Below are 211,692 nucleotides of genomic sequence, written 5' to 3'. Positions count from 1 at the left end.
GGTTGTTGGTTGTGGGGGGGGGGGGGGGGGGGGGGGGGGGGATAGGGATGGTAGGGGTTGGAAAATCTTAAAATTTGAGATATGAAATTCACAGTGTAAAGAATAATTTGATGATTAGTTTATTAGTACTTCAATCTGAAAAGACTAAATGAACAAATGTGAAATTCATAGTGTAATGCATGAGTCTAGGGAGGATAATAAATGATAATTAGTTTATTAGTACTTCAATATGAAAAAAATTCACAGAAAATTTATTTTGATACTGTTTTTAAATTTCTTTTTGTACATATATTCATTTCAGACATGTCAAAGTTAGGTTTAAAAATATTGAACTACATACATTGTATTTCAAGTTATATATGAATAAAGCTCATTTACTTTTTAAGTTTAAACATTAATTATTTTTTCATGAGTTTATCTATTTACGTATGAAATTCATCCGTATACAGCTAAATTCAAACCAAAAAAATTGAAGTCAAGCATAAAATGATGAGGCACAAAAAATTTAACTTCGGTCATATATATCTTAACTTTAATTAATGAAAGGGTTAGGCCCACTTTGTTTTGAAGTGTTCCCTAAAAGAGGAGAAAAGTATATTATTTAACAGGATTTATAATTTAAGGAGATGATTCTTTTTTGAATTATGGAGATATTTCAGGTGTATATGTAAGAAGTTTTGCGAACGTTAAATGTGTTATACCAAATAATTGCTTGTATGAATAATATGTTAAATTCAGACGCAAAATTAATAACTTCGATGGCATATATCAAAAGTTATTTTTTAAAGAGATTTCCAAAAATATATAAACTTCGACTATGATTTAATTGTTACTTTCCAAAATTAGCTATGTATTTTGTTGTTTTATCAAATAAAAATGACGGGTAATACGTGGATGAAAGAAAAGGTCCGAAAATGGACAAACAAAGATTGGGCCAGTGATGGACTTGTAAGTGGGCCTCCAATTTGCAATGGGCCCCGGTAGGCCCATTCCATCAGTCCATCACAATCATCATCATTATCACTTACTTTTGTAAGACTTCAAATGGGGTCACGAGCCAAGTTCCGAATTGGGGATTAAAATTCGAGTTATTTAGCTAACATAGTTATATTTTTCATTAATTATCACTCGCAACTTAATTTTAGCTATAATTACAGGCCCTCTCTCCTCTTTTCCTCTGTCTCGCCTCTCTCCTCTCTTGTACATATACAAATTGATATGACTGTATATAATTTATTCATTGATACAAACTGTATTTTGTCAATATTATTGTATTCATTTGATACATATACATACTAATTTTTATTTTATATATATATAGACACACAATTATGCAGATATAGAAATACAATCACTGTCAGTGACATATATACAATTATCTGAAAGATAGACAAACACAATTCATCTTTCTCCACTCTCTGCCCTCTCTAGCTCGCCTCTCTCCTCCCTATGCCAATCTCGCTCACCTATCTCCTCCCTCTAATATGTATCTATGAATCGTAATTAGCAAACTATAGCTATAAAACCTAATTAAGTTTATTTTAGTGGCTATTTGCAAAATTTCCTCATTTATTATTGCTTAAACAAAGAAATGGTCATTAATCATTATGTAATAAAAAAAACAAAAATAACAAAAATAGAAGATTGCGTATTATCAACAATTAACCAAACTTGTACTATAATATAATGTATATTGAAAAGGAAAATTTGTACTACAATGTTTGAACAATTAGAGCAACTATCTTTATTTTTATATTTTGGTCATTGGACTTTTAAGTTGATCACTAAAGTTCAAACAATTTTAAAACCAATCACGAATGTGTCTTAATTATGATTTATGTCTTATTCCAAGATATTCGCTCATATCATCGTAATGTTCCTTTGACCTTTTATATTATTCTTTTATTCGTTTCCTGATCATTTAAAAAAAATAATTACTGTAAAATAATAAGTTTAATCTTAGATAAAATTACAAAAATTACAGTTCAAACTTTGGGAAATGGGAATGGATTGCTTTTTATAGAGAGTATTTTATCTTTATAGTGAGATTTTTCGATATAAATTTAAATTATTAAATCTTAAAACGAATATATACTGAAATTATTTTTTCTAATTTCCCTTGTGAGTATGAAAAAATGTGATTTTTTGATAAGAAATGCTTTGTCTATGTCAAAAATCTTATTTTAACTGTTTCTTTTTAGTTGTCATGTTGCGTTTTTCGATAGTTTATGTATATAATTTTTTTATGCAAAATCTACAAGGAATTTTGTAAAACACTCAACTTCTATATAATTATTTTAGTGATGGAAGTACAACAAGCAAGAACGTCAATGGATGCAAAATGTCAACATAAAAAAATAAAATAATTAACATATAGTCGGCAACTCATCAACCTTATCTCTTCAACATTAAATTAATTAATTTACTATATGGTTTGCTTATTAGGGGAATAAATATCTCCTATAAATATCCCCCATAAAACCAAATAAATGCAACTCATCAAAACAAGAAAATTTAGAAGAAAAGACTATGGAGAAGTTAACTCTTGTGGTTGCTTTCTTGCTTCTTGCATCATGTATGTTTGCCCTTATTTCCCTCTTTTTTAATTATAAATTCTCACATTTAGGTTGTGTTCGATATAGAAGGAAAATATTTTCTGATCTTTTCATGTTTGATTGGTGATTTTTTAAAAAAATAAAATACGTTTTTTAAAGGAAAATAAGTTTCTTAAATATCAAAGAAAATGAATTTGTTTGTTGAAATAGTAGCATATAAGTCTCTTCTGATTTTTTCATGAAGATTTTTTTTTATTTTTTAATAAAATAATTTTTTTAGGAAAATAAATTCCTTAAACATCAAGAAAAGGAATTTGTTTGTTGGAATAGTGGCATATAATTGTCTCTTCTGATTTTTTCATGTTTGATTAGTGAAAATTCTTTTTTCTAAAAAAATAAAATACCATTTTTAAGAAAATAAATTCCTTAAACATCAAGAAAATGAATCGGTTTGTTGGAATAGTGGCATATTATTGTGTCCACACCCCCCCCCCCCCCCCCCCCCCCAATTAATTGTTTGTTCAGAAGGACTTTATAGCATAATCGGTCAATTCCACTTCTTCACCCTTATACTATTTGTATACTTAGATTATATATAAATTATTTTGGTACAATATCCTTTTACTTACTAATTCTCATATTATATGTTTTTACTTTCACTACAATTAAAATATGCGAATTTTCGTAGTAATCAGTCGAAAATTAGCTCATATGAAAATATGAAATGTTTTCAACAGACTTTTCTTTTTATCGAAAATAACATATTTCAAATGACGTTTTGATAGAAATTCACATATTTTTAGTAGTATTTTCTTTTTCCTATTTATTCAGACAAAAAATAATGTTTGATTATTTTATATGAACAGTGATTCAACCTCTCACGGCTCAGTCCGGTTGCCCAGGTTTGATTTTTAAAACTCTTCTTAATTTATCATATAGTATATTGCTAAATTATTCGCGCATATATAATATTTCTTATTTATTTTTCTCATAAATGTATAAATTATTATAGGAGTGAGAAAAGATACATGGCCAGAACTTCTTGGAGTACCAGCAAAATTGGCTAGGGAAACAATTCAAAAGGAAAATCCAAGACTAACTAATGTTGTAAATGTACTAAATGGTTCTCCTGTTACACAAGATTTTAGATGTGATCGAGTTCGTCTTTTAGTTAATGTTTTGGATTTTGTTGTACAAATGCCTCGAATTGGTTAACGAGAAAAAATATTTATTTGTATCGACTGTATACACCAACCAGCCCTAACAATAAAAATTGAAGCCCTATGGTTAGTGCTCCGGGCTTGTAATTCAATATTTGGTGATAAATAAATGTGGCTTTCTTTTATTTTGTTTTTATTCTATTTTAGTCATATGGATCATTTGCTTATAATTACTTATTATTTTGTCAAAATCTACACGGAATTTTGTAAAACACTCAACTTCTATATGATTATTTTAGTGATAAAGTATAGCAAGGAAGAACGCAAGTGGATGCAAAATGTCAACATAAAAAAAGGGAAAATTTTAGAAATAGCATAGTTTTGTTTGCTATGGAGGCTGCAGTTTATATATTTATGTCCGTTTGTATATTTCGCTTATGAACACATAAATAGGGTTAAGTATATACAAATTTTGTATTTATACACGTTAAGGAATTTTTCAGAACTCTATTTGTATATTTCGCTTGCCAGTATACAAACAAGGTAATTTGATATGATTTTTTCATAAATCTTATATAAATAGTTAGGATAAACATATACAAATTCTGGATTTATACAATTTTTTCAAAACTTCGTTTGTATATTTCTCTTACCAATATACAAACAAGGTAATTTGATATGATTTTTTCATAAATCTTATACGAATAGTTAGGATAAACATATACAAATTCTGAATTTATACAATCAAGAATCGAATTATGCAAATTCTGGAATTATAGAAATCAGGCGAATAACAAGAATTGAAGAAATTGTAGCCGCAAATTACAATTTTCTTAAACTCTAGCTATAATACCTAATATAAGCTAAATGTTTGCTATTCTGCAAAAATTTTCCCTCAAAAGAAATAATATTAATAATTACATTAAATTAGTTAATTTACTATATGGTTTGGTATTCTGCATTATTTCCCCTAAAAAATAATAATAATAATTAATAATAATAATAATTACATTAAATTAATTAATTTACTATGTGGTTTGCTTAATAGAGGAACAAGTATCTCCTATAAATGTCTCCCATAAAACCAAATGAATGCAACTCTTAAAAGCAAGAAAATTTAGAATAAAAGGCTATGGAGAAGTCAACTCTTGTGGTTGCTTTCTTGCTTCTTGCATCATGTATGTTTGCCCTTATTTCCCACTCTTATTAATTCTCACATTTAGGTTGTGTTCGATACGGATGAAAAATATTTTCTTACTTTTGGTTGTTGATTTTTTTTAATAAAGTACGTTTTTAGAAAAATCGTTAATGCTCCTGAAACAATATTTTCTACTTAATATGCGTCGCAAAGTTGATTTGTCGCAAATTTTTCGACAAAACTTCCCATCAAAAATTACATATTTCAAACCGCGTCCCAACATAAATTCACATATTTTTAGTAATATTTTTTCTATTTATTCAGAAAAAAATTAATGTTTAATTATTTTGTATGAACAGTGTTTCAACCTCTCACAGTTCTGGCCACTTGCCCTGGTTTGATTTTTAAAACTCTATTTAATTTATTCCAATAGTATATTGCTAAATTATTTGCGCATTTACGATATTGCTAATTTATTTTTCTCATATATGTATAAATTATTATAGCTGTGATAAAAGATAAATTGCCAGAACTTCTTGGTGTACCAGCAAAATTGGCTAGGGAAACAATTCAGAAGGCAAATCCAACACTAACTAAAGTTGAAAATGTACAAAATGGTTCTCCTGTTACACAAGATTTTAGATGTGATCGAGTTCGTCTTTTTATTAATATCTTGGAAATTGTTGTACAAGTTCCCCGAGTTGGTTAACGAAAAAAATATATTTATTTATATCGAGTGTATACGTCCAGCTAGCAGCAATAATAGAAATTTGAGTCCTATGGTTAGTGCTCCGTGCTTGTAATTCAATACTTGGTGATAAATAAATGTGGCTTTCTTTTATTTTGTTTTTGTTCTATTTTAGACATTTTATTATTTGGATTAATTAAAGCATAAGTAGTTATTTTGAGATAACTTCCAAACATATTGTATTAGCTTTTAAATATTTGTGTATTTGTGTGTGTAGATGGAAGTTTTCGTAATTCCTTAATTAGAGAAGTTCTTTAATTTCTATTGTTTAAAAGGGATGACTTCTCTATTAAATGTAATTAGAACATGTTTGAAATTTGAGATCATATAAAAATTTAAGTCTACTCTTTTTTTTGGAAGAAATTCAGGCTTAGTTTTCTTAATTAGAGTAATTAACTTGCACCAAGAGCATTTCTATAAAAGTAAATTAGATTAGATTAACTTTATATTTTAAAATTAAACTTTAGATTTCAAAAACCATACGAAAAGTATAATAAATTACAAATTTTCTCATAACAATATGATTTTAAAAAATATGATAAAGTGTTAGCCTAAGTTTATACCGTTTGACTTTCAAATGGAAATTGTGACAAGTATTTTGGAATGGAGGGAGTAGTACTCCCTTTGTTTCATTTTATTTGGCCCTTGTATTAAAATAAATGTTTCATTTTACTTGTCCATTTTAGCAAACTAAGAGAGTTCTATTACTTCTTTTTTTCATATTATTCTTAATATTTACACCTTGTTTGGATGTTTGTTACCCGTTGTGTTGTATTGTATTGTTAATTTAAATACAATGTTTGTTTTGATTGTTACTTAAATTTTATTGTATCGTATCATTTAATTTCATCGTTAGGTAACGAAGAAAAGACCCATTTTATGTAACGGCCGATTTGGTATGATCGCATCGTTACCTTAAATATCTTGTCCTCATTTTATCTTTATTTATTTAATAATCATATTTCATCTTTTATCCTATATTTTCATAATATCTCTACTCCGAACCCTACTTTTCTTGTAGGTTTATCACTCAAATTATGGATGTATGACATTATGTAACGAACGATACAATTTATCTAAATACTATATTCATTAAAACAATATATTACGATACAATACAATATAATAAATTATGAAACAATACGTAACAACCATCTAAACAAGATTGATTTAGTAAAACACACTTCTAATTATTTTTTTAAGAAAAATATATCAAATTAATATAGATAAGTAATATGAAATGGATGAAATAGTGATAACGTTAGGTATCATTAATTTGCTTATAGGGTGAGCCAACTTTTATACGACTTTTTTAGAATGTCATTAATGGATGCAAATTTTAAAATGTCAACAAATGACTTCTAAACTTTATTTTAGCAATGTAACTAAACTAAGTCTTGTGGATAAGTTTAAGTTGCAATTTTTGCGTAATTTCTCTTATATTAATTATTATTAGTCTCCTATAAATACCCCATTAAACCAAATGAATCCAACTCACAACACACACACAAAAAAAAAAAAAAACACAAAAAGAGTAATATGGAGAAGTTAATTGTTTTCTTGCTTCTTTCATCAAGTAATTAGTCCTTATTTTTCTCTCTTACTAATATCACAAACTTATTTTTATACTCCTACTATTAAAAGTGCGAAAATCTTTCGAAAATTAGCTCGTCGGAAATTCTTTTGAACTTTTGGATATGCGCAGGACTCGATTACTCTGATACCATGTTAAAATGTGTGACCGTCTCATTTAAAAATTTAAGCGAGAAAGCATACTTTTATTTTTTAATTATATTCTCAACAGTTTCTTTACATATTTATTCAAACAAAAAATAATGTGAATTATTCTATATGAACAGTCTTGTATTCTCAACAGTTTCTTTACATATTTATTCAGACAAAAATTAATGTAATTATTCTATATGAACAGTGTTAATTCAATCTCTCACGGCTCAGTGCCCAGGTTTGTTTCTTAAAATTTATTCCTATATCTAATATTATGTTACCAAATTATTTGTGCATATATATAAATTATAATATAATGTTTCTTATCTTATTTTTTCCTTATGTATAAATTATATATAGGATTGAAAGTTACATGGCCAGAACTTGTTGGGATACCAGCAAAGTTGGCTAGGGAAACAATTCAAAAGGAAAATTCAAGACTAACTATTGTTCCAAGTGTACTCAGTGGTTCTCCAGTTACAGCAGATTTTAGTTGTAATCGAGTTCGTCTTTTTGTCAATGTCTTGGATTTTGTTGTACAAGTTCCCCGAATTGGTTAGCAAGAAAAAATATTTATTCGCATCGAATGTATACGTGCCCAATAAAAATTGGAGCCGCAGCCCGTATGGTTAGTGCTCCGTGTTTGTAATTCAATATTTGGTGATAAATAAATGTGGCTTTCTATATTATATGAGTAATGACTAATGAATATCGCTTAGCTTTCTTTTATTTTGTTTTTTATTTTAATTTAGTCATTTTATTATTGGATTAATTAAAGCATAAGTAGTTATTCTTTACCTTTTGATTCTCTAGTAATATGAATATTTTGAGATTACTTCCGAAAACGATTTATAGGTCCTAATGATTGGTATAGTGAGTTTATCATTTTATCTCTATTAATTGATAGGATCCCGATAGTGTATTTATTTACTATATTTTTCAAAATAAAAATAGAAAACAAATTAGTAAATATTTGACAAATAAATCAGAACATAGGGAGTATATATCATTATTTTGCTCATAGGAGGTGTACTTTTTCCTACATAAGTCTGCATGGAATTTGGTAAAACACCCAACTTCTATACGATTTTTTTAGTTAAATACTACAAACTAGAACGTCAATGGATGCAAATTGCAAAATGTCAAAAAATATAAATCAAGTCACTAATTGATCTCCTATTATAAATATCCCCATAATTAATTTTTTTTTAATGTAACTAATCAAAACAAGAATTTTTTTCACATAAAAAGAGTAATATGGAGAAGTTAACTCTCATGGTTGTTTTCTTGCTTCTTTCTTCATGTACGTTAGTCCTTATTTCCATCTTTTTAGCAGTATTTTTTCACATATTTTTCTACTTATTCGAACAAAAATTGATGTAAATTATTCTATGAACAATATTTATTCAACCTCTCACGGCTCAATCCAGTTGCCAAGGTTTGGTTTTTAAAACTCTTCATCCTATTATATATTCCTCTATATTATTATTACGTTGTTTGATAGCTGGATAAGAAATAAGTTATTCATGTATTTATACGATGTTTGGTAGTAAATAGATAGGAATTAAGTTATTCATGTATAAAATTAATATGACGTTTGATTGGCAATTTAGAAACTCACATAACTAATACATGTATAAGTTATGAGATAATCTATATACTATTTTATGCAGGATGGAAATGGAATATCAATACATGTATAACTAATTTGAAACCAACTACCAAACTACTACATGTGTAAAATAGTACATAGATTTACTTAAAACTAATCTGTACATTACTAATATCTACGTAACTCTAACCAGCTACCGAACGATCCCTAATTGGATGTGCATATCTAATGTGTTTTTTTTTCCTCATATATGTATAAATTTATAGGAGTGACAAAAAGTTCATGGCCTGAACTTCTTGGGGTACCAGCAAAGTTGGCTAGGGAAATAATTCAGAAGGAAAATCCAAAACTAACTAAAGTTCTAAATGTACCGAATGGTTCTATAGTGACTGCAGATTTTCGATGTGATCGAGTTCGTCTTTACGTTAATATCTTGGATTTTATTGTACGAATTCCTAATATTGTTTAACGATAAAAATATTTATTTGTATCGAATGTATGCATCTATAGTCTAAAGAAAATAAATTGGAGCCATATGGTTAATGCTCCATGGTTGTAATCCGGGTACTTACTAGAAAAACTACTAAATAATTATAAATAATTGACGATAAACTCAATTATTACTCCAGAAGCCTTAATTTATCCGATTGTTAATTAACTATTTATGCGTATTCCGATATTTAAAATGTAAACATGGGTCCTATGAAATTGAAAAACCAAATTTATATAATATAATGTATTGAAAAAGAAAAATTGTACTACTAGAATTAATGTTTGTACGGTTAGGGCCACTTTCTTTGTTTTTTTATACTATGATTTTTGGACTTTTAAGTTGATAATCAAAGTTCAAACTTTGAAAACCAATTAGAAAAATATGTGCTATATATATGTCTTTTTATTCTAATATTCCCCCCCATCTTATTTAAATAATTATATAAAACAAAATTTCCCATATTAACTATTCAAAAAAATGGAATTTTATAATACTTGAACCGTACATTTAGATATGATTTGAAATTGAAACTTTATTTGGACATGCATGATTTTTAAAACTTTTAAATTATATTTTTTTTCATAAATATTAAATCTACAATTTGTGAAAGCTACTCCCTCTACTCATATACGATTGTGAAATCAGGAACTATATATAGTTCGTAATATCCTAAGAAAGTTGCATTGATAAATTGCATATACCAATATTCCTTTATAAATAAATATTTGTGATTATATACTATTACAGACTTTCAAGTACATATAATTTTACAAAAAAACAACTGATACCAAAAATCATCAAAAGTAGTATAGATAATATAATCCTTGCACACGATACGAACAATCTATACAAGTCTAGCATATGTCTATTGCAAAACATAAAATGTTCGATCTTCTATTGCTAAAATATAAATTTATGGTCAAATTTTACATTAAAAAATAAAATCACAACTTAAAATTTGAAATTTAACATTAAAAAAAAAATTGAGATTAGAAATTGAAATTAAAAGTTCATTCACATTTTATAAACAAACGTCGATTTCAAATCAAAATAACAAATTTGAGGCCCAAATTGTATGATCAAACACCTATTACTCTTTACATACGTACATTTTTTAATAGAAAAATTAGACTCTTAGCAAACACTAAAATTAATACAAGTACTTTCATGATTAATTAATTAAAGCCTAAATCTTGACTTTAGTTATATGGATCATTTGCTTACACCGTACGTGTTGGAAAAAAAATTTCTCTAAATCTACACGAAATATTGTAAAACATTCAACGATAATACATTTTTTTAGTAATGGAGTACTACAAGAACATCAATTTTGTACAAAATGTCAACAAATAAATAAAAATTAATTAATAACATCCTATAGTCGACAACTCATCACACTTATCTTCAACATTATTTATTATTAATAATATGCTATGATTGCTTAAAGAAACACTATTTTCCCTATAAATATCTCCATAAAAACCAAATGAATCTACACACATAAAATTAAAGCAAAGTAAATTAGATAAAAGACTATGGAGAAGTTAACTCTCGTGGTTTCTTTCTTGCTTCTTTCATCAAGTAATCAGTCCTTATTCTCCTCTCATTAATTCCCACATTTCTTTTTTTTTTTCCTTTCACTATTAAAAAAACGTAAATTTTTAAAGGACCTTTTAACTTTTTGTCAGAAATTCCATATTTCAGTGTTTTGACGATGCATCTTTTAGTAGCATTTTTTCACATTTATTTCTACTTATTATTGAAACGAAAATTAATGTAAATTATTCTATAAACAGTCTATATCCAACCTCTCACGGCTCAATCCAGTTGTCCAGGTTTGGTTAATAAACTCTTCATCTCTTGCTTATAGTAATTCCTATATATTATTATAAATTTATAATTATTATTACCTAATTGTTTGTGCATGTATAATTAATGTTTCTTACTATTTCTATCATATATATATATATATATATATATAAATTAATCATAGGGGTGAAAAAGAATACATGGCCAGAACTTCTTGGAGTACCAGCAAAGTTGGCTAAGGGAATAATTCAGAAGGAAAATCGAAGACTAACTAATATTCCAAATGTACTCAATGGTTCTCCAGTCACGAAAGATCTTAGATGTAATCGAGTTCGTCTTTTTATTAACATGTTGGACTATGTTGTACAAACTCCCCGAGTTGGTTGATTCGGAGAAAAAATTTATTCACATCGAGTGTTTACGTATATGTCTGTTTAGTCCCAAGAAAATAAATTGGAGTCGTATGCTAAATGCTCTCCATGCATGTAATATACTATTTTGTGATAAATAAGTGTGGCTTTAAGTAGAAATATATCCCTTTTTTTAAGATGAATTTTATTGATGGCAAGCTAAAGACAGTATAATTAAATGTTGATCAATATTCAATATACAGACAATTGATACAAGTCTACTCATTTATATCAAGAAAAATCAATCACAAAATAATTAAATGTTTAATAGATAACTGGCACAAGAGACTCGCAAAACTGCTAATTAAATAATGAGAAGAGCGATGATATCAATCACATTTGTAGGTGAGTAAATAACTCAACTGTAGTTGTTTTATTTGGAGACAAATAACATCAATACTAATAGGCTAGTAGTAGCAACCTCTTCGTCGATGTGTCTGCTTCATGTCAAAAAGCTCAAAAATTTGGTCTTTTTCATTAAAAAAAAAAGATCTTAGCAATCCTGATCAAGTTTTTTTGTTTTTTCTAAAAAGTATTTTCTTATATTCAATTTTGTATTGGACAAGAAAGGAATTTCTTTTATGTATGTGCGCCTCAAAAAAATATAGTACTCGATTCCATTACATGCATCGAGGGCAATTGGAAAAGTCAACATTTTTTGAAATACTGACTATAATATGGATAGATATTACAATGATGAATCAATTTGATTCCACATAAAAAAAAAATATCAAATAAGTGAAATCCAACATAAATAAAATATAATATTATTGATAACGTCATTAAACATTTATCGAATAATGCAATACCACTTTTAATATAATTTGTTGGTCGTGCTAGCATGGGACTACCACTCCGAAAATGAAAAATGTCAAAATAGAAACAAGAATGAATAATATTTGCATCTAGTATACATGTACATACGTATATGCAAATTGCAATAGGGAAAATGTGTTACATTACTAATCAAAGTAAGATGGATAAACCTCAACATATTATATAATATTTTCTTATTAACATTTATGCGTAGTGGTTTTTTATCATATGTTAATTAGGGAGTTTTTAAGATTCAATTTTCTACTAGTATTTTTTTTCTCTATTTTTTCGAGTGCACACTTGATGATTTGTCAATATAACACATTATGATATGTTGATTTAAATCCAAACGTTAATACTATTAAAACATGTACATGTTAATTATGCATGCATGCAATCGAGGAATTAAATAGAGGGATGTAAACTAATGAAGAAAAATTATAAGCCAACCGCTAATACATACAATTAAGATTCAATTAATCCACCTATAACATATTTTACCCTTTGCCAATTGCCATTAACACAAAACTAATTAATCCCTTTTACCCATAAGCTTTAATTTGGGAGATAAATTTTGATTTTCAATTTCTAATTTTGGGTAAAAGGGTAGAAATTATTTAGATGGGTAATACGGGAAGTAATGGTCTGAATGGCCGGAGAAGAACTTACAGCCACCGGCGGAGCCACCCGCCACAACCGGAGATCACCGGTAACAGCTACGTATTTGCCGCAGCAACGCCACCATATTCTTATCAGCCAAATCCTAATACTACACCGTATTATCAGTACCCGGGTTATTATCCGCCGCCGTATGAACAGCATTCCCACCACCATATGAACCCTAATTATGCAAATTGGGTTAATGGAGGTTACCCGTGTGGACCACCCATGATACCTCCTACGCCTGCACCTTATGTGGAGCATCAAAAAGCAGTGACGATACGTAATGATGTGAATCTGAAGAAGGAGACTCTAAAGATAGAGGCAGATGAGGCTAACCCTGGAAAATACCTCGTCGCTTTCGATTTCGATGCCACCGTACCTGGAAGGTAAACATTATCCTTCCTCTTTTTTCACCTGATGTTCGATACCTGCATTGGGTCCGATTCACAAATTAAGGGTAAGGTGCTCACTAATAAAGAAACTGAAATGTAGTACTTACTGCTTCACCACAACCATTATTAGTTGTTAAATGTATGTAAATTTGTATATATTGTCCACGAGGTAGTGGTAAAGTATGTCTGCCCACAGGCGGACCCACTTTTGTCAGAGGAGGTGCACGTGCACCCATTAACTTTGAAAAAAATCATGTGTATATATGTATATCTATTTTGGTAGAAACTAGGATATTATTAACAGTGCATCCATGGGTAGCATATGAGTGTTCTTGTGCCGCGGATACAAGGTAGAAGAACCACCCGCGAGACCAGGGTTCGAATCCAGCTAGGTTCGCCTCTGTGTCTACCCTCTACCCTCCTCAGACCCCACTTGTGGGATTGCCTGGGTATGTTGTTGTCCATGCCATTGAAACAAGGAGAAAAATTGTTTCCTAATTCTACCTTTTCCAAAAATTAAAAGCGACTGTAATAAAAAGAATTAGCTTGATCATAAAATAGAGATTTTGTGTAGTTAATATGATGAAGAATGATTTTCTTGAAAAATATTTTATGAAGAAAATGCGGTATTTGGTTATGTTGTTGAGTGTTGTCACACTTTGTGCGTGAGATCCAAGAGCATAGGGGCTAGTCTCGTCTTCTTATCTTCTCCTAATTATTTAGTAGTAGTATTTACTATTCACATAGTATCTTGTTCTTCATTTTTACTACCACTTGTTGCTTGTTTATCTCGCTATTTTGTGGTTGTTATTTTCTTTTCAATCCTGGTTTAATTACACTTATGTTGTGCCGAGTGTCTATCAAAAACAACCTCTCTATACCCTGCAAACAGCTCCTCAGACTCCACTTGTGGGAATACACTTTGGTATGTTGTTGTTGAATTTTGGGAACTGATTGTTTTTCTCATGTCCCCTACTATTAGCTCATAGAGTTTTCAATACGATGAATTCCCTTGTTAGTTTCTTTTTTCTTGTATAGTTTTTCTCATTTAAATAGTGTATAAGACCTAGCTAAGTTTGTTAAATAAACTGCTGTTCCTTCTTGACATGCATTTAAGTTTGCTCAACATGTATTATCTTGTAATTCAGAACTCAGAAACTAAAAATTTTGGCTCCGCCTCTGCCTGCACGATGTTGTCAACTCTGAGATAGTAAAAGTACTTTTTTGTTTTTTTGCTCAATTGCAGCTTGACAGTCATTTTCTTTGCAAAAGAAGGTGAAGATTGTTGCTTGACTCCTATGAAGGAAAGTTTGCTTCCACCAATAACCATTAAATTTCAAAAAGGTTTATCTCAGAAATTTAGGCAATCCTCTGGAACTGGCATTGATCTTTCAATGTTTGAAGAGGCAGAATGGTCGAAAGATGGTAATGCAGATGTATATCAGCTGGCGGTGAAGGCAGAGGCATTCGAAGATGCCCAAAGTGAACCAGAGGATGGAAATGCAGTGTCTGTGTCCACAAATTCCCAGATTACTCAAGCAGTTTTCGAAAAGGACAAAGGCGAATTCAAAATTAGGGTGGTGAAGCAAATCCTCTGGGTCAATGGCATGAGGTATGAATTGCAAGAGATTTATGGCATTGGGAATTCAGTTGATAAAGACTTTGATGAAAATGATAATGGGAAGGAATGTGTCGTTTGTCTTTCTGAACCTCGGGACACTACTGTACTTCCATGCCGCCACATGGTATGGATTTTACTGTTCTTAACGCTTTTTTGTAGTCGAATCTTAACACTGTTCTTCATTAAAATGTTATCTTGAATGCACTGTTATAATGTGACCTATACCTGTCAATAACCATTCCTCCCATCCCCTAAAATCCCAACTTATCTTCGTTTCCCCTTGCTACTCATGTTTTTACAGCTTCATATGAAACTATAGCATGCATATCTAACACGTCAAGTAGGGCCTAGGGGTTCATCTACATTGTTAAAACTATTTTTTATCTATATATAATAGATGTTATTCTTCATGTGTTTACTTTTAATATTTCGAACCCCTCATGAAAATCGTGGCTCCACCATTGATCTGACAATTGATAGCCTATTTTGGTCGACATTCCAAGATCTGCTTATTTTAAAATGTATTTTTTGTTCAAAGCACTTTTCCTGAAGGCACTTTTGGCGAGTAGCAATGTGTGTTTGGCTAGCCAATTTGGAAAGTACTTCTTTTAGCTTCTGAAAAAAACAGTTTCTACTGCTACTCAAAAGGGCTTGTTTTCTTGGCGAAACACCTCAGTAATGTGCATCAGATTCATTGCTTTGCCTTATTGAAATTAATTTATTGAATGTAGAGGTCATATATGGAATGCCTGTTGCTTTGTTTAAATTGATTGTGATGTAACACTATTGATGGATATTAAAACTAAATGTGCATCTTAAATCCAGTGCATGTGCAGTGGATGTGCAAAAGTTTTGAGGTTCCAGACAAATCGTTGTCCTATTTGTCGTCAACCAGTTGAGCGATTCTTGGAGATTAAGGTCAGCGAAGCTGCTGAAGAATAAGAGTCGCGATAACGACCCTTGTATAAACACAGGGGCGAAGCTAGAAACCTGGATACAGGTTTGGCTGAACCTAGTAACTTCTGCTCTACAATACAGAACCCATACTTTTGAAAATTGTGGCTCCGCCTCTGTATAAACAAATTCCTGTTTCCCTCTTTTGGTTTTCTTCCTTTTCTTTGTCCTCTGCTTCATGGATCAGAATAACCCGAAAGCAAGATCTTCCAAAGTATCTAGTGACTGAAACACGATGAAGTTTCCAACAAGTTGGTCAAGAACTGTTGTAAGTTTATCGATTTTGTATTTTACGCCCTTATTAATACTCTCCCTCCGTTCCACTTTGTTTGGTACAAATGTTATTTGGCATGTTTAACTCCACAAGTTTTAGGTCAAATTAAACTACATCAAAGGGAGTATATGTTCTTTGTAACCTTTTTGGATGTTTATTTTAACTTTTTTTTTTCTTTTTCCAGGGGAAAGACCAATACATGGAGTTAAATACTGTATAACTCGTCAAACATTGGGTGTTCAGAAAATAAATGAGCATCGCCAGATTTTTCATTATATGTATTAACACAATCTGAAATGGTTACCACAAGGAGGTAGATGGCAATTTGCTGATTTTGAACTGTACTTAATTAAACAAAACAACAATCTGTTTACGGAGTTCTGAATAAAATATTTGTACAATTTTTAAACTTAGAATAGAGCCAAATTAAAGTTACTTGATTCAACCGAACTCGTAACTCCAACCTTCTTTTCAGTCTAACTTGGCTTATATCGCAGAAGCTACATAGTTTGTATGTTTGGAGACTGAAAAGCTACATAGTGGATATGTTTGGACTCAAGTGCAGCACATCATATCATAGTAGTTACGGAAAAATGAAATATGACCGTGAAGAAAACATGACAACTAATAAGAAAAACAATACAACGCATTTAGAAAAGAGAACAATAACAACGAAATAACACAGTAGCCAAAACACATTACACACATATCACAACTCCAGGTGGAAATCTTCACCTTCCAATATCACCCTAAATCTTGTTCTTTGCAGGTTATGCAAAGTTTTAGCAAGAATCCATCCAAATTTCCACAATCCAAGTGATAATGAACACCACCATAATGACAACGCCGAACTTTCTAAAAGCCAACTCTGCACAGAAGTTGTGTGTCGAGGAAAAAGGAAATCTAAACTATCATCAGAAAGTACGGTACATTTTGATCATAGTTGCCTCACCTAACCAACAGGCAAAAGAAAAATTCGATGACAAAGAGCTCTAAATAAATAGGTCACCCGCCCGCGTAATGTTTCGTACGATGAGTTAATCCGATATAAGTCATTGTCAACCAACAGTTTCTTAGCAAAATTGGCTGAAAAGAAAAGGGGGAAATAGTCAAAGGGAGGGATGAGGTTGGGAAATAGGAATTACATATCTCAAGAGACCAACCTCAAATTATTTTTGCCTATCATACTTACAAGCTGCTTCGACACTCTTCTAACCTCCTGATGTTCCCGGCAGCATCTTCATTGTTCGCTATACAATTAGTTGGTCAATCTCAGTGCAAGCAAATCTGAAGACAAATAAATGGTTGCTAACATTTGTAGAAGGAGCTCCATTTAGTGAATCCGCCGTTCTGCAACCTCCTCCCCCAAACACACACAATGTGATTACGGTTAGGTCATTGCTTGAAACTTGGAACTGACAACCTTTCCTGATATTGGTGGCTTCTCCTTCAAACTAGTACTTAGTAAAGACTCTGAGGTGCTAGTTTGGGTTTCACTAAACTCTGGTCTCACCCAAACCTTTATATGCCCCTCACGGCAGATAGTAAGAACTGATTCACGAGTAAACATCACGCCAGAGAGTGGTTCAGTGTGAACACGATGAGTGACCAGGGGCGATAGCTTTGGAACATCTCGCATGCTTGGAGCAGGTTGCAGTGTTCCAACAGGGCAAGCCCTATCCCAATGAGATGACTGACTCCCCGTGCTGTAAGTTGGTGATCCACCATGAGGACGGCGCATTGGTACTACAATTTCATCCATTTCCAGATCCCATAAGAGCAATTGTGTGTCCTACAAAGAAGTATCAAGTCAAAAACAGCTAGAAAGGAGATTGTCAAGCAGATTCACCTCGAAACAGATCAGTCTTTGAAAATCATATTATGAGCAAGGCGAGGAAAATATTATGGAACACAGAAACGTTTAATCTTGAATGAGCAAATAAAAGACCAAGTAAAATAATGAGATGTAAACTCATAATATGAGCCTTTTATTTTGAACATGTACCTGACCAACAGAACCAAAACGGTAGACCACATTTTCATCTGTGCCATCTGAATTTGGTGCTGACCAATATGAATCAAATGCCACACCACTGACCTGCCAGACACAAGTTAAGAGAATAAGGCATGAATGCTGCATAGAAACCAAGGTAAGTTACAACTGCTCGAAACTCACCCAGGAGTTATGCCCCTCGCCCCAGGCAACAACTTTACGTTCTTCCATGCTCCAAACCTGAACTAGGTCATCTTCTCCACCAGCTAAAACGTACTTTCCATCCATGCTGTTGGTTCATGTACAATCAGTATAGATACTCTTTCTAGCCAAAACATTAAAAACAACATGCATTCATTTGTGTGTGGGCATCTGTGGGAATGGGCAAAGGAAGGTGGGAGGGGAATGTGTGCTATACGGCAAGGTCCACAAGGCATAAGTGACTTCAAGTTACAAATAGGTCATGCACAAAAAAACCATAAACACTCACCTCCAAGCACAACATAACAGAGCACCATAATAGCTTTTTCCACCACATATAAGCTGTTCATTTTTGTAGTCAAATATACGCAGATAACCTGCATTAGATCAGTCATATTCAGTAAGGGTAAATCATCACAACAAAAGAATTAATAGCTTCGCAAGTCATCTCATGAAGAAAATACCATCCCTCCCTACAGTTGCAATATACGCCCCATCAGTTGAGAAAGCAATGCTATTGATGGACCCTTGGCAAATATGCCATCTAGCTACAGGATTCTGCATATAAAAACCAAATGGAAATATGTGAGAGGAAGAACTTAAAACTGCAGATCTTAGATTTGAGATCTAGACAAACAAATATGTTTTAGTCTTACCACAATCAATTAGGAGATATTAAATAAATTGCCACAATGACTGGCTAAACTAACCAGCACATTTATCTAATTTTGGTAGAGCAGAAGCAGACTAAATGTTTTTATTCCAGACAAGATAAACATAGAATGTGCTTGTCAACATATAATGGAAAAAACTGGTCCAGTGTTTAGGAAGATGAAACTGGAACTTTGTTTATGTTTTTACTGAGCAGTAAACTTGCTTCTTTAGGGATTATTTGGTTCGCAAACAGGTTATGTAGGGATTATTTAGCTGTGAATAATAACGTGGGGATTGCTATGCACCGAATAATATTGCAAGAACTGTATGTGGTAAGAAATAATGTAGGGATTGCTATGCCAGGTCAGGGATTGCCTCTTTATGAGCATTTTTGTCTTATCTATGTTTTGCTAATACACTTGGGAGTCGTTTGGTGTGAGGTATGGAGGATTATTTTATCCCACGTTTGGTTGGAGGTATTAGGTAGTCCATGGATTATTTATCCCACCATTTTTGCTATAGTGATGGGATAATTATCCCATATACATGGTGGAATAACTTATCCCGGGATTAATTATACCGGGATAACTTGGTCCCAACCAAACGACCCCTTACTCTTATTCTACATCCTCCACGTAAAATAATACTCCCTCCGTTTCAAAAAGAGTGGTCTAGTTTGACTTGGCATGGAGTTTAAGAAAATAAAGAAGACTTTTGAATCTTGTGGTCCTAAATTAAAGTTATGTCAAATGTACAAAATTGCCCTTCAATCTTATGGCCTTAAACATGCCACGTGGAAAGCTGAAATTGAAATGTTACCAAAAAAGGAAAGAGGTCATTCTTTTTTAAACAAACTAAAAAGGAAAGTAGGTCATTCTTTTTTAAATAGAGGGAGTACATAAATTACTGTGAATCAGCTATGGGTATGTGGAGTTTAATACTACCAATAAACATGCATATGCAATTCAAAGTTTAGTACCATAAACTAAACGTTGCATTGGTTATTCACATTATTTTTTCTTATGCAGTCAACCAAAACATAGTATTACTGATACAGAATTTTCCATCAATGAATCAGAGTTTAGATGGTGTGATTCGGGAAAAAAATGGAAGAAGTACGGGGAAGAAATAAGAAAAAAACATAAATTACAGACAAGAGATGAACACCTCTGATTTGTGCCCACACTCACTTTGAAACTACGCAAAGAGAACTGCTGCACTTTCGGAACTAAAGCCACAATATGAAGGTGTTGCAATGGACACTAATTCTTCTTGTTCCCAGAGAAGGAGAACCTGAAGCACCAGATGAATGGGCCTACTTGTGATTGGTCAAACATTAAGGCAATCCAACTGAAACAGTCCACTTACTAAATTGGGTCTAAACCTGTGTATATTAATATGAGATTGTTCATCTCTTTTCTCTCCTCTTTTCTCTCCTCTTTTCTCTCCTCTTTTCTTGAAAGGAGATGATAAGAATATCTCCCTCAGAAGCGAATGAAATACAAATCCAAATAAAATAAAATAGGAATCAATAATAAATGAATGTGTGCTTAAAACACACGGAAGAATTCCTCTTCTGTCTATCTTTGTGGTTGCTTGGAAAACAAGGATAGGTCTCACATGTAATTCTTTTTGCCTTCTTTCTAAATTTAAGACAAAAGAAATACAAGTAGATGTTTTTGCTTACTAATCAGACCACAAAGATATACAAATTCTGCTAAGAAGCAACACCTAATCCATAACAATTTGCATATGCCTCGAGTATGGTCTTAGCAATTTGCTTGTAATGAAGATCCTGAGAAAATATCATCTAATTTGTTACATTTGTTGGTGTGTAATATTTTTAGTGCAAATGCTAAGCGAAGGTTACATAATAGATGATAACGTAAATAGTGATACTAAATACACTCGAATAACATTAAATTATTATGCTTAAAACTACTTCCTAGAGTGCACAAATTTAAACTTTTTTCCCTCATAGCACAATCTGGTAATATAACTTCAATACTAATGTGCTGAATTTCAAGTAAATACACAACAATCTCAACCATCTTGCCGTGTTGTTAAAGGCTTGTTTGAAGCACGTTTAACTCCCAAATCTAGGCGAAGTCCAAATTGTGCGCTTCGCTTATGTGGTGCATTAGTACAAGCACGAAGATATTAGGGGGTCGTATGGTAGGATGTATTAGAGCAAATAATACATATAGTATCCATGGTATTATTTAATCCTTTGTTTGGTAAGATTTTCAGCCAATGACATGTATTAGTTATACGCCCTATTCAGTATAATAGGGTGTATAACTAATACATGGCAAACCATGGAATTAGCAATACAAGGGTTATTAATGAAGGATGAGAATGATTAAAGATAGAACTGCCCTTAATACATCAAACCAAACAGTGGATAAGAAATAATCCCAGAATAACTAATCCCCGCATTACTTTAATATTTTTGTGCAAAGAGTAACTATGGAAGTCATTCTATCCTCCCCAGACCCCGCTTGTAGGATTCTAGAAATGTTGTTATTGTAGTACTATGAAAGTCATAAATGGGGAAAGTGTTTTTAAAATTGAAAAACGGGAATTTATGAATCGGGGGGATTTTTTTGAACATTTTCTAATTTTTTAAAATATGTTGGAACACTTGAATACTTGAACAAGATTGTGAATTTTTTTTTTTTAAGGCTAATAGCCTCTTATTTTATTAATAATAGAAAATTGATTTTTAGTATTCAAAAGTGCCACTTTGTTTTGTAGTTCAAAATTTAATCCCAGCATTACTAATACATCTTATTCAGTACTATACACTCAACCAAACGACCCCTAAGACACATGCCTCATCACTATAACCTCAATCTTTAAGAGAAAAATACTAGACCTATAGACCATTGTAAACAACACATTGTGAATGAATGAATAGCTGAAAATGAACTTGGGATTATCTCAACCTCAATATCAACCTAATCAGGTAAAGCCTGCCCAACACCATAAAACAAGACTATAGGTAATCCCTCAACCATGTGGATTGTGGAACTCTAACCTCCACTTCCTCTGCACACCCAGGGCTAGATAGTCGGAGCACGGACAGTGTAATATGGAGAACCAACATTGGGTAACCAAAGAAAAGAGATAGACTTGGCACTGCTAACATTTCAATAAATGGACCTTAAGCTTAAACTCCACTCCAAAAGCTATCTCAAACTGAGGATCGCCCAACACCATATAAGATGGTTAAGGACACTCTTAAATTATGATTAGGAATAAGAAGTTAAAAGAATTAAAAATTACTCACAACAAAACTTTAACTTGCATCATTACATCCAAGTCAAAATTTAAAATTGTGTTTTTAATTTTACTGGCATAATGCTTATTCCTATTCTTAATTCTAGTTTTCTTCAATTCTGTTGTCCAAACTGTCGTTTATGTTTATAGTTGATTTTCATATCTATACATACACACACACGCTCTTCATAACCATTTCCCTTCTCTAAAGCCCTCCATTTTAATTGGTTCTACGCTTTATCGTCCACCAGACCTTGGTATTTATCCAAATTTTCACCTTTGACAACTCTGCCATCCAGTTCACTCAGCCTACATTGCAAGTAATACTCATACTTGCAATATTAGTCATTGCAAGATATGATTGATTTGTCCCATACTTAATATCTGAGAGATAGCTTGATTTACGAACAGAGACTGTATTACTAATTAAATAATAGCCTCAACATACTGAAAGCAGTTGACTGTATACATGCCTTTCATCCACCTTGTTTATCTCACAGAAGGAACATGCTTGGGCTTTCTGATAGCTATTCAATAAAGCTTAGAATGTTATTCTTAATAGAAAAGCGGGAATATATGAACCAAGAAATTTACAAATGGTTGAAGGTAAACATGAGAAATTGATAATCTCAGTACTGATACCAGGGGCACATCATCAAACGCTGAAGAAAGAACTATATTCACAAGCAAAATACCTTACTATAACGTGCATGGGCGACTGAAAAATGAGTTTGATCTTTGATGACAGGAAATGAGGGATCAGCAGATCCGTCTTTGCTCTGAAATATGACAACGCACATTGGTCTAAGAAAAGTAGAAAAGATGAGGATCATTAAAAAAGACCTGGAAATTGGTACACTCCCAATTAGTTTCAACACTTGCCTTATCATAGACGTAAAAATTTCCATCCGCATGAGCAACAACAAAAGCCCCATCACTGTTAGGCACCCAAGTGATACTAGTACATCGACTGTTGAAAGGCAAAGCAATATATTAAATCTGCTCCATCATTATAGGAACCCATCAAAATTGAATTACTAGTACATTGTCGGTCAAAAACAAAAGAAAATGTCTGAAAGAGTAAAGATTATCTTCGGTATAAAACAAGTAACTTGTCTTTTCAAATAGGCAAAATACATAGATTGACATTTAAAGTTGTCGCCAAAGATCAGATAGACACTTCAACTATCCTTGTAACCAGATCGGCACCTCTTGTTGGCATAAGTGTACCTCGTGAACACCCAAGGTACGATAGAACTTACATGTGAGTTATAATCGCAGATAATGTCGCAGTTGACAAATCAAAGGACGACACGTGAAATTTTAAGAAAAAAGAAAAAATGCATCTAATTTAAAAAGAAAAGAATTAGAACCCCACCCCTACCCACACACCCCTTCTTCTTCATCCAAGAGAATCACCAGCTTCCTCACGCTCTTTTCTTCTTCTTCATCCATAAATTCCACCAAACACCTCTCCCAATCTTCTTCACCATCAACCACCACATGGATCTCCCAAACCCAAATTTTTCATGTGTCGACGAAAATTTACCACCACAATGCCACCCACCCACCTCAGCAATCTCTTCCTTCTTATAATTCTCAATCCTCTTTGAATCCTGAAAGTTCGCAAAATCCAGATTGAAATGTCTTGTGCCTATTGTGGTAAGAAAAATCGGAGAGATGGGTATCAAATATTTTTTAGTTGAGGTGGTAAAAGAAAACCAAATATAGGTGGTGGGGGAGGAGGTGGTGTTGGAATTGAAAATTTTCTTTTAAATTGCCTGATTTTGGTTAAGCTTTAAACAAATTGTTGAAAATTGAATATGGAGGTAGTTGTGCAGTGGAAGACTGGAAGGTGATGTCTCCGTCAATGGCAGTGACAGGTGGTCTGCCAATATTTTACCTATTTTTGTGTGTGGTTCTGTGGTCTTTGATGGGTGAAGCTTTATGGGTCCAAGAGGTGGTCGAGGCGCAGCTCTAGGGTTTTTGTGAATGGAGCTATGGAGGAGAAAAATGATTTCTTGGTGGTTCTTGGATGACCGAGTGTCTATGGAGTTAATGGTGTGAAAATAATGTGAAGAATGTACAGAGAGTTTGTTTCTGTATTGTGTGGCAGCTGACGGGTTTTGTTGAAGGAGGGCTTTGGAGTGGTGGATAATGGATTGGAGGCTAAAGGTGGTTATGGGAGATAAAAGTTAGTGGGTGGTGGTGACGGCAATGGTACAGGTGTGAAGAGATAGAAAATGTTGATGAAAATTAAGGGTAAATAAGGAATTTCCATGTTTTTAACAGTTGGAGATAAATTATAATATATCCGAAACGCTAAAAAGCAATTGTAGACTTGTGCAAATGAGAGGAATCTATTTGGTCACAAGGATAGTTATGGTATCTATGTTGAGATTGACAGCTTTAAGTAGCAACTTATGTATTTCACCTTTCAAATATTCCATGACGCAGGAAGCAATATGAATATTTAGGAGGTGGGTGGGAGGAAGGTAAGGGAAAGATACTGTTCATGGAGCTAATATCACGACTTTAATTGTATTAGGGTTGGGTGGGGAGCTTCAAGTTGTCTACCTTGGTGAGATTTCTAAAAACTGAAAATTCTAAAACAGTCGTCTTTTTATCCTCATATCCCCAACTAGTTTGGGTGAGATGTAGTTGATTGAATGATTGATTTCGTTCTCATACTACAAAGACTATCCTAATTCTCTTTCTTTTCCCTTGGTACACAAACTGGAAGGGGGTGCAGCATAGGGGTCAAAATTTTGAAGCATCACTACAAGAACTTTGAATTATGATTGCATTACATTTATAAGACTGCAGAATGTGCTTCTAAGGTTACCAACTATTATTCCTACAACAACATCCCAGAGAATCCCACAAGTAGGGTCTGGCGAATGTAGAATGTAGGCAGACCTTACCCCTACCTCATGGAGGTAGAGAGGTTGTTTCTAGAGGACTCTCGGCTCGAGTACAGCAAATCTAAGTAGGTACGAAAAGGGAAAATGACCGTGAAGAAAACATAGCAACTAAATAAGGAAACAGTAACAACAAAAGAATTGTGCAATAATCAGAACACCAAAACAGATGATGATAGAAACCAAAAGCAAGACACTACAAGAATAAGGCTAATACTACGACAAACTCCACCAAACCTAAACTCGTTGAGAACCAAGACAACACTCCACAACCTACTAATCTTTTATTGTAATTCCCGACCTCCACACCTTTCTATATAAAGTCATGTCCTCGATAAGTTGAAGTTGTGTTATGTCCTATCTAATCACATCTCCCCAATATTCTCGACCTACCTCTAACTTCGATAAGTTGAAGTTGTGTTATTTAAGTCACTCATTAGATGCTTACTATAATTGTTGGAATATAATCTAGAGAATGCATTGCTTTTTAGAATGCATTTTAAGGTCCCCATTAATGATTATAGTTCTCTAAAGAACTCCATGTCCTGTTTCAGCAAACTTGATGTCAAGATTCATAAATAATGTGTTTTAGAAGTAATAGTCAGGAATGGATGGACGCTCCTATTTGCCTTGGTGATGGATGAATTGACGTGGTATATGTCATGATGTATGTTGTTTGCAAATAACATAATGTTGATTGATGAAACACGTAGCAAAGTTAATGCTAGGTTCTAGGTGTGGAGATAAACTGTAGAATCTAAAAGGTTCTAAGACCAAAACAAATATTTGGAGTGCAAATTCAGTGATGCAATGCATGAGGCAAGCGTGGAAGTGAGGCTTGGCACACAGGTTATCCCCAAGAGAGATAGTTTCAAGTATCTTGGGTCTTTAATCCAGGCTAGTGGGGACATCGACGATGATGTCTCACTCATAGTGGTACGGTGCGGATGAAGTAGAGGCTTGCCTCAAAAGTCTTATGTGACAAAAAGGTACCACCTTAATTTAAAGGTAAGTTCTATGGAGTTAATGGTGTGAAAATCATGTGAAGAATGTCCACAGAGTTTGTTTTTGTATTGTGTGGCAGCTGACGAGCTGACGTGTTTTGTTGAAGGAGGGCTTTGGAGTGGTGGATGATGGATTGGAGGCAAAAGGTGGTTATGGGAGATAAAAGTTAGTGGGTGGTGGTGACAGCAATGGTACAGGTGAGAAGAGATAGAAAATGTTGATGGAAATTAAGGGTAAATAAGGAATTTCCATGTTTTTATTTAACCGTTGGAGATAAATTATACTCCCTCCGTTTCAAAAAGAGTGGTTTAGTTTGACTTGACATGGAGTTTAAGAAAATAAAGAAGAAGACTTTTGAATCCTGTGGTCCTAAATTAAAGTTATGTCAAATGTACAAATTTGCCCTTTAATCTTGTGGCCTTGTGGCCTTAAACATGTAATGTGGAAAGCTGAAATTAAAATGTTACCAAAAAGGAAAGAGGTCATTCTTTTTTAAACAGACTAAAAAGGAAAGTAGGTCATTCTTTTTTAAAGAGAGAGAGTAATACTACAGAGACTCCTAATTCTCTTTCTTTTCCCTTGGTACACAAACTAGAAGGGGGTGCAGCATATGGGTCAAAAATCTTGAAGCATCACTACAAGAACTTTGAGTTATGATTGCATTACATTTATAAAACCGCAGAATGTGCTTCTAAGGTTACTAACTATTACTTCTATAACAACATACCTAGATAATCCCACAAGTAGGGTGGGGAAGGTAGAATGTAGGCAGACCTTACCCCTACCTCATGGAGGTAGAGAGGTTGTTTTTAGAGGACTTTTGGCTCTAGTACAGTAAATCAAAGTAGGTACGAAAAGGAAAAACGATAGTGAAGAAAACATAGCAATTAAATAAGGAAACAGTAACAACAAATGTATAGTGCAATAATCAGAACACCATAAAAAATAGATGATGATAGAAACCAAAAGCAAGACACTGCAAGAATAAGGCTAATACTACGACAGACTCCACCAAACCTAAACCCGTCGAGAACCAAGACAACATTCCACAACCTACTAATCTTTTATTGTAATTCCCGACCTCCACACCTTCCTATATAAAGTCATGTCCTCGATAAGCTGAAGTTATGTTATGTTCTATCTAATCACATCTCTCCAATATTTTTTCGACCTACCTCTACCTCTCCTCATACCCACTATATTCAATCTTTCGCAGCTCTTTGCAGGAGCTATCTGCATATCTCTTTTTCACATGCCCAAACCATCTCAGCCTCGCTTTACTCATCGTGTCGACAACAAAGGTCACTCCTACGCTGGCTCGAATATCCTCATTCTTAATCTTATCGCTCCTATGCTCACATATCCATCTCTGCATACTCATTTTCGCAACTTGCTTCTGAACATGGGAATTCTTGATTGGCCAACACTCTGCCCCATACAACAAAATCGATCTAACAACCACTCTATAGAACTTACCTTTAAATTAAGGTGGTACCTTGTTGTCACATAAGACTTTGGAGGTAAGCCTTTACTTCATCCACACCGCACCACTACGAGTGAGACATCATCGTCGATGTCCCCACTAGCCAAAATTTAAGACCCAAGATACTTGAAACTATCTCTCTTGAGGGATAGCCTATGTGTCAAGCCTCACTTCCAAGCTTGCCTCACACATTGCATCACTGAATTTGCACTCCAAATATTCCGTTTTGGTCCTAGAACCTTTTAGATTCTACAGTTTATCTCCACACCTCGAACCTAGCATTAACTCTGCTACGTGTCTCATCAATCAACATTATGTCATAAGCAAATAACATACACCATGGCATATACCGCGTCTATTCATCCATCACCAAAGCAAATAGGAGTGTCCATCCATTCCTGACTATTACTTCTAAAAGACATTATTTATGAAACTTGACATCAAGTTTTTTTAAAAAGGACATGGAGTTCTTCAGAGAACTATAATCATTAATGGGGACCTTAATGCATTCCAAAAAGCAATGCATTCTCTAGATTATATTCCAACAATTATAATAAGCATCTAATGAGTGACTTAAATAAAATTGTGAAATAACCACCTCAATTGCATTCATCATCCAATTGAACTTATACTAAGATTGCGCAAAGAACCAAAGAAGGCTACCATTTACAACCAATCAAAAACATAAGCAGCTAAAGATCTCAGCTTCTAGCTTTATTAGTAGGAAAAACTTGTCACTCTAATAGTTCTCAAAGAATATTCTTTGAAACACGCAATTATACTAGCTGTAAAACCTTACATAACACAGCTATGACGATTCATCTATTTAACAAAAAATAACTCAAAAATAGGATGTCAAATCCAGACCATTAACATTATCCCAAATAGACAAGATAAATAAAATAAAGAAAAGTGTTACAATTCCAAAATAGTATTTATAAGAATAACAAAGACGGTTGAGTTCAGAGCCTTACGTGTTGTTAACAGAACCATCCTTGTTGTAATGTTGTGCCCCAATAAGCTTCTTCCCAACATCTTGCATTTGTTGACGTAGAGATACTGAATAAACTGCAAAGCAGATGTTGTAGGTAAAGCGTGAAGTGGAAGATTGAAGTTGTACATCATGTAGAGAGAAATTTACCATCTCCGGAACTCAACCCAATGAGCAAATCATGCCCTTCCTTTGCATCCGGATCAAATGCATGGCAAACAGGATTTGAATTACTAAAGTGTATTGACTTTATAGGATCCTACATTTTCCAATGAACCTCTCAGAATTCATATATTCAATTTTTCCTATCTCAAAGAACAAATATAGTTGATAACAATACCTTATCTCGAGAATTCAAATCACTAATAAAAATTGTGTCACCAACATTGAATATCAAATAAGTCCCTTTGCCATCGAAATTGGGAATACTGCCGGAGTTATTTGAACTTGTCACCCCAAATGATCCAGCTCTACCACTTATACCACTGACAGACTTACTTCCACCATTTCCTCCGACAAAACTTAGTGACTTACTACCATTTCCACCACCTAACAATCTCGCTGCTGCTGACTTAACACCACTGGTGACTCCAAAACTTGATGTCGAGTGAGGCTGTGCCTGAATGGGCTTATCTTTGAGAGGAGCTAGAGAAACCTGAAAATCATCTCGGGACTTCAAAAGTTGGACTAATATTTAGGTTGTTTTGACAATACAAAAAAGGCAGAACGAGCATTAGCTAGTAGCTACTAACTAAAGCTTATCTAGCTGGTATCTCAATGTTAAAGCCGCAACTGCATGGATACATTTCCTTCATTTAAAGGGTTTATTTCAGCCATTTATAGAAGAAAACTCTTCCAAGTAAGCCAGGACCCAAATAGTTTAAAATTGAAGACATAAGGCCTGAAATGAGTGTAAGCACTGAAACCAAAGAACTTCAAATAATCTCTATACTGGGACTGTCAAATTGAAGCATTAAGAAATATTTTCAAAAACTGAATAAACTGAAACTAATTGTTTTTCACAGGTTCTCAATTAACTTCAAAAACAACAAGGTAAAAGGACAAAACAATTAAACTTTTCGCAGAATGATGAATTATTATACCCCATAATCTTCAAATCGACCATGTTAGCCAAACCCATTCCAGATTCCGCTCAAAAGATCAATTTTACAAAAAGGGTCAATCTCAAAATCCAATTTTAAGCATCTTATAAAAACTAATATCCCAAAATAACATAATTGGACTAAATTAAAAATAAAATAAAATAAAAACAACCCTAGAAAGGGGTTTACCTGAGTAACAGTTTTGCCATGGGAAAAATGAAGAAGACCAGCAGGATAAGTCTTTTCATGGTGAAGCTTATATTTTCCTTCTGGGGTTTTGAAATAAGTCTTCAACCCAGGAGATTGTGCAGCGTTGTTTGCCGATGCCGATGCCGGCGACATCATGCTATTACTATTACTATTACTATTGTTGATCATTCTTAGAAAATACCAATCCAAAATTCTCAAACTAACACATGTAATCAGATCATTTTTGTACCAATTTTCGATTCTGTGTGTGTAATTGTTTAAACGATTATGGAGTGGAGTGCATATAACTTTGAAAAAGGTAAAGATTTTGACTTTTGGGAGCTTTTTGGTTGAAGGGATGGACAGTTGGAACAAGTCTAATACTAGCTAGTTATTCTTCTTTCTTCTTCAATGCTCTCTCTGTTTTGAGTGCGTTGAGATTAATTTGGTTTGAGGGGAAGATCCAGTCTTTTCTTTACTCTATGACTTTGGCAAAGTGTGTTTGGAAAATATTCTTTGTATAAAAAATGTTTTATTGGAAAAAAAAATGATTTTTTAAAAAAGAATATTTGATAAGGATATTATATAATAAAACGTATATTTTAACTTAGTTTTAGCTTACATTTATATCTTTAAATTTTAGATGTGCACAAGTATACATTTAAATTTGTGTAAAGTTGGATACATACATATACTGTGAGACACAACTTAGAATGTTACGTAGGACGTGTATAGGGATGGCAATTGGGCGGGTGGGTTTAAGGCTATGCGGGCAATTTTAAATCACTATCCTACTAAATTAATACAACTTAATGAAAAAATAAATTTATTTTTCTGAATTTTATTTTTAGTATCAAACTTAACTAGAAAAAGAAAATATTAAAAAAATTATGCGGGGTGAGACGAGTTGAAAATGAAAAAAGTTGTTATGCGAGGCAGGGCGGGGGATTAAAATTTTGCGGGTTAAGCTCAACCCGTCCCGCACCGCCCTATTGTCATTCCTAGACGTGTATGTTTACTTGTTTTATTTTATACAAGTTTAAATGGCAACTTATGTACACCTAAAATGAGAGGGCGTAGTTGTTAGTTGAGAGCAAGTAGAATAACTTGTGTGACGTCTTTTGGTAAGTAAGCAACAAAAAAAGAAACTATTTCAAAACCCTATAAACTCGTATTTTCGAGATATGGTCAAGAGTGTCTAATACTATAAGAAGGATATGTTATTGAGGTATTCAAATCACAATGGTCATATTTGAAGTTTTGAAATAAGCAAGTTGTAATAATAAAATTGGTAAAAGTTATCGCAAGTTACTATAATAAATTTTAAGAAATTTGGGTCAAATATTTCGTAAGTTTTCTCTCAATCTATAAAGAGTTAGAGGACCCGCAATTTATCAAAATGGAGATCTACAAGTCTAGTTTCCAAGGCACTAAGGGGTCGTTTGGTTTGAATACAAGTTATGCTAAGATTAGTTATGTTGGGATAAGTTATACTGGATAAGTTTTGCTGGGATTAGTTTTTATTGTTTGTTTGGTTTGTCATATTCAAACTTATATTCATTGCATAATTTTTAAGAATAAGTTGTTTGTTTACAAAAATACCCTCCACCTTATTTAGTTTTTTTTTTACATATTCTTTGCAATCTTTAGTTGATCATTCTTAAAAATAAAATATTCATCTTATTTAGCTTAAATATTTTTGTACGTGCATTTCCGTGATTGTGTCATGTGTTTTTAAAATTAAACTTTCATCTTATTTAACATAAAAATAAAACTTCCATCTTATTTAGCTCAAAAATAAAACTTTCATCTTATTTAGTTTTAAAATAAAACTTTCATTTATTTAGTTTAAATATAAAACTTTCATTTTAAGTTTATTAAAGTAAGAGAAATTTTATTAGTAAAGTTGTCTACATTTTAATTGATATATAAAATATAATTTTTAAGTGAGTAATAAATTATTTAATTAAAAATATGTAATTTAGTAGTAGAGTGAACATTTTAAGAGAAGTCATAATATAAATAAACATACGAATATTCAAGTTATAATATATTCATAAATAAAAACTGTATTTATAAAATGTATTTTTTTTATAGAAAAATATATTATCATAAAAACAACGAATAATTAAGGTTATAAATGTTATTATAAATGTTTTTAAAAATTATATTGAGGAAAGGCTCAAAATAGTCCCTCATCTTTGGGTTAAGGCTCAAAGTCATCCTTGAGTTTTCACATGTAGCACTAATAGTCCCTCATGTTTGCAATATTGGTGCACTTTTGGTCCTCCTCCAAAACTTTGCCTATTTTTTAACATTGATTTTATCCATAACTTATGTATGATATGTTCAATCGTCATTTTATATATTAAGTAGAAATAATAACTCCATATAAGAGAATGTGAGAAGAAAATCATCTTGTTTTGTTTAGTAGAAATTGTATTGTAGGTAAAGTCGAGAGGTTCATCACGATAATTTCACGTGCAATAGTACAATTTTTTTTCTATTCTTCCAACGTCATATGTTAAGATGTTCTTAGTGTAGCTGCAGTAATATTTCTATTGAACAAAACAATGTGTTCTTCTTATCACCTTCTCTCACATAGAGTTATTATTTCTACTAAATATATACAAGACGATTGGACATTCCTTACATAAAATTGTGGACAAAATTAATGTTAAAAAATAGGCAAAAAATTTTAGGAGGACCAAAAGTGCACCAATATTGCAAACATGAGGGACTATTAGTGCTCCATGTGAAAACTCAAGGATGACTTTGAGCCTTAACCCAAAGATGAGGGACTATTTTGAGTCTTTCCTCAAATTATATTAATATGCATAAATATAAAAGTGGTGTATAAAATAGAGTTTAAAGGGGTATTTATTTATTTTACATACTTTATCCCAGGATAACTTATTCTGGGATTACTATTCATCCCCCAGTGAGGGATAACTTATCCCAGCCTTTGCAACCAAACAACGAATTAAAGGTCACTCAAAAGTTATCCCGAAATTAACTTCTCTTATCCATCACACCAAACGACCCCTAAATCATTTGTCAATACAACTTCACAATAAAAGATATATTTGTGTTTTTGCGAGATAACGCAAGCAAACATGTGACTAAACCCCATATCAGAGGAAACTTTTAAAACAATTTCTTCTTCTTTATTTTTCTCATTTTTTACACTTTGAATCGTAGGAAAAACCTTAGAATCTCACTTTTGCTTGTTGATTTTTTCTTGGATCTAAATTTTTGACAGAAGTTGTTCCACACGTTGAGCTTGTCGTCATGGTATAATTTGTCCCATTAATTTTGTAGCATATCTCCATTGGTATTAGGGCAACAAGAGTTTGACTGTGTTGTGAGATTTCACATATATTTCGATATAAAGATCAAGGCAAGACCCTCCTTTTGTGGACTCTAGCTTCGATAAGCCGCATATAGTAATTTATGGCAGAAATTCATATCGATTGTCGAATTATCGTAGTATTTTTCCTTCTCATTGATTGATTGATATTATACCGATTATAGTGTCATAGGATTGCATGCAGAAGTAAGATTCCCACATGAATTCGACAAAAAAAATTGTTAAGGTTATTCCATTATTTCGGCAAGATTCATTACTCGTAGCCTTAATCAATTGGATTAGCTATTGTGGTTGATATAAACATCGCTCGTTAAAATTTGTACCATATGGTTAGCGACGCCATATTATTTGTTCTCGGGCTATTTGATTATTTGTTGTTGCCATCAAAGCTATTGTGGTTACTTATAGGAATTAATATGATTTTTGCCTTCAGAGCAATGTGTAGATTGTCTAATGGAATTGAGACATGTACATCATTACGGGTTATACTTATTTCCTATGGGCTTGTATTGACGTTTACGGGGCTATATTAATGTTTAAGAAAATATTGGAAGATAGTAATTGCCTTTGGGCTAAATACAAATTGCCTAAGAGGCTATTGCGCTACACAAATTGTCTAAATATGTATAAATTTTAGGAATCACATAGTTTTAATATGAAACTACAATCTATTCCTATTTAGTTTGTAATTACATTAATTCCTGAAAAAGTAAAACAAACCGAATACATAATATGTAGCTCGGATACATTAAAAACTAGCTCGGATACATTATAAAATAATTTAGAATTAGGAGAGAAATAAGGGATTTTAGAGGTTTTTAGAAATAGAAGGGAATATTAGAAATAAGGGAAACATAAGACGTGTATTTCAATAATTTTTCCTTTAACTATACAGCGCGCCTAAGGCGCTATTGACAAATAGCAATTGCCTACAGAGTTAGAGTATTACCAATAGAGTATATAAATTGAATTGTACCTACTGGACTTTTAGGGGGACACAATAAATTGTACTGTTTGTTGCTTGAACTTACGAGTTTATGGGGTTCGAATAGGTTGATGTATGATTAGTGTTTGTTTTCTAGATTTAGAAGCAGTTTGGTACGATAAGTTTGTTACTCACTCTCTTACATGATTTACTTTTAGCACATAATGATACATGCTCAGTTTTTCAATTACCTTTCATATTTGATACATTGTTTTGTACATACACGCATAATCTGAAGGTGTTGCGTTCTTGCATGCAAATCTCGATAGACAAGAACACATGCTACTTCAGTACTTTAGTCGAGTTTTGGTAGATTGATCAACTTCACTTCTTTTAGAAATGTCACATTCAGATGTTTATTAGTCTTTTTGTTATATATAACTGATAAATAGGTGACAACCCTATCTCAGCCAAGTATTTTATTCTTAGAGGCTTGCATATTTTGAGTTGTAAAGATGTAATGTCAATTGTGTTGGTCTTGATGTTTTTCCTTTTTAGACAGTGACATGTTGGCCTTGATCGTATACGATATATTATATATGTTCGATTTATAGATTTATATGTTTCTAGATACCATTATGATCTCAATGGCCCGCATAACATTACTTGATTATAGATATCACGACTGTCTCAACTACTGTTTTAAAAGGCGGGAGTGTGAGGCGGGGCGTTTTACTTAGCATAGAGTGAGACGTAAGTCTCGAGACGTGGAGCGTAAGCCCTATGGATCTTTAAATTTTTAATTACAATATAGTATAATAATATAATAACACAAAATTATAAAAATACATCTAAAGTTTGAAATAACTACAAACATGATTAAAGAAACACATAGAAATTAAAACTTCTAACATGATTATACAAGTATAAATAATCTAATATCTTAACTTTCTAATAATAAAAGAATCATTATTTCTAAAAATGTTTTTTTATCATACTATTCAATTTACCCCTTAAAAGAAAATAATCAATAAAACTTACTAGTATTATAATAAAAACACACTCATGAATAAAAATAAAATTACTTCCAAATAGCTAAATAAAAATGTTAATTTTAAGACATATGACAAAATCATGAAGACCAATGATTAGGGAAAAAGTAAAATTTCGCTACATATTTTTAAAAGAAATATTACGTAATATATAATCACCTTTCACAATGTTACCTAATATTAAAGATGTGATACTACAACTTTTTATTTGAGTTACTCTCAATCTTATTATTAAGTAGTTCATTTATTCAAGAATTTTGAGGGCCAACAATGCTAACACATAATTATTTTTGTAAGATCTGTTAGCCAGCCTCGAACGTTTGGCGTTGGATGTGCTTTAGGGTATACAGTCGGACGCTTATGGTGTAAGTCTTACAGAACTAAGCCCCACACTTGAGTCTCGGGACGTTTTGCTAGAGCCCAGCCCCAGGGCGAACCCCGAGGCGAGTCCCAACGAAGTCTTTTAAAACACTAGTCTCAACGGTCCACATAAGATTTAGTTTCTATTCTATATGAATTGTTGGAATTAACCGAATATATTGCAAGTTATGTTGACAGAGATTTTGTTGATCGGTGACTTATTTTTAAGTCGGAATATACTTATTTGTTCTATTGCGCTTATAACGAATAGTATAGTTGTCCAACAAAGGTCGACTCAGGATCAAGTGTACACTAGGTACTAATTAAGTCCCTAAATTGGGGTATGCCAAATAATTATCAATTTCTAAATTATTTCATTGTTCATTACTTCTTTCATTAATTTTTATCTGTCACTATTTTAAAAAATAAATTTTTATTTTTATTTATCACTATATTAAAAAAAGGATAATTAGTGCACTCACTTCCTTGGTGTAAACTAACAAAAGGAGGACTTTGGGTCCCAAAGAAGAAAGAGAAAATAACTTTATTGTTATACACCCACCCATTGTATTTAAGCAGCAAGGCCTGACCGGAAGTCCATTTTTCTCCTTCCGTTTCATACTCGACAAAATCTGCGTTAGGTGACGATGAGTTTCTGAAGATCTGATTCCCCTAACAACCTGAATTCATAGATCATCTTCCTCCGATCGCGTGGTAAGCTCCTCTAAATCTCACATTGTATTTTGTTTTTTTCAATTTTCCCCTTTTTTTCTAGCAGATCTGCTTTGGTTCGAGTCAGATTGTTGATTTTTTGTATATTTTTCTGCATTTTTTGTTGCACGGAATTGTGAAATTGTATTGCTTATTTTCGTTTTTTTTTGATGGAGGATCTATGATTGGAGCTTCGTTCAATTTTGCAATTTTCTTTAGGTCTGATTTTGTTTTCCAGTGTTCTTTATTTGCGTGGAATTGTGAGATTTTTATTTCTTATTTTCATTTTTTTGGGTTGAGGAGCCTCGTTCAATTTATTGCAATTTTGTGATACAGAATTCTGAAGGTTTGATTTTGTGCTTTACTGCTGCTTATTTGTTTTGATGAGATCTGGATTCCGAAAAGATTTCAACATTTCAGTGCATAACATGCAGATGTTATGCATTTAATTTTCTCACATTTTCGCATTAGCATAGATTAATGAATCAGGCTTATTGAAATTTGGTGATGAAAATCTGGACAAACCACCATTTGACATAGTGGCGCACAAGCGTTTACTTTGTTAAAAAGGAAGAACATAAGTTGATTGCCATCCTTGTACCTCTATGATTTTGGGGGTTGGAAAGAGTAGCTTAGGGAAAAGCCCATTTGACGATGAAAGTGACCAAAGATTTTTTTTTTTTCAAAAGTCTTTAGCTTGTACACCAATACAGCGGGCCTTTCCTAAATCCATGTGAATTCCTCTTCATAGTTTGTCATTTCACCAGGCTCATGAAATGAGTTGACTTCCAAAATTCAATAAGATTGGGGATATCAAAAGAAAGGGAGTCTCTCTAATTCTTTTATCCTGGTTATGAATATGTGATTCACCTCTGAAAATTAATGACGAAAGGTTGGTTTGTTTATCTGCAGTTGAAAAAATAAATATCAATTGGATACATTGATATGTGTTTTTTCTTTCATCTGTCTTAATCTAAAAGGGTGAAATAATGCAAGAGAATTTTATGAAAAATATGAAATGAGTGTAGTCAAGTCATTCTAGGAACCTGTATTTATGATAGTAATTTCCCACCTCGGTGCAAGTGGTAAATGGAAATTTTGATCCCAGGATACAAGGCGTACAAGTTGCACTCTCTGATTTTGACATTTTGTTCTTCTACCAAAACTAATGGCAATAGAAGGGAGGTTTAGACTTTAGAGTTGGTATAGAATATCAAAGAAAGAGGAATAGCAAAAAGTTTCAACTTTGATGAAGAATTGACAGAATGCTATTAAGAAGAATGACTTTTCTATATGACTGATTTCATTTTCAGTTGCTACAAAAAGTTCATATTACATAAAGAAAGCCAACCAACAGACACTTTTGAAAATTAAAAGAAAAGGTAGTTACTCTAAATAATACTTACATGAACAAAAGAGAACTAATTTGAAGTGTCTTCTCTATAGATTGAATGTTCAAATGCCCGTTGGCTAGCTTCAAAAATTTGAAAACCAAAAGCTGTATCTATATGTAGGTTCTCTGTAACAGCCAGAAAATTAATTTGCTATAAAAAACAAAACATTCTTCTTTACACCATTCTGCCAATTTTTCTTTAATGTTGCTATTCCTCCTTCAATCTACTGTAATTTTGGAAGTCCTTCTTTCTATTGGTTTAGTTCTTGTGAATTGTGATAGAAGAAATTTAAAAGCGCAAATTTGATTTTTTGAGTAGACATTGTATCCTAGGGAGAAATGAAAAAAAATCAGTTAACCATTTGCACCATATGGGGAAATATGGTTTCTTGAAAAGGGGGCTTACACTTATTCCATGTTTTTTATAAAATTCTTGCATGATTTCACTCTTTTAAATTATTTTTCAATATCTCTACAACATTCCCTTGTTTGGATAGGGAGGAAATGCAAAGTGAACTAGAAAAAGAGGAGCAACAAAATGTTCTTAACATTCCTTTTACCTATACCAAACCAGTGGAGCAGCTTAAATGTAGCAGTATTGCAAAGTAGTTTTGACAAATGACAGTAATGGTCAAATGTCATGTACATAGAATATGGTGGCCAAATGTTTAAAGGCGTTTGTTATACAATTGGTCCATATATGCCCTTGATGTTATAAAAGTGACTCAAATTTGTCCTTCCTACGTTAATCTCATCCCGTTTTGCAAAAATTGCATGCCATCTACCAAGCCAACCCTTCTTCTTCCAGCTCTACCCAAAACACCTTCACCACCAACATAAACTATATACGTTAGACATTATTGAGATATTTCTTGCAAATTCACGTGTTATTAAAAACTTGTATATTGAGTACGTAATTAAAGTACAAGTTTTGATTAATACGTGAATTTACAGAAATATCTTAATAATATATAAGGTAGATTATGTAAGTTGGTGGTGATGATATATATGAAGGTGTTGGTGATTTTAGTTAGTGGTGGAAGAAGAAGGGTTGGTTTGGAGAGTTGGCATGCCATTTTGGCTAAAATGGATGGGGTTAACATGGGAAGGACACAAATTTGAGCCACTTTTATAACATGAAGTCCATATATGGACCAATAGTATACATAAATGGACGATAGTATAATGGAGGACAATACTAAACCTTTTTAGATAGTAGAAGGGCAAATATGACCCTTTTTTCCCTTTTCATTATCACTTGTTCTTTGAAAATTTTCATGATTATGTCGTATGGGCTATGTTATTACTTTGTAGATGATGCTATGCATCATTTTGACCTAGTAGACGCTTCCATTGAAAAAATGGTTTGTATTCTAAATGTATTATTTTCCCAATACGAGGAAACATGTGAAGGTTTCTTCTGAAGTTGGATAAAAGTTAACATGTGACTGCATCACAGAGCAATTCAAAGTTGGGATTTGAATGTGTTCTCTTTGTTTAGTCTTTGATCTGTACCCAATTATACCTGTGTATATAAATTGAAATGATATTTGTTATCGTTTGTTAAGCAGAAAAACATGGCCAAGGATGTCGAAGTTAACGGATTCAACCCAGGATTGATTGTCTTACTTCTTATTGGTGGGCTTGTTCTGACGTTCCTTATTGGGAACTATGTCCTTTATGTGTATGCCCAGAAAACCCTTCCTCCAAAGAAAAAGAAGCCGATCTCCAAGAAGAAGATGAAGAAGGAAAGACTGAAACAAGGTGTTTCAGCACCGGGAGAGTAGATGTTAATACACTGGAGGACAAGAACGTGTCTGAATTCATGTCCATCAGCACTAAAATCAGATGATTGTAATGCTTAAGGTTACATTTTCTTGTCAAAACAGATAGAACATCAAAAACTGCTTTTGCTGCCTTTTATTGTGCTACTGACTGAGAAATTTTCATAGAAGCTACTGATTTTCCTTTTTTCCGTCTAGAATAACTATCGGTTTTCTGTTTTTCTTTTTGCTGATATGAGGTTTATGCTTAGTACTGCTATATATCTTGAGTTGCATAATTGTCGAAGAAGTTGTTTTTGTCTCTTATAGATTCATACACGTTTGGATGGTCGTGTTAATACATGTCATGAATTGATTTGATGTAAACATTTGTGTGGTCAAGTTTTTAGTGGTTATAAAGCAATAGGTATGTTAAGGGTGGTGCAACTTTAAACAATTCCTAATTCTAATAATTTCATTGATTAATAATGAATGTAATTGCAGAAATCAGAATCCCACAATCCTCATTTACACAAATTATAGCAGATGATATATTTCTAATGTTTTTCATATGTCATTACATATACACTTCTGCAGTTTAGGAAACATCATTGTTTATTCAAATTTCCTAAAAATACCCAATTAATCAAACTTTGGTACAAACTCATCCATGAGATTTCCTCCCCTGCAACAAAGTTAAATACTTAATCAAACATACAAAAGATGGAACACTTTGAAGATATCCATGGAACACTACTTGTTGTGTAGTAGGAAGAGATCTAGTTTCTCACATGAGTACTAGCTCTAAGGCCATTAGATTTGCAACCATTGTATCGTCCCTTGGATCGATTTGATGTAGGAATGTGAGGATGAGTTTCAGGACCTCTATAATCGATATCATAATTTCTTGAATCCGTGTTTGATAAATTCCTTTTTCCTATGAAGAAAAAAAATAAACGTTTAGATTAGTCATAAATTCACACCACACATCTCATAGAGCGACCCTGAGGAAAAGAATCCTAGGTCAACACATTAGCATCCCTTGTTTAGTCTAAGAGATTTTTTTTTGGGGGGTGGGGGTTGGGGGGCAAGGAATAAGAAACAATTCCTAAGTCATGAGGACTTGGATCATCATGGAAGAAGAATGAAGTGGGGGTGGGCAAAAGGGCTGTTGAAGGATGGACAAAATGAGTTAATGAACTAAACAAGTTTTGGCAATATTGGATGTGTCGTTATCTTGACAGCAAAATTAATTACAAGGTCCTGACAAGTGTATGGTTAAAACATTTATGTTGTGAACCGTGCCATGTGTGCATTATTGAAAAATGTACTATAAGCTATCCCATAGGACTCTTCAAGAATATCGTTCAACGTATTTAGACATGACAGGTATACCTAACATCTTAGTTTAAGCAATATTATTTGGCATCATTTCGTCAAAAATTACGTGTTAAAAGAATGACAAAAGTCTCATATTTGTAGTTAATAAGATGGTGGACTTCTTATAAGGCTTAGACAATCCTTCTTCCTTTGAGCTAACATTTAGAGTGTGAGTTAGACTCAAGACCTAATTTCACTTGTAGGTTATAGTTTGGGATTAGATATGAACTTTTGAAGAATCAAACACGACTGCAATAACTTTTTTTTAAAGATTTAAGCAATATAACTTTTAAGCACGTCTTTGATCAGTAGTAAATTAAGCTATAAAGGCGTCTAGATCTAATATACCTACATTTTTTAACCATATACTATGTGACAGTTGCAAAACGTGATGTGTGATGGGATTTACTCATGCCATAATTTTTGGCTTTAATTGAACATGACAGAAATGTGAATTAAAGCCGCGTGAGCGATGACTCAATAGTTTACTACAAGGGTACACTATATTTTCGAGGCGGATGGACATTTGAAGTTTATGAGTTTTTACATCAATTGCAAGTAAATATGTAGTAATAATTGAGTTTTCCATAATTTTTTTTTATATATACACAAGATTTATATTAATGTTATTGAGTTTTCATATCTTACCATAGCATGAGTACATAATAAACAGTTGACACCTATATATAAGTTAATCATTTAACTCCAATACTGGCAAATGGCAATGCTAATAGAATTATATATTTATATATAACTCATCACCATGTTTTATCTTTCTGTTTTGATTAATTTATCCTTCCAAACTAAAAAAATGTTTTAAGAACAACTGGTATTTATCTATCTATAGCTGTGGATGCTTTTCTTCTCTAATGCAAAAACACCTTTAATTAATGTTATCAACTTCATGAGTTGTTATTGTTATTATTTATTATTAAAAAGCAAATAAAAAAGACTAATAAGAAGCATCTAATAATTTTCTGCCGGATAATAAATAAAACAGTGAGATAATTACAAATTAACTATCAAAAAAGTGGTTACAGTTGATGAGCTGCTCTACCCTCAATAATGATACATCAAGTTGAGTCTGGATATGAAAAAATCTTTGATAGGGGACGTTACTCCATATGAACTCATACACTATATGAATTTCAATTAGTCGAGCTCCAATGCAGGTGTCCAAAACAAAAAAATATAAATAAATTACAAATTAGAAGTGTGGGGTCCACTTACCCAGGTCCACCCAATGGGTCCCAAAACCAGCTGGTCTTCTAACATGGTTGAATTCTTCATCAAGATCTGATTTTTATCACACTACAAGTGCCTAAAAGGGTACTAAAGTAAGAGGGGTCCAACATTTTCTTGATCTTTTTATGTTACCCTCTACACAATATAAACATATTTTGAGATAAAGTTACAATCTTTGAAGAACAAATTAGATATTTTTCTGAGATCTGAAGAAGGGGCTCCAATTTTGTCTATAGGGTATTTCTTCATACTTTGGATCTTTCAAACTATGTATATTTTTTTCATTTTTTGAGTTTTTTTTGCTGTCTTAGTGGAAATTGAAGCTAGTTGCAGTGTCATTTTCTTTAATGTCTTTTTAAAGATTTGGTGGACTGTTGCTCTTTTGGAACTAATACTATAATATGTTCAGTTGAATTAGTAGTTCTGTTATATGTTTAGCTGTTGAGCAAGTATAGAGATAAAAGAATCAATTTTGATCCATCTATGTGACTTTTGATCACTGTGGGACTGAGGATTCAGAATCTTTCTTGATTTTTATCCCTGGTGAGAAATTAGGTGTAATAGTTTAGGTTTTGGATAACTTGTTAATCTGGTTAGAAATGACTGTTTAATTCATAGATCTTTTAAGTTGTTACCTTCTTTTCCTTAAATGATCTTCAGATGATTTGTAGGTTCTTTCCTCACCCTTGTCGTAGTATTACTCTTGTAGTTTCTTGTCTATCTATTTTTGTTATTATCTGTTGTTTCTCGTACTTTGACTATTGTTTGTAGTACTGTTATGTTACTATATGTTGTTTTTGTTACTATCGACTGTTTTTTCTCGAGTCCAAGGTCTATTGGAAACAACCTCTCTACCTCTGTGGTAGGGGTAAGGTCTGCTTACACTCTACCCTCCTCAGACCCCACTTTGTGGGACTACACTGGAGTACGTTGTTGTTGTATTTGCTTCCTTTTAATTTTGTGAGTTATGTGGATAAATCTCTCACTGAAAAGGTTAAGCTAGCCATGTAATGTGCTTTGCTTTGTCTTTTAAATAGGGAACATTGAGGAATGAATTGAAAATGGGGAAGAAAGGAAACTGGTTTTCTTCGGTAAAGAAGGCACTAAGCCCAAATCCTAAGGTGAGAACACGGACAAGGTTTTGTGGAATAGCTGTATCGAGCTTTTCTAGTATGCTGTAATGCTTTTTTCATAATTTAACTGTGACGAAGTATTCTTGAGCTTAATTTCAGAAATCAAAGAAGAAATGGTTTGGGAAAGAGAAAGATCCAGTTCCAGATTCGTTGTCCCCGGTTGCTGCCTCAGTATCTCCTCCTCATCTTGTTCCTCATGTGGAAGAGGTTGCACTGGATGAAGTGGACGAGGAGCAGACAAAACATGCATACTCTGTTGCAGCTTCCACTTCTGCAGCTGCTGAAGTTGATGTTTCAGCCACCGAGGCTGCTGAAAAGGTTGTTCCATTAGTTAAAGTGACTCAGTATACTGGCAAATCAAAGGAGGAAGTAGCCACAATCAGGATTCAGACTGCATTTAGAGGATATCTGGTATGCTTCTGTACATTCTTATATTTGTTTTGTTCTAAATGAATTTCCTGTATGTGGAAGTATTTCTTTTCAGCGAGGTTACCATAAGCTTGATCATTTTCCTTATTAGATCAGTAAAGTTCGTATTAAATAGTTTGATACTGAGAAGGAACTTGCTATTGCATTTATCAACTGCAGGCTAGGAGGGCATTGAAGGCTTTAAGAGGGCTAGTCAGACTCAAATCACTTGCTGATGGACCTACAGGGAAACGACAAACTGCACATACTCTAAAATGCATGCAAACACTATCTCGCGTGCAGTCTCAGATTAGTTCTAGAAGGATTAGGATGTTGGAAGAGAATCGAGCTCTCCAGAGGCAGCTTATGCAGAAACATGCAAAAGAACTTGAGAGTTTGAGGGTCAGTATTCTTCGGTTATTCCACCTTTTTTTTTTTTCTGAAAGAAGGAATGTGAAAATTGATCCTCCATCAGACATCACGAGAACTAAAACTGCATGTGCTTAGTGACTAGTGTTTTAATAAAGTTCACTAGAAAATGCTATATGCTAACTTATGGAAACGTTAATAATTACTCAATTGAAAGTTAGCTTGCAGATTTCACTATTTTATAAGTTAAGCTACTACGTTTTTTTTCCTTAACCAATATTCTGTTACTTGCTATAGCTGTGAACTGAATCGCTCGGCATCTTGTAGCATTCTATGTTTTGTCAACCAAATAGGGGGGAGGGATATGATTATTATGCACATCTACATCTGCACAATATAATGTTTCGAAATGGATTGTTTCATTGTTTGCTGCTTCTTTTTTTCTCTAATAGAAATTTTTGTTTTGTTTTGATAGAGAGGGGAGGAATGGGATGACAGTGCGCAATCAAAAGAGCAGATTGAATCAAGCTTGCTCAGCAAATATGAAGCTGCAGTGAGACGAGAAAGAGCACTAGCTTATTCATATTCACATCAGGTAATTAATTAGCTTATCTTTTCTTCTATACAAAAGAATTAGCATTTGGAAAGAGCACAGTCGATGCATATGTGTAGTATATGACCTCCAGGAAACATGTGTATGACCTCTCACGTTAATATCGTCAAAACTTTATGATGACATGATCACTTACATTGAGGTCTCATCTCTTTTTGTTTTCCCTGTAAAACATATATAATTCATTACTTCAGCAGAATGACTCTAGCTGTCTAGCATGTGTTTAAAACTTCTAATTTCATAGCTAGTTGGAAGATATTTTTGTATTGCTTGTGACAAAAAAAATTGTCTGGACAGAAAACCTGGAAGAAGTCACCAAGATCTGCCAACTTGCTGTTTATGGACCCAACCAATCCTCAGTGGGGTTGGAGCTGGTTAGATCGATGGATGGGCGCTAAACCTTGGGAAACCCAAAACATGTCAGAGAAGGAACTCAAAAATGATCAAATGTCCATTCGAAGTGCCAGTATTGCTGGAGGAGAAATTACCAAGGCATTTGCCCGGTATCAGCTGAACTCTGACCTCCCTTCTCCATCCAGCCAAAAACCAAGTCACCAATCTCCTACAACCCCTTCCAAGCCAGCTAATTCAATAGCATCCAGAAAATTGAAATCGGCAAGAGTAGCTGCAATAAGCCAAGATGATGATGCGCGAAGCATGATCAGTATGCAATCAGAACGTAACAACAGGAGGCATAGCATTGGGGTAGCATCTATAAGAGATGATGAAAGTTTGGGAAGCTCCTCCTCTGTACCAAGTTACATGGTACCTACTAAGTCAGCAAAAGCAAAAACACGTTTGCAAAATCCTCTTGGCATGGAGAATAATAGTACCCCAGAAAAGGGACCAGCAGGGTCTGTCAAGAAGCGACTCTCTTACCCGCCTTCACCTGCCAGACCAAGGCGGCATTCAGGTCCACCAAAGCTGGAGAATACCTCCATGAACACCTCTATGAACACATCCATTGCCGAGGACAACGTGAAAGAGGTCATCAACTAATTATTCTTGCCACAAGTAAGAAACTATCCTGCTGCCTTACTACATGAACTAAATGCAGATAAGAATTAAACATGTCTGGAATTCTTTGTTTCTGTTTTTGGGCTCAACGCGGATGGTTCTTGCTCTTATATATTTCCTTCTCGCAGAGTTGTTGAACGCGTGAGATTGTGATAGTTGTGTATCATTTTACAGAAAACATTATTCTTGATTGTGATTATATATGATTGTATCCTTATTATGTATCCACATAGTGAAAAAAAACTACAGTATTTATTTATTCAGTTAAAGGTACATTATTTGCTGTCTTTGAATTTTATCTTTTTTTGCTTGCTTGAATTCTGAGGGTGGTTGACAAAATGATAGCCTTAAACCTGAATGTCAATCAGTCATAACAACACAGAACACCCCGTGTGCTTAAGGATTGGACATCTGGAGCATAAGATAGGGGGCGCCCAACATCAGGTAAACAATGAATTTGGATGAGTCTGATTTTGATATCATGATAAAGAAACAGACTTCGAGTCTAATTCAAATCTAAAAATTAGCTCAAGAGGCGAGAATTGTCCAAGATTATATAAATAAACCGGATTTCCTTCCCCGAGCTGATCTGGGACTCAACAATCTGCATTTCTTGATACCAAAGTTGTTTTCTTAAAGCAAATATCTTGAGTAAGAATAAAGTCTTATGTAATTGGAAATGAGTTCTGAATGAGTGTATGTCACGTAATGGATTGTAAATGATAAATATTAACATAATGATGAAAGGTAATTGACAAGTAGAAGGCAATATGGAATTGTGATGATTAGACGCGGCAAAAGTAGCTCATGAAATTATAATTCGTTTATTTTTGGATTGAGTATTGATCCGTGCATTTATTATCTTAGTCTAATCTATTTTAGTCCATCAAAATTTGGGCTGATATCTAGCTCAAATTAGTCAATTAAAAATTGTCAAAATATTCTTAAAAAGATTTTTTTTTAATTTGATATGTTATATATAGTCATAAAAAAGAAAACTAATAAGACAATTTAAACTCAATAATATTATCATAATTGGAAAAATTACCCAAATACACATTTTATTTTATCATAATCTCTAAAATTCCCTATCATATTAAAAAAATTAATCAAAAATTCCCTCTCAGATGCATCACTTCCCTCTTGGTGATACATCTCTATCTCTCTCGAATACATCCCGACCCTCGCCTATGTATCCGGATCCTATCCCCTCTTTGATATATTCCTCCCCTCTCGGATACATCCCTCCCCTATGTATCTAGATGTTCTATTCCCTCTTTGATACATCCTCGCCATGTATCCGGATGTCTACTGATGTATCTGGAAGTGATGTTATCCGAAATCCATAAATTTTAAGAAACTTTTGTAATTTGTAAAAGAGTAGGGAAATAATGTAATTAACTCTTAACACTATAAGATTTATGTAAATTATACTCCCTCCATCCCATTTTATATTTCACCTTTCAGATTTCAAGAGTCAAACAAGTCTATCTTTGACCGTAAACTTTTCATAAATCTTTTAAACATTTTGAATTATCAATTATTGTGACTCATAGTACTTTTTACGTAGTTTACAAATATATAAATTTCATTTCAAAAAAATTGAAGATTTCATGCGCAAATTACCAGTCAAACTTAAACTGTTTGACTCTCAAAACATAAAAAGTGTCATATAAATTGATACAGAGGGAGTACATAATAATTGGGATGATTTGATTTTGGCCCATTTCAGTCCGATTCATTTCAGCTCAAGTAATTTTTGGGCGAATCAATAACTTACCAATTATTTACTCAATTCATTTTAATCCATCTAAATTCAATCACGACTGCTCCATTTTACACCATTAATGAGAATGTACAATATAGGAGCAAATGGTCACAATGAGTGACTACTAGACTCATCATTCCATATGTTTTGTTCTTGATAATATATCCTCTATCAACATCAATCAAATCCTTTAAGCACTAAAATGTACAAACATATATACTTGGCCACGAAATCTGTCACGATCTAAAACGGGACCTTGGCCGGTATCCCATGCTTTAAACTGGAACAAAGATCGTTTTTAAGAAAAAATATTTTATACGTGTTTTAAGCCCTTAAATTTATATTCGTTATTCATATTTTATAACATGGTACCATGTTTCAATTATTTATTTGCCCTCATATGGATATGTATGTACCTCGTGATTAATTAAAGCCTGTAATTAGTAGAAATTATTGACAAAAAATTTACGGTCCATACTAAGTCTTCACTCATTAATTATCAATGTTATTCGACATTACACCATATAAATTCAAATCATATCATAAAGGAGAATGTTAGACTTGCTTACGTGGCATGCCTAGAGAACTATTTATATTTTTTGTGGTTTTTTTGAATTTTTTATTTATCTTTCAAATTTTCTCTTTTATAATTTGAAGGCACAATCATTATTATTATTCAATTAAATGCACAATGAATATGTGTAAATGTTTGGTTACTGATCTTTCAGACTTTCACATCCTACGTTTTTGATATTCCCATAAATACACATTTATTGTTCTCCTACAAATACAAACTGAGGTGTTGGCTCTTCATTACCATTTTTTTTTCATTTCATGTATCCCAATCACCATTTAGTTATTTCTTTTAGACTATGATATTGTGTGTGCAGATTCTTTTGAGAATTTTTCATACCGGCTAACTTAGTTACATTTTTTTACATATCTTATGCTAATATTTATTAGGGCATCTTACATAAATCTCACTACTTTAGATCCCAATTACTAGGATTCCCGATAGTTTCTAATATTACTTTTTATACCATATTTTGGCCCCGAGATACATGTATCACTGATGGCGAGATACATGTATCCAACCGTTTTAAAAGTTGAGATACACGATTTATTAATTTAAATTAAAGGGGTTGTAACTTATTTCCTTAATTAATGGATTAATTGCTGACTAATTAACAACTCAACAAATTTACAGGATCTTGAGTATCATCTCTAACAAATATTCCTAAAATAACGAAATCATAAACCTAATTAATTCTGTTATTGTACTCTTCATCTTCTTCATCGGCTTGAATCATTAATGGTGAGATACATGTATCCAACAGTTTTTAAAGTTGAGATACACGATTTATTAATTTGAATTAACATCTTCATCTTCTTCATCACCTTAAATCATTAATGACGAGATACATGTATTCAAGTCGAGATACACGATTTATTAATTTGGATTAACTTCTTCATCAGCTTGAATCATTAATGACGAGATACATGTATCCAAGCCGAGAAACACGATTTATTAATTTGGATTAACCTCTTCATCTTCTACATTGACTTAATCATTAACGGCGAGATACATGTATCCATCAATTTTTAAAAGTGAGGTACATGATTTATTAATTTGAATTAACCTTTAACAAGAATCATTTGATTTTGTAAACAGTCAACCATTAAAATAGTTATGAAACAACAAAACCAAATAAATGTAAAAACCTACACATGGCTTCATCAACGTCCAACGACTCGTCGGAGTAAGGAGGAAGTATTTAATGTAAATTGAACTGAAACAAGTAATTGGAAGAATTGCAGAGAAGAATAAATGCCTAAAAAGTAGAGAACAAAGAAGAAGTATAGAAAATTCTTGTTTAGAAGGGTGGTTGCCTTTTTGCCTTCTAAAATGTTTTACCAAAGATATAATCACACTCTAAGCAAGAAGATAGTGCGCAACATTACATTCATAATGCGGTTATATGAAAACGCAAAGTTTTGTCTTTTCCGGAGTTCTTTTTCGGATTGAGGGTGAAATCCGGCAAGGGCTGGGGTGGGGGTGGGGGGGAGATATATTGTTGGAGGAGGAGACTGAAGGAGGTTGACTTGTTAAAGCACCTTTAATTAAGGGATTTAAATTTTAGGATAATTATTCAATACCATATTTAAGGGATTTGTGTATCTGATTTAATTTTTTAAAATATATGGTATAATTATTAAAAAGTGGTATTATGAGTAATATTTTTAAACTATAGGTAACATATGTATATATAGTAGTTAAGTATGTCTAATTATGTAGTTTATCCTATTTATTATTCTTTATACTTAGATTATTGTATTATATATTTTGCTATCTTTATTGTTTCTTTACTCTAGAGTATTTTATCAAGCTTTTTATATTATTTTGTTATGATTTTTTTATTTTCGCTATTTTTTTCTTGATATATTTTTTCTTGAGTAGAAGATCTATAGAAAATAACATCTCTACCTCCAAAAGTGGGGTAAAGACACTCTACCCTCCCCCATATTATTTCATGTTCATGTGCTAATTATTTTAATTTTCAATTAAAGTGAATAATTATATTAGTACGTATAAATGTATCTCCTCAATTTTTTCATTCATTTGTCACTACAATTTTTCAGTCTTGCAATTTTCCTCTTAGGCCTAATTGTAGTCTATGAGTTATATTTTTTTTGGTTTTATTATCTCTATATGTGTATATGGTGGAGTGTTAGTTGTCTATGTAGATTATCTTATTCAATTTTGTATGATTTGCGAGTGTATTGTATATTACGCACATAAGTGATCTACTTTATTAAAGTGGTGTTTTAAGCTACTAATTCTTGATAGGAAGCTAAAGGAAGAAATAAAATCACAAAAAAAAATTATGTTTTAATTTCTTTGTTTTCTTTATTCTTAATTTTGACATTTTTTAGAGTATATTAATTTGGCTTGAATTTTATTATATTGTTGGTAGTAACTTAAATTTGATTGACATGTAATATGTATTCAATATTAGTATTATTTGATGGACATGAATGGATTGCTTATTTGCTTACCATCATCACACCTTTCTAATTCTACTCTTATAAATTTATAATTAAAACTTTTTTTATTCATAGACAAATTTATTATTTACTTATTCACCATATTGAGACTAATAGAATAGTTATTATTGTTCCAACCTCAAAAATTTCTTATTTACGCAGGAAAAAGAATATGAAAAGCCTCTATCGATAAGAATAAATCAACTTTTGTTCTTTTTTGCATTTGCTTCTTTTTAAAATAAATCAGCCCAACAATCTTTTTCAACCTCTTTAATTATATCATTTATATGTTTTTCTTAAATATTTTTAAAAATAATTCTCATTAATCTTGATTCTTAATTAATCTCATTAATTTCTTCTTAACTATCTTTAGAATGGTGACATTTCGAAAATGAAGGGTAGAGGACCATTCATGTACCCCTATTTACTACTTCATATTAGTACGTATAAATAATAACAAAATTCAATAAAGACCTTCATCTTCTCCACATCATGCCCTCTTATACATTGCTATATATCATAAGGTGCTTGTTTTTGTCAGATGTTTAATACCTTTCGATTGAGAAGAGATTATAATATCACGTTCTCACTTTCACTTAATGCTTACATGAAGATTTTACTGATCACTTCTTTTTGATAGTAATAACTTCACATTCAACTAAAATATGAAAAAAATAGAGCATATGAAGATCTTACCCTTATTTTATAAGATAAATATTTTATTTGAAATGTCTAATATTTGACTCCAAATATTTTGTCACAATATTTCAGAATTTAACGACGAGACACGAATAAAATTTTACTTTTTTTTAAACAAGTCACGATATTCTACAAATAACCTTATTTGTATTGCCCTCACCTTTTTTATCACCTTATTTTAAAGCCCAATATTCTCAACTTTCGTCTTTCTTCTGTAATTTTTTATTTATTACTAGCTCAATTGGACATCCATTTGTTCCTATAGTTATTTATTTAAAATATTTAATATTTATTTTATGTGTTTTAAAATTATGGTCATAAAGAGGTGATATAGACAATACTTCTTTTAAATTGGAAATTACATTTATTATTTCTTTTTTAAAATCTACCTACTAATAGAATATTTTTAAAATACATTTACTACTATTTAAAGTAAATTTTAATGAAATTATTTATGACCGTGCGAAGCGCGGTTTAGTTTACTAGTTAGTTATATTGATAGACTTTAGATATTGAATAGGGGAGGGCGGAAAATACTTTTCAAGATAAATCAATTTGTAATTGTCTAACAAACTTCTGAACAATGGAACAATACATGTGCGATTTGTACATCGAGCAAAGTTTGTGAAGAACTTAACAATATAGATAGAATAAAAATAGTATCATCGATCAAGTTATAGTAATACATAAGTATGCTCTTTAATTTGACTTTAGCTGACATCTACGCCCTCTAGAGTGTGCACAAGTAACACTCATACTTTTATAAAGTTAAACAAGTAGACACATGATCTTACATGATGGCCTATGTGTCAATTTATGTCTTACATAACGTCCTACTTGTATTATGCAACGTGTGTATCTACTTGTTCAAAACTTTAATAAATTGAAGTATCTACTTGTGCACACACAAAGTTAAAAAGAACATAGATGACAGGAAACCAAGTTAAAGAATATATTTATGTACTATATTTTTTTGATAATTAATCAAACTTTCGGCATAATCGATAATTATAACTCAAAGTACACTATTTCTGAAATTTCCTCATATTTGCATAACTAGCCAAAATATGAACACACATTAATAAGTAGTGACCCAAAAGGGTCATATGAGTAAATCTACCAATTAAAAACTGGCCCGGTTTAATTAGGCCCAAACCCATTTTCCAAAGTATTCGCTTCTTGCCTTCTTCTTCATCTTTCTCATTTTCTTCTTTTTTTGGTTGCTTCAGAGCTAAAACCCTAACAGCAAAAAGGCGAAAGATCAAAATTTGAGAAAAGCTATGGGTTCTTCTTTGTTCTGAATTCATCTTTAAGCCCTAAGGAGAAAAAAACTTCTTGCAGAAAATGGTAAATCAATCTTTCCGTGCTTTGAATTCTTTTATTAGAAAGAAAAGGAGAAAAAATAACTTTTTTTAATATCAGTAATTGTTCGCTTTGATTACTTATTTCATATGATTTTTTTTGATTTGAGTTATTGATCATGTAGTTGTAAGTTTTGTACTAGTTGTTTGTTCTTCTTATTGATTAAGTTTGAATTTTTGCTTTTTATCCATCCAAAATTTGATTGTAACTTGTAAACTTGGATTAAGTTATTGTTTTGGGTGTTTGATGCTGCCTAAGCAGCAATTTTTTTTTTCATTTTTGAGGACCTCAGCTAGCTTTGGATTAAAAATAGTAGTTATTTTCGCTTACTTCCAAGTTTGCATCTTTGTTATCTAATTGTTGGACCTCTAGTATTGCTCCCAAACCCAAGCACAAGAGATTTGATGTTTTTCGAAGTGTCATGTTTCAGTTAGGTTTGGTTTAGATCATTTTTTTCCTTTCTATTGGAGATAACGAAATTGGATGTTTCAGTTAGGTTTGGTTTAGATCATTTTTTTCCTTTCTATTTGAGATAACGAAAGTGGAATAGACAAGTTCCTAGAGTGGGTAAATGAAGGGGATGGAGAAATGCCCGCATTGGTGGGAAATAAATGGGAGGGCTCTGATGTTTAAATGAGGGCGTTGAACTTGGATAGCACCATATTTGTGTCCGTATAGTGTCTTCATATTTGTTGTTGGATGTGTGTTATCCATTTTGTTGTCAGTTCTTCACTTGTTAAATTAGGTGTGCGAGAAACTCGCTATTTGTTGTTGTACTTTCTTTACATGGTATATGATGTGGCATTTGGAACGAGGGTTCACATATATATTTCACATTCTAAATTTTAGTTTCCATGTTCATTTTCTCACTTTCACGTAGTTCTGCATTCTTTTTTGTCTCTCTTCAGTTACTCATTGTTTTTCCATATTTTATTCCCAAGTATTTTGCTTTAATTATTTGTATTTGTATATATGTCAAATATATCACATAAATTTAAGCAGTAGCTGACTCAGGGGCTTTGTTCTTGTGGTAAGAGTGTAGTGCGTGATATTAAAGAAAGAGAGAAAGAGAGAGAGAGAGAGTAGCAAGTGATATGTGGTTAGGTGCATGTCACGAGTTTGGATCTTGCCGCAGATAAAACCTAGTACTTAAATGGAGAAGGATAGAGTGGTTGGGCATTAACCATCAGAGTGTTGTGCTGTGCACTAGCTGGTCCTTTGATTTTGTCTGTTCTAGTTTCAATACATTTTTTCTTTAACACAAGCAGTAGTAATTGTATTAACAGTATGCTTTTTTCATCTGTTGTGGTTTTATTACATTATTTTTTAGCAATTATAATTAAGTATTAAGATCATACTTGTTTCCAACTTGTGCGTCAGACCACACCATTGATAGCAGGACTGAGTGTTGCTGCTGCTGCATTGGCTGGAAGGTATGGCATCCAGGCTTGGCAAGCATTCAAGGCCAGACCACCCACTGCAAGAATGCGAAAATTTTATGAAGGAGGTTTTCAGCCTAAAATGACAAGGAGGGAAGCAGCTCTTATTCTTGGAGTCAGGTGTGTTTAATTATTCTTGTTAAGGTTTGGTGGGATTGCGAATGCTTAATCCTAGAAATTAGAATGCATTACAAATGTGAAGACACTCATTATTTGCATAGATGGCGAGATTATGTATGGTTGTTTTGATGATTATGTGCATTAATGTTGATGTGCCCAATAATGTTATGCACCTATAAGAAATAACATGACTATGTAATAGTATTAAGAGTTGTGTCAATGTTGTACCGGAAGCTGTGACCTAGTGACCAATGAAGTGGGTGCAAATCTTGGTGGCTAGGGTTCAAATCTCCGTAGAGGAAAAAAAATATTACTCCCTCTGTCCCAGTTACACACTTTCCTCTACAGTCCGTTCCAAAAAAGAATGTCACCTTTCTATAATTATTAACAATTTAAATTTAAATTTTTTCGTTTATCTTTAATGAAATAATTTATAGTCACACAAATGATCAAGGAGTGTTTTAGACCACAAATTTTAAAAGTCTTCCTTTCTTTTTAAAACTTTGTGCCATGTCAAACGGTGTCACATAAATTGGGACGTAGGGAGTAAGTGATTTCTTCCTGCCTATGTCTTATTGAGCAGAGTTAACAAGGTATCTGTGTTGGTGAAGGAGTTAGCACCCGTAGCAGGTACTAAGTGGAATACCTGTGGTGCGCACAACCTAGCTTAGCTTTAATGTGCTCCTTGCTAAAGGGTACAAATTATGGTGAAAATATATTTTGGTAGATTTTGCACATTTATTATTTTCTTGTTGCACGTTCATACTGACCATCTATTTCATTCTAACTTAGTATAATTTAGTCTCAGGATAATGAGTATTTTTTTAAACTAGAGGAACATCAATATATGTTACTTAATGCAGTGTTGTTGGAAGCTCTCGCTTCATTGAAGTGAAACACACTTTTGTAAAAAATAAACCTTGCACAGAGACTTTTTATATACATAATACACAAATGTTTCAATTTCAAAACTAAAAAGTAGATAGCAAAATATCCCCCATAGGACAAGCAAATTCAAAAACCAAAATACATTGGTTGGCCATGTATATTATGATTACGAGGAGAATAAAAAATCAGAAAAGCTGTCTAGTGCACTGATTAATTTATTAAGTCAGAAAACTGAAATGGAAATATGGCTACTACAATAGAATTAATAAACTAAAACTGACGAATTCAATTAACTAAAATAAAAAACAAGAAAGAATTGGGGAAAAAAAAGGAAGTTCATGAAACCAAGGATTGAAAAAATGAAATTGTCAGCACCTCCCAGCAGTGAAGCCACAAAGAGAAAAAGAGAAGAGATGACGTACTTGGAAAAAGACAATGGAGTCGCGGTCGCACATTAGTGGGACTCTTTTTCGATTCGAAGAAGGGTCCATTTTTCAAATTTTTTTTAAAAAAATATACGCTTCAGCTCACTTTGTGCTTCAGGGGTTGAAGCGCCCTCTTCTGTTCGCCTCTCACTTTAACTATTTGAAGCGCCACACCTGCTTTGCCTCACCCGCTTTTGTAAACACTGCTTATTGGGGAAGCAAATTTGAAGTAAAGCAAACACTGATGATAATAAGTGTCCTTTATTAGACTTTTAACATTTGTTAGCACTTCATTCCCAAATTTGACTGGGTACGGAGTTTAAGAGAAATAATTTTTTTGAAACTTGTGATCTAAAACAAGTTAGAGATATTTATGTAGCTATAAATCATTTTATTAAGATAAAATGAAAAGTTTAAAGTTTAATTGCTTCTATATAGAAAGGTACTCCCTTCGTTCCTATTTAGTTGTGACCATTTTTGGTTTCACTCCCCTTAAGAAACTAGGTTACTTATTGTACTCTTATTTAGTGTTCTGTTAAAGTCAAGTTTTCAATGCTGGTTGGAAATTTAAATCAACATTAATTCATATCAAAATTTTGCAAAGTGAAATAAAAGCAATCTTTCATATTCTCTTATACTTCAAGACTAAATTAAAGTGGAGTACATTACAATTGAAATGCATTGGATGACTTTCAAATTTTGAGCTTGAATTGACCCAAATATGAAGATTTACAATTTTCCACCTCAATTTCCCAATATATTTTTATTTAAAAAGAAATGTTTTATTAACTCTTGAAGTAACATTTCAACTCACTCTAGTTATGAACATGAATTAACTACTTAGTTTTTTTATGTTGGTCAAATGCATAGTTTCAAGGCTAATAACTATCTAGGATAAAATAAGAGAATAGTTTCATTTATGCATTGGTTTCGTATAATGAAAAGTATTAAAGAACATCTATATTTAGTAAGGACGAAATGTAAGTTGGAACATAGAGAGTATCATTTTTTTGTGACAGGCTAAAAAGGGAAGTTTCACATCAATTGGGACATATATATCCTCCGTTCCTATTTACATGTCGTTCTTAATAAAAATAAATGTTACTTAATATTTTTCATTTCACAAAATCAATGCATAAATGATATGGTTCTTCCTACTTTGGCTTTGAAAGTACTATACATTTGACCAACATAGAAAAACTAAGTAATTAATTCATGTTCAGAACTCAAGAGTGAGTTCCATGTCTTGAATTCTTTTTACCTAAAATATATTGGGAAATTTTTAGATTTTGGATAAATTCATATTGAAATTTTGGCTCCAATTTTAAGCTCAAAAATTTGAAATAGTCATCCAATGCATTTCAATTATAATGCACTTCATTTCTAATTTAGTCTTCATGGAATATGAAAAGATTGCTTCTTTTTTCCACTTTGCAAGGTTTGACATGAATTAATGTTGATTTAGACTTCCAACAAACATATTTATCATTTATTGAAAACTTGACTTCAAGAGAACACTAAATGAGGGTACAATGATTAACTCACCCAATTTCTTAAGGGGCGTGAAAACTATATAGGAATTAAGGGAGTACTTTTTTTTTGCACAATCATATTTACCATTCTGATATACCGACCTAAAAATAAATCCTAATTATTTGTTACTCCATGTTCTTTGGTAAGCCTTATAAAAAATCATTTTTATTGAGGAAGCTGTAGCAGTACTCAGTTGATCCAATCTATATGACATTCTTTTTAAGTTGGTATATTCCGAAATGTTGGCACTATGTCTCAATAATGTTATTATTTTATACAACTCTTACCACTTCAACTATTAAATTTTAATATGATGTGATGTTTTCTCTATGGCACTAAGTACTAACATATCAAATATTTATTTATTATTTTTCATCCAGTAATAGTTATGTATCTATGATTCATATAGTCTATCCCAACTTGTTTGAGATTGAGGTGTAGTTATCATTATAGTTTTGCATCTGTTTTAACCATACATACACTAGCCTTCTAACTCACATCCTCTTTGGTAGCCATTTCTATCTGGCTAGCCTTACTTGTGCATTCTTGAAACGTTGAGAACAGAATAAGGTAGAGATGTCAGATCACAATTGATGTACAAGAACAGCCCCTTTTGGGAGATTAAGTACTCAAATCTTTTGGAACATCTCTGGTAGATATAGTTGGACCATTGCATAAGTGTGGCGGTGCTTCATTTCCCCCTTCTTTTCTTGGAGTCTTCTTTTTCAGGTGTTCTGCAAGATTGAAATTAGTTTGACATGGTAGCTAAGTAAAAAATCTATTATTCTGGAACAAGTCAAAATTGTATGCTGGCATCAGGTTTTGATCCTTTTGCATTGAAGAGTGAAGACAACTTTTAGGGATCTCTTTGAGATTAAGGGCACAAAATGTCAAAACTCAAGAGTCATCGTTCCCTACTTCCGTTCCATAGATCATATAAGAAGTAATACTTCATCTCTTCCTAGAAGGCTATATTTAGATGCTTTGATCACTTCTTATATCACCGGTGAGACTCAGCTAGTACCTTGTTATGTATGAAGAGATGATTGGTGACATGAGGCGGGTAGTCTTTGGTTTCGAATTGAAGCCACTTTTAGTAGAGTATATGGGCAAATAACACTCTTTATCTCCTTTCACTTTTACTTGTCCACTTTGGACTTTCACTTTGGACTAGTACATACTACATAGCTTACTTGTTAAAGTGGAAAGGTATATCGATTCCTTTTCCACTAAATATCTGCGGGATAGTTCATCTTCTGATCTATTGAATTGATTTCATTGGCATCATTTACAACAGGGAAAGCACTCCAGCAGATAAAGTGAGGGAGGCACATAGGAAGGTGATGGTAGCCAACCATCCAGATGCAGGAGGCAGTCACTACCTTGCTTCAAAAATTAATGAAGCGAAAGACATAATGCTTGGGAAGTCTAAGAACAGCGGTTCTGCATTTTAAAATCTCAACCGAGAGTCTCTTTGGTGCTTTAGAAGTTACAAATTACATGGTAACCAGAGGCGGATCATGCTTTCTGGCATTATAGACAACTTTAAAGTGAAGTAGATTGATTCTTTAAAAGATGTATGTTAGTTGGAAAAGGCAACATTTTGATAGTTGTATGAGTTCACTGAATGTGAAGCCAATATGTACTTTTAACAATTGATACACATATTCATGGTTAATAATTGGTTGGCTTCTTCTTTGTTTGGATGCTGATTAAATTCTTTCACCATCTTTGTGTTGACAAGAGCAAGAGTGTCCTGTGTAACCTAGTCCAGTATAGGAGTGATTTTTTTTTATGATCGTGATGTCTGGACCGACTTTCGTAATTCCGTGGGATACATGTGCCAACTCGATTAGTTGTGCTATATCTGTATTTGTACTATTGCAATTTTGGAATTAGTACAAATACAAATATCCCTAATTTGATTTCGAATTATAATTCCTTATCCCTCAAACCAAACCAAAAGATTGGAAAAAAAATAAATCATAGAACAAATGAAGTACTATTTCACAGCTTAATTCCCTACCAAGGAAATCATTTCCTTTGACCGTTCCATTCTCTCAAAGCATGTTTTAGCAATATGATTTTTGCCAAATAAAACATGTCCAACTCATTTATAAAATATCTACTTATGAGATTTTCCATAAAACAAAGAATAATAAAAAAAGTAATCATATGATAGTACATTTTACATTGATGATAAATGTGGTTCACTACCTTGTTGAGGCTTTATCTTAAAAAAAGTTGATACTTAACTTAAACTTAAAGTTAAGTATAATTAAGTTGTACTATTTTCATTGATAAAAAAACTGAATAGACTTCAAAATTTTGATAACTTAATTATTCAAAAAGTATTTTTTTTTTTTAAAAAAAGTTAGCTGTCTTAATCTTGTTGATTGATAACTATAACTGACAATGAAGCATATATATTTATAAAAAGATATAGCCACATGTATATGTGCATTTTATTTAAGTATTTAATTAAAAAAAAAATAGTTGTCCAGAACTAATAGAGTTCTTAAAAAATTAAAATGCCACAACGAAGGAAAGCCTGTCTTCACCAACCAAGCCCCTGCATAACAAAAAAATTAGATGCCTTCGGGAGAGATGATTCGAAATTTCTTTATTTTTAATTAGAGATTTCGGATTTGAATTTCTAAGAATATAAAAAGTTCTGGTGGCATACGATTTAGGATGTGTTTGATAAGGCAACTAGTTGTTTTTATGTGTTAGTGTAAGTTATATATTTGACCCAAATAAATCCAAAATTTAAAAAACTTAACCTTATATCCAATTTGACCTGTCATAAGTATATTTTTATCCTTAACTAATTCAAACCTAGACGAGTCATATTTTTATAAACTAATTTTATTATTATTTTTCGTTTGATTTACGATGCATTATGGGGACAAAAGACCCAAACCTTAATTATGAATGTGACTTTGGACCCATGCAACACATTGTTAAACAATCGTTTCGAAATGTTTGTTAGCTGAGTTGTTTGGCCTAACAGAGGCATCAATATGTCTAAATGTCATCTTTAATTAATTTATATTTGTTTATTTTACTAGAGTTTTGTATAGTCAATTTTTTTTTCTATAATAACATCTTTATATAATGATATCTCATTATGATAGGCAAGTTTTTTTTAAAAAAATTAATTTTTATATTATATTTTACCTCTTTATAATAATTTTTTACTCATCTTAATAACACTACGCTCTTTATAAAATTAACACCTATATAACAATTATCTTCTTTTTATGGAGTAATAATTAACCATCATAGAAACAGAATCTCTTAGATTATCAATAATAAATTTAGAGATTCTTATCAGATGTATATTTTGATACATTAATACGCTTTTTATGACAAAAAATATTTCTTATTATTATTTCTCTTCTTTGTACAGAATATGATATTTAGAATTTGACATCTTTTTACTTATAACAATAAAATATTATTTAAATATCAAACCTTATTGTGGTTACATGATAATCAATCACTATAGCTATTAAAATATATTTAAATCAATAATGTTGTTCTAAAATAAGTTAAATTAATTTTCCAAAAAATATTATATATAAAGATATGTCAAATTATTGAGAATGATAATGCACATAACTAACGTAAGTCAACTAGGTGTGTAAAAGATTATAAAAGATTTTGGTCCGTGAGGTTCACGGATATTAGACTCTAATGTTCAAGTTAGTTGGAAAATAATAAATAATAAATTTTCTCTTAGCCTGTTATTAAAATCAATAAGTAATGAAAATCAATATTTTTAAATAAGTGAACTTTATTTAGGTATCACTTATTTTTAAAATAACTAATGCCAAAGGGTAAAGTTAAATAAATATTTTTTTATTTTTTAAATAATAAAGTATTTAAAATAACATCTTTTAGTAAATATCACAATTAAATAGGAATGAAAAAGGAGTATATAGTAGTGTATATTCATATACATTAAAAAGATACTTATTCCGTTTTAAAATAAGTGATTTTTTTTATTTTATTTCAAAATAAATGATGTTTTACGTAGTAAAGAAAAAAAAAAATTTTCTTTCAAAATTACCCTTGTTTTAATACATGAAGTTTTACATTATTAAAAGTCATTTTTTCTTCAAGACATTTAATTAAGGATAAGATAATAAAATATTTCTTATTTTTTAGGTATACATTTTCTTAAGGAATGTGTACAAGCTAAAACCACCACTTCTTTTTTTTTTTTTAAAATAGCGGAAGTATATTTAGCCATTTTAATATTTTTCTGTAACAATAACTTAAAAGTTAAAACAACTGAAAGAACATACTTTCTTTATTTTATTTTACACTACTCTTATAATTAATTTTTTTTACTTCTTTTACTAAATTAAGGAAAAATTGTTATTTTCTTTCAATAATACACTTATCATAAAGTAACTACAAAAGTCAAGGTTAATTTTCAAATATATTTGATAAGATTAAATTAATAAAATAGATTGCTAAATTATTATTTTTTAAGGAGTGTTAAATTAATATAGACANTTTCTTTCTTCAAGATATTTAATTAAGGATAAGATAATTAAAAGTTAAAAGTTAAAACAACTGAAAGAACATACTTTCTTTATTTTATTTTACACTACTCTTATAATTAATTTTTTTTACTTCTTTTACTAAATTAAGGAAAAATTGTTATTTTCTTTCAATAATACACTTATCATAAAGTAACTACAAAAGTCAAGGTTAATTTTCAAATATATTTGATAAGATTAAATTAATAAAATAGATTGCTAATAATTTTTTTTAAGGAGTGTTAAATTAATATAGACAAAGCACATTTAAAACGAACCAAAGTACATTCAAGTAATTAATGATGCAAGTTCTAATAAATACCTTTACCATTCCCCATATATAACCTAATTACTACTCTATTTGTCTCAATTTATTGTGATACTTTTTGTTTCTCCGAATCAAATTATTTAAATTTGACAGAAAATTTGCACATGAAATCTTCAAATGTTTTGAAATGAAATTTATATATTTATAAACTACGTAAAAAGTACTTAAGTTACAATAATTAACAATTTAAAATATATATAAAAAAATTACGATCAAAACTCAATTTATTTGAATTTTGAAATCCAAAAGGTGTCAAGAGTAGATCTGGAAAAAGAATTCCCCTAAATAATTACTAGATTATCATTTCTAAAACCACCCAAAAGAAAAAAAATATATTATTTATCATTTTTTTAAAAATATTGGAGCTGGGAGCCCCTTTTATTCAACTCAAATATTTATAATACTATTTATCATTGACTATACAGGCACAACAAATATTTTTAAAAAATAGAAAAAAAAACAAAAATGAAGTAGAGTAGTCACTTTCATTAGACAAGAAAACAAGTGAAGTCCATCTTGGTTCGGTAACTTGAGAGCTATCGTTCACTATCCTTTGGGTGGGTCCCACAACATCCAATAGCGCGTGTTTCGAGACATCATCGATTACTCTTAGAGCTGTTAATATGGGTTGGCCCACCCCATTCGGGCCAATCCATACATGCTTTGCAATTTGACGGGCTAGCCCATTTTTCATGTGAGCCAAAAATGACCGGACCAGCCCACAAGTGCGTGGGCTACGGGCTTTGCTGGGTCAGCCCTCTTTTCCTAAAAATATATTTTTTATAATTTTTAAAATTAAATTATAATTTAAAAATATTATCATAAATATTGACTAGTGTTACTACTTATTAATCAAATACACAAATAAAATTATCTATTTAATATTTATTAAGTTTGATTTTAAGTAAAAACAGAAACAACTAAATAGAAATATTAACCTAATTGTTTTCCAATGATCATAATTAAACACAAAAACTATGATAATATTCCCATAGGCTATGGCCTATGTAGTGATTCCCTAGAAATTTTAGAAACTTTATTTTATGTAGTACATATTTTATAAATATAATTTGTATTTAAATTGTAATATTTCAAACTTTAAATAGATTTTGAGTGTAGACTCCTGTTATTTTTAATACTCTATTTTATTTTTATTTTTTAATTAATTTTTGTTTGGCCCACGGGCCGACCCTATCCATATTTCTCAAGCTCGACAAATCAACATGCTTATTCAGGCCGGGCTAAAAACCCTTTTCTTAAATGAGTTCCAAAAATCGTAGCTAGCCCTATCAAATCACGGATTAGGCCAGGCCAGCCCAACAGGCATAGCCCATATTGACGGCTCTAATTACTCTATTTGTTTCAATTTATATGACGACTTTTGAAGTTCGAGAATCAAAAATAATTTAAATTATCAATTAATATAACTTATGTAGTTTTCAAATATATAGATTTTATTTTCGAATTTATGGTCATTCAAAATGTTAAAATTTAATTTGGAAATTTGAGTTCTCCACATAATTTGGGATAAAGAATTTGAAAAAGGACCACACAATCTACTTTAATACAAATATTAGTAATATTAATTCTAGCCCGCTCGATAAAAAAAATACATCATATATATAAAGTATTTCTTTTAGAATTTTAATATAATCAATTTTGAATCTCCTTAATTAGAAGTTTGACTCATTTATTTAGTGATTTAAATTCTCTAATACCTATAAATTACGGAGAGACAACTTAACCGTTGCTCAGATAGGCTTCCCTTCAAATCAGTGCACTACACTTTCTCCATCCACTGACAAAAAAAAAAAAAACAGAGTATTTTTCTGCTTCTTAGATTATTTTTTGTTGTTGTTGTTGTTGTAAAGATAGCAGTTGCTGTTTTTTGACTAAAAAAAAAATAACTTTGATTCTGATCAGTTCAAAAACTGTTCATTTATTGTTTTAGAGACAGCTTGTTGATTCTTCTCATTTATAATAGTTATGTTCTTTCCTCAGTTTTCATGTGTTTGGTATACTAGTAGTTGTTCACAGCATTCATTTCTCATATGGGTTGGTGTCCCTTTTTTTTTTGTGTGTGAATGTGAGTTGGTTGCTTTATGATAAAGTTTCAATCTTTGAGTTTTATTTTTAGTTGGTTTTACTGTGTGAGTTTTTTTTTCTGTTTTAGATCTGTTTTATGCATTAAGAACAGAGAAAATAATCATTCAAGAAAAGACTTCCTAGTTGTGAATCATTTTATGTGGTTGTGTTCCGTAAAGTCATTAGTGATTACTATGTTAATTAAGCACTTTTCAAAGATTTTAATTGTGGTTTGTGACGTTTGAGATGAGCTTAAATGAAGCGACATGAACAGTGAGGATTCGTATGGTCATAAAAGGAAATCACCTAATGTTTTTTTTGTCTTCGTTGAAATTTGAACCTGGTGGTTTCTAAAGTCATTTTCTATGTGTATTTTAGTATCATTTTCTTTGATATGATGTCCAAAGTGCTATATTGTTGTTATATAGTATAAACAACTTGAGTAGAGATGAAGTAAAAGGGGGAAAAAGAAAGAATTGGATATATATCAGTTATATAATTTTAATTATTTTTTTTTGGGTTGAATTTTTTTTTTTTTTCTCTTTTTCTGTTTTTGGCTTGTTGCTCTTTTATTGTATATTTGGTTGGTGGTAGTGGAGGTTGTTTGTATTTGGAGTTCCTTTGAAGGGATTGTGTGTTTTACTTAATTTGGTTTCTAATTTGGATGTGGATTGCAATTTGCAAATCCATTATGTAACTATATTGTTTTTTTCTGTAGTTTTATACTTTTGCATATGCACATTTTAATCAATTTTTCTTTTTCTAAACCAAGAAATCTTCTCAACTATTTCAGGTTTTGCTGAGAGGAAATTAATATTATGCAGACACCAAAATCAAGGTATTTCTAATCTCTTAACAGTAAAATGACTATATTTCATCCTTGAAATAATGGCAAACAGTTCTGTAGTTATTATTATCTATATATTAGAAACAAGAATGGTAACAAGGTACTCGAAACTCGAAAGTAATGTAGAGTTTTATGCTAACATTATTTCCTCTTATACCTCGAATCAAACGAGTCCTGGAGTAGTGTTCTTAGCAGTAATATGCTCACTATTCATGTGCTTATTGAGTACTTGAGGATCTGCAGCAGCTCAGCTTATGCTATCTCAGAAAAAGACTAATCGAAATCGAAGGGAGTAAGTGATTAGAAAAAAAGAGGAACTAACAAAATAGTTTTATTCAGTCTCTCTTTTTTCTCTTTGTTATGTGATTATCTTTGAAGATTTGACATGTATAGTTCAGTAACATATTATTACTGAATGGTAAAGTTGTCTCTGTGTGACCTATAAGTGACTGGTTCGAGATCAATGTTCTGATGTGATTCATACATTGTGACTGCTTGGATTTTTGTCTGTTGTAAGTTGTTTGCCTATCTCATTCACCTTCGTGCGTGTTTTTGGCTGAAGGAATGTTACGGTGGAGGTGCCACAAAGGACATCTCCTGCAGCAACAAAGACAGCTCGAAAGCTCAAAACTCCAGGATCAGATGCTGCTACCAGGACACCTAAAGAGAGGAGTCCTAAAGTTGTTGTTCGTCGTTCTCCACGTAGTCCAGCTTTAGAGGTAAAGAAACTTAAATACTTTTCACAAAAATTTCTGCAACTAGGACAAGTCTATCAATTCTGTATCATTTTGTTACAACTTTTATCCTATTAATCTTGTACCGTCTCATTCTTATAAATTGGCAGCTATCATGTTCAGTTATGCTTTAACTCTTTTGTCTCGCGAAATGACCATTTAATATAGCTATTTTTTCCCAGCAAGCGTAAAAAAAACCTTCACGTCTTTGTACTGAAACTGTTTTGTTCTTGTTGTGGATGATTTATGGCAGTGTCACTAAATAGAGTGCTTCATGCCTCTCTTTGTGTGGAAGATATATAGCACGGTTACTAAATCGGATACTCTTTCTATTCCCTTCTTTTTTTCAGTTTCACGTCTGAGTAGCTAGTTTGAGGCACTTGTTGCAGTACTTGATGGAAACTTATTCTATTTATAAAACTTAAATTCCATAATCTACAGCATTATCTTTCTATTCTTATCTGCGGACCATGCTAACTCGGGATGCTTTGTGCACAGGGTTGCCCTTTTATTATTTCTTTGCTGCTCTCTTACTGCTTAAATGTCCTCAAAATGTTACTAAGGTACTCATTGTTCATATTTGTATAACAGAAGAAGCATCCAACCGGAGTTTCCGACTTGGAAACTCAGCTTGCTCAACTTCAAGAGGAGCTGAAGAAGGTAAAGGATCAGCTCAATTCATCCGAATCATTAAAAAGACGGGCTCAACTAGAGGCAGAGGAAGCGAAGAAGCAGCTAACAGTTATGTCGGAGCAGCTTGAGGACTCTGAGAAACAACTACTTGAACTCTCAGAATCTGAGGAAGCTCGAATCCTGGAGCTACGCAAGCTATCACAGGATCGAGATCGAGCATGGGAATCTGAACTTGAGGCTGTCCAGAAGCAGCACAAATTCGACTCTGCTGCTTTAGGTTCTGCTATGAATGAAATCCAGAAGCTTAAAACTCAGCTGGACCGCGTGGTTGATTCTGAAGCCAATCAAGCTCGACATGCTGAATCAGCTTACGCTGAGATTCAAAGCTTAAGGTTAGAACTTATGGAAACACTTGCATTGGTTGAAAAATTGAGAGATCAGCTAAATGATAGCAAGGAATCTGAGGCATGCGCGCTTGAAGAAGTGAGTAAAGCACAGATGCAGCTGGAAGTGGCAAAGATGACCGAGGATACTCTACGTTCTGAAGGTCTGAAAGCAATGGAGGCTTACAAATCCTTGTCGTTGGAGTTAGAACAATCAAACAATCGAGTAGCTACATTGGAGGAACTTGTCAGTGAACTCCAAAGTGCTCAAGATATCGAAAACATGAACTCTGCACAAGAAAACGGAGTTAATGTGGAAGCCGAGGAACTCAAAACCGAGCTGAGTAATCTACAAGTTGAGGTAAGTCAACTAAGAGCTGCATTAGAGGTTTCGGAGACAAGATATCAGGAAGAATATATCCAGAGCACTTTGCAGATTAGAAGTGCTTATGAGCTAGTGGAACAATCAAAATCTGAATCAATACAGAAAGAGGCTGAATGGGAGGCAAAGTTAGAGGCTACAAAAGCTGACTTGGAAGAGTTAAAGGAGAAATTAATGAGCAAAGAAGATACACTACAAAGCATTTCAGACGAAAATAAGCATTTCAGTACATTAGATGCTGTACTGAAGGAATCAGAGTCAACTTTGGGAGTATTGAGAGCAAGTTTACTCGACAAAGAGACGGAGTTGCAAAGTATAAAGGAAGAAAATGAGATACTGATGTCCGAAATGAAGAAGAGGGAAACTGAGGGTAGCAAAGCGAATGATTCAGCTCTTGCCTTGGCAGAAGCCGCGAGAACTGCAGAAAAAGAGGCATTGGTGAAGTTAGGACACTTGACTGAGGAAGCGGATAATAGTATTAGAAAGGCAGCACGTGTGACCGAGCAGTTGGATGCAGCACAGAATGCCAACTCTGAGATGGAAGCAGAGTTGAGGAGGTTAAAAGTGCAATCTGATCAGTGGAGGAAGGCTGCTGAGGCAGCTGCAGCTATGCTTTCAACTGGAAAAAACGGGAAATACACGGAGAGAACAGGTCCTTTAGATTACCACACTAAGCTGGATTCGCCATTATCTGAAGATACGGATGATGACTCGCCTAAGAAGAAGAATGGAAACATGTTGAAAAAGATTGGTGTTTTGTTGAAAAAAGGCCAGAAGTAGAAGCATATAGTTGCAAGTTGCTTTCGAATAATCGTTGTTTGATTTGCCTGATGATAACAGTCTAGTTTACATTCCAGTTTTTCTGTTAATAAATCTACTCTACACCTTATGAATCTCATAGAAGATATTTGTATAGCTATTTGAAATTAAGAACACTGTATGATCTCAGTTGCCAAATGCTTGGTAGGCTCTCTAAGGAGATATTAAGTGTTGTAATTTCTTTTGGTTATAATTTTCAGTTCATATAGACTATAGTAGTTGATCTATTTGGTATTTTGAACAAATTCTGCATATGAAGTAGAGCAAAGAAACATGATTAAGGGTGTGTTTGCCTGTTCGGTATGTTTTCCAATTTTTCCAAGTTTGGTTGGTCAAAATGTTTTGGAAAACGAGTTTGAAAATGACTCCAGAAGTGTCATTCATTGTCTCTTCCCCACCCATCCAACGCCCCCAACTCCCACTCCTTGACCATCCCACCACACCACGAACCCCACTCCCCACCCATCGCACCTCTATAGTGTTTTGCTAGATTACATATAAATATTGTCGGGATAAAATTTTGTTGTTTACTTAACGAACTGTAGAAAATAAGTAAGAAATTAACTTGTTTTTTAAGAAAACATTTTCCTTTGTACCGAACAACCCCTAAAGGTAGAATTGATCTATTTGCATATATACAATAAACTCGTCTAGTGTTGTTGTTGTGCGTACATATTGTGGTTTTAATTAAACCTTCAACACCAACAAGAAATAATTATGGAAATCTATGGTTTTTCATATGATAATATTATTTGTTTCAGTTGTGAATTAGAAATCTATCAACTGTAATTCATCTAAAACATAACATAAAAACGGAAAAGAACAGTCTAATGCACAAAGCATCACGCATTAGCAAGTCCGGAAAAGGGCCCCAATCTAAAACATCACAGAACATGCACAATATGCAAGCTTATGAATTAACCTCAATTTCAATGTATATGAAAATTGGAATATATATGTTCTTAATTTTATATCAATATCAAATTGATTGATTTAGAAAAAATATAACTTAATGTTCTCTAGTGAAGGTTGATGTTACAATAAATCAGAAAAATGAATAAAAAAACAACAATAGTTTTATGTTACATTGGTTATTTATTTAAACAACAAGAAAGGACAAAAGAGGAATGAACAAATATATACGACTACTATATAGATTAATTATTCATTATCTTATAGATAGTATAAATCAGTCGTCATGAGGTCATAATTCAAAACTGCGGTATCAAACTAATGTTTTGAATACGAAAATGTGGCCATCCAGATTATGTCAACATTATAACACTAGAGAGAAATAATAGTACTCGATAATATTCAAGAATGGATGTAGAATCATTAAGCAAGAATAGTTATCTTCAGAGAAATAACGATCATCTCCCTTGCATGTACTATCGCTGCCTCAGTTGCTTTCTGAATAGTTTTTTATTATTCCTATTATAAATAAAGAACTCATAAAAATCACAGAGTGCTCAAGCATCCAATCAATTGAAATAAAGATCTAACGAAACAAAAACGTTTATTATTCCTACGTATTTCATCGGTAACATTTTCTTGAGATGTTATTGCTAATTTTGCAAGTATTTCTAAATTTATGGTCATATTTACACAATTTTTTTAGGGAAAATTGTGCATTATAACAAACTATTAATTCAAAATAAATGTTGTAGCTACAATTTCATTTAATTGTAATTTGTAGCAAACACATTGTCATTCTCGCCTCGCTCGCCACCCTCAATTCTCGCCGAACTATAATTAGATTTTATTTATTATAATTATCAACATCTATGAACTATAATCTTTATTGGATTATTCCGAATTCTAAGTTTTAAACTTGAAATAATATTGTCATATTCGAAATGGTCCAATAAAGATTATAGTTCATAGATGTTGATAATTATAATAAAACTTAAATCAAAATCAAATTAATACTAATGCAAAAAAAAAAATCAATTCAACACTAAGAATGACAATAATATTAAATATTTGTTCTTTAGTTTTACATTGATTTAGACAATTAAAATACATAATCTAATTTTAATTTTCCTTAAATATTTAGTAATGTAACTAATACTTATTAAACTTATTTTAGCATGAGTTAGTACTTTTAAATTATGATCATTTTCATTATGACTTTGCAATAATGATTTTATATGATGATTTCATTATTATTTTTTATTGAATATTTTAGTGTCATCAGTACTCATCTCATATTTTGTGTTATTTTTTTAAGAAACACCTTAGATAATTGTATTTTGGTTGGACTAAAGAAATATTTGGAGCACAAGTTAATTATATGTTTGTATGTAAACTTTATCGAAAAATCCAAAAAATTCGAGGTTTATTAGTTTGGTTTGATTCATAAATTTAAAAATTCGACACAATGGTTTGGTTTTGGTATTTGAAAAACCCGAACCAACTCGAGGTTGAAAAACCCAAAAAAATCCAAATTTTATTTGTTTGATTTGGTTTATAAATTATTATTTTTTTACATAAGTAATTTGGTTTGATATTTGAAAAATCCGAACTAACTCGACCTCGGTCATGTACACCCCTAAGTCATAAAAGCCATATCCTATGGGCCTAAACAGAAGCCCCAAAGTTCTTTGAGCCCAACTTCCTTCTAAAGCAGCCCAATCCGAGAACTCTTTTATAGACCGGTTAGGGTTTTAATAGGCTGCTGCCTCTCTTCAGCCGCAACATATCAAACTACAGCTGAAGTCGGAGTTCTCTATCACTCAGCAAACATGGGGTATGATCTCTGCTTCGTTTTTTTCTTCCATTTTGATTTATGTATTCACAGCTATTATGGAAGTAAAACAGTTAAAGATAGTTTTGCTCGTGTTTTTTTGTTATGGGAATCTGATTCTAGCTGCTCGATTTGAACTCTTAATTGTACCGAGTGAATTGTCTATGAGAATTGATGATTTGTCTATGAGAATGATCATGAACTACTAAAATAGATGTGTGATTATTGAGTATCTAATATCTAGAAGTAGTTGATATTGTAATTTGTAAGTTGTAGATATGGAGAGTGTTTAATTACGTTAGATCTGTGCTGGAACTAAAATGGCAGATTGAATTGCTTGTTCCTATGTGTCATAGTGCATTTTTAGGTGAAAAAGAATGGCATGAAATGTTCAGTGTAAGGTTGGGGCTAGTATGGATTTCAAATATGGGTTAAATTCATTGCAACAATTGTTGATATTGAAAGTAATAAAGAAAACTGGATTTTGAATACAATTTCACCATGAAAATCCCAATTATGTTATAATATCGTAGAATATATAACAAGAAATGTAGAGATTGAAATTGAGTTAGGAGTGTGTATTGTCCCACTTTGTTTCCCATGGTTCCATTGGTATAGTATTAATATCTCAAGTTTGGTTAAAGAAATAAACATGAAGAGACATCAACAAATCAGATTCAAGACATTTAGGTGAAAGGAATAGAGAGAAATCTAGGAACAATGAGAGAGAAGGGGATAGAATGAACTTTGGATTGTTAAATTTGGAGATGAAATGGGGGAATTGTTATAAGAGATGGTATTTTGGGTTGAAATCACAAAAAAGTTCTTATTTTTGCTGAATTTGCAAGAAATAGTAAGTCCATTTAAGGAAATAAAAGAATGAGAGAGTGCTAATCTCATAGACTGACGTAGTAGGTTAGCAAAATCATGTAATAGTATATATATATAGCTATAGCAGGTAAATACTGTTCCCATTTTTTTAATTTTCTTAAATACTTTTATGAGTGCATCACCAAGACATTAAGTAGGAATTTGTACATGAGTTGGTTGTAAATTGAAAATAGTAGTATTTAAAGGTGAGGTCGAAAAGGGTATTTGGAAGTTGAAGTTGTGTCGGACAGTCTCGGACATGAAAATATAGTTGAAGTTTTGTGTGCAAAGATATGAAATTCTTGGAACTTGATTATAATGAGTCAATTTAGTCCTGTTTTCAAACTTTTGATGTTGAAATAATGAGCCATTTTTATAAACAAACACTTATTTGAAATAATCTCCAAATTTATTTCAAATATTTGGAATATTATCTATGGCCAAAGAGGCTGTGAACGTTATTACACCCTACTTAGATTCAAACTTCACAAGGTCAAACCATTTAAGGAGACAAATTAATATACACGTGTAAGCTTTATATAGTTCATAAAATTGTATAATCTTACATTATCTATTAAATTGTCTACTTGAATCTTGCAACTTTTAGGATCAATTTTGCACCCTATAAAGCATTTAGCTCTATGATGTATACAAGTCGAGTGAAATTAACTATAATAATAATCTTTACATGCTTCTCTCTATATCTATGGTCCTATTTTACTTTATCTTACCGGTTTTCTATTAGACACGTTTGGCCTAGTTGCTTTTCAAAGAAACAAACAAACTTGATATTTCAATAGTTGACCCCTTTTATCAATGAGCTAGTATAGAAAGTAGATTCCAACTATGTTTGGACGTGTTGGAGAGTAAATATATAGTAACACCATATATTTACTCTCCCACACACCCAACATAGTTCAATAGTTTCTATGCAAGGCGGCTAATAAAGAGGGTCAAGGCTATTGAAATACCAACTTTAAGGGGGTAATTAGATCAACCTGCAATTCTAGGTGTGCACTAAATAGAATGTGTCAAGTTTAGGAGGTCCCAATGTATTCTGCCAAATTTCTTTTTGATAAGGTATGAAGAATAAACCCTAAGCTACTGATTAACACATTTTGTGGTTGAGAGGGAAGATCATTGCCCAGTAAGATTATATTTGTGTTGCATTGGATGATAGTTCATTTTAGATTCCTATGATTTGCCATGGTACAGCATCAAGTAATATCTGCAGTGTTCTGTATACTTTAGAAGGTATTTGTTTAAAAGGGGCATCTTCAGCCATTTTGCGCATATAAGCTATATATGTCATTGTGGGTAAAATTTTGCAGGAAGACACGTGGTATGGGAGCTGGACGCAAGCTGAAGTCCCACCGTAGAAGGCAAAGGTGGGCTGACAAGTCCTACAAGAAATCCCATCTTGGGAACGAATGGAAGAAGCCATTTGCTGGGTCATCCCATGCCAAAGGGATTGTGCTTGAGAAGATGTAGGTCCACTTTATGACGTTTATGCTTACACTATCCTCCAAGCCATGCAGCATTAACACTTTGCTCTAATGTTCAAATTTGGTGGAATGTTTTGTGCAGAGGTATTGAAGCTAAGCAGCCGAATTCTGCTATTCGTAAATGTGCTAGGGTTCAACTCATCAAAAACGGGAAGAAGATTGCTGCCTTTGTCCCCAATGATGGTTGTTTGAACTACATTGAAGAAAACGTACGTCCTTTCCTTCTTTTCTCTTTTCTCAGGCAGACTCAAATTTTGTCAGTTTTCTTGTTGCTGACCCTTGACGCATTGCAGGATGAAGTGTTGATCGCTGGATTTGGTCGTAAGGGGCATGCCGTGGGAGATATTCCTGGTGTCAGGTTCAAGGTTGTGAAGGTTTCTGGTGTCTCTCTCTTGGCTCTCTTCAAGGAGAAGAAAGAGAAGCCTAGATCTTAGGTTGTCCTTTCTGCCAAAATACTTTCAAGCATGTAACAGGCTATTAGCTAATCTTGAGTTTGTGAACAAACAGATTTTGATCCTAGGTATTGTACTGGAATTTCGATTATTCTATGAAGTTCATATTTATTGTCTTGAAAAGTATGTTCAAATTAATCCCCTTCGGGGTGGCCCACTGATTTGGGTTTGGGACTTTCATGATGGAGGTCTCAAGTTTCAAACTCCTTGTCAGCATAAGTAAGGAAATTGTCTTTTGGTCGAACTTGTCGCACCAGGTTACCTCTTCCGTGTGTTTTGTAAGCTATTGCATAGGAGCAATGGTTTTACTTTGTGCACATTCAAAGGGTAGCGGTTTCTTACTTTATTTTGTGTGTTCTATATCTAAATAAAAAAATATTATTCTAAATGTATTAGTATATGATTTAGATAAATACTATGTGAGATGAAACCAGTGTGAAAAACATTTGAATTCATTTCTGGAGGTAACTGAAAATGATATCTGTTACATGGACTCAACCAACTGACGGGGAGCAACGTTAGCATTTGTATCTTACTCCCTCTGTTCCATTTTAAATATGGCTTTAGAATAAATAAATAATTGTTACTTTAAGAATCTGTTATTAAAATTGATAATTATTTTAAATTATATTCTTAACATTAAAGAATTAATTTTTTTTAATATTGCTCAACTCTTGAAAAATCTCTAATCTAATGAATAAAGATTACTTAATAAACTATAACTTGTATCTATTGCTTTTTTAATTGGCTTGAAAATATTAAAACATAGTTAAAATGGGATGAAAGGAGTGTAACATCACAATTTTTGAAATTTATGATTTGATATTAGAAAGAAGGTGAATTTACTCAAATTCATAGTGTTAAAAGCTAATTATATCATATTTCTATTCTTTTTTCAAATTAGACAAATTTTACTTTTTTTTTTAAATTACAAAAATCTCTTGAATTTAATGGAATCTGAATACATCCCAAAATGTTCTGATACATCTTGTTACATGATACATTACCTAAGTGATGTATCTAACTAAAGTGAAGGTAATGATTATTGTTGTAAGAAGGTAAGGATATTGTAATTTTTTCAAATGATTGATAAATTTTAAAAAATATGATAAAATAAGTTGGATGCCTTAAAAAAAAAAAAAAGTTGCATATACGCATAAGCCTGTGAATATCAAGAGACTGCTCATATTAAATTCTTACTCACTTTATAAGGCTCAGTCTTCACTGTCACCCTCCATCGTCGTCTCCGATTCTACAAAACTAGTCCATGAAATGATGGATTGCCGTGAAAAGTAGTGTGACATTAAAGTCCAAAATTTTGTGAAAATGCATGTGACATTCTGGTTTTAATTTTTAAATTATCTTATCCATTTTCTATGGGAAACAAATTCTTTAAGATCTGCATACACTCTACCCTTTTCAGACGCCACTCGTAGGATTTACATTGAGTATGTTGTTGTTGATGTTATCTGAATTATGGATGGAACTTTAGTTACTGTGCAGATTTATTTATTTGCCTTAATATTTTGGTAAAATGCCTAACATTACGAAGGAGTTAATATCTTAAAAGGTCACTGAAGTATGAGAAATTATCTTGTAAAGTCACTAAACTTTATATTGTATCACTAAAATCACTCAACTTTACACTTTTATCTTCTAAAATCATTAAACTATATTTATCACCAAAATAAATCTGACTTGGCAAAATAAATTATTTTTTCTGACATGTCATCGTGGACCCCACAAATAAATAAAATTGTAAAATAATTTATCAATATACCAACCCACCCACATGTTGTCTTCATCTTAAATAGTAAAATCCTATTGCCCAAATCTCCCGCTTCCTTCTTCTACTTCTTTCTCTATTTCTCCCAAAATTCTCATCCACAAAGAAGTGTTGTAAAGTCTATTTAAAGGTTATTGATGCTGAAATTTTTCATAAACAATGGATTCCTTCATTTCTTCGAGGAATAATGTGATGAAATCTGTAAAAGAATGGTCCCCCCGCACCCACAAGCCTCTAATACCGACGAAAGGGACCACTACGCGCTTGCTAAACCAATCCTACTTCAAAACGAGATAAAAAATAGAAATTTTTAACTATATTGTCCTTTTATTGTAAAATCTCGAAATGGGTTTAGGGCTTTTTGTATTCTAATTTTTTTCCTCTGGATTTAGAGGAGGTTAGTTCATTGTTGATTTCGTGTACCAGGTTGTGATTATCTAATGTCTTTGTAACCTTAGTATCCATTTCAGTGCTGTAAAATTAAAAATTCATGCTTTAGCCTATATGGTTTTTTCTTTCATTCAGGCTATAAATTATTCTTATGGATTAATATTTATTCGTTTGTAAGAGTGACTTGTTTATTTTTTATGATTATACTATTATTAGTATGAAGTAAATATTTAATGCTAAGTATTCTCTCTATCTTTTTTATTTCAGAGCTCTGGTTCATGTTTTCCTGAAACTTCAAAGGCTTTAGAACTGCATTTTTCAAACTATTTGAAAGTTGTTAGTGATATCGGCATTGAAGATACAATAGTTGATAATAGGGAGGATAATGGTGTGGACAAAAAGTTTTTAATTGAGAAAAATTCAACGAAAGTTGTTTTACAAGGTATTAGAGGTGATGTAACTAATGCAGTGGATGAGGAGTTTAGTGATCCATACTATAATTTGTCCGATGAAGAAGACGATTTTCAGGATGTTATTGATGATCAACAAGTTCTTATTGATGATCAACAAGTTCTTATTGACGATTAACAAGTCAAGAAGCTTAGAGGAAGACCCAAAAATGCAAGTGTCAATGTACCAGTTAGCTCTGAAATTTTAGTACCTCTACAAAATGTTGATGTTGAATCTGATTATGCATAGTCAGATGAATTGCTGATGATGATGTTCAATCTGATAAAGGAGAAAACAATGATCAGAAAAATAATATCTATGAAGAATATGATGAAGGTAAAAACAAGAATTTCCCTAGATTTGCATTAGGGATGAAGTTTAAGAATTTCAAGCAATTCAAAGAAGCTTGCAGGGAATTGGGTATTAGAAAAAGAAGGCAGTTACGTTTTAAGCCCAATGATCAACAGAGGGTGGTTTGTATTTGTAAGGTTGATGGCTGTCCCTTTAGAATTTATGCTAGTAAAGTGAATAAGCGCGATCCAACTGTTCAGATCAAGTCACTTTATCTGAAACATAAAGGTGCTAAGGTGTTTGATAATTTCCACTTATCTCCCAAGTACATTGCTAGAAAGTATTTGAATATTTTTAAAGCTGGTCCAGGTTGAAACATTAGTGGTATTGTTGAAATAGTAAGGAAGGACTTTGATTATACTATAGAAAATTTAAAGGCTTGGAGGGTTAAAAATCAAGCATTAAAATGAATTTATGGTGATGAAGGTCTTCTAGATGGCAAGCTATTATCGTATAGAGCTGAATTGCTGAGATCTAATCCTGGATCTAATGTTATAATTTGGAGAGATGGGGAAAATTCTTGGAATTTTACATGTGTCTGGGAGCACTCAAGGAAGTTTTTAAATCAGGTTGTAGGCCATTAATTAGCCTAGATGGTTGCTGGCTAAAAGGCACATACGGAGGAAATTTATTATCTGTCGTGGCAATAGACCCAAATAATTGTATATTTCCAGTTGCTTATGTTGTGATAGCTGAAACAGAGAGTAAAGAAACATGGAGCTGATTTATTGACAATCTTGGATATGATTTAGACATCAGAAATAGTCACCACATTGCCTTTATGTCTGACGGTCAAAAAGTGAGTAAAAATCTTTTATATCTTTTTGTTCTTTTTTTTTTGTTTAACATACATATGTTACTACTTTGTTTCTTATGTAGGGTCTGATTGAAGCTGTAAAAGATTTGTTTCCGGAAGCTGAACAAAGAAACTGTGTTAGACACATGTATCAGAACTTCAAGCAAAAACATAAAGGCAAAGCTTTTAAGGATTTGGTATGGAATGCTGCTAGGGCAAGCAACAAGATGATCTACCAGAAATGCATGAAAGAACTTGACCAAAAGGACAAAGCGGCAAGAGAGTGATTCAATAACCCAGAAAGGCTATTTCAAAGTTGGACTAGAGCATTGTTTAGAACAAATACAAAATGTGATATGTTACTCAACAACTTGTGTGAAAGCTTTAACAGGTAATTAATTAAATACTTTCATCCACTTATTTTTTGGTCATCACGTTGTTATTTATGCCTTTAGGCAATTGCATAAGTTACATTGTCAGGCTGAGGTTGTCTTTGAAAATATCGACTGATAAGTTTCTTGTTAGGATGGTGTTGTTGTTGTCTGTTATTTGTATTATGTTGATCACCTTTATCGACCGATGTATGTTAAGTTGGAGTAAGGTCTATGCACACTTTATCCCTGAGACAGTACTTGTGATATTACACTGAGTATGTAGTTGTTGTAGTTATTAGTTTATAATATGTATTACTAATGTAGCACTTATTTTAGGTATATACTTGATGCTAGAGATAAAACTATTATTACAATGCTAGAAATGATAAAAACAAGTTGATGAAAAGAATGTACACGAAGATAGAGTGGGTTGCAAAGTCTGATAGTTCAATTTGCCCAAAAATTGTGAAAAAATTGAACAAGATTAGCAAGGAAGTAATTTGGTTTAAAACTGATTATTCAGGGGACCAAGAGTCTCGGTAGATGGTCCTGGTGGAGTTAATATTGTTGACATGAAGGCAAAGAGTGGTACATGTAGAAGATGGGAACTTACTGGACTACCATGTCCTATGCATATGCATGTATTATTGGTAATAGTGAAAGAGCTAGTGGAGGATTATGTGGATACATTCTACACAATTGAAACTTTCAAGAATGTATATTCACATTACATCAATCCAACAAATCCAGAAGATCATTGGCCTTAGGTTGTGGATTGTGGAGAGGTAATACCACCTAAAATTGTGAAGAAAAAGCAAGGAAGAAAGCCCAAATCAAGGGGAAAAAAGCCAGAAGAATTAGAGAAGAAAAAGAAGGCTGAAGTTGTTGGAAAAGCTGAAAAAAGAGTTGAGCAGGAGTCTGAAAAAAGGCGACCTCAAAAGTTATCCAAAAAAGGTTCTACGCAGGTTATGTGTTCGATTTGCAAAAAGTATGGACATAATGCAAGAGGACATTATAAATTTGTCAAAGCCGGAGAATCATCTCCAAGCCATTATTTGGAGGCTATAAGTCCAGCTGAAGAAGCTTTAAATGACGGGGATTATTTAAATATGTATCGCCCGGAGATGTGGAATAATAATCACTAAGGATTGAATTTGGCATATCAGTCGACCATAACTCAGGTAATGATTGTTTTAAAGTTATTACAATTTGAATGCTTTCTCTACCAATATCTTTATTTCTTATTATTTATTTTTTTGTTCACAACGCACCAATTGAAGAACAGGTAATAGTTGTTCAAACTGATGTAGTGGTTGTTCAAGGAGTTGATGAGGTTGCAATTAAAGGTATCGAAACTACTAGACTATCTCATACTTCTAAAGAGAGGCAGACTCTTTAAGAGAAAAGTCATGAAGGAGTACATTGTTGAACTTCAGAAGAAGAAGATTGGAAATCATAGCAAAGTATAAAAATTATCTTTGTAATTTTTTGTGGTTATGTGAAACACCTATTACGACACTATATATTGTTGTGGTTTTTTTTTTTGGCTAACAATGGTGCTCATAACAGCCTAGTATATAATATATTTTTAGAAATTCTCTAATGTTACTTGTGTTTTGCTTATTTATATTGGAATTGATGTACAAGTATGATTATGTAACATGGTGGACACGGGAGGCAATATAGTAAATGTCATTGAATTTAACATTTATTTCCAATGTTGATTAGCATTTTTTTAAATGTTGTTGATAAGAAAGAAATTTTGATTGAAATAGTCACAAAAAAAAGTGTTATGGATTTTATTGCAAAAACATAATTTAAGAGGGGAAGACATAAAAAATGAATAAATTTTATAATTTTCTTTACTTGTGGGGTCCATGACATTAAAATAAATTATTTTTATAATTTTATTTATTTGTGGGGTCCACAATGACATGTCATAAAAATAATTTATTTTGCCATGTCAGATTTATTTTGGTGACAAATATAGTTTAAAGATTTTTGAAGATAAAAGTGTAAAGTTGAGTGATTTTAGTGATACAAAATAAAGTTTAGTGGCTTTACAAGATAATTTCTTATAGTTCAGTGACCATTTAAGATATTAACTCCATTACGAGTATGTCTTGTTTAATTACCAAAGGTTGAACCTTTTTTTCATCATATTTTGTTTTTTAAGATACCTTTAAAATAAGGCCATGAGATACCTTTTATTGCCAGGCTGCCAGCACTGGATTGTTTTAATTTCTCATTTGATCACTTGTTATGGAATTTAGTTCTTTTTCAGTTGAATTTATCTCAAGCTAATGATACATGCATCTCTTTTCAACCTTCAAGAAGGCAGGCCTTGTTACAAGCTGAGTATTTAATATAGGTTGTGATTTTACTGTTAGCAGAGGACATGCATCAACTGAAGCAGGTGGACCCTTTTTTCAAGAGGCCAAGAAGGTTATAGTTTCTTGAGGATTGGTTTATGGAAGTTCCAATTAAAGCAATTTTTTATCATTCAAGTATAAGGGCAAACTAGATTACAGAATTTTGATTGTGCTCAAGTATAGCCTAAAACCTTTGGGCTTTGGTTACACCTCGTTGCTCTAATGGGAATATAATCATTCTTGAAACTCCTAAAAAATCATTCTTCACCTTCTCTCTTATCCCCTTGCTTCTGGTGTATACACTCATCCGGTTTGACTCATCTTTATTCGTTCACCTCCCGAAGTTTCCTCAATGCCGAACACTAATTATGCCTGAATCAGTAGAGTCTGAGCCATTTATTGCTAGTGGCTCTGATGACTGGCAGGATCAACAGAAGCAACAATCTGATAGCAGAAGTTATATTGTTCGATTCTATCATTATAAGGAAGCTGAATGGATTGAGAGGAAAAATCCGGCTGCAAGATTTCCTACTGACTTTGGTTTGGTGGCAATTGATGAGTCAGTGAAAGAACTTTTGCTAGAAAAGTTCATAGAATTGAATCTTGTAAAAGACGTTTCATTGGATTTGAGCTAGCAAAGGATAGTTCTGGAAGAGAAGAGTGAGAAGATTGGGGCTTTTGCTAATGGGAAGAAAAGGCCTGGGAAGATGTTTACTGCTATGTCTTTCAGTGAAGATCAAAACTATGCGGTGGCCAACACTAGTAAATTGAAGATTAGCTGGAACAGACATCTACTGATGCAGGCAAGTCCACTAATGTTATTGTGCTTTGTTATGCATAATTTACTGGCAATCTATGTTGTTGGAATGCATGCTATCTTTCTTTTTATGATTATAACATATGATACGGTCAACTGTGCTGCATTGTATATGTTCATAGGAGATTAATCTCTTTCGGTTACCTTTGGTATTTGTCTATGATGCGATCAACTGTGTTGCACTGTAAATGTTCATAGGAAATTAATTTCTTTTAGTTACCTTTTGTCTTTGTCCTTTTCCTATTTTGGTCTTATCAAGTGTCTATTCTTCTGGTAATTCTCCTTGATTTGAGACTTCCGATTGAAAAAAAATAAGAGAAAGATTAGAGAATATGTGAATACTAATGTGTTATGACTGATTCCTTTTATGGGCTCAATTTACAATGCGTAGCTGTTTTTCTCAAGTGGGGCACTTATAAGAAGCACAACTATTTACATTTAGGTATCTGCACTTGACTATCCAACACTCCCCTTCTAGCCCGTCCATATATGTAGTGACATATGTAACTACATACAGAACTGGTGAAGAACTTGTGAATATATCTACAATCTGAGCATTCGACTAAAAGAACTTCGCGAGAATGTCTTCTGAGATTATGAGATTATCGTATCCCTGACAAAGTGACAATTCATTTATTTGCTTAATTCTTTCATGACACACCAAATGCAACTGAATATGAAGAGAAACTTGATTATTGCACATAAATTCCATCTTATTGATCACTGTAAGTTTCGATCTTTGAGCGACTCTTTGATCCATACAGTTCTGCAAGTTTTCTCTGCCATGGCCCAATATTTTGCTTTTGCACTGGATCTACCAACCATGATTTGTTTATTTACTCTTTCAAGATACCAAATGACCTCTAACTAGAATTGCATATATATCCTTAAATCATAAGAGCCTCACTTTAACTTGCTTGAATCAGATCTAAGAGTGTGAATCGGTTTATAATTTGTCATTTTTATGTCTACAAGGTTTTCAGGGCATACTTAGGCAGTGAAATGACAATACCTGATTTGGTTTGCGCAACGTTGATGCCTAGAAAGTACAAAAAATTGCCAGGTCTTAGATGTATCATTAGTATTTTTCACTGTCAATGATAACTATGTCAGCGACATAAACCACCAAATAAATGCACAGATTCAGATAACTTCATAGTGAGTCATGCCAAACCCTGAACTACTTGAAAAAGTTGAAATTCTACCAAAAAGATGTCGGAAAATCTCGTCGGACAAGTGTTTGAAGGTTGTCTTGAAGGATCGCTAGTGCTTTTTGTACATATTATTTTTATAGAATTCTGTGGTGGAGATTATCATTTGGATGCGTCATCAAATTATATGTGCAAGTTTTGTTATAAGGAAAAAGTAAAGCTTGTCGTTTTTCTATGGTATATGTGTTTGCTTTCCTCAACCATAATTGTGTTTTTATCATCTACCTTTGCTCTTGTTTGGCTCTTCCAAAGAGCATTTAGCAGAAACAAAGGTTTTACATATAAGCAGGCATTCCATTAGAAAACTAGCTCAAAGCTTTGCTAGAGACACATCATGTGTCTCATCATGGGCTATATGTTGGTGTGGCCATTCCTTTGCTTGTTGAACGAATTGTAGCTGTCCTACTTGGTATCAAAAACATCTACACATGAGGTCTGGTTATGAAAGTCAATAATCAGAATCATATTATTGTGCTGTTTTGGGGTCATTGGAGGGATAAGAACTGTGATATGCAGTTTGACTCTTCCCTATTTCTGCTTTCTTTCTTATGTAAGTTTCCTGAATGAGTGTTCGTATCCATAACTTCAAAGTGATTGTTTCTTCCTGGTGGCACTCAAGGATAAAAACAAAGTTAACTTCCTTTTTGAAAAGCTTTGAGTGACCGAGTATGATGTTGCTGCTCTATTCTTTTTCTTTTTCTACATTGAACATTGTTGTTCCCTACATTTTCTTAATAAACTTGTTTTTGTCTATCCTGTATGATTATTTTGCAGAAATCTCAAGTCACATCCCTTTTGGGGGTTTGGTCAAAAGGGATTACTGGTGCTAAAGTCAAAATGGCAATTTTTGACACAGGTATTCGGGCAGATCACCTGCATTTTCGTAATATCAAGGTATCTTGTCTCCTTTTACTAAATTTTGTATCAAAGAAATGCTTCACTTAGATTCAGTGTGGTTTGAAGCTTGACATTTTCAATTACATTGTGTCAGTGCATATATCTTGTTACCATCTTTACCTCATCAATAACAGACAATGGGCTTGGTACCTGATTAATTTTCAGGAACGCACAAATTGGACCAATGAAGATACATTAAACGACAATGTAGGACATGGGACATTTGTAGCTGGTGTCATTGCTGGTCAGAATGAAGAATGCCTTGGTTTTGCTCCAGACACAAATATCTATGCTTTCCGTGTATTTACAGATGCACAGGTAGTGGATCTTCCAGTTTCTGCTTACTTAAATATTTTAAGAAAGAAAAGCCCCATCACGCCCCCAAAAGAGCAAGACTGCAACAATCTTGTGCCTTAGATTAGTGACTGATTTATTGTACTGCTCTTTTATATAAATTTGATACTTGCTTAGTGCTAATGATGGTTCCTGTTATCAAAAGCCAGTCCTTTCATCAGCTCCCTCACTATAGTTTAGAAACCATATTTTTGCCTTCTGGTTAACTCCCTGACTTAGGAAAGGAGTTTGTGTTTCAGGAGTTAACCATGACTCTCGTATGTAACTACTTTACATCCACTTGATTCCTTGCTAAATGTCTGTTTATGAGAAATGTCTGTTCAGTTTATTGCAGGTCTCTTACACATCATGGTTTCTTGATGCATTTAATTATGCAATTGCAACCAACATGGATGTGCTGAATTTGAGCATAGGTGGACCTGATTATTTGGATCTCCCTTTTGTGGAAAAGGTGAGGTCATCAGGTCACTGATGTATTAGTTTATTTTTATTGTTTTTATGTGGTATGGTACTGGGTGCATTTTGTCTACAGCATGGGCATTGAAATGATATTTTTCTGTTACATTACTCAACAAAATTATCGTCTAAGTTTCCATGTTATTTGTGGTCTGGGATGTTTAAGAAGTTTGATTTTAGTTGTCATCATGCTAATATTATATTTCCTTATTTAGTGCATGGATTTTAATTAGCTTCATGAGCTTGTTCGTGCATATGTTTCATTAGATCTATTAATTTCGCAGACTGAACTATGTATGGAGATCTTATTCACAAGGATTAAATACTCCCTCCGTCCCAATTTATGTGGAACTTTTCGGATTTCGAGATTCAAACAAGTATATCTTTAACTGTAAATTTTTCATATATCTTTTAAATATTTTGAATTGTCAATTATTGTGACTTATGGTACTTTTAACATAGTTTACAAATATATAAATTTCATTTTAAAAAATTCGAAGATTCCATGCGCAAATNTTAATTAGCTTCATGAGCTTGTTGGTGCATATGTTTCATTAGATCTATTAATTTCGCAGACTGAACTATGTCATGGAGATCTTATTCACAAGGATTATATACTCCCTCCGTCCCAATTTATGTGGCACTTTTCGGATTTCGAGATTCAAACAAGTATATCTTTGACCGTAAATTTTTCAAATATCTTTTAAATATTTTGAATTGTCAATTATTGTGACTTATGGTACTTTTAACATAGTTTACAAATATTTAAATTTCATTTCAAAAAATTCGAAGATTCCATGCGCAAATTTCCGGTCAAACTTAAACTGTTTGACTCTCATAAAACGATAAATTGAGACAGAGGAAATATTAATTTAGTACTCTTTTTCGTAGAAACAATCCTGAGATTTTAAGCCTGTCATTTCACTGAAATTAGCATTATTTCCAGCAGGACCCAAAACAATGTTAGCAGAAATTTTCACCTTTATATTAATGAAATGTACAAGAACTATAATTACGCCTCAATTCCTAACTAGTTAGAATGGCTATATGAGTCCTCACCATCCATTCTGCCCCATTTTTTGTCATCCAATATTCAATAGCATGGACATCTATAATTCTAGAGGTTCTTTTTCTACTAAAATGCAAATTTCTTGACAGATTAAAGAAGCTCCTAGTAAGCATTAGACCTAATATAAGCGCACCAGCATGACTAAAGCTTAATTCTTACTAGTTAGTGCCGTTCATATAGATCTTTTGCTTCTATTGTGTTCTATTGCTAAGTTTGTATGAATTCCAAGAGAAGATTGTAGATATCCCTAGCCTCTTTTAACACCTCCAATTATCATGGTTTCACATCTTAGGAACAGCACATTTGGAGGATTATTTAGGACATGACAAGACCATCTCAAATGACATTCTCTTATTTTATCCTTTAAATGTGTTACTTACACCTTCTGCGAGATGCGATCATTTCTATGGTTTTGTGCTATCTTGTATTATCGTACATTTAGCTTAATGTCTCTATTTCAATGACGCTCATCTTCTCTATATAAAGACCAACATTTACTCAGGCGTAGCATTGCTAGCCTTATAACCATTCTATGAACTTGGTTTTATAGGTACCCTCTTATCGCATAAAATTGTGTAGCACTCAATTTTTACCATCTTGGTTAAATTTGATGTGATACATCTTCTTTTATCATACTACTGTCCTAGAAAATTGAGCCTAGATAAATGGTATGCATTTAGGTATGCCACTCTCGTCTAGTCCCACCTCAACGTCACTCTTCTTATGCTTGCTTAACTTGCGTGTATGTGTTTTGTGTTACTTCTATTTATTCTAAAATCTTACCCTCTAGAGTCTTTCTTCTTAGCTGCTTTATATTGATGACTGTAATCAATATTTTTTGCTAGGTTTGGGAGCTTACCGCAAACAACATGATCATGGTTTCGGCTATCGGAAATGATGGACCACTTTATGGTACTCTAACCAACCCTGCATATCAAAGTGATGTTATTGGTGTTGGTGCTATTGATTATAGTGATCATGTAGCCTCATTTTCTTCACGTGGCATGAGTACCTGGGAAATTCCCCATGGGTATGCTGTCTTTTTTTTGCTTATGAATATTCTTTTCTGTGAAGTATAATCTTTATACAGACTAATCCTTTATTTTTCTGCCCTCTCCTTCTCTGTATTTAAGTTTATGTTGTGTATATGATCACATAGGGAGTCAATGAGTGTGTTTGGATGTACCAGCCTCATTAAAAGAAGATGCCCTTAAAGATCAACTCTTCTGAAACAAACCAGCATTTTATGAGCTTTGTTCTATCCATGGTTGTGATGTTTCGAGTGAACTTCTGCTGAGTGGAAAATGATGGATTAAAAATGGAAAAAATGTTGTTTGATGAATAAGAACATAACAGCTGTTGAAATGCCTCTTTTTGCAGTACACTCAGCTTCCAAGGAAAAAGAGAAGGAAGACAGATGAACTGTAAACCTGAAATAGAAGATAGTCACAATTACGGTCTTTGCTTCTTTTTTTTGCCTTTTTTCTTTGTTGATGATTGTGTCATGAAAATAAGAAATTCAAAAGTATGGTTAGTGTTTTTTTTTTCCTTTCAATTCTTTAAGCTTTTTGCTATTCGAACAAGTTAGTATGTTTATCCTACACTTTCTAGGAGTTTCTTAGCCCTGTCAGAGATTTATATGCTAGTAGAAGATATAGAGAACTTCTAGTACTTTTTATTTTATTTTGTGCAATATTGTCCTGAGATGAGTTTAATGGAGAAACATGGTTAGTGAAGATTCATATAGCCAACCCCAACTTGTGTGGGACTGAGGTCGCAGTTGTTGTTGCTTGCCTTTCTAATAACAGTTCAATAAAACACTTATCTGATCAAACCATAGATTTGTAACTCATGGACTGTGCCTTGGCAGTTATGGACGTGTGAAGCCAGACCTTGTTGCTTATGGACATGAGATTATGGGATCCAAAATCAGCACAGGTTGTAAAAGATTATCTGGCACAAGTGTGGCCAGTCCTGTGGTTGCTGGCATAGCATGCCTCCTTGTTAGCATCATCCCTGAGAACAAGCAAAAGGGAATTCTAAATCCAGCCAGCATCAAGCAAGCGTTGGTTGAGGGGGCAACAAAGCTTTCTGGTCCCAACTTATATGAGCAGGGTGCTGGCAGGGTTAACTTGTGAGCTTATTTATGCTTGCTGCTCAATGATATTCTGTGCATTAGTTATTATTTTGTTAACCTTTAACGTTAATGATAGGTTGGAGTCATGAAATTTTGAAGAGCTATAAACCTCGAGCAAGCATCTTTCCCAGTGTTCTTGATTACACTGATTGCCCTTACTCTTGGCCATTTTGCCGTCAGCCACTTTATGTGGGTGCAATGCCAGTTATATTTAATGCTACTATTTTAAATGGAATGGGTGTAATTGGTTATGTTGAGAGCCCACCTACATGGCACCTTCCAATCATGAAGGTAACCTTCTTAGCATCCGTTTTACTTATTCAGATGTCATTTGGCCATGGAGTGGTTATCTAGCACTGCACATGCAAATTAAGGAAGAAGGAGCTCAGTTTTCAGGAGAAATTGAAGGCAACATAACTGTCAAAATCTACAGCCCACCAGCTGTAGGTGAAAAGAGTCGGCGAAGTAGTACCTGTGCCTTGCACCTGAAACTGCAAGTGATTCCTACACCATCAAGATCTGTACGGATATTATGGGATCAATTTCACAGTATTAAGTATCCACCAGGCTATATTCCGATAGATTCCTTTGATGTTAGGAATGATTTACTTGACTGGCATGGGGATCACCTGCATACAACTTTTCATTCACTGTTTGACATGCTAAGAGATGCTGGATACTATATCGAAACTCTCAGCTCCCCTCTTACTTGTTTTGATGCGAATCAGTATGGGACGCTTCTCGTACTTCCCCGAAGAGATAAAGAAGCTAAGGGATGATGTCATTAATTCAGGTCTTGGTCTGGCTGTATTTGCTGACTGGTATAATGTGGATGCAATGATTAAGATGAGGTTCTTTGATGGTAATACAACACCAGTTTCGGGAGGTGCCAATGTTCCTGATTTAAATGATCTTTTGGCTACCTTTGGTGATAAAATTCTGAATGGTGATTTTTTCTTCTCCGGTAAACAGAATCGGTATGCATCTGGGACTGACATTTTGAAGTTCCCGAGAGGGAGTAGAAGTAAAATGATAAACTTTCATCCCTAATTACTTGTTCACTTTTGAAATGACACACTTATTAAGACAACAATGATTAGCATAGTAAATTACCATGTTACCCCGATTCCAAAATCAATTTACTCATTAAAGCCATTATCCAAATTTCAAAGATGAGATAACTAATCAATGTTGTGGAAAGTTCATCAGTTTATTTATTTATGACAACTTTTCATATTTTAGTGGGTTCACTGTGTAAGAGCCACAAATGATAGAGAGAAGGTTAGCACTTGAGTTTAAGTAAAAAAACATTACAATCATTTCTGTTGAACTAATGAAATGCTCTTTTGGGTAACTTAAAGGGTTATGTCACTCCCTAAGTATAATAAATATTGTCTTGTTTCAAAATGGATGAATTAAAACTTAAATATTTTCAAGAAGTATTGATTGAGGGTATAATAGAATTTTTTTTTGTCCTTTCTTAATTTGTCAAAATGGACAAGTAAATAGGGGCAGCTAAAAGAGGAAATATGGACAAGTAATAGGGACAGAGAGAGTATTAATTATGAAGTTGATGAATTAAAAATTGAGCAATTTTCACATATAGCAAACATAAAAATCATATTTGTATGTTATATCTATAGTTTGCATAATTGTGCTCCATAGCAAATTTTATGTTTGTTATGGAGCTTTTGATTTGTATAATTCGCTAGATATATCCAATTTTGATACAAATTGTTCAGTTTTTTATAAATTCAAACGTAAATAAGTTAACCATTTAAAATAACCTCAATAAGCCGTTAAACACCATACATGTTCCTTGTGAACACGCATTGAAACGTTTTTAAAACATGAACCAAAAGTATCTAATAGCAGTACTTCATTCATGTACTCAATACGAATAGAAATAGTTTAGTGTCTAAATAAAAGTAGCTTTTGCAATGGCGAGCACAGCCACTAACATATACTCCCTCCATTCCAATTTATATGACTTATTTTCCTTTTTAATTAGTCTAAAAAAAAATGACACATTTCTATATAAAATGTCTTAATGAAATGATTTACAACCACACAATTTTTTATTATTCATTTTGAACTACAAGTTTCAGAAGTCTTACTTTCTCTCTTAAACTACGTATCAAGTCAAACTATGTCACATAAAATGAGACAGAAGGAGTAGCATATTTGTGCTGTTGGTACACCAAAATTTGGAAATATTGACACAAATTAGTTCTTACAATCACTGATACTGAAACTTCCTCAATCAAAACGATATCTTTAGAGACTACTATCCATGATTTTCAGGGGAATGGAAGCTTAGGAAATTTGCTTTAATGGAGGAACATACAGAGACGATAAAAAGATCGGGAAATCGATAAGTCACGCATGCAATGTTGGAGAACCAAATAATACTTAATACCATATCTCTTAATAATCTGTCAACTAAAAGGGAAACTTGACAACAAAATGTGGTCAGGGGAAGAATTTGCAAGTAACTTGAGGATATAGTTTCCCTCCCACTTAATCTCAGCTTGGACCATCAAAACCAGAAAGAAGATCACATACTGAACCAACAATTAAACAAAATAGTTTCTAACATCACCTCAAAACAAAAATGATCATTTACTGTGTAACGCCAAGCCACTTTGTGAAGTTCTCGAATTCGGTGTAATCAGAATCTGAAATCATAGTCTTGAACCAAGATGTGCCTGCTGCTCTGATAGCTGATGCCTCCTCCTGTCAAATATGATGTGCAGAAAATTGAGTAACATAATGCACAACCAAACTCAGGTTTCAAAGCAAAATAGAATTGTGTTGTGATGTTAGTGAAACCAATATCAACCAATACCAATTTCGTGAAAAAAGTTCAGTGGCAGGAAAACTGAAATGCAACTTTTTCAGTTTTTCACTAAATTATGTGCTTGCTTATATCAACGCAGTTCTTTTCTTTCTTTCAACAAAACAATATTCAGTCAATATATGCAGTATATTAAGTCAGTTTTACTCTTTTAACACAAAAAAAACTCATGTGTTTAACTCATTTGGAAATTAACATTCCTCCCTTCTAATTTGTTTTAGTTACTACTATCCCTCTATTTCAATTTATTTGTCATAATTACTACTCACACCATTCGAATATAAATGAATTTCTATTACCTTTTAAATGGTCTAAAATGAAGAAACTTTTTCAAGTCCAAAGATGGAATAATTATTTTTTTTCCAATATTACACTTCTTTTTAATGTGGTTTTTCAACTATTTTAAATTTCCTAGGAGTATTATATTATTCCCTCCATTCCAAAATAAATTATTTTTTGAGGTGTGACACACCCCTTAAGAAAGTTAATTAAAGATATTAATCAAAGGGTAATTGGATATCATCCTTTTGTAATAGAACAATTCATGTCTTGAAAAACACACTTTTTAATACTATATTCCGAGAACATGTAAAAATGTTGAAAAACTCGTTAGGACGAGCATAACTATGGGTGGGGGTGGGGGTGGGGGTTTGTACTTTGAAAAAAATCATTCATTTTGGACTAGAAAATCATTCATATTGGAACGGAAGAAGTATTTTTTTCAAGATATGAATTCCATTAATTACAAAGGGATAATATTGACAAATTAATGTGTTCAATTAACTCACTTAAACAGTATGTCACACCCCAAAAATTCATTTATTTTGGAATGGCACGAGTATTTGGACAATTTCTGGATATTTTCTTTTATCATAATTTATTCAAATACTTTTTTTATTCACTCCGTCTCAAATCATATGTCGCTCTTTCACTTTACACGCCCCTTAAGAAATATTTATTAGGAGGAATTTGACTATTTTAATCATATCTATATTTAAGTTATGATCTTTCTCCATTAAATATTTACTCAAAATTTATGTGCATCTCCAATAATGAAATGAGTATGCAATTGTCCGTATATCAACAAAAAACTAAATTAACAACTTCAAGAAGTAATAACACCCCCTAAAATCAAGGACTTTGCGGTCTTCAAGAAAAACTTTATCGAGGCTTAATTTTACCTTGAACTTCTAAAACGACAAATAATTGGAGACAACTTGTTTATAAAAAGCAACAATAGAGACAGGAGTAATATTTTAGATTATTAACAACAATATGACTTTTCGTACTTTAATGTAGTTCCTAAATATGCAAATTTTACTGTCTCAATTCATTTGTTGCTTACTAAAAATAGTTTCACAAATTATTTGTCGTTTTAGAAGATCAAACCAAAATTATTTTTTCCACTTTACTCTTGATATCAAAGTCCTCGAGTATGGGTGTAAACTACTTGAAAATGTTAATTTAGTTTATTCCCAAGTGTCTATCTAGATTTTCTACTCATTTGATATTGGCAATTGAATACTCATTAATGGAGATTACACATAAATTGAACAAATATTTTTACTAAAGAAAGATTGTAGTCAAAAATCTTAATTAATATTTCTTAAGAGGCATGCAAAGTAAAAAAACGATCAATAATGTGAGACGTGAATAATCTCCAAAAAAAAATGAGCACTGTATGCCCGAATTCATTTGACCCCGTACTCAAAATCAAGCCAAACAAAATGAACAAAGGGAGTACAACAACATTCCATATCTAATAAAAACTAAAACTTAATCCACCAGTATCCTACCCTTCAAGACTTCCTTTCTTAGCACTACCATCTATGCATTGTTTTGCAACTGAACCACCAAGATCAGATCTCAGTTCGTAAACAAACCTTACTACTAGCTTCCCTAGCAGGATTGAACATGCCGTTAACTATATGAAAAAGGGGATGCAGAACACAGGAAAAATCCAAAACTAATGTCATGACTATGGTAAATTCAGTAAATTATTAATATATTTATGTATGTTGTTTAATGGTACTTCGATTACCAGAAACAATCTCTACCACCCAAGATGGTAGGGGTAAGGTCCGCTTACATTATACCCTCCCAAGATCCCAAGGGGGTTGTACGGTTTTGTTGTTGTAGTATTAGTTCATGTTAGTAAGTTAGCTGATATTCTTATACCATCACTAAAGATATAACACTACAGTAGTAAACTAAACAATGAAGTGTAAAACTACACAAAAATATTGGATTATGTATCAAAGTCCACAACTTTAGAAAAAGTTTAGCAGGACATACCTTAGTCATTTGGTGTCTCTTCTTGTCAAGCTTCTCATTCTTAGCCTTGACACGTTGAGCCTCAGCCAAAAGAGACATTCTCTTTGCAGTCTTTGCATAGGGGTTGAGTTTCAGCAGCACATTCAGGTTCTTAAGTGGGTTCTTCTTCAATGTTGCCCTCTTCACATCCTTCTTGATAGGTCTCACAACCGATTGTACCTCGTCCGAGTTGATGATCCTAGCAAGGTCAGCATTCACCATCTTTGGACGTGGCAATAAGTATCCCTTCTTCTTCTGAGATGGCTTGTCGAATGACCCGTAAATCTCATCCAATTTCTCATAAGCTGATTTTGTCCAGATAACAAACCGTCCAAGATGACCTCCAGGAGCAAGCTTTAAGAGATTCAAACGCTCAACATGGCAAATTTCCACTCCAGGAATATTACGGAAGGCTTTAACCAACTTAGCCCCTTCAGTTCCATACACAATCAAAGGACCTTTACGGGAAATGTAGCGACGATTCCTCATCTTACCCTTTCCTGTACGAATAGCATGGCTATCCTTCGCCTTCTCGGCATCAGGATAAGCACCCACTTGCTTTAGCGCCTTGATAGCATTAGAAGTCTTCTCAATTCCCTCAATGGAATCAGAAACAACCAGAGGAAGCTCTGGTACTGATTCAATACGATGTCCTCGGGCGAGAACCAATGAAGGAACTGAGGAAGCAGCAATAGCTGAAACTACCGCATAACGCTTCTGATTAACCGGAATCTTTCTATGCCAGCGGCGCCAGATCTGTGTAGGAGCAAACATACGACCACCACGACACATATTACCAAAAGCAGCCTGTCCAGCACGGTGAGTTCCACCACCAGCAACACGGGGGATACGAGATACAGCACGACCAGTACCCCATGACTCAGCAGAGGTCTGATGACCCGCCTTTCTCGAAACGGCGTAAGGTTGTCGTGCATTTTTGGAGATATTGGCGTGGACGTAGGTTACAACGTCAGGTCGGATCGGAGCTTTCATGACAGCGGGGAGAGGGATGGCGGCGGAACCGCCGTCAGTAGCCATGTCATTTTCGAATGTTTGAACCGTGGTGGTGGGGATGGCGGCANCTGCTAGGGTTTATGAGAGTAGAAGAACAGAGTGACGCCTTACAGAAGCTAGGTTTTCTTCCATGTACAAAATATAAGTAAAGCACAGAGAAACAGAAGGGTTAGAAATATTGGGCCGGACTTTGAAACCAAACTAAAGTATACTTATTGAGCTTTAAACCCATATTTCGCTTCACAATTTTTCGATTAACGGGATAATATTAGGATTAATTACAAAAATTTCACCTTTTAGTTTACTTATTACCATTATCCCCTATAAGTTTTACAAATCTCCAAAATCCCTCATTTTCACGTATCAGATTAGTGTATCTTGCGCATCATATTAATGTATCAGCGCATCAGATTAGTGTATTATGTATAAAATGTACATCAAATTAGTGTATCATGTATACAATATAATGTATCAGCGCTTATATTATTGTATCTATTTGAGGGATTTTTGTAATTATAAACTTTTAAGGGATAGATTGTAATTTAAGTATGTGATTTCTGTAATTTGTCCATAATATTACAACAAACACAAGACAAATTTCATTACTCTATGGCCAAATTATGTGCATTCACTGTATCTAAGCGTGATTCGCATGTATTTAAAATATACTGACTCTTTCACTCGCTTCTCTCCTATCTTGTTGCATCTATGCTCTCTCGCTCAACTATCTCCCTTTCTCACCCGTCTCTATTTTTATGTATATGTATTTCGGAATATAGCTGGTATCAAATATATATGTAAATATCATCAAAAGATATATGTTGTCACTCTAACTCGCCTCTCTCTATGTGTCTTTGTATTTCAAAATGTATGTGGATGATGTATCTAATTTGAAATCTAATAGGAAATTATTGATTTAGTGTGAGATATTTATATGCATTCTTTGACAAAAGGACATAAGTTCAGAATGGGTATGAGATTGAGCATGAATCTTTTGATTTGGCAAAAGGGAATAGATCATGCCAATTTAAAAGTGACCTCCTTTTAAATTTGTAAGTGTATGTGTTACATTTTGTTGTTAATATTTATCGACTAATATATTTTATCATTGTTATACAAAAATACAAACATTTATTGTAAATTTTAGGTAGGCCTATGTTCAATTGTGAGTCATAAATAGATAATGACAACTTACTGTATTTGCACAATGAATCAACCGAAAGATAGTAGAGTCAAATTAACGTGCTTCTCGCTTGTATATACTCATGTTTCAATTTATGCGATACATTTTATTTTTTGAAAGTCTAACAATTTAAGTTTGATCGAGAATTTGCGCATGGAATATTCTTTTTTTTAATTGAAATTTATATATTTGTAAATTACGTAAAAAATAGTATAAGTCACAATAATTGACAATTCAAAATATTTATAAGATATATGAAAATTTATGGTCAAAGATAAACTTGTTTGAATCTCGAAATCTGAAATGTATCACATAAACTAGGATGGAGGGAGTAAGTAATAATTAAGTTATTTTGGATAAAAAAAATTGATCGAATGAATATTTTGTACTATAATTTTTCCATTAAATAGAATTTAAAAACAAATAAAGAAATAAAAACTTGTAAGAGTTAGGCTATAGCCTACAACTTGGCCCAATCTATCTCAGTCCAAATAAACCTTGGGTTGGTCAATGACACTCATAATGGATAAATTACTTATATACACACATTTACTTATCTTATTCTCCATTTTTCCCTACCTTTTTAAAATATTTCATAAATTCCTTATTTCTCCCAATTCTTGTGACTTCCGGATACATAAAATCCATCAGCAAAACCCACATTTATCCACTCCCCTTTTCACTCCTCTTTTCTCTCCCTAAATCCACTTCACATTCTTAGCAGTTGTAGTTTTCAAATCAATTTGTTTCAACTGATATTCTCTCTCAAATCAAAATAATTTCAAACATATGAAAAGGTAGAGTTTTCAGTCGTCATTGTTGTCTTCTTCAATTTTATTTTATTTTTTCAATTTTTTTCCTGATACATATGGATCAGACTCTTTATTAGTATTGGTGTTACTCAACTAAATTCTTCTAATACTAATCGTATATATGATTCAAATCTATTCTCTCTCAAGTTCATCAATTTCAAGTTCCTAAAGAGGTAGAACTATTTCTTCATCAATTTTTTTATTCCCAGTTCTTCAGATGTCGTTTTTTTTTATAAAAAAAATTAATGTTTTCATTTACAATTTTCTGATACACATGAATTCTGCTCCCTCTTTTTAATATGGTAACTTGTGTATTTGATGTTGATGATGAAAACTTTCATGAAAATAGATCTAATCAACTCATTATGATTCACGATGATGATTGGGCTGAAAATAGATTCAAAGGGTTGTAGGATCCATTAACAATAGCGAATCAGAATATTTAGAAGTCGAAGTCAAAGAAGGATGAAACTTCATCTTTTAAGGCGAATGTGGAAGAACCCCAAAAAAGGATAGAAATGTTGCATCTGCTATATGGTGTGTTATCTTTGAAGAAAATGATCTAGGATTAACAAGCTTAGGAGGTTGGTTTCTGGACAAATGGTTACTTCGTCAATATAAAAGAGTCATTATGTATTTGTGGACACATCCATTTGAATGTTTTACTATTTTTAAGATACATTAAATTAAGTTTTAAAATGTTTCTCTAAAAACTTGGTTATTTTGAATTTAAATTTCAATATATTTTATTTTTTTAATCTCAGTATGTATATTTTTCTTTATTTTTTTGTTGTAATTATAGTGCTTGTGATACACAATACAAAATAGGATACTTTTAATAATTATCTGGTACAAATAAGCTTTATAAATTTAAGTATCACACAATTTTATTATTCAAGAGGTTGTTTATTAAGTTATTGATACACTTGATATCTAACCACGACAATGTATATTTCAACATGTATCAGTTACATAAATTAATGTATCAAATATATTATTTTGTCTTTCCTTTTATATGCAATACTTTAACATAAAATTACAGTAAATACAGTCATTCACAATCATGATGTATCAGATACATTATTATCAAAATAAAAAAAAAACATACATTATATAAATATTGTACCAGATTTATAAAATTTAATAGTTTAACATTGTGATTAAATCATTATCAAGCAGAAATGTACACAAAGTTGAACAATTTTTTATTTATTAATGGTAACACTTCATCATATTGGAAGTTGAATGTATTTTTCTAAAAAGAAATGTATCACTTCTCTTTGGGTAAGAAAGTACAAGATCGCGTGTTGTGACTTTCATGTATATAACGTCTACAACAGTTTGTGCTCATAGTTGGCTTATCACTTGAGTTTTTTTTTTCTTTCTTTTCATGATCATCCAAACATCCTTTTGTATCGAGGTGGCAAGACAATTTCCTTATCTGGTAATGGAACCATTGAATCTTTCACAATTGCTTATTTATCTTTCAAGGCAAACAATGTATCTTTTTTCTAGAATCATAGACTGAATAAAGATACTCAAATGATGCAACGATCTATCAACATTAAAAATAAATTAGTGATACATTACATAAGACAATTATTTCTATGTATCAATCACAAACAATCACACAACTAACCTATACTTAATATCAGATACAAAATATAAATATAAGTTGATACATACCATCATTCGCGAACATTTTGATGTGTTTACAACAAATTATATGTATAATGTATCATCTACAAAATATAGTTTTTCACAAACACAATAAGATACATAAATAGTAATGTATCATGATGCTTTATATCAACAACACACTGACTCACAGCTCTAAAAAGCCATTACATATACGTCAAACTAGTAATGTATCAAGTTGTAACCATTAATGTATCATTACTTAAATATCCATATACAAATTCAACATCAAAAGATACTTATTAAAGCACAAATAAAAAATAAAAAATAAAAAAATTCACATGTATCTGATACTTCATATTATCAACACACTAGCACACTAACTCAGAAATCTAAAAACACAATACATATACACAATACATTACTATTTAGTTAGATTTGAATTAGATTTATAACGAGAACACAACAAATTCACTATAATTAGAAAACTAACTTTTGAATCAGTAGCACTCCTTTCATTACTATTTTTCGTTAAAAAGGACGTAAGAAATACACATTAAGGAACGACTATGTCAATCATGTATCAAAGTAATTCCAAGAAATACTTATGTTGTGCCACGTACTAATTGGATATTCAATATAGAAAAAAGAGAAAATGCATGTTAAATCTGATCAGAGGTGAAAATGTAGGTAAAAAATAACAATGAATATCCATATCTTATATCAGTAGAGTAGTAATTACTGAAGGAATAAAAGCAATGCAAATACATGGATGTAAAATTAGTCATAGTGTTCAAAGACGCGTTTTTACCAGCATCATGTTTTACTCAAATGATATGAATCTGCATATATGTTGAACAAACCTTATAGCTAATGGCACATATACAATTGGTCTGAGCACAAGAGCTTCAGTCAGACCACTCAACAATTGAAGACAACATTCCGAAAGGAAAAAAAGGGTTAAAACGTGCAATCAAACCATAAAGGGCGAGCTTGTTTCACCTAAGACTTGATTTCCGCCATCAGACCTTATTCCCTACCAAACTCTATAAAGTAGGTATCTATCTTGTCTATTGTATCAATGGCAGATTTGAGATTCAATTCAGCTGTAATGGCTGATATGAGATTCACAAAAGAGATCGTTTGCCCAACAATTATTTCATCACTATTATATCGTTCATAACTCATATCGATCGCCCAAATTCCTGAATATCTCAACAAAAGTTGATATATTCATCATGTATTTTGGATCTGTTATGATTTGGGATAGATGGAGGAGAAGAAAATTTGAATTTTGAATTCTCTGAATCTGTTACGGATTGGAATAAATTGATATCAATCTGTTTTGCATGATTCGTGGGATTGATAATTAATTTTACATTTACTTCCTTTTTAAGCGCAACAATTAAGTTATTTTATGTATCAGAATTTATGTATCTGCCTGAATATAATGTATCCGGATGCTACAATTTTTAAGGGATTTTTGTAAAATAGAAAAAAGTAGGAATATAATGTAATTTAGGTTTTACACTATGAGATTTATGTAAGTTATACTTTACTAATTCAGTTCATTTTAACCTACTTTCAAATTTAGCTCATTTTAATATGCTTCAAATTCAACTCAATCCGTCAATACACCTTGAGGCAAAAACATGGAATGTGAACAAAGTTTGGGAAACATATTGTTGTATTTTTAGCAAAAGTTGTTTGTTAGCATCTGGCAAGTGGTGCCAACAATTGATAATGCTAATGTTTACAAAGGTACTTTCGTACTTGGTTAAAGTCTTTGTCAGTTTTGTACACGATCATTCAATTAACAGTTTTTTTCTTTAAAAGTCTTTTAACTTTATTTTGTAGTCCAAAAGTTATTTTATTATTGTTATTTTATCTATAGAGTTACTCAATTATTGAAGAAGAAATAAAAATAATTGATTAACTTTGTACGTAAAATGACAACAATTGAATAACTTTTTACGAAACGATAAAGTTGATAAAACTCAATTTAGAAAACCACTTTACTCAATTCTTGTTGGCCAGAGAGGTTTGAACTAATTGTAGCTATGTTTACACATTTAAACATTGTATATATTTGACATAGATATAAGTTGGGCAAACAAGCAATGCATAGTCTTTTAGTTTTTGACTAAACTTTTTTTTTTAATTATGTCATATCTTTTAATTAAGATGTTAGTTATGATTGGATAAAGTACTGATCATATTAATTTCCAAAAAACGATGATAGGTATAATTAGGTCGTGAACGATCAATCATCATATTACAAAAATTAAATAAGATTGATAATAAATGTTACGATTCTTTAAGATAAAACTCCAATCCAAATAACTCTCGTAATACTTTAGCTACTTCAAGCTTTAGGCTTAAATTCCTTCCTCTAAAGTTTATATTGTTGGATTTATTTTGAGTTTTTTTAGAAAAGGGAAGAGAGGATTATAAGGTGGATAATCGAACCCTAACAAACAGGTAGTCAATCAATGAGCTCTAAGATTTTCCAAATTTACCATGAGTTATTCAAATTTTAATGTGTCTTTTGATAAGAAGTACTAGTAAATTTTTTGACATATTACTTTATATATATGTCCAATGATGATATAAGCATGCCATTCATTAAATTATCTTTTTCTAAAAAGCCAGTCAAAATACAAAACCATACAAATTAATGAAAAGAACACCCAAATTCAACGGTTATAAAAGAAAAATATTACTTAAATTTTGCTAACAAATTATAGTAATGTGATTTCAAGATTACTAATGTGGTGCTGGAATTTTAGAAATATTGTTATAATTAAATGCTAAACATCAATTAAGTGATTTTATGTTATAAGTTAAAATAGATAAGATATTCTATGTTATCAAACACTTGAACACAAGTTTTTCCAAAATTTGAATCGAAAATATTTTATTTTATATTATATATAGAAATATTTATAATGCACGTTGAATAATTATTTTATTTTATTTTCAACGAAGAATTATTATTTGTCAAATTGGTAGAATTTTTAACATGAAAACTTTGATGGTGATGGACAAATGAATGATTAATAATTCAACGGCTGGGATTCAATTAGAAAAATGGGTACATCAAATTCTCCTGTGTTCGCATATGTACGAAAAAGTCCGCTACGCATGCAGATATTTTCAGATATTTCTGCCTAACCACATGATTTTCGCAATGTTCAAAGGGTATTTCTGTAACTTCCATATAAAATTTAGACGCCGTCAGGACCGTCTATTCATTTCATTGCTGGCATCTGGCAATATACTAAAACTGTGATAGACCTCTGACGTTGACGTTTTCTTTTACTTCCTCCGTCTTAATAAATAAATAAATTTAAAATATTCATAGATTTAACGTGAATTATTAATTTTATAACTATTAAGACACTTAAAAATACTTTTCTACTTGATCAATTGAATTTAAAAATATCTTTAATTTTGCAATATGAGTGAAACACACCCTTAAATTCTTCCCAAGTATAAGGGTGTTTTCAATATTTATCTCAATTTTTTATTAAGAGTCTCATACTTATCCTACAAGAGTTTGAAACCACTTATTGTGTTATGTGGCAGATTAGGAGTGTATCGAGGGTGATCTAAATTTAGTTAGTCAAGAAAATGAGTATTTTTAAGATTGTCAGTTATTCGGGGATGAAACTGATAATTTGCGTCAAGTTCATCAATGTTTTCAATTCTTCTTTAAAAATATATATTTTATTTTGTTCTAAGTTTTCACGTGATATGTTTAACATTATGAGATTATATGTCATGAAACATTCAATATATCTATAGTTTAGTATAAAAAGATTTTAAAGTATTTACTTCCTTAGTCCATCTTTACCTGTTTTAATATATTAAAAATAATTGTCCAATTTTACTTGTTCAGTTTCAAAAATTAAGAGATAATTTATCATTTCAAGTCTAGTTTACTCTTGCCATTAATTTACTACAATTCTTCTATTTATTATTTCTTAAAGGCATTGGCGGAACCACATGTAGTTGAGGATTGTTGATTGACATCTCTTTGTCAAAAAATTACACTACACAACTAGAGTAATTTTTTTTTATGTATAGACATATATTACATATTAACACTCTTTGATTTCGATGCAGTTTAACTTCTTTATATTTTGACAATTCTTAATCGAAGCTCTGACTCCGCCACGGCTAAAAGGACATGCCAAGTTAAAAATGGTGGGAGGTATTATTTATTAGTAGTATCTTAAATTTCATATATAATTAAAATTAAAACAAATAAATTGAAATGAAAAGTTACTCATCGTTCGACACGTGTTTTCCAATAAAATCTGTCGCGATTCGGCAGCAGCCGTCGAGCTTCCTTCTTTAGATTCTGCCTCAGCATGTATGACTGACGTGGAACAATCTCATCCTACGTGGCGATAGTGGGACCTACATTTTCTCCACGTCATCAACTACAATTCTTCCCCTAACTTCCTCTCCGTGGATATAGTAAAGTGTTCCATACATTCAAAATCTCCTGCGAAAAGCCCACTTGTTTTTTTCTGGATAAAGCAAATCTCAAGTTTATCTTTTTCAGTCTGTTCTTTAATTTTCTGGAAAATTCATCATGATATTATTGCTAATTATAGCTTCAATTCAATTTTCATGACGCCTTTGCTCTATTTTTTGCTCGGTTTAACGGAATTCCGGTGGCAAAAGCAATTTTAGTAAGTGCTTTTTTGATGAAGCTTTGAAGGTGCGGTTTAATAGTATTGAGGAAATTTTGGTTAAAGGTTAGATTTAATAGTATTGTTCTCGTATCTCGATTATCGTATTATTTTTCTGTAGTTTCTGTTTTTGAAACTACACTAGGTTATTATTGTTGTATTAGGTTTAATTTTGATTTTTGCTATTTAATTGATTGATTTAACATTTTTGATGTGGAATAGGTATGAGAGGGTTTGTATATGAAGAATTTGTGGTTTTGAAGAAGAAGAAATGCGGACTTTGTTTTAGCTGACAAGGATTTATGAAAGGTTATGTTGTGTGACATCTTCCTTATCATCAGTACTTTTAGATCTGGATGACAGGGAGTGTTTCAATGAAAATCGTTGGTGATGAAGACAAAAAAAGGTTGGATGAGGACAAAGTTACTGGAGATGGAATTGGAATTTCTCGTGAGGGGATAAATGTAGTTAAGGATAATGAGTTGAAAATTAATATGATTAGTAATGACAGGATAGGAGGGAGGGAGATTACATTGCAAGCTCAACGAGGTTTGAAATTGCAAGAACAACAATATTGTCAGGTTTCAGCAGTCTGTTGGCAACAATTTCTTCATGTCACCTCCATTAAAGTGCTGCTGGTGGAGAATGATGATTCTACACGACATGTCGTCTCTGCTTTACTTCGAAATTGCAATTATGAAGGTTAGTTCTTTTTCTCTGTCTAGTTTGAGGTTTAGCTTGATGGACTATTAGCAAATAGATAGCATATGACTATTTTGATAAGCACCCTGTCCTTGTATCCGCATAGCTTTCAGCCTTTCCATTCAATTCTAGCTTGCAAGAATCAAATATGATGGACAAAAAGATGAGCTAGTCTGCACATCTGAGTTTGTTTTAATTTCTGGTTATGAGTATTTGCAGAGAAATCGGGTATTACTTATGACATTGGGTACTTAAAGGTAGGGGTTTGAGGCGTCGTTTACCGTATATTTGTCTGAATTTTTATCACCTGATGCATAGTGGTGTTGCCAGTGAATGTAAACCTGATGAAAATCAGAGTAGTCAAAAGCGAAAAGCCCTAACGAGCACCAACCTCTTTTGGAGATTTAGTTGCAAAACAGATTTAAAGTATGTGTTTTAACGAAGAAAACACTAATAAAGAAAAATAAAAATAAATGTGTAATGCAACAAAAAATAACTACAAGCACAAATAACTATTTTTTTTTTTGAAATTGGTAACATGTATTCTTCAGCATTAAGGGTATGCTGGCCACCTCCAAAAGTCTGCTTACATAGATAGCTAATTACAATAAGCCTAGGAAATCCACTATCTGTATTTTATTTACTATACATTGCTCTTTACACCAAAAACATAAAGTAGAAATGCATTTCCCTTTGATCTGTTGAATGGAGTTTGATCTTCCTTTGAAAATTCTCTCATTCCTTTCCTTCCATATGGTCCACCATATGCAAGCTGGGACAGTTTTCTACCATCTCTTCTGGCTTTTGCTCCCTCCCATTCTGATCCAGCAGCTCAATAAATCAGCTGTGTGCTCTGGCATTGTCCAGCTTTCCCCAGCAGGTAATGAATAGGGACCAAACTTGAGAAGTTACCTTGCAGTGGAGGAAGAGGTGGCTGTTTGTTTCATTGGGTTCCATACAGAGAGGGCATATGGAATCTAAAAGAAATTTCCTTTTCTGTAATGCCTCGTGGGTGAGACATGCCTTCCTTACTACCAGCCAGGAGAAGCATTTCACTTTAGTAGGAGAAGCACAAATAACTATTTGTATAAAAGAATGGAGATAACTATAGTTAAGTGGAATATATGAAGTAAACATCATATCAATCAAGATGAAAAACCATCTTAAATTTCTGATATAGATGAAAATACGTGGTTTCATGTTTTCTGATATAGATGAAAAGATGTGGTTTCATGTTTTCTGGTGCTAGTTTCCTTATGCCAAAATTTTGATTTCATGATGCTAATGACTAAAATTTTATTCCTAACATTTTTAACAATTAAAGACAGTTTATGGGTGATGAAGGAGCACAACTTAGCACCTTAGTGTCTACAGTAAGCGAGGGGAGACCGAGTTTCAGGGCCTAAGTACATCTCAAATGACGATCATGTGAATTGGAACTTCCTGGACTTTGTAATGCAAAACATATGGGATGGGAAAAGTGAAGAAGATGGATCAAATTCTACATACCGATCAAAACGAACTTTGGTCTTAGTGGATGGGATTCCATGTGGTTTCTTTGGAATATCAGGAGGGTTGGGATAGGAATATTTGTTATTGTCTTTGTTGTTCAGTCTAGTTATGGAGATATTGAGCAAGATGATAGACTAAGCGGTAAAAGGGTCCACTTAAAAGGTTTCAATGCAGTATTTTTTTTTTTTTTGAGATTGGTAACTGTTTCTATTTCTTTGAATTTGTACATGAGTTGTACTGAAACCATTTTACATAATGAACTCTAAAGGCACTGCCCTATCCCTATAATGACTAAAACATCAATAGAGACAGTGTCATGTCATTAGAGTAGATCTGATTACACCAAAAACACAAAGTTAGAATACAATTCAATTTTACTCGCTGCATATTACTCTCCCTGTTCTCAAAAACTCTAAGATTTCTCTCTTTCCAGATAGTCCACCAAATAGTAGCAGGAATGATTCTCTAGTTGCTTCTGTTCTTTGCTTGTAATCCTGCTTCTTCCCAACTGTATAAGGCCTCTGCAATTCTACCAGGCATGACCCATGAGATGTTTTTGAGCCTTAGGAAAAGACTCCACAATTGGCCAGTGACCTTGCACTGGATGAACAAGTGATTGACTGTTTCTGCAATTTCCCTACTAAAAGAACATCTAGAGCACAGTGTAATCCCCCTCTTCATCAAATTCTCTTGTGTCAACACAACTTCCTTAGCAAGTAACCACACAAAACAGGCCACCGTGTGTGGGATCTTGGCCTTCCAAATGTGTTTCCAGGGCCATTTGGGTGCCTTCATAATTGGGTGGTTCAACTTCCTATATGCTGCACTTACTTTAAAAGTCCCTTTACAGTTCCCCAACCACTGTAATCTGTCCTTCCCTGTCTCCAAGCCACTAAATTGTTCAATGACGCTGAAAAAATCTGCAACTCTTGGAATTTCCCAATCATTGAGGTACCTTCTAAACATAATATTCCACCCATGAGGTGTCCATAGTTCAGCTATTGTACTTTGTTGTTGAAAAAAGTGTCTCCAGATTTCCTGCTTCATGCCAATCCTCCTTCCAGAATCTAGTTTAGCGCCATCTACCACTTTAATCTTGGTGTTTGATTTGAATTTATCCCATAGTGATCGGATGGATTTCCATAAGCTAACACCATAAGGAGTGGTAACTTCCTTTGTCATCCAATTGTTTCTTTCTTCATATTTTGCTTTTATGACTGAGCCCCATAAATTCTGGGGGAAATAAGGTAGTATTGGGGGAAATAATACAGTCAATGTCTCTCACTTGTTGTTTGTGGATGATACCCTGGTGTTCTGTGATTCAGAGTACTGTAGTATCCATTTTGAGTCTAATATTAATCGGTTTTAGGTGATGTCAGGTTTCCTTAACAAGTGTGAGATTATCTCTGTGAGAGAGACAGAGAATGCTGAGGAGCTAGGATATGTGTCCTGTTGCAAGAGAGGAGTAATCTTGACAACCTATTCAGGGTTACTGCTTGGTGCATAATCACACTGTTTGGAATACATCAATTGAAAGAATTGAGAAGAGACCGGAGGGATGATAGAAGATATATTTGCTAAAAGGAACATAATGTTGATTAAGATCACGTTATCAAGCAATTCGACGTATTATATGTCCTTATGCCCAGTTATTGTTATTGAAAAAACTCCACAAGAACTTCTTATGGGACAACAATGATGGGATGAGAAAAATTCATTTGGTGAATAGTAATGTGGTCACATCACCCATCAAGTATGGATAGTTTAGAGTAAAAGAGCTTAATACTTTCAGAATAACACTATTTCGGAATTGGGTATGGACATTTTGGAATGAGGAAAGATGTTATGGAGGATGATACACAGGCAAATACGATGCGCAGAAAGGGGATAGAGGGCTGGCCGCTGGCAGCACTACACATTATGGGTGCAAATTTTGGAGAAGCAATAGGAAGGAACATGAGGTGTTCAATGACGGTGTCACTTGCAAGGTTGGCAATGAGTGCATAATTAGCTTCTGGAGAGGGGAAGAAAAATGGGATTTAGGATTTAGAAGAAACCTACAGAATTGAGAGGTACAACAGAATATCACCTAATTGGACCATGACATATGGAGATAGAAAGGAAAGGAGAGTGTCCTCTTTTTGGCAAAGTCGTTATATGCATGGCTCTTAAAATGAGGATCATAGTTTTCCGTTTACGGCAGTATGAATAGCTAGAGCACCAAGGAATGCCCACTTATTTGCATGCACGCTGGCTAGTATGTAATACTAGTGGCAGAAATTTGAGAAAACAAACCAAATCATATATCAGTTAGTGCTTCATGTGTAAGCAATCGGGTACATAGCACGGTACCTGATAAGTTGTGGTAGACAGTCCTAGACACGTTCGGTGTACAATGGGTAGTGACAAACATCAAACATAGCTGGATATTTGGGAGGAAAAGGAGATGTGAAACTTGTAATGTCGCTCCTTTGGCACTTATATGGGTTCTTTGGAGGAAAAGAAATAGGAGAACATTTGAAAGAATGAAATATGATTTTATGCATATTTGGGCATGCCTTTTGTTAATCTTTTTATGTACCACGAGGTTTCCATTTGTATGGATGATTGGTTATCATTTTAAGAGAAGCATATTTTGATGTAGGTTTTCTAGTTGTCAACTTATTGCATATTGTCTCCAGTCCCCACTCCCCACGACATCAATAAAACATTGATTTATTAAAAATGTCTTTATTGTATGGCTTGTTATGCTCATTTCAGATGCTGCTAACCTTATGCCATATCTTGTATTGAGAGTTGTTTGAAGGGGAGCCAGCAGCAACTCTACATGAAGAGCTGCTGGCATCCTTTTACTGATCTAGCAACTTAGTTCCATTCCCTAGGTTGATTTGGCTGTGTAAATTAATATATAAATAGGTCGTGGTCATCTAATTTGTTTCTATTACTCCTTCCGTCCCATTTTATGGGAGGTAGTTTGACTCGACACAAAGTTTAAGAAAGAAAGACTTTTAAAACTTGTGGTCCAAAATGAATGTTAGAAATTTGTGTGGTTGTAAATCATTTCATTGAGGGTAAAATAGACATTTTATAGTTAAATTGTTACTGAATATAGAATGTGTCACTCTTTTTGGGACTGACTAAAAAGGAAAGTAAGTCGCATAAATTGGGACAGAGGGAGTATGAATCTTGTCGATAAGTTGACAGAAGAAATCATTAATCATGGTGTTCATATAGATACATATTTTCACTTCAACTTAATATGAAGTTTCAAGTTTCATTTTTGTGGTATTTGGTCAGAGCAACTTGTGCATAGTTTCAGTGACTTGTTCATCGGAGATTTTACCACAGTTCGCCTAAGTGGTTCTCTATGCTTTTCCCTTTTTATTACACTTTCAATTCATGACTTCTATCTGCTGTATTTGTTGTAAATATCTTTTGTCTGGTTTCTCTCTTCCCATCTTTATTGTCTTTATTATCTAATTAAACTTTGTTATTTGCAGTTATAGAAGCAGCCAATGGATTGCAAGCTTGGAAGATACTGGAAAACCTGACCACTCACATTGATCTAGTGTTGACAGAGGTTGTAATGCCTTGCTTGTCAGGCTTAGGTCTCCTTACCAAAATCATGAGCCACTACACACGCAAGACTGTTCCTGTTATCAGTAAGTAACCCCTGCTGTTTTTCCAGTTCTTCTATTGTAAAACTCTTACTATACCATGTTTAATTTTGAATTGATACTGTTATACCGCTACACATGATGACTGATGAGGGCCATGTGCAGTGATGTCATCTCATGATTCAATGGATATAGTCTTCAAGTGTTTGTCAAAAGGTGCACTCGACTTCCTGGTAAAACCTATACGGAAGAATGAGCTTAAGAACTTGTGGCAGCACGTGTGGAGAAGATGCCATAGTGTGAGACACCATCACTCTCAATATCCTTTTTTCTTGTAAGCATCTTGGTGTAAAAAGAATGACTGATGCATTGATGTCCATCAATATACCTAAATACAGTAATTATTTGTTATGGAGATTAGTGTCTTCTTATTTGTTGGTGGGCTGTTTGTCTAGTTATAGGCTGTTTCTTTCGTTATGTGTAATATGCCATTCTTTTTCTTCCCAGTGTTTTTGTGTTATACCGTGATTAATTCATTCTCATTTTCTCAGTCTAGTGGAAGCGGGAGCGAAAGCGGTGCTCAAACCCAAAAATCTATAAAATCAAAAAGCAGTGAGAAGTCTGAAAACAACAGTGGTAGCAATGACGGGGAAGATAATGGGCGGTACGGCCTAAATGTTGGTAAAGGCAGTGAGGATGGAAATGGCACACAGGTATTGCCATTTGGATTCCCTAGAAATTGAAGGACATTGTGCAAAATCGGCCTTTTAGCTTATTGTCATTTATTTACATGCAGAAGATAACACATGATAACTATAAAGTATAAAGCTGCCAGTAGAATGAAAGGAACGATGCATTTTATTGATTGTAACTACGTATATATAGATTCTGTACAACTTCTACAGCAAAGAGATAAACTAAGAAAAAAGTAAGACTTATCTATAACCTATATACAAGGAGGAAGTTACAACAGAGTCCTAAAGAGAAGACACTACTAAATCTGATCCGTTATTACGCCCCCGCAAGTTGGTGGTGTCAACAACACCCAACTTGGAAAATTGCTGAACAAAAGAAGCTTTGGGAAGAGGTTTTGTGAGTATGTCAGCCACTTGATCAGCTGAGTGAAGGTGGTGAACTTCAATATCCTTGTTCTGAACTTGTTCACGAACAAAGTGAAAATCAATGGCGACATGCTTCATCCTACTATGAAAGACCGGATTGGAACAAATGTAAGTGGTGCTGATGGTGTCACAGAAAACCTGTGGAACTCTCTTAAGTGAAAGCCGAAGTTCATGAAGAAGATTTGTGATCCAGTTGGTTTCTGCAACAGCAGCAGCCACAGCTCTATACTCAGCTTCTGTAGAGGACCGAGATACGGAGCGTTGTTTCTTGGAGGCCCAGGAAATTGGTGTGTTGCGCAGGAAAGTGATATAGCCTGAGGTAGAAGTGCGATCATTTGGATCACCAGCCCAATCTGAATCTGAATAAACAACCAAACGAGAATATGGAGCTTTGGCAATCTGTATGCCATATTGGCAGGTATGACGAAGATAACGGACTAATCGCTTGACTGCTTTCCAGTGAGAGTGGCGTGGATTGTGCATAAATTGAGAGAGTTTGCTAACTGTGAAGGCAATATCAGGACGCGTAAAGGATAAGTAGTGCAACTTTCCAATTACCCGCCTATAAAGAGTACCATCAGCTGGAGGATCATTTACTGAAGCTGTCAAAATGGTAGTTGAGGTCATAGGTGTAGGAGCTCCTTTACTGTCTAGCATGCCAACATCCTCTAAAATATCCATAATATACTTGTGCTGGGACAAAAAAAGACCAGCAGTAGAAGAGATAACCTCAACACCCAAAAAATAATGGAGCTGTCCAAGGTCTTTCAAGGAGAAACGAGTGGAAAGACCATCGATTATATGACGAACCCCACGAATCTGATTTCCAGTGATGATTATATCATCCACATAGATAAGAACATAAACAGTGAATCCAATATTATGCAAAATAAATAAAGAAGAATCAGATTGGGACTTGACAAACCCAACAGTTAGCAAATAACTTTTGAGCTCATTGTACCAAGCTCGGGGGGCTTGTTTCAAGCCATAGATTGCTTTATTCAACTTACAGACATGTGTGGAGAGACTTTGATCTTCAAATCCCAGTGGCTGCCTCATATAAACTTCTTCCTCAAGGCTTCCTTGTAAGAAAGCATTATTGACATCAATCTGATGGATTGGCCAGTTGTATTGCGTCGCAATGGTAAGCACCAACCGAATAGTAACTGGTTTGACTACCAGGCTGAATGTGGAATGGAAGTCTAAGCCTGGACGCTGGGTAAATCCCTTTGCAACAAGACGAGCTTTATACCTGTCAATGGAACCATCAGATTTATGTTTTATACGAAACAACCACTTGCACTCAACCACATTCATCGAAGGAGTAACTGGAACCAAATCCCATGTCCGATTCCTAACAAGTGCATCAAATTCAGCATGCATTGCTTCTCTCCAGTGAGGGTGAGGACATGCTTGTTTGTATGTATTAGGAACAAAGGACGAGGAGAGTTGAACACTGACACTAAACTGCTTGGGTTTGAGGCTATTTGTTTTGGAGCGTGTGACCATGGGATGACTTGCAGTTGTCACCACGGGTGAAGGATCAAATGGAGCCAAAGCAAGTGTAGGTTGGGAAGAGTTATTGGCAGATGACTGAGAAGTTAGGTTGGTGGGAGGTATAGGGGAAGTGAGTGGTAACACTGAGGTACTTAGTTGTTGGTGATTTTTGCGTTGGTAGGTGATTAATGGTCTGGGCGACGGCGGGGGCTGAGTATAATCCGGTGGTGGTGTGATGGTGTGTGGCAATGAAGGAGAGGATAAAGTCTGAGAATTACCTGATGCAATGGAGACACCTTCTGATCTGGCAGGCATTGAGTTGGGCAGTGTGCAAAGCATCCCAAGCAGCTTGGGAAGTGGATGCAGCGACAACCGTAGCAGCAAGATTTGGGTCAACTGAGGCCAAGATAGCGTTTTGAATTAGTTGATCTTGGCGATACCATGAAACAAATGCAGGATTTTCGATGTCCTGATTATTTTGAGCCACTGTACGAGCAGGGGCTGGGCGAGAACCGTCGAGATGGCCAAAAAGGTTGTGACCACGCATAAGCATGGACACTTGTGCTTTCCAAAGGGAAAAATTGTGGCTGCCAGTTAATTTGATTGGTAACTGGGTGACAGGATTAAACTGAACAATTGTTGTATTGGCATCGGAGTTGGTTACAGTGATGTTTGGGGCCATTTTTATGGGAAGGGTGGGAGGGTTTCTTGGCAGAAATTTACTCGTGAGAGTTAATTGGCTCTTGATACCATATAAAGTATAAAGCTGCCAGTAGAATGAAAGGAACGATGTATTTTATTGATTGTAACTACGTATATATAGATTCTGTACAACTTCTACAACAAAGAGATAAACTAAGAAAAAAGTAAGACTTATCTATAACCTATACACAAGGAGGAAGTTACAACAGAGTCCTAAAGAGAAGACACTACTAAATCTGATCCGTTATTAATAACAACAGGCTCGAAAATAAGCTAGGTCTACTGTTTCGTAGTTATTTGAAGCATTAGATTATTGAGGTGACTTCCTTTTCTTTTTCCAAAATGTTCTACCGATTAGTACATGTAGACGAGAGTCTGAGACATATGTTGACACATTTAGGACACTAACTCTTGCAGCAAACAAACGAGGTAGACACATCATTTGAGTTAGAATCCATTGGTTAGTCCATCACAACCCAAAAGCTAGCTCAAAGGGAGGAGGATTGCCTAAGCGTTATAAGGAGTATACCCATCTCATTAATTACCAATATGGGACTTTTGTCATTCTTTAACACCCCACCTCATGCCCAGTGCTTAGCATTTGGTGTGTGGGCAATTTTAATTTTGGGGCCCAGTGCTTAGCATTTGGTGTGTGGGCAATTTTAATTTTGGGGGTCCATCGAATTACTATATAAAGAAGAGTTGTAAACTACATGACTTCATGTTCGAGTAAGAATATTTTGGTTTTTCTCGTTCCTTCTCTTCGACGTTTTTTATATGATCTACTCTTATAGGTAGACTACAAAATCAAACATAGTTCTTTTTGTAGCACTTCGCCCCTCTTTTTATTTATTCTTTTATTTTTTCTGAAATTGAGTAAAAAAAAAAAAAAAAAGTATTCGAGTTAGTTATAAATTATGAACTAATGAACTAGCCCTTTTATTGGTTATTGGAACATGTTGAGATGGGTCCGGCTCAATACCATGTAAAATTAGGTCTTAGGCCTAACTCACATCCCAAAAGCTAGCTAAAAGGGACGAGGATTACCCATGCCTTATACAGAGTCCACCCATCTCATTAATCACCAATCATTAATCACCAATGTGAGACTTTTGTCATTCTTTAACAGTGACAGAGATAAGTTTATATGTCTGAGCAATCAAACCAATGCTTATTTAGGTTTCTTACGGGAAGGAAAGAAGACTCCAAAATTCAATGTGTTTTTCTAAGACATGTTATCACAATAAAACATAATAGTTCTATAATGATATCCCTGTCAAGCATATAAATACCAAGGCTTAAAGACCAATAGAAGTACAGAATGATTTGTATAATATTTCTTTCTGAGTCTGAAATTTGTATTTTGCAGAATTCCTGGACAAAGCAAGCTGTTGAAGCTGTTAGCTCTCAGGCAGTGTCTCCATTGCATCAGGTACCTGAGTGTCCAGACAGCACTTGTGCACAGGCTATGAGTTCAAAGGCAGAAACCGCTGCTAACAAGAATGCACAGAGAAATGCCAAAAGGAAATGCCAAGAAGAAGAAGAACATCCTGGTAATGAGTATTTCCAATCTTTTTCTTCTCTCTGGCTAAATGTGTCTTAGTTGACTGAAACGTTTCTATCATGTGTTCCATTGAAGATTACATTGCAAAAAAACCCTCCCTCAAGGGCATACCTAGAAATCAGAAGTTACAACCTGAAAATGCAATTCAGGTTCCAGTCAAACTTGTTGATGCAGAACATAAAACCCCGCTGGCAATAAATTCCAACCCATGCAGTTTGAAGATGGATGAACACCAGGCAAATCTAGATGGTAATGTTCCATCCACAGAATATCATGATGTGACTGCTGAGACAGCTCATCCTCAGACCATCAGTAGAAGGTTGAACAAAGCTGTGCAGGTATTAGAAATCAATAATTCATCCATTGGTGAATCTAAAGAGCCAAGTTTGAAAACACTAAAAGAACCCGAAAAAAGTGCTCAAGATGATCGTAGTGTTTTGAGAAGATCAGATCTTTCAGCTTTCTCAAGGTTTGGAGACAATAGTTACTAGTTATGCTCTTTCTAAACTTTTTATTAAAGCTGTGTTGATTTCCTTTTGTTGGATGGGGAACTTTCAGCAATTTACCTTTTGCTCTGTGGTGGACCATTTTGCAGGTATAATTCATCCTCAAACCTTACAAGGACTCCTAATGGGATTACGCTTGACAGTTCTATAATTAATAATGGCCAAGAAGTTGCCAAGAAAGAATCAGTATGTGATATTCCAACTGATACAGATGAGAAATTTCTACATCCGAGCTCAAGTGGAACTGGCAATATTATAGATAAGGGGTCCACCACTAATAAGCTTTCTGAGGAACCATTACTTTCTAGAGACAAGGCAGAAGCAACATCAACAATTAAGGGTTTGCACTCATCATCAGCTTTCAAGCCTGAGAAAATTGACTTCAGAATCTCCCGTCAGCAAGTGCCACAAGTTAAGCTTAAGCCTTGTAACATGCAAGCTACAGACAGTCTTGTTCTGCGAGGCTCTCACACTGACATCCAGCACCCTCATCAGCACCACCACCATTATCACTTCCATGACCTAGATCAAGATTACTCTTCCACCCATGTAGATTTCTCATTGAAGAAACTGACTGCGGGTGGCCCAAGTTGTGCTTCATTCAACATTCTAGCTAGGCCTTGTGAAGGGAACCCTGAGTATCACAGTTTGAACAGAAGTGCTTCGGGAAGTAACCGTGGAAGCAATGTGCAGGATGGAAGCTGCACAGCTATAAATGCTGGAGGAACAAATGGGGGAAGTGATAATGGGTTAGCTGGCAAAAATGAAAGTGGTGATGCCAGCGGCATTGGTTGTGGAAACACGACAGATCCTTCTAAACTTGCCAGAGAAGCAGCCTTGACCAAATTTTGTCAGAAGAAGAAAGATAGATGCTGCCTTAAGTAAAAGGTAGGTTGAAACATCCCATTTTTAGCTTCTCTATCCTAATCTTGTTTTCATCAATGATTGGTCCTATTCCTACTTTCTTCTGAAGTAGTTCGCCCAGCATTCTACTGTGGTACCTGGTCAATCTGTTTATCTGTTGGTATATATAGATGGCATAGCTATTACATGCAATGATAATGAGAGAATCATCCAACAGAAAAATATCTAACAAGTCATTTGCAGATCAAGAATTTAGGACATCTAAAATATTTTCTTGGTATTTTAAGTCCCAATCAAGAGACAATGTTATCTCACAAAGAAAGTATGTACTAGATATCTTTAAATACATAGGTATGGATTGGGAGCCTGTTGATAGTCTGATGGGTATGAACAGTAAACTGTTACCAGATCAGGGGAAGCCATGACAAATCCTAAAAGTTACCAAAGGCTAGTTAGGAAGTTGGACTATCTCATTATTACCTTAAAAAACCGTTTCTTTTGTTGTGGGTGTAGTAACTCGGTCAATGCATCTGCAATACCAGTCAACGAGATGCTGCTTTACCAATCTTAAGACACATTAAAAAAAAAAAGCACCAGGCCAAGGATTGTTGCTTGAAGACAAAGGAAACACTCACATTAAAGGATCCTTTGATGTAGATTAGGCCGGTTAACCAATTAGTTGACATTCTACATCTGGATCAGTGTTATCAAAAAGCAAAAAGCGCAAAAAATTCTAAGGTCCATTGGGGTTTAAGAGCAAACCACAAATAAAGCATGGGCTTTGATGGAAAAAGGCACAAAGGGAGAAAAAAAATACAAAATATATGTTAAGTCCAAGACTAAGTATTAAAGCATGAATGATAAATATATGAACAAAGAATTAGAAAAAAATACACGATAAAGTGAAATATCAATTGTTTAGTGTCGCTTCTTCAGAAGAGGCTCATTGGTAGAGAAAAGTATGTCTTAGAACCTTGATGACGTTATTGAAGTGCACATTAAGCGAGGCGAAGCGCTCAACACGTTTTGAGACTCGCTTCAGGGCTTAAGTGCCATGTGAGAGGAACAAGCAAATAAACAGGAGGTGAAAAGATACAAAAGTTGGGTTAGATTTGGAAGAAACGGGTTTGGGTGTTGGGTGGGAGTCTTTTTATTTGATAAAAGCATTATGTGGACGAATGAAAATTGGCCACTTGTTTAGTGAAATTTCATGTCATATTTCTGTTAACTAAAGAGCTTTTTGAACCTAAAGAAAACGTTAAAGGCATTTTTGAGCCTTTTCCGTTCAATGTACTTGTTTAACACATTTGTTCACAAACAGTTGTTGTCATAGCTCAATATTCAGCTCTTTACTAGATCGAGCAACAACACTCTCCTTTTTCTTTTCCATTAATTTATGTTTTCTTTCGTCCTATTCAATGTCTAAAAAATCAGTTTCTTCTCGTGACCAAGGTTAGTCGCATAATCGCTATTGAGGATTGAATCTACATTTTTAGCTGTTATTTTTTGGGTTTCAAGCTTTCATTTGAACTGTTGTTTGTTGGGTTAAAAGTTGTTGTTTGGCTTAAAATCTACATTTTATCTATCATACCTGAGTTAAATGCTGCAATTTATCTATTGTTTTTTGGAGTTGACAGTTGTTGTTTTGAAGAAAGAAAGCAAAGGAAGAAAGAACGAGAAAAGGCCTAAATTGCCAGTGAAAACGGGATTAGGTGTTGGGTTGGGTGGGAGTCTTTTTACTTGATAAAAGAATTATGTGGACCAACGAAAATTGGCCACTTGTTTAGTGAAATTCCATGTCATATTTCCCTTAACTAAAAGGGCCTTTTTGAACCTAAAGAAAACGTTAAGGGCAATTTTCAGCCAATAGGTGGAAGGAGGGAATTTTTGAACCATTTCTAATAGGTTAAGGGTGTTCTTTAGCCTTTTACGTACATTGAAAATTGAAGTTTGTAGACATTAAAGAAATAATGTTTTATTGTGATAATCAAGCAACATCAGGTATAGCTTCTAATCCAGTTTTCATAAAAGAACGAAACATTTAGAAATAGGTACCACTTTGTTTTGGAGAAGGTTATTTCTAAGGGAATTATCATACACCCTTTGGCTCAGCTAAACTACTACTACCAGCTATCTGTACAAAGGTTCCTCATAGGACTACGAAGTGAAAACATTTCTAATAAGTTTGGTGCATATGATTTATATATTATGTTCCGACTTGAGAGGAAGTGTTGGATATTAATGATAACTCAAACAAGGAAATCAACAAGTCAAGCTCACTTATTTGGAAAATCGCAATATGGATAAGAAACTCATGAAGTCAAACCACACAATTAGTGCATCTCACTAAGGTCAAGGAGGAGCACGTGTAGCACAAAATCATTTATAACTTCCTCGCATATGTTTAGTTTTCGTATAGTAAATCTTACACCTATTATTAGGTGGTGATAAGCAGTCGTTAATTTGAAGGAATTCACAGATCTTTTCTAATTTCAACTTCAATTTTTGTTCTAGAGAGTTCTTATCTCTTTCTTAGTCTACACATTACTAAATTGAAGCAACACTTCTTTTGACACTTCTGGACTATGGATCTAGACAAATTGGGTACTTCTTAGGTATTCAGACCGCTCAGTCCAGATCAGATATTCTCATCTCCAGTGTAAGTATGCTCTAGACATTCTTGTTTTAGACCCATTGACACTCTTATGGATCCAAATGTTAGGTTTCTACTAGGTCCATATTAGTCCTTTTAGTGACCCTGCAAGATATAGGTGGTTGGTTGGTAGGTTGAATTACCTCTCAGTAACTCGGGATGATATTGCCTTTTTGGTGAATGTTGTAAACTAATTAATGGACTTTCCATGTGACTCACTGGGATGCAATAGTCTATTCTTTTTTGTGAGTGTTGTAAGTTAGTTTATGGACTCTCCATGTGATTCAAGTATCTATATTTTTTTTATACATAGAAATATAGAATCAATTTTAGAAGAAGATTATTCTTTGAGAACTGAGGACATGAGAAAATACTGAATACACAGATGTGGATTGAGTAGGGTTATCTAGTAATAGACGTTCGACTTCTACATATTGTATTTTACTTTGAAGTAGTTTGCCTTGGAAAATCAAGAAACAAATTAGGTTGCTAGATCCAGTGAGAAGCAAGAGCATCAAATAATAATTATTGTATCTTGCGAACTCATTCGCACCAAATAGTTGTTCTTCATGTTGCAACGAGTCTGGTGCTTCATGAGAACCAAACACATGGAGAAGGACCACACTTTCTCGTAGAAAGATACGCTTAGGAGACATTGTCATGAAATTCATGAAGTCAAATGATCACTTGGAAGATATATTCACCAAGTCTTCCATGGGTGTTCTTATAAATTATAAACTTGGTGCGTACCACTTGTATGCTCCATCCTGAGGAGAGCGTTAGTTAAATGTAATCAGGTAAGTGCATATAGTTATGTTAATGTTAGGGCCCACATCGGGAAACAAAATAATGTACATAGTAAAGTGTTCACGTAAAAAGACTTAGGTGTGATGTGTAAGACAAGTGTTTTCACACATTCTCATAATTCTTTCTGCCTTGCCCCCACCAATGCTCAACATTCATACTTTTTAATGTGCATAATGTAAAGAAAAGAGAAGAAAGAGATTTTGGGAGTAAATTACTTTATTATTCGGTTAAGCATGTTGGGACTTAAATAATATTTACACGTAATCCATAATAGGAAAGGAAAGTAATTTCTACTCCTAATTATTGCACAATTACATGGTTTTTAAGCCTAACACATATTTACAAAGAATTTATATTTGTAATATTTACATTCTTAACACTTGTATACACTGTATTCAAAATATATGGCGGAATTGACTAATACAAAGATAGTCATTGATGTTGGGAATAACCTAACGTCCATGGAGATTGGAGATCTTGTTCATATAATTGAGGAGTATGATGAAGTGTAGCTGTCTAAATCGATAAACCTAGAAAGTCGTTGTCACTGGTTCTCTACTTGTTCACCTGTGTCAGATTGGGATGCAGTCAGTGTAGCTTAGCAGTTCACTGTTGGGCATAATCGATTCAAGTGGCTTTTGGATTGTCAAGAGATTCCAAAAGAAGGAGATGCCAATTTGGAGGAAAATTTAAATTGGTTATGGATGGATGAAGAATATGAGGTCTGTAATTCAGCATGTCTAAGAATAGAAGTTCGAATATGAGTGTTTTCTCTGGAAGAGCTAGGCACCTCTGAAATGTTGGTGCCAATTTCACTGGATAGGATAGGGCAGGAGAAAATTCAGGGGTTNGCTTTAGGCCTCCGATTGCGTTGAGCCGCCCCTGGATAGGGCAGGAGAAAATTCAGGGGTTGAGTGTTCCTACTCCAACTTGATGCTGTTAATCTGAGGAGGCTAAATTTGGTTGTGTTGATGGAGGAAAAGATTCTGCTCCTGAATATTGGATTCTGCTTAAGTTTTGGTTATTTTTGGCAAGAAAAAAGAGAGGAAAGTGAGAGACTTATTTTTTATATTGTCACTGTTCATCTAGTCATAAAGCTGTCTTTTGGCAAGGTTTGCATTTCCTTTTTCTTCTTATACATTCTTCATATGAAATTCTTGTAGTTTGAATATTTAATAATTTAACTGTAGCTCTCCCGGAAAAAAAGTCAGCACTTTTAACTCCCTCCCTCTTGAATCGGATGATCCAGTCATGTGTATTTCTTAAAATGTATGAAAGCGGGATATTACAGAAGAAATGTATTTAAGTGGGATATTATAGAAGAAATTCCACATCAAGTAAAGAATGTGTGAAATAATAACAATTTCCTGGTAATGAGAAATATTTTAGTTAAAGAAAGGATTCAAGTGAATTGAAATGGGATGGATGAGGAATAATAGTAAGTAAATTGTGATGGAGGTGAACATGTTTACAACAATTGTATCTAAACTCACTTGTTATTTGCTTCATCGACAAAGTATAAAACTGTCTTGTGTTGCAAGGTACTTCTAGTATAGAACAAATACTGCTATGCTAATAAGGTCGTATTTGTGCCAAATGTTGCACTTCTATGTTCTTTTATTTGTTTTAAGTTAATAAACTGATAGCTAACGTCGTGATTCAAACTATTATGTTGCAGGCAAATGGACTTTAATCAGGCAGGCAATACTTGAACTGTCACTTCTGAACCTCTTGAGCAAATTTTAAGAGAACTGATTTATCTGCTTCCAAGTCAACTGATCCTAACTAGTTGAAGCCGGTCTACTACCTCTCTGCATCATACAGTTGATCGTGGGGAAACACACATATTTCTAGTTTCAGTAATTTTCCTTTTGTATCTTGCATGCAGTCATTCAGAAAGAGATAAGAGTGCCTTCTACGCGTAGGGAGTTGGAACTTTAGAAGGAATGAGGTTGACCTGATATGAATACATGGATTGAAGACCTAAAAGCTATGCGGCAAAATACATGCAACAATCAAGAAGTTTGCATTCTCTGTTATTTGCTGAAGTCAAATGGCTATACCATCCATTTGAATTCGAATGGTGTAGTAGCGTTAATTTTTTCTTCCTTGAATTGTATATTTCGGTTTAATACTAAAACAGAAAGAGACTAGCAGAACAGTGGCCATGTGTTTGAGGACATTTTCTGAGGCAGGCAGAGCAAAAACAACCCAAACGATACTGCAAATGATCATTTAAACTGTACTTCCTGATCTTTCATTCATTAAGTAAGTTTGTTTATAATAGTGTCTTGTACTGTGAGGATTTACTCCTGTGTAACATATAGTCAGATTTAACCATATTTTTTCTTATCAGCCATTGTAGTGTCAGTAATTGGGACTTGTTATAGGAGGGGATTATGCTTTTCGAACTTCAGTGAGTTGCCTTCTATAATAACAATCTGTCACACTCCCCGGTTATGTTTAGTGAACAAAATTTACAGGGATTGAATTTGGTTGGTGGTTGATTTATGTTTATGACCTTCTGAGTTCTGACACTGGAATTGGTCTGTTGGTAAGCATTGAGTTGAGGGTCTATCAGAAACAACCTCTCTACCCCACAAAGATAGGGGTAAGGTAGGTGTACGTTCTGCCCTCCCAAGATTTCATTTGTAGGATTACATTGGGTATGTCGTTGTCGTTGTTGTAAGCATTGTGAAATTCAGTTACCATTGGATATCGTCTGTGGATTGGTATGAAAATATATAACAGGTAGCAAAATACTGGTGGAAGAAAGAAGAAGAGATAGAAAGGTATATACCATTTTATTACCTTGTGTATTATGTTATTTCTTTTATTTATTTTTTAAAATTTTCCACTTGGTATTCACTTTGAGGCATCTAACTAATCGGGATTTGTGCTGGGAAGTTTCACTCTGGGGGATAAAGTGTTTCCTACCAAAGATGACTCCATATCGTAATTATATTTGGTGTATCTCCTTATCCCATTTCTTAGAGATCCCATCTTATGCCAAATTCAGTGTATCCTTTGAACTATAAATAGTTGATTACCATAATGCAAACGAAAGCAACCTTTTACATAAATTGCTTTTGTTTGAGGTAGCAACATTTTACATAAATTGCTTTTGTTTGAGGTACAAGTTTACTTATGATTTTGGCAAATGGCATCCATGTGCTTGACGCCTAACTTATAGGTACCCGCGTGTTTGGCCAAACTTCTACAAAAAAAATTATTTGTTTTGAAAACTGTTTTTATGAAATTATTAACTTTTCAAAATTAGGGGAAAAACAGTTTGTACTTGGTAAATTTATTTGAGAAATGATTTTTAAGTGTTTAATAAACAAGTTTTTGGTCAAAGAATCACTATCATTAGGTATTCAAGAATCTCACAGGCCACGTTGAAATGATTTTTCTCTTTGTTATATGACCATTTCTATTTAGTTGTATACTTGTATTAAATTGATGGATAGTCAACTTTAATTATAATTAACAATGCTGGTACTAATATGAGTTGTGGTGTACTGGTGAGAGTGTTTTACCCTTAATCAGAGGTCTCGGGTTTGAGCCCTGGGTATGGAAAAAATCCTTTGGCAGCATCACTCCCGAATGGGCCATGCAGTGCGCGATTCGGATTTAGTCGGAGCTTCAATGTGGGCTCCGAACACCGAGTGGGAAACCATAAAAAAACAATGCTTGGTGCTGTGGTGCATTTCTATAGGGTGTTAATGTAGGATTTATTTAGTGTAATTAATCATTAATATGATTTGATGTACATTGATTGCATTTGATAGTAGTCATTAACTTAAAAGTTAAAATGAAACCTAAGGTTCTCAAATCCCTCTCTCACACACACACGTACGACCATGTATTTGTTAATCACAACGCTACCAATAAAAAGTTTTGATAGAGTTGTAAATACCTCTTTATTCTTAAAGATTTTCTATTTGAAACCTGAGTATAGGAAGCATTTTTCATCCTTCAAAATAAATTTTCTTAGGGCCCGTTTGGCCATGCGATATGGAATCATGATATGAAATCATGAGATGAAATTGAAGGTTTATTTGGACATGCGATATGGAATTTTTGTGTTGTATATTTTCTCATAAACATAAAAATCTCATAAGTTGTAAAATATTAAAATAGCCCTAATTGTTTATTCAATCTTATCAAATAAACAAAAATTATAAAATCGCATAATAAATTATTACAAAGTTATTTGTTCTTCAGTTAAATATTTGTTTCATCTAACTTTAATTTACTTAAAAAAATTGAACATAAATTGTACTTGATATGCTCATATCTCTCAACTACTCTTACAAATAACCTATAAAATAGAAAAAAACATACATTAGTGAGTAAATATTAACTTAGAAGTTAAATACACTAAGATAAAAATTAACAAACATCACTAACTTCTAACTATTTACAAGAAAAANTGATATGCTCATATCTCTCAACTACTCTTACAAATAACCTATAAAGTAGAAAAAAACATACATTAGTGAGTAAATATTAACTTAGAAGTTAAATACACTAAGATAAAAATTAACAAACATCACTAACTTCTAACTATTTACAAGAAAAATCAATAGTTAAATATTATTGAATAACAAAATTTTAAAAAGTTACCACAAGTTTGAATCAAAAACACTTCTAATAAAATTTAATCAAAAAAATTATAACTAGTCCACTTGACTAAATATTAATAACTAATTGATCAAATTTTCCCAAGTCCTCAATCAATTGGACTTTATCCTTCAGTCATGTGAACGAACATTTTGCAAATACTAAGATTAAGAAAGTGCGGCACCGCCAATGAAAATTGTCTTTTATCAATATTATGCTTAGTCATAAGATTAAGACGTTTTTTTTTATTATGAAAAATCAAAAAAGTATTACTCCCTTTGTTCTCATTTATATTCACCAAATGAATTTCTACTTTATCATTTATATTCACCAAATTTAAAGTGATAATAAATTTTATATTAGTGAGAATAATAAATTTTAAAAAGTAATGATGTGATTATAAATTTTATTTACATATGAAACAAATGGTTAGTAGATATAAATGTGGGGTTGTTTTAACAAAATATAAACTCATTGATCAATTATTGTATTAAAATATCTCAAATCATGATATGGAATCACATGGTAATTCCATATCATGGTTTTTGGAGAATATGATATCACCTCTCATGATATGGAATCATGAGATGGAATCAGCGTAAAATCGCATGTCCAAACGCTGATTCCATCTCATGACACCATATCGTGATATGATATCGCATGGCCAAACGCCTACTTAGTGTGAATTCAAACTAGACGAGCATGTGTACCACATACGTGGTGGGAAACCAAGAAAAATGTAATTGCTAACACATAAATTAATTTATATGCCGAGTTGCTTGACAAATGGCAATGTATCATTCAAAAAATTATTTATATTTTCTTGACCAATAGAATAGCAGAAGAGAAATTAATAGTGTTTCTTTCTTAGTTGTAGGAGGTGTGGGTGAGCATGAGGTGGTGCTCCACATTCTTTTTTAATTGCAATATTTCTGATTCTATAGACATCTAGAAAATTAAAATCATTTTCAAGAAATTACATTTTTGTGGCAAGTTATATAAATTCATCTATTTTTTCAAAGTGGTATTTGATTAATTATTTATTATCATTTAAAATTATAATTGATTCTCGGTTTTTGCTTAATTTGTTTTACACCGTAAAATAATGGGATATATATATCTATTCTAGTAGTATTTCATATTCCCTTAATTAATCGTCTTTTAAAAAGTAAAAAAATATAGAATTTTTGTTAAAGTCTTCTGCAAGTATGAATTTTACGTTCTCATATTCAAACTTTCACTTGTATTTCTTTTTCATGATTTTTTTAAAAAAATATGAAAAGTAATTGAAACGTACCAACACTAAAAAAAAATCAGATATTTGAGACGATTCAAAAAGTCTAATTTTAATTATATAATATAATGATATAACACGAATTTAATAAACTAATCATCGAATTGAAACATTATACTATTAAAAAAAAACAAATTGGAAACACCTAGTTCCAATCTTAGAACTCTACGAGAATAATGTGTTTATATGTGAAAATATTCATAGGATGAAGATAACAAAATAAAACTTTTTTCTTCTTATAACATAATAAAAAAGCTAAATTAGTTAACTGAAAATATTACTATTAAATATAACAAAAAAAATCTGAGTTTATGAAGAAAATCTTAGTCCTCACTCCTCATATATGGCACTAATATGTCAAGATTACCTATCAATAAAAGATTCCCTCCACATTGTCAAGTAGTATATTCTAAAGAATCTTTTCATTATTCTTCTCATCAATATGTACAAAAAAGTTCAAAAATAAAGAAATTAAACCCTTCAATTATATGTCCGATAAAGGTTGTGATGGAATGATCATATCTATTTCTATCTTTAATTAACAGAATATAATCAACCACCTTGAAACTTACATCTTTGAAGAGTTTTTAGAAGTTCTAAATATATGTAAATAAGTTTTTTTAAAACATGTTATTGTTACTAATCTTAACATTTGAACTACGATTTTAAGGTAGGTGGAGTGGCTCAAAAACAGCTCCTTGGCGGAGTAAGTAGAGAAATATGAAATTTTAGACGATGAGACGATAACAATTTATTCAATATGACCTCACAAGTGAAATGTAGAAGGATAGGGTATATGTGAATCTTATTCTTATCTTTATGAATTATCAAATTGTTAATAGTCCATTTTAGGATTAGTAATTGAAATTTAAACAACTTTTGAAATATTAGTTAAAAATTAGCCAATTTTAAATTACAATATTATTTTGTCCTTATTTTTTTCTTAATTAGAAAGCAGTAGAGGTCCACTTCTTCATATTTTTCTTATTCTTTTTCAAACTTTGGGACACTACCTTAAAAGTGTTTCTTTTACTCTATAACATTGTCTTGGAGTGTAAAATTTTAGGATGTTGTTACGGATATCAGTTTTTACAATTCGAAATTTAAGAATATTATCTTAGTGGTCAAACTTATACAAATTAAACCCCATATTTTGAATTTAAATTTATACAAATAAAACTTTATGATATTGTTTAAGAGTTTGAGAAGGGGATAATTCAAATTTCAAAATAAAATAAAATCTGAAGTTTAAAATGATAATAAGTAAAACTTGAGAATTTTTTTTCTTTGAACTTGAATGATGCAAATGAAAAGGTAATTATGTCTATGATGAGTAAAGAATATTACTTTACATCTATGTCAAAAGTTAATTGAATTCTATTAAAAAAATAAAAATAATGAAGCACTTCACATGTTTAAGTCCTTATAATTGTTCAAATATTATTTTTTAATTAATGGGCGGCTTAATTTCAAATCAAAATCAATGTTTGGAGAAGATGCAGTAGGTTACTCAAATAATTTTTTTATTAAAAAAAAAAAAACAAAAAAAAAGGTTTTTGTCTGAATTGACCAAGTCAACCAACTTTAAAAGTGAAGTCATATTAATTCTTTACTCTTCCTTAAAACAAAAAATTACAAAATTTCGACAATTATTGTAATAAAAAGGGTAAAAAAAAGAAGAAGAAAGAGCCACGAAAAGGTTTAATCCTCCGTCTTCACTTTTCTAGACAGCTAATCAGCTGTGCAAAAACTTCGCCTCTCTCAAGTTGTAAAGGAGAAGAAAATGGGTTGGTTTCCTTGTTCTGGACCATCCAAACAGACCTCAAAGAAGAAAAATTCAGTCGATTCCGGCCGGCACTCTACTGGTATTTATCAATCTGCACAAGTTGTGATTTTTGTGTATATAATCAACTGATTGTTTGATTTGGTGAAATGGGGTTGCTTTATCTTTGTTTAGTTTTTGTGGGGTTTGGTTGTTTTGGGTTTTTACTTCTGATTCTTGGATATTCAAGTTGTAAAGTTGTAATTTTTGTGTATACAGTCAGCTGATTGTTTGATTTGGTGAAATGGGGTTGCTTTATGTTTGTTTAATTTTTGTGTGTTTTGGTTGTTTTGGGTTTTTACTTCTGATTCTTGGATATTCAAGCTGTAAATTTGTAATCTTTGTGTGTATAGTCAACTGATTGTTTGATTTGGTGAAATGGGGTTGCTCTATATTTGTCTAGTTTTGGTGGGGTTTGGTTGTTTTGGGTTTTCACTTCTGATTCTTGGATATTCAAGCTGTAAAGTTGAAATCTTTGTGCATATAGTCAACTGATTGTTTGATTTGGTGAAATGGGGTTGCTTCATGTTTGTTTAATTTTTGTGTGTTTTGATTGTTTTGGGTTTTTACTTCCTATTCTTGGATATTCAAGTTGTAAACTTGTAATTTTTGTGTATATAGTCGACTGATTGTTTGATTTGGTGAAATGGGGTTGCTTTATGTTTGTATAATTTTTGTGGGTTTTGGTTGTTTTGGGTTTTTACTTCTGATTCTTCGATATTCAAGTTGTAAAGTTGTAATCTTTGTGTATATAGTCAACTGATTGTTTGATTTGGTGAAATGGGGTTGCTTTATGTTTGTTTAATTTTTGTGTGTTTTGGTTGTTTTGGGTTTTTAGTTCTTATTCTTGGATATTCAAGTTGTAAAGTTGTAATCTTGGTGTATATAGTCAACTGATTGTTTGATTTGGTGAAATGGGGTTGCTTTATATTTGTCTAGTTTTGATGGAGTTTGGTTGTTTTTGGGTTTTTACTTCTGATTCTTGGATATTCAAGCTGAAAAGTTGAAATCTTTGTGTATATAGTCAACTGATTGTTTGATTTGGTGAAATGGGGTTGCTTCATGTGTGTTTAATGTTTGTGTGTTTTGGTTGTTTTGGGTTTTTACTTCTGATTCTTGGATATTCAAGTTGTAAAGTTGTAATTTTTGTGCATATAGTCAACTGATTGTTTGATTTGGTGAAATGGGGTTGCTTTATGTTTGTTTAATTTTTGTGGGTTTTGGTTGTTTTGGGTTGTTACTTCCAATTCTTGGATATTCAAGTTGTGAAGTTGTAATCTTTGTGTATATAGTCAACGGATTATTTGATTTGGTGAAATGGGGTTACTTTATGTTTGTCCAATTTTTGTGAGTTTTGGTTGTTTTGGGTTTTTACTTCTGATTCTTGGATATTCAACTGTTTACCATTGATGTACTTTGACCTGGATCTTGATATCATAATCACTGTCTTAAAATTTAAATGTTATGCTACTTGATTGTTGTGGTAGTATGTTATGGAAGTGCCGCGATGACCTGCTCCCTCTGGTTAATTTAGTCTAGGTTGTAGTTGGATCCAAGGGGGTGAAGCTGGAATGAGAATTCTGGGAGATCAGAGTTCCATCACAGAAGAAAATGAAATGTTGGGTGATCTTTTCCTATCTGACTATGCCTTGGTGGGAAGAGTCATTGACCGATATCGTCTAATGGAGGAATGCAGGCATCCAAAGTAATAATTGAGTGGTGTGCATAAGCTGGCTTAGCACTGCTGTCATTTTAAAAGAAAAGGTTTTGGTCATAGTCGTCGAGGAATTATTTGCAATTGGAAATTTAGAATTTTGGGACAAATTATGGTTAATTTGCGGAATGGTAGTACTTTAGAATCGGAGAACTAGTGCCTTCAATTAGTATCTACTAACAAGTTAAGTGGCAAATGATATCATTACTTTATGTCATTTTGTATGAAGGCCTCATAGAACCAGAAGGAAGGTCCTTGTAACATGATGTGATGAAATGTTAGAGGAGTTTGGTAGCCTCAAGTCTGGTTCCAATCTTCCACTTCTGCAGACGAGGCAAGATGGTTCCCCCTACCAACACCAGCACCAAGACAAAATAAGAAGAGGACAAAACACTTTGACCTCCAAAGATTTGCAGCTTCTCCATTTCACAATATATAGATTTTTGGAATTTTTAACTGTTTTATCTCAGCATATCATATCAGTTAACTAGTTATCTGCGTATCAGGTGACAACCTGTATCGTGCATTACTAAAATTTTGAAGAACAATGGTTGTCATAGATAAATTATTGGTACCATTATTCATAAGCTTGTCAAGTGTTGCTGTTGTTGTTGTCAAGTGTTGCTGTTTTTGGTAGCTTATGCCATATTAAAAATTCTAATGTAACCAACATCAGGTAGTGAAGTTTGATAGTTCAAATTTTAAGCAATCTTTCATAGTTAATGACACTTCATAGTTCAAACTTCAAACAACTTCCCCCATCCCTAAGTTGAACCAATTAAAAAAGTTTAGATGTCATTTTCCCTCTTGTCAATCATCCTTCTTATTTCTGAACACTCGTTGCCTCACTTCAGTGCCATGCTTTTGCTTACTTTTCTATTTTATGTTCTTGTCTTCAGATAAGTTGAAATCAAAGAATTCATTACGCTCAAAGGAAGTTGATAAGGATGCAGGGTCCAACCAAATTGCAGCCAAGACTTTTATATTTCGTGATTTAGCAGCTGCAACAAAAAATTTCCGAGGTGATTATCTTCTTGGAGAAGGAGGCTTTGGTAGAGTTTACAAAGGGTTGATCGAGTCCAATCAGGTCAATTCTCATGAAGTCTTTTTGCTTTTTTCTAATAATGGGACGTAACAAAGAAATCAATGGTTTGGTTTGCCTCTAATCTACTAGATTCTGTTGCACTCCCTACTGAATAATGTTGTTGTGTAAATCTTCAGAGTATTTTACTGATTTTTCTTCTTGATTCTTACTGAGCCACGGCCACAGACTTTTATCCTTTTCGGATGAGCATAGCTATGTTATCTTCAGTTGGCTCATTTGCAGAGGGTGAACACTTGGGACTTCTTTCCAGTCTGTCAATTGGCAAAAAATGGAACATTGGGTCACTTGAGTTTTTAGTTACATGAGAAATCTGAAACGTAAATTTCACTTTTTTTCTTTAGCATCTGCAAAGTGAGGCTAGGCCTTACTCAAATCAGGAAAATACTTTTCTTCTTTCTAACCAGTGGTGATGTGCATTTCATGGATACTTTGGTTTCTATTACGCTTTTTACCATATTTGTTGAGCTAATTGGGCTCAATTCCCCTTTTCTCACATATATGTGGGGTTCGAGTTGAAATAGGCAAAGGTATAACTGATAAAGTCATTTACATTTTCTTCTAGTGTTGGCACCATGCTTGATGGTTTGCTTCTCACTTCTAAGCTGTTAGCTGGAGCTGAAGTTTAACATCTTTTGTTTACTTTAAATGGTGCAGGTCGTCGCCATCAAGCAACTTGATCGTAATGGATTGCAAGGCAACAGGGAATTTCTTGTTGAAGTGCTGATGTTAAGTCTGTTACACCATCCTAACCTTGTAAATCTAATTGGCTATTGTGCTGATGGAGATCAGAGACTTCTGGTCTACGAATACATGCCATTAGGGTCATTGGAGGACCATCTTCATGGTAATCTTTCTTAGGTAGACTTTCTTTTTCATTTTATTTTGAAGTCGGATTAAATTTGGAATTGAAGTATTGCTCTGCAGATCCTACTCCAGGTAAGGAACGGCTAGATTGGAACACAAGAATGAAAATTGCTGCCGGAGCAGCAAAAGGGTTGGAATATCTACACAGTGCAAGTCCCCCTGTAATATACCGTGATTTAAAATGCTCCAACATTTTACTTGGTGAGGGTTATCACGCGAAGCTCTCTGACTTCGGCTTGGCCAAATTGGGGCCTGTAGGAGATAACACCCATGTTTCTACAAGAGTTATGGGTACTTATGGGTACTGTGCACCAGAGTATGCCATGACGGGACAATTGACTTTGAAGTCGGATGTTTACAGCTTTGGGGTAGTCCTCCTGGAGATCATTACAGGCAGGAAAGCAATTGAAAGTTCAAAAACTGGAGGAGATTTCAATCTGGTTATATGGGTAAGATTTTCTTATCATACAGCTTTTTGGTAACTCTTTTATCTGTGGTGGCCTGTTGTTTCTTTGATGTATTATGATCTCTATAGTTGTTCAACTCTAGAAGGGAAAAAAGTATTATCGGACAGTTATAAAATGTCGCTACAGTTACCTGCAATCCATAAGATGAGTACAATGAATGAGTAAAAAAACTGGTAATTGCTGATTTATATGGTTTGAAAAATCTAGTGCACTATCTGGAAGTAAATGCGTTTGAATGACTTTAGAATCCTTTGTGGAAGATCTAGAGGATTTTTTTTTCTTGAATGAAATAACAAATATACTATTATTCTTCACAGTGTTTTAAAAGGCGGGGGCGTGAGGCGAGGCGTAAGCCTCGAGACGTGGGGCTTAAGCCCTATGGATCTTTAAATTTTTAATTTATAATATAGTATAATAATATAATTACACAAAATTATAAAAATAAATCAATAGTTTGAAATAATTACAAATATGATTAAATAAACTAATAGAAAATAAAAGTTCTAACATGATTATACAAGTATAAATAATCTAATGTCTTAACCTTCTAATAATAATGAATCATTATTTCTCAAAAATAATTTTTATCATACTATAAAATTTACCCTCTAAAAGAAAATAATTAATAACCTTACTAGTATTATAATAAAAACATCACTCCATCATGAATAAAAATAAAATTACTTTCAAACAGCTAAATAAAATATAATAATTTTGAGACATGACAAAACAATGAAGACCAATGTTAAGTGAAAAGGTAAAATTTCATACAATTATTCAAGAATTATGAGGGTCAACAATGTTTACTAAAGATTTTAACACATAATTTGTGTAAGATTTGTTAGGCGAGCCTCGAGGGTTGGGCCTTGAGTGTGATTGAGGCGTATAGTCGGGCGCTTGGGGCGTAAGTCTAACAGAACTAAGCCCCACACTTGAGTCTCGGGCGTTTTGCTAGAGCCCTGCCCTAGGGCGATCCCCTAGGCGAGTCCCAACATAGTTTTTTAAAACACTGATTCTTAAGGCTGGGTAAACCAGTTGATGTTGACGTGCTGTTCAATGAAACAGTGTCAGATGACACCACTTGAAGCAATGTATCTACGCCATTGGGGGGTAGGGGCAAGGTTAGGCATTTCAGTTGATGTTGACGTGCTGTTGATCTCTGTTTAAAGCTGGTGGAAGGTAGTGGAACATTCAGTGTTGGAAGTTTCCTTTCAAGGTCTCGTTTATGTGATGTTTAGGGAAAATCTTGATCCTCTATTGTGTGTCAAATGGAGCGAAGGAGAGATTTATAGAGTTTACATCCTCTTTGGTTACACTTTTCTTGGGTCATTATATGTGTGTGGGGGGTGGGGTTGTAGATTGTTCTTTTCTGTTAGGCAGCCATAAAGAGAACCAAGTTTCTAATTATATAGTTGTGCTCTGTATATCAGGCAAGACCATTGTTCAAAGATCGGAGGAAGTTCTCACAGATGGCTGATCCAATGCTACAAGGCCATTATCCAGTAAGGGGCATGTACCAAGCTCTAGCAGTTGCAGCAATGTGTGTTCAGGAGCAACCTAACATGCGTCCAGTCATAGCAGATGTTGTCACGGCTTTAACTTACCTTGCTTCACAAAAGTTTGACCATGAAACCCGAGGGGGCATCCAAACTTCACAGCCAGGACCTGCTACTTCACCTAGAATGAAACGATGGTGACAAGCTGCAAAAGGGTTAAAATGGAGCTATGAACTAGATGGGTGATTGGAACAAAACAAGATCATCCAAAAAGGGGGAGCCAAGGCTGGAACCTCTTGAATATCAGCTAAGTTGAAAGTACAGATAACAAACCACAATCAGTGGCACCTAGAGTGCAGGTTCAATCATCTGAACTATATTGGCGCAACAAATATTTTTTCCCTCAGAAGTCAGACCAACTATGAGGTCCTCCCTTGTTCTTTCTCAGTTGAAGCTGCTAGTTCCTGTTAATTATTGCATCAATAGGTGATTTATGTTTGTCCGATTTGTGGTTTTGGTCATTCTTTGGTAAACCTCCAAATCCTGGTCCGGTATTTTTGTTGTACAGACATGCCTTGTGTTTACGAGTGCAAGTATGTATTAGAATAGCTCATTATGATGTACAATCGCGTGATTGTGTTTATTTCCTGCAGCTATATAAGTTGAAATGACATTTTCGAGGAGAACTCATAAAATTGTAATACTACAAGCTAGCATATATGACTCTTGAATGCTACTAGAAGAACATTTTGTTTTCTTCTTCTTTTAATGTTGGTTTACTGTTCAATTTGATATAAGGAGTCTCATTAAAATGACTTGTTGACTCCCCATATTGTAGAGAAAAAAGAGAAGATTTACGTGTTGTCCATGGAGAAGATAATCGTTGTAATAATTCATCCCAACCTGAGTTGCATTAAGAAATCAAATTATTACAAAAAGAAACATGCTAAAAGATTGTTAATTTTGTCATTGTCATATCAATTGAATAAAGTACATTTGACAGAGCAAGTTCAAGACAACGACGATGAGAAGAAAAAAAAAGGAACATCATAGATATCTCCTCTATCCTCCTAAAGAACATGATCTTGATAGCATCCCAACTCATTGATCAGATTTCTTTACAAGACTCAGCAAGACTCCAGTGCTTAGACATGTCGCTACAACACCAAGAGACGCCTCTGTGGAAACATGGTATCCTGCGTGAATTTTGATATCAGTTAAGACACTTCCCTGGGATTTCAATTATAAGATGAAAAAGCTCACCTGATGTTTGCAGAAACTTACCGAAAAAGTCTAGGATCATTTTGAATCCAATGAATCCCAGGACAACACCAATGGAAGGCTGAATAGAAATTGGATCTTAGTTAAAAATTATCATCCATGAAAGTGAAGTGAACTTTAAGGAACAGTCACTAACAGACTTGCCGCTAGTTTGATTAGTTCTATTTAAATATTCTAATGCTTTTGTCTGTAGAACGAGAGCTCTAACTTGAGCAATTATGACTGACTTGGGACGATTGAGTGAATGGCTGTTGTAATACAGCAAGCAAAGACTGATAAAAGCAAGTCAATACTCACCTGTAGATATTCCAACTCCCCCATACTTTCAGAAATGAGTGTGTACAATGACCTCAATCCTGCATAAGAAGAGCTAGGTTGGTCACCTAGTTTATAGGGAAGAAAAAGATATTTTGCAGAAGGGTAATAAGTAAAAATCTACTTCTTCGCGAAATCAGAATGAGTAAAAACAAGACAGATTTTTTTCGTGAACAACTAACTCCATGCACACGAGTCCTCAATATATATGAATTGATGAAAAGAATGTCAACGACATATGCCAAATATCACTAGTTTAAACCAACTCGAATTTGGTACAAGAAATCACATTTCAATTAGTAATTGGCTTTTTTTATAGCTCTTGTGGTTAAAAACTTAAAATAAGAAGCAAAGTAAAGAACACAGGCTTTACCTAAAATTGCAAAGAGATTGGATGTGAAAACTATGAAAGGATCTCTTGTGACACCAAAAACTGCTGGTATAGAATCAACCTGAGAAGAACACAACATTGTTGTTAGGACGGAAACAAACAGGTATGTTAGCCCTTAAGATATGTCAAATCCAGCATGAACAGAAAACTCACAGCGAATGCAATATCACTGAGTTCAATAACCGCTACTGTCAGAAGTAAAGGGGTAGCCTGCCCAAAATGTTTAAGGCTGTTAAAAATCAGAACAATCAATATAAAAAATATTCTAGAAAAGTATATAACAAGTACACAGGCTTTTGTTTGTATAGATGGTCAAAAGATGCCGGATTTCGTTAAGCCAGAAATTTGAAAGTATAAATTGATATATGCATGAATATTATTGAGGTGACATGCTAGGACAAATATAAATTTCAACTGCTAAAATAACTCCCTGTTGACTTACTTTCCGTACACCATCCTGCAAAGTTATGAACCTGTCACCATCATATTCAGCTGCAACACCAAGAAAAGTTTGAAAAATCACCATATATTTCGAAAGCTGAAAGGTTAAATTTATGTACAAGGACCAGAGCTTCATCATCCTAAGGAAACTTGTTCCTGGATCCTACTCATGTATCATAATTCATATGAACTAAAGAGTAGCTCGAATAACATCACGGAACTAGAAGAACATTCGTCTCTGACAGGAAAAACATAACCTAATTCATGGTTCCCGCCCACTCTTGCACTCCAAATAATCTTGCAAAATCAAAGCAAATATGAAGCAAGGAAAGGGAGTATTTTCTACATATGGAGTTTTAGTTACACAGAACCATGAGTTTTGGTGATACCCAACAGATTAATAGCATGAGGGCGAATTGTATGCACTTTTTCATCATATGCTCAAAGTGTACCTTCTTTCAAAAATAGGTTATCACGAGAATATTATTGATGTAGCACAGACCAGCGATAAGGGTATGCTGGGCCAAGAGTACATCCAAAAGAGAATTTACAATGTCCATAAAAGAACTAAGAAAGTCAACTATCACATCCGGCTCTAACACATGTGCCATAGCTTTGTTGCACCAAAAATTACGTAAAGATATACACTTGAGCTTAAGATTAATTATATTACCCTTCTTGCCTTCAAAAACTCCAGCATTTCTTTCTTGTCGTATTACCAAACCATATCTTTGTTCTATAAGTGATTTCTAGTCTTTCAAGAGGACATAGGCCCTAATTGTCTTGCCGTCACTCCTTTAATGCCCCCAGAGAAAATGATACTCTTTTTTTTTTATTGGAAATAGCAAGTTCTAAAAAAATGATCCTCTATTCTGTAAAGTCCAATAACGTTATCGTTGATAAAGAATGTTTTTTCCATTTTTTTGAATGAAGAAGTATACAACATGGAGTATATCATATATATAAACACCTAAGTTTTATTTTCAAAAAGAAATAAATGTATCAAACCCCACTTTGATGGGAACCTAGAAGGGAAGAGTACTATCAAATACTAAAAAATTGGAGCATAACTTACTTCACAAAGTATGTCTCCGAAAATAGTAAGTAAATAATCGCATTATGCAGCTATACAGAATCACATTGCACTTCCTTCAGAAGAGGCAGCAAAAAAAGAAAGAAGAGAAAGGGACTCCTTTCTAAAATTCCCATGTTTGTAGCATTGCACAACTTAATGATTTTTCTGTAAACTTTACATGAAGCTCTCAACTACAAGCTAGGATTGAGAAATCAGCATAGGAAGCAAAGTTAGAAAAACGTATCACAAGAATAAATCAAACTAGCAGTTGTCATTGTAGTTGGACTTGATCACTTCAACTATTCCAGAACAACCAATACCAAATTAGTACCAACATAAGAAAAAAATCAAACAGCAATCATTTGCAGGAGAACATATAAGACCAACTAGAAACCAAATATTGCACCTAATTATGAAAAGACAACAGAAATTTTTACATGTGATGGGAATGAATTTCTGGCAGGTCTTNATTGGAGCATAACTTACTTCACAAAGTATGTCTCCAAAAATATTAAGTAAATAATCGCATTATGCAGCTATACAGAATCACATTGCACATCCTTCAGAAGAGGCAGCAAAAAAAGAAAGAAGAGAAAGGGACTCCTTTCTTAAATTCCCATGTTTGTAGCATTGCACAACTTAATGATTTTTCTGTAAACTTTACACGAAGCTCTCCACTACAAGCTAGGATTGAGAAATCAGCATAGGAAGCAAAGTTAGAAAAACGTATCACAAGAATAAATCAAACTAGCAGTTGTCATTGTAGTTGGACTTTGATCACTTCAACTATTCCGGAACAACCAATACCAAATTAGTACCAACATAAGAAAAAAATCAAACAGCAATCATTTGCAGGAGAACATATAAGACCAACTAGAAACCAAATATTGCACCTAATTATGAAAAGACAACAGAAATTTTTACATGTGATGGGAATGAATTTCTGGCAGGTCTTCACAATGAAATTGTCAGATAGATCAGCATCTTCTTCTTCTCCAGTGAACAACTATGATGAGATAAAAAAAAATAGGTATCATGAATTAAATTGCAAAATGTTTTTGGGACAACAATATCGATCAGAGAGTAATATATGAGCCCATTTAGGTATCCCCTGGGTGCTCTTCTAGTTAGCTTACAACAGTTCGGAACAGGTGAGGGCCTTAATGCTAAGCCTGTATACTAGAGCCCATTTTCACATGACATGAAAAAGAAGAGTCAATGTACTAAACCAAGATATACTTTTACATCCAGGGGAACTCCAATGAGTATCTAGCAGTCTCTTTTCAACATACTTTTAGGCTTGATTGGTAAAATTCAAAATTCTGGCAGCATTGATTGCATGACTTGAAGTGATATCTCTTAAATGCTTATATTTTTGGTATTCCCTTCTAGAAAATTACTCGAAAACATGGCATAATAGACAATCCCTCATAGAGAAAATGTTAACGCTGATTACTAGATTTGCAGCGGTAGGAGAGATGGCTCTGCATTTTTCTTCTTTTTAAGCAAGTAGTCAAACTTTTATTTCACTAAAAGCACCAAGAGGGTGTTAATATGTACAAGTCAAAAACACTTTACCATTCTCAAAAAATATAAAAATATGTACAAGTCAAAACCCAGGCTCCCTCCTTAATGTCTAGGGAGCTCAGGAACTTAAGTAGCATGTTAACATCAAATATCTGTCATTCTACACCAAAAAAATTTGCATGTATATCTAATTTGTTACATCGGATTGGCTAAACCTTCAAAATGTCTTCTAGTCTTGTCAAATTACCCAAAACATGCAGGCTGGGATAGCAAACCATATCTTCCTGTTCTCTCTTCCCATCTCCTTTCAAGTCCAGCCTTACAGCAGTTCCTTCAATGTCTAACAGAATACCCAGTTTAAATTGTACACACTGAAAACATGCTTTAAAGGCTGCAGTGTATGAACAAGTGATGTATCTCTACTTCACTTCCTTCACATATGAGGCATCTATTACACATTATGAAATCCCTACTTCGTAAACTTGATTGAGTTAGACAAGCTTCATGCACACCAATCCAGAAAAAATTGGCCACCTAGGGAGTTGCATTGCCTTTTCAGATTATATTCCAAGGTCACTGCGGTGGACCATTTTAATCTGTGGTTAAAATTTCATAACCATACCTGGCAGTACTTTCCATCTCTCTAATGTCTCCACCTCACTGCATGTTTCCTCCTGATATATTAGCATCTTCTAGTATTCTCAGAAATTCAGAGACCTACTTTCAGTCCTCAAAATTTCTCTAAAATTGGCTTCCCTGGCATTGTGCAACTAATGCATCAGGGTTGACTACCAAACTGTACAAGTATAGGAACTGCTCGTCCACAGGAGTATGGCGACTCCAGGTATCTTGCTAGAATTTCTGTCCATTACCAAGAAGTAGCTGTATGCAACAAAATCATTTCATAAAACCTTACATTCTTACAGAGACTAATCCCACAGGAGCGTATGACATGTCAGCTGACCAACAGCCCTTAGGTCCACACCTTGCACTGCTAACCTGTTTCCACAGTAGTTTTCCTTCCAAAGTATACTTTCACAGACAATTACTCGGGGCTTTACCACGTAGGCCTCCAATTAACTAGATGGCAAATATTCTTTTCCTTATTGCCTTTCCACCAAAATTCTCTTGATATTCTGTCCATTCTCTTCTCTACTTTTGAAGGGNATTGTATAAACCTATTCCTATTCTAACAGCCTCCAATTAACTACATGGCAAATATTCTTTTCCTTATTGCCTTTCCACCAAAATTCTCTTGATATTCTGTCCATTCTCTTCTCTACTTTTGAAGGGAGGGGTAAGATTTACATCATATGATTAGCAAATTATCTAGTGCACTATTTATAAGTTCATTCTTGACATGTACTTCATGATGATTTACCCTCTTTCAACAAAAAGAAAGCACTAACAATGTCTGTGAAGTTTCATGGTGATATGCAACCAACTCCCACTAGAAATAGATAACATCTTTAAAGAGTAGAAACTAGAGGAATGATGTAATAAGTTGTACCAAACACGTAATGGTCTGTACCTTCAGATCTTCTTGGCTCAAGTGTCATCTATATTTTCTCAATTATGAGACCATATAGCATCTCACTAAGTTTCTTGTTTTCTTTTTCCTTTTTGAAATAGAAGGCATACTCAGAGGTTGGAGTCAGTGATGGCAAGAGAGGATTCTGTCTATATAGGTTCTACAAAGAATAAAACAACTAAGTTATCCTAGTTGAGTCATTGAGAAGCAAGGATTTAATCTCTCGCTTCTACCTTTTTACTGCACTCAATGTACTTTTAGTTACTTCTGCCAGATGATACAACTGAGAGTTGATATGACATCCTCAAAGTGATTATATAGTCAAATCAACAAATTTAAGTAGTTTTGCCTATAAATTTTTTGCAACAGCACTAAAATAAAAACGTTGCAACTCTCAGAACAACAAATATGCTAATCCAAGTAATTTGGTGGTCATCGTGTTCTTACATAGGATCCTTAGAAAATTTATTTAAACAAGAAATAGCAGTTGCAGAAATAATCATCATAAGCATTACTAGAGCAACACAGTTATGAACAGAGAGAAGACTCTTTGAGGCCTCAAAGTGATGATCGTGAAAATTAAGTATCTAATTGCCACTCCTAACTCCCACCCTTGTTTCTACCTCCCATGAATGATGGCCACAGGTATATGTGCATGTATCAGAATTTTTTGGGGCAATCTTGTTCTTATCTATGTTACATAGGCTTTAAAAAATTATATATGTTACATGGACTCAACTAAGAACATGTATCCACTACAGATATATTTAAGTACCAGGTACGTGTATGTGTAAGTATCCCGCATATGTATGTACAAGCATAAGGTACAAGTACTTTGCTATTTTTTAATGTGAAGAATTAATACAAAGTATCCACACTCATGTCACAATTGTTCAACATGGCTACATCAAGGCAAATTAAGGATCATGTAACACAAGTTTATCTTCTTAAAAACATTGCATCAGCAAAAAGAAGCTCAAAGATGGTATTCTAATTCACATGAATGTAGATAAAAGAGAATTCACCTTGAATGACGAGTATAGAAGAATCCCCGCCAACAGTAAGTTAACTGCCTCAAATCTCTGAAATGACATAAAATGATAAATGTGAATAACTCTGAATAATGTGTACTTCTCTGGGTAGGGGGATATACTTGGACGTTGGAACTTCTGCATGTTTATGTAATTACATGTTTGCAATGAAATTAGCAGCCAACCTGCAGGGTTGCTGTTCCTAGCAGTATGATAGACAACCTGAAGATTATGGCACCAGCAATTCCATACGAGAGCACCCGGTTCTGTAGACCCAATACGCACATTTGCATCATGAACATGGTCTCTTAATTGACAAATACAAACACTGTCCAGTTTAAATAAAGTAAAAGTAGGGCCAGAACGAACACAAACGTTGCGAGTACGAACAGTAAGTGCAGAAAGATTAGCACCGCACCTGATACATAAGTGGTACTTTGAAATATTTGAATATCAGAACGAATACAAATAAATTATCCACTGACAAACTCTGCTCCAGCAGATACCTGAAAATGTATTAATTAAACTTAAAACCAGTAAATCCCGAAGCAGTCAAGCCCAGAAAGCCCTGGAACTTGATAGGAACAAAATTTGAAGACCTAGGAAGGCAGCGCAATGTCTAAAATTGAGTAATAAAGAAAAATCAAACTACTCAATCCTCAGTGCAATCCAGCACTAAAACATTTACAACTCTAAGGGCAAAATGAGAATTTTATTGCTCGTCATAAGCAGCATCAAGAAAGTGCTTGCTCACTATTTACAGAAAGATGTCAAAAGAAAGCAGGCTTTAAGTTTTTACAATGGAGCAAATTTCATGTTTATCATCGGTGGGAACATCTCTGTAAACAATCAAACTTTCATGGCCAGCCCAATAGCATCTATGCAACATCTTGCACTTATGTGATAAAGGGTACATTCATGGCTTATTTTGTGAATTGGTTGAATGGAAACTTCAGAGATCCTCACTCCTGACCACAAACTCTTTCCCAATCAAACATGTAAAGTATTCACCTGGCGCAGTTAATAACTCCAAGATAGAACATTGTTCTAGGCTGACCCCTATCAACTCTTCACAGAGGCCACACCCCTGAATGTGTGTATCAAATCAGTATAACCATTTCTCTGCTTGATAACCTAGACATGAGATCTTTGACTTTGAATTACAGAATCTTTGGCCTACTTCCATTACTTAGGATAAGCCCTGATACATAGTCTCTCTCACTGAAACACATTGTGAAATTACTATTCTACCTGGTGACTACCACATTGCTTAATAAAAATACAGTAAAGATATGCGAAGGATCAAGCCATTGTATAACTAGAAGTTGTAAGAACTTTCTTTCTCACCCCACCTCCAACTATTTCTCCTTTTCTCTACTTCACATATTTTTTTCCCAGAGTTCTTCTCACTTGAATCACAGAGATATTATATAGTGGCAATTCTAAATAGCTTTATATTCTTGTTATCGTTTTAGCATTACGAATAATTTCGAAGTACTCCACACTCCGCAGTCGCAATCAATAACAGAGGTTCTATCATCTTAAAACAACAAAGAACTTCAAGTATTTCCAAAATTTATAGGCTTAAATCATCAATATGCTGAGAAAAGTAATTGACTCTTTACCCAGCGAAAAATTCAGATGACTTGCTAACTCCATCCGTGAGCCCCACGCCAACACCAAATGCCACTGCTGAAAACACCTATATAAATCCATCACTATAGTTCCTTCAATTTAGAATGCTCTAGATCAGTCTAACAAACAATAAACGCTGTTAAGACCATAGCAAGGATTACTTACACACAAGGCTACTGTCCTGACAGAAGACACATAAGTTCCAGACCCTTGAGTTCTCTCTTCTGCTTCATAAACAGCAAATGTATTATGAGACATCTTAGTATCGTTAGTGCCATTATGTGACTGTGATGACTTAGTCTCCTCTGCAAATTATTTTTGGCCAAACACATTACATTCTAACAGAAAAAGGACTGACAACCAATTACCTTAGAATATGTTAACAGAAATTCCCAAGACTGATGAAGTGATGGATATCATTTATCTCCTTTTCTTTAGTTTTCATGTTAGCTGGATAGTAAGTTGAAGCCATTTTGGTAAATTAACCAGTGGAGATCAAATTAAAATGATATGGTGGGGAAGATTATAATGGATAACAACCTTCAAAAGAGCTTGCAGGTGAATCCATTACTCTGGTAATTAAATGGTGACAGAAACTTGAACTAAGTTCCCCATTTATCTTCTTTACAGAATGGTGGGTGGGTTGGGGGAGGGGGGGGGGTATGTTTGACATATAAATCAATCATATGGAAGCAAGGATGGTCATATTAGTTTTAACAACTGATGTTCTTATAGAGCTAAAGATGTGACATAGTTAAAAACATTATGAAAGAGAGTACATAACATTGGCAACTAATATGCTATTGCATTAGATGCTAAATGNTCCATTACTCTGGTAATTAAATGGTGACTTTACAGAATGGTGGGTGGGTTGGGGGGGGGGGGGGGGGNTCAATCATATGGAAGCAAGGATGGTCATATTAGTTTTAACAACTGATGTTCTTATAGAGCTAAAGATGTGACATAGTTAAAAACATTATGAAAGAGAGTACATAACATTGGCAACTAATATGCTATTGCATTAGATGCTAAATGTAAACTACTAGAAAAGAAGTGTGAGGCAATATTTCATGAATCCGGGAATGTATGCAGTAACATTTTATTTCCACTTGTACGACATGATTTGGTACAGCAACAAGGAAAAACAAAGGGAGATCATCATACACAACTATGCGAAGATAGATTTCTGGTCTGACTTTTGGTTAATAGTACTGGATATATTGGTTTTAACGAAGATACAATTTTTATTCTAATATTTTCATTTTCCAAGTTCAGACCAATGGAAAAGAAACCCAACATGTCCTAAGCAAAAATAATTGAACGTGACTACGTTATTATGCTGGGAAATCCCACATCTACAGAACTTCATAGAGTATGATACGTTATCAGCACAATAGTGAATTTCCAAATTCTTATCATTTCATTTTCCATAGCTGAGTTTATTTATTTTTGGCTTAATAGATAAACACACTCAAACTTGGCCTCAACTAGCAAGTAACCACTCCAAACCACTCCAACCTTTGAGAGTGCACATCTAGATACTTTAACTTGGTCTCAACTAACAAACACTCCAACTGGTCCCCACTGTGTCTCATGGAAACCATACACTGACGTGACACATAAATTTCGGAGGTGTCTAGGTGATCGTTTTGTAAGTTGTGGAGTGTTCAACTGACACAGTGTACAAGAGTGAGGTGTCTTGATGTGCAGACTCAAAGTTGGAGTTTTACTCGCTAGTTGAGGCCAAATTTGAGTGTATTACTTATGAAAACAAGTAGAGTAATAAGAATTCTAATATCTAACCAGCATTAGACAACTCTTCCCCTTGTTCAGATTTTCTCAAGCAGGAAACCACCGCACTATATCTTCTTCCTCTACATTTACACCCAACTGCAAACAAAAAAAAAAGAAACTTTAATACCATATTCAATGTTAAAAGATACTAATATTCTTGAAGAATTGGAGATATACAAATACAAGCACCAAACATGCAGCTTAATGAAGTGGGTCGAGAACCACGACATCTCAGGTTCAAATTATCCAATCTACACAAATTTACACATGAGCGAAGATGAGCTAATTGAAAGTGAACCCATTTTGGGGATGTAGATAGCGAAGAGATTGGGGAAATCTTATGGAACTTTGGAGGCAATTGAGTAGAGTTGTTATGGATTATGGAAGCCAAATTCATGGCTCTTCTTTAGCTATTTTACTGCTTCCTTCAACAATGAAAATGGCTGCGACAACTTTCTGCTATCCGATTCCTAGATAGGAAAGTGACCACAATTCCCAAATTGTCCACTCATTTACTCCATCCCATTTATATTTTTCGACCTTGGTTTAAGACAATTTGTATTTTTGTGTAACAATATTTGTCCACGTTGATTTTGTATAACTATAAAAGTAAAAGAATAGTTTTAATATATCACTTTTTGATTATAATAAATACAATGTATTATAGTTAATGATAAGGATAAATTAAAAATTGTGTAAAATTATTCATTAATTTCATAAAGTTGACAATTATTGTTGGACGGTAGAGATAATTTTTAACTGATGAGACCGTTCACACAATTTGTCATGATAGAGTAGGTAGAGATTCAAGATTCGAAGTCTTGATATCGCTGCTTATTATTAATAGTAGATGTAGGAGATTCAAGTTAACAAAAAAGTTTAGCTATAACTTTTTTCTATTCACACAACTCATCAACTTGATCTTCCGTGAAAACCGTATATCTGAAAAGATTTGAAAAAAAAGGTAAGATCTAGCTTTCTATTGCCATTCAAGTGTTGAAAATTATTTAATATTTTAAATTTCACAATAATAAAACGTGATTAATTATCGAATCGAAACAAATACACAAGTACACAACACGAGAAAGATGAGTTAAGGGTGTTTTGGGAATTTTAATTAGAAAATATCGGCCTCCAAAGTCTAACCAAACGAGCCACAAAGCACAACTCCAATCCCAGAAAAAGCAGCTGCCGCTTCCATTCCGTCGTTTGCATTTATTTCACTGAAGGAATCGCCATTTCCAAAATTCCCTCTTCGATCCTCAGCTATGGCCGCCACAACGACAGCGCAGCAGAATCCAGAAAACCATATGAAAACCCTAGATGAGCCGTCAGATCCCAAGCCAGCGGCTGAAAGCGCATCTCCTCCCGATTCCTCACCCGACTCGCCGAAATCACCGCCATCCGATGGTGCCAAGGAGGAAATCAAGGCGGCGGGAGGAGATGACAGCTGTCAGGGTAGTGATATTCAGAAGAAGATGAAACGAGCTGAGCGGTTTGGAATGCCTGTTCAGTTATCCGAAGAAGAGAAGCGAAGTTCCCGAGCTGAGAGGTATTTCAAATCGTTGCATGCAATTGTGTTTGTGGTTGCAAGTATCAGCACATATAATTTTTGTCTATATACTTTTAGAAACTGTTAGTATTTTTTATGAGATTAGTTCCCAGAAACAACTGCTATGTAATTGATCTTTGCTGGAAATTAGCATTCTTAATTGTTTTTTAGCTGGATTTTGGATCCGATTATTGTAGTTCCTTTGCAGTACCATTAGGTTCAACTGGACATATTTGAGGAATTGTTGTGGACATTATTGGTGGTTATATGCCTTGACAATAGATTTCTGGTTGTTGTGAGGAAAATTGCTGGGCAATCTCACTCAATTTTTTNAATTTGATCTTTGCTGGAAATTAGCATTCTTAATTGTTTTTAGCTGGATTTTGGATCCGATTATTGTAGTTCCTTTGGAGTACCATTAGGTTCAACTGGACATATTTGAGGAATTGTTGTGGACATTATTGGTTGTTATATGCCTTGACAATAGATTTCTGGTTGTTGTGAGGAAAATTGCTGGGCAATCTCACTCAATTTTTTTCCTGATTCTAATGATTAATTGAGAAGATGTGCAGTTAAACAGTTTTAGAGCTTTATTCTAGGAGGTCGAGACACTTAACTAATAACGGAGGTTCTTTTATTGTATACTATTTTATGAGATTTAAGTAGCTATCTGGTTGCACCTGCAATCAAACATGTACTTTTATGAGACAAGTGAATGGCAATTCTTAGTCTGTCAGGAAAAAACAAAAAAGTTGATAGCATTCATGTGTTTTGCACTTTTTGGTTTAATTTCTGTATACTCCCTCCGTCCCTATTTACTTGTCCATATTTCCTTTTTTGGTTGTCCCTATTTAGTTGTCCATTTTGACAAATCAAGAAAGGACAACAAATTTTTTCCTATTATACCCTTATTTACACTTCTTGAAAATTGTAAAAGTGTATGTTGTTTCCCTCCAATTTATTTCACTTTAATTCAAATAAGTGGTTGTAATTTTGAAGTGAAAAGTTGTCATAAGGGTAAAATTGTAACTTCACTGTGCTAATCATTGTTGCCTTAATCTGTGTGCCATTTCTAAAGTGGACAACTAAAAAGGGACGGAGGGAGTATTATGGAGTACTGTGATTTGACTGTTTTTTAAATTGTATTTCACAGGTTTGGCACTGGGTCCCCAGTTCAAGGGTCAGATGCTTTAAAGAAATCCGAGGAGCATAAGAGGCAGGCTAGGGCCGAGAGGTTTCTATTCTTTCTGTTTTCTTCATCTGAGATGTATTAGTTTAATTGGTTAGGAGTTCTTGTCAAGCCAAGGTTTTTTCAGAGATGGCCTCTCTACCTCCTCAAGGTAGGGGTAAGGTTTGCGTGAAGACTCTACCCTCTACAGACCCCGCTTATGGGACTGCACTGTGTTTGTTGCTGTTTGGTTACGAGTTCTTCATAGATTTTGTTACTCCTCAGGTTTGGGATTGTGAAATCTGACACAACTGATGAGGAGGCTAAGAAGAAGAAGGCTAGGTTGACAAGGTTTGCGCCACCGGGGAAGGCTGATCCAGTGGAGGAAGATAAAAGGAAAGCTAGGGCTCTCAGGTTGTAAAAAGTTAAAATTGTTCATTTTCTCTTATTACACCTTGGAATCTGCACAATATTTTCCATCCATATATCAGTAAGAATCTATGGATAAATGAGTGTTTGTCAGATTTATGACTTAATTCTGATAGTCATGTACTATTTTTTTTATAATAGGTTTTCACAACCCCAGCCTGGTTCACAACCACAAGCAAATGGCAAAGGAAATATTGAGCAGGTTTGTTTTTGTTTTATAAGCAGTGCACAAGGTTTGGCCCAAAGAAAAAAGAGAAGTGACATCATTATGCATTTGAATGTTATTTACTTTAATTATTCGCTTGGTATTCATGATCTGAGAGGCAGATCTTGTGTCACCTCCTCATCTAATAGTTTAAGCTATTAAAGAGGAAAACTTTTATTTATTTTGGTCTTCAACACTTCGCACGATTGCTTAGGCCTCCTGAGATTGAATGGCTAATCCTGTATAAGTCTCTCAACAACCCCATACAAGTCTCTCAATCTGTCAATCAGTTCTCTTTATTCTGTTGTATATTTTCTACAGCTCAAGAAAAGGATTATACAAGGAAAGAGGTGCACCAACTCACAAAAATGCAGTGTGCAGTCAGGTGGGGGGTCTCAGACAGAAAAGAATAGGAACAGAAGTTTGACCTCGCTTCTCTCTCTTGGATTGCCATGCTAAAATAGAAAAGAAGAGGAACACTATTCTAGCTTCTCTTCCATAACTTTCACTAGGCAAGAGGTCAAAAATAAAAGGAAGATCCAACAAACAAAAGAAGCATCTAAAGGATCTTCTTTTTTTGATTCTTCATTCTTTAAACTCATAACGGTGGCTGATTTTATAGTATTTACCTTCAACTCCTTATAATTTCTTCTTCTGCCCCTTTTCATTTTTAAAATCATTCCCTTCATCTTTGGATACAATCCTAAGTGGGTTCACGTTTTCTGGGGTTTGGTAAACCCTGGGTCCCTACAAGCACACTTGTATTGAAACCCATATTTGTGAACATGGGTCTTCTAGTTTAACTTTAAAAATCCACTGCTGAATGAGTAGTAGTAAAATACCTCACACAGGTTTCCACAAAATCATTCTCAGTTTCCTTACTCTGTTAGTTGCTGTTCGTCTCTGATTTCGGAGTATGGTAAGCTGTTTGAGCTCAAGATTCTTGGGAATTACAACAATGTCTAGTCCTGTAGCCAACACTATTTGTCATCTTTGTTGTGTTGGATGGGAAGTTCTTATGTACCCTGTTTGTGGTTGTGTAGTGTGTCATATATAGGTTGGTCATTTTTAAAGGACGAAACATCAAGATCAATTGTGAAGTTGGTACTTATTTTAAATGATTGTGGTCAATGAAGTGGATTGAGAACCCTGACCTACTTCCGTCCAAGCCTTGGTAGACAAAGTTACCTGGTATGTATGCTTGTGGGAGGTAGCATGTATCCCATGGAATTAGTCAAAGTGTACTCTAGTGGTCTGGACACCATAGTTATAAAGAAAACTATTACGTTAGTGTAGTGACTGACATTTAGTGAATGGTTTTTTCTTTTGGGCTCAGTAATTGTTTTTATACTTCCATAGATATTAAACATTTGTTGTTTGTTTGTTGAGTGGTTATCACCGTCAGGATTCTGTACTCACTGTTTTCAAATTCTGGATCCCTCTTTGTTTGGTTCTTTCTTTCTTTCTTCCTCTACAAGCGACAATGCCTCACCCCCAAACAATTTGGGATCAGCTATATGAACTCCAACTGTCCATGTTTCTTCTTTTGAGCACAACTCATGTCATCATCATACCAAATAAAAATATAAGTGAAAGATAAGTAAAATATATATATATATATTAAAAATAACAACAACGATTCTCTATATTTTTACTGGCATATAGATCTATGATAAGGTCAAGTACATCTACAAAAGCAATAGGTTCACAATTAACGTTCTAACAAAGACAAAAAACTTATTTCCAACTAGTGTATATCATCTGTAGGGATCTTTCTCTAATTTCTTTATGTAGTGTAATAGCTTTTTCCTAATCTACGGATATATTTAATTCAGGAAGCTGTTGCTGTGGACAAGGCTGGAGAACCTGAATGATTCCAAACTTCATTAACGAGTAAGACTTGCTTGATTGTATAGTTTACTGTTGTTGGGTTGTGGTTAGGGGCCTTGTTAACTGCAGAATTGGAGTTCCTCATCTTTTAACCACTTCTTTCCAATTCTTGCAGGTTTGTGGGCTTGGATACTAAAGTTTTTGACCTTTCTGTAGTTTATATATATTTTGGCTTTTGAATTACTGCACAAAAGGCTTTTCGGGCCTTCCTAAAATAGCGTACTATGTGTTTCTGGAGAGCACTAGGATAATTGACAACCACCTCCTTGGCATCAAACTACCGGAAATGACCCATGGTCAATATTAAAAATGATGAAACTACAACCAAAGTATCCTTCTTGAAGGGTTTGATTTGACGACTTCATCATCAATCTCTAAGTTATTAATCTGCATTATATGTCACGTTTATATTGTAATGCATTGCCCTTTAACATAGTAAAAACATAGACTTCTGTTGCATGCCAAGGATCAACCAGTGCTAGATTTTTAGTTTTGACTTACCCAAGTGATTCAGAGTAGATTGGAGATTGCTTGATATTAAAACTTAAATGTTCCCCATGGTTAAGAGGTTTTCATTGATTTGGCTGTTTAATTCAACCTTATTGACCCTTCATTACTCTAATAGCTGAAGTGGGAAGTGTAGTGCATCTTGTGTTTTCTAGCATCTAAGCATTTATCTTGCTCTTAAAGATCCAAGAAATCTGTACTTCTCTTTGATGCATCATATGGTTTGGCCTTGCTATATTCAATATTCTTGTTGGGTTCTCCATAGTTAGAAAGGTAAGACTAGTTATATGTGTTGCGATATATATTTACTACTTGCTAGTGCATCTCATGGTTGTGAAACTTGTTTGCACACTGCTGGAGTTATATGATGGTCAAGTCGTCAAATCCACATTCCTTCAAACTGGTTCTTTTTTGGGTTTGCTGTTTTTCTTATGAAAGGTTCAATGGTTTAAGAGCTTTCGAAGTTTTCTTAAGATTTTGATGTGGGTCATTTCGGACAGATTGACACTAAGGAGGTGTTGTTCAACTACCTAGTATCTCCAGGTAAATCTTGTAGGCTGCAGTCGATGGCCATGTAGAAGTAGGTTTAATGTATTACGAAGACATCTAGTTATCTGTTTGTTTATCTTGTTATGTTATTGTAAACAGCAATGTTAATTTAGTTGTGTTTTTAGTCTTTGAGCTTTCAGTAAAACTCATCGTCAATGATTTTATGCCTTTCTTTCTGTCGTTGTACTTGTGTTGTTTCAACTTGGATGGAAAGGTTTTTCATACTTCTTACTGATGAGTGGACAGAACTTTGATGTAATATCGAAATCAAGGAATCATGGGTTTCTAAATTTTAGAGTTGATACTTGATTGTCTAACTACTGTTTCGGACAAAATGCAAATGGAAAATTGTTATTGATGCCTAGACGGATAATGTATGTTATCTTGATTGTAATTTTACTTAATTTACTTTATTAGTGATGCTTTAAAATTCCGAGTTTTAAGTACTTCTACTCTACGTAGTTATTTAATACTAAAGGTAGTGTATAAAGAAAAAAAAATGTACTCCGTTTTAATTTGTTTGACCTATTATTTTATTTTTGTTATTTTAAAAAAAAAAACTCTTTTTTGTTTAATTTTTTAATCTTTTAATTTAATTTTCTTATATAGGATGTTTAAGATTATAAGATTCAAAAGTATAGTATATGAGTCGAGGAAAATGAAACATAAGAACTATTAAGAAATTGTATATCCAAGACTGGATATGTTACTGCTTTCACTTATGGCTCCTAAAAGAAGTTGCAGTTGGTATGCAGGGGTTGTTTGGTAGAAAAATTAATAATGCAGGGATTAGTAATTAGGGATTAATAGTGTAGAGATTAGTAATGCATGAATTATTTTTACCAAGTGTTTGGTTTATTGTTTCTCACCTCATCTTGTATTTGAATTAAAACTTTATAAAAAAATTTCTTTCCATTCATACCCTTGAAATATTATGCAATTGGGTAAAGGTAAATAATTGCCGGACAATATTATTCTTTTTATGGCTTTCTAACTAGCTATGAGAAGAACAATTTTGTTATCATGTTTGCCTTTTTTCACTTAAATTGTTTGAGGATAAATAATTATCATTTTAGTAAATTGATCATTTCCAAAATGTCAATTTTCAATTTAAAAAAAAGAAGATAAACTATCAACTTTTAAAATTGAAAAGTCGGTAAACAATAGTAAAATTGAATAAACCATCTACATTTAGACATAAAAATTGCAAGTTGTAATTTTAATATGTATTCAATTTTATAAATTGTTTAAAATACAAATAATTAGAAAACCGCACAAACTTATTTACCTTTTTAATTAGTTAATGTTAAACAACTCACATTTCAAATATTGTATTAATAATGTATTGGATTTATTTAGTAACAAACAACTCTCTCTAAATAATTTGTAAACTAATTTATTTAAATAAATTTACTAGCACAAACATAAAACATAAAATTAAGAAAATAAACAAAATAATTAAAATGATTTGAGGGATATTTTTGTCTTTAATAGACTTATCCCATGGCATTATATCTCATTTAATACTAATACCTCNTAATAATGTATTGGATTTATTTAGTAACAAACAACTCTCTCTAAATAATTTGTAAACTAATTTATTTAAATAAATTTACTAGCACAAACATAAAACATAAAATTAAGAAAATAAACAAAATAATTAAAATGATTTGAGGGATATTTTTGTCTTTAATAGACTTATCCCATGGCATTATATCTCATTTAATACTAATACCTCCAAATGAAATGTATTAGTAATACATCCTATAATACCATGTAGGAGGTATAACTAATCCATGGATTAGTTATACATAGACCCAATTTCCTACCAAATATAGTACTAAATAATACCATACATAATACATGGACTATTTATTTTAATGCGGCCTACCAAACGACCCCTCAAAGTTTAAGAATCAAATTTGTTTTAGTACGCATACATATGGCAACTTATTAATTCGAAAAACTAACAAAAACATTATTCCAACTCCATAAATTGAATTTAGCTTCTGTTTACGTTTAGTTATGAGCTCGTTGAATTGCTTAGTGTAATCTATATAAGTGTTCACCCGAAGGACAGATGTTGTGGATTGTCCTGGAGTTTCTGCTACTCCTGTCCCAGGGCGTTAAGGACTTATGTTTTTGGTGAACACAACAATTCATTTAAGGTGCGTTTAACTATTCGTTAATTTATCAACTATACTTTCTCCGTTCAATTTTACTTATTTAGTTTGAAAAATTAAAAAATAATTTAGCATTTAGTTCTTAATTTACCCTTTGTTATTAATTATAATCATTTTCAAAATTTTAATTTATTATCTTCAAAGGTGATATAGTAAATTATCATTTTATTAACAAGAAAATTGGACTTAAGAGAGAGAACCTTTTAATTGTCTTTGAGGTGAATATGAATTTGAACATGGCCATACCTTTTATCTCCTCTTTTAACGCTGCTCTTTTCGTATACAACTAACATCAAACTCAAAAAACAAAAATAAAATATGTAAATTAGTTGAAACCCAAAATTCCATGGGAAACCATTTTTCTATTAATTTATTTAACATTTTTTTATATGCATTGTCATTATCAATGTCAATGCTAACACCAAAATCCCAAATCTTATCAACAGCAGTAATTTTGCTGCTATTTTCCATTTTCATTTCATCTACAGAAGCAGCTGTCCCCCAATTCGACTGGGTCCAACAGGAATTCCTCAAATCACATAATGATTTGAGATCAAGCGTTGGCGTCCCACATTTACATTGGGACGCCAACTTAGCTGCGTTCTCCCAGTCATGGGCGAACCAGCGCAAGCAGCAGTGTGATTACAGGCACCATTCCACAAGCCCTTACGGAGAGAACATATTCTGGGAACTCTACAGGCAGAACACAGCAACTAGCATTGTCCAGAAATGGTTTGGGGAAAAGCAATTCTTCAACCATGCGACGAATCAATGCAATTGCCAGCCTGAACGAGCTGGATGTGAATGCGGGCATTACTTAAACGTTATATGGCGTACTACCACGAAAGTGGGATGTAGTGGGTTTGTATATTGTGATGATCAAAAAGGCGCTATTGTTGTGTGCTCGTATGATCCTATTGGGAACGTAAAAGGCGTTAATCCTCTGAATCCTGTTAACAATATGCCTGGTGTTGCACCACCAGTTTTACCTCCAAGACAGGTGAACAACGGTGGTAGAGGTAGAAAACGTAATGTGGCTGTAACGCCTGTGGCATTACCTGCCAATGCACGTCTCACATCGCCAGTTTTACCACCTAAACCGGTGAATACTGGAAATGTGAGACGTGGTAGAGGAAGAAAACACAATGTGGCTGTAAAATCACCAGCTCCATTGAAACGCCCTTCGAGTCCCCAAAAATCTCAACGTGGGAGAGGTAGAAGAAACAATCGGGTTTAAAGATCTCTGATTTCAATATTGGAGCATCGTCATGATTAATGGCGATGCTCCAACATTAGGGGAGATATGATCTCCCAATGTAACACATTTTGTGTGATCAGAATGTAACAATTGCTCTGCTTCTATACAACTAAAAAAAAATCGAAATTCACTTTTTTTTTCTGATTTGAACTCGTTTTAATTTGAAAATGCAGTATTAATACCAATCATTTAATCTAATAACAAATACGAGGTTGATTTCTGAAATTAACATCAACAAATAGTTATTATCTTAGAAAGTCACTTTCTTTGTTGAAGAAAATTAGAATCAAGAAAAAAGGTGACTTTCTGAGCAGTAATTAGTAGGTCGGACTTTGGAGGTTTGAGTCACGTTGAGAGCAACAAAAATCCTTATTGATCCTCGTAGGGTGGGGTGAGAAGAAAAGTGGTCCTAAAAGTGACTATCAAGTCAAAAATACTTGTCATGTAACAGCAAAGTCATTAAACTATATGTTAGTAACCCGTAAAATACATATCATTGGAAAGTCAAATTTCAGGTACCGAAAAATGACATGTCATTGCCACATCATCATTTTGCCACTGTATACATACCACATGAAAAAGCCTTGTTTTCACTAGTAAAACATCTTCTTCATTAGTGTCAAAACTCAAAATCCCTTATTCACTCTGAGGAGAAAACTTTGGTTTCTAACTGATAAGCTTTGGTGAAGAATGAGGGCCACGAGAGGTACGTTGAGAGGATGCTGCTGACAGTTGATGCCCCGATAAGCATGTTCATTACAACAATCTGCAGTTGAATCGCCTCGAGAGGAGAGGCTCCTCCCATAATTAGCCCTGTCATTGCACCTGGAAGTGATATAAGACCAACTGTTTTTGCATTGTCTAACACAGGAGACAGAGCAATAACAAGTGATCTTTTCACTTGTTGTAGTGTTGCTTGCCTAGGAGTTGCCCCTAGAGCCAATGCTGTCTCTACCTAGCCAGACAAACTAGATTTTTGAGTATGCATAGACCAAATTTGCCACAACAACATACTCAGTATAGACCAAATTTGCCAACAACAACATACTCAGTATAGACCAAATCTGTTGCCAACAACAACATACTCAATATTAGACCAAATTTGTCACCACCAACGACGACAACATACTCAGTATAGACCAAATTTGCTAACAACAACATATTCAGTGTAGACCAAAACCTATCGCCAACAACAACATACTCAGTATAGACCAAATTTGTCACCAACAACAATGACAACTTATTCAGTATATACCAAATTTTCCATTTACTAAAATTGAAACTAATTTTATAGCAATGTACTATCAAAATTGAGCAACTTTTCTGCTCCTTCCGTTCCAGTTTATGTGGCAACATTTTCTTTCTAACAGTTCAAACAAGAATGTCAACTTCTAAATTTGGAAATAACTTAACTTAAACTTCTCATTTTACCCTTTATAGTGACACAATTGTTTATGAAATGTTTAAGACTATGTACGTTTGAAACGTCTTATAACCACACAAACGTAATGACATGTTTATGAAAACAAGATTCAATAATCATACTTTCTTAAACTTCGAACTTGTTCAAACTTTGTCACATAATGTAAAGAAACCTTGTCACATCATGCCTACATTAAGATTTAAAACTCAACGTACCAGGGCCATTTGTATCTTGATGTCATCGCGGAGTTTCTTCATGGTAACCCCAGTGACTGTCATTGCATTGCCAACCATCATCCCCGCGACAGGAATAATGTAACGAGGGGTGAAAGGGAAAACATTCAAAATAACCAACAAGAACATAGTAACAGAAGTTCCAGCAAGAATTGAAACTCCAGCTATATATTTTCCTCTTGGTACATGTTTAGCACGTTGTCCAGCCGTATGACCAGCAATTGTAACCTTAAAAATCAACAAATATTAGCAAAGTAAACCTATTTTTCAGTATCCGTAGAATTTTAGTGTCTGCTTGTTTAATGTTCTACAAGTTTAACTGTCTACTTACATACACTCAAAATTGGAAGATATATACATCAGTTGAAGTCAACTTAACGAGCATATTTATGTATTATACGATAAAAATGAGTACTATATAAATCTTTAAAAAATAAATTAAAAAGATGTTATGATGTCATACCAAAAGGGAGATTTTCAAAATTTTCTATTATGTGTAAGTGGAGTAGTAAGGATGATTTGAAAGGTCAATTAAGTTATTGGAAAGTGGAAACCATACTCCAAATGGAAAATAAAATAAAATAGAGACCATGGATGCCAAATACAATAAAGTCAACATTAACATCAGCAAGTGGGAGAAGAATATTATTTTACTCTCTTTTTTTTTTGGATTCTACAATCAATTTGCTGATGATATCACAAAATAAAACAGGAATAAGAATGGGGACGTGTCCTTGTTGATTTTTTTTTTTTAATTTCCCACTACATTATCTGCAATACTCCAATTAATATGAATCTATGCATTGCAAGGTATATTTATCGTAACGAATCTCTTTATATATGATTTTTTTTATAATTAAAGTTTAAATTTGAAATCTCTAATTAAAAACGAAGAAATCACAACTATTCCACTATAACTCATATCGATTCTTCTTGTGGAATTATTCTTTGCTGAAAGTCAAAAGAAGCATAAAGTCTTAATAAAAAGAAAAAGGTAAATTATTCCCTAAGGAAAAAGTAAAAGATCTACAAAAATCGATATTTGATATATGTATATTATGTTAGTCCGTGTAAATTATCTCACACTTCATCCTTATTAAATTATTTTATCATATTTTTTATATGCGTTTTGAAATAATATTAATTAGAAGTATTTTTTATTATTATTTTGCCTTTATTTATATCTTAAGATATAAACTCTCTTTATTAAATATTTACTCTATTGAGGTACTTATAATCTGCAAGAATAATTATTATTAAGAATAAAATAGAATAAATATAATTAATTTCAGCTTGAACATCCAAAATGAAACAAAAAATTTAAAATAATTATTTTATAAATTCCGACAGATAATTTGAGATGGAAAGAGAATATTAATATAACATTTAAAATATTTTTTTTGATATAACGTCTAAAGCACATGACCTGAAATAAATGTACTAATTATATGACAAAAATATATTTTTAATTAATAGAATTAGCCTATAAAATTTATTTTCCTTCTATAAAATGTACAAGATATTTTTGTTTGCTAAGTTTACCTAAGATTCTTAAAATTATAGTTTTCTCGACACAACTTACTTTCATGTTATATGCAATTATATGATGTTTACTTTCACGTCATAGAAAATATAGTTTTCTTAGCTATATGTATACGTTATTAATTTAAAATTCAGTAAAAGATCTTAAATAGCTTTATTTCAAACAAATATGGAAAACTAAATTACCAGCAAATCTCGCACATATGTAGAAAGATTCTATATTTCTGCATTTTCTTGGCATCATATTCAAAATTGAAAAACACAATAAACAAGAAAGAATATAAGAATTAAACGATTGATTTTTCAAATTATCATTTAATTAAATAATAATATTTTTACCCCCTCCTTAAAAACTCTCTATCATTTTGCTCTCGCTTACCGTCTAAATAACTCATACTATTAAGAAAGTCATTATTCTTTTTGATTCTATTCTAATTTTCTTTAATAAAAAAATAATAATTTATTGAGATAATAATATTATTTGATCTACAAAAATCCAACCTAAAAACTAGATAAGTGATCGTACGAGAAATCAACTGGAGAAATAAACATACCATGAATAGATAAGCAAGAATGATCCAAGCAATATTCTTCTGAGTGAAAATGAATTGAAGAACAAAACCAATAATGGATAGTTGAAGAAATGCTCTAAATACTGAATAAATCATTTCTCCTTCAAGTCCCAATTTTTGTACATAAGATAATCCAACTGCCATAAACACAACAGCAAGTGCAGCAAAAGGCTTAATCATCCCTTTTAAGAAATCTCTTAACCAATCCCACTCCATAATTCTCTTCTTAATTATTTTACAAAAATTCAACAAGAGAAAATTGATAAAAAAATTCTAAAATGTGAAAAAAGAGAATTTATTAGCTTCAATAGATACTAGGACAAATTCAAAACTATTTATGGGTGGAAGAAACTTAGGAGAAATTTATCCTTTTTAGTACAACCCCCAACANAATAATAAAAAAAAAGGAGGAAAACTTTATGGTTAATAGCATCTCTAGTCCTTCAATTATGGTCCTTGTGAAATCTAGCTAAGAACAGAAAACACCACTAAATTCGATACGAATTATTAATTTTATCTCCGATTTGTTGACAGCAAAAAAAATCTCTTTATTTAATTAATTGAGCTTAAATACACCATTGATCTTACAACATGAGTGTAATATATTCCTAAATTATTGTCAGAGTTTTTCCAACACTTCTCTCAGCTTTTTAATAAGAATATCATGTTCCTACAAGAGTTTAAAACCACTTGCTATGTCATGTGGTAGATCAATTTAAATTTAGTTGGTTAAAAAGAGGAGTAACTTTAATATAATTAATAATTTGAGGATGAAACTAATAATTTACGTCAAATATGAAGTGTTTTCAATGCTTATATTTATACTACTACTACATATTTGAAGGTACTATATTACTAAAAAGTAGTTTAAACATAACATATTTCAACACAAATATATTAAAAAAAATTATATATTTTAATTAATTAAAAATTAAACAGATCAAAATGAACATTAATGAATAATGGAGGGACTAAAAGTGCTATTATCAGTTATTAGTAGAATTTAAGGATGATACAGAAAAGACCTTCCCTAGATAGACTTGTACCCGAAAGCATAGGGAAACGTACGTACGACCACATACGAAATGGGCCCCACTATGGTAATGTGGGCCCCCACCCAGGTTGCTGATATTTAAGATGACGTGGCTATTTTGAGTGACTCTTCACACTACTGAATCAGAACGTTCGATATTCATATTAAAGTCTGAATCATATGACTCGTTTATTCTTTATTATTCTTTTATATTAAGATTTTGGAGTTGAAATGTTTAATTAAAAAAAAGATTTATTTAAATCGTTGCACCATAGTTTTTGATAATTTGAGGATGGTATGGTGTAATGTCTCATCTACCTTTGCCATATCTACCTTTTTGTTTCTAACTTTAATAAAGTTAGGTGTAACCGTGGAAGGTTTAACTGGGGAAATGAGGGAAGTGATTTTGTTTTTGTTTTTTTCAATAAAAGAGAAAAGAAGAAGGGATAAAAAGAGACAAATGTTGAAAAAGATGTTTTTTTTAAAAAAAAATTTGTAGGTTAATAGAGTAAGAAGAGAGCTTGTAAAGGAGATAAACATAAGATTATTAATGGCAAATGGATTGATAGAATCAAGGGCAAGTATTTGTATATATTTTGATTTATTATGTTATTGATCAAGGGAAAGATATAAATTCAAGTTCTACTGCATCAAAAAGACTAAAGATTGTGTTTAAGTTTTAATGCATTATATTAATGATTAAATAATAACTAAGGTAGAATAATATACTTTTAATTAAGAGTTATGAAATTTGTTACACTTGATATGCTTTATTTTGTGAAGAAAGTATAATAGCAATGCATAATAAACATTATTTGTAAAGCTTAATACACGGTATATATTGTGACTACTACTAATCTAGATAAGAATGAAAACATTTCATTAGTAAAGCTTAATACACGGTATATATAATAGGATGATCTTAATCATTGTTAACTTTAGAAAATTATACACTTTAAGAAGCAAATTATAAAGTGAATTGAGACGATTATTTGTTATGAAATATTTTAATGATTTAATTGTTAAAATAAAAAATTCAAAATATTTAAATCAATTTATCCAAAAGAAATCATAAAAAGACCACTCCTATTGAATAAGTCATCTAATTACACATATGTTATATTAAGTTTCTATTATTACTACATATTTGAAGATACTATACTACATAAAAAGACCAAAAATTCCTAATTAAATATATTACTCTAAATCATATATAAATAGGACCAGAATCAGCATTAATCACTAAAGGAGGGACGTAAAATGCTATTATCATAATTAATGAATTGGGCGTACGTACGACCACATACGAAATGGGCCCCACTAATTGCGGGCTGGATCTTAGTACTATTTGGGTCCCACATTTGCTGTTTTTATGATCAGAGATGACGTGGCTAACACTCACATTATTTGTCAATTAACACGTAATCCTTCTCTCCTTATTTTTTCTTTATTTCTCACTCACTGTGTATCCGTATTAGAATCCGATTATTTCTAATTTGTTTTAAGTATGACCCGATTCGATGAAAAATGCTTCCTATTAAAAAAAAAAATTATACTCAAGACTCGAACACGAGATCTTTGAATATTGAAAGAACAATCTCATCTGTTGTATTCATAGTTATAAAATATTGAGTTGATCTAATCCATTTTAATTTATGGTATGTTAGGCTAAGTGACATAAATAATTTTAAAACGATATATATTCTAAAAAAAAATTCCCAGATAATGCCTCGTCTATCTTTTTGTGTTTATCTTTAAAAGTTAGGTGTAGGTTTAACTGGGGAAATAACGAAAGGAACGAAAAAGCACATTATTTTTTTTTAATAAAAGAAAGAGAGTGGATTAAAAAAGTAACTTTGTATAGAAAAATGTTTTTATATGTAAATGGAGTAAAGGGAGATAACTTGTAAAGGCAAGAGTAATTTAGATTGATAAATGAATGAAGATAATATAAATATGGATAGATAATTGTTCTAATTTGGACGAGTTGGGTGACTGATGTCATCTAAATTAATTAATCATTCAAAAGGTTATGTCAACTTGGTGATATGTATTATTAGTCAAAATAAACTAAAATTAAAGTTAATTACTTAATTTTTTAAAAAGACGAACGAATTATTCAGGTGTGGGATACAATTTCAGTTATGATGCACAGTAACTGAATTACATTGAGCAACTCAATATTTGTCAATATAATTATTTATTGTCACTTATGAGAAAAAAAATACTCCGTTTATTTTAATTTATGTGGTTTTTTTCGTTTTTCGAGAGTCAAACTATTTAAGTTTGATTAGAAATTTGTGTGTGGAATCTTTAATTTTTTTGAAATGAAATTTATATTTTTGTAAACTACGTAAAAAATATTATAAGTCACAATAATTGACAATTTAAAATAATTAAAAGATATATAAAAAATTACGATCAATAATAAAGTTATTTGAATCTCAAAATTCAAAAAATATCACATCAATTAGAACGGAGGAAGAAGTAATTTATTTGGAGTATGACTAGGTAGGATATGAAGGAAACAGCAGAATCACATGGATCCCACGTTCTTATAGCAACACGTAAGTGTCATCTTCTCTTCTTACATGACGGATCAGTTCCTTGTCCTTTTCTATTTGGCTTGGTGATGAATAAGTTGACGCGGTTTATGTAGAAAAAGATGTTATTGTATATGATATTTATGAATGATATAGTATTAATTAATGTGATCTAGATAGAGTTAATGTTAAATTAGAGGCTAGGAGACAAACTATAAAGTTCGAAAGGTTTAAAATTGAACAGAACTAAAAATAATAATATTCGAAGTGTGAATTTAGAGTTGTATTAGATGAAGCAGCTATGAAAGTAAGATTTGCCATACAGACTATTCTTAAGAGAGAAAATATTGATAAGTATCTTGATTTTTTAATTCGAAACATCGATGATAATGTCACACATCACATCAAAGTACTACGTAAATTTAATTATTTAAAGCTAAATTCTAAGAAATGATGATTGAAACCGTCTTTAGTGGAGTAATATAAGATATTTTCCCCTAACATGTTAGTCTGAGTTGTTACCATTCATTCATTAATGAGTCGCAGATAAAACAGACAAATGGTTCATATTTTAAAGAGTTGAATTTCACGTACTGATGATTATGTTTATTTTCAACACGATATTTAAATATTTATATAATTAAATTATTTAAAATAATTATAGATAAAATTATGGGCATACTATGTAAATTTCATTAGTTTAGATTCTAATTATTGAGATTTTTGATATTTTTATATATTACTTTCTCTATCATATTTTGTGTTTAGGATATACGAATCTAAATTCGCGAGATATATGTATTTGTCGAATTTTTAAACCGAAAGTACAAATTTATGTGTTTAAATTATTTGATTGTAACTGATTTCTTTAATTAGAGAAGTAATTGAAATTTTCAAAATATATACAATTAAAATTAATTAAATCTCTTAATGTAGACGGGGAAATCAAGGAGTATATCTATTATATATCTTGGTCATCTAATTTGATTGATTTTATTTTATTACTCTTAAATTTATTAATTTGATATATCTATTATCAATATATAATGCATCCAACAAACTAAACACTTAGATACATGAGTATCATACAAGTACATTCATATGTATCATAGAAGTATCTAGCATGGATTTCATGTATTTGTTATTTATATCTGGTATTTATAATTTCATGTATCTATTTATATGAACTAATATTAATTCAATGTACGTATCTATTTATATGATCTAATATTATTTCATGTATCTTTTATATATATAATTTGATATATCAAGTATCAATTTCATACGTTATATCCAAAAATATGTATCTCACATAAATACGAAACTAGTAAGATAAATTGTAATAATATAACAAATATATGTATGATAATATTAAGATACGTGATAAAAGACAAATACTTATGACAAGATTCGGATACATGACAAAACAAATTGTGTCAAATACATGCGTATATCTCCAATATATTTATTAGATACATATACACTTAATCAGATATACTGATAAAACTAGATACATATAATCGTATCTCCCTAATGTATCAAATACGTGCTTAAATCTACACTTATTGAAACTTTTTGATTACGTTCGTTGGTCTGGACATCTCATTGCGGCAGTGTTAGCTTCACCTTTTGATTCATCGATGTTGCTCACGAAGTTTCCTGGTTGAGTATGTAACTAGTACCATAGCCAATATCGAATTTGATAAATCTATTGGGCTTGAAATCTTTGTTTACAACAATACCCATTGTCTCTGCGCGCGAGAGGCGTCTGCCCTTGCTTGAAAAAAATGCCAGGTTCATGGGGAATTTGTTTGAGAGTGAGAAAATCAAAGGCTAAGAGTTTGACATGTGTGTTGACAAGCTGTAGAACATCCATTTTTTATGGAGTGTTTCTTTTCACGATTGATCAAGGGAAGAGAAAGAGGAAGAGTTAGAGTTTTAACTTTTACCCTAACTCATATTGAGAGAAAGATATTGTTTTTAATTAAAATGTTAATTTTGGAGTTTAAATATAAAGATAAGTAATCAATCCTAATTTTAAGGTTGTGGACATTTTATTGTATCTTTAATAATATATGTTATAAAATATTAAAAGTGGTAAATTGATAATATATGTAATTGTTTAAAAGTAAAAATAAAATTAGCATATATGATAGATTGGTAGTGATATATATCTAATAAAGTACTTTATCCTAAAATTATTTAATAATGTTAATTAATATTATTAATAAAATTATATTAATGAAATAAAAAAGTAAACCTACATAGTGGTATACATAATTCAGAAGGCCTAGTAAAAACAATTATTCTATAAAATACTCTTTCCGTCCACTTTTAATTGTTATGTTGCGTTTTTTAAGAGTAAATTTGACTACTTTTCAAACTTAAATTAGATTACATTAATTCGATATTTTAAACAAAAATTTTAATATTTAAAAACTATACGAAAAGTCATATAAATTACATTTTTTTGCATATCAATATGATGAAAAATACATCATAAAATATTAGTCAAAGTTCTTATAGTTTAACTCCAAAAGAGAAAATCACAACAATCAAAAATAGACGATAAAAGTATAAAATAAAAATAAAATTCGTTTACATCTCAATTCAGACAAAAAAATATCAAGAAAATCTGATTGAGATAAGTTGAGGCTGCATAAAACCTGTCAAGTTGTGATAAATCCCACTAGCTTTCCAATAAAAGGTACTACTACTACTTGGTAAGCATATGTACAGAACAAAAATATTTAATTATTCCATCAAATATTATTATTATTATTACTAGTAAACTTAGCCATGCTATGTGTGATGTGGAAAAAATATTAAATTTATGATCTTTTTTTATAAAATTAAAATATTAAAAATGTTTCAAAGATACTTTTCGAACTTAAAATCTAAATAAATGAGACTAAAAATTCTTACACTTGAATTTATAATTTTGATTTGATTCTTGAAATATTGATTTTATCTGAAAGAAAAGAATAAGCAAAAGAATCTTTAAAATTTATGACTTTATTATTCATTTGAATGCATTCTTTTATAGAGTTATGACGTGGTAAATGGTAGATAAATAAAATAAAAATCCGTAAGGATTAACTTAAAGTTTGCTTCCACTAAAATCATGTTATTTTTTCTAATATAAATGCATAAAATGTAGAACTAAATGAAAATAAAAATAATAGATCTATCAAGAAAAAAAAATGAGATTATTAGAATTTTTATTCTAGCCTCCTACAGATTTTGCTTTATAATATTTACCTTTTAAAATTTATAATATTACATTTATTTTTCTTATTTTAATTATTTTAACACTTCTTTGACATAAATATAAATATAAATATAAATTATCATCTCATTTATTTGTTTGGATAAATCTAACTCAAAAATCTCGATTAAAAAATCTTCTAAGCAACATTATCACACATATAAATAGAATTTTCACTCTCACCTCCTAGATATTTCAATGAAATATTTGATGAAGTGAATAAGTGAACAATCTTTAATCTCTGTACGAAAAATATTATTATAACCCTTTTTTAGGAAGTGTTCTAATTTCAACCTATTACATTAGGTGATTTTATTGTGGGAAGAAAATAATGCTTTCAGTTGTTCGTCTCCATCAAATACAAAATTATTAGACTATTTATCATAACGATGCATTTATAATATTTGAAAGGCCTTAATAAATCATACTCAATAAATTTTGAGGAAAATGTGAGTTATGGAGATAATTTTTTAAACTAATATAATTGCAAAATAAGTCAAGAAAAGGTGGGGAAAAAAATTTGATTATAGTAAGGTGTCACATTACTTTATTTATACATAACTTTATTATATAGAGAGAGATTATACAAATATTACTGTTCAGTTTACGTATCTTTTGTGATTTTGACATTTTTTATGATTTTTTAAAAAACATTATATGAAAAAAAACAATTTCAAGTTAAATACATAATGATTGAATTATATAATGTATGTGAATTTAATTATGAAAAACAGAGACAAAAAAAAATTATAAGAAGAGATCATGATGTAATATTTTGGGAATGTAAACATGATATATAACCGTCTTTGTATATTTTATTTTTAGTATAAATTGGCAACATTTATGTTTGATAATGTTGATATATTTTCTCATTTTGATAGAAAAAAATAAAATAAAAAAGTTATAGAATGAAATTGGAAATAATGAAATGGAAATCTTTGTTAGCTCTCCTCTTTTTTATTTAATTTAAAATATTTACAAATATAATTACAATGTGACAACAATCATTTTAATCTCTAATTAAATTGAACAATTAATACATATTAATGACTATGCATTTTATTTTTCTTTCATACTCATTTGCTATCACTTATCTCCCCTCAACTTTGTTATTCGTGTGTCATTATATTGCCATTATATGTTTATCACAATTTTTTTGTTCTCTCTCTATGTATAATAAAGGAGATTCTCAAGTTGTTCTCTAGAGTAAAATTATTTGAAACATATTTTTCCATATTGATAATAATTAGTATGAGATAAAGTAATATCATAAATCACAAAAATGGGAGAGTATTATGAGATAGACATGAACAGAGATCTTTGAAATTATTCAAAGAAAAAATGTTTAAAATAATAATAAATAAATACAAACTTGTTGTTAGCTATGAACCTCTCACTTAGAACAATCTGCTAAAGTAAAAAATAAAAGAGCAACGCCTAAATTTATGAAATAAGAAATTAGGAGTATAAACAAATTGCACAGTACAAGTACAGAGAACAAAGGTGTAACCATCTAGAAACGAAAAGATAATCCAGTTAAGAATAAAACTACACAATTATATTGAGATCTTTATTTTTCACTTCCCTTAAACTTTATATAGCAATATATAGATTTTTTTTTCCACCAACAATGTGTATCATGCATTAACAACAAAAAAGAACAAATCAACAATCAAAAAGAAAAAGAAAAATAAATTATTTTTTATACTACTTATAAGTGTTAATATATATATATATATATTGCAAGACAATGTTATTTGAGAAAACTAAAAAATGAGACTATGCAGAATGATATCTTTCCATCCATTGATATATAAGTGAAAAAAAGAAGGATGTCCTTTGGACTTTCATCATTGGAAGGTGAAGGGGTTTGTTAATTGGCAATTACTTAATTTTTTTTAATGACTTTAAAGGTTGTTTAAAATTTAATTTAAATAAAATAAATAGAGAGATGAGAGAAAAAAAGCCAAAAAAATCACAAAAAATAAATGTTATTCCTGATCTATGAAGTGTGCTGAAACAAATTAAACTCGAATTCTCAACACAAATATTCAAACATTATATAATAAGATAGCCAAATTACAATAACAACACTTGAATTACAAAGAGAAGTATAAAAATAACAAGTAACTAAAAATGAAAATAAGAATGAGGATGAGAAGTTAAAAGTCTAGAAAGAAGATGAGAGGACAGTTCTTCATGATACGCCTAACCTCTCTTTCTAACTTCTCTTCCTTTTAAATTAGTTGCTAATTGGGCCTAAATCCCAAATCATCCTTTTTGGCCCAATAATTGATTTTGTGACGTCAAAGTTTCTGCCGAGCCGGGGTTGATTCGCAGTGGCGGACCCAGAATTTTCACTAAGTGGGTTCATGATATAAAAAATAAAACTAAAATGTGGCAACAGAATTCAAACTTGGGCTGGCTGAGAAAATTGAACCCTTTTCACCACTCTGCTAAGGGTCACACTTGTGTTAGTGGGTTCAAAAGTTAATATATACATATAAAATTTTAAAAACTAATCATATATATATATATATATATATATACATATATATATATATATACACATATACGGTGTTATTTTTCAACGAAGTGGGTTCATATGAACCCACTTGACCCTCTGTAGGTCCGCCCCCGTTGATTCATAACATGTGCCACATTAGTGACCTTATGTTCCTGCTTTATATTATTATATAGATTATTATTTTATATAAAGAAAGATTCTTCCTATTCTCATAGGATCTTGTTTATCCTTTTTTTTTTACGATTAAATTTGAAATTATTATCGAACATTCGAACTCAAAATTTTTTTGGCTAAAAGAAGAAAAACTAGGGGTGTCAGATAAAATTTCTTGAATAATTTTTTAAAAACATTTTTTTGAATCCAAGTTAGTGATATTGTAATAGATTGACCCATAATCAGCAGGGGCGGAGCCACGTATGCTCCAAGGGTGTCCAATTGGACACTCTTTGTCGATAAATTATAATATATATATCGTAAAATTTTGACTTTATATTGGTATATATAGAATTTGGACCCCCTGAAATAACAAAGTGATGCGCAGTGGAGTTGGCAATAGCCTGTGCAATCCTACTTTTTGTCCCGGTTCGATTCCCCGCAGGGTTGTTTTCTTTTTCTGTAATTATTTTGACTTCTTGAATTCAATTAAGTAAATAAACATGCATAATTTTAACATAAAAGTTCAATAGCTTGGTGGTTAATAGTATCATGAAGGTCTCCAAGACCCAAGTTTGAATCCCTCCTTTACTAACTTTTTTTTTTCAATTAAAATTAAATTATTTTTTTAAATTTTAATACATTTTCCTTGTAGAATAAGATTTCCTTGAATTTAGTATTTTTTCTTGTGGATTTTTTTTCAATTAAAATTGAATTATTTCCTTAAATTTTAATACCTTTTCCATATGGAATAAGATTTCCTTAAATTTTAATACTTTTCCCTTATGGAATAAGGTTTTCTTTCTCTATAAATAGGAAACTCATTTACCCAAATTATATCACAATATTATTAAGAATAGAATCTCAATAATTCTCTCTCTGTTTTTTCTTCTCGTTCTCTTATTTTATAACAAAAATAGCCAACTTAATATTTTAGTTTCAAGTTTCAATACACATGAGAAATTATTATAATAGAGTACCAAAAAAAAGTTTGACTTCTCTAAGTCAACCAAATAAAGAAACAACGGTAGATCAATTAGAGATGTTGTCACATTCTTCTCAAAAACAAAGCATTGATTTAAATACTCTAAAAATGACTTGCAAAATCGAATGGATGATGAGTTTTTAGACGGTTGTATAGTGCCTTATGTAGAAAAGAAAGTATTTCGTACTATTTCTAATGAGTCTATTATAAAAACGTTTCAGGATATGAAACCTCGTCGAGTATAATTGTAATAATATATTTAAATTATGTTTTCAATAGTAGTTTATTTTCTTTATGTTAGTTTTGAATTATACACTTGTAATTCTATTAAAAATATTCCTATATTTAACTTGATTATTTGTTTTGGTAATTTAAATCGTCGTTTTTTAAAATAAAATTACTATTAAAAGTTTGGACACCCTTCATTAAATTCCTAGCTACGCCACTGATAATCAGAGGTTTCAGATTTGAGCTATGGATATGAAAAAAATCTTGTTGGGAGCGTCACCCTCAAATGGATCCTGCAGTGCGTAATCCGCATTTAGTGAGGGCTCCAATGCGGACTTAGACACTAAGTGGAAAAGAAAAAAAAGACATCGTAATAGTGCATTAAACTAATTAATATACTAATTTTATCTAAGCAAGTGCTTAATTATTAAAGGTATGAGAATAATTTCGAATAATTCCCACGTTCAAAGTGCAGAAAGAGAATCTAACCCACAAATCGTTGATGGAATAAATGAATTTAATTATGAGGTAATATTAACTATTACTTGATTAAAATTTTTTATTTTTTGTGTATCTGTGTTTTAATAGTACTTTGCCTTAATTTACCTCTTCTTAGAATAGTGAGTATTACCATTTGTTTTTTTAAAAAAAATAATCATGTAATTAACTATAGGAATGTGTAGAAGAACAAATAAGGTCTACTAGCTTTATTTCCATTCTTATTTTGGGAAGAAGCAAATTAAAGAGAAAAATAATAATCTATTTTTAGAAATTAACATAGTCCTTCTGGTTTAGTTTACTTGTGGTTTTTCTTTTTAATCGGTTAAAAAAGAAAGTCAATTCTATATTTAAAGTCCACCATCACAACATACGTGATACTCTTTGATTTCGAGAGTTGATCTTAAAAAATGACATTTTCTTTAATATTTAATAACAATTTAACTTTAAACTTTAAATTTTAAATTTAATGAAACATATATTTCTATTGGTTATTTTAAACAGTAAGTACCAAAAGTTTTTTTTTTTTAATAAAATTTTTGAGTCTAGTTAAACATATTCACATATATTAAGAGAAATGAAATAACTATTTACGATCAATATCCTAAGTTGCTTATTGGGATAAGGGTCTGAAAAATATCCCAACTTTGGTCGAATTTGCTGTTGCGATACTAAACTTTCACAAAGACCTATTACCTCCCTAGACTATTTAATACCTTATTTTTTACCCCATGAACTATTTAATAGTGTATTTTAAAGGTATATATATGCCCACGTGGACACATTATTATTTATAATTTTGCATTATTTTTTATGTCCACGTGGGTAAATATATATATTTAAATATGGTATTAAATAGTCTAGGGAGGTAATAGGTCCTCATGAAAGTTTAGTATCGCAACAACAAATTCGACCAAAGTTCGGGTATTTTTCAGATCCTTATCCCTTGCTTATTCAAAACAAACAAAACATAAAAGGTATATTTGGTATACATTTTGATAAGTTGTGGGATTTTGATATTATTTCACTCACTTTTTATACTTTGGGGGCCTTTAAGGCGTATTTCTAAATTAATTATGGAGATTATCTCTTATTGCAAGCCGCATTTTTTTAAGCTTAAAAAAAATAAAATTTTAAAGTCTTTTTTTAATTTTTTTTAGAACTTTGTACCTAATCAAACTAAGATACGTAAATTTAAAAAATGGGAGAGAAATGGAAAGAATGTGATTAAATAAGTTGAGGCTGAAAAAAACTTACCGAGTTATGACAAATTCAACTAATTTTCATTGTAAATGAATAATTTCAGTCCCACTTTAGGACATATTTGGAGTATTATATTCGATGATATCTTCGTCATAATTTATGTAACATCATACGAGGTTCTCGATATATTTTTTTTATTAATAGAATTATTTATTTGGTAATTGACAAAGTTAAATATCTAAGTAATAGTTGGTGCGTATAAAAAGGAAAGTAGAGAATGCACTTTTAAAAAATATTTTTTCTCCAAATAAATTCCAAGCTCTTATTAACACATGCCTATGCTAGGAATTAGAACTACTAAAGCCATTAACGCATTCTACATTGAATCACTTTTATATAAGAAAAAATTTGTAAAAGGGAAAAAATACCTTTTAATTACTTTCAATTTAGAGTGTATATTCTTCGTTAAAAATTAAAGGTGGTGTATATATATATTTGCACCACCTAACAAACAATGGCGGAGTTAGAATTTTCAATAAGGGGGTTTAAAATATGAAGAAATAGATAAATGAAGTAGCTGAAGGGGGTTCGACATCTACTATATATACCTAAAAAAAATTATTTTAACCATGTAAAAATAATTTAATTTTCTGCCGAAGGGGATTTGGATGAACCCCCTAATGATAAGATGGCTCCGCCACTACTAACAAATGATGCACATATACCCTCAACGTCTAACAAACAATGTGAGAGTTCTCTATCATATATTGAGGAAGATACACCTAAATACATGTAATTTTTTTACCAAACACACTAAAATAGGGAGAGAGGTGAGCGAGACGAGGAGGGAGATAGTCATGTATCACAAATACATGTCAATCACATCAGATACACACTAGATACATGTATCTGTATGTATCTGGTGTGATTCACATGTATCTGGGATACCAAATTCATAGGAGAGTGACGAGTGACATGGGAAGGAGGCGAACGAGATTTGTTATGTATCCCTGATACATGCAAATTCACTTGGATACAATGTTTCTAGAATAAATTACACCTAGTTTTTAATCCATGTATTCCGAGATACATGAATCTGAATGTATCTGAACACACCAAAAGTTGATAAAATTTGTAATATTGTAAACTAACATGTATCTAAGTAATTAGTTCCTACCGTATTGAGATTTGTTCAAGTTTTCCAAAGGAAAAACTCAATGTAAAAGCTTGAGAGAGATGGGCTGAAGCTTAATGGACTTGACATAGCTCACAATAAGCCCAAAGTTACTTCAAACCTCCTAAAACTCAATTAACAAGCTTCCGATTACTATTATTTTTTCGATAGAAAACTGCATTTTGTTATTTCATAATATGTTTTACATGTCCCTAAGATATTTGTGCATAACAAGCTTCCGAATTGGCTCAACTTAAATCGATACGATTTAAGTGGACTTCATTATGATTAGGAGTGTCAAAGTAACGGATGAAATTATAACTCGCCCAAATCAGCGTGCACTTCAGGGGGATTGAGGTGAGCATTTAATCATTTGGAGACCGTTTTGGGCATGACTTAATTTCATCCATCTAAAAGTTCGAAATATTCAACAAACATAAGAGAAAGAAAATATTTATTATTAAAAGCTAGAGGGAAAGGTTAGTTTTTAAAACAAAATTTAAGGGGTGTAATGTAAGTCGAGATTCACCAAAATCTTGCACTCAAAATCGGCAAAAAAACTTATAAATTGGCCACGATGGAGACTTAGGGGTGCTTGAAAAATATAAAGGCATGAAGCTCAACTTCCTAAAAGACTAGTCAATTAAATCCTATCTTATTGTTCTTATCTTTTGTTTATTTGTTGTTTCTTGTTCGTTTGTTTTCCACGTATCCAATATATATTTAGGAGTGAAAGAAACTAATATTCACCCAATCTCTCTTGACACCATCTAAACTTCAAAAATACACACATTTTTTCCTATTAAAATGGCCAAAAATCCTCTTCCATCACCAATAAACCACTTAGGTGAAGAAGAATACATAGACATTGAAGTAAACTCTGCCTCTCAAAACAGAGAATTTGAGTTTCAAATGGCTTCAATTACCAATTATAACACAACTTCCCCTGCTGATGAACTCTTTTATAGGGGCAGACTCCTTCCTCTTCACCAAAAAATCCTTCAAACACAACTCTTTGAAGATTTAGAAGATAGCTTTTGCGTGGAGGTTTCTACAGAAAGACCCCTTGGTTCTGTCAAACGGATCAACCTACTCACGAGCTCCACCATCAATTTCACCATTAGTTCACCATCACAATCTTTTGAACTTAGTCCAAATGATCATAAAATAAGTCCTAAGAAAGTGTGGATTAAGTTCATTAAACATTCTTTAATTACTCAAAAGCTCAAATCTTTGTTTAGTAAATCTTCTTGTAGAAATGGGAATTGTTGTTCTAGTAAAGACATGAATGTTTCCAAGAAAATAATCCCATTGAAAAATACTAATAACATTGGAAGTGTGTCTTCAAGGTCATTCAAGTGGCAACAAAAATCAAGAAATGGAAGTTCTTCAAGGTCATTCTCTTCAACTAATTTTTCTTCAAGGTCATCATTTGATTGTTCCTTTAACTCCAATTATGAGTTGAATTTCTCCAAGAGAAGTAGTTTTACTTCAGAGAGTGAAGGTTCAATTGAGGATGCTGTTGCTCATTGTAAAAAGTCTCATACTGGTTGAGGAAATTAGTTGTGATCTCCGTAACGTAACTGGAATTGGGCAATTCTGATCTCATGAGCTAGGGTGATGGTCTATTTCTTGTTTTTATAACGAGTTTAGTAAAAGCACATGGCTTTATCTTACTCCAATGAAAAATTGACATATCATTACTTATTATTGTAATTTTTAATGTTGGGCTCTCATGTTATGTTATGTTATTCATGCTCTTGGACATGTGGGAGAGTGTTAAGTCCTCATTGGTTGAGAGAAAGAAAGTTTCTCTTCTGTCTTGGTCTAGGTCAATTCTCACCTTTTTTTAATTTCTATTTATTATTTTGGTGATTTATAGTTCTTCCATTTTATTGGATGAAATTTCATTGTATTAGATTTATAAAAATCGCAAAGTCCTTGCTTTTGAATCCAAAATGAATAGTGTAGAGCTTGGATTTCTTGTCTGTTTGTAATTGGATATGCATATGTCTGATAAAAAGAATAATAACTTTTGAGGTTGAGTTAGGTCCAAGATTTACCCATTATTTATATATCCCAATTGCAAGAACGACCTCATTTGAAGATTTTGAATAAATGTCTGTTTTCTTTTCTTTGTTGTTGCAAGATGCATTAATGTGAACAAAGACCTACATTAGAAATTGATAAGAAAAATAAACTATGTACATATAAAGTGTGGACGTTGGTGGTCATAAATATAAGAATGATAGGATGTCACACAATAAACTTTCACATAAGTCCATGATTTTTTTTGAAAATTAATCCCATGTGGTACTTAGTTCAATGTGAAAATCATTGAATCTATAAACAAACTTTATTTTTGGAAGTTGATAAGAAAAATAAGTTATAACTACAAGTCTACAACTTATGTGGATGCTTTAAATTATGTGAGTGGTGCGAATTTGACCAAAAATAGATAATGTCACATCATATTAATTTAAAACTATACAGATATTTTATTGCTATAATTTACCGAGATTGCAATTATTCCATGATCAGATGATTTATTTGAGTGTCCATAATCTTGTGTGCCAATGGGTAAGAAATGCTTTAATTCCTATTTTTGTTTATTTTTAATGACTAGTTTCTGAACACGTGCGTTGCACATGTGTCCCATGTAATATTTTATAAATTCGTTAGGACGATTAAAATTCAATGAAAATATGCGTGTAATTTGTAATGAGTACTAAAACGCAACAATCTCAAATAAATTAAAGAAGACTAATAGAGAAATATAAAAAAATAAACATAGAAGAAAAAAATAGCGTACACATCCTTCTTAAGACTTTAATCATAACGTTATATAAATGGAAAAAGAAATACAAAATCGGTACATAATTTTCCAAGTTTTTGTCGACACCTCTCATATCCAATCAAAATTCAAAAGTCTTCATTGAGTGAGACTAAAGCATGAATCAAACAGAAAAATCAATTTATTTTCATAAAGTGATATATAATCAGACTAAGGTAGGTATATCATATACTTTAGATGTTGAAGACTTCACTATTTTAACTATAAAATGAAAAGGATAATTTTGGATGTGAGTTTCATGAAATAAAAAAAATAAATTTATATTAGATAAAAATAGAGAAATATCAAAAGACATCACAAAATTTTAAATTAAATATTTGAAGGTTTCAAATGGCCAAAATAGATAAAGAGAACAACTTTAAAAATATTAAATATATGCAATGAACCTCCATTATAATCTGAAAGAGTGAAAAATCATCCTTTGAACACATATAACTCTCCATTTCCTCAATGTAGTAATTGATTATCACTAATATTTAAATATGTAATTAACTAAATATTTATTATATTTTAATTTAGTGTAGGGACAAAATGGTATTTCAACTTTCAACTTTTTTTGTTTCCACTTTTAGTAATATATGATGATATGATATATGATGATTGGTTGCTTCCTAAAATATTTACGGTCACCTAGCTAGATGAGTACTTTAAAAGGGTACTATATTTAAAAGTTATCAAGAAAAAAACTGTTGTACATCTTGTATTCCTAAGATACTTAGAGCAAAACTTTAAAGAACTTGGAAAGACACAATAAAGTTTAAGAATATTTTCACAACTAGAAAATTAAAACAAGTAGAGAAACTAGAATCAGAAACAAATTAGATAAAATATACGAAATATTTTTTTCTTAAAGAAGAATTGTTGTCAATCTGTGTTTAAAAAATCTTACTGATTCCAACAAACTTTGCAAAAACACGAAGTTACCAAAGTTTAATGAACCAGTGAAGAACAGAAGAACATAAATTAATTCACAAATCTAAAATCTGTAACACATACCAGAATCTGGAAAAATAAAAAGAAGATAAAGCCCACTAAATGCACAGTGTCCCCTTAAGGAAATTATTCCCCTCTAGTATCCGAGGTTTGATTTGGAATATGTCCTCCCAGGATAGAATGATCTCAATCACCAGTGTATTGATACCCAAAACGCTGGTGTCAGCGAGCCACTCAACGTCAGTAAAGTACACTTAGAATACTAGATTTAGTAGTAGAAGAAGAAGTCCATAAATTGGTTCTTTTTTTTTTTTAAATGAGAGGAAATCCCTCAATTTATAGAAAACAAAGGGTAGTGTGAAAAGGTTCTTATTGTGCCTTACCGGAAAGGTCACAAATCTTTGGAAAAGTCACAATCTTTTGGAAAGGTCACCACCTTTCATAAAAGTCACAACTTTTCATAAAAGTCGCAACTTTCATAAAAGTCGCAACTTTTCATCAAAATCACAACTCTTCATAAAAGTCGCAACTCTTCATAAAAGTCGCAACTCTTCATTTTCCATTCATACCTTTTAAAACCCAACAATCCCCCGCATGAATGGGGAATGACTCTGAGACAAAGAAATGGACAAGTATGTGTACTTTACAAGCAAGAATTAATTGCATTTGGATACGTAGGTTTCCCCTTGGAATTTTCGTAGTGAATATATGTCGGATATACTCGGTCAATCGGTAGATGCGATATCTTTGAACCGTCGAGCTTTGGTGTATACCTAGACAACCATATGTCACACAATTAACCCTTTACCGTTTATGGTTCTTACGGTTGTGTTCGTTTCAGCCATGAACACCTCATGGTTTCATGAGTGTACAGAGAGATGGGCTTTTGACAATTATCATCTTTGAAGCGGCTTACACTTCATACTCACATAGGTGATTTCTAATCGTGTTATCGCGTAGATACACTATTTGGTCAAATCTGCCAAACTTAGCAAATCATTAAAAACATTAAGCTTTAGTAACTCATTAACAAGCCTTAATGTTGTATCCTTGTTCCTGAGCATTATCTTCATCATGAGAATGGATTGAGTTGGTTAACAATGCCGAACCGTCAGTCACAACTTTGTTTTTCTCCTTGAATCTAGCTCTTGGGATCTCCAGTCTGCTAGATAGAGTTACCGCCATGATGACTTGTCCTAAGCCGTAAATCCATTTCCTTAGATGATCTTTCAACTTTCTCTCTAGTTAGGCCTTTTTGTAAGTGGATCCGACACATTATCCTTTGACTTTACATAGTCAATTCTGATAATTCCACTAGAGAGTAGTTTTCTAACGGTATCTTGTTTATGTCCTATATGAGGAGACTTTCCGTTATACATCATTCTCCATGTCCTACCTATTCCATCTTGAATATCAAAGTGTATGCATACTGATGCCAAAGGTTTGGGCTAAAAAGAATATCTATCAAGAAATTCCGGAGTCTTTCAACTTATTCACCGACCTTATCTAGAGCACCTAGCTCAGATATCATTGTAGAGTTAGCGATACATGTCTATTTTAAAAAAAAAGAATATTTCCAAGAGACTGTTGGATACTGTTGGATATTGTAATAATGCAAGACATAGTTTTAAGTATTTCTTAAATACTCCAAAACTCTTTTCATTGTCATATAATGAGTTCGATTGGGATCACTCGTGAATCGACTCAGTTTATTAATAGCAAATGCTATATTTGATCGCGCACACTTCGTGATATACATCATACTTCTCAATACTTTAGCACAATCCAATTGTGAGTCACTTTTGCCTTCACTCTTTTGAAATGCAAAGCTCACATTTATTGGAGACTTGACAATATTGAAATTCAAATATTTGAACTAGTCAAGTACCGTTTCAATGCAATGAGACCGCGAATATGCTAAACATTATGGAGTTCTAAGGATTCTTATACCTAAGATCGCATCAGCAACTTCAAAATTTTTCATTCCAAACTTGCTTTCTAGCATACGTTTAGTAGCATTTATGCCATTAGTGTATCTATTGATGATCAACATATCACCAATTATACAAACAAACAATGACCTAGTGATTTTAATGTAAACACATTTATCACTTCCATCATTCTTACATCCATTTACCAACATAGTTTGGTCAAATTTCTTATGTCATTTTTTGGGTGCTTGTTTTAGTCCATAAAGTGACTTAACAAGTTCACACACTTTCTTTTCTTTACCAGGAACGATAAAACCCTCGGGCTATTCCATGTAAATTTCTTCCTCCAATTCTCCATTTAAGAAAGTTGTTTTCACATTCATTTGATAAATTTGGAGGTCATATACCACAACTAATAATATTAGCATCCGAATGGATGTAATTCTTGTTACTGACGAGTATATATTGACAAGCTCAAGACCTTGTTTTTGTGTAAAGCCTTTGACACAAAGTCTTGCTTTATATTTGTCAACAGTTCCATCGACTTTCATTTTCCTTTTGAAGATTCACTTTGAACCCAAAGGTTTATTTTCTAGAAGAAGATCAATCAACTTCAAATATGGTTGCTCAAGATTTCATCAATCTCACTATTGACACCATCTTTCCAAAAGGATGAGTCTACAGAAGATACAAGAAATGTTACAAAATCATATTCGAAGGAAGTATATGTCCTTTGACATTTACTACGCCTCTGAATCTCTTTATTAAGTACATTCTCCTTTTTCCTTTCCAAGGTCTTTCAGACCCTTCACTAGACTACTCAAGTCTAATTTTACAGTCCACAGTCATAAGTCCTATTATAATCCTTTTAGAAATAGGAACTTGGACTTTGGTTAGACACCCCCACACGTTGAAATATTTCAAGTTGGATTTTCTTCCTTTCCATTTCTCATATAGAATAGATTGTGTCTGAACAAACAAAATTGCTTTCTTTCTGAAAATTCAAAACTTTTTGTCGTTCCCTTTTACAGTAAGGATAGTTCCTCAACACAAGTTTTGTGGTAAAGTCGAACTTATAAATAATGCATCTATCATTTCTTTCAATGTTCGATTTTTCATTAGATTGAGGTGAATAGGGCAGCAGTTTGAGGGATAATTCCATTTTCCAAATATATTTCTGCACAAGCAGATTTATGCTCTCCATTCTTATCACTTCTTTTGTATTTCCCAACTGATTTTCAACTTCGATATTATATTGTCTAAACATTTCTATTACTTCATCCTTACCATTCAGCAAATAGACATAGTCATTTCTAATGCAATTGTCAATTAAAGTTATGAGATACTTTTTTCCACCACGAGATGGTGTTGACTTCATATCACAAATGTCAGTGTAAATCAACTCTAAGGGATTAGAATTCCTTTCAACAGATTTATAAGAATGCTCAGCATACTTAGACTCCACAAAAACATGACATTTTTATTTATTGCACTCAAAGTTAGACAAAACTTCTAAGTTTATCAGTTTTCCTTACAAGGTTTTGTAATTGACATGCCCCAAGTGTTCATGTCACAAACTTTGACTCAAGCAAGTAAGAACAAATAAAAATATTGAGTTTGAAAAGCTCTTCGCGAGGTAGCTTTTTTCTCACTAATATTTTGTTCCTATTTCTTACAATTTTGTGTGATACAAACATTGTTTAGAGTCATCACCTTGTCAAATGTCCTTTTCAGAAGGAACTTTCCATAACTTTCAATTGGATTGTTATAGAACTACCCATGAACAAAGTTTCATCGGGTCCAATAAAGGTAATATAGTCCAAATGTTTCTTTTACAGAACATAACAAATGACTATTCACTAATATTCATGTGTATGCAAATATTTTTATCATAATAGACATATTTTTTCATGAAAAATCACAACATTTTAAGTGACACTTTTTCATAAAAGAACACAATTATTTTGAACTAGTATATATAGAATTTGGTAGTTTCATACTAGTCACACCATATACTAGTAATAGAGAAACTCAACAATCACAATACAAAATATACTCCAAGAATTTTGTGGGTCTAACATAATACAAAAGTATCATTGAATTTCATATCTTTTGCTCCAAAATTAAATTAGACACCAAGTCTAATTTTATCTTTATCATAAGCAAAGAACCCCCACATTTTAATGTGATCTCAAAAATATTTTTCAAGTATTTGAAAATAGTTTTTTCACATATTTTTCCAGACCATCAAAGTGTCATTGGCACTATGAAACCTCTTTTGGAAATATTATTCTACAAAAGAATTATATTGCTTCAATTCTCTTTGACAATCTTTACATACTGTCAAAGTTCATTCCATAGAGGCACAAAATCACAAACTCTAAGTCACTGGTATTTTTCCATCTATCACAAATAGATACCACTTAATATTTAGAATACTAACAATAAAGACAAAGTTTTTTTTTTTGTACAATGTGTTTCTATATAACAGTCAAGTTTATAGAAAGTCAAAAGTACAACATTGACTTATTATGTGAAGTTTTCATATTTTTTCAAACTAATTGCATAGTCTGATTTATCTAGAGTAGTAAACAACAAAAGTTTTTAGCCTACAAAAATCAGACACAATCAAATTTCACATGGAGTACCAAACTACAAATTTTTTTTTTCCAAACATAATTAAACATATTATTTATCACATAGAAATGTTTTTCTTTTCAAATAGTCTTCCAACTATAACATTTTGACATACTATTTTATCAAACAAAAATGTGCATCTCTCATTTTGCAAACTAAAGAATTTTAAAGGCAACACTATTTGCCAAGCAAAATTCATTCCACAACAAATGTTTTGCAGATCTTTTCCCAAAGATACACATGATAAAAAATCAAAATTGTTAACTCTTAGAAACTATTTTCCTCCTTAAATAAATAATAAGAAGATTACCTGGTGTAATCTTTAACCGAAATAACACCAATTTTTTTTCTGTACATTCTCACTTCGACCTTGCTAAACAAAGCACCGAATTCTAGAGAAGTAATGCATTAATCTTCTACTTCTGTGATCTGTTTCTCTCAATCAGTAGAATACAAGAAATACCAACAGTATAATAATTTCCTTAAGATTGTTGTACATCTTGTATACCTAAGATACTTAGAACAAAACTTTGAAGAACTTGGAAAGACACAATAAAGTTTACGAACATTTTCACAACTAGAAAATTAAAACAAGTAGAGAAACTAGAATCAGAAACAAATTAGATAAAATATACGAAATATTTTTTTCTTAAAGAAGAATTGTTGTCAATCTGTGTTTAAAAAATCTTACTGATTCCAACAAACTTTGCAAAAACACGAAGTTACCAAAGTTTAATGAACCAGTGAAGAACAGAAGAACATAAATTAATTCACAAATCTAAAATCTGTAACACATACCTGAATCTGGAAAAACAGAAAGAAGATCAAGCCCACTGAATGCACAGTGTCCCCTTAAGGAAATTATTCCCCTCTAGTATCCGAGGTTTGATTTGGAATATGTCCTCCCAGGATAGAATGATCTCAATCACCAGTGTATTGATACCCAAAACGCTGGTGTCAGCGAGCCACTCAACGACAGTAAAGTACACTTAGAATACTAGATTTAGTAATAGTAGAAGAAGTCCATAAATTGGTTCTTTTTTTTTTTAAATGAGAGGAAATCCCTCAATTTATAGAAAACAAAGGGTTGTGTGAAAAAGTTCTTATTGTACCTTACCGGAAAGGTCACAAACCTTTGGAAAAGTCACAATCTTTTGAAAAGGTCACCACCTTTCATAAAAGTCACAACTTTTCATAAAAGTCGCAACTTTTCATAAAAGTCGTAACTTTTCATAAAAGTCACAACTCTTCATAAAAGTCGCAACTTTTCATCAAAGTCACAACTCTTCATAAAAGTCGCACCTCTTCATTTTCCATTCATACCTTTTAAAACCCAACAAAAACATCATTGAAAAATACTATTAATGGAACATCATGTGCAATAAACAACATTGGAAGTTTGTCTTCAAGGTCATTCAAGTGGAAGTTCAATTTAGGTTGTTGTTACTCATTGTAAAAAGTCTCACACCGGTTAAGGAAATGAGTTATGATCTCTGTAATTGGAATTGGATAATTCTTGTTTCACGAGGTAGCTTTTGTATTTGAGCTAGGAAAACTGAACATTCAATGCAAAATAGACCAATTAACATAGATCTATCTTATTCTTTTCTTATTATTGTATTAAAATAGACCTATCTTAATCTTTCTTTATTATTGTATTAAAATAGACCTATCTTATTTGTTGCCAACTATTGTATTTTTTTCAATGTTGGGCTCTTGTGTTATGTTTACGCCTTTTGACATGTGGAAGAGTGTTAAGTCCCACATTGATCGAGAGAAAGATTGTTTCTAGATCTCCTTACATGGTCTAGGTCAATTCTCACTTTAAGCTTTTTCTATTTATTATTTTGGAAATTTATAGTTCTTCCATTTTATTGGATGAAATTTCAATGAGTTAGACATATAGAAATTGTGAAGTCCTTGCTTTTGAAGCCAAAATGAATCGTTTAGAGTTTGGATTTCTAGTCCATTTGTAATTGGATATGCATGTTTGATAAAGAGAATAATAACTTTTGAGGTTGAGTTAGGTCTAAATTTATCACTTGTCTTTATATCCCGATTGCAAGAACGATCTCATTTGAAGATTTTAAATGATGTTGGTGGCCATAAATATACGGATGATAAGGATGTTAAATAGTAAAATTTCCTAGTAAGTGTCCATGAATTTTCTGATAATGGTCTCATATGGTACTTGGTTTGACAAAAGAATCTTCGATCTATAAACAAAGTTTTATATCGGAAGCTGATAATAAAAATAAGCGAGATAACTATAAAGTATATGGATGCTTTTAATTGTGTGAATGGTGTGGATTTAACTAGAAACAAGATAATGTCACATCACATTAATTTAAAATTATGCAGATATTTTATTGCTAGAATTTACAGAGATTGCAATTAGTCCTATTTTTGGTTTATTTTCAGTGTTTGGTTGTTTCCCAAAATCCTTAAGGTCATCTAGATGAGTAATATAAAAGAATACAATAAAAGCTTGAATCACTTTTATAACCGTCTTTTCATCTACTTAACTTTGTTTTACTCTCTCACACAACTTATCAATGATCAATTAATTAATTAAAGTAGAATTCAGTGTTGTCGATTATTCATCAGCGTAACTATTAGAAGATTAATTAATTACTAATTTAGAGGACATATATTATATTTGTGTGACTAAAAATGTTGAGAATCATTAAAAAATAAAATAAGAAATTTAAAATTTAATTATTTCTAAATTATATAAAATAAAAACATGTTATGTTTTTTTTTTTGACATATATACTAAAAGAAAAGGAATGATTAATATATTGAGATTGAAGAAAATATTGAAGAGCAAGTTAACTATAGAAGGCTGATAGATTGTACTATAGTATTACTAGCTTGTATATAAATTTAAATTCATTGTAATACTGAGGAATCTGATCAACTTCATAGTAATAAAAATTGTTTGACTCCCTCTATATATTCTATACCTATATAGAAGCATGAGTTAGAAAGTTGGTATCAACATGTATGCTTAGAGTCATTAGTTAATTGTTATGTGGCATTTTAGTCTTTTGAGTTTGGTTCTAAATTTTGATAGGTAGAAATGAGTCACTTTTTGTGCATGCTTTATTAATCTTTAATTGTGGTGACCTTTTAGCCCTTTGGCACAACCTTGTAGTTACAAAAAGTGGGCCCATTTGTCATTATAATTGTGGGTTGTAGTTGACAATTTTTTCCCCTATTTTTTAACTTGCCTATTTCTCTTATTCAATTTTAAAAGAGTATTGCATATGATATTTATTAAAAGCGTTTAGTTATGAAAATTAAATACTATTTATTTTATTTAAAATTTTAAAGTTAAAATTAGAGTTGTGTTTGATCATATTTCTTACAAAAAAATATTTAAAATTTGAATGTATTTTTAAATAAAATTTATGTCCATTAATTTTTTAAAACTAGCAAATTTATCCAATTAGACTAAATTACGTAAAGCATATCGTCAAATCTGCTCTAAAAGAAAATATTTCAAAATATATAGTTAGACAATGCCATAGATTAGATCTCATTTTAAACTGAAAAGATCAAAAAAATTAATAAAAGATAAAAAAAAATTAAAAATTAAAGTGAAGAGGGAAATTAAAATATTTAATAAAGAAAAAAATAAAAATGTATAAGTTTTTATGTCAATAATTATGTGTAATTAGTTGTAAATAAATCAATTAAAAAAGGATATGTGTCTATTTTTTCGTTGTTGTTCATCACTTGCTTTCAAGAGAAAAAGCACATTCTATATGTATATAACGTCAGCATGTAGGTGTATCTATTCCATTTTAAAATAATTTAGAGAGATAATATGACTCAAATTAAGTTAATATCATGTGTTGTTGAGATTTATACTTAAGTTTTGATACTTCATTAGGACTTTGTGGCAAGTGCTGATTCATTAGTACTTTGGACAATCCACCAAGTTTACTACTCCCTCCATCATATATTAAGTGCTATTTTTGGATTTTTTTTTATTATTTAAAATAATTGAATTGTTCAAAGTTCAAGATAAATGTTTCATTCTTTTTAATATTTGCACTTTCCTTTAAAGAGGTTTCATATTTTATAAGAGATAAATTACACTATTTACAAAGTTATGTATATGATCTCACAAAAGGGAAATTATGAAAAATATGTTTTAAATTATGTCCTTAAATGTTTTTCTTAATATGTATTGCCTCACAAATTTATTTAATATGAAATAGAGGTAGTATCATATTTTGACACAAAAAATATTTTTTTCAAAATGAGACAAATCTTAAAATTGTGTCACAAAAATTTCATATTATACAAACCAAAATGTAATATCTTAAAATTGAAAATGTTGAGCCCGTACTCTGCACGGGCGAGGCTTATCTAGTATATATATAAAATTCATCTGACATCTAAAAATTATTAATTTAGAACTCAATATAACCCATCTAACATGACATATTTATGTTTTATTATTTTGATCCAGCTAAACGTTGCGCCTCTCATTTAGGCATGCAAGGTCATGATACAGATGAATGTCGTCATGACCCTTTTGTGTAAAACGGGTCAGGGAGCTTCTATTGATGAATATCGAAAAACTATATAATTAGATATACTTCACTATTATATATACTATTATTATCTATATTTTCAAAATTTTACGTATCTTAACACTAATTAAGAGTTTTCTACCATATATTGAGGAAAATACACTTAGATATATGTAGTTTTGCTATCAAATACATAAAAATAGGGAGAGAGGTGGGTGAATGGGAGGGAGGCGAGCGATATTTGTATGTATCCCAAATACATGTGAATCACACTAGATACATACTAGATATATACATGTATCTGTATGTATCTGGCGTTATTCATATGTATTTGGAATATCAGATATATGAGAGAGTGGCAAGCGAGATAGGAGAGAGGCGAGCGAGATTCGTTATGTATCCTAGATACATGTGAATCCACTTGGATACAATGTATCTAGAACAAATTACATCTAAATTTGACCCCATGTATGTATCTGAATGTATATGAACAACCCAAAATCTGATAAAATACATAATATTGTAAATTAAAGTGTATATAAGTAATTAGCTCCTAAATTAATGGAATTTACGTAAATTCTCCATGAATATTCCCACTTATGTATTTGTATATATAATTAACTAAGTGACTTTTGTACCTGAGTTGAATATACACAATAATGATATTATCAACTTCAAATACTTTTATTTTTATTTCAACATAAAGTTAATTGTCCTTACGCTTAAAATATCTTTTGTACTATGATATTTCTCAAAATTAAATTATGATTTGTCAATATCATTAAAGGGAATTACATGCACTTCTAATATGAGGACGAGTCCCTTTTTCTTAACAAATGCATGTCATGCAAGTTGATAATATATACCTTTTTAATTATTACTGTATTATTTTTTGGTTTAGTGTTTGTTTTCTTTTCTTTGTTTGTCATGAGTTGTCCAATAATTCAAACTTAAAACAATTCACTCAAAGTTGCAAAATACTATGAACAGTAACGGATTAGAGTCAGAATTTTCAATAAAAATATTTAAAATAATTAGTTCATCTTTCTCCCCTCTCTTGATCAATTCATAATTATATGTCTTATAAACTTGAAATCTTCAAATTATCTTATATGATATGCAAGAAAAAGATAGCGAGAATGATCATTTTGATCAAGTCAACAGTAACGTACGTTTAAACATTGACATAACTTATAATTAGTTATATTACTAAGACTGCAATCGTAGAGTTCAATCTCGATCTAATAGAAAAGACACGCTTATATAATAAAGTCACTACCAAGTAGAGAAGCAACAAAAATATAAAACATTATATTTTTACGATCAATATTATTCTGTAATCCTGTTTACGTACTCATGAATTATTTTAAATTCTTAGCACAAAAATATGTTTCATGCTGTCATTGACTGATTAATTAATGGTATTAATTATCAAGAAACATAGTAGTACTAGTATATTTTTCCTCTCATCTAAGTTGGATATATATCATAAGTAAACAAAATATTTACTAGAATTAATTTGAAGCCTAGGCAAATTTATTATGTCGGCAGAGTCTCTTTAGACCACTTTTGGATTGTTTTTTCTCGAACATTTTCTGAAAAATATTTTTCATTTGGCACCTAACATATTCATAATATTATCAATAAATGTGATATAGTGAATGAAACTACTTTTTTCTTAACTAGAGATTCCAATTTTCAGATTTGAACCTTGAATGAAAATATCCTTAAATAAGAAGTCTTTATATTATTGAGGACCTCGTTAAAAAGAAATGATTCCAGGGGACTTTACTAGGACTAACTAATAAAAAGCCTAGGAATGGAAGTGGTCTTATAAACCAATCATATTTCAGGAAAAAATCTGATTATCATATTTGTATAGAAGAAAAACAAAAAAATTGCATTTTTTTATGGTCTTATAGAACAACAATTACTTAATTACGTTCGTATGGCAATATCAAGGTGAAACGCTTTCTCCAAATGAAACCTTATGCGATGCGAATCTAGATTAGTCAGACTTTAATGCGATATTGAACATTTGCATCCTATTATCCATGAAACTCAGAGGTGGATTTAATTAAGGATGTGTAAGTTTAGGGGGATTTCTCACTTGATATTCAATATTTATATCGGAATTTAACTAAATTCAGATTCACCCATTACATGTTCCGTTTATAAGGATAGGCACTTCCATATTTTCTTTTTCTTGTTATATGCCGTTGAATTGAGTCTTAATATTTACTTATGTCTCTATATGCCTGACTTTTATTCTACATGGGACATGTTCTGTACTCCAATATGTGAATGGTTAGGTGCAAGCCAAGAGCAATATGCTATTTAACTTTAGTTTGGTCATGTTCCTAGCCCATATGGACTTAAAACATGTTCTGTATTTAGTCACTTTGTGAAAATGACATGCTATATATTATTCATGCACTACCACGACATAAGGTACGTCCTAGTACATTGCCAACTTTAGTTACTTTTGTATAGTTAGAATATATATTGGCATAGTATATATACGTGTCCTATAACCTGGTCATAACTGACATATAGATATGACTTTCAATTATAGATATGCATGATTGTAGACACTTGAACTTCTATAAAGTTAAACAAGTAAACATATATGTTCTTCTTGGTGCCCTACATAGCAATATTTCACGTGAGATACACTCGAACTGATTTGTATATGTTGTTAGGGTTTTGCCCTAATTTTCTTACCATAATTAAGATTTATATTTCCTTAAAGAAAAGACAAAACATTACCATAAATGTTTTTACTTTTCTTGAAAGGAAAATATAATATTCTTTCATATTTGGTATTCTCTCCTTTTAGGACTCTTTTTCTAGTAAGAAGAGGTTTTAGGACTCTATAAATATAGGTTTGTTTCTTCTAACACAAACACAACAATATCCACAATGTAGTCGTTTAAGAGTCTTGTTTATGGGGAGATTTATTCTCTCTAAAGTTTATAATAGTTTTCTTTTATATTAGTTTTCATATAATAATATTATGTTTTTAGTATAAGTTTTTGTTATCTGATTTATCAACTATATGATTTGTAAATTGTAAGCTTCCACATGACGCCCTAATCACTTTCATAACCCAACATATGTCATGTAAGACGTTACTTGTGTCTGTTTGTTTAAATTTATAGATACAAATTTAAGTGTCTACTTAGCTTATATAAAATTGAACAAGTAAAGACTAAACACTCACGTCCTTCGTGGTGTCCTATATAGGAATTCGCGTGAAATATCCTCGAACGAATCCCTATATGTTAGGGAAGACATTGTGTTTATTTGTTCAACTTTATACACATCTAAAATTTTAAAAAATATCATCAGAATTAAATTGAATGACATATTTATGTATTACGACTTTGAATACACGTGGGACTACAAAACGATGAATAGTCAATATCATTAAACAGGGTTACACGCACTTTTTACATATGTGAGTTTGTACTGACATAAAGTTGAACGTATGACTGTCGGGATCCTGCTTTGATCTTAGCTAGTGATGAACGCGTATCGGAATCAGTATTTTTACTAAAGAAATTTAAAATATGAAAAAACAAATATACGAAGAAATCAAAAGGAATTTATATCTATTATATATATACATGATAAATAATTTAATCGTGTATAAATAATATAATTTTTCGTCAAAAAAATAATATAATTTAATTTCAAATAAGATGATCCTTCAAACCTGTCTAGCTCCGCGCTTTATCCATGTCGTGGCCTTTTCAATTTTAGTGCGTTTTCCAATAATTCAAACAAACAAAATTCTAACTCAAGCTAGTACGATTGCATGGAGATGCAAGTTGGGAAATGAAGATTAACCAAAAAGTGGTAAAGGAAATTAATCAACAAAAGTATATGATTAATTAAGGCTAAGAATGGTTAGAGGGTTTGTATAATTAGTGGTTTCGTGACTTATATGTGTTATATAATTATAATTATGCAAAATTCTGTGTACACCATTAAATTATATTGTCATCGAATATATCAACTATTGATCGATTGGATACGTAGTATATGATGAGTAAAAGTTTGATTTGTAATTATGATACTTTTTATTAGCATTTAAAAGTTGAGAGATAATATGCTTTTCTAAAATTATCTTTTTATAATAGCTTTACTCAAATTTTAATGGTCGGAAGTAGAGATGACTTATCATCTTTCTCATTTCCCTAAGAAAGCAGAACGCGGTGAAAGAACAATTCATTTACCCATCATGAGAAAGATAATTAGTTTCGTCTACTGTGACGTCGAAATAAACATTATAATATGATGATAACACCTGACAAGAAATTCTTAATTGTCATTTTAGCAATGATACGTCTTTTTTTATAATAAATAATAATATTATTATCATGTTGTCATATAGGTACATTTAAAAATAAAATATCTATGATAACGAATAACAAGTCTAGTAATTTGATTAGATATTTAAATCCTTAATACGTCACTTTTAACAAGAATATAGCGGCTATAAATGCTTCAATAATATTTTATTAAAAACATATTGAAAAAAATCTCTACATTAAAGAAATTTGGGGCCCTAAAAATCATGTGTTAATTTATAGTTAAAAAGATTAATAATAAGAATGTATCACCATATCATATTAATAGTTAAAAAATTAGATGGTCACTTTGTTTCTACCTTTCTAATCATTGAACATCATCGTCATTATTTATTTTTTTATTTTGCCTTTTAAAAAAAGTTACTTAATTTTATCAAATTAATTTCTATGGTTATTATTCCTAGAAATGTAATTTCCACTACCTATTTAATTATGTGACAACTATAAATTTTTAAATTTATTTACGATCAAAATCATAAATCCTTTGTTTTTTAAAATTTTAATAAAAATGATGCTCTTTTGATAATTCAAGTCCAAATAATAATGTGAAGAATGAGAGAAACAATATAGTAGAGGAGAGCAATATAGAATAAGCTTCTTCTTCCTTTGAAGTCTGTACAATATAATTCTCAAGACCTTTATTTATATGATTATATTCAAAATATTCAAAGGTGTTGAAGATCAGGGGTTTATGAAAAATCAATAAAAATATATTGTATGTGTGTCTATTACTACACATGAAGAAGAAATTTATACCAAAAATAATACCTAGAAATTATGAACATAGTAATATTCCTTCTAGACACAAAGATATATGGGCTACATTTAAGATGAAGCTCACAATAAGCCCAAATTTACTTAAGTATAAATTTTAGGAATCACATAGTTTTAATATGAAATTACAATATATCCCTACCTAGTTTGTAATTACATTAATCCCTGAAAAAGTAAAACAAATTGGATACATTAAAAACTAGCTCGGATACATTATAAAATAAACCGGATACATAATATGCAGCTCGGATACATTATAAAATAATTTAGAATTAGGAGAGAAATAAGGGATTTTAGAGGTTTTTAGAAATAGAAGGGAATATTAGAAATAAGGGAAATATAAGACGTATATTTCAGTAATTTTTTCAAACCTCTTAAGACATGAGGATTAATTTGGTGGGCCGAATGGACTCACATAATCATTTGGGCACAATTCAATTTGATCCATCTAAGTGCACGGGCTAAAAGCTAAGAAAAGGTGTGTCTTATATTGTAAAACATTGTACAGAATAGTAAACATTTAAATGATATTAAATGCTATATCAATTGTTTTGGAAAATTGTGATTCATACATAATTTTCCCAAATCTTGTTATTCATTTAATTTGTATAATTCACCTAATTTGTATAATTCGCCTGATTGTATAAATTAGAATTTCGTATAATTCAGTTCCTGATTGTATAAATCTAGAATTTGTATATGCTTACCCTATCTATTTGTATATGATATATGAAATATTCACAATAAATTACTCTGTTTATATATTGGCAAGTGAAATATACCAACGGAGTTCTAAAAATTCCTAAATGTATAAATTCAGAATTTGTATATACTTACCCTATTTGTATATTCACAAAAAAAATATACAAATGTGCAAGCGAAATATAAAAACTGCGTGAAATATACAAACCGCAACCTCCATAGCAAACAAAATTATAGCTATGAAGCACAATTATCAAAATCATAGCTATAGCGCCTTATTTTATCTATTATGTTTGTTATTTCTGAAATTTTCTCATTAAATAATAATACATGAGGAAACAACACAAAACACAATATTAATGATGCTAATTATATGCTAAATAAAATTTTTCTTAATTATATTTTCTGTCAAGAATATCGTGTTTCCGATACATGTATTAGATGGAAAACATATATGTATCTCAGTTACATACGGGTTAAAATAGGTATAATTTGTTTCATATACTCTGGGGGAAAACGTGATATATATGTATCGAAAATACACTGACTCTCTCACTTGCCTCCCTTCCTGTGTATTTGTATTTTAGAATGTATTTGAGTTTCATAAATTTGTGTATTTGTGTATCCAATATTAATTGCATATATCTATGCATCCAAAGTTAATCTAATCTAGTGTATCTGATAACAATTTGATCTTGTGCATCTTGTATAAAATATTTAGTGTATCTATTCATATTTACATGTATCTTGATACCAAATATATGTATTTAATATCAAAACAAGCACAAATACATTTATCAATGTATCAATATATAGATACATGTATCTTATATCAAAATATGCACTAATACATATATTCAACATTATATTCATACATAAATACATGTATATGATATCAAAATACATATTGACACGCATTATAAACCAAGCAAAAAGAGAGAGAAAGAGCAAGGGTGAGAGCAAGAAAGAGGGGGAGAGAAAAATTATGTAGTTATTTTAAAGTAAATGAGAAATCTATATATATATATATATAAAGCTGGATCTTCAGCCCGCTGATGTGGCATGCCCCAATGATCAGGAAATCTATTTATCTATTTTCTCATATTTTTGGAGGATTTTTTTTCCTATTTTCAAACCTAAATTGATTCTAATTAGTTACCGTTTAATTTCCTCAATTTAAGGCTATAATAATTAATGAGTTTAAATTAATTAAAGTTTAAAAAAGAGAAAAGATACAGTTTAAAATTTCAATTCTTAATTGTAATTAGTATCCCTTAACCGTTTCCTCAAATTAAGGCTATAATAATTGGAGAAATCGTTTACAATTCTGAATTCAGAATTAATGCTTTTCAATAGCCAAAATATTAAGGTCCTATAAAATCATACTTTATTATTTAATTTTCATTAATCTTTTCTTTCTCTTTATAAATTTCTTTGGGTTTGATGATTTGCTAATACTATTCTAATAGTTAATAGAAAAGATGTCTAACTTTATATTATCTAATTTGGCAGGAAGTTCAAAATGATTTGAAAAGATCTTCTCATGAAAATTATATCATTTTTTATGGAATATTATGAAGGTGAGAATAACGTCTGAACTTTGATTATCATGCAAAGTTACATAATGTTCTTATAATTTATATATTTTTTGGTTTTTAATATTATATTTGGTATCCACATTGTAGCCTGATTATATATGGATTCACAATGCGCAAGGCTCCATTTAGAGCAAGCACTTCCTACTAAAGAAATTTTTCATGTTCAAGATTCGACTAGACATCTGATTAAGAGAGTAACAGTCTCTTTCAATACACCTCATCTTTTCGTGTTTGCTTATAAGTTTCTACCCCGAATAAGTGTAACTTTTTAGTTTTATTGTTAAACATATGTTAATTCATGCGTAGAATAAATACATAATATTTTCGTATTGTGAAGGTAGTTGATAACTAAATTGTTGATATTGTATTGTCAATCATTTTTAAAAAATGGTATCTACACACCTCCATTACTTTTGCAGCCTTGAATAGTCATTAACAAAAAAAAAAAAATTAACAGTGACCTCCTTAAGGTGTTCTATCTCTTCCCTTTTTCTTTTGTATTTTTTTCTATTTTATTTATCTGTTTAATATGTTAACTATTGACCTTTCTTTTCTAAAATTATTAACTAACGAGTAAATATGTTTGAATAGGATTCAGTTCCCCTCTCCATTATTTTTTCTCTATTTCATCAAATATACATTTAGATAAGAGATATGTCCTATTTAAATTTTAAAGGTAAAGATTATATTAAATAAATAAAATCACAATCATAATTAATTAGTTAGAGATTATATTAAATAAATAAAATCATAATCATAATTAATTAAGTAAATAAGTTTTGAAAAGTACTTTTCAAATTCGGTAAGAGAATATTTCCTACAAATTTAGATACACATTAATATCATCTTATATTTTTATATTTTAAATATTTGAATATAGGAGGCAACTCTGTTTGGAGATAAAATAAATAAATCTTATATTATTGATAATTAAATATGTGGAGGCTGTTGTGTCAATGAAAAAAAATATCAATTTTTCTTTTAAAAAAATAGAAATTCGCTTACCTTTTCTTTTACGTATGTATGTGAATCATAAGACATATTTTTCAAAAGATTACTATTTATCAGACTAATTAAACATATTAAATTCATGTTCAACAATTTTAATATTTTGAATAATATAAAATTAAGATTAAATCAATGGTATTAATGAATCTTCAAAATTTGTGGAATTTTACCAATTTTGAAGAGTATTTTTCTAATTTTATTTACTTAATTATGATTAGAAATGTAATATAATCTTGACCTATAAATATTAAATAGAACATGTCTTTCATCTAAATGTAGAGTTTTTGGCCAAAATCATCCTTAAACTATACCCCAAATTTAAGCTACATCCTTAAGTATCATTCTTAGTCGAAAACATCCTTCATGTATTTAAAAGTGAACAATTTTCATCCTTCTACTTGAATTTTATCAAAAAAATAACAGATCCCACAAAAATCAAGTCATCCCTTCGTAATTATTATTCTTAGATATGCCAAAAATATTATCGTGAACTTTTTCGGTAATTAAGTTTAGCATTATGCAAAATCTTTTAATTTGACAATTGTTTTTTATTTTATTTTCATGTAATTCAATATTAAAAATATTATTAGTTGAAATATATTTCTTTTCAATTGAATATGCTAGAAGCTGAAGTCTCCAACAATATTTTGATCACTTCGATATCAGATTGGCCCAAAAATTTATTGATCTGAATATAGTTTGGCTTTGAAAAAGGTAAAGATAATAAAGCTCCAGCTTCTTTCCGTTACTAAATGAGAAAAAGAGCAGATCATATATCCTCACACCTTCCAAACATTTTTTGTTTCAATAAGCAATGGTGTGTAAGATTTTTTTTCAAGAACTTTTTATAGCAGGTAATGAAATTATGCAGGAAAACTTTTGTTGATAGTCTAAACTGCTCGTGTTTTTGTAGGATCCCTTAGTTTTTAGACGATATCTAAGAGAATGATGGAAATTGTTAACTTTTAAATACTTAGAGGATGTTTTTTGCCTAAAAAAATATTTCAAGGATGTAGTTTAAGTTTGGGGTATAGTTTAGGGATGTTTTTGGCCAAAAACTCATGTATACTCTTGATGAAATGGAGAAAAAATATAACGAAGAGGAGCCGGATCGGGTTCAATATAATTCATGTATTCTCTCTCATCATGATTTACCACAAATATATCTCTATTAATTTATTTTTATTATATAGTCATTTATACAAAAAGAAAATCATGTACTCCCTCCATCCATATTAGTTGATCACTTTTCTTTTACGCGCTTATGTTAAGAAATCATAAACAAGAAATCATTTATCTTTATTTATTTATTTTTATTATATAGTCATTTATAAAAAATAGAAAATTATGTCGAGCAACTTACAAAAATGACTATATTTATAGGGTTAATGAAGTTTAATAGCTACAAATATGTTATTTACTAAAAATACTACACTTTATGTCAACTTCTAGCTGCATGTTTGTATTAATTTTTTATTATTATTATTTATAGAGTGATCTTTCAATGCACTAAATAAGGTATGATATGTTACCATAACTGCCAACCTTTTATTATGTTCCTAAATCACTCAAATTTCCATTATTAAATTACCAACTAATAATTACATATAATATTGTATGCATATCCCAATTCATTCACATAATACAATAAGTTGTATTTATATTCCTAAATACAATATATTCACTAAATACTAATTATAGAGGTATTCATAAAATTTTGAATATAAAAGAGTATTCATATCTATTTCTCGCTGTATTTTTGCATATTTTTTTATTTTTTAATTTATACACTAATACAGTTGTAATTACAATAACTAAATAAGAAAAATGTATTACTTGTACAATTAGCATATGAATACTTTGAATTCAAATTGGTGTTTCTATTTATAAAACTTAAAGTATTAATATATCAAGAATACAAGTATTTATAAAAAACTTAATGTATTAATACATCAAACAAGGTAAAGTAGTACAATTTTAGCATATGAATACAACAATTTGAAAAATGGATATACTATTGTTAAACCAAAAATGAATACACCAATATATTATACATATGAATACACTGTTCTTAAATAAGAAAATGGAAAAACAATAGAATGTGTAGGTATCAAAGTGTGTAAGTATTCGGCTGTATAAAAAATTGAAAAAGTCAACAGAACGTCAATCTCTTTTTGGTCAATTTTTTCCTATAATACTTGAGGCTTGGTGTTAACTTAGGTATTTATTTATAAAAATATAGTATTGATGTATCCAACTATACTTGTATTGTCTAATCAAATTGGATAGATTACTTATGTATCCAGATATACTTGTTGTTAAATTAGGTCTTAAGCCTAACTCATACCCCAAAAGCTAGCTCAAAGGGAGGAGGATTGCCCAAGCCTTATAAGGAGTCCACCCATCTCATAAACCACCGATGTGGGACTTTTGTCATTCTTTAACACCCCACCTCATGCCCAGTGCTTAACATCTGGTGAGTGGACAATTTCTGATTTTTGGGGGTCCCAACATCGGGTGAGACGGGCCCTGCTCTGATACCATGTTAAATTAAGTCTTAGGCCTAACTCACACCCCAAAAGCTAGCTCAAAGGGAAGAGGATTGCCCAAGCCTTATAAGGAGTCCACCCATCTCATAAACCACTGATGTGAGACTTTTGTCATTCTTTAACACTTGTATTCACAAATCGCCATTTCAATTTGTGTTAATATTACAATACAATTATCTATGTATATAAGTATTATACTCTATAGAAATTTGACAAACAACAAAATTCTCTCTCTACACTCTCTGTTAACAACGATAACCTAACGACTTCACTGAACTGCGGGTATCCCCCACCCTCCATCTCATAGACCGCCGGGGGATCTCTCATCGGTGCGCCAGAAAAAGGAAATGGCTCCAGCAGTAGAGGTGACACTCTTCGTAAGGAGATATGCAATTTCGCCATGGAAAGAAAAGTATAAAAGCAATATAATTTTCATGAAAAAGCAATTTCAATCAAAACCCTATAAAAATAGATGTATATAAATAAAGTTTTCATAAAAACGAGGAAAAAATCAGTTAGAATATACCTAATGAATTCAATTCACAAAAATCGCTCCTAGAATCATATAAAAAGATCTTGAATTGGAAGGAATTGGGGGGCGGGGGGGGATGATGAGGACATAATTAATTATGAGTGTAATAATAACTTTTCTATTTAATATTTATTTATGTTAAATATATATAAAAAATTGATTATTGGTATATAATTAACTTTGCTATTTATTGTATAGTTATATCCATATAACATAAAAAAAATATGAACTATAGCTATTTATTTTAAATGTATATTGATGTTTGTCATATTCTGTAGTTTTTCCTCTGTTGAGCCCATATTAGTTGATCACTTTTTTCTTTACGTGCAAATATTAAGAAATCATATATCTTTATTTATTTATTTTTATTATATAGTCATTTATACAAATAGAAAATCATGTACTCCCTCCGTCCCATGTTAGTTGATGACTTTTCTTTTTACGTGCATATATTTAGAAATCATAATTAAGTGTGTAGTTTTACCAATTCACCCCTTAAGAACTTTTTGAAACTTTACAAAACACTTTAAAAAGGAATTAATTGCAAGGTAATTTTGAAAAAAAATCAATTAATGCTTTTTTGATTTATTAAGGTGATCAAGTAATACGTGACAACTATTTTTAGTATAGTGATCAACTAATATGGGACATGAGAAGTAATTTATGATGGAGTAGATTATGGTTGAACTAATAAGAGTGCTATAAATCATTAACTTTAATTAGTATGAAACTATAATGATTGAATTATCAATTAGCTGAAGTTTTTCATATCAACTTTTATGTTTCATCTTTTTTTTTTTATCAGCAATATGTAGCATAATTTTTTTTAGCAATTTCTTTGAATAGATCATATTAGAATCGTAACTTAATTTTCCTCTCTTTTGTTACATTATTTATTATTAAAATATTTATCAAGTAATGACAACTTATTTCAGATTATATTTAATATTTTATTTTAACCGTGGCCAAGTACACTAGTTTAATATATATCGTAGGTATCTTTGTGTAGGTAGTTTTTTCATAATACATGTATAATAATAAATTTTTCATCATTAATTACCACTATTAATAAGAGGTTACAAGTAATGTTCTTCATCAACTTTATAATAAACTAGTAAACTGAAGCGCGGTATATTAGTATTTCAAACATTGAATTGAAATAAATAATATTTTACTTAGACCCGTAACTTTTTCTTTCATATATCAACAAATGATACCAAAAAATAAAATAAATCATCAAAATATGGTGAAACACCATAAAAATAATCAGAAGAAAAGATAATTATTTTTTTGAATTGGATTTGCTTCGTCAAAAAAATAACATTATTTACTTTTTTAAATCTATGTCCGAACACCTACTTAAAAGATACGAAGGTCATTTTAAGGATGTTGAAATTGTAAATGGACTTTGCATATTTAAAATCGCATCTCGAATGAAAAAAATTGTAAGAATAATATTTTGCATCTACTTTACTTGTTACGTTCTTTCTTTCCCTTATTTGCTATCACATTAATTGCTCATTAATTTTTATTTTAAACATTATGTAACCCATAAAAAATATCATTACATGTTATTCAAAATCGATATTAAAAAACAAACAAAGTGAGTAATGACCTAATGAAAAGCTCCAAAGGAAATATTAGCAAAGAATTGACACCGTAATAACCTTTAAAAATTATAGAATTTCAATGTAATTTTCAAATGTTTTTTGTTTTTTTTTTTCCACACAGGTTTTGGGATTTTAAATATAAGAGGGTGTTTGTATTGAATTGTTTTAATTGGCTTATAAGTTAAAGGATATATAAAAGTCATAAGTTGGGAACACTCAATTTTTTACTTTTAACTTTTTTTTTTAAAAAAAAAATTCAACTAAAGCACTTTTTGTATTTCTCAAATGCGTTGAAAGTTTTTTTTAAAAAAAACTTAAAAATAGAAAACCACTTAATATATATATATAGAGAGAGAGAGAGAAAATGGTACTTATGAGGAAAGAAACATTTATAGCATTAATTTTCGAAATTGTGTTTTAGTTCTAACAAATAAATATGAATGTTGAACTAAGAAGAGTGTCATGTCACTTTTTTATTTTAGCTTTATTATTATTATTATTATTATATTATTATTATTATTATTATTATTATTATTATTATTATTATTATTATATGTTATATAATATATAATAATGATATTATAAATATTATTCAAATTTTTAAAAAAAGGCTAAGCAAATTCGGTAAAATTATTTTTTGCAATTCTTATTAAGTTATAATAACATATTTCTAGGAATAAAAAAATAAAAGGAAAGGAAAAAAAACAAAAGAAAGAAAGGAAAATAAGTGATTTAAGGAAATAATATAAATAAAATTAATGATGACATTAAGGGAAGGAAGTAAAGAAATTAATAGCAATAATGATCATAGGAATTATATATGGTTATTTTTGATATTTTATAAAAATTTAATGTAAATTTTCCAGTCTTTAAAAATTAGGAAAAATGTAAGTAAAATAAATATCGATGCATAATTTTATTTTAGATTTTTTTTTAATTATTATTATTATATATTATATAATAATGATAGTGTATAATATTATTAAAAAAAAATTCAAAAAAAGGCAAAGCAAATTTTGTAAAATTACTTTTTGGAATTCTTATTAAGTTATAATAACATATTTCTAGGAATAAAAAAATAAAAGGAAAGGAAAAAAAATAAAAGAAAGAAAGGAAAATAAGTGATTTAAGGAAATAATATTAATGATGAGATTAAGGGAAGGAAGTAAAAGAAATTAACAGCACTAATGATCATAGGAATTATATATGGTTATTTTTGATATTTTATAAAATTTTAATGTAAATCTTCCAGTCTTTAAAAATTAGGAAAAGTGTAATTAAAATAAAATAAATATTGATGCATAATTTTTTTTTTGAAGAGTAACTTCATTTTTGAGCATATATTTTAATAAAAATGTGTAAAAAAATATTAAAAGAATTGATATAAATAAATAAATAAATATCAATGCTAGACTAAGAAGGGTGTTATCCCATTTTTTATTTTAGATATTATTACATATAAATATAAATCATAAGCATGAGAAATGATCTAAAAGATATGACATATCAAATTCTATATATATATAATTCGTATAAAGTTATAATAACTAATTTCTTGAAATAAATATATATTAAATTTTGTTTAGCAATTCTTATTAAGTTATAATAACATATTTTTAGGAATAAATAAATAAATAACAAACAAATAGAAAAGAAAATAAAGTGATTTAAGGAAATAATATAAATGACATTAATAATGAGATTAAGGGAAGAAAGTAAAAGAAGTTAATAGCACTAATGGTCAAAATTATTATCATTTATTGTCCAAATTTTTCATATTCTTTATTGAAAATCAAAACTCATCCACATATTGATATATGAAATCATTGATATTCACTTTTAACTTCTTCATCTTTATGTAGTGTTTGAATTATATAATTTATTCAGTTTCTATACAAAATTGATATTTGAGCTTTCTTGTGCATTTATTATTTTTAATTTTTAATGTAATTTTTTTTACGAAATATCAATTTTTATGCCTTTCATATGAAAGTTTTGTGTTTTTCGTATGCCGAAGGGATATGAGAAAGATACTTTCGAAGTAATTCTGCTATTTTGAATATTCCATAAGTTTTTAGATACTCGCGAAGAGATCATAAAAACATTAAATATTGTTTTTGAATGATCTCAAATATCTCATAAATTATTAGATATTTATAAAGATTAAAATCTCAAATATCCGATAACTTTTGAATATTCACAGAGAAATCATAAAAATATCAATATCGTCTTTCTTAAAGAAATCTCGAATATCTCATAAATTGTTAGGATATTCATAAAAAGATCAAGAAGATCTAAAATCAAAGGATAAACAACTTTGTAACTATAATATTTATCAATAGATTTTTATTTCTTCATAAATAAATATAAGAAAACGGTCGTAATTGCGGCAAAAGGGCGATAACACTAAAGTCTGACATGGCACATCTCTTTGGCCAGAATTGTCATTTATCTATTTTGTCAATTTTTTGAATTTTCCCCATAATTTATTCTTTAAAAAAAACAAAAAAATATGCAGGTTTAAATTTTCTCTTTTTCATTATTACTACACTATTTATATCTTCCTAAGATTCCTCCCTTTCCTTCTTTATTTTTTGGTTTTTTTTTCTTACCAAAATAATTGTGCTTTTGATTCCCTCCTTTTCCTTCTTCATTTTACGTTTTTTTTTTCTTACCAAATTAAAAATTTCAGAAAATACCTACACACTTCGAATTTCTCTTTCCTCATTAATATTATACTATTTATATCTTTCCAAAATTCTTTCTTTTAACTTCTTTATTTAATTTTAAAAATATTTACAAATATAATTGTAATTAAACTATAACAAACGTAATTGTTATTTATATATGCATAAATAAATAGAATCGGATATAGGCCAAGTTATATTTTTCTCTTTTTTTTTGTTTCGATTTTTTTCTAATTTTTCACAATTAATTATTTTAAAAACTGTTAAACTATTATAAACGTAATTGTTATTTATATATACAAAAATAAATAAAATAAGATATAAACAAAGTTATATTTATCTCTTTTTTTGATATTTTTCTATTTTTTTCATAATTAATTTATTTTTAAAAAACTCGTTTTTATAACTCACACCTCTACATTTATAAATGATACTCTTTTAATTATATTAATAAAATACTCATAATTATCTAATCTTTCATATTTATTAATTTCATTATTTAATTTTGCATGTCTAAAATATGGGAGAAAAAATATTTACTTATTTTATTTTTAAAAATTAAAAAAATATTTATTCAACTCAATCAACTTTTCACCTCCCACTATAATTGTCATCTTTATTATAGATTTTAATGTATATGCATGTATTCACCCCCCTTCAATTTTTATAATTCTTAATTAATTTTATTAATGTAGAGTAATAATATATTAAAAGATGGGAGATGAAAAGACAAAATTTAACTTATATATATCTTTCACAACCAAACTATGCTACCAGACTATGTATATATGAATCAACCATTTTAGTTTAGTTGTTCAATCTTTTAAAATTAGGAAAAATGTCATTAAAATAGAATGAATATCGACGCATAATTATTTTTGGAAGAGTAACTTCATTTTTTGTGCAATTATTTTAATAAAAATGTATTTTAAATGTCAAAATAATTGATATAAATAAATAAATATCAAATGCTAAGCTAAGAATGATGTCAACACATTATTTAATTTGATATATATATATATATATATATAATATTATTATAAATTTCAAAATAATTGATATAAATAAATAATTATGTAAATTTTGTTTTGCTATTCTTGTTAAGTTATAATAATAAATTATTTCTAGGAATAAATAATTAAAATAAAATAAACAAAGAAAGGAGAAAATGTGATTTATTGGAATAATATAAATACTATTAATGATGAGATTAAGGAAAAGAAGTAAAAGAAATTAATAGCATATAGTAGTACTTAAATATGGTCATTTTTTTTTATATTTTATAAAATTTTAAGGAAAATTTTCCAGTCTTTTAAAATTAGTAAAAAGGCCAAAAAATAAAATAAATATTGAAGCATACTTTTTTGGAAGAGTAACTTATTTTTGAGTAATTATTTTAATAAAAATATAAGAAAAATGTCAAAATTATTGATAAAAATAAATAAGTATCAATGCTAGATTAAAAAGGGTATCATGTTACATTTTTATTTTAGCTATTATTAAATATAAATAACTTATTCTTTAAATAAATAAATAATTAAAAAAGTTATTTAAGGAAATGATATACTAAATAATATTAGTTATGAAATCAAGGGAAGAAAGTAAAAGAAATTAATAGCATTGATGTTAAAATGATTCAAATATGATCATCTTTTCTTTTAAAATGTCACGACCCAAAATGAGTCGTGAGTGACACCCACACTTAACCTCCTAAGTGAGCGAACCAAGAAATCCAAACCCCAACATATATCAATAATTCAACTACGAATAACAACAATAATGCGGAAGCTCAAAACTTATTAAAGTAACCAATCAAATAAACCTCTAAAGTCTAACATTTAGTAGGCGTTTGGCCATGCGATACCATATCACGATATGGTATCGTGAGATGGAATTAGCGTTTGGACATGCGATTTTACGCTAATTCCATCTCATGATTCCATATCATGAGAGGTGATACCATATTCTCCAAAAACCATGATATGGAATTATATGGTGATTCCATATCATGATTTGAGATATTTTAATATAATAATTGATCCATGAATTTATATTTTGTTAAAACAACTCCACATTTATATCTACTAACCATTTGTTTCATATGTAAATAAAATTTATAATCACACCATTACTTTTTAAAATTTATTATTCTCACCGACATAAAATTTATTATTCTCACCAACATATAGTCACTTTAACTCACACCTCATGATTGTGAAACTTTTCAACATTCACTTGAAACAATTAATTGGCATGTTAAAATAGTTGCCAAGGCAATTAGCAAGATGGCACCAACATTTATACAACCAAAAAATATATGACTGGTGTACATTCCAAAATTCGACATAATACTCGATTTTGGCCTTGGTTTAAGGTAAAATTTCAATCACATTAATAAATTTATTTTATTGCCTTAATAAGTGAACATTTATATTTTATGTGTAAGTTATTAGTATTTAGTTACATATTTTCTATCAACTTTGTTTAAAGAGATAATATTTATTTTATGACTTTGCATTGTCTTGGAAGCACTATTTTTATTACTCTTACAAACATTATTTTTATGAAGTGCATTCTATAATGCTTCCAATTTATTTTATGTTCACTAAACTAATATTGATGTATTTTTTATTTGGTAGGATTGTGTTGGTGCGATTGATGGAACATATATAGAATGGAAGGTTCCTAAAGCGGTGCAACAAGCATATCATAATCGCAAAGAAAGAACATAACAAAATGTCTTATGTACTTGTGATTTTGATATGCGATCTACCTTTGTTGTTGTTGGTTGGGAAGGTACTGCACATGATAGTAAAGTACTTAAGAATGCACTTGTTGAACCAACGTTACAATTTCCATTTCCACCACATGGTAACTTTAAATTACATCCTTAGAATAAATATTATTTATTTACACAAAACTGTCTCATTTACGTCATATATGCTTTTAATAATTCTTTATAAAATATTTTTTGGTAGATAAATATTATGTTGTTGATGCTGGTTTCCGAAACACAAAAGGATTTTTATCTCCATACAAAGGACTACGCAAGTTCAACGTGAGGAAATTGTCCGTACTATGTGGGAGGATTATATTAAAGACTAGTACACTACAATTTATGTTCAATTTTTTTTATTAAATTAAAGTTAGATGAAACAATTACTTAAGTGGAGAACAAATAACTTTGTAATAATTTATTATGCGATGCTATAATTTTTTGTTTATTTGATAAGATTGAATAAACAATTAGGGCTATTTTTATAATTTTACAACTTATGAGATTTTTATGTTTATGAGAAAATATACAACACAAAAATTCCATATCGCATGTCCAAACAAACCTTCAATTTCATCTCATGATTCCATATCATGATACCATATCGCATGGCCAAACGGGCCCTTATTATCATCAAAATCTGAAAGTCATCACATCAAGAAGACCTAATCCTCAAATACTAAGTCTTAGAGTATTAAAGACACCAAAATAAATGAATAAAATAGGTTATGTCCGAAAACTAAGACATCATGTCATGACCAAGAGAATCCAACACGAGCTGGAATGAATAACTCACCCTGGAACCTGATGTGCTGGAGACTGGCTAGAGCTGAGGGCGAGTCGAAGCCACTGATACACTCGCTGCACTCCACAAAAAGAAAACAAAGAAAAATACAAGTAGGGCTCAGTACAGGGCAACATGTACTGAGTAGATATCATCGGCCAACCCAAAATAGAAACTAATATGTAATGAATAATAGTATAAAATCAACTATGACACTTAGCAGGTGGCAAGCAACAAACACATGAACCAGTGTCAACAACATTAAAGTAAGTACGTAATCAGTCAACAATATCAAGATCACACATGAGGACTCATGCCTCCAAACCAAACTAATTTGGGAATTGAGTTCTTTGAGATTGAGTACATTAAGTTAATTCAATATATTTTTCCTTTAATGTTACCGTGTCGGAACGTGACACTCCGATCCAATTATATCGTGTTGGAATGTGACACTCCGCTCCAATAATATTGTATCGGAACGTGACACTCCGATCCAATTATACTGTGTCGAAACGTGACACTCTGATCCAATAATACCGTGGCGGATGACACTCCGATCCAACTATACCGTGTCGGAACGTGACACTCCGATCCAATTATACCGTGTCGGAACGTGACACTCGGATCCAATTATACCATTAATTTATCGTTTATTATCACCACTTTTCAATTCATTAACAATATTTCATCAAGCCTTCTTTATTCAAGGCATCACTTCGATTGAGAAGGTTCAAGATTATAAATTCCACGGTCTCAAAATTTCAGACAATTACAAGCCACACAACCAAGCTACACAATCACACAATCAAGTACATAGAGAACTTCACAATATCATTCAATGCATATCAATCACTATTAAGAGTCTATCTATCAAATAGAATAAACCATAACCTACCTCCACCGAAGATCCGAAGTCGGGCAAGCTACTTCTCCAATGTTTTTCCTTTCCTCAAGGCCTCCGAACGTTCTCAATCTAACACGTATGCATAATTTGTAAGTTAACGAATCTATAGACATTCATACTACTCTATGTCTATCCTAGACTCAAAAACTCACCCAATCTATAATCAATTTCCTAAAGTTCAAGCCTAAGGGTAAGTCTTAATTCCTCCCATTATCACTAACTTTAAGGATATTCAATTAATACAATACACCTAGTATTTAATTACCTATCTCAATATATCAGGACTTGACTTATAATACAATAATAAAATTAAAATCTGATTAAATTGAAACCTCTGGTACAAAATCAGTTGCAACCCACATGGATTCAATTGTCAATTTCTTTCCAGTTAATAGCACCTCACGGCTAATAACGGAAGACACCAATTTGTCTCCCCAAAGTCAACCATTAATCCCTTAATTAGCCCACCTTCAATTCATATCCAAACCATTATATATTATTTGCTCAAGGTTCAACTACACCGTGACTTTGTTTCTAACTTTTCCAACTCAATTCATCTAATTTCCTTTCACACCCAATATTATTGTAATAATAAAACAAATCTGACATAAATCAATAACATAATAACTAAATAATGAAACCTCCACACTTTCTCAAAGAGACATTAAACTTAAAATATTAAAAGGGACAATCATCTAAAGTCAAAATAACATTTTCTATCTCACCAGTTGTCATGCAGCCTTCTCATCATAAATCTAACCATAATATTATTATTATATAAATTTATATCACTAACAATCTCAATATTGAAAGTTCAATAATTTTGCTCACCTGAAGCTGCCGTCGGCCCTTTCTCTTTGTTCTATGCCACTTTCTCTTTCTGTTATCTCCCCTACTTTTCCTTCTTCTCTACATATTATTTAATACCCTAATTAATATACCTGACTAATCATAAAACTAATGATAAAAATCACCCACTACTAATTCTAATATTATTTCCTTTCATCACCAACTAAAATAATTATTAATTCATAATTGTAGTTACGAATAGTCCAAAGTACCCATTTAAAATCTATCGGAAAGTATTTTATGAAATAAAAAGCTCTAATACTCAAAACGACCAAATTGTTCGTTACATTAGATACCAATTTATCCACCGTTCGTCCTCGAACGATCAAAAGAAGGCAAGGGTAAGAAAGGGTAGTTGTTTCAACAATTCCTTCAAAATATTAGTACCCAAGGTCTCATATCAAAAGTATCAAACCAACCAATTGGAGATCTACACCTCCTCCCATACACTGCCTCAAATGGGGCCATCTCAATACTCTAATGATAATTGTTGTTGTATGTAAACTCAACTAACAACAAAACTATTCTCAAGTGGACTCTTCAACTGACCGATTCTCCAACTAGACCTTGACACAACCATCAGGACAAATATTATCTAACATAACCATGATAAATCCTTAATCAATTGGCTACCATCAGGAGTGAACCTGAACCAACCACCACACACTCATAATGCACAAACCATCATAGATCTTATCAAGATTACATCTTCACAACTTAACATTTCCATGAGCTTAAGCTATAAACATATGATCTTTAGACATCAAGTAATCATCAAGGAGAATCGAACTCATCTGATTCAAAGATGGAAATGATCAAGCACCTACCATCGAGTGATACACCCAAGCATACAGAACCTCTAACAACACTATCGAAATGCTAGATTAATAGCTATTATAGAAAATAACTTAAGAATGACAAAACTAGACCCAATGGTCCTCACATTCAATCACACATAGCCAAAAAATGATACCGATGATGAGATAAAATTACTAAAAAAATGCCAAAAAGAACTATCAAAAAATAATTAGAATATCAATCATAGTATATATAAAATAAACTTTGATTAAAGACACAAAAAAAAAATCAAGACAAAATAAAAGAAGAAAAGAATTAATAGAATAATTAAGTTGAAAGAAATAATATCAACATTAATTTCGTTTCCTTTCAAATCACAACATAATTTCTATTCTTCTCCTAATTTGATATGAAATACATAAATAGATGAATTCTTTCTCCAAATAATTATCTTATATACCCCTAGATACAATAATCACTCTTCCTATAAATGTTTCAACCAAATCAATTTTTTTCTCTCAATATAACATTTCTCCTACCAATATATTCGGAAGGGTCATGATGTACTTCTTTTCTCTTTTGTTGAAGAAATTCGAAGGCCTAAAAATTTGATATACCAAATCAATTTTTTTCTCTCAATACAACATTTCTCCTACCAATATCTTCGGAAGCATCATGATATACTTCTTTTTTTCTCTTTTGTCAAAGAAATTCGAAGGCCTAGAAATTTGATATCCGTATATTCTTCTTTATCATCATAAGAAAAGAAGGAAAGAAGAGATGAAGAAAAGAGGAGGAGTGCATTATTGTTGGTGATATCTGTATATTCTTCTTTATCATCATAAGAAAAGCAGGAAAGAAGAATCAAAGAAAAGGGGAGGAGTTCATTGTTGTTGGTTAGAAATACTCAAATATGTTTATTTTATAGGCTAAATAATATAAACAGTTATGAAAAATGAAAAGTTTTTGGTCTTTTCATGTTCCATTTACTTAAATGTATATTAGTGGGAGGGAAGTTTTAAAGAACACGATTAATTAGGTAATTCATTTAAATGCTTTCAGTTTTTTTAAAAATACAAATAAAAAATAGAAAATAAATACAAAACTTCAAAAAAAGAGATAAAAGATGAATGAAAATGCTATAGATTTTAAAAATCATCAATTTTAAATAATAATTAAATAATATATTATTAATGACAATTAAAACACATCTATATGTATATACAATACTGAAATTTAAATATACACATACACGAACATATTGACATACCAAAATGAAAATAAATATAATAATATTTTTCCTCATATCAAACACACGTGTACATCTTTGATTTTTACCTATTAGGTCTTTTAGTACCACAACGGATAGGACAAATAAGAAGGGTAATTGAATTTTAACTATTTGGTCTTTTAGTACCACAACGGATAAGACAAATACAATACGGGGTTCATATTAAGAATTTTTTTTCGTGTAAACTCGTGTCAGTTATTGGCAGACATCAAATCTAATCTACATTTGAATGAAATGTTGATGGTAAATTTTATGTATTTGTGTAGGTGTATAAATGATGAGATAATATATTATTTCTATAGAAGTTAAATATGAAAAAAGTGAAAGAAGTTAAAAATAAAATAAATAATGACGGACAAAATAGAGTTGTTCAGATGGTAAACGCTCTGAGAAAAGAAGTTATGTGAGTGGAAAGTATTGTAATCATTAAGTAATTGAATTAAAAACAAAATAATTATTCACGTTTTTTTCAATATTTTGCGTTTTTATTGGGTGATTTTCATGGCAATTTTAATACATTTTTGTGGCGGCATTAGTCGCCATAAAAACTAAACCTTTGGTGGCGATTTGTATTATTGCCACGAAAAAGTATCAATTATTTAGTATAGCTAACCACCCATGAATCGTCACGATAAATTATTCATGACGATATTTTAACTTTCTGTGGCGAGTTGCATCGGCAAAATAAGGTCTTTTCTTGTAGTGATGTATAGTCATTTTTTAATCAGCAAAAATCTCTACTACTATGTCTATTTGTTTGTATAAGAAAAATTAAAGTTGAAAAAAGAAATAAAAATCACATAACATGACAAATTTAATTGTTTTTTATTTATTGTTTTCTTCTGATTAATATCATATCTCGAATTTGCATTTTCCACTTTAATTTATCGAAAATTATTTTTCTCATTTAGGTTGAATGGAATAGAAAAATCAACAAGTAAATTCAAAAGGGTTTTCATATAAATACTCTTATTTTGGAGTGATTTTTTTTCATCCTTAACCTTGTCCGTCTTTAATTTATTCCTACAACACTTTAAGTAAAAATTAAGTGGTAAAAGATATCGCCTCACCAAATAACAACTAATTTTTGCTTGATAATATTTATATTATTGAGTCATAATATATTAAATATAAGTTATAAGACATAGCAAATTATGTCATATTGCATAACTTAATTCCTATCAAATTTATGACGTATGAAGTAAAAGTTCTTTAAACTTTTGCTGAGCAAATTAGATTGTAGATATGGGGCGAATGCTCCAATGCAGGCACGAGACTGTTAATGTGCATGCTTAGGATTATTCACATTTGATTGCGTTATGAATTCTTTTTATAGGGTCTATTTATATCTTGTATTTTCTCTGTTTATTTTTATTTGTTTGCTTTGAATTTTACACGTCTTTTAAATTTTATCACGATACATGCACAGAAAAATCCTCTCCATCATCAATGGATCACTAAAATGATGAAGACTACATAGACATTGAAGTCATGAGCTCTTATTATTACTTTTCATCATCATGCCCTAATTCTTCTTCCCCTCAAAACAAAGAATTTGAGTTTCAACTTACAAATTATACTCTCTATGTTCCTTTTTTATATGTTATTTTTATTAAAAATAGATTGTCCTAAATATTCGTTATTTCACAAAATTAATGCATAAATGATTTTTTTTAATAGATCCATCCGTACGATGGAGGAGTTAGGCATGACTCCAACCTGTATATTTACCAAAAATTATAATTACACGGAGGAGGACATAAACCTTAGCCTCCAGAACATTGTGAAAGTTAGTGAACACCATTTGCTTCCAACTTCATTGAGGCTCTAACCTTGACCGGAAGAGAAACAACTTCTTTGAAGATGGATAGTGATCTCCTTGAATCATGTCCCAGATTCGCAAGTATATCAGCCGTATTATTTCCTTCTCTAATAACATGGCAAAAGTTGAAATTGCCCTTCTTGATGATATCCAAAATTTGATTGATTGTATACTGAAGTTGCCACAGAGGTTTTTTAATCCTCTGAATCAGATTAGTGTTAGCCAATCTATGTTTAAACAGTACTACATATTACTAGAAACTTTGGAGAAATACGAAGTTATCAAAGTTTCGATGAACCAGTGAAGAACATAAATTAATTAAAGAACAGAATGGAATGAAGATCAAGCCCACTGAATGCACAGTATCCCCTTAAGGAAATTACTCTCCTCTAGTATCCGAGGTTTGATTTGGAATATGTTCCCCCAGGATAGAATGATCTCAATCACCAGTGTATTGAAACCCAAAACTCTGGTGTCAACGAGCCACTCAACGGCAGTAAAGTACACGATTAACTTTTGTGCGGAAGAAGAAGAAGAACAATTCAGAAATTTCGTAAGAAAAAATCTGAGGAATCAAAGGTATTTATAGACAAGACGAACTGGTTCCGAAATGTTGCAACCTTTCAGAAACCACACGACCATTTATGAAAGTTTGAAACCTTTCAAACGGTCCTGGTTGTTCCTAAAAGTTGCAGCCTTTTAGAACAGTCATCTCCAACGGCAGGAAATTCAAATAAAACGGGAAAGTGTTTTAAATAAAACAGGTCGCGCGGATCCGAGTTGTTTCGGTTATTTAACTAAATAATTAAAATGTTTTGGCCATTTAATTTAATTTAATTAATTAATTAAATAAATAATTAAAACAAACTTTGTCCAAAAATAATCTCTCGATTGATCAAAGCCGAAGTCGAGCCGAGTGAGCGACGACGACGACGCGAGGGAGGTCCCTCTTTCCAACCCTTTTAACAACTAGTAGAAGTGTTTCTCTATTTAAACACTTCAATTTTTCTATGCAATTTTTTAAAGCATAAGAGAATCTTTTCCAATTCCCCTTTTCATCTTCCCTCTATTTCCCATTAACTCTTGCTATACCCAACAATTCCCCACATTAATGGGGAATTGACATAGCATAAAGGAATGCACGGACGAGTGTGTACTTTACAAGCAAGGATCAATTGCATCTGGATAAATAGGTTTCCCCTTGGACTTTCCATAGTGAACATACGTCGTATATACTCGGTCAATCGGTAGATGCGATATCTTTGAACAATGGAGCTTTGATGTATACCTAGACAACCATATATCACACAATTAACCCTTTTACTGTTTATGGTTCTTACGGTTGTGTTCGTTTCAGCCATGAACACCTCCTTGTTTCATGAGTGTATAGAGAATAGACTTTTGACAAAAAATTCTCTTTGAAACGACTTACACTTTACACTCACATAGGTGATTGCTAATCTTGTCATCTCGTAGATACACTATTTGGTCAAATCTATCAAACATAGCAAATCATTAAAAACTTTAAGCTTTATTAACTCATTAACAAGCCTTAAAGTCTTAACCTTGTTCCTGAACATTGTCTTCATCATGAGAATGGATTGAGTTGATTGACAATGTCGAACCGTTAGTCACAACTTTGATTTTCTCATTGAATCTAGCTCTTGGGATATCTAGTCTGCTAGATCGAGTTACCGCCATGATGACTTGTCCTAAGCCGTAAATCCATTCCCTTAGATGATCTTTCAATTATCTCTCTTACTAGGCCTTTCGTTAGTGGATCTGACACATTATCACTTGACTTCACATAGTCAATTGTGATAATTCCACTAGAGAGCAAATGTTTTACAATATTATGTCTCCATCGTATATGACGAGACTTCCCGTTGTACATGACGCTCTTTGCCCTACCTATTATTGCTTGACTATCACAATATATGCAAATAGGTCCTATAAATTTGGGCTAGCATGTAATAACCTCTAAGAAATTCTGGAGCCATTTTGCTTCTTCACCGGCCTTATCTAAGGCAATAAATTTAGATTTCATTATGGAGCGAGAGATACATGTCTGTTTGGGCGATTTCCAAGAGACTGCTCCTTCACTAAGTGTAAACACATAACCACTTGTGGATTTTACTTCATTTGACCCGGTGATCTAATTTGCATCACTATATCATTCAATCATGGCAGAATATTTATTATAATGCAAAGCATAGTGTTGTGTATATTTCAGATACCCCAACACACGTTTCATTGCCATCCAGTGAGTTTGATTAGGATNTGACCCAGTGATCTAATTTGCATCACTATATTATTCAATCATGGCAGAATATTTATTATAATGCAAAGCATAGTGTTGTGTATATTTCAGATACCCCAACACACGTTTCATTGCCATCCAGTGAGTTTGATTAGGATTACTAGTGAACCGACTCAGTTTCTTAATTGCACATGTTATATCTAGTCGCATACAATTTATAATATACATCAAACTTTCCAACACTCTGGCATATTTCAATTAAGAGTCACTTTCACCTTCATTCTTTTTGAAATGTAAAGCTTAGATCAATTGGAGTTTTGCCATTATTGAAATTCAAGTACCTGAACTTATCCAATACTCTTTAAATATAGTGAGATTGAGATAATGCCAGTCCCTGAGGAGTTTTGAGAATCTTGATCTCTAAGATCAAATCAACAACTCTTAAATCCTTCATATCGAACTTGCTGGACAACATGCGCTTAGTAGCATTTATATTGTAAATATCTTTACTCATTATTAACATGTCATCAACATACAGACAATAATGACTTTATGATGCGAAACGTTGTTAATGTAAACACACTTATCACATTTGTTAATCTTGAATCCATTTATCAACATTGTTTGGTCAAATTTAACATTCCTTTGCTTGGGTGCTTGCTTGAGCCCATAAAGCGACTTCACAAGCTTGCACATTTTCTCTTCTTTACCAGGAACTACAAATCCTTCAGGTTGTTCCATGTAAATTTCTTCCTCCAATTCTCCATTTAAAAAGGCTGTCTTGACATTCAATTGGTGGATTTTAAGATCATGCACTGTCGCTAGTGCTATTAACATCCTAATTGATGTTATCCTTGTTATTGGAGAGTATGTATCAAAGTAGTCCAGACCTTCTTTTTGTTTGTATTCTTTAACTACTAGTCTAGGCTTATATTTGTCAATAGTCTCATCGACTTTCATTTTCCTTTTAAAGATCCACTTTGATCTTAAAGGTTTATTTCCTGGAGGAAGATTAGCAAATTCCCAAGTATGGTTACTTAAAATTAATTCAATCTCACTATTGACTGCTTCTTTCCAATACGTTGACTCAGACGAAGACATAACTGCTTTAAATGTTTGATGCTCATTTTCAAGAAAGAATGCCACAAAATCTGGTCCGAAAGAAGTGGATTTCCATTGGCGACTACTACACCTAGGATCCTCGTTAGGTTATGTATTTTCCATTAATTCTTTCATATGATCGTTTAGGTCTTTCACTTGTCGATTCACATTCAATTTTATACGGATAAATGTATTCAAAGAACTCAGTGTTATCTGACTCAATTACAGTATTAACATGAATTTCTAGATTATTAGATTTGTGAACCAAAAATCGGCTGGCCTTACTGTTCACAACATTTCCAATAAATACACAATCCACTGTTTTGGGTCCAATTTTCACCCTCTTGGGTAAAGGAATCTCTACCTTGGCAAGGCACCCCCACACTTTGAAATATTTCAAGTTGGGTTTCCTTCCTTTCCATAACTCATATGGAATCGATTGCATTTTGCTACGGGGTGCCCTATTAAGTATCTTGTTAGCCGTAATGATGGCTTCCCCCTACAAGTTTCGCGGTGAAACAGAACTAATTATCAAGGCATTCATCATTTCCTTTAATGTTCTGTTCTTTTGTTCCGCCAAACCATTTGATTGTGGAGTATATGGTGCAGTAGTTTGATGAATAATACCACATTCCAAACATATCTCTGCAAAAGGAGATTTGTATTCTTCACCCCTATCACTCTGAGTTATTTTTATCTTTAGATTCAATTGATTTTCTACTTCATTTTTGTATTGTTTAAGTGCATCAATTGCTTCATCTTTACTATTAAGCAAATATACATAGCAAAATCAAGTGAAATCGTCAATAAAAGTTATCAAATACTTTTTTCCACCGCGAGATGATATTAACTTTATATCGCATATATCTGTGTGAATTAAGTCTAAAGGTTTAGAATTCCTGTCGGTAGACTTATAAGGATGTTAAACAAACTTAAATTTCACACAGATTTCATATTTCGATTTACCATATTTGAAATTAGGCAATACATCTAAAGTAATCAATTTTCGCAAGGCTTTGTAATTTATATGTCCCAAACGAGCATGCCATAAATTATTTGACTCCAATAAGTAAAGAGAAGTAGAATTCTTATTAATACTGTCAATAACCATTACATTCATTTTGAAGAGGCCCTCAGTGAGGTAGCCCTTTACTAAGAACATCTTATTCTTACTCATTACAACTTTGTCACTAACTAGGACACACTTAAACTTGTTCTTAATGAGCAGTGCAGCAGAAACTAAATTCTTCCTAATAGTAGGAACGTGCAAAACATTGTTCAAAGTCAACACCTTGCCGGATGTCATTTTCAACATTACTTTTCTAGTTCCTGCAATCCTTGTTGTTGTTGTGTTCCCATGAATAAATCTTCATCGAACTCAGCAGGAGTATACATTGCAAAGGCTTCTTTTGGAGAGCAAATATGTCGAGTGGCACCTGAGTCGAGAAACCACTCCTTGGGATTTCCAACTAAGTTGCACTCTGAGATCATTGCACAGAGGTCATCTGCATCTTCCATCTCTTTCACGATGTTTGCTTGACTTTTGCCTTTGTCTTTGTCCTTTCTTGGAGCACGACAGTCAGAAGACTTGTGACCAGCATTACCACAGTTGTAACAATAGCCCTTGAATTTCTTCTTAACCTGTTCTGACTTCTGTCCGTTGGACTTCTTTCTCTTTTGGCCTTTGGTAAGAGCTTCTTTAACAATATTAACTCCTATTATTGTCGAGTTCCCACGAGACTTCTTTCTGGCAGTCTTGTTATCT

The 211,692-nt window shown here is 32.0% G+C and overlaps 20 protein-coding genes and 1 pseudogene across 29 annotated transcripts in view; 17 read left to right on the top strand and 4 right to left on the bottom strand.

The window, feature by feature from the left end:
- LOC125865962 (trypsin inhibitor 1-like) overlaps positions 1-3,900 on the top strand; it is a 6,611-nt gene extending 2,711 nt beyond the window's left edge. The window contains exons 1-3 of one of the 2 annotated variants that reach the window (XM_049546234.1): positions 2,445-2,575; positions 3,422-3,457; positions 3,568-3,900. In XM_049546234.1, coding sequence (XP_049402191.1) covers positions 2,530-2,575; positions 3,422-3,457; positions 3,568-3,770 — 285 coding nt within the window. In that variant the 5' untranslated portion in view covers positions 2,445-2,529 and the 3' untranslated portion in view covers positions 3,771-3,900. Of the gene's footprint in view, positions 1-2,444; positions 2,576-3,421; positions 3,458-3,567 lie in introns of those variants that run through there. The other variant, XM_049546236.1, reaches the window with a different exon arrangement.
- A 947-nt stretch (positions 3,901-4,847) lies between these two features.
- LOC125865633 (trypsin inhibitor 1-like) lies at positions 4,848-5,562 on the top strand. The gene is made up of 3 exons (XM_049545839.1): positions 4,848-4,893; positions 5,213-5,248; positions 5,360-5,562. Exons 1-3 carry the CDS (start codon positions 4,848-4,850, stop codon positions 5,560-5,562), a joined length of 285 nt encoding a protein of 94 aa, XP_049401796.1.
- A 1,549-nt stretch (positions 5,563-7,111) lies between these two features.
- On the top strand, positions 7,112-8,010 carry LOC125864849 (trypsin inhibitor 1-like). Its single transcript, XM_049544938.1, has 3 exons — positions 7,112-7,177; positions 7,532-7,564; positions 7,687-8,010. The coding sequence occupies exons 1-3, from the start codon at positions 7,141-7,143 to the stop codon at positions 7,884-7,886; spliced, it is 270 nt and encodes an 89-aa protein (XP_049400895.1). The 5' UTR covers positions 7,112-7,140; the 3' UTR covers positions 7,887-8,010.
- Positions 8,011-8,583: 573 nt separating this feature from the next.
- LOC125864850 (trypsin inhibitor 1-like) lies at positions 8,584-9,436 on the top strand. The gene is made up of 3 exons (XM_049544939.1): positions 8,584-8,627; positions 8,724-8,764; positions 9,205-9,436. Exons 1-3 carry the CDS (start codon positions 8,584-8,586, stop codon positions 9,405-9,407), a joined length of 288 nt encoding a protein of 95 aa, XP_049400896.1. The 3' UTR covers positions 9,408-9,436.
- Positions 9,437-10,925: 1,489 nt separating this feature from the next.
- On the top strand, positions 10,926-11,764 carry LOC125864847 (trypsin inhibitor 1-like). Its single transcript, XM_049544937.1, has 3 exons — positions 10,926-11,012; positions 11,228-11,266; positions 11,425-11,764. The coding sequence occupies exons 1-3, from the start codon at positions 10,967-10,969 to the stop codon at positions 11,625-11,627; spliced, it is 288 nt and encodes a 95-aa protein (XP_049400894.1). The 5' UTR covers positions 10,926-10,966; the 3' UTR covers positions 11,628-11,764.
- A 1,238-nt stretch (positions 11,765-13,002) lies between these two features.
- LOC125864846 (probable E3 ubiquitin-protein ligase LOG2) lies at positions 13,003-16,134 on the top strand. The gene is made up of 3 exons (XM_049544936.1): positions 13,003-13,515; positions 14,768-15,266; positions 15,968-16,134. Exons 1-3 carry the CDS (start codon positions 13,088-13,090, stop codon positions 16,082-16,084), a joined length of 1,044 nt encoding a protein of 347 aa, XP_049400893.1. The 5' UTR covers positions 13,003-13,087; the 3' UTR covers positions 16,085-16,134.
- Positions 16,135-17,363: 1,229 nt separating this feature from the next.
- LOC125864845 (probable catabolite repression protein creC) lies at positions 17,364-30,663 on the bottom strand. The gene is made up of 11 exons (XM_049544935.1): positions 30,193-30,663; positions 29,241-29,555; positions 29,051-29,159; positions 28,884-28,977; positions 23,383-23,470; positions 23,196-23,279; positions 19,029-19,122; positions 18,854-18,941; positions 18,547-18,652; positions 18,376-18,468; positions 17,364-18,162 (listed from the first exon to the last, which is right to left on the bottom strand). Exons 1-11 carry the CDS (start codon positions 30,379-30,381, stop codon positions 17,761-17,763), a joined length of 1,662 nt encoding a protein of 553 aa, XP_049400892.1. The 5' UTR covers positions 30,382-30,663; the 3' UTR covers positions 17,364-17,760.
- A 5,732-nt stretch (positions 30,664-36,395) lies between these two features.
- Positions 36,396-39,976, top strand: LOC125865957 (DNA-binding protein S1FA-like). 2 transcript variants are annotated; one of them, XR_007446427.1, is made up of 2 exons: positions 36,396-36,613; positions 39,572-39,976. XR_007446427.1 is itself a non-coding variant. In XM_049546230.1 (2 exons), the coding sequence occupies exon 2, from the start codon at positions 39,581-39,583 to the stop codon at positions 39,788-39,790; it is 210 nt and encodes a 69-aa protein (XP_049402187.1). In that variant the 5' UTR covers positions 36,452-36,613; positions 39,575-39,580; the 3' UTR covers positions 39,791-39,976. The 2 variants fall into 2 exon arrangements, 1 of the variants encoding a protein (XP_049402187.1); XM_049546230.1 differs by having other exon boundaries at positions 36,452-36,613; positions 39,575-39,976.
- Positions 39,977-42,456: 2,480 nt separating this feature from the next.
- LOC125864734 (protein IQ-DOMAIN 2-like) lies at positions 42,457-46,220 on the top strand. The gene is made up of 6 exons (XM_049544794.1): positions 42,457-42,628; positions 43,429-43,512; positions 43,624-43,935; positions 44,113-44,334; positions 44,777-44,896; positions 45,212-46,220. Exons 2-6 carry the CDS (start codon positions 43,453-43,455, stop codon positions 45,911-45,913), a joined length of 1,416 nt encoding a protein of 471 aa, XP_049400751.1. The 5' UTR covers positions 42,457-42,628; positions 43,429-43,452; the 3' UTR covers positions 45,914-46,220.
- A 6,417-nt stretch (positions 46,221-52,637) lies between these two features.
- Positions 52,638-58,914, top strand: LOC125866152 (mitochondrial import inner membrane translocase subunit TIM14-1). Its single transcript, XM_049546457.1, has 3 exons — positions 52,638-52,790; positions 54,186-54,364; positions 58,508-58,914. Exons 1-3 carry the CDS (start codon positions 52,788-52,790, stop codon positions 58,662-58,664), a joined length of 339 nt encoding a protein of 112 aa, XP_049402414.1. The 5' UTR covers positions 52,638-52,787; the 3' UTR covers positions 58,665-58,914.
- A 5,086-nt stretch (positions 58,915-64,000) lies between these two features.
- LOC125865684 (interactor of constitutive active ROPs 2, chloroplastic-like) lies at positions 64,001-68,170 on the top strand. 7 transcript variants are annotated; one of them, XM_049545894.1, is made up of 4 exons: positions 64,001-64,074; positions 64,970-65,014; positions 65,586-65,742; positions 66,349-68,170. In XM_049545894.1, exons 2-4 carry the CDS (start codon positions 64,995-64,997, stop codon positions 67,933-67,935), a joined length of 1,764 nt encoding a protein of 587 aa, XP_049401851.1. In that variant the 5' UTR covers positions 64,001-64,074; positions 64,970-64,994; the 3' UTR covers positions 67,936-68,170. The 7 variants fall into 7 exon arrangements, with proteins under 7 accessions (XP_049401851.1, XP_049401849.1, XP_049401853.1 ...); XM_049545892.1 differs by having other exon boundaries at positions 64,001-64,146; XM_049545896.1 differs by lacking the exon at positions 64,001-64,074 and adding an exon at positions 64,223-64,241.
- Positions 68,171-70,583: 2,413 nt separating this feature from the next.
- LOC125865944 (40S ribosomal protein S23) lies at positions 70,584-73,670 on the top strand. The gene is made up of 4 exons (XM_049546213.1): positions 70,584-70,723; positions 72,922-73,077; positions 73,178-73,304; positions 73,389-73,670. The coding sequence occupies exons 1-4, from the start codon at positions 70,719-70,721 to the stop codon at positions 73,527-73,529; spliced, it is 429 nt and encodes a 142-aa protein (XP_049402170.1). The 5' UTR covers positions 70,584-70,718; the 3' UTR covers positions 73,530-73,670.
- Positions 73,671-80,260: 6,590 nt separating this feature from the next.
- Positions 80,261-88,039, top strand: LOC125864140 (subtilisin-like protease SBT6.1; annotated as a pseudogene).
- A 1,361-nt stretch (positions 88,040-89,400) lies between these two features.
- On the bottom strand, positions 89,401-93,423 carry LOC125864139 (60S ribosomal protein L4-1-like). Its single transcript, XM_049544068.1, has 3 exons — positions 93,420-93,423; positions 92,160-93,262; positions 89,401-89,743 (listed from the first exon to the last, which is right to left on the bottom strand). Exons 1-3 carry the CDS (start codon positions 93,421-93,423, stop codon positions 89,630-89,632), a joined length of 1,221 nt encoding a protein of 406 aa, XP_049400025.1. The 3' UTR covers positions 89,401-89,629.
- A 7,908-nt stretch (positions 93,424-101,331) lies between these two features.
- Positions 101,332-118,991, top strand: LOC125864851 (two-component response regulator-like PRR73). Its single transcript, XM_049544940.1, has 9 exons — positions 101,332-101,593; positions 101,750-102,229; positions 107,242-107,403; positions 107,524-107,657; positions 107,910-108,071; positions 112,048-112,231; positions 112,318-112,711; positions 112,838-113,636; positions 118,751-118,991. Exons 2-8 carry the CDS (start codon positions 101,884-101,886, stop codon positions 113,631-113,633), a joined length of 2,178 nt encoding a protein of 725 aa, XP_049400897.1. The 5' UTR covers positions 101,332-101,593; positions 101,750-101,883; the 3' UTR covers positions 113,634-113,636; positions 118,751-118,991.
- A 5,655-nt stretch (positions 118,992-124,646) lies between these two features.
- On the top strand, positions 124,647-131,229 carry LOC125864436 (probable serine/threonine-protein kinase PBL7). Its single transcript, XM_049544442.1, has 5 exons — positions 124,647-124,857; positions 127,428-127,615; positions 128,288-128,477; positions 128,558-128,946; positions 130,395-131,229. Exons 1-5 carry the CDS (start codon positions 124,776-124,778, stop codon positions 130,659-130,661), a joined length of 1,116 nt encoding a protein of 371 aa, XP_049400399.1. The 5' UTR covers positions 124,647-124,775; the 3' UTR covers positions 130,662-131,229.
- A 117-nt stretch (positions 131,230-131,346) lies between these two features.
- Positions 131,347-141,984, bottom strand: LOC125864435 (thylakoid membrane protein TERC, chloroplastic). Of its 2 annotated transcripts, none has more exons than XM_049544440.1 (14): positions 141,659-141,984; positions 141,491-141,577; positions 139,853-139,911; positions 139,678-139,754; positions 138,471-138,558; positions 138,238-138,318; positions 138,047-138,103; positions 134,888-134,969; positions 132,890-132,939; positions 132,601-132,657; positions 132,430-132,508; positions 132,039-132,097; positions 131,745-131,802; positions 131,347-131,656 (listed from the first exon to the last, which is right to left on the bottom strand). In XM_049544440.1, exons 1-14 carry the CDS (start codon positions 141,876-141,878, stop codon positions 131,562-131,564), a joined length of 1,149 nt encoding a protein of 382 aa, XP_049400397.1. In that variant the 5' UTR covers positions 141,879-141,984; the 3' UTR covers positions 131,347-131,561. The 2 variants fall into 2 exon arrangements, with proteins under 2 accessions (XP_049400397.1, XP_049400398.1); XM_049544441.1 differs by having other exon boundaries at positions 141,671-141,984.
- A 674-nt stretch (positions 141,985-142,658) lies between these two features.
- On the top strand, positions 142,659-147,926 carry LOC125865447 (protein MODIFIER OF SNC1 11-like). The gene is made up of 6 exons (XM_049545645.1): positions 142,659-143,033; positions 144,187-144,267; positions 144,487-144,615; positions 144,772-144,832; positions 146,671-146,728; positions 146,841-147,926. Exons 1-5 carry the CDS (start codon positions 142,750-142,752, stop codon positions 146,707-146,709), a joined length of 594 nt encoding a protein of 197 aa, XP_049401602.1. The 5' UTR covers positions 142,659-142,749; the 3' UTR covers positions 146,710-146,728; positions 146,841-147,926.
- A 2,423-nt stretch (positions 147,927-150,349) lies between these two features.
- On the top strand, positions 150,350-151,216 carry LOC125865509 (pathogenesis-related protein PRB1-2-like). The gene has a single exon (XM_049545704.1). The coding sequence runs from the start codon at positions 150,371-150,373 to the stop codon at positions 151,199-151,201; it is 831 nt and encodes a 276-aa protein (XP_049401661.1). The 5' UTR covers positions 150,350-150,370; the 3' UTR covers positions 151,202-151,216.
- A 445-nt stretch (positions 151,217-151,661) lies between these two features.
- LOC125866153 (protein ALUMINUM SENSITIVE 3) lies at positions 151,662-155,312 on the bottom strand. Its single transcript, XM_049546458.1, has 3 exons — positions 154,975-155,312; positions 152,861-153,106; positions 151,662-152,177 (listed from the first exon to the last, which is right to left on the bottom strand). Exons 1-3 carry the CDS (start codon positions 155,206-155,208, stop codon positions 151,863-151,865), a joined length of 795 nt encoding a protein of 264 aa, XP_049402415.1. The 5' UTR covers positions 155,209-155,312; the 3' UTR covers positions 151,662-151,862.
- A 14,082-nt stretch (positions 155,313-169,394) lies between these two features.
- LOC125865968 (probable membrane-associated kinase regulator 3) lies at positions 169,395-170,158 on the top strand. The gene has a single exon (XM_049546244.1). The coding sequence runs from the start codon at positions 169,412-169,414 to the stop codon at positions 170,156-170,158; it is 747 nt and encodes a 248-aa protein (XP_049402201.1). The 5' UTR covers positions 169,395-169,411.
- The last annotated feature ends 41,534 nt before the right edge of the window (positions 170,159-211,692 follow it).

The sequence above is a fragment of the Solanum stenotomum genome, chromosome 5, assembly GCF_019186545.1.
Source record: "Solanum stenotomum isolate F172 chromosome 5, ASM1918654v1, whole genome shotgun sequence".
NCBI classification, from domain to species: domain Eukaryota; kingdom Viridiplantae; phylum Streptophyta; class Magnoliopsida; order Solanales; family Solanaceae; genus Solanum; species Solanum stenotomum.
The sequence above is the reverse complement of the archived record's forward strand: the minus strand, read 5'-3'. Positions and strand labels throughout refer to the sequence as shown.

Excerpts from the sequence above, each read along its gene's own strand:
- LOC125865633 (XM_049545839.1), top strand. The coding sequence starts at position 4,848 with ATGGAGAAGTCAACTCTTGTGGTTGCTTTCTTGCTTCTTGCATCAT. Across the intron at positions 4,894-5,212 it reads TTTCTTGCTTCTTGCATCAT|TGTTTCAACCTCTCACAGTT; the intron begins GTATGTTTGCCC and ends TTGTATGAACAG. Across the intron at positions 5,249-5,359 it reads AGTTCTGGCCACTTGCCCTG|CTGTGATAAAAGATAAATTG; the intron begins GTTTGATTTTTA and ends AAATTATTATAG.
- LOC125864849 (XM_049544938.1), top strand. The coding sequence starts at position 7,141 with ATGGAGAAGTTAATTGTTTTCTTGCTTCTTTCATCAA. Across the intron at positions 7,178-7,531 it reads TTTCTTGCTTCTTTCATCAA|TGTTAATTCAATCTCTCACG; the intron begins GTAATTAGTCCT and ends CTATATGAACAG. Across the intron at positions 7,565-7,686 it reads TCTCACGGCTCAGTGCCCAG|GATTGAAAGTTACATGGCCA; the intron begins GTTTGTTTCTTA and ends AATTATATATAG.
- LOC125864850 (XM_049544939.1), top strand. The coding sequence starts at position 8,584 with ATGGAGAAGTTAACTCTCATGGTTGTTTTCTTGCTTCTTTCTTC. Across the intron at positions 8,628-8,723 it reads GTTTTCTTGCTTCTTTCTTC|AATATTTATTCAACCTCTCA; the intron begins ATGTACGTTAGT and ends TATTCTATGAAC. Across the intron at positions 8,765-9,204 it reads GGCTCAATCCAGTTGCCAAG|GAGTGACAAAAAGTTCATGG; the intron begins GTTTGGTTTTTA and ends ATAAATTTATAG.
- LOC125864847 (XM_049544937.1), top strand. The coding sequence starts at position 10,967 with ATGGAGAAGTTAACTCTCGTGGTTTCTTTCTTGCTTCTTTCATCAA. Across the intron at positions 11,013-11,227 it reads TTTCTTGCTTCTTTCATCAA|TCTATATCCAACCTCTCACG; the intron begins GTAATCAGTCCT and ends TTCTATAAACAG. Across the intron at positions 11,267-11,424 it reads GGCTCAATCCAGTTGTCCAG|GGGTGAAAAAGAATACATGG; the intron begins GTTTGGTTAATA and ends AATTAATCATAG.
- LOC125864846 (XM_049544936.1), top strand. The coding sequence starts at position 13,088 with ATGGGTAATACGGGAAGTAATGGTCTGAATGGCCGGAGAAGAACTTAC. Across the intron at positions 13,516-14,767 it reads GATGCCACCGTACCTGGAAG|CTTGACAGTCATTTTCTTTG; the intron begins GTAAACATTATC and ends GCTCAATTGCAG. Across the intron at positions 15,267-15,967 it reads TACTTCCATGCCGCCACATG|TGCATGTGCAGTGGATGTGC; the intron begins GTATGGATTTTA and ends TCTTAAATCCAG.
- LOC125864845 (XM_049544935.1), bottom strand. The coding sequence starts at position 30,381 with ATGATCAACAATAGTAATAGTAATAGTAATAGCATGATGTCGCCGGCA. Across the intron at positions 19,123-23,195 it reads CCCATGCACGTTATAGTAAG|AATCCTGTAGCTAGATGGCA; the intron begins GTATTTTGCTTG and ends TTTTATATGCAG. Across the intron at positions 18,653-18,853 it reads CTGTTATGTTGTGCTTGGAG|CATGGATGGAAAGTACGTTT; the intron begins GTGAGTGTTTAT and ends ATGAACCAACAG.
- LOC125865957 (XM_049546230.1), top strand. The coding sequence starts at position 39,581 with ATGGCCAAGGATGTCGAAGTTAACGGATTCAACCCAGGATTGATTGTC.
- LOC125864734 (XM_049544794.1), top strand. The coding sequence starts at position 43,453 with ATGGGGAAGAAAGGAAACTGGTTTTCTTCGGTAAAGAAGGCACTAAGC. Across the intron at positions 43,936-44,112 it reads CTGCATTTAGAGGATATCTG|GCTAGGAGGGCATTGAAGGC; the intron begins GTATGCTTCTGT and ends TATCAACTGCAG. Across the intron at positions 44,897-45,211 it reads CTTATTCATATTCACATCAG|AAAACCTGGAAGAAGTCACC; the intron begins GTAATTAATTAG and ends TTGTCTGGACAG.
- LOC125866152 (XM_049546457.1), top strand. Across the intron at positions 54,365-58,507 it reads GCTCTTATTCTTGGAGTCAG|GGAAAGCACTCCAGCAGATA; the intron begins GTGTGTTTAATT and ends CATTTACAACAG.
- LOC125865684 (XM_049545889.1), top strand. The coding sequence starts at position 65,278 with ATGCTATCTCAGAAAAAGACTAATCGAAATCGAAGGGA. Across the intron at positions 65,316-65,585 it reads ACTAATCGAAATCGAAGGGA|GAATGTTACGGTGGAGGTGC; the intron begins GTAAGTGATTAG and ends TTTTGGCTGAAG. Across the intron at positions 65,743-66,348 it reads CACGTAGTCCAGCTTTAGAG|AAGAAGCATCCAACCGGAGT; the intron begins GTAAAGAAACTT and ends TTTGTATAACAG.
- LOC125865944 (XM_049546213.1), top strand. Across the intron at positions 73,078-73,177 it reads GGGATTGTGCTTGAGAAGAT|AGGTATTGAAGCTAAGCAGC; the intron begins GTAGGTCCACTT and ends TGTTTTGTGCAG. Across the intron at positions 73,305-73,388 it reads TGAACTACATTGAAGAAAAC|GATGAAGTGTTGATCGCTGG; the intron begins GTACGTCCTTTC and ends GACGCATTGCAG.
- LOC125864851 (XM_049544940.1), top strand. The coding sequence starts at position 101,884 with ATGACAGGGAGTGTTTCAATGAAAATCGTTGGTGATGAAGACAAAAAA. Across the intron at positions 107,658-107,909 it reads TGTGGAGAAGATGCCATAGT|TCTAGTGGAAGCGGGAGCGA; the intron begins GTGAGACACCAT and ends TCATTTTCTCAG. Across the intron at positions 108,072-112,047 it reads AGGATGGAAATGGCACACAG|AATTCCTGGACAAAGCAAGC; the intron begins GTATTGCCATTT and ends TGTATTTTGCAG.
- LOC125864436 (XM_049544442.1), top strand. The coding sequence starts at position 124,776 with ATGGGTTGGTTTCCTTGTTCTGGACCATCCAAACAGACCTCAAAGAAG. Across the intron at positions 124,858-127,427 it reads TTCCGGCCGGCACTCTACTG|ATAAGTTGAAATCAAAGAAT; the intron begins GTATTTATCAAT and ends TCTTGTCTTCAG. Across the intron at positions 128,478-128,557 it reads ATTGGAGGACCATCTTCATG|ATCCTACTCCAGGTAAGGAA; the intron begins GTAATCTTTCTT and ends ATTGCTCTGCAG.
- LOC125864435 (XM_049544440.1), bottom strand. The coding sequence starts at position 141,878 with ATGAATTTGGCTTCCATAATCCATAACAACTCTACTCAATTGCCTCCA. Across the intron at positions 138,104-138,237 it reads TAGGAACAGCAACCCTGCAG|AGATTTGAGGCAGTTAACTT; the intron begins GTTGGCTGCTAA and ends ATGTCATTTCAG. Across the intron at positions 132,098-132,429 it reads CAATCTCTTTGCAATTTTAG|GATTGAGGTCATTGTACACA; the intron begins GTAAAGCCTGTG and ends CTTCTTATGCAG.
- LOC125865447 (XM_049545645.1), top strand. The coding sequence starts at position 142,750 with ATGGCCGCCACAACGACAGCGCAGCAGAATCCAGAAAACCATATGAAA. Across the intron at positions 143,034-144,186 it reads CGAAGTTCCCGAGCTGAGAG|GTTTGGCACTGGGTCCCCAG; the intron begins GTATTTCAAATC and ends TGTATTTCACAG. Across the intron at positions 144,833-146,670 it reads GCAAAGGAAATATTGAGCAG|GAAGCTGTTGCTGTGGACAA; the intron begins GTTTGTTTTTGT and ends TATTTAATTCAG.
- LOC125865509 (XM_049545704.1), top strand. The coding sequence starts at position 150,371 with ATGTCAATGCTAACACCAAAATCCCAAATCTTATCAACAGCAGTAATT.
- LOC125866153 (XM_049546458.1), bottom strand. The coding sequence starts at position 155,208 with ATGGAGTGGGATTGGTTAAGAGATTTCTTAAAAGGGATGATTAAGCCT. Across the intron at positions 153,107-154,974 it reads TTCTTGCTTATCTATTCATG|GTTACAATTGCTGGTCATAC; the intron begins GTATGTTTATTT and ends TTGATTTTTAAG. Across the intron at positions 152,178-152,860 it reads TCAAGATACAAATGGCCCTG|GTAGAGACAGCATTGGCTCT; the intron begins GTACGTTGAGTT and ends TTGTCTGGCTAG.
- LOC125865968 (XM_049546244.1), top strand. The coding sequence starts at position 169,412 with ATGGCCAAAAATCCTCTTCCATCACCAATAAACCACTTAGGTGAAGAA.